Genomic DNA, 288358 nt, shown 5'->3' with positions numbered 1-288358 from the left:
CTTCACTCTGGACTCTGTAACAGGAAGCACAACAGTTCTTCAGTTACACAGACCTCCATGCCACCCCTTCCAGGATGTGTGACTCCAGGAATACACTTCAACTACTTTATCTGGATCCACTTCTCAAATTTTTCTGCCAAAATATATCTGAGTGGATTACACAGGGAAACCCAGCAGCAGAGTCTAAAACTACAACCACAACGTGTCCCTAACTCGCGTGTTTTATTATTCACATGAATTTGGCTTTCTAGTTCATTTGCTTTCATAGAAAATTTTCATTGTAAATTATCTACCCACCGAGTAAAATTGAAGCTCTGGGAAGATATGCCATGATTATACTGGACTATGAATTCATACCGTCAGGGGGAGTATGCATGGTTGAAAAAAATTAGATAAAGCATACAGTTGGTGTATAATAAATGCTGGTTGGTTAACATAGGTATTTTAGATAGCCGTCCAGGAATGGTCCCCCGTGGTGGCCCTTATGCTGTCATGTCCACGGTGCATATCCTTCTCACAGTGGTCCATGAAACCCCTTCCAATCCACTAAGCCAGGGCCAGAGAAGAAGCCTGTTTACTGTCCCTGTTCTAGACCCTCATTGGTCACCACCACTTCTATGATCCAAGGCAGGGTTCCTATTTCCTGTCTTCTCCCATCTGCAAAATTAGGAGGATTGATTAATTTGTTCTTCTGGTTCCAAAGTTCTATCCTGTGCGTAGAATAACCTTGTACAAGACTTTCAAGTTTTCTCCCTAGTGGAACTGCTTTAAAAATAGATAAGGATTATTTGTAATTAATCTCCAACTACCTCTATGTAAATGAATATCTGCAAAATGCTTAACTCTCTCAGGTAAATGTTTTTTCTGAAGTATCAATAGTCACTCATTTGCTGAAAAAATCTTTTCCCTTGGTCCCTGCAGGTGTAAATTCCTGCTCCAGCCCCCTGTAGAAATTGCCTCCAGTTCCAAACCCATGAAAATTATGCTAAGGAGATATCCCTCTACCTGCATTCGTGATACATATCATCAGCAAGTCACGACTCTGACTTCAGAAAATTCATGATCAATTTCACACTCTATCTGTTGCTGAGGAGGATTCAATTCATTTTAGGCAAAGCCCAAATGACGCTGCATTTTGTCTTTATTCCCCTGTTGCCGATGCAGGAGGATTTGGAAGAATAACATTTTAATGGCTTGGAAACTGTTCCCAACAGAGTTATCAGAGAGAGGATTTTTCAAGGGTTGCATCACTAAATGACCAAACAAAGACACAGTGTCTGGCTACCACCCGCATGACTCGACTGTGAGCCATGTTTTCATAATGATGCAGTGAGATTTAGACACACCTCTTTTATATGCGATAAAAGGAATATTAGCAAGGAAATTAAAAACTTACCTCAGAACTAAGAAGCCATCAAAAAGTAAACCCCACTTTGCGGTTTGTTCTTAATAATAATATGTGCACAAATGTCTTGGGGACATTGAGTTCATAATACACATTACCTCATGTGACCCTCATGCAAGCCCACTGGGATGAGTCCTATTATTGTCCTCAGAGTACAGAAGGGGAAACTACAGGCTTCAAGAGGCTGGCTAACTTGACCAGCCATCAGGATGAGAGATGGGGAGGAACTCCAGGTAAGTAAGACTCCAAAGTTCCTGCTCCACTGTTGATTCGGATTCAGCAAGACTGAATGAAAAGGCTGAATTAAAGAAAAGGCTGAGGTATAGAAAGTACTATAGCAATGAAATGTTGCATTTCTCTACATATAAATGATTTGACTTTATTCAGTTAAACTATAAACTTGAAGTTTTTAGAAAGCCCTTTTAGAGAGATAAAGAGAATTGACTTGAATTAAACAGAACTATGTTGACTTTAAGGGTATTTACGAGAGCTTTTGTTTCTTTAATAGGTTACATATTCTGCCCCAGGGCTGTCTCCAGCTGACCAACATAGTAATGAAATCCCCTTTTCTTGTTTAAAGGACCAGAGTTGATTTATTTAAAGAGTGGATTGTCTCCATCAGCTTCTCTATGGGAATGAACCTCTCCCTCAACCCTCTTCTCCCTGTACATCACATTTCCCTATTGCCCATCTCATAGAAGTGTGAACCGATTCACAACAGGATGCTCCTTGGGGCTTAAGGCTGGCTCTCTCTGAGCAGGGCACTTGAGTAACAGATGCATGGCAAATGTCTGTAACACTCTGAGGAACTGGCATTGAAGTTAGCACTGCAGAGACATACAAAGGCACAATCCCTTCCTAGAATAATCAGCTGCTGGGCACAGTTTTCCCACTCATACCTTTTGTGACATAATTTTACTTCTCATAATTTTACTGTGGTAGACTTGTTCATTTCTCCTCACAGACTCAGGGCTCCAGTCCTATGGAACCTTTGCTGTTCCCTGAAATCATGATGCTGATCCCCTCCCCTTGCCTTTGTTGCCTCTTCTACCCGGGCTGGCTTTTCCATTGCCTCAACTCTGTTTTGTGGGAAAAAGGCAAGTTCCTGGGAAATGGCAGATCCAGTAGATTCTGGAAAAAAGTAGCATCCACTCATGGGGAATGAGAGAGAGATCCAAAGCACCCTCAGTGAATGAGTGCATATCACTGTATTATTAATTTACAAATGGCCTGTGGCACACAGGCAGTGTGGGTCTGCACTCCCTTTCTCTTCCAATATGGGAAAAAATGTGGGTCACAGAGGGATTTTTTTTCCACACTGGAGGAGAAAGGGAATGTACAGCCACATTATGGAGCCCTATCTCATAGAAGAGGCTCCGAGCACCAAGAAGACAGACCTGCTGCCCCAGAAGGCACGAGCTTCCCGGCTGCAGACCCAGAGGTTGACCTCACTGCCTTTGCTGCATCCGCTGCCGCGTTTCCCCATCGTGTCAAGACCTACAGCCCAACACCACTGCCACCCCAGCCCGCTGCCTTACTCAGCCACTCAGGTATTGTGGGTCTCAGTCTCAACCGTGCTCTTAGAAAGAGACACACCTTCTTAGAATCCTTCATCCAAAAAGCCTCCTCTCGCCAGTCGGTTCACAGAAGCCAGGCCATCCCCTGCACCCCTGGAAGCTGTGTTCCTGCACCCTTGCTGCCTTTTATATGAGCTTTAGGGGCCTCTGTGAGGTGACCAGGTCATGGGTGGGATTCACAGACTCTCCTGAATGGCATCATAGCCCTTATAAAGAAGGCTACACAGAGTTTGCCCCCTTTGCTTTCCGCTCACCGCCGGGAGGGGAAGCAACAGGCGCCCCTTGGAAGCAGCCCTCAGCGGACACCTGACTGAATCCCAGACTTTCCAACCTCCAGAAGGGGAAAAAAGTAAGTTTCCGTTGTTTGTAAACAACAGGGATTTTTCATAACAGTCCAAACAAACTAAAACATATATTAATAGTCTGGGACTTATGCTATCATATCCGGAAGCACTGACTGCTGTATAATGTTATTTCTTTTGTCATTATGCAATGCAGCTGATGCAGGCTTGCGTGATACAACTTAAAACACGACAAAACCTTGGGGTCGGGGAGAGCGTATGGTAGACTCTGCCCCCACCCTCATCCCTGCTGAGAGACAGAATATACAAATGACAATGGCCAGACCATCTATAAAAATGGAATCTGACCCACATCCCCCAGCAACATTCCCTGGGAAGCCAGCCCCAAGGCTCTAGCAACCAGCCAAAAAAGCCAAGCAATAGCCAGTGCAACAATCAGTCCCAAAGAGTGAAACCTCATTAATAACTGACAGCCTCCTTAATTTTTGCCCCCAGGTTCAACTTAGGACCAACCGAAGAAAGCCAGATTTGCCCAGGGTTTTGGCTGGAGCACAGTGTTGCTGTTTGCTGTGATGGAAGCCCACAGAAGGATCTCTCTTCTCCAGGGCTACTCAGAGTGTGGTCTGTGGAACCGAAGCTGGTCCAGGAACTCTTTGCTATTGTATTACACCTTCCTGGGTTGCTGTAAAGAAATACCTGAGGCTGGGTAACTTATAAAGAAAAGAAGTTTAATTGGCTCACCGTTCTGCAGGCTGTACAGGAAGCATGGTGCTGGTATCTGCTTCCGGTGTGGGCCTCAGGGAATTTACAATCATAGCAGAAGGTGAAGGGGAAGCAGGCACATCCCATGGCAAAAAAGGGAGCAAGAGATACAGAGAGGAGGTGCCACACACTTTTAAACAACCAGCTCTCACGTGAACTCACTCATCACAAAGGGGATGGTGCTAAGTCATTCGTGAGGGGTCCACCCTCATGATCAAATACCGCCCACCAAGCCCCACCTCCAACACAGGGGATTACATCTCAACATGAGATTTAGAGGGGACAAATATCCAAACCATCAGTTACCAAGCTGCCATTGTGATGAATATTGACAATGTTCACAAACTTTCAGAGCAATTGTGGTATAGTTGTGGTAATTATACCCATTGAATGTATGTTGAGCCTAATAATTAGAAGTTGGGATTTATCATTTGCTTCTTTTTTGGTAATTTATTTCTATTTTACTTTTTTAAAAGATTAATCTGCAATGAATCAAAAATAAAAATCAAACTGATCTTTCACTACAAAGAATTTGAGAACCCTTGTGGCTGTTCTCCTTATAGAAATGAATGGAGGCAAAAATAGTGGATGACAGTGGGTTATCGATAGATACAATGGAAACTCCTTGCATTCATAAATAAATGTGTGAGTTGAGTGAGAAAATGAATGATTGTTTATCCAACACACATGAGGTCAGCATAATTGCGAGAGATTAAGATACCCCAAGATTCCCAGTGGAAGCTCAGACCCTTTGTGCGGTAGGTTTTTCTGCAATAAGATCAATGCTCCCAGGAGCTAGAAAGTTAGTCACTGTAAAACATAAACCATAAGCGATTTGGCCAGCATACAATATCAGTAAATTGCTGTGGAGAACTAAACAAGTAAAAGGTTTGAATAATGTTTCTGGAAATAAAATAGCAACAGAAATACAGAGATATCAAAGGTATTAGTATCACGTTAGCACGTTAGGCTATTCTAATTCAAAACAACTGTTTTAAAGGAAGCAACCTAGCTCCATACGCTAGAACATACCAGGGCCGCTCCCTGTGGATCTGGAAAACATTCCCTCAGGATATGTCCTATTCAAAGGGCTGAGCTGGCAAGAGAATATGTGTAGAAAGAGCCTTTGGAAAGTCCCGTTGCTGCACCTGCCAATGTGCACAGGACTTTTACCAATCCTGTGTCCAGTTTCAGAACCTGCTTCCTTGTTATTTCCTTAGCCAAAAAAACATTGACAAGAATAATAATGACAATTAGCATGCTGTGAGGAATACCCTGCTGAAAACGAACAGTGTCCAAGTAGCTGACTCAACGTTTGCATCCACAGGCCCCCACTCATGTGATCACTGCCATCTCAGGTTCACACCTGTTTCCATCGCGAAGCACGCAGCACTAGTGGTCCCCTAAGCCTGGAGATCTCAATATTATATCTGCCATGACATGTGATGATGTTTCCTTACAGGACCCCCTCCCTTGGGCAATATGAAGTTTTATAAAGTTATACACAATTCCAGAGGCAGCTTCTGTAACTCAGGAGCATATCACGGGATGCAGGTTAACGATGGGATGTGATGGAGGGGCTATTCTAGTTGTTTGTTAGTAAATCATCCACAAACTTTGGTGCTTACTAGCATCAAACTTTGCCACTCTTAACAAATGAGCACAACCCACCAGCATGTTACAGCTCTGGGATTGCAAACTGTTTCTTGATTCCTTATTGCTGTGGACTGAATTGCACTCCATTCCCATCCATCTGTTGAAGCCCTAATCCCTGAGGCTACTGTGTATTTGGCAGTAAGGCCTTTAGGGAGGCAATTAAGGTTAATGAGGTCATCAAGGGGGGGCCCTGATTCAATAGCTCCGGAGTCCTTGTGAGAAAGGAAGAGAGGCAGAGCACTCTCTCTCACTGCAGGAACCCAAAGGAAAGGCCACGGGAGGACACAGCGGTGAGAAGGGGGCATCACAGGCCAGGAAAGGAGCCCCACCAGAAACAGAATTTTCTGTCACCTTGACAGTGGACCTCTAAGCCTCCAGAACCATGAGAAGATAACTATCTGTTGTTTAAGCGCACCTACTTACGGGGACTTTGTTGCAGCAGCCTCTGAGGAACGCGCACTGTTTGCTCCTATCCTCTCACAACACAGAACACTTCTGTGACCAGGTGTGTGGGGTTTTCTCCTACACACCAAGCAATTATCCAGTGGACACCAAATGGTTGTCCTACAATTCAATTCCATTCTATCTACCTGGAGACAGCATCAGGTCCCACGGGAGAAGGGCTCAGTCCCACAAGGTTGCCCCCCAACCCCTGCCCCAACCCAGCTTCAGATGCCAATCACAAGGCCCAGGCTGTGACCCGTGCTTCTGACCAACATGCTATAAATTAGGGTTCCCATGACTGCCCTCATGGGTTCAATAATTCAGGAGGATGGCTCACAGAACTCAGGGAGACACTGAACTTATGTTTACTGATTTATTATAAAGGATAAAGATAACCGCTAGAATAAAGAGGTACATGGGGCAAGGCCTGGAAGAGTCCTGAGTGCAGAAACATTTGTCCTCGTGGAGTTGGAGTCCATTATCCTCTTGGTACACGAATGCGTTCTCCAATCCAGAACCTCCTCAAACATCATTGTTCAAGAGTTTTTATTGACCTTCATCTCCAGCTCCCCCCACTTTCTGGAAGTCAGTGGATGGGGCTGAAAGTTCCAATCCTCTATTTTTCTGATCACCTGGTCTTTTGAGTGACTGGTCCCAGCCTGAGGCTGCACAGGGACTCCACCCAAAATCACCGCCTGAGCATTATGACACTCAGGTGTCAGCCAAAGGGGCTCATTATGAATAACAGGAGACACTCATCACTCAGGTAATTCCCAGAGTTCAAGGAGCTCTGGGACAGGAACCTGGGACAGAGACTAAACACACTTTTGATTATACCCCACAGCCGGAGCAGACTGACAGACTTCTCTGCAATGATGGTGACATATTCCTCAGGGCTTGGGGTGGGCATGGCACCAGAGCAATGGAACCATAGTCTTCCAGTCATTCATTTCACAACTATGTATTCTGGACCTATCGAGTATTGGGCTCTCTACAACATAAGGAAGACAGAAATTAAATAAAACTAGGAACTTTATCCTCAAGAAGCTTGCAGCCAGTGGGAGAACCAGCTTAGGAATCCATCAACACATGCCAGTGTAGACAAGGCACTGAAAGGTGATAAAGATGCAGGGGTCTCCGTAGACCTGAGTCTCGGCTGTGATGTTTGGCACTTGGAAGCAGAATGTAATTGAAATGTCTTGCTGTTCCACAAAGTATGGTTTTATCAGTTTCACTTTAATTATATATGTGCCCTTCTGTCCCTAAAGGGCAGAGAAGCTAATTAATGTGTCACAAGGGTAAATCAGGTAACACATGTAGACATTGCAATGACTGTCATGAAGGAAGATATTGATACTCAGAGTTTCCAAGAAGCCAGAAGCACGACACACCGTGCAGGTCACACAGGGAAGAACCAGGGTCTGCCAGGAGGCCAAGGGAGCTGGGGAAGTGTGGGCAGGGGCCTTTGGTGTGGTTTCCACAGGAAGGAACTGGTACAACAAATGGCTTAGGATTGGCTACTTTGAAATTTTTCAACAGATTCTGAGGCATAGAATCTTTTTTTGTTTTTGAGATGGAGTCTCGCTCTGTCACTCGAACTGGAGTGTAGTGGTGCGATCCTGGCTCACTACAGCCTCTGCCTCCCAGGTTCAAGCGATTCTCGTGCCTCAGCCTCCTGAGTAGCTGAGACTACAGGCATGTGCCACCATGCCTGGCTAAGTTTTGCACTTTTAGTAGAGATGGGGTTTCACCATGTTGCCCAGGCTGGTCTCGAACTCCTGACCTCAAGTAATCTGCCCTGAGGCATAGAATCTTAATTGCCCTTGATTGCCTGGTACCTGACCTAGGGGATGAGGACAGGTACATAGTGGCCCAGAGTGTAAGAGCTCGATAAAGAAGGTCTTGATAAAGAAGATAAGGGCTCTGGGCTGGTTGGTTTGCATATGCAAGGCAGGACGTCATTCCATCTAGCCCTGGGAAGGGCAGTCCCTCCAGAGTCACCAAGACCCCAGATGTCAAAGTATCAAAAATCTCAGAAAGAAAAGGGCCTGATTAATACAGATGGCCAGCGTCCTTGGTGTGGCTTACAGTCCATCACACCCCTGCTGGAAGAGCCGATCTACCTTTCAGGAAACCTGCAAGGGAGAATACTCCCAAAAGCTTTTCACATCTTGGAGGATGCAAATGTACACAGTGGCATGAAAAACAGATCCCATCAACTACGCTCAAGAGCTATGAGATCATATCATTTCAGACAACTTTCAGCTAAGGAACCAGAGGGGAAACTTGTATGTCTAAAGCTCACAACCATCAATTTTGAAAATTTTGAGGGGATTTGGGAAGGATCTTCATTTCCTTCCAGTAGATTCCAACAAAACCTCATTCTTCTCTCCGTTAACAGAGCTGCACCATCTGCCTCCTGAAAGGCCACCATGGAGCCTCCACTCTTCCAGGGACTTCATGTCTGTTTCTTGCATTTAATCCTCACAACCACCCATGAGGTGGAAGTCATGTCTATTTTACAGAAGAGGAAATTGAAGGAAAAAGTTAAGTAATTTACCCAAGTTTACAAAGCTAGAAACCTAAGGCTCCAGGATTGGTCCGACTCTACCTTCCTACTTCACAGGGTCTATCACGCTGTCCTGATTTGATAAGGGTGTGCTCAAGCGGATATGATTTCCTCCAAGTCTTTTTCCAATGGTTCTTTATAATGCATCATGGCCATGATAGAAGAGGAGAATTGGAACCTCTCCTATTGATCTGCACCAGCTCAGCAAGCCACAGGTCTCCCTGTTCATTGTGAGCTACTTTTATGCAGGACTGTGAGAGAATTCACCATTGGATAACAGCAATGAGCATCTACTTATCAAGTATCAGGCAATTGGCTCTGTGACTAATATGCTTGTTTGCATGATAGCAGTGGGAGGCGACATCATCTAGTCTAATGTCTAAGAACTCATCCTTATTTCTGATTTCTGGATACAATCCCTGATACTCCTTGATGTTTCCACCCCACTCCTGTTTGAAGAGGGCATTTATATTTACTAAGTTATTCGTGCGTGCCAGGTGCTCTCCATATATCATCTCATTAAAGCTCAAATCACCGCTGTGAAAAAGGCTGCCTAAATAAGAATGGTTGAGGAACTTGCCTAGTGTCACACAGCTCATAAAGGACAGATGCCGGATTCTAACCTAGAAGGGTTGGATTAGATGCCACGTTCTTTCCACAGACAAGATCATAAGCTTTAGCATGAGGCACACCTGGCTGTCTGGGGCTTGATAGCCCAACTTGTCCTTTTTGAATTTTGGTTTGCTGCTGCCCTATGGGTCCCAGAGAGGTGTGAGTGGGCTGCCTTGGCTCTGACTGGCATTGTTGCATGACATCACAGCTCCTTCCTCCTCAATTTCCAACACAGCATCCCTCGGTCACCTCTCATTGAAGGAAGATTATGTCAATTTCCAGGTAAGTAAGGACTTGCTGTCATCAAAGTTTGTGCTGGAAACAGTGTCCTGGAAGCCTGGGTGGGGACAGGGGAGTGAGGAGTGGCCAAGATCTAGAGGAAGATATATGAACACACCGATAACATAATGTCCCTTCAAAATGTCACTCCTGAAATACGAGTTCGTAGTGGGTGGGAAGAAAGCAAGATTTTATATTAGTATAAATTGCTGAAGTCCTCATCTGCAGAGCATTGAACCCTTACACCGCTTCTGTCTCCAGGCTTGCATGCCCTACTCGCCATATTATGCTGACTTGGCCTGGGTTCCTGGGAAAGCAAAGGCTGAAGTCAATGTGTATACAGGACACTTGATCAGGGAGGACAAGCCCAGGCTGGCAGGAGCTGGGGAGAATAGGAGGGAGGTTGGATTGGGGGAGGACAAATAGGAGATGCATCCCCACAGTGGCCACTACTCAGTATCAAGGGCCATCCTTTAAGTCTCACAGGCCACCCTCAGAGTGGCCAAGCACCACTTGGTCTCAGGAGAGTCAGTGCAGGGAGACAGGAGAGAGGAAGAGAGAAGAATTTAACCTGCCAACTTCCAGCCCCAGTAGTCAAAGTTCCCGTTGTAGCAGTTAACATTTCAGACACATTCCCTCTGCGTGCATGGTGTGGCAGCACCCTGAGTTCCCAGCAGCAATCCATAAGGGCAGTAAGTCCTTGCTTTCCTTGTGAGTTCACTTGAGCCAGGTGGGAGGTGATCTTTTCTTTTCCACAGATCTGTTACTTTGTCCTGTCCCCCTGGGGATGCATTTTCCCATCTGGAACCAGGCTTTTTAACTAAGCAGAGCCTGTGTTGACAGGGACAGAAAGCACAGACCCCAAAAGGCGTCCCTGGAAGTGGTGGGGAAAAGGATCAATCCCACTTCTACCCCTGACTTCTCAGATGCACTTGCTCTAGTTGTTGGGAACGTGGCACCATATGTTGGCCATTGACTGATCTTGGCTCAATTTTCCACAGGCCATTCACTGTTCTCATAGGCCATTTGATTCTGTGTGGGAAGTATGTGAAGTACATGGTCAGAGCAGTAGATCCTGTGGTCACGTGCCTATTGTTGCACGTATTTTGCTATTAAATTGATTCATTGGTGTCTTCGTCTGTTTGGGTTGCTATAACAAAACACCATTGGCCAGGTGGCTTATAAACAACGGAAATTTATTTCTCATAGTTCTGGTGGCTGGGATGTTCAAGGTCAAGGCACCGGTAGTTTCAGTGTCAGGTGAGGCCCTGCTTCCTGGTTCACAGCCTGTATTCCTGCTGTGTCCACATGATGGAAGGGGCAAGGGGGCTCTCTGGGGTCTCCTTTCTAAGGCCACTGAGTCCGTTTATGAAGTCTCCACCCTCATGACCGAACGATCTTTCCAATTCCCTGTCTCCACATCACCTTAGGATGAGGGTTTCAACATGTGAATTTTCAGAGAAACCCAGACTGCAGAGAAATTCAGTCTGCAGCACTTGGTATATTCGTTTCCTGGGGCTTCCCAAACAAAGTTTCACAAATTGGATGGTTTGTAACAGCCAAGATGGATTCTTTCCCAAATCTGGGGCTAAAAACCTGAAATCCACCTCTTCACGGAGTTGGTTCCCCTTGTAGGTTTCGAAGGAGACTGTTCCAAGCCTATCTCCTCTCTGGTGGTTTCAGCAATGCCTGGTATTTCTTGGCATGCAGTCCCATCCCTCCAATCTGCCATTGTCCTCCCATGGCCGTGTCCCTCTGTGTGTGTCTGTGCATCTTCCCCTTGTCTTATGAGGGTTCCAGTTAAGCTGGCCCACCCTCATCCAGTATGACGTCACCTTTACTTGATTATATTTAGGAAGGTCCTATTTCCAAGTAAGGTCACATTCACAGATACCAGGGGTTAGGCCTTCAGCATGTCTTTTGGGAGGGCACAGTTCGACCTGCAACACTTGGTCTGGAAGGAAGATCATGTAAACGATTACTCGGTCAACCTTTGGCTGGTGATGCTGGCAGAGACGGTAGGGACAGAGAAGGCAGATTCACACCCCCAGTGGGTATGGTGAACATAGATGGGTGCCCCTCCATGGTGGAAGGTGTCCAATGCCATCGACCTTTCACCAAGTGACTAGTTGGTCTCCTCAAGGCACGGTGCCGTTGAGGGCCCAGCATTGGCCCTTGCTGCTGACAAGTTGGGTGTTCTGCTGTAGCTGTAGCTGGCTGAGACTTTATGAGGAAGAGTTCATGCCTTTGAGCTCACACAAAGCTACTCACATTGCTATCATGGCACCTCCATCATGGGGAGCCATAAGGCAGCAAGCATGCCTAGGAGAGAGACTGGCTGGCATGGCAGTAGGAACAGTCCTGTCCAGCTGTGGTTCAGCAGCTCTTCTGGTGGCATCAACACACAGCACAAAGATGTGCATGCTGTGTGTTCAGATCCACAGGTGTACCACACAGCCCCTCCCCAGCTTTTCTTGTCCCCAGTCTTCCAGTCTTATCCCTTCCCAGTCCTGTCCAACCCATTTCTTTTCCAAGACCCAGGAGTCCATGCATATATGTACCTTAGGCCTCCTGTCTCATTATATGAAGCAAATAATGAGTTCTGCCAACCTGGTGGACTTTCCTTCATCCCTGTCTCAGGTCATGCTGGGTGGGGCTGCAATGCGGCAGTCGCCCATTTCACCTACCACCAGCATATGACACCAGCCTGCCTTTAACCTCGGCCGGTTTAGGAAAATGCCACAGAGATGAAGCCAAGAAATAAATCACCGACTTCTGCTCCTTCCTCCTCTGATCTCTAGCAGGTGTGAACCAAACTGCATTTCCGGGGGAAGGACAGTCTATTGATGTGGCCCATACTGTCCAGCCTCCTGGAGCACAGACCAGTGGACAAACAGATCTGAGTCGTATCTCGGGGGCAAATGGAACAGTCTATGCTTATAAAAAACACTCGCATGTACCTCATAAATATGTAAAACATTATGTATCAATAAAAGAAAAAATCTAGCTCAAACAGTAAACACTCCTGCCACTCCTGAAACTGACATTTCCCTAAGGGGGGCATCCAACTGTGACCTACACACAATGCATCCTGTCCCCTCCCAGAAGCTGAGGTGTCCAAACTCACAGAGGGTCCCTTTGACAGCTGGTAATGGCTCCCAGAGTCTCTTCCTGGAAGGCACATTGAGCCTGGCAGGCACCCACGGGGCATGAATCTGACCTCTCTGGGGACTGCTGTCAGCTGCTGCAGAAGGAAGGTGCTGCCTCTGCAGCATCTCACCACGGAGTTCCCATTCCTCAGCAACCCCCCATACCTGCTGGCCACACTGGGGGAATAGAGATATGAAGGACTTTGACCTGAATCCCAAGTAAAATTACTCAAAACCTTTGAAAAATTGAAACAATAAATCATCCCCTCTCAAAAACAAAAACATAAACAAACAAACAAAAAACACCTACCCTTTGAAGCTCAGTCTTTTTCTGTCTCCTACACAGGAAGGTGACATAGCAGGTTCCTTACAGTCAGGGAGAAATCGGAATGGAGAAATGGGGACTTGGTTAGGCCACCCTCCGTGCTGGTGGAGACAGCTGTGTGTCTGTGTCCTGTCTCTCCAGTGGTCAGGGGAGACACTGCCCTACCAGTTTGCCCTTGGCTGGAGCCAGCCTGGGATTGAACACAAAATCATAAATAAGGCTCAGAAAGAATTATTAGCTTGGGGCACAGTAGGCTGTCATTCCCAAAGGTGGCTGTAACAATATTTGTCACTCCAATGCTGTCCTATTGTGTGAGTGACTTGGGCACTCCTTACAGTGAGGGCGCATCTGTGTCTCTGCCCCTTGCATCTGAGGATGCTTGTTGCCGCGTCCACCAATAGCGTGAGATAGAAGTGATGAGTTGACTTTCAAGGCTTGGTCAGAGAAGTTCATGCAGCTCTCTGGGGACCTCTGCTCCCTGGAGTGCCCTTCTCTGGCCATTCCCACTCAGGACCAGAATGCCACACTCTGAGAATCTGAGCCTCACGAGGGGCCACAGGTAGGTGCTCTGGTCTCAGAGGAGTGCCCCCCACCCCGCACCTCAGCCATTCTGGCACAGGCTGTGGACAGTGAGTGAGGAAGCCACCTGGAAAGGGGCCCGCAGCCCTGGCTGTCTGCCTCGTCCCAGGCATTCCAGTCTTCCCAGCTAGCCCCAGTCACCAGGGAGCAGAGAAAGGCCTTCCCAGGCCCTGATTCCCGACCCGTGGATTCCTGAGCCTAAGGAAGTGACTATCTTATGCCGCTGAGTTTGGGGTGGTTTGCATGGAACAATAGTGGGCTCCTTTCCAGGTGGCTTCCTCAGTCACTGTCCACAGCCTGTGCCGGAATGGCTGAGGTGGGGGTGGGCAGGGGCGCTCCTCTGAGACCAGAGCACCGACCTGTGACCACTTTGTGTGTCTCAGATTCTCAGAGTGTGGCATCCTGGTCCTGAGTGGGAATGGCCAGAGAAGGGCACTCCGGGGAGCAGAGGTCCCCAGAGAGGACCAAGGTCCCCTTTCTCTGCAGCAACAAGTCAGATCTTGTAGAAGCCCCTTTCCAGCTCCAGGTGTTTCTGATATCCCTGGGGTGCTTGTAGGTGGCCAAGATGAAGTCAGAGTGTGAGGTGCCTGAACTGGGAACTCCTCCCCTGCGTTCAAGATACCCGTGGTGGCAGTGGGTGCTGTCAATGGCATGGCCTGCAGAGGGAACTGGAGCTCTGGGGCTTGACGGTATCATGGAGAAGGACTGTCCTGCCTCTCACCTGGGAGAAGCTATCACTGCCTGGAAGATGCAGGCTGACCTGCTCAGAGCCTGCAGGAGTCCATAGGAACCAGGTCCCAGGGCAGCCAACTTTGTCAGCTTTGTCACTGGAGAGAAACGGGGTGGCAAACAAGAGAGATGGGAGCCAAGCTCTAATTCACACAGGTACCTCCGCAGATCTATAGGATCTCCAAGGCTGCTTAGTCCTGGCTCCGTTCCAGCCCTGGCCAGAATTGTTTAACTAGAATTCATTTTCTAAGCACCCCAGAGATACAAAAATGAAAGGAGAGGGTTTCTAAAGGACCTAACTTGCCATATTGGAGAGGGGACCTAAAGTCACTGGCTTATCAGGCTGCATTTGCATTCATGGCCCGGTCAGACCTAGTCCTGTGGGTCACAGCTGCACGAGTGGAACACTGGACCTCTATGTGGAAGGTGAGGCTGTGGACTCAGCTCTGCAACGGAGCAGTCTGGTGCCTATGCACTAGCCCATCATGCCATGATACCACCCAGCACAGACAAGGATGCCTACATGTAAGTTGAAGCCCAGTGTTTTCAAAGGCTTGCTGGGAGGAGTCCTACCTCTGGCAAACCCACTCAGTGAGTGACCTGGACTGTACCTGTCCTCTGAGCAGCAGCCTCAGACCTCCAGTGGTCTGCAGCTCTATGTGCTATCATGAGCTGCCCTGGCCTCTGGAGAAGACTCCGTTCTGCTGTCCGGCCTGCCTCAAAGGCTGAGGATGGGGGAGGTAAAGGAGCATGCTCAGTAGGCAAATCATATTCTTTCTCTATGAAAAATTTGAACTAAGGGATAAGGGGGCTCGGGACAGCCTTTGATGCTAGCAGTAGCTAGAAGCTCTCGGTCTTTTGGGGCTGTGTGCACTGATGAGGAAGAGGAGAGCTCTGCTGCAGAGTGAGGCTGGAGGCTATCACAGAGACAGCGCGCAGAGCAGAGAGACTAGAGGAAGTAGCCCCGAGGACAGTGGAGAGCTGCGGAAACCACTGCTCCTGGCTCCTGATGCATTTCACTCCCAGTTCCTGCCACTGGGAAAGGCCCAGAGACCCCCACCTGGGCTTCATCAGATACTCGGTCACCTTATCGAGCTTGAGGGGCTCCTGTTTCTTGTGACCGTCACTGTCTCCTTGAGACACCCATGTGTCAGAACACTCAGAAACTTCTAGACTGGGCTTCCTGATGTGTACCAAGAATGTTCAAACCTTATTTGCTCATCGTCGGAGGTTGGATCACAGACAGGAGGACCTGAGGTGGTGGTTGTCTCCCGGGAGGATACAGCATCATTCTTTGTGCCCTGCCATTTACCTGGTGACGACAATCTTCAGAGAAATGCCTGGGCTCAGGATATCAGCAACCCTTCCTAAATCACCCCAGGGATGTTTGCTAAATATAAGGAAACCCGGCAGAACAGGTTCTCCCCATAACCCAACAATCAGTCCTTCAGGCCTGGAATCGTCCTTGAGCCACGGCTCACCATTTCCCAGTTCTTTGCTCAGTATGGGAAAACAAAAGGGCACCCAGACACCCCAAAATGCGAAGTGGCAAACTAGCTAAGTTCCTGGGGTGAAAACAGCCATAAGGATAGAAGGAGATGACTGGCCTCAATGCCGGACAGCTCAGAGGTGTATTTTGTCTTGACTGAAGGGGACTGAGAGAAGTGTGTGTGACATGGAGGGACGTGGCACCTGCTTGCGACCTGCTGTGTGCGGGCATTGTGGTTGGCATTCTGTCATCTCTGCAAATCCTCACCATACCCTGATGACATAGGTACTACAGGAACCCCAGTTCTGGAGCTCATCTAAAATGAGAGGCAGCTAGGATATGAACCCATGCCTGTCTGCCCCAGAGCCTGTGTCTGTCCTCCTGGGCCACGCTGCCTCAATCTGCCAATGGAGTGCATCCAGTCCTCACTTAGCTGTGTTGCAAGCTCCTGGGGCCAGTCAGAACCTCCGAAAGCTTCTGCTTCCCACCTGCCTGAAGTCAAGCCTCTTGGACTGTGGACAGAGAAGGCAGGTGTGCCCTGCCTGGACCTATGCCGGGGGCAGACAAATGTCCCGGCCCTGCAGGTGCCCTTGCTTCCTGTCTATCCCCTACCTCTAGGGCCCACACTGAGCCTGACCTCCGCCCAGGACTGGCCCTTTGTTTCATCTTCACTGTTTCCACCTCTCCATCTTCCTTTTCTTCTCTCAAACATTTCTTCTCTCAAACATTTATTTAGCAACAGGTATGTAGCAGCAACTGTCCTCTGAGGATATGGAGGTGAACTGCCATTGTCTAAAATCAGAAGAGGAAACGCACAAGAAATAAACAAAGTACAGTGTAGACAAAAGAGTCAGGGGATGTGGTATAGTGTCCATGGCTGCCTTGGGGTAATCTAGAACACAACCGGTGTATAACAGAAGAATCTCCTGGTGGGGAGGAAGCCTGGTTAAAGAAATTCAGATTCCTTGGCCCTACTCAGACCCTCTGCTTCAATACCTCTGAAAACTTGGGAGGATGTGGCAGCTTTACAAATACCGGAAGGACTTACCATAGTGTAGAAGGCCTGGACTAGATATTGCAATGGAACCAGGCTCTGTGGGCAGAAGGAGAAGCAGTCCTTCAACCCAGAGAGGAAAACGCAAACCCAGGCTGGACAGCCACAGTATCAGTCCAGGGGCCCTGGGGAGTGGAGTTACCGCCACCGTGAGCATGGCGGAAATGCAGCTTGCTTTATTGGAGTTAGGCCTTACCCACATGCTGGGGAGTGAAGGTCTGGAAGGGGAGTCACCAACCAGACTGCCTTAGACATGGTGTGAGTAGCCACATGGGAGCATGTCGGGAAAGCCAGGAGGCCAATAGCATGTCCAGCCAGCAAAGTGACTGCAGCAGGGAGCTCAGGGAGAAGCTTTTGAGGAGCTGATACCTTTGGTGGCGGCTGCCCCTCTGGGTCTGCACAGGTGTCTGGTTGTTAGCCTGGGGCACTCTTGGCAGGAAGAAGAGCTGGGTGCAGAGCATAGAATGCAGGTGGGAGACACGGAGCATCCTGCATCTGTCTGTCACTATGTCTGAGCAAGATGGCCTTCTCAGAGTCATGGCAGCTGCTTCGCTCCTGCCTCTCAAATCTCTCACAAGTTCCTCTTTTGTTCACCCTTGCCCAAAACTATCCTACCAGGGCAGGAGATTCTAGGAAACATTGTTGCAGCCTAGCCAAGTGTCCAGGGCCCATCTAGCACTCCCGCTGTTGGGTTTGCAGGGGTGCAAGGACTGGCAGGAGAATTGGATTGGAAAGACAGAGGAGTCAGCCTGAAGCTCTGAGCCTGACTCCAATGAGGACCCACATTCCTTTCGGAAATTCCTGCCAGGTGGTCCTAAGGGGTGGAAGTTAAGTGAGCCACACACATGCACCCACATACACATGCACACAGACACAAACATAGAGACACTCACACAGAGACACACACAAACACATGCACGCAGACATACATATACTCACATACACACAGGCAGAGACACACACAGACACAAACGTAGAGACACTCACACAGAGACACACATAAACACATACACCGCAGACATACATATACTCACATATACCCAGGCAGAGACACACTCACAGACACACACACAGAGACACACATAAACACATACACACACAGACATACATATACTCACATATACACAGGCAAAGACATGCACACAAATGCAAACACAGACACACACAGTCACACATAAAGACATACACAGAAACAGACATAAACACACACATTTATACACACACAGACACACATAAAGACACACACATACACACAAAAACGTACACTCAGACTTGCACACAGACATACAGAAACACACTCATAAAGACACACACATAAACACATACACACATACACAGACACACAGAGATACATAAGTCACACAGACACACTCACACATATAAATCAGCACACACACACGCACACACATGAACACACACAGACTCACAGATGCACTAAAGACACACACGCCCATAGCCATACACACACTCACACGCACAGATATACAGACTCACAGACACACACACATATACACAGACACAGGCACAGTTACACACACAAATAGACACGGACACATACATGCACAGACACACATAGACACATACATACAGACACACATGGACACACACACTCGCACACAGACACACACCGACACACACCATGTACGCCTCTGCTGTCTCCCTGGCCCCTGATCTTAGAACTCCTCAGCCCCGCCCTCCTGGCTCCAGTGCCTGTTTCCCTTGTCCTCCTGTTTCCCAACTTCAGGAATCCCACCTCAGGACCTCCCTTGCCCCGCTTTCCACCTGGAGAACGTCTAGTTCCCGACCACACCCAGCTGGAATATTAACTCCTGCACGAGGCTGCCCTCAGCCACAGCTAGCAGAGCAGGCGGTGGCTCCCTCCCAGCACGGACACACTTCAGATGCACCGCGATTAGAGCACAACACACAATCTCAGCCTTCATGAAACTCTTCCACCCACCTTTGACCACTACTCTCTGAAGGAACAATTAACTGTATTCATCTCACCCAAGAGAGACATAGCATGTTGTTCAGTAAACAAAATTAAGTAGGTACGTTTCAGGTGATGCTTCTTTCACAATCCTATACATTTTAATCGGTTAATTTTAATGTCAGTCAATATATTAATAGCTGGAGTTGTTGGTGAAAGTTGTGCTCTGGGAAGGAGTCATGGTGAGATGTTCAGGGCTGGAAGCCTCCCCCATGACTAGACTTTCCACCCCACCTGCTCTGTGGGGTGGGAAGCTGGGGTGGAGGTAGATGGAACCCCACATATAGACTAGAAAGTGGCAAGTGGTAAGCACATGACTGAAACCTGCTTCTGCTCTGCTTCCCTTCCTCCGCCCAAAAGGGGAAGCCTCCCTTCGGTTTTCCATAAGGAGTGTCTGTGTTTGGTCACCAGACAACTCTTACTCATTGAAGGGTGCGTAGGAGTTGGCAGGAAAACTCCACTATGAAATTTCCCAACTTCGTAAGGAAAATGCCTCCTCTATGAACAGAGGCTCTAGTTTAGAGCTTGAAAGAGGCAATGCCAGATTTTAAGAGTAACCTCTGGTTAAATCAAAATAGAATAGGGAATGAACAATTTTTTAGCTTACAACAGACCAGACCTTAGGAATTTTAGCAACAGTTATGTAAGTTAATTTTAATAACCTTATAAATGCCCACAGTTGAGGAAGCCAAGGCCCAGGGATATTAAATAACTTTTCTCAGGATGGCCAGAGAGAGCACAGTTCCTTTCATTCCCTACATCCCATGGTGGCTTCAAAGACTTTCAGAAAAAATTATATGCTTGCACGATATAGGATGCCCAGCAGGGACCTTCTCTTTGCTACAGAATTGGACTTAACTTACTTAACAGAACAAATAAGAATTTTTTGAAATAATTTCTAGAAACAAAATTCTTTTTTCATTTTTTTTGAGACATAGTTTCATTCTGTCACCCAGGCGAGAGATGCAGTCATTGCTCACTGCAGCCTTAATGTCTTGGGCTCAAGCAATACTCCCCTCTTGGCCTCCCAAAGTACTGGAATTACAGGCATAAGCCACCATGCCTGGCACAGGAACAGAATTCTCAAGTGACATATTCTTGGGTTTTGCTGTCTTTCAGGACTCAGGGACATTTACTATAAATAGAGAAGCCATTCATGAAGCAAAATGACCAAGGAGGATTGCTTGGTAACTCTTCTTGGGAAGAATGTAACAGTGTTAATTTTTTCACTTACTTGTTCTTTTCCTTCTTGCCTACCATATTTTTTTCAACTTTGGGTACAAATGTAATAAGCTGTTTTGCAATTTTTGACAAGTGTTACCCACATCAATATTGAAGGGTCAGTTGCTTCACGAGTTTACCAAACAATACTCTTCACCAAAACACTATTGTGGGAAAGGGACCACCTCAACCAAGAGCCCCTCAAAACCAAATGCCCAGTGGGTTACATCACCCCACAACCTCTTCTTACTCATCTTCTTCATATCCACTTGTCCTTTTACAATGTTCCACTATACTTGTTGGTATAAAGATCAGTAATCCATGGTTCCAGCCTTTGAGGGGCTTGGGAGAAAAAGACATGGCATGTCATGGACCAACTTAGTGGAGAGGTACATGTGTCCCTGGAGCACAGAAAGGAAGGAACTACATCTCCCCAGGGGAGTTCCAGAAGTTGCCACAGACTGTGACCTGGGCTTTGAAGTGTGAGTATGAGTTGACAGAGGAAGGAGAGGAGTGTGGAAGGACTGGGAGCAGTCGTGGCCTGAGGAGGGACAGGACCCCTTGGCACAGAGATGGCATCTATGGCCATGCAAGTCGGGAGGTCACCTGGGCAGGCTGTGTTGGCCAGAGAAGGGCAATGGGCTCCATGGATCCTGGGTCACTTCAACAGTCAGTGACCACACAGGAGAGAGGGCCTCCAGACTGAAACCTACCAACTGTGGGAATGTGAGGCTGAGGTCAAGTAAAATCAGAACACGAAGAGGAGAGAAGGGTGCTGGGTGGGTTATCCGCATGGAGGCTGTGATTACCAAGGCCTGGGACAGGGGTAGAGGGGGAGAGGAAGACAGGGAGCTGGCCCTGAAGTCCTCAGGATGAGGAAGAAGGAGGGTGGTCACAAGAAGGAGCATGGAGGTGTGAGGGGCTAAGGGTTTTACAGAAAAGGGAGAGAAATGGTTGAGAGACACAAAGTGGAGCAAGGAAGACACAGCCCCTACCTCTAGGCGCAGGCTATGTTGAGTATGAGAAAAGAAAAGGCCTTGCTCATATGGGCTTCAGAGAAAGCAGAGACCTCGGGCGATAGAGAAGTTTCTGTTAGGACAGGAAGGGCATATGCAGAGAACAGGTTGAAGACAGAGGGGCATCACTGTTGGACCTGGAATTCCAGGGGTATGGTGGGAGGCCAAGGACATGAATGGGGAGCAGGGTTGGAGGATGCTGGACACCCTGCAGGGCTTGTGTTTCTGCAGGTGGCTGAGGAAGACAGGGATGGGGATGCTGGAGGATCGCTCCTGATTATCTCTTCATGGAAAGAGGGAGATATTAAGTCCAGATGGCATGGTACTGTTCTTTCCTACAGGCCCCATCCTTTCACAGAGGTCTGTTCTCCTAGGCAATGAGATGCTTGTGGCACCACCAGGCTCTGCTCTCTACCAGCACAGGTGGGTCACAATAGCCAGGGGGTAAGCTGTGCAGTGGAGTGGCCCTGCAGGAGCCCAAGCCTCGAGGGGAGGATGAAGGCTTTCGGGATGAGGTGTTGTCTGCGCTGCATCTTCAATGTATCAGAAGGTGTTAACCAGGCGAAGAGGGTTGCAGACAAAGGGAAGAATACCTGCAAAGACCCAAATTCCTGAAATGCCACTCGACGGTCAGTTTGACTTCACCAGCTCATGTCTGGAGAAGTGAGTGATGCATCCGGGATGCCAAGGTGTGAAGTGGTCACCTAATAATATAAGGCCTAGGGAGCTCCAACACCAAGTCAAGAACAAGATGAACAACTCACACATCCAGTTTCTCTTTCATCATTTTCTTCCCTGTAGAGTCACGTCGCATCTAAGCCCCAGTGGGAACCTTATTCATTCTTGGCCTATACCTGGCAGGGCTGATGAGACTCAAAGGAGGTAATTGTGTATTGCTAGGGACTCAATGTTTCTGTTCTCCACCCCCTAAAATATGCTGATGCCCTAAGCCCAATGTGATGGTATGTAGAGATGGGTTCTTTGGATGAGATAATGAGAGTGTAACCCCTATGATGGGATCAGCACCCTTATAAGAGGAGGAAGAGACCAGAGCATGCTTTCTCTCTCTCTCTCTCTGTCTCTCTCTCTCTCTCTCTCTGTTTCTCACTCTTTCCTCCCACCATATAAGCACCTAGCAAGAAGGTGGCCATCTACAATGAGAGCCCTCACCAAACACTGGATCTACCAGCAGCTTGATCTTGGATTTCCCAGCCTCCAAAACTATGGTAAATACATTTCTTGTTTAAGCCACCCAGCCTATGGCATTTTGTTATGGCAGCCCAAATTGATGAAGATGTGTGAATGTACTTTGTAAACCATAAAATGCTATGCATGTGTTTATTATTCATGGTTGGGTGCTTGAGTCATTTCCAGCTTGTAAATACTATATTATAAAGATTCCTGTGCAAATAGATTTTGGGTTATTTTTGAGGTCTATTTTCCACAGCATGATTGCCGGGCCAAAGAGTGTGGTCTGTTTTATGGTTAGTGTTTTAGCTCCTACTTTATGGCTCTGTTTTCTTACATTATCTCAATTGATGTCAAGTTGAATTTCGGCATATTGGTTTATCTTATTTTTACTATAAAAGTCATTTGAGGAAGGAGAGCAGGAAAAGTTGTTTGCTTTTTTTAAACCTGTAACACAAGTTCACAGAATGAGGGCTGAATATTCTGATTTGGATGAGCTTTCTCTAGAAACAATGCCACAAATGCATCCAGATGAATGTAACCATATTTACAATCCATTTAGACTCATTTAGAGCTCAGTACCCTCCTAGCTAGGTCACTTTGAATAAATTATTTAACTTCTCTAAGCCCCAGTCTCCTCATTAGAAAATGGAAGAAAACACCTACTTTTTTCAGATCATTTTGAGGTGCTTTTTGATAAGACATTTTGTTGAGTTCTTAGACTGTTACTTGGCCCATAATAAGACTGCTGTAACAACTTGCTGAGGTTTTAGATTGGACTACATTAAGTCATCATTTTTACACATTTAATGTCAAACATCAGAATAGCTCAGCCTATTTTTTTTTTCAACAAGGAGAAAGAGTTTAACTTTTCTTTCAGCAGCTCTTTGATATCATCAGAGACCCAGGCTCCTTCGAAATCACTACTCCACTATCCATAATTCTTTTTTTGCTTTTATTGTTATTTTTAATCAGCATATTATAATTGTACATATTTGCATAGTACAGTGTGATATTTTGACATGTGTATACAATGCATAATGACCAAATGAGGGTAATTAACATATCCAACACCTCAAGCACTTATCATTTCCTTGTGTTGAAAACAAAAAATCTGCTCTTTTAGCTACTTAAAAACATACAATAAATTGTTGTTAGTCACAGTCATCCTATAGTGCTATATAACACTAGAACTGATTTCTCCTATCTAGCTATAACTTTGTATTTATTAACTGAACTTTGTCGATCTGTTTTTATTAATCTCAAAATAATCATCGTTTTTGTTGTCACCCACAGTCCATCTTCCCCTTCTCTTTGGCTAAGTGCACCTGAGGCTACGGAATACTCTCCAAAGACCCTTGGGCAACCAACTGAAGGGCATTGACTACAAATCCGGAAGCCCTCCTGACACTGATCTTCCGGAGAATGAGTCTAAAGTCAAAGCCCTTGGCCCACATCCATTGCCCCCATCCTCTCACAATGACATTCTTCCACCTTAAAAATTGAGAATTGCATATCCCAAGATGTCAAATCCTCCAGAACACCAAGTAAGGGGCAATCCAGAATTCTGATTGCAGAAATCCTGCTTTGATCAAGACACTGAAAGTCCTTGAATCCACGCAAAACAAGGGCTATCTTTGAGATAAAAGTTAACCTCTGTATCTAATTACTATTGGTCAACATTTAAAATGTCCATTGATTTGACCAGCTGTGTACTAATACTAACTGTATGGATAACTCAATCCAAAAGAAAAAATTTTTAAACACTTATGGTCACCAAAATTTTTTTAAATTTCTATTATACACATTCTCAACATTAAAGATGAACCTGCTATGTTTGTTTGTTTTTGTAATAGATAATGGTGGGTATCAAATTATTTGGGTATTTGTATTCCATTTGTGTGTAGGCTGTTCTTGAATTGCTACAAAGAAATGCCAGAGGCTAGGTAATTTGTAAAGAAAAAAGGTTTATTTGGCTCCTGGTTCTGCAGGCCGTACAGGAAGCATGGCACAGGCATCTGCTCAGCTTCTGGGAAGGCTTCAGGAAGCTCCCAATCATGCCAGAAGGTAAAGGGGGAGCAGGCATCTCACATGGCAGGAGTGGGAGCAAGAGAGAATGATGGAGGAGATGCCACACACTTTCAAACAACCAGATTGTGTGAGAAATCAGTATCATGAGGAGAGCACCAAGGGGATGGTGCTAAACTATTTGTGAGAAATCCACCATCATGATCCAATCACCTCCCACCGGGCCCCACCTCCAACACTTGGGATTATATCTCAACATGAGATTTGGTTGAGACAAATACCCAAACTATATCACCACTGTTACATTTTAAAGGAGAAATATAATCATTTTTATTTAAAATGTCCATGTTCACACATTAGTATAATAAAGGACACCCTTTGCGAGTGCTTAAACTTACCAAAAATTTTAGATGTTGACTTAAAAATGCACGTGAAAGATTGAAAGATAGTTTTTCAAAATTCATTTTGAGGGTAAAAAATATGAAGGACTATTGTCTTAGAGAAGCTTGGCCAAAGGTGGGGACAGAGAGGAGGCAAAGCTGCCCTTTCTTTTCTCCGAGATGTCCCCTGGCAGAAGCCACTGCTGGTTTGGAGGGAAGAAGTCCAATGAGAATTCAGCAATGGGGTGAGTGATACCTTGTCTCCCAGGCTGGGGAGGGGAGCCATGAGCTTCCCCAGAGCACACGCGCAGAGAGAATTCTGGAGTTTCCATGAAGCAGCAGATAAGACAAACAGGGAACTTTGTCCCCCTTCTACCAAGCACTCACAGCCAGGGCTGTCTTCTCTTCCCTTCCGCATTTCCCCCAGCCTCCCCAGACACCCTGGCTTAGAGAGATCTGCTCTCATGAGCCCATGCTGTTTCTCAAGTTCTCCAAAGTTTCCAGGCATCCTGTACCCACAGAAAAAAAGCCTACACCCCTTTGTTGAAATTCAAGGTCATTGGAGGCTGCTTAGTTTTCACCAACCAAACAGATTCACTTGCCTTCTTGCTCCTGACCACGCTCACATCATTCCTCACACTGCAGTGTCCTACCTGGGAGAAGCCCTGCAGGCCCAGTGAGAACACTCTCCTTTCCACAAAGCTGTCTGGACACCCAGCTAACTGGAGTTCAGAGTCAGGCCCCAGAGAATCTTTAAAGTGCATGATCTGGCTTTCTCCGCCATCGTGGTGTGTGTGGGTGACCCCATTTCTCGCCATTTCTTCTCACAAGACTTTCAGGGTCAAGCAATTCCTGGCCAAGAAACAAAAGCAAAATTGTCCCATTCCCCAATAGATTCAGAGGAAAACTGGTCATCAGTCAGGTGCAACTCCTAGAGGAGCCATTGGAGACGAACCAAGCTGGGTCTATAAGGAACTGCACATGAGATGGTGCACATATTTATGCTGCATCAAGGTCATCATCCCCATGTCAAGCTCAAAATGACACCGCTATCTGGACACTTGGACAAGTTTTATTGGCAATATGTTTTTTTCTCTTTGTTTACGTGTTCTGCACTAGTCAGATGGGTTCATTAATAAATTTGTGAGATCTTTCATTTAAAAAAAAAAAGTGTACTTATCTGCAGGACCTGGGGAAGATGGGGACTGTCACGTGAGGAGTAGGGCAGGGTGTGTGGGCTCAGGAGAGGGGTTGAAGGCAGTGCCTTAGGGGGCTCTCTGGCCAGTACTTTGAGACCATATCTAAGGGACTCCTAAGGCATCGCTATTGGGAAGGAAGAGATGAGTTTGTGACAGCCACTTAGCCTCCTCCAAACTTTCTCCCCAGAAACCATTCTTATAGATCTCACATCATCAGACCCCAGCAAGTTCAAAGAGTTCAGCTTATTATTGTTAATCTGATGATAATCATCAAGGTTGTTCTCATCACTACTTGATTGTCTTCACTCCAATTTGCTAAACTCATTCTGCTTACTAAGAAAACAAAGGCACCAACCTTCCCCTGGCCCCTGTTCCCACAGTCTAATGCAAGCCCTTCCCTCTGTTATTTCCCTGTCAGTTTCAGAGAAACCGGTGTGCTGTCCTGTCCATTGGGACCCGCAGCCCTGCCTTCCCAATACATCTCTCCCGCTGTCCTTCTGTTCTTCCTTGGGTTGCCTTTATATTTAACCTTTCCCGCCTACTCTCTTCCCTTTTTTTAATGAGAAACCCTCTGAAGTCTCTCCCATTCTTTGGAAAACAAACAAAACAATCCTTTGGCTCCCAATTCCCCATCTGCCAACTATATCTCTCCTTCCCTTCTCAGCCACACCTCCAGAAGTTCCCATCTTTAGGGGCTGGCTTTGCCTCCCATCCTGTCCTCTGCCCACCGTTTCTCTGGAACTGCTGGTCAGGAGCCACTGGTGGCCCCCACACGTCCCCACAGGACTTGTCCTCCTGGGATTCCCATGCCGGCCTTTGGTGATAGCTCACGCACCCCTCCTCTCCACAGCAAGAATGCCTGTCTTACTCACCAGCGTACTCTTGGGCCAGTCACAGTGCCTGAAACTGTAGGTACCAAAATATCTGTTGAGTGAATCCAGGAATGAGTGAATATGTGCCACAGTCTCTTTCTCGAGACTTCTTCTTCCCTTGGTTTTCCCAATATCCTTTCTTTCTGGTTTTCTCTGGCCTTTTCTTGCCAGGATCCTGTAGTAAATCCCTCCTCCACACGCTCAAGCGTCTCTGGGTCTCCTTTCCAGGCCAGACAGTGGCTTACGCAGGGACTGCGCCACCAGACAGAGGGGCGTCTCAGCTCCCAGATGCAGTAGCCACGATCACTTGGGCAAGTTACGAAGCCACTCTGAGACTGCGTCCTTCCCAGAAAAATGAGGGTAATCATACCTATCACAGAAGATTGTGGTAAGAAAATGAACTAATGATAATAAGTGCTTAGTACAATGCCAGGCAGATTGTGAAGTCAATAGATGGTAATGATGATGATGGTGACAATGGTGTCCCTAGACGATCTCCTGCACTCCTGACATTTTGTTTTATTTTGTTTATTCATTTTTGAGACAAAGTCTCACTTTGTGGTCCAGGCTGGAGTGCAGTGGCACGATCTCGGCTCACTGCAACCTCTGCCTCCTGTATTAAAGTGATTCTCCTGCCTCAGCCTCTGGAGTAGCTGGGATTACAGGCACACGCCACCACGCCCTTCTAATTTTTGTATTTTTAGCAGAGATGGGGTTTGACCATGTTAGCCAGGTTAGTCTCAAACTCCTGACCTCAGGTGATCCACCCACCTCAGCTTCCCAAAGTGCTGAGATTACAGGTGTGAGTCACTGCACCCGTCCATTGCACTAACATTTTAGCTGCTGCCTCTGGTCTGACAGCTCCCAATTATGTACCATTAGTCCTGACTTCTCTGCTGAGCTCCAGACCTACATTCAAAATTCATAGGATGGAACTCATTTTCCTTCTCAAAACTTGCTCTTCATCCTAAACTGCCATTCTCAGTGAATTGTACCATGATCTACTCAATTCGTTGCCAGAGTGAGTAATAAGGAAGGAAAAAAAAACCAGAAAGCAGATTTGGTTCACTTATTGAAGAACTGACTCAAACAGCTATAAAAGATATTTTAGAGACAACTGGGAAATTTTTCATATGAACCGAATGTTTGATTTTATTTAGAAATTATTGTCAATCTTCTTGCTCATGGTGGTAGGACAGTGATTATATAAGAGGTGTCCTTGTTCCTGGAAGATGTAGGCTAAAGTGTTCGAGGATAGAGTACCTTGATATCTACAATTTAATTTTCAATTGCTCTGAAAAAAAGTACACATATACGTATACGCACGTACATATACAGTGCATATTCTTACACACATGCACACATACACAAACACATACAGATATATACATATATTCTAACATACACACATGTGAATGAGTAAAGCAAATATGGCAAATTGTTAAAAATTGTTGTTTCTGTGTGGTGAATATGCAAGTGTTCATTGTAGTATAATTTCAACTTTTCTATATGTTTGAAATTTGTTATAATAAAAAGTTGGGATAAAACGCAGAAAGGAACTGTTTGAAATGAACACCTGTGCTGTGGTTGACATATGTCCCCAGTACACTGGAAATTTTTTCATCATTCTAGGTATTACAATTTTAATCAAGCAGCTGAAGATCAGATTGGCCATTTTGGCAACCACATGATTAAATCTTGCTTACCTACTGTGATCTAAACCCTAACTCTATTTTTATAGTCATGTGCTGTTCTATAATCCCACCCATGCCGGCCTGTACAAGGACAGTGGGGTGGGGACTGTAGCCCAATAACAGTTGTTCACTTTGAATGATTTCACTCTCCTTTTCAGGTTTGTGTTACATACATTTTTTGATATTTGTAACTTCCTTATCTTTTTCCAAATCATTGGGGGAAAAGGTGAAAAGAAGGTCAAGTTTGGGGATATAGCCCTTGCCATAGTCCTAGAAACTTCATTCCAGGATTATCCTTTGGTGCTGAAACCTAAAAATCTACCTGATCATATTTCTGCTCAGAGCATCTCTCCAACTTCTCCATAGAATCTCTCTCACTGTTGTTTTTGAGAACTGCAATGATACTGTTCATTTTCAGTTTCATAGCACCACTTAGGTTCTCTAGGATTCCTTCCAGATCACCCACACACGTTTGATGATGTCAATTTCAAGGTCTGTCAGTCCCTGGGGATTATGTCAGGAGACTTGGATGGATTTAGAGCACTTATATCAGGGATCCCAAACTCAAATGTCTACAGAAGCCAAGCAGGGGTGGTGGCTGGAAGGGAGACAGTGAGGAACTGGTGACACCCACTGAAAGTTAGCGGTACCCATCCCATTTTGCCCTCCAGGAAGAAGTGTTCAACATTGCCAAATTGCCTAACGTTGCAAGAAACACCAGAAATGCCAGGGTTTTTTTTGTTTTTGTTTTAAAAGAAGAAACATGTGGATTTTAAAATATTTGGTTTCCACTTTAAACTTGCAATTCCATGCAGGTCCAACAAAACTCATCACAGGGACACATCCCGACAGCAGCTGCTTTGGAGGAAGTTTCTCCCTGACCCGCTCATGCTTCCGTGGGATTCATCTTCCCCATACCATGGTGCTGGAATGTTCTGCTTGACTTAGGGCCAAAGAGTGGTCTTATTTGTTGTTGTTGTTGTTGTCACCTGGTTTTTGTGTGTGTGTCATTTTCACCATCTGTCCTGGTTGCCCTACAGGCCACAAGCCACAGGCCTGCTTCATCCTTGTTCTTCTCTCCTAGCTCTTTTTGTTGCCTTAAGAGTTTCTGCAACCTCCAGCACACATCAGGCCTTAGTCTTCCTAGTGCTATATAAGCTCACACATCTCTCCTATTCCCTGGAGAATATGATGCCATTTCTCTCTGTTTTATTCATGTGCTATTTAAATCTGAGCTCACCAGAGAGTTCCTTGGGCTGCCTTGCTGTTTTCTTTTATTGTGTGCCCTGTCCCTGACCTTTTAAGTGATTCTGACTCAAGCACAAGCCCGCCAGGAGCCAGTAGGTGACGGCATTCCAGGCAACAGCTCAGGCCCAGCCCCTTCCACCCACCTCCCTTCCGTTCTAAAACTGGCTTCTTCTTGTCTTTATTTCCACCTGAACTCTGAACTCCATCACCTAGACCCTGGCGCATATGTCTGGCCCCTTCTACTGTATCCATCCTTCCCTATTTGAAAGCAGGCTGTCGCTGATAGACTTGGTCTTGGCTCATTCCTTTAGTGTCTGATGTGTTTGGAAGTAACTTCATATGGTCTTCCTGTTCCCAGAAGACATCAAATCCTGACCCACTCCAAGTTCCACCTGTAAGACAAGCCCCATCTCTTCCTTCTCTGCTCTGCCTGCACAGCTGTGGCAGACTCATCTTATATAACCTCTCCTTTGCCTTCTTCACAGGGAAAATAAGAATGAACCCCTTAGCGAGCACTTCTCAAGTGCCAAGCACACGCCTCAGTACTTTACCTGGATTGCCTCACTCAATCCCAAGCTCAGCCCTACAAGAGAAGAACCCTCACTTCTCCATTATGGGTGAGGAAACGGAGTCCCAGAGAAATGTAGTAACTTGCCTGAGGTCACACGGAGAGGACCCGGCTGAGCTGAAATTTGAACCCAACTCCCGGCTCCTGTGTCATTTTTTTTTTTCTCACTGACAAAAGCTGGTTGTGGAGGCAAAATACAACCAACCAGCCAAGAGACCAACCTAGATGCTTGGCCCTAAAATGAACTCCAGACTCTTGCATGTGCACACACACAGGCACACACATGTACTTCTTAGAATGTCAAATAAGAGCCAGGAAGAATTCTCCATACTGGAGCCCTTGAGAAACAGCTCAGGAAAGAAGGCACCGATGGCAATGAAGTCTGATTTTCAGTATGAACTCATTCTATAAACATTGACTAAGTGTCAGTGACACGTCCGGCTTTGAGCCGAAAATGGGAACGAAGTGGTCAAAAGAGACACTCAGGCCTTGCCTTCATGGAGCTGTCTTCTCCATGCACTGGGCAAGCTGTTGGGAAATTTCCTTCACACGCACTCACTCACATCCGCTGCACATACTCCATTCAGAGAGACCACCTCTGGTCACAGACATCGAGGCAGAGGGAGACCACTTTAGTTCTTATTCCAACTGGATCCCTACCAAGTAGCTCCATTTTCATGGTTCTTTTTAATGATGTCCAAGAATCTCATAACCAACAGTGAGGTTATGTTTTTATTGTCTTTTATGGTCTTACTTCTATGATATCGCCACATTTAATTTTACAAAGTTTCTTTCCTTTAAACGTGTGCTCAGGGATCTCTGGCGGGCCTTCTATTTCTTTCATTTATTCCCAACCCTGGTCCATGAGCACACATTGAATTGTTAGTTTCCCGATACCTCATTCATACGATGATTACTTTTACAGTTTTCCAGTAAATAGCTCCTGTTACTTTTGCCTGGGGTGTGCTTCCTGCTGTCATACAGACCATTCAGCACAGGTATGGGGCTTGTAGAACGTTCACCCACTTGGTTGCAATGAGTTTGGCTGCAGTTAGACTTGAGGTCTTTCCATCTGCAGTTGGACGGGCTTTTAGGGCAGGTTGGGGACGGTAGCCTCTCTCTTCTCAGAACAATCATTCATTTCATTAATTCAATTTTTGTTTGCTGACTGTGTGTCGGGACTACTGGGGATACAGCACTAGAAGGAGACAAAAGGGCAAATATTCCTACCTTCATGGAGTTTATTTCCAAGGCAGAAGAAATCACAGAAACAAAATGAGCAAGAGATGTATGAATAATATATAGAGTGTGTTAGCTTTATACAGTTGATGATTCAGGGTTAGCTGAGGATAAGTGCCATGATAAAAAATAAATAAATAAAGCAGAAAATGGGGCAGGGAGGGCTACTGAGAAGGTGGCGTCTGAGTGGAGACCAGGGCAGGAAGGGAGTGACTGTGCCATCATCCATGCAGGCAGTTGTTGGAGGATGAGGAAGGAGTACATGTAGAGGCCAAGTTGTGGGTGCCTATCTGGCATATGCAGGCACAGCAATGTGGAGAGGGCTAGGAGACAGAGTCAGAGAGTTCAAGAGGTGTAAGATCGAGGAGAGACTTACGGGCCATTGTAAAGACTCTGGTTCCCCTCAGGATAAAGGGAGTTTTTAGTGGACAGGGTACATGCTACAACGTAACAGGCCTACTCAGGTTGCTGTGCAGAGAACAGCCCAGACATGAACCAGGGTGGGAGGGAGCCAGCACTCTTACCCCATCTGTGGGTTCCTTCTGTGCCTTCTACCACAGACACCTGGAAACTGGCACTTGTGATGGAGTCCCACCCACCAGGAGGTCGGTCACTGCTGGAATTCCTAGGCCAACTCCCTTCTCTTTCTCTGAGCTTGAACCTCCAGGTGCTGGGCAGACTTGTCCCTAAACAAAGCTGTGACCAGGGTCTATGGTGCATCACAGGTACATGTCCTTAGATGGGATGGAGGGAACTTGAACATGTACCTTGTGCCAGCTTCAGCACATTCCAGGCACCTGACATAGGCCATCTGATTTAATCTTCACAAAAACCTATAAAATAGTCACCACAGAACGGGTTGATGATTCAGGGTGGATTTTGGTGTGCAATTTCTACCCCTTGACCCTCTTGTCCTCTTGGGGTCTCACTGATCTGAAACAAGGCATAGCAAATGATCAACTTGATCGTAAAAGTCCAGCCTCCCTTGAAAGTCAATGGGACTTCACATTTGTTTTCAGCTTAGACCTCACGAGCTGATAGGCTCAAGATGACCCATGTGGTTACAGGCTAAGCCAAGCCCTATCTCAGGGAGCTGACCACAGGATAAAGATGGAGCCGCTGATAAGTGGAAACGTGAACCCATTAAAAATGTGCCCGAAAGCATGGCAGCATGTCATTGTCATTCTTCCCTTACTTAGGAGGCATGAGCAGATTCAAGGAGAAGCAGCTAGATTCACCTCTTGCTGGATTATTTGGGGTGAGGTGGGAGAGAGCGAGGTCAGGTTGGAGGAACATGGCTGTGATGCCTTAAACTCCCACCCCATCTAGGATAGCCCAGCCCCTCTCTTTGAGATGCTCAATTTTTGAGTGTATGTGGAGGGAGGAAGGGAGACTTCTATTGTTCCTATCCCCCATCCTTCAGGCAGCATTCACTGAAGGTCAGGACAACATGTGTCACCTGCCGGCTGATTCCTGGAGATCTGGAGGGCCAGTCACAGCCCGATGAACTCTTCCAGCAATGGAGAGACGTTATCAGAGATCTCAGTTCTAGACTCTGATCTCCCACACAAGGAAGAATGACCATGGATCATGACAGCTTGAGCATCCTGAATAAGCACTGGGAGGTGGGGCATCAGTTCACCCACAGGGTCTTGAGGTCACTGTTAAAGGCTAAATTGTGTCTCCCAAAATTCATATGTTGGAGTCCTAATCCCCAAGACCTCAGAATGTGATTGTAATTATGGTAACATGAGGCCATGAGGGTGGGCCTTAATCCAATGTGACTGGTGTCCTCATAGAGAGGTGAGGACACAGACACACTCAGAGGGAAGACCATAAAAGGACACAGAGACAAGGCAAGCCAAGGAGAGAGGCCTCAGGAGAAACCAATCCTGTCTGCACTATAATCTTGGATTTCCAGCCTCCAGGACTGCAGGACAATGCCTTTCTCTGGTTGAAGTCCCCCATCTGTGGTGCTTTGTTATGGCGACTAGAGCAAACAAACCCAGGCACCTTGATGCCAATGCTGGGGAGTTTGGATTTGTGAGCAGCAGCCTGGCTCTAATGCCCCAAAAGAGATAAAATCTCATATCAACATGACTCAGCTATAGGGTTGTACTTGTGAGTGAATGGAGTTGTGAATATCTTTGCTCCGATTTTGTTCCCGTGGCCTTGATCCTACTGTTTAATCCTATCAGCCCTGGTTTTCTCCTCTCAACCACCATGGCACATTCCTCTCCTCTCCACCACTGCAACTCCAGGTTGTTCTCTCAGTCCCTCATCACTGGACGTTACACACACCATGCCATGTCTCTTCCAGAATGTGGAGATGCAACCGGCATGAGAAAAAGCCTCACTTTTACTCCATGGCTTTAGCAGAATCTCTTCATCTGGACTTCTTCTTCTTCCACTCTCTATCGTTATTGATTTGAATCCTCTTCACTCTATTGGAATCTGCACTTCCCTATTTCTGACTGTGTCCATATGGTCAGAACGGAAGCCCTGATCCACTCCTCATTCTGTACCCATGCCAGACGTCACTGAGCAACCTGGCATCCCCAGCCATTAAGCTGATTCAGGCATGAAAATTGTTTTCAATGGTGACTCAAGGCAGCCTCTGCCAACAGATCAGAATAGTTAAGAAAAGGGAAAGCTTCTCACCTTCTGTGATCAGTCCGTGGGAAGAGGGCTATCACTCAAGAATCTTCTTCTACTTTAGCTGGGAGCACAGAACACACACAAGTGCATGCACACACTCACACACTCACATGCAATGGGGAGGCTTGCCTCAGCGAAAAGATGAGCATCCTGCCTGCTGGTCACTGGATGTGTCCACTGACCTTACACACTTCTCTATTGTGTCTGGATGGTCGAGTGAAATTCTCCTCCATGCCTCCCTTCGGTAATTCCCTAATTGCCTCAGTAAAGCCTCCATTCCCTCTCCAGTTCTGTCGGCCCTCAGCATTGAGATTTCCTAATGGAAACCACTCTCTTCTGTTGGAATCTCAGGGTGTAATTAGCAGTCTGGGACTTCGGTTCCCTTGCTTTCCTTAGGATGAAGGCCAAGCCATTGCCAAAAATGCTGTCACCATCAGTGCAGCTCCTCCTGGAAGAGAGCATAGTGGGGAGTTGTTTCATGTTGACTGTCTCCTGTATATTTATTGACTGAAACAGTTGAGCTGTTGCTCTTCACATTTGTAATTTTAGATCACAGATGCCTAGCATGTTTAATCATACAGCAAAGCTCACATTAATGAGGAAAATGTCACATATATTGTTATCCACCATAAAAGCTGTGAAAAACTATCTCTGCCATCTGCAGTGTGCCTTCTGCTGCTGCCTCTAAGAATTTTACTAGTAACAATACAAAATTAACAGCAGGGCAAACACTTAAAAATGGAAACTTGTTGAACTTCCTCCTTGCTCTACAAAACCAGACGGAAGTACAGACCACCTCTCAAAGCCATGTTGGGATACTTCGCCTGGGTTCCTGCAGCAACCCGCTACTGGATCTCCCGGCAGCCAGAACCCTCCAAATACATCTTTAACATTTCTGCCAGAATGAGTTTCTAAATCTGAGATCTGGAATATCAACTACTACTTAGAAATGTGGTGACGCCTTTGTGGTCCCACCATGCCAGCCAGAACACACTGTGACCCAGTCCCATCCTGTCCTCCGGCTTTCCCTCCCACCAGCCCCCTCTCACACCCCACCTTCCAGCCAGGCCACATTGCCAGTGACTAATTGGGCCCACCATGCCCTCTCCAACCTCCACGCAGTCTCTGACTACAGCATTTTCCCCATCCTGTGCATGGCAATTCCTATGCATCCTGCAACATCTGCCTCAAATGTCCACTCCTCTGGGAAGCCTTCTGTGACCCATGCAGGCAGAATCCATTGGTCCTCATGTCCACGAAGTGATTCGTGACTTCCTCCATCTGTAGGACTTCTCATGGGGAATCCTCATGCTCTATTTACCAGTGTCTTCTTCTTCCACTCTGAGGTCCTTTATCGGAAGGATGGTATTTCAACTGCTGTTGCCTCCCAGCCCAACACAGCCATGGCTGCTGTTGTAACTGACTTGGATGCTACAGAATCACTGTGAGCGGGGCAAGATGGGTGAGGATTCTTACCCAGGAACGTGCTCTTTTGACTTTGGCAACAGAAAACCTTGCCATTATGCAGGCCATGTTTATTTCTAGGTTTTTTCTCTGTACTTTAGCCCTTTCTCCTACCAAAAGAAATAACAGCCCTGTCAGTCACAGAGCAATTGATAGTGATAAAAATTCTCCTTTTAGACAGTGAGTTCACTTGTTCTTAAGTCATTCCTTGCCACAAACTGCAGGCTCATTATATGAGGAAAATGTGGTATCTCTGAGAAGCCACACTCTTAGAAGTTTATAATTTACCTCAACTGATGACTAAGGTCTAGAGGTTTTTACTGCTTATTTGAGTGTGGTTTGGGTGGGGAAGTGATGATAAACAAAGCTTCATCTTACTCACTGGAGCTGGTCTGGAAACCACAGAGCAATACCTGTTCTTTGGGAAGGCACCTACTGCTTGCTTGGGGTTGTGGAGAGGAAAGGAGCAGTCCTCTCAAACTTAATCTCTGCTCTGAGCAGGTGCTCACTGGCCAGGATACTCCACCCCCAAATTCCTGTGCTCCATGCTCTGTCTCCCTCTGAGTTTCAGCCAAGACTTGCAGTTGCAAAAGACTATTCCACCTGACATGACTTTGGGCAAGAAAAATGGAATTTGGGGCAGGATATTGGGTGATCTCCACAAACCCAAACAAAGGACATACGTGCAGACATCAAATGGAAGTGAAATTCAGAAACGGGGAGCAGGTAATGCAGTTCAGGCTGGCTTTTGCTCCCCACAGTCTCTCCACACTCTCTTTGGTTAAATACAACCATCCCTGAAACCTCAAGTTCACGGTCCTCCTTTCAGACTGACCAGATTCTCTCCACCCTATTTCTGAATTTCCAGTGCAAATGTATTCCAGAATTTCTCCCAGGAATCCATGTTGGACAGAAGATAGGTGAATGTCATGTGTGCAGACACAATGGGAAAAAGTGTGGGCTTCACAGACACCCTCAACACTGATGGCAACCCCCTCCTATCCTTTCCTTTCCCCACACCATGTAAACAGACCTCCCTCAGCACCTGTAGAAGGAACCAACCCTGCCAACCCGACACCTGGATTTTGGACTTCTCACCTCCAGAACTGCAAGACAATACATTTCTCTTGTTTGAGCCACATGGCTTGTTATGGCAGGCCCGGGAAACTATCACACTGCCCTTCAAAAAGAGGAGACAGACAAGCTGGGTGGGGCAAAAGAGATCTCCTCAGAATTGAAGGAGGTCACAATGGCTTGGCCATCATTGCTGAGGCCATGACTTACCTTTAACATGGATGGCCCCTTAAGTGGAGGATGAGGCAATTCAATTGAAGAGATTTGAAGAATACATATGTCTATACCTATATCTGTATTTATACAGTGCTCATTAGCCAATGTGACTAGCGGCTACCATATTGGACAGCACAGATAAAGAGCATTTTCATCATCACAGAAGGTTCTGCTGTACACTACTGCTCATGAGAAGTCAATGATGAGACTAGGGCTCTAGAGCCTTGGCTGGGTTCCAATCCTCCTCTTCCTCTCCAATTTCATTGTGTGTGTGTGTGTGTGTGTGTGTGTTTGTATCATACCCACACTTACCATGGAAGTCACTTAGGAACAGAGAACCTCAAGGTCAAACTACTCTTTGGCAAGGCTTGAAATTCATGGCTGTTTTTAAGAATACTTATTTACTTAATCATTTTTATTGTTGATCTTTTAATCTACTTTTCCTAAATTTCGTCTTGGTTTTTTTATTTTAGACAGTTTTCTTTTTGTTTGGCAAAACTATTGGTTGGACACTTGTTGAATTTCTTTGTTCAGAAATCAACAAAAAATACCCTCAGGTTCAGAACTTCTGATCTGTTGAGCATGTGCAATTCAGGCGTTGAAAAGAGAAGGGCTGTGTCTTTAACAGTATGGAGCTGGGCTGTTCAATATGGTAGCCAATGGTTGCATGTGACTATTTAGGTTTAGGTTTAAATTAGTTTAAATTAAGTATGGAAGTCCCCAGTCACACTGATCTAGTGCTCAGTAGCCACATGTGACTAGTGGCTACCATACTGGACAGCACAGATATAGAAGATTTGTACCTTCACAGAAGTTTCTGCTGGACAGTACTGCTCATGAGAAGCAAATGATGTGAAAGACCTAGAGCCCTGGCTGGGTTTCCACCCTCCTCTCCAATTTCCTGATCATTCATCTTAGGCAAAACATTTGATATTTTTCAGTTTTTTCCCCTCTTCCTACTAAAAGAGAAGGAAAACTAGCTTGCTTACATAATGGATGTAGTTTGTGAAACAAAAGATATGTATACAATTTAGTGCAAAAAAATATTTATAGAACAATTACCGTGAGCCAGGCATCATGGTAAGTCTGCAGACCAAACACATATAACACATTCTGCTAGCCTCATGGAGCTTGCAGTCAAATAAGAGAAAAATGAGGCCAAAATAATTACAATACAAGCAATAACAAATATGCACAAGATATTGAAATTGGATGAAATGATACAAAGGTGGAATGATTAATTTGAGGGCAGTATAGACATTTGTAGGAAGACCTCATATAGGAAGAGTTTCTGAAAGAGAAAGTTTGGATGATGACTTGCAGTATGATAAGTTGCACCCAAGTTTTGTGTATGGCCTGTATACAATAAAATTTAGGTCTCGCCCAGCACTTTGGGAGGCTGAGGTGGGTGAATCACGAGGTCAGGAGTTCAAGACCATCCTGGTCAAGATGGTGAAACCCCGTATCTACTAAAACTACAAAAATTAGCCAGGCGTGGTGCCAGGCACCTGTAATCCCAGCTACTTGAGAGACTGAGGCAGAGAATTGCTTGAACCCGGGAGGGAGAGGTTGCAGTGAGCCAAGATCGTGCCACTGCACTCCAGCCTAGGTGACAGAGTGAGATTCCATCTCAAAAAAAAAAAAAAAGATAAAAATAAAATCCAGGTCTCTTATTTCCTCCTCCATTTCTTTCCCATGATCACAGCTCTACATCAGAAGTGTTCAAACTTTGGGCCGGGTGCAGTGGCTCACGCCTGTAATCCCAACACTTAGGGAAGCCAAGGAAGGCAGATCATCTGAGGTCAGAAGTTTGAGACCAGCCTGACCAACATGGTAAAACCCTGTCTCCACTAAAAATACAAAATGAGCCAGGTGAGGTGGCACATGCCTGTAATCCTTGCTACTCAGAAGGCTGAGGCAGGAGAATCGCTTGAACATGGGAGGCAGAGTTTATAGTAAGCCAAGATCACGCCATTGCACTCCAGCCTAGGCAACAAGAGTGAAACTCCATCTCAAAAAAAAAAAAAAAAAAGGTTCAAACTTTGTAGCTGACCTGAACAACACACTATTCAGAGTCTTACGTGAGACCACAATATGTAAAATGTGTAAATGCAATGTAGGATTCCACTTTGGGCCAACACAGAGTAACAGGTATCACATTTATCCTCTTGATGAAAATAACAACAACAATAAAACTAGTTAAAAACACCATCAGCTTTCAAGATACTAGACACCACCTGATGCAGGACAGTGATCACCATGAGGCAGGAAGCAAACCATGTGATCCTTAACATTGCCCCTGTCTTGAAAGAGCTTCCAGGTAACAGTGCAGAGGGAGGAACCCACGTGCCAGAAGACTCCATAATTTGATGAGACAGAGCTGAGAGGTTGTATGGTTTCATTTACGTGACATGTCCAGAAGAGGCAGACCCATGGAGCCTGAAAGTAGACAACTAGTTCCATGGGCTGGGAGGAGAGGCAAGTGAGGAGTGACTGTTAATGGCGTTTCTTTTTGGAGTGATAAAAATGTTGTGGACCTAGACAGTGGTTAGGGTTGCATAACTTTGTGAATACACTAAAAAATTAACTGCATTGTACACTCAATAAGGGTGAATTTTACAGTATGTGAATTGTATCTCAATAAAACATTTACAAGACATAGTATTAAAGGCCAGAGAGAAATGAAAGTATATTACACAGCTGTTAAATCACCAAGGATGTAGTCTGTTATTCTGTTTCTTTGTTTTTATTTCATCCTCTTTAGTAGACATCACTGCTGTTCATCAATTATTTCCAGTATTTTTCACTTCCGGGGGTATGCTAGGCTTGTACCTCTCTGCCCTTGTATTAGTCAGCTCAGGCTTCCAGAATAGAATACCACAGACTGTGTGTGCCTTAAACAACAGAAATTTATTTCCTCACAGTTCTGGAGGCTGGAAGTCCAAGATCAACAAGGTGCAGGCACTGTCATTTCTGGTGAGGGCTCTCTTCCTGACATAGTGAGATAGCTGCCTTCTCACTATGTCCTCACATCCCTTTCCCCTGTCCACACACTCCTGGGGGCTCTTCTTCTTGTAAGGCATAATAACTTAACCTGTCCTGACTAATGCAACCTCCATAATAAACATCGTTATCTTGCTTGAGTTTCTTCAAGTTTATAATTTTTAAAAATCATATAACATTTCAAAGAGTTAAGGTTTCACTTTAAAAAAAAAAAGATACCATTGTGGAACACATAGATTGTTTCCCGTATTTCTCTATTAAATAATCAGACTGCAAAAAACTTATGACTCTGTCTTTTAAAAAACTTCTTAAAATTCCTTAGGTTATATCCACAAGTGGGATTATTGGATCAAAAATCCCACAATTTTATGGATGTTGATTTGCATAACCTTTTACTCTATTACTTGTAGTATGTATCTGTTCCACTATATCTTTATGATCATTAGGTTGTAATATTGTTTTAACCTTATTAAAGTGATATACAGATGATTCCCAACTTATGATGGTTCAACTTAAGGTTTTTCAACTTTATAATGGTGCAAAAGCAACACACATTTAGTAGAAACTGTACTTTGAGTACTTATACAACCATTCTTAATTTCACTTTCAGTACAGTACTCAATAAATCACGTAAGATATTCTCCACTTTTTGTAATAGGCTTTGGATTAGATTATTTTGCCCAGGTGTAGGGTAATGTAAGTGTTCTGAGCATGTTTGAGACTCAGCTATGATGTAGGTTAGGTATATTAAATGCATTTTCAACTCACTATATTTTCAACTTATGATGCATTTATTGGGAAGTAACTCCATTGTAAGTTGAGGAGCATCTGTATTGATACTTAGATTTGTGCAAAAACTCATTAAAAATCTGCATCATTTTGCATAAAGCATAAATCAAGGGTGATTACTAGATTCTAAAAAGTAGTCTTCTGAAGTGCTTTAAGTTTGATTTGTTTCAATCAGCATAATGGGTGTGTCCAGGTCAAGTGTGAGAATTATATTTTGGTGTCCATTGAAGTAGGTGGGGTGTAAATTCTATGAAGGGCTGGACTGGCAGAAGGATGTGGTCCTTAAGCTAGGCACTTCATGTAGACATATGCGTGATGGGCTTAAAAGCAATTAGAGTGTCTTGGCCCATGTAGGTGGAATATTGAAGAGTGTCAGGCAGAACTGGATGGGAGGTGCAGTCATACAGGCAGGCTCTCTCTTAAGGTCAGCTCTGCCTCCTGTTGTATTGGCTTCTTCTGAACACAAATTCTCCCATGAAGTGGGGAAGATGGCCACCAGTAGCCTCCCAGTTTATCAGTACAGGGAAAGTGAAACTCTCCTTCCCAACATACACATAGCTACCTCAAGGGAGGCCCTCCTGGCCCTGTGGAAACACATACCCTTCACATCAGTCCCTCCTCCTGTGGCCAACTGGGGATGGTGTGCTGATGGACATCCTAGGACCACAAGGAATGGGGAGATGAGTTCTTCCAGGGAAGGGGGATCCTGGGCAGACCAAACAATAAAAGTCCCCGGTGTCATGCATCCTCATACAATCCTATGGCTGAATTAATAACTTAATTAAGGGAAATTCCAGATCAGCCTGAAGCATCCTGTAGCATCAGAGGACATGCTTTAAAAAACAGGAACACATCAAAAGGACGTAGGAGTCATCCTGAAACAGCACCCAATGGCCAAAGCTGGAACAATCCACGAGTCTGTGCCAATATAAGTAAATGTGTGAATAAGTAAATACATAGGGAAGAAGGGACAAATCTTTCTCACAGAAGCACCACAAGTAATACAGGGGAGCATTGATGCAGCCAGCCACTTCTCCAGGAGGTGGGGCTTCATTGCTCTCCTAGTGAGTGTGGACTGGACCTGGTGACTCACTTCCTCTAGAAGGGTATGGAAAGTGAAAAATAGCAACTTCACGATGGAGTAATCTGGCGGACGCCACCACAACCAAGGGCTCAAGGTTAACATCACCAGAGATGAGTCACGGTGAGGTCATGTGCCCCCGAGGCGAGGCAATGAGAAGGGCACTTCACCCCATGGCACTCACCCCCAAAACGTAACCCCAATCAACCACAGAAAATATCAGCCAAACTCAAAGTGCTGCACATCATCCAGAATGCCTTATCAGCACTCCTCCAATGGGTGATGGTCTTGAAAAAAAAACAAAGTCCCAGAAATGGTCATAGACGGGAGGAGATTAAGGAGACAGTCTAAATGCGCTGTGGGATCCCGGATGGAATCCTGGAACAGAAAAAAGGCATGAGTGAAAAAAATTGGTGAAACACCCAAAAAACATCTGGAGTTTAGTTAGTAGTATTGTGCCAGTGTTAATTTCATAGTTGTGACAAACATGCTGCGGTTATGTAAGATGTTAACAATCACAGGAAACTGGGTGGAGAGTATAGGGAAACTCCTTGTATTATCTTTACAGCTTTTCTCTAGATCTAAAATTATTCCAAATAAAAAGTTTATTTGAGAAATTAACAGTGATTACCGATTTCATACTAGGTACTGATTTAAGGGCTATGCATATATTAACTTTTAAAAATCTTAACAATAACATTGAGGTATCTACTATTATGGTTACCACGCTAATTTTATGGATGAGGCTACCAAATCTGAGCGGTTTAGTGACTATCTATAGTCACGTGGTTCTGAGTGTGCAATTAACGCCTAAGCAGTTTGGTTCTAAAGCCTGTCATCTGCAATCTGTAACTCTACATAACAAACTTTCAAGGAAGAGTTAATATCTGCATATCGTTTTTCCTCCTGAACACCCTTACCTTAGGAGAAAAACCTGTTCTGGTCTGCAGAGCTCACAGGGGGTTCCCCTCCACTCATTCCCTTTGCATATACCTTTCTAAGAGGCAGGCTTTCAAATTGCAAGTGTTCCTAATTCCTAATACCCAGGACCCACAATACTGGCAATTTCCAGAAAAGAAATGCAGGCAGCTTAGAAAAGAGAGTTGAGAGAGAAAGAATTAACAAAAGGGAAATAAAATTTAGTGGGGGAAATTATGAAAAGCAGTGCAAACTTGATTCCCTCACCAGGGTAACTCAGAGATTGAGGAGAAATGGCTTGCTGCCTTAGGTGTCGGTCACAGACCCCAAATCACCCACAAGAAAAGTGCAGTGGGCCCTCAGCCTCCTGCTTTTACTCACGAAAAGCACCTGTTTTCTGCTCTGATAGAGATCAGTGAATACCAGCCACTGAATGACTCTCACGTGATACGCCTTGTGATGTTAAAGCTCGTGCTCCTGAATTCTCACAATATTGTGTGTTTTTTATGCTCCCGTAGAGTAGGGGTCTCAGCCCAAACATGTCCACCGCGTGATTTCATAGGGCCCATGAGCTAAGAACAGTTGTTATGTGACGAAATGGTTGAAAAATACATCTATGAAGACTCTTGTGTGACGTGTGAAAATTAGACCGAATTCAAACTTCAGCGTTCATAATTTAAGTTTTATAAACACAGCCTTGCCCATTTATTTACATATTGTCTACGACTGCTTTCACACCGGAAACAGTGTGACCATATGACTTGCAAAGCCTGAAATATTTACTATCTAGCCCCTTGCAGAAAATGTTAGTTGAGCCCTGGTATAGAGAAAAAAACTGTGACCTGGAGAGATTGAAAAACACTCATCCATAAGGATGCAAAGAAATTGTTGTCTGGATGAGCCCTGGGGCGTAGGTGCTCTCATTATGGGGCGGGCAGCGAAGGAGGCGTGGGTGAGAAGGTGGGGCGTTTGCATGGTACCCTTCTGTGCTGAGGGTTACTCTACAGTGAGCACGGACTGCTTTGATCTTCGGGGGCCGCAAGTGGTGAGGCATCCTTCAAACCCAGACAGCTCTGCAAAGCCCGCCCACCAAACGTAAATAGGACTCATCCCAAGACATGAGGTTCAGGACAATCACTCAGTTTGAATTTTTCCAGATCCTGGGTCATTTTGGAATATGACTGGGAGAATAAAAACTCCAGAAAGGCAATAAACTCATAGAATTGTAAAGTGAAGTAAATCTTAAACGCTTTTAAATAAGTGAAAAGCAACTAAATAAGTCTCAGTACATTTTCCCTCCAATAGTTAAAACACAAATTTAATGCCAAAATAAATGCACATGGATTGCCAAAACTTCCTTAAGACCTCAAATTCTTAACGCTCCAGGACTGAACTTATATTCCATGTGGTATCCCAAGGCCAAGGTGTGTAAGAGGCATGAAAGAAAGCTTAGAAAAGCAAGAAAAACGTCCCCACGAATTAGAGACCAGTGTCTTGATAGTAGAGGTTTCCTGGATTCAGGATGTCCCCTCCTCAAGGCCATGGTAGAGGAAACTGATGGCTCATTCATTCAACAAATATTAGGTAAGGGTCTGCTCTGTTCTAGCAGCTGCTCCTAAAGCAAGGCTGAGACAGGCAACGTCCCTGCTCTTCTGAAACTTACATTCTAGTGGAGGAGAGAGGGAATAAATAAGAAAACACATTTTAAAACATCATTTCAGGCAGAAGTGAGTCCATGAAGCAAGCAAGCACGTGATAGGACAAAGATGAGGTGTCAGGTGCACTTAGGCTGAGTGGCCCGGGAAGGCTCTCTGGGCAGAGCCCTGAAGAAGAAGATGTCAGCTGTTTGGAGACCAGAGTAGGATCATTACAGACAGAGGGAGAAGGCAAGAGAAAGGCTCAAGGGGAGAAAGAGTAAGGCCTACTCCAGAAACAGGAAGTACACATGGAGCAGTATCAATGGGGAGGGTGCCTGAGAGGGTGTTGGAAAGGGAGGGAGAAGACACAGGAGTGGGCCTTGGAGGCAAGAACAAAGAGGTCAGGTTTCATTCTGGGTAAGACGGTGTGGTAGGTTAAACTGTGTCCCCCAAAGATAGGTTCAAGCCCTAACCTCTGGTGCCTGTGAATGTGACCTTATTTGAAGATAGGCTCTTTGTGAATGTAATCAAGATAAAATGAAGTCATACTGGAAACAGAGGGGCCTTAAATTCAATGATGGGTGTCCTTATAAGAGGGAGGACTGGGAGGCCGAGGCAGGTGGATCATGAGGTCAGGAGTTTGAGACCAGCCCGGCCAATATGGTGAAACCCCCATCTCTACTAAAAATACAAAAATTAGCCAGGTGTGGTGGTGCATACCTGTAGTCCCAGCTGCTCGGGAGGCTGAGGCAGGAGAATTGCTTGAACTCGGGAGGTGGAGGTTGCAGTGAGCCGAGATCATGCCATGGCACCCCAATTTGGGTGATAGAGCGAGACTCTGTCTCAAAAGAAAAAAGAAGGGGGACACAAAAGGTACACACAGGGAGAATGAATGATGACATTCATTGACAGAGACAGAGACAGAGACAGAGACAGAGATTGAATGATGCAGCTACACGCCAAGGAGCACAGTGGATGGAAGGCCAGGGTGGATTCTCCCCAGGAGCCTTTGGACAGAGCATGGTCCTTCTGATACCTTGGTTTTGGACTTCCAGTCTCTGAAACCATGAGAGGATAAAGTTCTATTTTTTTAAGCTTCTCAGTTTGTGGCACCTCGTCATGGGAGCCTTGAGAAACACAGATGGGAAGCCACCAGAGGGCTTTACAGAATGGCATGATCTTAAACCATAACAGGTGTTGTGGCTGTTGTGCTGAGAATGGAATCAAAGAGGCTGTGAAGGGGGTGATGGTCAGGGTCAACTCACAGGTCAGAAGTGGCAGCGACCCTTGTCAGGAGCTGAGCTCCCATGGCACAGCTGAAATTCTGTAAAGGCTGCCAGGCATGATGTGGTCACACACGGATGCATCCACCTACATTCTTGAGGACCAAAAATTATAGAACCCAGATTAAGGCAGGAAATTGCAAATACTGGCCCTGACATACACAAAGCTTCCTGGAGAAGAGTTTCTTTGGGGCAGATGCCATGGTTTTCCATTGTTTTATATCTCCACCGATTTTTTCCGAGGGTTGAGTACATAGTCTAGTTAGTCACTAGTTACTCTCATGCATACTTGCCCACTCTAGTAAAGGCCTGCTGAGTGTTTCTGGATGGGCTAAAGAGAAAAGGTGGAGGACCAAGTCCTAGAAGCAGATCTTTTACACATGCCAAGACTCCCATTTTCTTTCTCTTTCATGTTCTCCTTCAACCTTGCTAGAATTCATCTATTGCACATATTTAAAAAGTAACTATATTTTATCCTGAAATATAGTAGTTGTCAAGAATATATAGGCTCATTCTGCCTCTTACTTGGGATGAGAAAATTTTGACTCTTTTACTTGGAATCACTGACAATAAAGACCAACCAACAATCATTGGACTATGTTTTAATGAACTAATCAGGGATTCCATCACAATGAAAATTAAGGCCACCTAGTTAGTTTCACAGGAGTGAACAGCAGATGTTCCCATCAGGTCTTGGTATCCATTTCCCTTTAATAGCAAATTTTAAAAAGCTACTCTCGTGGTCATGATGGAGAGATTTACAGATGTTTCAATGAAATTCTTCATTTGGAATTTATGTAGCAATGTACATATTGACTTTGTGTCACTGAGAATACCAAGATTTATTATTCTTGAAGATAAGTAATAACCTTGACTTTGACTTGGTCAATATTTATCTCATGAGTCGATAAATCTCCTGCAATAAATTTCAACTAAATCCTAAACTTTCTGGTACTGGACTGTATTCTCTGCTCTTTTTCTTAGGGAACCAGTGGTCAAACCTGTGGAAATATTCTCAGACGAACGTTATTTTTAGTGAATTCAGTCTGGTTACGACGGCAGACTTTTATTCAAATAACTTAATGTGGGTGGGAAAATTACAGACTCTGAATCTTTTTGTCTTCTTTTCAATAGTTATGACCAATGAATCTCCTCCCCAGTCCAGCGTTTTCTAAAGCTGAGCCCACGTGCTAACATCAGACACCAGCCTGATCAGGCTGAAGGAAAAGCCTGTCTACAAATAAAGGCGATATATGACACCGGCCATTTGTGTGCCTGTCACTGCAGGCATTATCTGAGCTCCCCTTTTATATTTTAGCAGTGCATGATCTCATACTAACTTTCCGTAAGCTCAAAATACTTTTTTGGTGTTGGCTGCTCAAATAGTTTGTCACTGTCTAAAGCTACGGTGTGCCCTGTGAGCAACCAAAGAGAGTTGCTCTCATCTGGCTGGAAGTGAGATGATGGTTCTTTCCCCAGATGACTCAGCTTCTGCATCCAGAAAGGACCTTTCCCTATGATGATGTTCCAGGCAATCCCCTCTCCTCCACACTCTCCACGTGGAGCACGTACCACAGTTTGTCGGCGTGCACATAACAACACAGCTGGCAGTATGTTGTCTCTTTCCTTCTCCTTCAGGGAGCACACGCATAGGGGTGCCCGCTTTCCACATGATTTTTGGACCTTACCAGGTTACTGAAGCCCAAAGGAGCTAATTCACAGAGAAGATTCCTTGGCCTGACTCTCCTCATGGCCCACCCACTGTGTCTTCTCCTACTTCGAAGAGGCCCATTCTAATGTGCTGGCAGATGAATCTGCAGATAAAGATAGGCTTTAATAGCCAGTAGCTCTGCACCTTACCACCCGAGATTTTCCATCTAATGATAATTTTAGGAAGAATATTTTTCAGCTGTCCTACATCCACATTTTCGTCCATCAGAAGGCTTTGTTGTTTTGTTTGTTTCTGTGTTTCATTTTTGGAGCCGGGTTTATTTGATTTTATTGATTTGTTTGTTTTGCTGAAATTGCTAGAGAAGCTAGGGTTACTGATGAAATTTTCTGGAAAATCTAAAACACACACTTAGATTATATCAAAATGATCTCAACCAACTAATCAATCATTGAACATGGCAAGATATTCCCCAGATATGAGGATGTTTCTTTTCCAATGTTGATGCTGAGGGACAGTAGCAAATAAAAGCAAAGATTCTAGAGCCAGACTGCCTGTATGTGGATCCAGTCTCTCCCACTTACCAGCTGCGTGACTTTGGGCAAAGTTACTGTCTCTTTGTGCTTGTTTCCTCATGAGTAAAATTGGGATCATTGTAGGACTATGCATTAATTGATAATTAATTTAGTTAATATTTTAAAAGTACACAGAACAGTGCGTGGCACCTAGTAAGTGCTATATTGTCTGATAAATACATACGGTGACATCTTGCCAACAGTAATGACTTTTATTTATTAAATACCTACTCTCATGCAGCCACTTCATGCACTTTATTACATCTAATCCTCATAACCATTCTCCAAGGCATATCATTTTGAAGATGAAGAACCATATTCGAGAGGTCAGATGGTTTGTCTGAGGTGACAGCAGGTGATAAGAGCTGGGACTGGAATTTGGGTCTTTTGAGCCTAAAAAATGATTGCATGTTTGTTATAGCATTGCCCCTGATAAGATTCAAACGTGACTTTTACTGAGCACTTATTATATACCTACCAATTTCACATATGTTGCTTTAAGGACTGCAACAACCCCTCTGGGTTTGCCTGCTTCTATTTTCAGGCAAAGAACTGCGGCTCAGGGAATGAAGGCACCTATGTGAGTAGTAGACCCAGGATTTGAACGCAGGTCTTTTGAGCCTAAAGTTATGCACTTTCCACATATTCCCAAAACCACAAGGATTCACATTTGTTGAACATGTACTTTGAGTAGCTTCCATATTGTTATCCTCCCTCATTCCAGCTTTTCAATTAGAAAATCATCAAGCCTATGGAGAAATTGAAAGAATAGAACAATGAATATCCAAATAGAACAATGAATATCTAAATAATCTTCAACTAGTTTCAACAATTACTTTTATAACAAGAGGTTTCAAACATACAGAAAAGCTGCAAAGAAATATTAAATGAGACCAAGAAGGTCATGTTTCAATGATAAAGGATACAACATGCACTAAGATCTAACTGTGATAAATATGTACACACAATAACAGCATCAAAATCCATGAAGTAACTACCATAGGAGCAATCATGAGAACAAACAGAAACACATCAGGTATGAGACTTCATTTCTCTCACCTGTGAAAGATCAAATAAGGATGCAAAACATATGTAAGACCGAATGAGGAGAGATGCTTAAAAGAGAATTGGGAGCATGGTGGAGGGCAGGGGAAGTCCTAATCCAAAGTGGCTGAGTGGGACAGTAATGAGCGAGTAAGCTTGGAAAGATGAGTATTACAATCAAAGGGAGTGCTTAAGGACTGTACCTATTGCCTGAGAGTAGGCAATAAACTCCAAACTACTAACTGACAACATGAAAACACCAGCCCTTGGAAAAACTCCTCTCCTGCCTAAGTATAGAGCAAACAGATTCCCTTTCCCTCAACCAAGTGGCTTCTGCTTAAATAGTCAGGGTCAGATGTCTTCAGAACTCAGGTAGATCAAAGTGTAAAGGATAAGGGGGAAGTTGACCGTCACTAAAGAACACAGCTCTGCCTAAAGACTGTGTGGGCATTTGTTAAGCAAAGTGTAAGTCAAACAGTACACACCTGCGGACGATATTCTTTTCCAAGGGCAACAGCTTTTGTCCCCTGATTTGTACTTCAGTATTTTTTTTTTTTTTTTTTACTCCTCTGGCCAAGATCTGAGACAGAGATTATTTGAGATGGTTTACTGCATTGGGTAGAGAAAGAGATGTTTAAGGGGTGTAAAGTGTAGAGGTGTCATTGTATAAGGGATGTGCCAATCCCTGAATTGGATAAAGGTCCATAAGCAGAAATTCCAGGCATCTCTAGCTCCCCATAAATCCAATAAAGAGTTTTATTTGCATGTTCTAAAGTAAAACCTAAGGCCAATAGACACACCCAAATAAAATGTAAGTACAAAATATTATATTCTATTTCAATGAACGCTATGATTTCTAAGTGTGCTGGTACCCATTGCCTTCTCTAAGCCTCACACACTCAAGATGTGAATTATCTGCTTCATAATTCAGTCCAGATGTCAGCACCATGGCTGGGAGGACAGTATGATGGAGACTGAATCCTCCACCAAATATAATTCTCCACCTTTGGTGCTACTGGTGTGCTTGAGTGAATGGACTAGTGGGGAATTATGCCAGGGGAGGCTGCAAATCTTTGGAAGACACCTGGAATGCAGCCACCACAAAGACAACAGCAGAAGGTGTATAGACAGCTGAGCTCATGGCATTTTTCTTGGCTACCTATGGTCTATGTAGTGCATACAAGTGACTCAAAAGTTCCTGGGTACCCGAGTAACATAATATGCAAATGCTAAAAGTATCATTGTGCCGACAGAGGCCTGGGGTCATGATAAAAGTCACTACTAATAAGGACTCAAAATTGAGAAAAGGATTTCAGCTTCTGGCCAAGATAGAATAAGAGGAACCAGATTTACCCTTCCATATGAAACAATTTAAAACCTAGACGAGATCCACGGAACAACAGCAGACTTCTTGCTGGAAGTATGCAAACCAGAAACATTGAAACAACATCTTTTAAAAAAAAAATCTTCATAGAATTCCATGTCTAATAACTTTTTTTTTCAGAAATAAAGGCAAATAAAAACCTTTTCAGGCACTCAAAAGCTTCCAAACCATTCATCACCAGCAGAAGCACAGTAAAGATGGAAATCTGTATTTATACAAAGGAGTGAAGAGCATCAGGAACGATAGGTGGGCAAATATACAACAGCACAGAGGCCAAGAGGGAGAAAGAATGTCTGTGTGCTACATGTAAGGTTTGGATTGTCTGTGTGAAGCAGTGTAGTATCACATCATGTCACATGTCTCCATGTTGTGCAAAGACGCTGGACTTGGAGTTAAGGAAACATCTGAAATCATGGTTTCCTGCGGAATGTGGAGAGACTGTGGGAAAGTCAGGTAACTCATCTGAGCCTCAGCTTTTTTCTTTTTTAAAATTGTAAATTGACAATTTATAATTGTATATAATTATGGAGTAAAGAGTGATGTTATAATGTATGAATACAACGTGGAATAATTAATTGAAGCTAGTGGCCGGTGCGGTGGCTCACTCCTGTAATCCCAGCACTTTGAGAGGCCAAACCAGGCAGATCACCTGAGGTCAGGAGTTTGAGACCAGCCTGGCCAACATGGTGAAACCCCGTCTCTACTAAAAATACAAGCAAAGTAGGCAGGCGTGGTGGTAGGCAACTGTAATCCCAGCTACTTGGGAGGCTGAGGCAGGAGAATCGCTTGAACCCAGGAGACAGAGATTGCAGTGAGCCAAGATCGTACCACTGCACTCCAGCGTGGGTGACAGAGCAAGACCCAGTCTCAAAAAAATAAAATAAAATAAAATAAAAATTTTAAAAAAAGCTAGTTAACATATCTATCACCTCAAATACTAATACTAATACTCTGTGCTAAGAACATTGAAATTTACTTTCAGTAATTTGGAAATGTATAAAACTCTATTATTAACTATATTCAACATGCGCTGCAATAGAACTCAAAAAAGAAGAAAAAATGTTCTTCCTGTTTATCTGAGATTTTGAACCCATTGATCATCATCTTTCCCCATTGTTCCCACCCCCAGGCCCTGTAACCACCATTCTAGTCTCTGCTTCTTTAAGTTCAGTTGTTTTAGATTCCACATATAAGTGAGAACATGTGGTGTTTGTCTTTCTGTGGCTGACTTATTTCATTTAGCACAATGTTTCCCAATGTCATCCATGTTGTCACAAATGACAGAATTTCCCTCTTTTTTAAGGCTAAATAGAATTCCACTGTGTGTATATGTACCACATTTTATTTATTCATCTGTTAATGGACACTAAGATTGGTTCCATAACTTGGCTACTGCAAACAGTGCTGTAGCAAACATGGGGGTGCAGACATCTGTTCCACAAACTGACTTCAAATCTTTCAGGTAAATACTCAGAAGTGAGAATGCCAAATCATATGGCAATTCTATGCTGAGTTCTTTGAGGGACCTGCATACTGTTTCCCATAACAGCTGTACTAATTTACATTCCCCCCAACAGTGTATGTGGGGTCCCTTCCTCCACATCCTTGCCAACACTTATTATTATCTTTCACCTTTCTGACATTGTGACAGGTGTGAGATTATATCTTATTGTGGTTTTAATATGCATTTCCCTAATGATTGGCCATGTTGAGCATTTTTTCATTATCTGTTGGCCATTCGTATGTCTTCTTTTGAGAAATGTCTATTTAGGTCCCTTGCCTATTTTTTTTTAAATTTTCTTGTTATAGAGTTGCTTGAGTTCCATATATATATTGGATGTTAACCCCTTATCAGACGTATGGCTTGCAAATATTTTCTCCCAATCAGTATGTTGTCTCCGTACACTGTTATTGGTTTTCTTTGCTGTGTAGAAGCTTTTTAGTGTGATCTAAACCCATTCGTTTATTTAAGATTTTGTTGCCCATACTTTGGGAGTTAACTCCAAACACTCATTTCAAAGACAAATGTTGTGCAGTTTTCCTCCTATGTCTTCTAGTAGTTTTAGTCTCTGGTCTTATGTTTAAGTCTTTAGGCCATTCTGAGTTGATCTTTGTATATGGGGTGAGATTCCATGAAAACTGGAATTCCACATGCAGAAGAAGAATTTGAGACTGTATCTCAAAAAAAAAAAAAGTCTCTTTTGCTCCAATTTTTTAAAGCAACAGAAACCTCTACCAATGTTATAACTTTCAGATATAAAAATCATGAATAAAATGAGAATTCTTCTCCATGTGGAATTCCAGTTTTCATGGAATGAATGAATTCTTCTGCACGTGGAACTCCAGTTTTCACAACATCACCACTTATTAAAGAGGCTCTCCTTTTCCTATTGCACATTTTCATGGAAACTTTTTCAAAAGTCTATTGACTATATATGCATGAGTTCATTTCTGGACTTACTATTCTGCTCCACTGGTCAATGTATCTATTTTTAGCCAGTACCATGCTGTGTTAATTACTATAGCTTTGTAGTACAGCTTGAAATCAGGTAGTATGATACCTTCAGCTTTGTTCTTTTTGCTCATGATTGCCTTGGTATTTGGGGTTTTTTGTGGTTCCACATGAATTTCAGGATTTTTAAAAATTTCTATAAAAAATAATTTTTGACATGGCTACTCTGTATTAGTCTGTTCTCATGCTGCTAATAAAGACGTACCTGAGATTCACAGTTCCACATGGCTGGGGAGGCCTCATAACCATGGTGGAAGAGCAAGGGAGGTCTTTAATGGCAGCAGGCAAGAGAGGGCTTGTGCAGGGGAACTCCCCTTTATAAAACCATCAGATCCTGTGAGATTTATTCACCGTCACAAGAACAGCATGGGAAAGACTCACCCCTATGATTCAATTGCTTCCCGCTGGGTCCCTCGGTGCCATATAGTAATTGTGGGAGCTACAATTCAAGATGCAATTTCGGTGGGGACACAGCCAAACCATATCATACTTAATGTATAGTCCATGAAGCATTTAAAACATTTCCATTGGCCGGGTGTGGTGGCTCACGCCTGTAATCCCAACACTTTGGGAGGCCGAGGTGGGTGGATCACCTGAGGTCGGGAGTTCGAGACCAGCCTGACCAACATGGAGAAACCCCATCTCTACTAAAAATACAAAAAAATTAGGTGGGCATGGTGGCACATGCCTGTAATCCCAGCTACTTGGGTGGCTGAGGCAGGAGAATTGCTTGAACCCGGGAGGGTTGCTTGAACCCGGGAGGCAGAGGTTGCAGTGAGCCAAGATCACGCCATTGCACTCCATCCTGGGCAACAAGAGCAAAACTCTGTCTCAAATAAATAAATAAATAAATAAATAAATAAGAAAGACATCTCCATCTCAGGCCCTACCTCAAATCTACTGAATCGGAATTTTCATTTTAACAAGTTTCCCACATGACTCATAGGTACCGTCAATCAAGTAAAATGACCCAGAAAGTCTCAATCATTTTAGGAGGTTTATTTGTCAAAGTTAAGGATGTGCTGGAAGACATGGCTATGGCTTTCTCTAAAGATGACTTGGAGAGTTTCAATATTTAAATGGGAAAGGGTGGGATATTGAGAAATACACAATGTTCATGTGAGAGGGCAGTAAGGGAAAATAGTCATTCATGCCTTTGTCTGGCTCAGTGAATCTGCATTTTTACATAAGATAATGGAGACAATAGGGCAGAGGAAACAATCAGATATGCATTTGTCTCAGGTGGGCAGAGGGATGTCTTTGAGTTCTGTCCTATGTCCCTGCACCTGTGAAGATAAGCTATCAATTTACGTTGCCATGGTGAACTCTAACAGATACGCTTTAGGGTAAAGCTCTTGGGGCCCATAGGGAATTTCCTTGTGGCAAAATGTGAAGGAGGTATATAGCCTTTCCTCTTTGTAGTCATCTTATTCAGGAACCAAAATGGGAGGCAGGTATGCATGACCCAGTTCCCAGCTTGACTTTTCCCTTTTGCTGAGTGAGTTTGAGGTCCCAAGATTTATTTTCCTTTCACAGTGTTATAAAGATTGAGAATGAATGCAATAGGATTCAGTTGACATAGTACATAAACAGGCACTTTTAAAAACTAAACACCATATTAATATGTTTTGTAATAACCAAGAAAATAGAAACTGGGCATTTCTCATTTATCATTATGATTGTATATGCAAGAATTTTTCACTTTATTTTCAGTTTGAGACAATAGGCAGTTTTAAAATGAGAATTATAAACCCTCAGGATTAATATTGCTGTTAATATTAATATTTCTTAATTGCTATTAAGAAAGTCTGGGGGATAGGCGTGGTGGCTCACAACTGTAATCCCAGAACTTTGGGAGGCCGAGGCAGGTGGATCACATGAGGTCAGGAGTTCAAGACCAGCCTGGCCAACATGGTGAAACCCCGTCTCTACTAAAAATACAAAAAATGTAGGCAGGCATGGTGGCGGGTACCTGTAATCCCAGCTACTCTGGAGACTGAGGCCAGGAGAATGGCTTGAATTCGGGAAGCGGAGATTGCAGTGAGTCCATTGCACTCCAGCCTGGGCGACAGAGTGAAACTGTGACTCAAATAATAATAATAATAATCATCATCATCATCATCATCATCATCTGTTTTGCTCCAATTTTTTTAAAGGAACAGAAATATCTACCAATGTTACGCCTTTCAGATATAAAAATCATGAATAAAATGAGGATTCAATCAACCCCATCCCTGTTTCCCCAAACTGGCTAATAAGAATAACTGCACTCTTTGTTGGTTTTACTCTTAAGTGTGAGTTACTTTCGTTTGAAACTGCTGTGGATTAGGAAGGGTGGAGAACAAGTAGTGTTAACCATGGGGAAGAGAAGATTCCTTGGCTGTGGCCAGATCAGGGCCTTCCCACACCTGGAGGGAGCAGAGCAGAAGCTCCCTGCAGCTCCTGAGCTCAGAGACAGCAGTGGCTTCTCTGTGCAGGACGCTGAGTTCACTTCATGGGCTTTGTGAATACTACAAGGCTACAGTTGATATGTAAGGCTGCCTATTTCTTTTTGTAGCATCAGAAAGGAGGGGAACCCTGTGCTCCAGGAGGCTGCTGCTTCCTTTCTCATTCTGGAGGATGAACAAGTGGCCTCTGGTCACCTAAGGGTGTAGGCCTCAGGACCTGATGCCACCTAGGTGCCTGGCCAAGGCTGGGAGTTTCCTGGAATGTGGGCAGGGTCCGGGCCTTGGAGTTCCCATTACTGCAATGTTGCATGATGCATGGACAGGCAACCTGGGTCTGGTAAACTTGCTGGAAGTTGGCCCTTTGGGACTGGATTTTCATTTGGGTTATCTTCTCAGGACACTGGCTATGATTCCCTTGCCTCTGGAGGGGTGAGGGAGGTAGGGAAAATTCCACAGTTTAGGGTAGGGATCAAAAATCTACTTACAACTATTGCCCCAGGTAAATGGCCTGCTTGAGTTTCTGATTCAGCAGTCTGGGTCTGGGGCTCGCACTGAGAAATTGCTTTTCCAAGGAGTTCCCAAGTAATCTTGATCCTGCTGGTTGGAAAAATCTCACTTTGAAAACAACTGATCTAGGAAGCGATTAAGTTTATAAAGCCCTTTCATGCATTCTATTGTGACTGAGCACCCCTGGTTTTCTAAGAGATTGTTTAATTATATTTTTCTTCTTTTCTTGTTTCTGGTTCCCCACTTTCTAACCTTTCCGAAATGCAAATATATAGCCTTTTACCCCTGCTCCCCCACTTCCATCAACAGACTCTCTGTAAGGGGCAAGTTCATCTAACTATGGGCTTCAAGGTGGAACTCCTGAGGGTTAACAGTTGATTTACAAAACAAAATATCCCCACTGGGGAGCTCTCACCCTACAGGAGGTTGCCTTGAGGGATAACAGCCTGCCCACGAATGCGCCAGCAGTCACTGGTGGCACTGGAGCTGGCATGCAGAACTCTCTGCCCTTGTTCACTTCCTCCCCTGCCTTTTAAAAGTGGCCGCTTTCTGCTCCAAAAGTGAAGTGGCACATTGAAAGGCAGGATGCTTGTGCCTCTTCCCCTAAGCTAGTTTCAGAATAAATGACTTTCTTCATACCAGACTCTGCATGCGGTAAACAACTAACCTGCTATTCTGTTACACCGTCTCATTGAATCCAGGTAACTGAAAAAGTATTAAGTTAAAATGGACTGGATTTCAGGAGTGCTGTGAATAATTCTGGGAATACTATAAGATAGAGGGAAGGGTGAGAGTTTTGCATAGCTAATGTTTACTGAGCACTGCTTTGTTCCAGGCGCTGGGGGAACACTGGTTCAGAGAAGTTAGATAATTTGCCTGAGATTGACCAGCTGGAAATAAGAACGATTTGAACCGAGAAGTCTGGCTCCTAGGTCCATGACCACCTTCATACCCTGGTGTTGACTTTATTACAAATGACAACAAAATACTTGCTACTCCAGAAGTATTGGTGATAATTAAGCTTAAATACCAGATCCTGGCGCAGTCCAGCGGCCTGTAGTTTTAAAGAACAGTTTCTTTTAGTTTCAAAAAACAGAGGCTCACTCAAATTTACCTTGGGTAAAGGAAGAAACGTGTAGACTAAATCTCAGAAGTTGCAGAAAGCAAATGAACTTCATCAACCAATTTTCTCTCTCTCTCTCATTGTAGGCTCTTCCTTCTGGTACCTTAGGAAATGCCCGTTTTCTTCTATTCTTTGGGTTTCCACTGCTTATTCACGTGATCTCATGACATTGTGTTGTCTGATATCCTCACTGTAAAGTAGGTTAGTCCCACCCTATTTCCCAAATAGATGCTCTAAGGCAAGAATTAGAGAGATTGGCCTCTGAACTGTACCTTGGCTCTGGTGACTACCAATGGCCTAATTAGCTATAGTGGTCTCATTGTATAAATCATAGCAGAGTGCAATGCGTTTGCTCATTAAATGAATTATTTCAACTTTGAAATGAAAATGTTTTGAGATATCACATATACCCTATTACGGTGAAGGCATACCTATTTCCATTAAGCCATTTTCTGGGTGCGACCATGCCTTGTGCTATTTCCACAGAGCTCAGTGTGGGGAAGGCTGCCAGGGACTCTCCCGAGGTCCAGAACAAGGGACCAAGTTCATAGCTGCCATCTCCATAGCTGCTGCCACACAAACCCATTTCCTCAGGGACTGGGACAAATTGCACGGCACACCTACTATTTGTCTAGGAGTGAAAATGTGGTTTATGTAAATATCAAACGCAGTCTTAATCAATGGAATCTGGACCAGGAAATCTACCTGGAGCACTGAGGAGGTAGCAATGCTGCCGGGAGATGCTCTCCTGGAAAGTCACAGATGTGTGTCAACTGTTGTCTCCTGTGCTCACAAGCAACTACAGAACCCAACAAAGTCACGGGCCTGAGGAAGTGGTCAGATTTTTCACACATCAGGACATCTGTGGCACTAAGGTAATCGTTGTGAACCAGTATCATGACAGCAGTTCAGTTTGAAGCATTTGAGCCCCTCCTTAAAGCCAGACAGGTGTCAGTGCTGGTGTAAAAGGAGAGTGGGATTGAATCTGGGCCCCCGGAGCCCTGTCAGATGGGGAAGATGGACATTAAACAGCCCAGCTATGTCTGGGATGACTTCTGGCTTTTGGTCTTTCTACGCCAGTTATTCTCAAAGGTCAGCATGCCAGAACTGGTTAGGACACAGATCCCTGGAGTGTCCCCTGCGGATCTGATTTTGCAGGTCTGGGTAGGGCCCAGGAATTCACATTCCTGCTAAGTTTGCAAGAGGCGGGGATGCTGCTGGGCTGAGGACAACACTTCGAGGAACAGCTCTACTCGGCGTAGCCTGGGGCAGGTTATTCTGCCTCCTGCTCAGGTGTGCAGGTGGTAGTTGTGGCACCACTGACTGCAAGAAGAAAGAAGGAGTCCAGGATGACTAGCTCCATGTGGGACATGCCATGCTTGAATTGTGTGCGGCGGGCCCAGGGGAAAATGGCTGGAAGGTGTTTGCAAATGTGAGTCTGGAGTTCAGGGAGTAGGCTGAATTGCAGTCACCCGCGCATCCGTGGAAAGGAAGGTGGCATGACTCGGGAAGAGTTACAGGGTTCGACAAGGAGGACTCATTCTCATGGTCTCCCCCTCCCTCCTCCACACACACCCTGGCCATTTGTCTTCAGCACTCTGCATTCATGGCATTCCCTGGAGCACTGACAGGGCCCAGATCGTGGGGACCTGTCAGGCACCTGCTTCCTGAAAGTTCTCTTTGTAAGTCTTCCCTCAGTTTGTGGCCTGGTCTGGCCCTGCAGGTGTCCCTCCTGGAGGTTCCAGGCCAGCCCTGGCACCCTGCCTAGAATTCCTCAGCCTTGGTTCCTGGACAGGAAAAATGCTGGGATGGAACGAGGGGGCCTGGGGACAGGGAAGTGGCAGAACCTAGAGGAACAGGAAGGAAGAGGAGGGGGGACAGAGGATGCAGCTGGACAGAATGCAAGTCCTGTTTCTGCAGAGGGAAGAGGTCGGCTTCTGATGTGGCTGAAGAACTCTATCTGAGGCCTCGCCTAGCAAGATGCTTCAAGGATCTTTTGATCAAGGATGACCACTGGAGGCAGCACACACTAGACCACAGGTTTTGGTTTAGGTGGAGGGGAAGTAAATAATCCCATTACTCTTCAAGCCTAGGAAATTCTGAAAAGCAGCTAAAAAACAGCAAAAACTGAGCTGTGGCCAGGATTGGAAGCCACCACTGCAAGAAGACATGAATGGAGCAGTGAGCTGGGGATGCTGTGGACTGAACTGTATCCCCCAAAATCCATAAGTTGAAGCCCAGACCCCAATGTGACTGTATTTGAAGATAGGGTCCATAAGGTGGTAACTAAGGTGAAAGGAGACCATAAGAGTTGGCCCTAATCCAACCTGACTCATGACCTTATAAGAGGAGATTGGGACACGGACACTCAGTGGGCAGACCCTGTGAGAACATAGAAGCACGGGCTCGGGAGAAACTAGCCTTGCCCACACCCTGATCTCGGACTTTGGCTTCCAGAAGCATGAGAAAATAAGCGTCTAGTGTTTAAGCCCCGCAGTCTGTGATATGTTCTTATGGGAGCCTGAGTTGGCTAGGACGCTGCATGGGAGATTCTCCGGGTGGGTCAGTGAAGACCACATTTGTAGGTGGTGCCGTGTGGGGATTACCGCTGGAGAGTAAGTCTTCAGGCTTTTGTCACTGCTGTGATATCCATGACAGGAAATCTTAGACCAGAAAGAGGGTGGTTTATGACCTGTGAATGTGGTCGGCCTCCCCTAAATTCAGGCTGTTAGGGGAGGCTGCCCATTGATGAGACTGCAGCCGATCCAGGGTGTAGCAGTTAAGCTTGCAGAGAAATGCCTGCAGCAGAAAACCCCAATTTATATGTCAAAGAGGTGAGGCACCCAGACATCTGCGGATTAGTTCTCACCAGCATTCGCAGTACTGGACTGGACAAGCCTCAGCAGGTCTGCCGGGGCCGTGCTCCTTCCAGGGGAAGCTGCTGTGCCCACAGACCTGCTGCTCGGGCGGCTGTGCTTCCCTGTGGTTGCATGGCTTTTTCATGGTCTCATCCCTACGGCAAGGGTGCAAGGAAGGAGATGTGACCGGGGTGGCATGCGGATGCCACGCCACCCAGCCCAAACTCCCTTCTTCAAAGAATGGGCTCATCTCCCAGCTGCTGCCAGTGTGGGTGGCCAGTCATGCCCAGCGGAGTCCCTCTGTAAGACATGCCTGCACTCAGGTGCCCTTGCTGGGGGGCAGCCGCATCCAATGGCTGACTGACAGGGGAGCAGTGGTCATGGGAACCCCACCTCTTTGTCCCAGTTTAGAAGATCCCAGCACAGAGCTGTCCACAGGGTCAGCGGAGACTTCTATGACAGTGTTGCCATTCAACACCATCTTCAACTCCTACTTTGTTCCTTCCCTCCCACAGGTGTTCCCGAGAACACCCTCCAGTGACTGTCCTGCGTACCAATCTCCACCTCTGAGTTGGCTCCCCTCAGCTCAGAGCAGCCCATCTATGGGCTGACCCTATAACCAGACTTATGACCAGAGGTTTGGGAGGCCAGTAGAGGCCCATTTCACTTCTATTTTTACAGGCACTTGGTATAGAAAAATGGAAAAAAAAAAAAAAAAAAGCTAAATCAGGATTACAAAATTTGTGGTACATTTTAAATGTTTATATTAAATATGTTAAAACTTTTAACAAAAGTAGACAAATGTAATATGATCTTGCTATTCATGAGATAATTATAAGGCTTAATAAAAGATATGCATTCACAGTGACCACATACAGAAATAAGACCTGGTTTAAAATAGTATGTTTAAAGTAGTATGTTTAGTATAAAGCAGTATGTATCTTCTTTCAAATTTTCCAGGTTTCGTATGAAGTTTCATGTACATGTGTTGTCAAGTGTTAAGGCAACAGCTCCCAAAGCACCCGAAGTCACATGTCTGCATCCACAGGCATCACTCTCCCAAACTGGCCAACATAACCCTAGCAAACATGACGCAGCAGGAGCACAGAGAGCCCCTAGCCACCAGGACTTGTCCTCTCCATCTCCGTGAGACAACGCCCTGCAAGTGCAAGACGAAATCCTACGGAGGAACACAGCGGCTGTCCCAGCCCAGGACCCCTGGCCTACACACCCTCAGTAGGCAGCGCCAGCCCCAACCCCAGGGCAGGAAGGATCCCAGGGGAAGCCTGAAGAAGCACTGTGCTGCTAGGCCCAGTCTAAATCACTGGTCCAGAAAATTATGAACAAATTAGATGGTGGCGGTTTTCAGTCACTAAGTTTTGGGCGTGGTTTGTAAAATCCAATTTGGAGATCAAGTTACAGTTGACCCTTCAACAACACTGAAGCTAGGAGCACCGACCCCTGTGCAGTCAAAAATTCACATATAACTTTTGACTCCCCACCAACTTAACTATGAATAGCTGTTGGCTGGAAGACTTACTGACCACATAAGCAGTTGATTCACACATATTTCATTACATATGTCATATACTGTATTCTAACACTAAAGTAAGCTAGAGAGAAAAAGAATAACATTAAAAAGGATGGGTGAGGTGGCTCATGCCTGTAATTCTAGCACTTTGGGAGGCCGGGCTGGATCACCTGAGGTCAGGAGTTCGAGACCAGCCTGGCCAACATGGTGAAACCTCGTCTCTGCTAAAAATACAAATATTAGCCAGACATGGTGTCGCATGCCTGTCATCCCAGCTACTCGGGAGGCTGAGACAGGAGAATTGCTTGAACCCAGGAGGCGGAGGTTGCAGTGAACCGAGATCATGCCACTGCACTCCAGCCTGGGCAACAGAGCGAGACTCCATCTCAAAAAATAATTTAAAAAAAATTTTAAAAATTAAAAGAGAAAAGAAAATGTTACTATAAAACTTATAAACAAGAGAAAATGTATTTACTCTTCAATAAGTGGAAGTGGATCATCGTAAAGGTCTTCAGCTTCATCTTCACCTTAAGGCTGAGGAAGAAGGGGGGTTGTTCTTAGTGCCTCAGCAGTGGCAGAGGAGGATGAAAACCCATGCCTAAGTGGACCCACCCAGTTCAAACCTGTGTGGCTAAAGGGTCTACTGTCAACTAAATTTGGTTCATTTCATGATACAGCCCTCCTGCCCCATTGTAGGCCCTACCTGTGTCCTGGCCTTGTGTGAAATCTGACTTAGACTAAGGAGACAGCCAGTTGAGGAATATGGACTATGGAATCTGACAGACTGAGCTTGCTGGCAGTGGAAATCAACACTGTAAGGAAATTGGCCAGTTGGTGCTGCAGGAGCCACAGCGTCCTCATGAAAGCCAGTGATGAGAGGCAGACCACACGGGGCAGGTACCAGCCAGCAGACCTGGACGCAGGGGGAGGGAAGGGAACAAGGAGTGGCAGCAACCACCAGCAACAGCGACCCCTCTGCACCCACCAACAACAGCGACCCCCCTAGAACAGCTGCTGCCTGTCCCCCCAGAAAAATTCCTCTTAATGAGCCCTTTCTGTTCAGGTAGCTGGAATAAGTCCTTTCTTCCTCAACTCTAATAAAAGAAGAAAAGGAAACAGCAATGTTCTAGTGAGATATGTAAAGGATTTGAAAAAAAAAAGTGGCTTGTCCAAGGGTGTTTCTTGCGGTGCTATTCATGGCAGCCAAAAACTGGAAAGGGGCCAAGTGCCCCACAGACATGCACTTGGAGGGTGTCGATTCATAGAAAGGGGTGCCTGGAGGCAGCTGAAATCAAAACAGAATGCGAAACTCATTTCTGGCTGTTGAGATGGAAACATGTACATCATGTCTATTGGGAAATGGCAAAAGGTCATCCAAAGAGTTGACATTTCATGTATTTATTATTATTATTATACTTTAAGTTCCAGGGTACATGTGCACAACATGCAGGTTTGTTACATATGTTTACATGTGCCATGTTGGTGTGCTGTACCCATTAACTCGTCATTTACTTTAGGTATATCTCCTAATGCTATCCCTCCCCCTTCCCCCCTCCCCACATTAGGCCCCGGGTGTGGTGTTCTCCTTCCTGTGTCCAAGTGATCTCATTGTTCAATTCCCACCTATGAGTGAGAACATGCGGTGTTTGGTTTTCTGTTCTTGCGACAGTCTGCTGAGAATGATGGTTTCCAGCTGCATCCATGTCCCTACAAAGGACATGAATTCATCCTTTTTTATGGCTGCATAGTATTCCATGGTGTATATGTGCCACATTTTCTTAATCCAGTCTGTCTGTCACTGATGGACATTTGGGTTGATTCCAAGTCTCTGCTATTGTGAATAGTGCTGCAATAAACATATGTGTGCACATGTCTTTATAGCAGCATGATTTATAATCCTTCGGGTATATACCTAGTAGTGGGATGGCTGGGTCAAATGGTATTTCTAGTTCTAGATCCTTGAGGAATTGCCACACTGTTTCCCACAATGGTTGAACTAGTTTACAGTCCCACCAACAGTGTAAAAGTGTTCCTATTTCTCCACATTCTCTTCAGCACCTGTTGTTTCCTGACTTTTTAATGACTGCCATTCTAACTGGCGTGAGATGGTATCTCATTGTGGTTTTGATTTGCATTTCTCTGATGGTGAGTGATGATGAGCATTTTTTCATGTGTCTGTTGGCTGTATGAATGTCTTCTTTTGAGAAATGTCTGTTCATATCCTCTGCCCACTTTTTGATGGGGTTGTTTTTTCTTGTAAATTTGTTTGAATTCTTTGTAGGTTCTGGATATTAGCCCTTTGTCAGATGAGTAGATTGCAAAAATTTTCTCCCATTCTTTAGGTTGCCTATTCACTATGATGGTAGTTTCTTTTGCTGTGCAGAAGCTCTTTAATTAGATCCCATTTGTGTATTTTGGCTTTTGTTGCCGTTGCTTTTGGTGTTTTATACATGAAGTCCTTGCCCATGCCTATGTCTTGAATGGTATTACCTAGGTTTTCTTCTAGGGTTTTTATGGTTTTAGGTCTAACATTTAAGTCTCTAATCCATCTTGAATTAATTTTCATATAAGGAGTAAGGAAAGGATCCAGTTTCAGCTTTCTACTTAATGGCTAGCCAATTTTCCTAGCACCATTTATTAAATAGGGAATCCTTTCCCCATTTCTTGTTTTTGTCAGGTTTGTCAAAGATCAGATGACTGTAGATGTGTGGTATTATTTCTGAGAGCTCTGTTCTGTTCCATTGATCTGTATGTCTGTTTTGGTACCAGTACCATGCTGTTTTGGATACTGTAGCCTTGTAGTATAGTTTGAAGTCAGGTAGCGTGATGCCTCCAGTTTTGTTCTTTCGGTTTAGGATTGTATTTTTAACTCTTCCTGTAAAGTTGTGAATATAAGGGAAATTTAAATTAAATGATAGCTCTTCTTTCACAGATGGCTATAAAATGAGATGCTCAGTGCCAGGCAGCCTTGCATCCTCTTTCTCTTTCTTTGGTGTATATCCACCAAAGTCGAGTTCCTCCATTTGGCTCTAGCTGGATGATGCCACGAGGGCTGAATGGTGGCCCAGAGGGTATGTGTGGTGAGTCCCTGTCAGGTGAGATTAGGGTGCCCAGCTCACAACTCACCTTGCAGGCAGCCCTGCCCAGCCCTTCAAAGGTCCTGTCAACATATCAGGGTGGGAACAGGCACAGGACGTCTTGTCCCATGCGCAGAGTACCTACCTACGTGGTTCATTCCTTGGACACTGCCATCCGACTGACCGGGCTGTCATTCTGAGTCTCTTATTTCCCAAAGAAGAAAGTAACTGAAGGCCATCCCCGATCAGGCCATTCTCCTGGCAGGATGAGCCTGAAGAACCATAGGCCTGGGAGTCAGGAGGATCCCAAGCATATATTTATGGCTCACCTGGAGGGATGGTCCCCAGAGTTAATTGCTGGTGGCACCACAGATCATTCCATTACATACATACAAATTTAATCCTAAGAAGCCACCCTACGGAGTATGTGCTGTTATTTCCCCATCTTACAGATGAGGAAACCAGTGGTCAAGCAGGAACTGAACCTACTCCAGATACTACTAAGTTCCTCCAGGTGAGGGAGGAAGTATAACCCCCACTGACTGAGTCTTACCATGAGCCGCTATCTTGCTAGGCACTTCAGACCCATGGTCTAGTTGATTTTGCCCACAGTAGATGGTCCCTGCAAGATACCCGAGAATACTGAAGCTTGGAGTCATTGGGTAGCCAGTCTATGACCCATGGCAAGTAAGGGGTGTGGCTGTATTGACTCCTAAATCTGTCCTCTCTACTGTGATAGGATTTCTCAGTAGCCCTTCTGGAAGACTGACTGTGCTTCATGACATATTCCCAAAAGACCCTAATTTGAGCATTCAGTGATAGCTCTGACTCTGGGGTTGCGGGGGAGTCCCTGAGTAGTGTCTCTTTTGGGGGCTGTGGGGGCATTTTGGTATCAAGTGTTGGAGAATTCTTCTTAAGACCTTAAACAATTCATTGAGATGCTAGGAATGAATTAGGATAACCCTGTTCCCTAAAATGCTTTGGAAAGCAAAGTGTTACTGTGTAGATGTAGAGGTTTTTTTCTAAAACAACACAAATAGAGCAGAGCAGAATGGTAAGTTCACCTTCCAAAACACCCATGCTGTTTCGGGCCAGAGTCTCTGGTGGGAACTATAGGGTAGGGTGAATGGTCCACAGTCTCAGTGGAGGATTTGCACCCTTTTCCAGCCCCCACTCAGAGTTTGTGGCTTCCTGATGCGCCTTCCCTGGCTGGGGACACTTCCTCCCTAGAAAAGAGTAGGTTAAATAACCAAGCAGCCCTGCCTTATTCATGAACATTGGTATACCTGGTGCTGTGATAGCAAAAGGAACGGAGGCTTCTGTGCAGAAAGGCGACTCCATGACACTGCTCCTCTTTATAGGGTGGTTACTACATGGTATCATAGTGAACAATTATATTAGTCATGATGCTTTAAGCCGCAAGTAAAAGCAATAGTCCATGAGACAGGTGTCAGGGCATGTATCTGTAGTCTCAGTTACTCAGGGGGCTGAGGTGGGAAGATTGCTTGATACTAGGAGTTCAAGAACAGCCTGGGCAACACAGCAAGACCCTGTCTCAAAAAGCAAAAAACAAAAAACAGTAAGGATGTTTATTGACTCTCAGAATGTGAAGTCCAGGGTGGGATGGTCTGTGATGACCTCAGATGCCCATGTGTCCTCTGTTCCCCTATGTGGAAGCTCACAGGGTCAGCTTCCTCCTCAGTGGACTCTCCTTAGAGCCAAGGAGGCGGCCAGTGCACCTGAGGTTCCACGCTTTCTCATTCATAACTCGTGTCCTACGTAAGAAAGGAAAGGAAACTCCTTTTCTAGACACCCCCAGTAAACTTCCTCCTCCTCACTCTTCTTTGGCCTGAGTTGATTCCCAGGCCCATTCCTAAGCCAACCACTATATCTCTGGGACACGGGGACAGATGACTCTGATTGCCAGGCATGGTAGAGAAGAGGCAAGCTGGTTGTTCTCACTGTGCCATGCCTGACTCACTGACTCACAGTTGTGCAAACAAAATAAAATGGTGTTTGTTTTATGCCACTCTATTTGGGGTGGTTTATTATGTTGCATTAAATTTTAACTCATTACGGACAAAAGTAAGATATAAAAATCCACTAAAACAACACTATTAGGTAAGAATTATCATCCTGACTATAGCTGAGGAAGTTGAGTTACAGAGTCTGTGTAATTTATCCACAGTGCCACAACCAACAAGAAGCAAAGTTAGAATTTGAACCCAGGTCAAATTCCTGGTTCCAAAACATATGTTCTTAACTAGAACTGAATGAATGTGGAGCCCCCAACCGAATGCTCTACTAGGGCATTGTGACGAACTTCCTCCACGGGTGATGGCCTCTATACAAAGAGTCCTCATGGAGTTTTTGAGACATGCAGACATGGAGGCTCTGAGAGACAGAGCAGCTGCTAACTGCTGTCCTCACTGACTAGTCTCTCAGAGCCCCAGCTGGGACCCTGGACTCTTGATGACTCAGACACTTAGGGCCCCTGGGCAGTTTGGAAAGTCTGCGCATCCCTCCCCGGGAAGACTCTTTCTGGAATACATCTGCCCTCATCATCGTATAGCCCCCCGAAGAGTCTGTCTCAGCCTCTCAGTGTCCTGTTGCAGAAACGTTTGTAAGGTCGTCAGTGCCAACATCTTGACTGCCTCTGGACTGCTTTGCACCCACCTGCAACGCTGCAGGTAGTCAGCATTTAATCGGTGTCTGTTAACTGAATGAGTTATCACTGATGGTCTTTAGGACAGGCTCCCCTCCCCTCCCCTCCCCTCCTCTCCCTTCTCTTCTCTTCTCTTCTTCTCTTTTCGAGATGGACTCTCACTCTGTTGCCCAGGCTGGAGTGCAGTGGTGCTATCTCGGCTCACTGCAGCCTCTGCCTCCTGGGTTCAAGCAATTCTTGTGTCTCAGCCTCCCGCGTAGCTGGGATTACAGGCGCCTGCCACCATGCAGAGCTAATTTTTGTATTTTTAGCAGAGACAGGATTTCGCCATGTTGGCCTGGCTGATCTTGAACTCCTGATCTCAAATGATCCACCCACCTCAGCCTCCTCAAATGCTGGGATTACAGGCGTGAGAACCACACCTGGCCTAGTACAGGCTTTCTGAGTTGCATTACTTCCTTCCCCCTTATTCCTCCTCTCCTCCTTCAAAGATTCCCTGTAGACACTGGCATTCCTCTCCTGAAGGAATACTGAAGGAGTGTCACAGGGGTGATTGGGGACTCAGGTCCTCTACAGACTTATTTCCTAGTTCTAGCAGTGGGGTGCCACCTTTTACTGTCAACAGTCTTGATCTCCTAAATCACTTCCTGCTGGATGGAAGCCCTATCTTGTTCTTTCCCAGGGACTGAATATCTGCCATTGGACTTCCATCTATGAGCAGACCTTGCTAGCTCCTTCTGTCCACCAGGTGTCTCATCACCATGAGGGTCACTCATCTGTAGGACATCTACCTCTTTTGCACTTTTTGGATATTTTGCCTGACTGCATCGTCACTGACCCAGCTCCACCCACTCTAGGGTTGGCTCTTCACACCACCCATTTCTGCAGCCATCTGTCATGGTGCCATACCCATCCTGTGTCTCTGGTCTCCAGGAGGTCAGAATTCCCAAGCTAGCATCAGAGCCAAGTCAGTCAAACTCCCTAACAGTAGGAGGGTAAGGAGGGGTGGGTAGGTGTGAGGTTAAAATCCCTAACTTGAATAAATAAAAGACTTTAATATCTTCCTCCCATGACCCTCCCCTTCCTCCACCTTGGATTCAGGGACACACGCTTAAATAGAAATGAGATCACATTTTAGGATCCAAAAATAAACGAGAACACCTTTCCTAAAGAGGGAGAACTTTATGATACTGAAATCTAATTGCAGACTTTTGCACAAAAGACATCCCATTAGGTCATACATTTAAATAACTGGTTACATGAAAAATAATCAAATGACAAGAAATGACAGGAGAGACAGCCAGGAATAGTGGAAAGAAGGTAGAAGGGACTGGGAGTCAGACAAAGGGGGCTTCAAATGCCAGCCCTGCCTTTGATTTGTTAAGTGACCTTGAGAAGCCATGTAGCTTCCCTGAGTCTGGTTCCTCGACTATAAAACTGAGAAAACAATTTTGCCTCAAATTTGTTATGAGGATTAACTGAAATATGTATATAAAGTGCCTGGTACAGTATCTAATGTAAGGTACACATAAACATATATCACCTGTTTATGCTGAAGTAGGCACTTAGAGATGGTGCTTGTTTTGAGAATGAAGAGGGAGGAGAAGAAAGAGGAGGAGATAATAACTAAGGGAAGAAGAAGAAAAAATACTGAGTTTCTCCTGGAAAAATCTGTCACATACAGTCACTCGATCTTTAAATCTGATGAGTCCTAAAAAATGACCCTGGGCTACATTTACATATAAATGAATGAGAAGGACTCTCTGCAAATTATTGTAAAATATAGCTCTCTCCTGTGCAAATGAACATCCAGACTTGGCTAACAGAAGTACAAGCCCAAAGTGAATGCAAACACTCGCGTGATCGCCCTCCACCTGGATAGGGTTCCTCACTGCTGTAAGTACCAATTGTGGGATCTCTTTATCAGGTTCATCTCCAGGATTAGCTGTTCTATTTTCTGTGTAGTCTCGTACCTCATGCAGGCAGATTAATCCTCTTAAAGAATGTATGCTGACTAACTGAAGCAGCTTCTGGCTTTAACATCTTACACATTAACTGTAAGGTGCTGTCTCAAAAACATACATTCACTTGCCCTCGCACACCGTGCAGGTTATGCTAATACTAAATCCCCAGTAGCTCTAAATAATTTTTGCCAATTAAAAATTTTTGTTCTTATTTTGGACTCTCCTACTAGCTCTGGAACTTTGGTTATTAAAATCATGAAGTGTATTGGGATGGAGATATATTTTATTAAGTAAAGTTTGTGCTACACTCATGGTTAATTAACTTCTAATGGGGTTAAGATGCTGAAATAACTTTTTTTTTTTTTTTTTTTTTTTTTTTTTAAAGTGGCTGGAAAGGAGCTCATGTTTTAGAGATATAACTAGGTTTGGATGCCTAGGGATTTAGAATTGCACGTCATTCCTAGGATCCTAATTCCCACGTTGCATTTATTTAGGAAGCTCCTTCTAAACTAGAGAGGCTCTCAGCTCTTCATTGCCAAAAAGGCCATCTGCTATTGGCCATGTCCTTTTGGTGGTCCATTTACCAGCCACCCCCATCCCGGATCCTTCTTTCTTGCTGGTAGAAGTTGCCCCCACAATATGGAAGTTAAAGATGCGTGATGCTCACATTTTCACCTTCCTTCCTGCTGGGGCACTGGCCTGAGACCATGTTCTAGATCCCGAAATGTGACAAGAAATCTCCTAGTGGATTCTGGCATGAGGCAAGGGAGGAGAATGTCCCCTTTGTGCCCTTGGACACAGTTATCAGGGGAACTGATGCCTGGAACTGCATCTTCATTGTGATCTTGACACTACCGGGGCAAGCATTAGGAAAAGCCACGGCCCTGAGAATGATGTGGACAGAAGTCCTGGACAAGGTTGGTAAGCTCTGCTCTGTTCCCTGCAGCCCAAAGCATCCTAATGGGTGCAGTGTTGTTTCAACTAAGATGGAGACGTCTCAGAAAGAGTTCCCCGGGGGAGGGCGCTGAGCTTGCTACATGATGGGATCTTCCAGCAGCAACATGGCCATGTGCTCTCCCTGCGCTGTGCCTCCCTCCCTCTGTGCCAGGCACTATGCTCACTGCCACAGTCTCATCTAAGCCCAGGGTCACCAGAAGGGCAGAGACTTGCTGTGGTATATATGTCTTATACTCACCCCAATCTGTTCATTATTGTCCATCCCCTCTGTCACAGCCCAACATCATCCTCACCTACCAGTCTCCTAAATGGTCTGTTGGCTCCACTGTAGCTGGATGGAGCTTCTAAAACAAAACTGGGATCACCTAATGACTTCAAATCACCCAGTGGGACAAGCAGACATCCATATGCCACAAAAAAGAACCTCCACCCTTGTTTCACATGGTCTACAAAAATGAATTACAATTGAATTATATCTCTAAGAGCCAAAACTATACAACTTCTGGAAGAAAACATAAAAGAAAGTCACTGCAGTTGGTCTAGGCAAGAATTTCTTAGACAGGACACAAAAAACAATCCAGGAAAGGACAAATTGATAATTTAACTCACAAAACAAAAAACTTCTGCTGTTTGAAAGGCACCATATAAAAAATGAAAAGAATGAGAGAAAATACTTGCAAAACATATCTCTACTAAAGGATTGATATTCAGAACATATACATAACTCTCAGAACTCAATGATAAGAAAAAAAAAAAAGATGGGCACATGATTTGAATAGACACTTTACAAAACACTGTATATGCACAGCAAATAAGCACATGAAGAAGTGCTCAACATTATTAGCCATGAAGGAAATGCAAATTAAAATCAGAATGAGATACCACACAATATTAGAAGCTGCCCCACAATATGGGGCAGAAATGAAAAAGACCAACAACAGCAAGTGTGGGGCAAGATGTAGAGCAATTGGAACACTTATACATTTTTGGTGCAGACACAAATACTATACTCACTTTGAAAATAGTTTGGCAGTTCCTGGTAAACATATACCGAGATATGACCCAGCAGTCTCTCTTTATTTACCCAAGAGAAATGAAAACTTACATTTCCAGAAAAACTTTTACCCAAATACTCATAGCAGTTTTATTCATAATTGCCCAAAACTGGTACTAGCCTAAATTTTTACCAGCCAGAGAATGGCTGAACAAGTGGATGTACACCCACCCCAATTAAAGTATCATGCTATCTAGTCACTAAACATGGATGATTCACAAGGGCATTACGCCAAGTTACCTACTGTGTGATTCCGTTCAGATGGCAATCTTGAGAGCAACACGGCTGGGCGTGGTAGCTCACACCTGGAATCCCAGTACTTTGGGAGGCTGAGCAGGGAGGATTGCTTTGAGGCCGAGAGTTCAAGAATAGCCTGGGTAACACAGGGAGATCCCCACCTCTACCAAAAAAAAAAAAAAAAAAAAAAAAAAAAAAAAGATAAAGGAAAAGCAAAACCTAAGAAATGGGAGAGGATCAGTTGCCTGGAGTAGGGACGGGGACTGACAAGGAGCATGAGAAAACTTTTTGGGGTCAAAACTCTTTGTATTAATGTCTTTACTGGTTCCACAACCATATACCTTTCCAAACTCCACAAAATGCACATTAAAAAAGGATAAATTTTCTGGTCAGCAAATTATACCTAAGTAACCAGCCTGAACAAACACCCTTCTGTGAGCCTCTGTTCTGGTTATAAAGACATTTTGATCCAAGCAACTTCAGAAAAGAAGAGTTGATATTAAGACAATATAAGGAAAATGGGGCCAGGTGCGGCAACTCACACTTGTAATCCCAGCACTCTGGGAGGCTAAGGCAGGTGGATTACCTGAGGTTAGGAGTTCAAGACCAGCCTGGCCAACATGGTGAAACCCTGTCTGTACTACAAATATAAAAAATTAGCTGGGCATAGTGGCGCATGCCTGTAATCCCAGCTACTCGGGAGGCTGACACATGAGAATTGCTTGAACCTGGGAGGTGGAGGTTGCAGTGAGCGGAGATTGCGCCACTGCACTCTAGCCTAGGCGACAGTGCCAGACTGTGTCCCTACAGCCCTCAACCCCCCACCAAAAACAAAACAAAACAAAACAACGGAAAATGGAATTTTATGGAAGTTCAAAACAATAGCTGTACCAGCCTGGGTCCAGACAGACAGGAGGCACGAGGGCATCTATTTGGGTCTTTGTACTTCACACCATCCTTATGCTGATCCCAACTAGCTGTTCCTCACCTGGTCTCCATTGTGCAGATCCCACCAGTACCTCAGGTTCAGAATCCCAGGTGCAGGCTTCTGATTGGTTGGGTCATCCTTCCACCCACTGGCCAACCTACCTACAGAATGGGAATCTTTGGGCCAAGTGTCATTCTTGACCAATTTAATTGGTACTTAGGAATCAAGGAAAACCAGGGTTGTGGGGAACCTCTAGACAGAGCAGAGCTAGCTCGGGGGCACTGTGCTGGTAAGCCCCATAACAGACAGATCTGGAGCTCTCATCACTATATATGAATAAGCCTATGCTTGACAAATACGTATAAACGGTTAAATATAAATCTGACAAATAAGTCCCTTCTTACCCCTCCAGCTTGGTGTCTTGTCAAAACTCTAACCCTAGACCCAGCAGCAACATTCTGTGACTAAATGCAACTACTTGGTACTGCGCCCTGAGGGAGCCAAGGTCTTTCACCGGTTTGGTCTGAGAGACACGCCTGTCCCTTAATCCCAAAGGCCTTTTCTTTAGTTCTCTTTGCTTAACTTACCATCTTTGATGTTCCAGGGTTCCATGGGGGCAACCACTGGGAAGCCTTCCTTGAATGCTGTCAGGCTCCCCACCTCGACTCCAGGGTGGCCTGTCCCTCTCGTTTAGGTTTGGAATACTGGTGTGCATGTAGATCGTGCAGGAGTCTATTAAAAATGGGCCTAGCACAGCGGCTCACGCCTGTAATCCCAGGACTTTGGGAGGCAGAGGCAGGTGGATCATGAGGTCAGGAGATCGAGACCATCCTGGCTAACATGGTGAAACCCAGTCTCTACTAAAACAACACAAAACAATTAGCTGGGCGTGGTGGCGGGCACCTGTAGTCCCAGCTACTCAGGAGGCTGAGGCAGGAGAATGATGTGAACCTGGGAGGCGGAGCTTGCAGTGAGCTGAGATCGAGCCACTGCACTCCAGGCTGGGCGACAGAGCGAGATTCCACCTCAAAAAAAAAAAAAAAAGAAAGAAATGCAGATCAACCCTGGAGGTGTGAACTCTCCAGGGCTTGGGTGGGCCCAGGGATCTGTAGCACAAGCAGGCTCCTCAGGTATTCTGGGGCAGGCGCTATGATTATATTATTACTATACGCTACCCCCTGCCCATTGCAGGGGTGGGCAGGCGGCTGCTTCCAGACACGTGCTCGCATGTCTGCATGGGCCACATGGGATGGTGGCCGGGCTGTGAGACTAGCAGTGGCTCATGAGAGCAGAGGCGAGGGCCATTGCTGCTCAAAGCAGTTAGCTGTCAGGGTGCCATTCACCCTACTTTCCCTTTGCCAAGGTTACTGGCAATGTTTGAGGCAGTGCCCAGGTCTCAGAGGCTCCTGAGAAATTAATTCACAGGACACTATTCCCCAGTAATGACAATTCACTTAGTGCCCTCTCTGTCCCAGGCACTCCCCCTGCTGGAAGGACACTAGTGAAGGGGCACACAGTTGCCACAGTCACCATGCTTACAGTCAACAGGTGAAGACAGATGTTAATCAATTCATTACTAATTAAAAATTAGAGTCTATCAGATTCTCTCCTTTCAGCTGAAGGAGCCTTCTAGCTCATGTTTAGATAATTGAATTTCTCACTATCACGGAATCCTGTGTCCTGACACCTAATTCTAGCTTATATGTTTCCCCTTGGGGAAGTGCTTGAACTACAAGCCTCCCTGCCTTGCCCAGTAGGCTGGGCTCTCCAGGATAACATATAGGCTGCATGGCGAGATTCCACTGTGGCTGCTACTCTGTTGAGAGGGAGCATAGTGTGTGGGCAGGGGCATTTGGAGTTTGGGGGAAGGGAAAGCTATAAGACACAATCTGTATACAGGATTGGCTCATCCAGGATCACTGCACAGAGGACAGCTGCAGCTTCTGCAGCCACAAGAGTGACAAGTTCATGAACTTGCATCAGAAAGTGGCCCCGAATGGGTTCTGCCCACTGATGTCTACAGAAAGCCAGGAAATGTAGGGAATGAGGGCCTGTCCTAGGAATTCTAGAGACCTATGCCAGCAGGAAAACACTTGAGGACATTTATCTTGATCACTTCTCTGTGAATAGTAATGTCTGAAAACCCATACATTTTGAGACAACTAAATGCAATACCTGACTCTAGACCTCAGTAGCAGATCTTACAACAAAGAGAAAGAAATACTATGGAAGACATCGTTGGATCAACTGGCTAAACCGGAATATGGACCCAGATTGGATACAAGTATTTTATCAATATAAATTTACGAATTTGGTGACTATTGTGGTTATGTACAATAGTATCTCTATTCTTAGGAAAGACACATCAGTGTATTTAGGGGTAAAGGGGCCATGGTGTATGGAATTTACCCATAAGTGATTCTGAAAGAACATTATGTCCATGTATCAAGGAACTTTTGAAACCTCTATTAAAACCTCCTTGCCTATCAGGCTATCTGACTGGTGTAGGCATGGATTGCTGATTGGACCTTCAGCAAAAGCTAGAAGGTTCAAAGCTGATGCGTTTGTGAGAAGTTGGCTCAAACCGAGTTTCCTCTTCTTTAATTTTCTTTTGAGTCCTTTGTCTGCAACAGGAGTCCTCTGTGCTCCTTTCTTCTAGGAATCTAAAATCCTTTGACATCAGCCTCTCTTGATTTTCATCTTATGTGTTTCTGAGCTTGGACCAATAGGCAAAAATTTTAGGGAAGTCTGTTTCAGTTACAGGGAAGGATGACCTTTCCATGAGTAACATCTGTCTAAGATGGAGTAACTCCTGCTAGAAGCAGGAGCTATAAAAAGGGACCTACAAGGGGCTTTGGCACAATACTGTACATGGCTTCCAATCCTTGCTCTGCACTTACCAGCTACTTGACCTTCAGCAAGTTCCTTAACCTCTCCAAGATTCAGCTTCCCAGTCCATACAGTGGGACTCTAACAGTGACGACCTAGAGGGCCACAGTGGGGGTTATATGCAAGGATTCATGAAGGTTTTGAACAAAGTGCATGCTCTATGAAGGCAAGATATCGTTGTAGCTGCGTTTCGAACACCAAGACCCAGGAAAAGACATAATTATCGTTATGCTATGTGTATTATAGTTTTGACTCGGTAGAGATATTAAGAATCACACTAATGACAATGGCTTCCGTCAATTGGGGACGAGGGGAGTTATTTTCGCAGTCACTTTATGTTCCCAGTATGACCTCATTTAATCCCCAGGACACCAACCCTCAGGCGGGCGTTACTAGCCCATCGTAAAGATAAGGACACCAGGCTCGGCAGCATTAAGAAAAAATGAAGGGCCTCTCACTCCACCCGCACTCCGATACTTATACGCAGATGGGGCAAACTGAGGCTCAGAGAGGTGAGGCCCCAGACCTGGCTGGTAGTGAGCAAACCCAGGTTTCCTTTTCCCAGGCCGGTTCCCTTCAGCCCACTACAGAGTCCGGGGCAGCCCCAGCTCTTCCGTCCCGTCCTGCTGCGCCCAGGATAAAGGATCTGGACTGCGCAGTTACTATTTTGTGCGTTTCAAATAGTTCGCTTACAAATTGTCTTTCGGGACAGGTCCAATTTGTCTTTCACCGGTGAAGCCGCCTGAGCCGCGGCGGTCGTGGTCCCGCGCCCGAGTCCCGAGGAGAGCAGGAGGAGGAGGGGCCCCGCTCAGTAGCCCCGGGCAAAAGCCTCCGGGAGCGTCTGGCCCCCAGGCTGCCCGGCCCGCGCCCCCGCGCCACGCCCTGCGCCCAGGCCCCGGCTCCTCCCGCGCTGGCGGCCGCCGAGCGGTCCGGGCGGTGGCGGCGGGAGGAGGAGCAGGAAAAGTGGCCGGGGGAGGAGGCGGAGGCGGAGGCGGCGGCGGCGGCAGAGGCGGGGAGGGCGGGCGGGGCCGGGCGAGTTTAAAGCCCATCGAGGGGGTGGGGAGGCCGGGAGGAGGCAGAGAGGGAAACGAGCTGCGGCCGGGTGGGCTCGGTGCTCGGAGACCCGGTGGAGCCCAAAGTTTCCGCGCAGCCCCGGGTGGCGGCAGCGCAGGCGGCACGGGGCGCCCGGGACAGTCTTGCGCGCCGCCCTCGCCCCGTGGGGACCCGCGCCCGCTGCTGGTCGCGCCGAGTGTCTCCGGCAGCCACGCGGAGGCGGCGGGGAGCCGCGCGCGGCAGGTACGGAGTTGGGCGGGGAGCGCGGCGGCAAGTTACTTTGTGGTCGGCGTCCCCGCGGGGCCCGGGACGGCCAGGCGGGTCCCCGCGCCGTCATTGTCTGAGCCCTGGGCGGCCGCGGCCAGGGACGCCGGGCCCCGCGGAGGCGCGGCGGGCGGAAGGGCGTCGCCTCCGGGCCGGGGGCTCCGGCGCCCCGGGCCCGCAGCGGGCGGCGCTCGGAGGCGGGACTGGGGCTGCGGGCGCGCGGCGGAGGCGGAGGCAGCCGGGCGCCCCGCCGGGCTCTCCCCGCTGCGTTCCCGACCCCTGGGGGGAGGTGTGGAGCCCAAGCGGTGCATTCTTGAACCATCTTGTCAGACGCCGGCGGCTCGCGGGCTGTGGCGGGGGCTGCGGTCAAGGCCGCGCTCCTGGGGGCCGTCGCCTGCGAGGGTGGGCGCCCAGGCGTCCCTGCAGTCCCGGGTGCTCTGGATGCGCGGCGGGACCGCGGCGCGCGCGCCCTGGCGTCCGGGACAGTGGTACCAGACACTCCCAAGTCCCAAGCCGGCCCAACTTCGGACGGAGGACCTTTTTTTTGCGGGGGGGGTTCTGTTGGTGACCCGTTACCCGCCGCTGGGGCCTAACACCAAGTTGAGGGCTCGCGGATTAGCCGCCCGCCAGCCGTGGAAATGTGATAAGAGCGGTACCGTTTGCAGAAGGAAATTTCTGATGCAACTCTCCGCCTTTGCTGATTGCCTCTCCAAACGCCTGCCTGACGACTGCCCTGGAGCATGTGCGTTATGGAAATTAGGGTATCCTTTACTTTTTATTGTGTGCGTCTTTTCTTGGGATTGGAAGTAACGCGAACTTTTTATGGTTTGCTTTCACCGAAACGTTGGTAATGTAAGAGAGCCACAGGTGATTTTTACACGGTCCTGGATCTTTACAATGCGTTTGAAAGAATATTTTCTTGCAAACTTGGTGCCGTTTCTTTCATTCAAGAGATGGGGGGGGAAAAGACCAAAACAAGGAACGCTCGTGCGTAAATATGCGTTATTGCACAACTTTCTCGTTGCTGCTGTTTAAAAGGCCAGGCCTAGAACACTTTGTTTCTGAAAATGCTGATTCAGCCGTTTGGAGCCCCCGAGTTTCAGAAATGGTGGTCTATTTAAAGTTTGAGGCAGTTTTACCAAGAACACATGTTGTTAGCGCAGCAACCGGAGTTGACTAGGGTTTACAACACAATGCTGGCAATATTTTAACGAGCTGACCCCGAGTTTCTCTCTTTCCAGGAGGGAAAGAGAATCAAGAGTTTCTACAGCAGTGGGACTTCTGGCTGTGACAGCGGTGAAGTGTCTTTTAGGAGAGTATTTTAAGTAAAAGTACTAAAAACCAAATATGTTTCCAGAAATGATTCTAGATGTCTAGGTTTTTCTCTTAAAAAATCAAAACTCCAGGATCACTGCACATAATATTTGAGTTTTACTGGGAGCATTTGAAGGAGAAGGGCAACACAGGCCAATCCCCAGATTACAGGGAGGGAATTTGAGGACAGAGTTACACGCCCAGCAGGCATTGCTCCTGTAACTGAGAAGTGTAGCGACTGATACTTCTGTAGCATTTCGCAGTTTACAAGGCACTTTCAAAAGCCTTGTTGCTTTTAATCCCCTCTACAACCTCCTGATCCCCATTTTACAGGTCTGAAAACCAAGGCTCAGGAGGTTAATTGGCATGCCCGAGGTCATACTGTCAGCAAGTGACAAAGCTGTCACTAGAACCTAAGCTTTGGATCATTTTAGTCTTGTGTTTTATTTGCAAAAGTACATCCACCTCTGAAAGGGAAGTGGCATGGGTCAGGTATATATAGCCTGCCAGTCATACATTCAGAGAATGATGATTGCCTGGTCTGGGGGCTCCCAGACTTCAAAGTTAATGCCATGTTACCAGAGCATTCTAGATGTTTCCTTTTAGTTCATTCACTTTTTACATTTAAATACACATTTATTTTGGGAAGAAAGTTTGATATCCATGAAGTCATGAGTTTTGATGTGGTAGTTATGTTTACTGTAATTAAAATAGAAAAGCTATGTACCCCTAAAGTTATCTATTGCACATTACCTGTTTGGTCACTTTTGGGGCAGCGTTGGCCCACTCAAAATGCTTTTCATTTATGGATCAGGAACCCAGAGCTGGGCAGGTTCTTGCCAGCTACTTGTCCAGAGCTTTGTATGGTGATGGCCACCAGGATTGGGACCCACGGCAGCCCTGGCCCAGTTTCAAGGGCTATGTCTATGTCTACTCAGCCTCCAGTAGAAGAGAGCAGAGTCAGACTCGAAGAGTTAGCTCAGAACTTGATTTTGGTGATCTCTCTGGATACAGACTATAGAATGTATAGAAATCAAACTCCAGCTTGAACAAAGTCATCTGTTGTGCCTTCAGCTTCATCTTAGAGCTATAGAAACTCTTGGTTGGTGTATCTGGTAAAACCTAATGCTTTAAAGGTGGCATAATTTAAGGAATGGAACCTATTTCCTTGGAATTCTGTCCAACTCTTAACTGCAAGGGGAAGAGAAATCTACAGGATGGTAGAATGTATTTGAGCTTGTATCTAGGGTTAGGTTGCCAGCCTGTCAGAGCTCAGAGCTAACTGCAGGGGATTTTGGTCCTGCTTCCTGGAGGGGAAGCCTGTGCCTTTGCTCCGTAATCCCCGTGTCTGTTTCTCAGTTTATTAAACCAACGTGGCATTGCATGGCTCATGAGGAGAACATATTTGCCTTGTCTTTCATTTAAGTAATCAGTCGTTCAAAGTTTAAATAAACTTTTTTTTTTTTTTTTTCCTGGTAGTGGAGACTTTTAACCTGTGCTATTTTATTTTTTATATAACTGTAGAAGTACAGAAATATGGGAGATTATGGAAGAAATTAAGGTCGTCCAACTGCTTGGTGGGTGAGGCTTGGCAGACAGGTACTTTGGAGTTCTAGGGACCACTTTCAGAGTTTGCATGCTATTAGGGGGTATAACTGGTCTGATCCATTCAGCCACTGGCTGGTATTTAATTTGTGTGAATATTTTAGCTGCACACTTTTAGGGAGCTGTATCTGTTCTCACTCCTTCTTCCTCTTAGCTGGGACACCTTTGCATCGGACTCCCACCCTCAACCTGGACCACTTCTGAACTGATCTCTGAGGAATGAGCTTTCCTGAACGTTTGTCTTCGGGAGACTTTTGTCCAGGCTCCTGGTGATCACAGGGAGATAAAAGCAGGCAAAGCTTAAAACCACCCACTTACTTGTGGAAAGGCAGGCTGATGGCTCTTCTTTAATAATGGATTGAAAAATGGTGTGATTGTCCTTTGAGATGGCAACAGAAAAAGCCATTTCCTGGGGTTATTAAAAATAATCTCAGAGGTAGAAATGAGTGGTTGTGACTTTTTTGCTTTTAGGATACAGTGACTCTAAGGAGATTTTTTCTTTTCCCCTTTATTAGAATATTCATATTTTTGAACCATCTACTTTACGTATGGATTTTGGGGGAGATTCTTCTTGTCTTTTCAGATCCCTGATTTGAGGAGCTTGTTATTTGGGCAGGACCCAGCAATAGGGTAGACTTTTTGTTGTTAACGTCAAGCCCGAGAATGGGCACTGGGGAGGAATAACCCCTCCTACCATACTGCTTCTTTTCTGCTCTGTTTGACCAGGGCAGCGGCCAGCACTGACGTTTCCACCAGGCATACTGCCTCAGTTGACTCCTGGTTGTACCACTTACTAGTTTGGCCAGTCTGAACAAGTGAACCAACCTCATCCATTAAAATGGAAGCCATAGGCGTGTTTATCCCCACGGCTTGTTGGGAAGGTAGCATGAGGTGTGACGTGTGTGATTGGCACGGCGCAGAGCTCATGCAGTCTTTATATCTGTAGGCACTTTGCCGTCAGCCTTGTCTTAGAGCAGTTTGTGGACTTGATCATCCTGCTTGCTATTAATTTATAAGGTTGGTTAGAAAGGGGACTTGGCTTTTGTATTTTTGTCTTCCAGTGCTTTGTACATGCTAGTTGCACAAAATCTTGTTTGAATTTATCTGAATGTTCTTTGAGCCACAGTCAGTGCTCCGAAGAATCCTTTTGTTGACTATGTTTAGCGTGACAGTTTGAACTCCTCACAGGTAGAATTCTAAGAGCAAAGATAGCTGGTGTACTGCAGACTTCATTTGGCTGCAAACCATTTGAATCAGATAATAGTGAATAGCAGGTGTCAAAAATTGGTTTCCTTCAACCAGGAGCAAAAGTTGTGAAGACTCCTGTAGCGCACAAGCTCTGATGGGCAGCAGCATTGGGTGTGGAGACAGATCTCTGGCCTCCAGGCCTGTGGAGCCTGTGGCATTTGTCTTCAGGCCCCCGCGGTTGGTGTCTGGACTCTTAGAGAGGCACTTATCCCAGCTGGGACTGAAATGACTGTGGACAGCTTATCCTGGTCAGGCTGATGTGCCCATGGGATGTGGCTCCGAGCTCTATCCACGGCTGTGCTAGTGGGCAGTCCTGCTTCTCCCTGAAGTTCTTGAAAGGTTTTGAATTAGGTAAATGGAACTGGGCATGAATAGCGGCAGTCTTGCCTATTAACATGGGGTTCCTAAACTAGTTGGCACAGAAAGTGCTTCGGTGTGTGTTGGTCCTCATCATTGTGTCATTAAGGTCACTGGAGCTAATGTGGGGTTGGGGGCTGGGATCCTCATGTGCTGTGTCAGTGCAGGTGGCACTGCGTTGGGGACTGCTGTCTGTCTGGTCCTGTCTGTGAGCTGTCAGGGGTCTCACTCTGGGAGCTCCGAGGGGACGTCTGAGCAATAGAGGACCACGAGGGACAGCTGAAGACCCACTTTCTACCTTCTCTTGTCCTTTCACATGGGATTCAAGGGTCAGGAACCTCCAAGGCTGCTCACTGCAAGCTACCTGGGCCCCACTGAGACGGCAGGTCCCCACTTCTCTGATGTGCAGGGCCTTTAGTTTACTTATTTGATTTTTAACTTTCATCCCTGGGAGTATTTAGGCAGTGACTTCCAACCTTTTGTAAGTGAAGAATCCCCTTTAGTATAAAAACCTTTATAATACCACATATCTCATAGTAATAATTTTTGGATTCCTTGCTTTGAGAAGCTACCATGAATTGAGTAATTTTTAAATTCAGAAGTTTGTGCCATAGCCTCCTGCCCAGGGACAGTGCCTGGTGCTGAGCCTGGGGCCCTGCTTGGGATTGCTGTTCCTAGAGGGTCTTCACATCCTGTGGGAAGTTGAGCTGCCTGGGTCATGTTCAGTGCCCTCTAATTGTCCCATATGGGCTGGTTTAAGCCAGAGGCCACCTTGCCCGCCTGTCTTTTCACCCTGGCCACACCATCCTGGCCCAGGACAGGCTGTAGGGGTGTTACCTGAGCTTCCAGGCGTCTGTTCTAGGGTACTGCCCTCTCTCTTCTGAAGAAAATTGCGTGCATGTCACAGAATCCCCTCCAGAGAGGAGAACATTGAGTGTCTTGGCCTGCGATCCTAGTGAGGTGATGGAGCGACACAGGAGTATAAGGCAGGAGGGCTTCCTGGCGTCATTGTCGCCTCATCTGTCCATCGCAGGCTTCCGTGGCCTTCTCCCCACCTGGGCCTGCAAGGTAGTGAGTGGACACAGGCTGTCCCTGTCCTGGCCTGCCGTCTCTGCCCAGGGCACTGTCCCCCTGCTGTCCTTGTCTGTCCATATCACACAGTATTTCTGTTCTCTTCATCTGAAGGGTCACCTGGTTTCCTAATTCCTCAACACCCAGAGCAAACTATTTTAAAATTTAGTTTGATTTTTAAAATCAGAGTGATACGTAGACATAGTTTAAAGACGAAATAATTCCCCAGAAGTAACTTATCAGCAGATTTTTTTTCTGTCTGTACCTCCATATTTCCGAAGAGGTGTAGACAACATTGCGATTCCTGGCAACCTACTCCTCTTCCTCCTCCTGCTCTCCAGAGTCCCGTTTTTCATGTGATTCTTTGATTTCAAACTCCGTGGAAGGTGAGGATGGTGCCCTTTGCCTCATCCCCACCCTACACTCACTCTTCTCGTCTCCCCATCGTCTCTTCTGGTCCATTCGGCTCCATCAGTATGCAGTGTTGGGATGGTCCGCTAATGCTGCTCATAGCTGAGCCATGTAGTATACTGTGATAACTGTGATTTTCTCCTAGGACATTTTTTCTCCTGGAGTTGTTTTTACCTAGTTTTTAAAATGTACTTATCATTCTTCCCTCCAAACTTACAGAGTTGTGTGAATCTCCTTTCCAAGGCCTAAGGTGATCTGCAATTTTATCTTTGGAAGCAGTTCCTCATGTGCCTTTCTGCGTGCAGCAGGCTGGGTTGCTCTGAGGCTCCCTGCAGAGCTGTTATCTTGGAGTCTTTCTTCTCCATTGTCCCTGGAATGCGCCTTTGCCTTTCTCTTAGATCTCATGATTTTTCTTCTTGGTTTATTTCCAAAATTGATGGAGTACTTTCTATAGAAGCTTCCAAAAAGTGGTGTACAAGATGTCAACTTTTTGAGACCTTGTCTGTCTGGGAAAATGTCCATCTTCTACTTTCACAATTTACAGTTTGTCTGAATATGGATTTCTAAATTAAAGATAGTTTTCCCTAAAAAATTTAGAGGCTTCCATTGCCTTTAGGCAGAATAGGGTTGAGAAAGAAGCTCTTCTGATTATCGATTCTGTATATGAAAGCATACCAGAGTGGTTTTTTGTTTTTTTTTTTTGTTTGTTTGTTTTCATTTTGTCGTGTCTGGATGCTTGTGGGATATTCTCTGTGCCTTTGTTCTGAAGTTCCTTGAAGATGCGTCTTGTTGGGTCCACACTTTGTGTGTGGGGTATGTTGAGGGCCCATTCAAGCTGGAATCTCAGATCTTTCTGGTCCTGGACATGTTTTTGAATTAATTCTTTCATTTCTTTTCTTCCATTTTCCTCTTCTCTCTTTCTAGGATGGCAGTTTTTTGGTTTTTAGCCACCTGGATTGGTTCTCTGTATTTTTGATCTAATAGTCTGTGTCTGTTGTGTTGTTTTTAGGTTTTGGGATATGTCCTTTTTTTAACCTTTCTATTGGATTTTGTTTCTATTTTCATTTTGAATTTCTTAGGTTCTCTCTCTCTCTTTATCTCTCTCTATATATGTATATGTATATTCTTTTTTAAAAATAGACTTTAGAGCAATTTTAGGTTTACAGCAAAACTGAAGGGAAAGTCCAGAGACTTCCTCCATACCCTCTGCCCCACACACGCACAGCCTCTCCCTCTACTGGGAATCCTGTACAGTTGTTACAGTTGACTATTGACACATTATTGACATTTAAAGTGAGTATTCTTTTTTTAATGGCATAATACTCTTATTTCGTTGATACATCTGTCTCATTTGTAGATATTAATTTTTAAAAACTTTTTCTGTATCATTTCTTCTCTCCCATTTGTAAATGAGCTCTTCCTGACACTTCCAATTGATTTTTTTGGTTTGGACTCTATGTTTCCCATTTCCAGAGGTGAATGGTAGTTCTCATTCCTGAGACTTTCTGGACTTCCACTGAGTATATCATCAGGCTTCATCTCCACTTTCCAGCTTAGCCTTCATCTCTTTTGCCTTTGCTGTTAGTTACTTCTTGACCACTGGCTTTTATGCCTTTTCAAAGATTCTATTCTTGTTGTCCTAATGTTGTAAAGCAAAATGTGTGTCCCATCAGCCATTCATTGAAGGTCTGGCTTTTCAAGGTTCCTTGTCCATCATTAGATCATTTCTTTCTTGCTCTTCCCACATCCAAGAACAGCTGCTTTGAGCTGGGACCTCTGGCATTTTGTAATAAGAGGGGAGTGAGCCAGGGAATCCCTCTGTCCCGCACAACCTGTTGTTCTAGCCCAGGAGACCGCAGGGTACGTGGGATGTTCAGGCAAAGGAGTTCACCATCCAGGCTGGGAGCTGCCAGGCAGGGAGGCAGAGGAACACCAGAGCCACCATTGCGAGGTTGACTGCAGAGGTGGATGAAGCCACTGTGTCAGACCGCAGAAAAGCCTCATATCTGGAGTCTGGAAGGAACGCTGAGTTCTCCCAGTCAGTAACCTGCTCTGGACTTTGGATGAGTTACGTAATTTCTCCGTGCTTTGGTTTCTCCCCAAATCTCAGGGTTCGATTCTGTGCTTCCATCTCCCATTCTGTGCCTTGTGATGTTCACTCTGTGACATCTTCACTGAGGGGTGCGCAGTTAGAGTTAAAAGCGCTAACACCTTCAGTGTTTCTTGCAGTAGCCGGGCTATGTGTGGTCAGCCAGACTGTGAGAAAGCCTTGTGTTACCCTTCATGTTGTGTTGAAAACTCTGCTCTTGGCTGCTATCAGAACCAGCCTTAATTCTGCTTTTGTTTGATTGACTTAAACATATTGGAATTTTGTGGTCATGACCACCATGGAGCCTCTCCTTTCTGGGGTGCATATCTGTAGTTTCTCCAGCCTCCTCCTCCGGTGCCCTTCAGGGACCTGACCTGGCCTCCGAGCATTTGGACTAGGGTAGCTTTTCTACTCTTTGAACCCCAGGCTGAGATGGGGTTTTCCCAGCGCCCTGCCCCTTAGCGTGTGTGAATGCAGTATAGGATCTCAGTTTCAGAATCCATTGTCCACTGTTGATTGTTATGTTCTTACTGCCATCTACAACGTCCAGCTTTTCCTGCCATGTTGTCTGCTAGAGGGGAGTAGAAAATCTTACTGCTTACTGTGGCCTTGTAAACGGCAGTGAGTATCTCCAAACCTTCTGTTTTGCTTCCATCGTTTCAGGCTCGTGGGTATGTCTGTGGTGCGTGTGTGTGTGGTGGGGGGAGTATGTGTGTGTGTGGGATGTGGGGGTGTGTGTGGTGTATGTGTGTGTGGTGTGTATGTGTGTGGTATGTATGTATGTGTGTGAGTGGGGTGGGTGTGTGGGATGTGTGTGGTGTGGTGTGTGGTGTGTGTGTGGGTGTGAGGTGTGGGGTGTGTATGTGTGTGAAGTGACTAGCACATAGCAGATGCTTGGTAATGTATAGGATCTGTTCTTTCCCTCGCTGACTCTCAGTTTAAATGGAACCCTACTTTGTCCTCGATGTTCAGTAACGTTATGACTGTGGCTTCCAGAGCGAGTCTCTCCCTTCCTGGTTCTTGCTCGGACATTTTGGGGAGAGGGGTGAGACGACAGTGATCCTGGAAGAGTGGAACTGGCCGGCCCTGCAGGTGGAACGTTGCTCGTGCAGGCGGCATATCTGACTTGCCGCGGCCGCGATGTCCCCCGCCCGGCTCCGAATGCGGCGTAGCGGGTAGACATGGAGGGCTTTCGGCATCGTGAGAGTGGCCAGTGTGCGCGTCCTTGCCCATCAGGCGGGGGGGCTGTGGGGGAGGAGAGGAGGCAGTGGAGGGAACAAGGGGTTCTTCAGGGTTGCCATGAGAACCAGGGATCCGGGGATTGGGCAGCAGAGGGCCCCCGCCGGGCGTTGGGGCGTGGCCGCGTCACATGGGTTTGGTCCTGGGATTCCTGTTGTGCTTCAGGACCGGGCGCCGCTCCGTCGTCCTCCCGCTCTCCAGGAGCGCCCGGTCCCTCGGAGACTAAATATTGCGGCCGGGCGGCAGCCGGCTCCGCGGAGGGGCCTCCGGGCACCTGCGCGGTGATGGCGCTGGGAGCCCCCGGGCACGCTCGGGCGGTGGCGCGGCATCCCACCCTCGCCCGGATGGCGTCGCCAGAGGCGGCGTTGGCCCGCTTTTCGTGCTAGCGCATTCGCCTGGCGCGCGGTGGCCCCGGGGCCCCGGGTCGGTTTTCTGCGCCGCAGGCCCCTGGCCGGGGCGGAGCCGTGGAGGACCAGCCCGGCCCGGCTCCGAGCGCTGTCCATGCGGAGCGCTGTCCACGCGCCGGGCACTGCGGGGGCCGGGCCCCGAAGCCCTCCCCGGGCCGGCCGCGCGCACGCAGCGACCCCGTGCGGCCAGTGCTGCCGCCCGCTCTCCAGGTACTCAGGTGGGCTCCGCCGCGGGCGCTGGGCGGTGGGCGGTGGGTGGTGGGCGGTGGGTGGTGGGCGCGTGCCGTGTCGGCGGGTGGGGCAGCCTGCGCGGGCTGCAGAGGCCCCAGCCGCTGCGGGCAGGGCCTGGGAGGGAGGCCGGGAGGTCTTGCCGCGCGGTCCCCTGCTCGCCTGCCGCGGGCTCGCCGCAGTCCGAGATCGCGAGCTTCGTTGCCGCCAGCCGTATAGGACAGTATTATGTAACCATTTTTAATCTTAATTGTTAATATTATGTAACGAGCAATAACTGTACCCACGGAAACCCGTGACGACGACTCGCGCGAACCTCGCCCGCTCCTTCCTCGCCAGGCGGTGGGCAGCGGGTGTGGGAACCCGCTTGGGAAATGAGCGGATCCGGGCATCCGGGCTACTGCATCGGCTTTTTCTGTGAAAAACATAATGCCAGAGCCTGCCTGGACTTCTCTTAAACCTGGATAGCATGTAGTCCTGTATAAAAGGCTTGGGTAAACACATCTCGGCAACGTTGCCTCTTTCTCCATGAAAACCTCCTTTTCCCTGGAAGGTGCCTATCAGACAATTAATGCGAATTGAGCAGTGAAGATGTGGGCATGGGGTTTGTGTTCTTGATAGAGTTCAAAAAATTGTGCATATGAACACGTAGGACGTGCTAGCCCTTGCTCTTCAGAAAAACAATCGGATCACCTGTTCCACACGCCAGTCGCCTCCTTGGTCGGCTGCCATTTGTCTGTTGAATGGCACAGTCCCTGCCAGAGTGCTGGGGGGACCTCGTCTGCGGAGCCGGCACACAGGTGGCTACGAGGGGGGAGGAGACTGCAGTCTAAACCCGCAAAGCTCTCCTTCCTAGCCCAGTGAGGGGAAGCGTGGGTGTCTTTCCTCATTGTTCTTTTTAAGTCTGAAAGGCAGCGACTGTAGGGATTATGACGTGCTGGCGGCCAGGGCCTCGGGTGCTGCCTGGAGTCTCCTGCGTGTCTTTGCTCCTTTGATGTCAGCATCGGGGGTGGGAGCAGGGCCCACGCATTCCCCTTTTGGCCTGGGTGGGAACAGGGGAGGTAGTGGGCAGGGCCAGAAGGGCTTACTGGGATTTTCTTCCTCTCTGTCACTCCAGAGGAAGGAGGTAGAGAACACTTGTTTCAGTTTGAGGTGTTTGGCAGCCACGCGCTGAAGGACGGTTTTTAATTGTAGGGTGGGGTGTGAGTGCCGTGTGGTTCAGTCCCCTCCCCATCTTGTGCTACCTGCCCTTGTACCTGGACCTGTGAATCAGGGATAATAGTTACTATCTTGTAGGATTGAGAATGGTGCATACTAACTGCTGAGGAACACGGTGAATGGAGTTATGGTAATTGCACGATTGGCATGAAGGGGTGAGAGAAGTTCCAGATTGGTCGATTAAAATGTGAGTTATTTTTAGTGTCTCCTAAGGATTTCCATCACCAGTTGCTCCTCCAGCCATCATGTAATTACCACGCCAGAACTGGGCTTCCAAACTTCCCAGAGAACACTGCATCTTTCGAATTTTGGAGGTTAGGCTCCAAAATTTGCATATTTAGGCCAGAGCCTAAATTCACTGACACTTGTGTTCCCACAAAAACCAGACAGCTTCTTGGAGTATTTACTTGTGACTTAGTAAGAACGTCTTAGGAAACTCGCTTGGACTAGAATAGTTTTACCTTTCTTTCAGACTTGGGAGGCTGCATTCTGGTAATTCTCAGGAGGAAGAATGTGTAGGAGAGACCAGGGTTTTTAAGGTGTGACCTCTGAACCACCTACATCAGAGCCAACCGCCTCTCGGTTGCTTATCCCTGGGCCTCAGCTCTGAGCTATGAAACTGACTTTCTGGGCTTGGGACCTGAAATTCTTTGTCTTTGTGAAGCATGCCAGGTGATCCTTACAGGCATAAAGTTTGAGAACTGATGTGGTGTTCTGGGCCTTGTAACTGGGGCTTCTGATGATTCACTTAGAAAGTTGGCAGCTCCTGTCTGAGGGGTCAAGGGCAGAATGAGGGGTGGCTTTGAGGCAGTATGAGCCCTGTGGACCCTAGGAGGTCTGGGAGCGCATGTCAAAAGAGGCCTTTATGTGGGCCTTTTGCTTTTGTCAGATTAAACAAGTAAGTTGGCACATCTGGTAGTGGGCACGGCCATGCATCACGTGCAGAACTGGTGTGATGGACCATATTTTCTCATGTTTCACAGAATTCACTGGCTGGGCGTGATCCACAGAGTCCTAACCCATCCCAAACCCTGGAACGCTTTCCGTGACGGTTTATTCTGATTTGTTCAGGAAGCATATTTCTCTTCTGTTTTCATGTGGAATGGGCTTTGTTCCTCGCACAGCTGGCGGAGGTTAAATTAAAGGGGCCAGAACATACTGAGCTGTGACTAGGATTGGGGGGCCAGTAGGCATTTATTGGCTCCATTTGCTTCTTCCTTCCCTTTTTTTCTCTCCCGCCTTGGTCAGTGGGTCCGGGACTATCTCTCCAGGGGCATTTCTGGTCTGTGGAGATTTGCCTGCAGGCACCTGGAAGAGTCTAGGCTGAACTCTAGATGCCTCAGGCTCAAATCTGATATTAGTGAGGGAAGAAAATTCTAAATGTGTAAATGGTAGCTGTAAGTCACCTACAAATAATTTTTTTTCCTTTCCTGTGCTGTGTCTGGGAGCCAGCTTCTGAGTGTTGTCACGGTAGTCCTGGTGGCTTGAGGCTGGTGGTGTACCGTTGCCAACAATGGCCGTGCAATTCCGAGCAGTTGTTCAGCATTCAAGTGGGATGAGAATGGCAAAGGAGTGCTCTGGGTGGCTTTTGACAAGGGACCCCGCCTGTCATTCACTCAACAGGTGTTTGAGGAGCCAGTCTGTCTCCGTCATCTGTTCCTGCCTTGCTTAGATGGAAAATAATGAAATCTGTGTAGGAAGGGAGGGTGAGTAGAGGGATGGCCTGGGTTGACTGAACAATAAAATAGTGATGTTAATATATTTTGCTTATTTATTTTCTTAAAGGGAGCTGGCACATTTCAATTCTGATAGAAGTTAAATATTAACAATGTCTGAAAATACCGCAACTTAAACTTTAATATGCATGGGAATCTCCGGGGGCTGATGATAAAATGCAGCTTCTAATTTAGTTGGTCTGGGGTGGGACCTGAGGTTTTGGATTTCTGACCAGCTCCCAGGAGTTATGCTTGCAGTTGATCAGTGGCCCACACTTTGTCCAGTAAGGTCTTAATACATTTCCCCCTGTGTTCACTTTAGTGTCTTTTTCTCTAGAAATTCTCTGAAGAGGACACTTTACTTGGTAAGAATTATTATTAATAATACTATTACTTAATCTAAGAATTTTTGTACCAAGAATTTTCTAGTGATTAGCCCTACATTGTTATAAATGACATGCTTAAATGTGTCCATACTTTATTCCAGGCCAAATATTTGTACAGTGTCCTGCTTTGACATTTGTTTGGATTCCTGTGGATTTTATTTAGTGGTTTCTCTTTTGTTAATGATGATAGAACACTTTTAGAAAGGTTTGAAACCTTTTGAATCTTTAGCGGATTTGAAAACCCCACCTGCTTTCTTTTAAGAAGGCAGGAATTGTATCTGCTTTGAGCTTGTGCATGCTAACACCCCACTTCTTCCAAAGTCCTTGCTTAGTGCCTTCATGTCTCAGCATCACAGCCTGCAACCAGGAAGGCCTCCAAGCCATAGAGAGAAGCAGTAAAGATGTCCCAGTGGGGCTTCTGGCTGAGGCCCTTGCCTGTTTTCTGTCAGCGTGAGCCTGACCCTACCTTGGGAGGGAGGATTGGGTTGTCCCATTATTTCCCTGTCAGGGTAGGTGGTATTAAAGCAGCTTTTGTCTTGCTTGCACTGTGAGTCTGTTCTGTGTATAAGGCTCCAGTGTGTTTCACCTGTGCTTAATGCCACGTTTTGAAAAATTCTACCACCAAAGTTCTTCCTTGGATAGTGAAGACACTTTTGAATGTTTGTCTTTATGCCTACCCTAGTTGGTCAGTAAATGCATTGATGGGCTCCATTGAACTTTGGACCCATTCCTTTGTCATCTTTCGTGTCTTCCTAGGCTGGTGGTGATGTTGGGCAACTTAATGCTTCCTGAAGGTTATAGATACTACAGGAGCTAATAATGTATTGCCAAATCAGTGAGGAAACTTTGGATTTGATAAAGTTGGTTTCTTTATGGCACAACATTTCAGAAAATTTTGTGTGCCACGATGTATTATGACACTTTAAGAGGAAGATGGCTAGACTATGGTGGTCCCAAATTTTGGGGGGTCAGGGGTGGGGCTAGAACCCCTCTTGTGCCGATTATTTCATTGGGCTAGTTTTTTCTTTCTTTAGTTCTGGGATACATGTGTAGGACGTGCAGGTTTGCTACATAGGTTTACATGTACCGTAGTGGTTTGCTGCATCTATCAACCTGTCATCTAGATTTTAAGCCCCTCAAGCATTAGCTATTTGTCCTGATGCTTTCCCTCCCCTCAGTCCCTCTCCCCTCCCTGACAGGCCCCGGTGTGTGTTATTCCCCTCCCTGTGTCCATGTGTTCTCATTGTTTAGCTCCCACTTATGAGTGAGAACATGCAGTGTTTGGTTTTCTGTTCCTGTGTGAGTTTGCTGAGGACGATGGCTTCCAGCTTCATCCATGTCCCTGCAAAGGACATGATCTCATTCCTTTTTGTGGCTGCATAGTATTCCATGGTGTATATGTGCCACATTTTCTTTATCCAGTCTATCATTGATGGGCATTTGGGTTGGTTCCGTGTCTTTGCTATTGTAAGTAGTGGTGCAATAAACATATGTGTGCATGTATCTTTATGGACTAGTTTTTCATAGAGTCCTCTCTTTAAAAAAAAAAAAAAAAGCTTTATTGAGGTATAATTCACATACCATACAATTTAATTTACCCATTTAAATTTGAAGTATGTAATTCAATTATAATTAGTATATTTACAGATATGTGCAATTGTATGTGTGTGTGTACACATTGCCGTGGTCTGAATGTATCACCCAAAATTCATGTGTTGAATCCTAATGGCCAATGTGATGGTATAAAGAGGTGGGGCTTTTAGGAAGTGTTTAAGTTGTAAGGGATTAGATAGATCCACATAGATGAGATTAGGGCCCTTTTAAAAGGGCCTGAGGGGGAATGGGTTTGCTCTCTTCTGCTCTTCCACCATATGAGGATACAGCATTTGTTCCCTTCTGGAGGGTGTGGCAACAAGACACCATCTTGGAAGCAGAGAGACGCCCTCACCAGATACTAAACCCCAGTGCCTTGATCTTGTACTTCCTCTCCTCCAGAACCATAAGAAATAAATTTCCATTATTTATAAATTACCTAACCTGTGGATTTTGTTATAGCAGCACAGACAGACAGAAATTGGTACTCAGAGTGGTGTGTTGTTATAGCAAATACTTAAAAGAAAGTGGAATTGGGTAATGGATAGAGGATGGAACAGTTTGGAAGTGTTTGCTGGAAAAAGCCTGGATTTCTGTGAACAGAGCATTAAGAATGATTCTAGTGGCCGGGCGCGGTGGCTCAAGCCTGTAATCCCAGCACTTTGGGAGGCCGAGACGGGCGGATCACGAGGTCAGGAGATCGAGACCATCCTGGCTAACACGGTGAAACCCCGTCTCTACTAAAAAATACAAAAAAAACCTAGCCGGGCGAGGTGGCGGACGCCTGTAGTCCCAGCTACTCGGGAGGCTGAGGCAGGAGAATGGCGTAAACCCGGGAGGCGGAGCTTGCAGTGAGCTGAGATCCAGCCACTGCACTCCAGCCTGGGCGACAGAGCGAGACTCTGTCTCAAAAAAAAAAAAAAAAGAATGATTCTAGTGAGAGCCCAGAAGAAGAGGAGAGTCGTAGAGTTAACCTATGTCTTCTTAGAAATTTCTAAGTGGTTGTGATCAGAATGCTGGTAGAATTATAGACAGTAAAACCCATTCTGATGCAGTCATATATGGAAATGAATATCTTATTGGAAACTGGAGGACAGATAGTCCTTGCTACAAAGGGACAAAGAACTTGGCTGAATTGTGCCTATACTCTAGGGCTTTGGGGAAGGCAGAATTTAAGAGTGATAGGATATTTGGTGGAAGAAATCCCTGAGCATAGTGTTCAGTATGCTGCATGATTTCTCTTAATTGCTTACAGTAAAATGTGAGAGAAATGAATTGAAAATGGAATTTATAATCCAAAGGGAAGTAGAGGCTGGGCACTATGGCTCATGCCTGTAATCCCAGCACTTGGGGAGGCCAGAGTGAGAGGATTGCTTAAACTCAGGAGTTCAAGACCAGCCTGAGCAATATAATGAGACCTTATCTCTACTAAAAACAAAAATGTGCACTTAGCCCCAGCTACTCAAGGGGACTGAGGTGGGAGGATTGCTTAAGCCTGGGAGGTCAAGGCTACAGTGAGCCATTATTCTGCTGCTGCACTCCAGCCTGGGTGACAGAATGAGACCGTTTCCAAAAAAAAAAAAAGGAAGCAGAATGTAAGGATTTGGAAAATTTTTGGCTTGCTCAGGTTGTAAAAACATGTTTGGGAGAAAACACTAAGGGTGTGGCCAAGTGACCTTTTGATAAGGAGATTAGTATGGATAGAAGGAAGCCAGATGCTATTCATCAAGATAATGGAAGAATGATCCTGAAGGCATTTCAGAGATTATCAGTGCTGCCCCTCCCATCAGAGGCCCAGAGTACCAAGGCCCAGGGAACAGAACTATGTCAAAGGAGAGGCCTTGGGCGCCTGCAGGACCTCAGCATTCACTGTCCAGCGTCACTTCTCTGCTCTCTGCATTACAGTGCAGCCCTCCTTGGATATCCCAGCTGTGGATCAAGAGGGCTCAAGTGCAGCTAGTCCCATTGCTCTGGAAGGCACAGGCCATAAGCCTAGGTGGCATCCACATGGTGCTAAGTCTGCAGATGTTCAGAGTGCAAGACCTGTGGATGCATGGCTACCTTCACCTAGATTTGAAAGGATGCCTCAGAAAGTCTTGGGCTCAGACAGAGAATTGCTGCAGGGTAGGTCTGCTGTAGACTCCTTGCTTGGATAATGCCTAATGAAGCCATAAGGGCAGGAGTGCCAAAAAGAGCCCCCACTAGGGCAATGCCCAGCAGAGTCTTGAGGTTGAGGGCACACCAGCGAGCTCCCACAAGGACAATGCCTAATGGAGCTGTGGGGGTGGGGCTGCCGCCGAGAGCCTGTAACGGTAGAGTTACCAGTGTGTAGTGCCAGCCTAGGAGAGCTGCAGGTACCCGACTGCAACCTATGAGAGCTGCTGTGAGGGCTGTGCCCCGCAGTTGGCGGCAGGGCTGCCCAGAGCCTTGGGAACCCAACTCCTGCCCCATTGTGTCTGGAAGGCAGGACGTGGAACCAAAGATTTATTCTCCAGCCTTAAGATTGATTTGATGCTTGTCCTGTTTGGTTTTGGATTTGGTTGGGAAATGTTACTCTTTTCTTTCCTATTTCTCCCTTTTGTAATGGGAATGTCTGTTCTTTGTCTGTCCCACAGTTTTTTTTTTTTTTTTTTTGGTGACAGGATCTTGCTCTGTCATTCAGGCTGGAGTACAGTGGCAACCTCTGCCTCCTGGGCTCAAGCTATCTTCCCACTTCAGCCTGCTGAGTAGCTGGGACTACAAGCGTGTGCCATCACACGCAGCTAGGTTTTTCTCCTTTTTTTGTATTAGAGATGGGGTTTTGCCATGTTGCCCAGGCTGTTCTCGAACTCCTGGGCTCAAGAGATTCGGCCGCCTCAACCTCGCACTGTGCTGAGATTACAGGAGTGAGCCACTGCTGAAGTCTGAATGAAGTACTTTGCCTCAGGTTGAAACACATCTTTGAGTCTCACACATCTGATTTAGATGATATTTAGATGAAATTTTAGACTTCAAACTTCTGAATTGATGCTGGCATGAGATAAGACATTGGGGCTATTGGGATGGAATGAATGTATTTTGTATGTGAGAAGGACATAAATTTGGGGGACCTGGGGTGGAATGCCATGGTTTGAATGTTTGTGTCTCCTTATGGCCTTATCACCTCCCCAATGCAACTGTATTAAGAGGTGTGGCTTTTGGGAAGTGATAAGGTCGTGAGGGCTCCAGTCTCATGAATGGATTCTTGCTCCCATCAAAGGGCTGGAGAGAACTAGCTAGGATCCCTTTTTGCCCTTCTGCCTTCTGCCATGTGAGGGCACAGCAAGAAGGCCCTCACCAGACACCGAATGCTGGCACCTTGATCTTGAACTTCCCAGCTTCTAGAACTGTGAGAAATAGATTTTGTTCTTTATAAGTTATCTAGTCTCAAGTATTTTGTTATAACTGCAGAAATGAATAAACACACATACATTGTATATACAGTGTTCAATTAATGTATTCACAGGTATGTGCAACCACCTCCATAGTCAATTTTAGAACAAAAAGAGACCCTGCACCCTTTAGCTATCATACCCCCACTCCCTGCCATCCCATTGCTCCCCCTGCTTTCCCAACCCTAAGGAACTCTATTTTCTGTCTACATAGATTTCCCTGTCCGGGACATTTCATGTGAATGGAATCGTCTGTGGTTTTTGTTAGTGTCTTCTTTCACTTAGCATAATGTTTTCATGGTTAATCTATGTTGTAACATGCATTAGTACTTCATTCCTTTTTATGGCTGAATAATATTCACTTGTATGTGTAGTCCCAGCTACTCAGGAGGTTGAGGCAGGAGAATGGGGTTAACCTGGGAGGCGGAGCTTGCTGTGAGCCAAGATCGCGCCACTGCACTCCAGCCTGGGCAACTGAGTGAGAATTCATCTCAAAAAAACTAAAACTAAAACTAAAACTAAATAAATAAATAAATTTCCTTGTATGTATATACTACTTTTTGTTTATTCAACTGTTGATGGACATTTATGTTTCTACCTTTTGGGTATTGTGAATAATGCTTCTGTAAACATTGGTGTATAAGTATCTTTGAGTGCTTACTTTCCATGTTTTTGTATATAGGTCTAGATTATAATTGCTTCATTATACGGTAATTCTATGCTTTGCTTTTTGAGGAAGTGCCAAATTGTTTTCTAGAGCTGCTGCACCATTTTACATTCCCAGTAAATAACGCAATAAGGATCGACTGGCCGGCCTGGCTGGTTTTGCCGGTTGCCGCACAATGGAATGGAACAGGTTAAGCGGTTTGGCAGCGCCTGATCGGTCGTGCTGTTCTCGTCTGTTCAGCTGTCCTATTAGGGAAAGTGGGGATATGGTTTGGCTGTGTCCCAAATCATTTTGATTTGTATTCCCATAATTCTAGTTATACCGTGGAGGACCTGTGGAGGTAATTGAATCATGGAGTTGGGTCTTTCCCATGCTGTTCTAGTGATAGTGAATAAGTCTCATGAGATCTGATGGTTTTATAAAAGGGAGTTTCTCTGCACAAGTTCTCTTCTCTTGTCTGCCACCACGTGAGACATGCCTTTCACCTTCTATCAGGATTTTGAGGCCTCCTAAGCCACGTGGAACTGCGAGTTCATTAAACTTCTTTCTTTTGTAAACTGCCCAGTTCTCTGGTATGTCTTTATCAGCAGCATGAAAATATGGACTAATACAAGGCATCCGATTATAACTCACTGTGATTTTGATTTGCTTTTTGTTGTTGAGTTGTAGGAATTTGTATATTCTAGATATTAATACTCTGTCAGTTATATGATATGCAACTGTTTTGTCCCTTTCTGCAGGCTGTCTTTTCACTGTCTTCATAGTATCCTATGATGTGCAAAAGTTTTTAATTTTTGATGAAGTTCATTTATTTTTTTCTTTTGTTGCCTGTGCTATTGGTGTCATATCCTGAGTAGTCATTGTCAAATCCAATGTCAGCATAAAGATTTTTGCGTATGTTTTCTTCTAAGAGTTTAACAGAGATAATTTTATTTCTTCCTTTCCAGTTTGGATGGCTTTCATTTCTTTTTCTTACTTAATTGCTCTGGCTAGAGCTTCCACTACTGTGTTAAGTAGAAGTGACAAAAGCAAGAATTCTGTCTTGTTTCCACTCTTAGGGGAAAAGCTTTCACTATTTCACCATTGAGTATGATGTTTGCTGTGGAATTTATAACAGACGTTAACAGATATTTAATTTCCTTGCCTTGCTGGAGTGTTTCAGGAACGATTCTGTATTCTTTGACTGTCCTGGGACTCTTGGATCCAGAATGCAGTCTAGAAGCCCAGAACGAGTTGGCTGGGGAGTTGGGAGACACAGGTAACATGATTTTGTTCTATGTTATGGTGTGGTGTCAGTTCACCTTTCTTTCCAGACCTGGTGGCCATTTTGTAGTCTTGAGGGTTGCAGCAAAGGCCTTAGGTTTTGAGTGGTCTTTCAGAGGCAAGGGGGGTTCTTATACCAAGGTTCTCACAACTTTACTCCCTTTTTGTCCCAAAATGATTGAGACCATAGGGTGGTCTTGAAGGAGGTCACCTGAATAGATCCACATCCCCATCCCAATTTCACTTCGCCTCTCGTACTTCACTACCAGGTTTAGGGGACATGTGCCATTCAAGTTAGGTTGGCTTTGTAATGACTTTTCAAGGTGGATTTTGGCTTCCTACAGGTAAGAACTTTCTACCTTTGTAATATCCTGACTCATGAGTTGAAACAATAGTTATGATGAAGGCCCGTGCCCCATTTAGAAGAGTAAGTCTCACGTTGCCAGGTCAGAAATAGATCCTCTTTCCTCTTGTTAAGCGTCGTGCTGAATCCTGACAGTGGTAATCCCGCAGTAGGCAGAGAGAGGAAGACGTTGCCCTGAAGCTGTGGGGAGGCCTGGGGTTCATTCCTACTGGGCTGAGGGTTCTGGTCTCTTCTACCAGTTTAAACAAAAGGGCACAGATAGCCAAGAGCAGTATCAGTTGAGAGTAGCACGAAATCCTGGGCGCCGTTGTGTGCTGTTTAGTTTTGGCCCCTGTTTTAACACAGGGAGAGGGCAGATGGTGAAGCTCTGGCCACCTGTGAGTGTTGGCAACCCCAGGGGGGCAGTCCGTCCTGCTGGCTGTACTTTGCTTGAGAACTGGAAATACTGGACATATGACATTTTCCTTCTGACTCTGACCATTTGTGTGGCTTATGCAGGAGGCAGGGGAGGAACATTCTAAATGACCTGGAGCTATGCATCTTGCCAGAATCAACAAGCAGGACAAGCCTTTGGGCAGAACAGTTGAGCCACTTTTCAAAGGCAGTGACCCTCTGGTACCCCCTACTTCAAACTGGCTCTGGAGGAGTAGACTGTAGTGGAGTAGACTGGAATGGAATGCCCTGCTGATTGTGTGGAGCAGGGCTGAGTTGCACATGGTTTCTGGCCAGTGATGTTCATTTATGTGGCCAGGTCTCAAACTCAATATTGTTTTTAAGAAAATCTTTCTGAATGAAGAAGTCTCCATGGGCTCTTAGTCCATAAAAGCTAAGAGTCTTTGCAGAGTTTCACTGGGCAGCAGTTCCATGTCTAGGGGTGGAGGTTCGGCTTCTGTCAGACTGTCCCACAGAGCACATTGAAGTCCTGGGTGCTGGGCAGGGCTGAAATTCCCAGGGGAGCACCCCCAGGGCTGGGTCCTAGGGCGCCTTGACACTGTTAAAAGTTACTGAAGGCCCCAAAGGGCTGTGGTTATGTGGCTGTATATATTGAAATTTACTGTTTTAGGAATTGACAGGCATTTAAAAAATATTTCTCCATGTAAAAAGAATATTATCCCATTATATGTAAACATAACATCTTTTATGGAAAAAAGCTGTATTTTCAAAAACAAAAAAAAAAAAAATGAGAAGAGTGGCATTGTTTTGTACTTTCTAAATCCCTTTAATGTCTGCTTTAAGAGAAGGTAGTTGGATCTCCCTCCCATCCCCCCGCCATCTGCAATTAGTCACATGTCATGTGCCCTCTAGAAAACTCCGCTGTGCATTCGTGAGGGAATGCAAGGGACAAGGACACAAGGACACATCATATCTTACTATCTTGAAGATAATTTTGGCTTCACCGCTCCTGGAGGTCTTACCATAGGGGTGAGGTCACTCATACCTGGGTACCACGTGAGAGGGTACCACAGGTGGAAGCACAGGTGTGGGGATTTAGGCAGAGACCTTGGAGGCCAGGGGCTGCAACACCCCCTCACTGAATTCAGATAGAGAGGTGCTTGGGAACCACCAGTTCCTCTGGTTGTTCTCTTGTGTCTGTTGTTTGAATCAGAAACTCAGCAGCTTAGGCCTCAGAGAGATCTTGAGGGTACTTGGTCCATAACTATTATGTGCCAAATGAGGGAACTTAGTTCTTCAGTCTTCTAGAATAATTTTATCCTTTTTGTGTTAAAATGTGGATGCAGCCTGGAAGTGGTAATGCTAGATGCTGCATACCACCTTGATGGAACTAGATGAAGTGATTAACTTCAGTCACCCGAGTCTGGAAAGCCTGGGACCAGGCAGGGCAGCAGCATTTGAGGGACTTTTGGGAAGCTTGGCACAGCTTGAGTGTAGGAGCTGTGGTGCACAAGTACAGGCAACTGTCTCTCTGTCTCTTCCCCTAGTGTTTGTTTAGCCAATGTGATGTTCCCTGTCCTGTGTTGGCTGCCCAGGTAATATACGGCACTTTCTATCCTCAGGTCACCTTTACTGGGGGGCAGACTAAAGGTTTGTAAAAGAAACTGTGATACCAACGTCATTCGATGAGCCACCCAAGAGTGCCTTGGAACAAAGGAGTGTTAATTGACAGTGACCGGAGAATAAGAAGTGGTGGCTCTTTTACCTGATATGTAAAGGAGCTGAGGAGAGAAGGGTGTTGCAGAGGAAAGCAGGGGTCTCCATCCTCTTCCTCCCCACTGCTGTTGCAGGCTGACAGTCTTTGAGTACACACACAGATGTGGCTGTGTTGCATGCTGTCAGAGGACCTGTGAGTCCCACCACCTCCTGAAGCATAAAGGTCCTTAGTGTGGTGCTCAGAGACCCCTGACCATGGGGTGCAGGGTGCACAGAACTGGCCATGAGCTGACTTTGTAGAAGGGCAGCCTTGGAGGGAGGACGAGACAGTCATTAAAGTGGACCCATTTTCCTCTGTCAGGAGGGATGGGGGAAGTGAGGAGGACCTGATCTATATTTCCCAAGAGAAGCTACTTCAGTAGCTGAAGCAGGTGGTTTTGGCAAATATGAAGGACAGGTTCTTTCTTGGGTCCCAGGACTCGCTTTCCTCCTGGGAAGCTCGACCTCCTGTGTGGCTCCATGGCTCTGGTCAGATTCCTGACTACTTAGCATCACAACAGTGGAGGACAACGGAATTCTAAAAAGATTTAGAGGAAACTTAGTAACGTTTACAGGAGACACTTTAAAATTCGATTGTTGTGACTCTTTTAATGGCTCAAATTGCGGAGAGGAGGATAACTCGTGTAATGCAATGCTAAGAGTGGATTTTGATGGTGGAGCGAAGGAAGTTTGAATTAGCTTTGATTAGAATGTGGCCTCATCATGGGGACTCCATTCCCATGGGGAATATTGGATGCTTTAAGATGGATTCCCCTGAGTTCAGAGGTGGGCATCAGAGTGATTTGCTTGCATACCAGTCGTGCCTGTGGTCCCGGGTAGCTTTCTGCTCATCAGCCCAGTGAATGGGGCTCTGCTTTTCTCCCTTTGGCTTTGCCTCTGGTCCAAGAAGCCAACTTCCTGAAATAGAAAAGGAGAAGCTGTTCTTTGGCCAATGATTTGAGAATAGCTAGAACTAAAGTTACCAACTGTGGAGGGCGGTTCCCTGTGGGCCTCATCAACAGCTGAGGGCCCCCTTTCAGACACCTGTGAACAAGCTTCTCCAGAATCCTTGCATGCAGCTTTTGCAGAACTGCTAAAAGCAATGGTTGGTCATGCTTCCCACAAACTGCTTCTGTTGAGATCATCATTCTACGATCTTGACCAATGGGTGAGGTTTGGTTGCGCTTTTGGCGTCTTGAATTCACAGACCTGTGGAAACTAGATTAGGGAGCATGTTGGAGGTGGCTCTGTAACTGACAATGCTAAGATTGAGAACATAGTGATCACATGTTAAGTGTGTATTGAGTGAATTAATGAAGGAATAATGAATTTCAGGACTAAGGGGAAACATAGAAAGAGGCGATTATAAAGGAGGTGAAAACAGACCTCCCAGCTGACCGGAATGAACCCAGGGGTTTATGAAGGCCTTATTAGGGCAACTGAAGTCTTAATTTGGGAATTGAAGGAGGTAGCAGTGGAGTCTTAAACTTTTCTACTCAAATTACAAGAGCCAGGTAAAATGAGAATTAGTGCAGAATCTGGTATTTGAGCTTCCCGCATTGATTTTTCTAAATTATTTGCCAAATTACAGGTTGTTTACTTTCTTTAGCTAAAGCACCATTCAGGGTTTGCCTTTGTCATTGCACGGTTTGTCCCTAGGTCATGGGAGCTGAGGCTGTGTGTAGGTGGCTGCAGGCCTGAGAGGTGTCAATGATGGGGTGGAGCTGGGGGTGTTGGGAGAGGTTTGAGCAGACCCAGCTGGGCAGCACCATAGGGCTGCTGGGTAGGTATTTTTGGGAAGGAGAATGCTGAGCTCTTACTCAGAAATCCAGTGTAGGAGGCAGATGATCTCCTGAAGCCCTCTGCACAGAAAGGGAACCGGCTTTGGAGAGCATCATGGGTTTTTGCTGCTTCCTCAACTGGTCTCCCCAGTTCCAGGAAGGCAGAACAGGTCATTGAGAGGCACAGCTTGGGCTTCTGGATCGTGACACAGGAGCAAAGTGGTGGATGGGTCATGTCTGTGAACAACGAGGTGTGAGCAGCCCAGTGTAGGGCACAGGGTCCCCAACATGGTGGGTCTAGTGGCTCACTGCTAGGTCTGATTTAAGAAAGATACCTGGATAGGGCGATGGAACAACCGTCTCTGGGTCCCCAAGGAAGGGTTGGGAGCTGAGTTGTACCCGCAGCTGGTCGGGAGCCGCAGGAACTCTCGTACGTATGGAGGAGGGTATGGCATGGGGGCTGCCACACTGTGACTCAAGAGCGTGATGGGTGGATGTGGGCCTCAAAGTGGGCCAGCTCTGCCCAGACCAGAGCATTGTGCTTCCTGCGGAGCATCCCTGGAGTCCGTGTGACTGTGTGGCCAGAGAGCATGGTCTTGGGGCAGGCAGATGACAGGCCGCACCAGAATGGAAGTCGTCTGCATTTGGAGGCAGGAAGCAACACAGAACTCTCCCTGCAGTTGGTAAGCCTACTCTTAAGGTGTCCCATGCTTCCCTGCACCTGCCTGCCCTATACCTTCTGGATCCAGGTGTCCTTTTGGAACTGGATGATCAGGAGCCAGAGGGGCCGGCATTCTGGTACTCGTGCCTTGTGCATCTGGGTGGGCATTCTGGTACTCCTGCTTTGGACTTCCCGGTGGCCAGGCAGTGGGTACCTGGGAGGATGTTGCACCAGTCTGTGCGGGAGACCAAGAGAACTAAATACAGGAGATCATGCACACTCATTAAAAAACAATACTGCAGAAAAGTTAGATTACATTGCTAGATAAAGTTGTTTTTAATATGTCCATACCCCGTGTCAGTTTTCAATCTCGTGCGACCTGCCTACTGTATGATAGTGATGCATTTCAGAGCCATTAATCATTGTTTACCAACCTTTCCTGTTCGTAGGAACCCTATGTGTCTATTGTCTTTGCTAAATTCTTGATTTTCTGAGTTGAGGATTGGTTTTCCTTATACTTGTTTATATAGATGTTGCCCTGAAAATGTAAAACACACAGTAGTTACTTACTGAATATACTAGTAATATAGAGAATGAAAAGATGTCATCATCTTTAGAATAGAATGCCAGGCCCTCCTGGGCTCTGGGGTGTGTGCTGGTGATGGGCTAATGTTGATAACTGGCTGTTTGGGGGTGACGATAAAGCATCCAAAGCACATTGACTGTTTACCCACAGCTTTCTTCATTGAGGAGAGGAGAGATCTTAATCAACTGTGCACGCCTCTTCACTCCAAACTATTACTCCTCGCATAGTTTTAACGATTACGATTACATTATGTTTCCTCCACAAGCAAGAATGTCTTTCCTCTTTACTTTTGAGGTGTATCTTTTTTTCTTTAACTCCTTTTTTTTTTTTTTTTTAAACTCCTTTAACTTTTTAAAAAACTGCTTTAAGGAAGGAAGAAAAGGAAAAGAACGGAAGAAAAAGAAAAGGAAATAGAAGGGCAAAGTCCTTCAGTATTTCCAGAAGCTGCCTGTATAGAAGAAAAAGGCCTGTGCAGTTAATACTCATGTGACTTGGCCTCAAGCACTTAATGGCCTCATTGTGTTTAGGTATAGAGCAGTGATTTCTCTGGAATTCCTAGAAAGGGAGAGGGGGGAGCCCTCCACAAGGACAGAGGGGGATCACAAGGGACCCTGAGTGTAGGTTTTTGTGTGAGGAGAAGCATATAGGACCCTTGGCCTGAAACTGGATGAAAACATTCTTTCTTAGATACATTTTAAAGTTTTAAAGTTGCATGAGTAATTTGTGATCTTTATTTTAAATAGTCAAACCCAGAAGTCGATAGAGAGTGAAATCCCCACTTCACTTCTCATGGCCCTCCTTCGAGGTCGATGTTTAGGATTCTTTTGGCTCTTTTGTTCTGTGGAATTAACTAATTACTTTTTTATTGATGCATAATAGATAAACAGTTTCAAGGTACATGAGGTAATTTAATGCATTCATGTAATTCTAAAGGTCAAATCAGTGTATTTGACATACTCACCACCTTAAATATTTGTCTTAACTTTAGAAACATTCAAATTCTTCTCTTCTTACTATTTTGAAGTGTACAATATTGTAGACTGTAGTCACTTCATTGATTTATTTAATTAAGTGTACTTATTTCAAGAATGAGCAGAAATAAGGCCTAGTATTACATAAATCAATAAGGTGACCATGTATTTGTACCCATTAATCAACTTTTTTTAATCCTGCATACCCCCTACTCTTCCCAGTCTCTGGTAACCACCAATCTACTCTCTGTCTTCATGAGATCCGCTTTATCGCTTGCACATGAGTGAGAACGTGTCATGTGTCTTTCTATGCCGGGCTTATTTCACTTAACATAATGTCTTCCATGTTAATGCATGCTGTTGCAAATGATAGAATTTCACTCCTTTTTTATGGTTGAATAGCACTCCACTGTGTATATGTACCACCTTTTTTTAATGAGTTCGTTGTTGTTGGACACTTAGATTGATTCTATATCTTGGCTATTGTGAATAATGCTGCAGTAAACATGGGAGTGCAGATGTCTTTTTGATACAGATCCTTTCTTTTGGGTGTATACCCAGCAGTGGAATTGCTGGATCATATGATAGTTCTATTTCTAGTTTTCTGTGGAACCTCCATATTGTTCTCCGTAGGGGCTGCACTAATTTACATTCCCACCAACAGAGTACAAGGGGTCCCCTTTGGTACATTCTCCCCAGTATCCATTATTCCCTTTTTGATAATAGTCATTTTAACTGGGGTGAGATGATATCTTGTTGTGGTTTTGATTTGTATTTCCCTGATAAATATTAGTGTTGTGCATTTTTTGGAAACACCTGTTGGCTATTTGTATGTCTTCTTTTAGAGATGTCTGTTCACGTTTTGCCCATTTTTTAAATCGGATTGCTTGTTTTTTTGCTGTGGAATTGTTTGAACTCCTTATATATTCTGGTTATTAATCTCTTGTCAGATGAGTAGTTTGCAAATAGTTTCTCTCATTTTCTCTGTTTGGAATTCCTGGGTGCAGACACGCACAGATAGGCTGCTTTCCCCTTTTTATGGCAGTGTTGCCTATTCCTAGTGCTTAGCTCTTGGCCTTTTTTATTAAATACTTGCCTTCTGTGAGTGCTGTGTGAAGCACTCTGTGGGAATTGCATCATTTCATGAGGTTGGTACTGTTTTGTTCTCAGTTTACAGTTGAGGAAATTGAGGCAGAGAGTGGCTGAGCACTTGTGCAGGCTGCCCCCACCCCAGCTGGTGGAGGCTGGGTTCTGAGCCACTTTCACAGCCGCCTCCCACAGACCAGAGCGCATGTCCCCGTGGCTCCTTTAGAGCTTTTGCATGCCTTCCAGGCTGCTTCCCATGCTGGAGGAGTACTGTGCTCTACTATATTTAAGTCGGCTCCTGTCCAGACATTTTTTCCATGAGTTCAGCAAAGATTTGAGCCACTTGGCCCTGTGCTAAGAGATGGGATACAGCAGTAATCAGGACAGATAGGGTCCTCGGCCTCAGAGCTACCTCTTCTTGGGGAAAGGACACAAAAAACATTGGCAGGAAGAAGAACAGAACTAGCAAGCCTGATGTGTTCTGCAGAAGAAGAGGCAGCCAAGGGCTGAGCTGTAGACCTGTGTGGAGAGAGTCTGGAGTGGGCCAGGCGGCCTGATACCTCAGGGTGGACAGGGCAGGACAGGGTGGATGGGGAGCCTTGATGCTCTGCGGAGGCTACCAGCAGGGGAAGGTGGAAGGCGACCCGGGCCGTGGGTGTTTGAAAAAATTCCAAATACAAGGCAGAGAGCATGCAAAGGCCATGAGGGAGGATAGAGTCTGAGAACCTGGAGGAGGCCAGGCTGGTGAGCGAGGTGACTCCAGCATGGGACAGCGGTGTCTGGGCAGCCTGGAGAGGAGGCAGGAGCCACATGGGTCAGGCCTGGCAGCTGTCACTGAAAAGTTGGGTGCATTTGAAGTACAGAGGGCAATGGTGTCATCTCAAGGGCTCCCCAGAGCTAGGGCTGGTTAAATGGGGAGCAGTGAGGATGCTTAGAGACAGGGCAGCTGAGTCCCAGTTCAGATGAGGGGCAAAGGCCTGGAGTTGGCAGCAGAAATGGAAGGGAGTGGATGGCCCTCAGATGCTTCTGCAGCCAATGAGCTGGGCTAGCAGATTGCATGGACGGAAGGCAGAAGAGAAAGTTGGGAATGGAGAACTCTTGTTTCTGCCTTGTACAGTTTGGTGGGTGCCATGAACTGGGGGAGAGGAGGGATTTGGGCAGGCACATTTAGGTTGCTTCCAGTTTTTCTGTATTAAAGTGTGTAGTAGTCATTCCGTGTGTGTATGTACACGTGTGCATGCATGTGAGTCTTTCTGTAGGATAAACTATTCCAAGTAGGATGCCTGTGCCTAAGACAAAAGTCTGAAAACTGCTGCCCCCGCTCCAGCAGGCCTTCCCACGCCTGTACAGTGTGATCCCACCTCTGGTTTAGGGGAACCCTGTTGTTGTTCAGGCCATCCTCAACTCTGGGTAGTCCCAGTCCTTTTAATTTTCAACTATTGATTATAGCTCATGTGTTTGTTTGTCTGTGTCTCCCTGGTTCCTAGTGAAGTTTAGCGTGTTTCACATGTCTGTTTTGCAAATTGTTTGTTTCTATCCTCTCCCCATTTTTATGTTGGGCTGCTTGTCTCCTATCTCTTATTTCAGTAAAGAAGAGATTAAATGCAGATTGTTGGCTGCATGGTAATGGAAATATTTTGTCCCAAGGCTTTTTGCCTGTCTTTTGATTTGTGTATAGGGTCTTTTGATGAACAGAAGTTAGTTTTTCCTTCATGGCTTCTAGGTTAAGAATCTTGCTTATGAAGATCTTCCTCACTCAGATTTTATAACATTATTCTTCTGTACTATCTCTTAGTAGTTTAGTAGTTCTTGTAATGTTTAAGGCACATATGGGAGGTGAGGATATGACCGTTGGATCTTAGTGAGCATAAGCTGCCAGCTATCCATGATCTTATTTTTAATTTATGTGTCATCATTCACCTCTGGCTGCATTCTCTTACCGTACTCTGTGGATGGACATGTCTGTTCCTGTATCTGTAAATCAGCAAGCTGAGTTCCTTGAAGACAGAGCCTTCCTTGGGATGATTTTGCTTTAACTCACTGATGTGGAGGTGGAGTGGCTGTCAGCAATGTGAGGGCTTCCCTTTAAAGAAGGTGGTGCGTTTCTAACCCTTCTGATCTTCTTTTGGGTTCCTCAAAAATTTTTTATTTTCTTCAAAGGGTCTCGTGTATATTCTTAAGTGTGTTGTTTTGATTGCTTCTGCAAATTAAATAATTTTCACCATTAGACTTCCTAGGTGTCTTGGAGCTGCTGTGCAGAAGGGCTGGGGAGGGTTTGTAGCTTGCTCTGGGATCTCAATCTTATTAAACGTTCAGATCAGTTCTAATTATTTTTCAGTGCATGATCTTACATTTCATCTGTAAATAGTGACAGTGTATTAGTCTGTTCTTGCACTGCTGTAAAGAAATACTTGAGACTGGGTAATTCATAAAGAAAAGAGGTTTAATTCACTCCTGATTCTGCAGGCTGGACAGGAAGCATGGCAGCATCTGCTCGGCTTCTGAGGAGTCCTCAGGAAACCTACAATCAAGGTGGAAGGCGACGGGGGAAGCAGACACGTTTTATATGGCTGGAGGAAGAGGAAGAGAAGTGGGGGGAGGTGCCACACACTTAAACAACCATGTCTCGTGAGAACTCCATCACAACAGCACCACGAGGATGGTGCTAAACCATTCATGAAGGATCCACTACCACGGTCCAGTCACCTTCCACCAGGCTCCACCTCCAACACTGGGGATTACAATTTGACATGAGATTTGGTGGGGACACAGAACCAAACCATATCAGATGGTTTTTAAAAATCTTTTTCAATTCAACATTTACACCTTGTTTCTGTTTCTTACTTCACTATATTTTCTAGACCCCTAGAACAGTTATGGCTGATACAGACATTGTAAGCTTTCTGGCCCTAATTTTAGTGGGGACGTCATTTGTGCTGCTTCATTATGTGTGCCACTTGCCTGCTGGAAGTTTTGGATAGATGCCTTTTTTCAGGTTAAGGGGGGTTCCTTATTTATATCTCATCACTAAAATCTTTAATTCCTGGCATGCAGGGCATTTTAAAAGAAATTCTGTTTTCTTCTGTGCTTTGGATTTCAGGCTCACTCTTGTTGTAGATTTTCTTTTCCCTAAAAGGAAATGAAAAATCTGTTCCAGCAAGTGATTGAAAAAATCAGAATGAACAGAAACTTTACAATTATTGCAGAAGTTTTCTATTTTTTTCCCCTTATCATACAAATTATATTTTATTAAAATCACAAACTATGTGGCAGAGATTCATACATCCAGGTAGCTGTTGACTTGCATCTTGGCTCTGCCATTGATAACTGTGTGGCCTTGGTGTATAATTACCATCTCCTAGCCTTGGTTTCTGCATCTGTAAAATGGGGTAACACTGCTGCCTCAAAGGACTGACATTTAGTTGTTCTTAGTTAAAAACCGCCAATCTTTACATGTTATGTTTTGTGACTCACAGGCCTTTACTGCCTTCAATTTGATCTTCAAAAAACCCTCCCATGAGAGATTGTAAAGCATTTGGTAAGATTCTGACAGGTAATAGGTTGTCAATTATGGGTGGCTGCTATTGCCCTGAGCACAGTTATCATAGCCGTCGCCACCATCTTGGGTGGCATCATCTGGAGAGTCAGGAATGGCTGCGAGCCCTGGGATTCTAGTCCCAGGGATCCTGTATGCTCGGTTACGGAGTGAAGACACGTGCCCACTCTTGTTTCAGTGTAGCTTGTGTAGCACGTGGTGCCATGATAAAAATACTCATGTGTGTGTTTGCAGATTTGACTCTTCTGGATGAACAGTGGCATGTATTTTTGTGCCAAGTACACACTGTTTTAACTACTTTTGCTTTAGGGTGCATTTTACTAAATGATAAGTAATTCTCCCTTAATGCTCTGTGATTGACCATCTTACCACTTATTTTATTTTGTTAGTTTTAGGATTCTTCCACTGGTTCTAAGAAAAAACTGCTTGAATTTAGATAGATACATACTGCATTATAAAGTTGTTTTGGATATTTATATTACTTTTAAGAGAATTAATCCTTATGATGTTTAATCTTTCCATTTGAGAACTTAGCGTGTTTCCATTCATTTAGGTATTTTTATATCTCCTAAGTAAGTGCTGTAATATTTTATGGTTTGTATGAGATTATTCTTAGGGCTAGCCTAAAATATGCATACCTGTGTATGTAAGCTATTGTGAGTGTGGTCTTTTCTGTAGGTTTTCTGCTCAGTCGCTGTTCTGTGCATGTGTCCTCCGCTGCCTCTCTCCGCTCTGCTGGACTTTGGCTAGTTTTAGAGCAGTGTGCTGCCTCTTTCAGGTAGGCAGCCTCTGACCTCCGTGTGCTTCTGGCCTGCATGGCCGTGGGGGGAAGCACGCTCTCTGGCTAACCCATCTTTGTGCTTGCTCGACTGGTGACTCCTGGAGGCCCTGCACTAAGGATTATTGGGCCTGTTGGTCCTGCTTGACCCTGAAATTGAGACCCAGGTGGAATCTGGGCCTGTTTACACATTTTGGCTAAGTTTTGTTGGTTTCACTGATGGTGGCAGTTCAGAAGCTGCTCCTGGGGTGTCCGCGCTCTGCCCCCTGGCCATTCACTGTCTCTATGGCCCTCTCCTGGTGTCTGCTGGTGGACAGGTTAGTGAGGGAAGAAGGACCTTCCTAGGATTGGGCCAGATAAATGGGTCTCTGGCAGCTGAGTTGCTGCTGAGCCTTTCTGTATGTTTGGTGATTTCCTATTCCACAGCTTGTGCATCTGTGGGTTCCACATCCTTGGATTCAACTAACCATGGATAAAAATATTCACTCCCCCCCAAGCAATCAAATACAACAATAAAACAAATAATTCAAATCAAAACAATACAGCATAAAAGCTATTTACATAGCATTTACATAGTGTCAGGTATTGTAATTAATCTGGAAATGTTTTAAAGTGAATGGAAGTGTGTAGGTCATATCCAAATACTACGCCATTTTATAACAGGGACTGGAGCATCCTCTGATGGATTTTGGTGTTTCTGGGGTCCTGGAACCGGTCCGCCATAGGTGCTGAGGGATGATGTTGGCAATGAGGTGGGATGGTTTCTGTTTTTGCTTCCATCTGCTGCCCGCTTCTGTGGGCCTCCTGTTCTATCATCTTTACCAGGAAAGGAGCTGTGGCTGCTGGATTTGCATTACTGAATGAAGATGCTAGAAGATATACCTGATAAAAGTGGTGTGAAGTTTGGCTTTTTTTTTTGAGGCAGAGTCTCACTCTGTCACCCAGGCTGGAGTGCACTGGTGTGATCTCAGCTCATTGCAGCCTTTACTTCCTGGGCTCAAGCGATCCTCTCACCTCAGCCTCCTGAGTAGCTGGGACTACAGGCACCCACCACCACACCCAGCTAATTTTTTAAAAAAGGTTTTTATTTGTAGAAACAGTGTCACACTATATTGCCATAACTGGTCTCGAACTCCTGAGCTCAAGCAATCCTCTAGCCTTGGCTTCCCAAATTGTCGGGATTACGGGCCTGAGCCACTGTGCCCAGCCTGTATTTCATAGTTAATTGTTGTTTCAGCTTTAAGCTGTCCACAGGTCCTGGCAATAGCATTCTGACATTTTATAATTACTTTTTAGAAATGTTCCTTTTAATTCCATTCTGTTTACATATTTCTCAATTTGTCTTCATAAGCACCCTCTTACTCTGGGAAAACATAGCCGTCTTTAAGTCTCTGATATCAGTACAATACAGAGCTTAATTTTTTTTTTTTTTTTTTTAACTAAAAGTATTCTGTCCCCTTCTGAGAAGGCCTAGATTTCACTCCGGAGCTCTGTGGCTGAACAGGCTGAACACCCTCGTCATGAAAGTTAGGATTTGTTGAGTGTCTAAATAGTCACTGTTATTACTCTAAATATTTAGTGTGAGAAAGCTAGACAGAAGGAAAACTTTATATTAGCTCAGGAATTTTTGGAAGATATCAAAGATACTAAACAGAAATCAAAAGGCCCTTTGTTTCTGGGATATTTTGAAAGTAAGTTAAGACATTATTTGTTTTTCCCCAGGTTAATATATTCTTTAAGATCTCAAGTTTAAGTCATATCTAACGGGAAACTGCTTAAGAAATCTCTCCTGACTGATAGGGAAATAGCCGAGTGAGCCCTTTAGACTCTGTAACTTCTGTTCAGTGGTCCGGGTCAGCGTGTGAAGCGTGCTGGTCTGCTCTCGGGGTGTTGGTGGTCTGGGCGTTGGTGCCAGATGAGGCCACTGTAAACAGAGCCGAGAGGTTGTGTTTGCAGCAGGCTTTCCCCTGTGTGTTGATGGGCAAGCGCTGAGGTTATTGAGGAGGTATTGTATCTTACTAACTCTTCAGTTTATCAGGTTCAAAGATCATGTTGTCTTTATTTTGTCAACTGTAAAGACTAACATCAACTTCCTAGAAAGTGGACAAAAATGGATGAAGTGGTGATAGGTTTAATAAGACAAGTATATTTCACTTTACCTCAATGATGTATTTAATTTATCGTGCCCATGAGAAAAAGCAAACCTTTCAAGCACATGTCTTACGTTTGAAGCCACATGCCTGAAGATGCATTAGGAAGTGGTCCTGGGCATTTGAATCAGAATTGAGGAAAAGATTAGGCTCTCTAGAGATGGGACACACATCAGGATATGAGAATTAGGGGTGATTCATATGCTGTTGTGACAGTGACCCGAAGTCCGTTCCCCAGTGTTCCCATTGCCATGTTATAGACCCTTATACCTGTTTGACCATGCACCCTTTTTTCTTTTCTTGTAGTCATTAAGTTACTAGAACTTAGAAATATTCTAGTCGACACAGTCATCTTGATACTTTCCAAACTTCCAAATTCTTTGAAAGGGTTAAAGCAGATACCCTTAATAAAATGCTTTTGCATAGGCAGGTGATGTTCAACTTTGATCAGTCTCATAATCGTGTATCACATATCTCCCCTTTTGGTCCTAAAAAGACCAGCATCCCCTGTAAACATTGGCAAGCTTCATAGCTTGCAGGTGGCTGCTGTGTTTCACACCTGAAAATGGGAGGATTATTTGGCGTGTTGTAGTTAATGATAACTATACATTTGTTTAACATTTGCTATACGTTGGACCCTGTCCTAAGCCTTTACATGCATTAGCTCATTTAATCCTAATAAAAGCTCCGTGAGAGAGATACTATTTTCATGCTGATTTTATAGCTGGGAACACTGAGCCCCAATGACTCAGTAATTTGCCCAGATATTAGCCGCTAAGGGGTGGCATCTGGGGATGAACCAAGACTCTCTGGAACCTGGATTCTTAGCAAGCATGTTCAGCAGGACCTGTTTTAAAAAACAGCCATTTGATGACTATAGTTGCACACTAGTCGTCTTATTTCTGGGCCCAGGACTTCTTGATGTTAGGTAAGAGGCAGGGGCAGGTTTCATTTTCATCATTATTTAACAATTAGGAAAATGTAGCTTCTGACTCCTTCATGGAGGGATCCGTTGAGAGCACCCACGTTGTAGGCAGGGGACCTCCTCCTGCACAACAGCGATAGGAGGATCCTGGATGGCACCCTTGCTGCATACCGGTCACACTGCTAAGTCATTCTCTGTGTTTCATTTAAACGTGTTGAAATCCAGTGGCATTCCAATGCAGGGTATTAAAATCCTCAGTGAGGTGGGTTTCATCCCCATGCTCTGCAGTGGGACCAGAGCCTGGGAAGACCAGTGAGTTGCCCAGGTCATTACAGAGTCTCCTCCGGCAGGGGTTTGAATTGGTCTCCACCCTCTTCTCCACACCTGGAACACACCTGAGGGCTCCATGCCTTGAGCTCTCAGTTCATAGGACTTGAATGATGAATCAAAGATCAGAGCCAGAATTGGATCCCCAGGTCTGCCTGCTCTGCACCCCTCTCGTGGAACACATGTGCGTCATGCAGAGTGCCCAGCAGGGTCTCTGCTGAGAACAGTAGCAGGCACTGTGGGCTGGGACCGGGTCTGACATGGAGGGAGGTCCCTGCTGGGTAGACTGAAGCATTGTAGCCTGGGAGGACCCTGACCTGGGCCCGAAGTGAATTCTAGGGAACTTTGCCTTGCTAGAGGACAAAGGTCTGTGTGCTTTGTACCCGCCTGCCTTGGAGGCAGCGTGCTTTGGAGACACAGAGATGTGTGGGCAGTGAGCGGAGAGCCCAGGGCATCTTCCCTCTGTCCTCTGTCTCTGGGCATCACGTGGCAACTGGAAATCTCCATCTTATGGAGTCACGTCCTTGTTTTGTTCTTCAGAACACTCTTTTAAATGATCTTCTTGGAGAAAAATATTCCTTCATGTCTGTTTTAAAAGGTTTATTCCTGGGCTCAGAATATAAGTTCATTTGTATAAATTCTATGGAAGTTCAGTGATGGCCCCTTTGACTTTCCAGCTTTGGCGCTGACCACAATGCTGAGCAGGAAGCAGCAGCCACAGGCCCAGTGACTGGTGGCTCGGTGACCAGCAGCCCAGTGACCGGCAGCCAGGTCCTCACCTGGGTCCTCTCAGTGAAACCAGGGTGGCTGCCCCAGCAGACAGCGCTGCGGAGCCAACTCCTGACAGGTAAGCCCTATGCGTGACACTAGTCACTAGCACCTTTCTTTGCAGGAGAGTTGCCTCTTCAGTATTGATTAAGGTGGTCAGTGAATGCGTGTCACTGTAGGTAGAGGCCTGATACTAGAACCTTTATTCCAAGGCTCCCAAAGGGAGTCTCCCATCTCTGTCCTCTCTCTCCCTCTCCTCCTTGACTCGGCTCTGCCTGGGAACACCGGGCTGAGTCGGGTAGAGATGGGAGGGCCTGGGCTGCAGCAGAGCCGCGCTGTGCAGACTCTCCTTGCGGGCATGCCTCTGGGCCTCACTGGTCTCCCTCTGCCCTCCATGCGGTGGGGGTAACGCTGCCTGCCTCCCGGGTCACTCTGGGCGCCCCTCGTGAGTCTGGGAATGGACCTTCTCTTTGTCGTGGTCGGCCCTGGGTATGGGATTCTTACAGTGCCTTTGGCAGGTCCGAGATGGTAGCTGCAGATGCAGGCAGGGAGCTGAGGCCAGAACGGCTTCAGCACACAGACCTGCCGGAGCCTTTGCCTGCAGAGGGGAGGATGCTGTTAGCTCGGGCTTCCCCGCAGTATCCCGCAGACTGGCTGGCTACACAGCAGAAGCTTGTTTTCTTCCAGTTCTGGAGGCTGGAAGTCTGAGGTCAGGGTGACAGCTGAGTTGGTTCCTCCTGAGGCCTCTCTCCTGGGCTTGCAGATGGCTGTCTTCTCGTGGTGTCCTCACCTGCTCTTCCCTCTGGACCTGTCTGTGTCCTGTAAGGACACCAGTTGTATTGGATTAGGGCCCACCTTTGTGACCTGGTTTTAACTTAGTGACCTCTGTAAAGACTCGTCTCCAAATACAGTCACATTCTGAAGTGCTGGGGGTTAGGGCTTAACACAGGAATGTTTGGGAACACAGTTCAGCCCAGGTCAAAGGCCTGAAGGGAGGCTGGGGGACCTGGATCCTGCTGGTCACCTTCCCTCATATCCACACCCTTGGTAGGAAGTTTCTGGGCTGTCTTTTCCCAAATGTCTGCCTTGTGTTAGCTTTGTGTTAGATGCCGAGTGACATTTTACACATCCCCTTCTAAATTCAAAAGGTGCACATGTGGACATTTTCCTTCTTCTCGCCAGACAGCTCACACTGCCGTTGCTTTTTATCTGAGAGTCTGTGCCCCTGCATAGAGAGGGTCCTGGCGCCAGTGAGGAGGGGGAGCTGGAGCCTCCTGCAGCTCCCGCCCTGGTCATGCATGAACTGTGACCTCCCCCAACATCCACTGCCTTGCCGGGGAAGTGGGCTGTGCTGTTGGGATGGACTGTCTTTTGTAAAACAGGTCCTTTGCCCTCCTCCTCACAGCGTAGGTAAGTGAAGGTAGCAGACCTCCCTATCTCAGAATGGATCAGAGAAAAAGCCACCTCTTTGTGACCGGTGGTAGCTCTACAGACCCTTCCATGCCTGAGACCCAGGGCAGGGCTCTAGGGCAGCTGGGTCCCTCGTCTTGCCTCTTGCTCATTGCAGATGATGTGCAGTGCCTGAACCATCAGGCAGATGTGTGAGCTGCAGGAAGGCGGCCCTGCGATGCTGCGTCAGGGAATGCCGTGCTCACAGGCAGGTGGTTGCCCTCCTTGGACCCTCCTGCCCCTTTGTGCATTGCCCAAGATCCTTCATTAGTGACGTAGATTTGTTCTGAGTGATGCTCAGATTCCTCGAGATTTGGGACGAGTTTTCTTTCTGGCAAGGCTTTACAGTGATGAAGAGACGTATCTGAAAATGGCAAAAAGCCATCTCTCATCAGCCCCAGCGCCCACTTCCTGGATCACCTGACAGCCTTGCGCTTCCAGCCTTTTCTTACTGGCCATGTCATTCAAAGGGAACTCTCCTTCCCAGCCTCTCCATTCCAATTGCCTGATTAGGGACTACTAGGCATGAACATGGCATTGAAACAAAACTTCGTTTCCCACTTAGTCTTTGTGTTTTTGGCTTGAAATCTGATGATCACTGGCAGCTTATGGAGCAGGTCCACCTGTGTGGTGGCTCCACTCGGTGGGGTGCCGCCTCCGTCCTCCAGGAGGGAGACGCTGAGTCTGTGGCCATCTGTGGCCCCATTTGACAAGTTTGAGTCCCTCGAGGGGTCAGCAGGTATTGAATGAGGCATGGCCTTCCAGGGAGTGCTCTGGGAAGTAGTTTCCAAACTTCGTAAGCCGTGAAACCTTTCCTTGACTTGGGACTCTCAGATGGGCTCCCCCGTGTCCATCAAGTGAATAAGTGAACGTGCGCACCCATTTGGTACCTGGCACTGTCCAAGTGCTGGGGCAACATGGTCACAAGATGGCCCCAGCTCCTGCCTGCAAGGAATGTATTTCTGGTAGAAAGATATCCTACTAAGAGCTCACGTTTTGCTTGACCTAACAGTTGAAGCCCAATCTCCTGGGGTTTCAGAAAGCTGCTACAAAACAAAATAATAGAGTCTGAGAAGAACTAGCTATCGTCAGAGTAGACTTCAGTTTGCAGAGTGTCTAGATGAAGGCACCCAGGCCTGGGTGTGATGGGGCCTGAGGTGGGAATCCCAGACTCTGTAGTGACGGCCTTGGCACTAGACTTGGGAGAATCAGCTGGGCCCTCAGGGCACCCCTCCTACCATTCTTCACTGCTCACTGCCTCTGAAAGCCAGCCCTGTTTGTTTTGGGGTCAAGGAGGGAGAGGCAGAAATATGCAAATGATCCTAATGGTCTCAGTGTCTATTCATTAGCTCTTGGTCCCAAAGAGACCTCTGAGTGTTTCCCTCATTCCTGTGATTCCTTGGGGATCATAGCTTAGCTTTCCTCTGTCCCCATTTTTGGTTACTTGTCTTGTTCTCATGGGAGAAGTTTTAGGGGTTTCCTGGGGTTCAAAGCATCACATCCCCAAACTCAGTGTGCATGCAGCAGCTTCTGCCTTGTGGGGCTCGGCCTCAAGGAAAGAGCTCTGCCTCCTGCTCACGGCCAATGGAGACCGGCCCAGCTGTGATGGTACAGCTCTTGCTGGGCTTTTACTCACACAGGAGGGCAACTCTCATGGCCCTGCTCACCCTTGGGATGCAGTCAGGGGAGGGCTCATTATCATGACACCAATCTACCTTAGCGACACAGAGCTTGGCTAAGGGTAGAGAGACCATTTCTCTGCCCAGATGCTCCGATGCATGGTTCTTTCCCATTTATGGGAGAGTTTGAACTAAAAAACTTTCAGAAACTAACCAAGAATGGTATGCCTTTCACCTTTCTCTTTCCAAGGGCAGGAAACTTCTACAGTTGTGCCATACAACCGTTTTGCTCCTCAAGAACCCATAGCCTTTCCCGAAGGAAAGTTCTTTCAGAAACTCTTATGTACCTTGATGTTGCCTCAGCCTTCCTTTTTTGACATCCTCTCAACTTTTGGCTTCTGTAACTTGAGCCTCCCTGGTTCTGTTTATCCTTTTCTATTTTTGTAGCCCCTTATTTTCGCCCCCTAATAACTTTGCTTCACTGTCCTCCGCATAGGAGAGCCCTCTCGCATTCTTCTGTGGAGTTCTTATTGTCTTGTTTCTGCCTCACTTGGGGCACTTAACCTGCACACCCTGACTCTGTGGTTTTGTATGAACCTCTCCCTACTGGACTGTGCAGGGAAGCTTGGGTCAGGCATCATTCATGCCCCTTGGCATCCTTGATCAACCAGCGAGATATCTCAACAGTTTATTTAAGTAAAGTGTCTTTAAACAGAAACACATAAACTGAGGTTACGTATTGATTGGTTGTTGAAAATGTGATCAGCTCATAGAAACCTAACTCTGTATTTCCCCTAGGGCCAAAGACTCACCATTCAGTAATTCAGTGTTTGAGGTGACTTTAAAGCCCTTAACTGTACCACAAATAAGGAGAATCGCTCCACTTGTTCTTGGTCACACCAAATTCCTTGATATCCTCCTGCCCCCAAATTGTTTTCATTCTTTTTTTTTAACCAGCTCAATTTAGATATAATACATTGAGCAGAATAAACTGAACATATTTAAAATGTGCAAATGGATGCATTTTGACATATGTGAAACCATCATCAAGTAACCAAGGTAATGAAAATATTCATCACTTCCCACACTTCCCGGTGCCCCTTTGCAGTACTTCTTTCCCACCCTTTCACTGATCTGTTTTCTCTCAGTATAGATTGCTTACATTTCCTAGAGTGTTGCATAAAGGAATCAATTTATTTTATCTGGCCTCTGGCTATTTATTTTGAGATTCGTCTATCAATAGTTCACTCCTTTTTAATGCTGAGTAGTGTTCCATTGTATAGATGCATCCCAGTTGGCTCATTCATCCACTTCTTGATGGACATTTGGCTTGTTTCCAGGTTTTTGCTGTTTCAGACACAGCTTCTGTAGATTGCTTTCTTTCTGTATCTGAACTTCTTTCTAGGCTTCTAGGAAAGCAGTGTCCTTCCCTTTTTCTTTCTTTCTGGATTGGATTTCTTCCTGCTGAGGTCCTGGGCATCTGGTTTGGACATGGCCGTGGGTCTACCTGGAGTCTGAGCTCTGGCCTGATACAGAGGGGTAGGAGTGGTGAGGAGGGCAGTGTCCAAGGCAAGCCAAGGCCGGGGCGTGGCGCCTCTCTCGTAGGTCAGCGAGCTCTCGGTCCCCGTGGGTCACTGCCTTCATTAATTCTTGGCGAGTCTGATTTGCAGGCTTGGGGGCCAAGCAAGCCACTGTGGACCCTCAGAGTGTACCCTTATTTATTGACTCCATTCTCGTCATAGGTGGGTAGAGATGATTCCTGGGAGAGCTGTCCTCAGACAGCCCAGGCTGTGATTTGGAAGGGCCCATCCATCCTTCTGACCGTTGGTGAGTTATTTTGGGACCCAGGAGATGAGTGCAGGCTTGATGCTGAGACCTAGGGCAATTTGTTGCCCAGAGTGTCTGCTATCTTTGCTCTCCTTCTAAAGTGGCTGGCATAATTAGATTGGGGACTTGCGTATCTTTTGTGATGTACAAACTTGTCTCTTCTGGTATTGACAACAGGCTGTTTGACTTCACAGATGGGGGTGGGCGTGGGAAACCTAAGCGTGATACTCATCTATATGGTTCTCTCTGCAGTTGGTTATTAGAATTGTGGGACTGCGTTCCCTAGCACTTCTACTTGTCTTGCCCTAAGAGAGACTCTCGGCAGGCTCAACGTGTGCTGTGATCATTGGAGCTTCTATTGAACAGGATTGCCCTGAAATGGAGGGAGAATGGCAGCCGTTGGATATCTCTTCTGTGTGCGCACCTGCTTAGGTGGAAGACAAGAAATGGTACAGGAAAGCCCCTTTCATTTTATTTATTTTGGTCTTTGTCCAGCATTTGAAGTTAACTCAACTTTTCAGAAAGGTTTTATATATGAGTGGTGAGAGCAGAGTCGACCAAGATGTTGCTTATGGTCATCCTTGAAATTTATGATTAAAAAAAGAAGATAAAATTTGCAAAGAACTTGCTGCCTTGGCAGCTCCCAAGAGAATTCAGTTCCTGAGGTTGAGAGGGAGCTGGTTTTAGGGTGCTTTCCCACGGAGAGCTGCCGGAGGGCTTCTCTGTGCTTCTGTAGACAATCTGCAGGCCAGACATTCCAACTGTCTTCATGAAATAGGTTCTCCTTTTTTCTTTGCCCCCACCCGGGAGAGTGGGGCCAGCCTGGCAGCAATCTCACCAAGGGAGTAGCAGGATCAACAGGCTGTTACAGTCTGTCGTAAGTTGAAAAGAAGATTAATTTTTTTTAAGTTACAGTTTCAATTAAAGGAAGATGGAGGAATGTAATAACATGCGATGAGATTTATGATAAGAAGTACAAACTCTGCTTGAATACCTACATTTAAAGCATTTCATGCTTTCAGAAGTAATAGAGCTGTGGGCCTGAAGACGGGATGGAGGAGAGAAGAGGGTAACATTTCAAAGGTGCCCTCTCTTTGTACTGTTAATGGTTATTTTGATGGATTACTTCATAGACCAACGAGTTGATGACTAGGGGTCCAGAGTGGGCATGATTGATATAGATGATTGCATTAGATGATGATTACCTAGTTACTGCAGTGTTTAGAACCAATGGAAGAAAAATGCTTTGAAAGTGACAAATTCTGCAAATTATACAAAGTTTCTAAGAAAAACTCCTGGAGGTTATTTATAGAAGCTCTGGTGATATAGGATGAATGTGGCCAGAGTAGAAAAAAACCAGTAGAAAAAAAATCTATTTTTATCAAAGCAAAATTATTTAAAATTTTATTTCATAATTATACATAGAAGAATTTTATAACAGTCCAAATTTTGGCCAGGCATGGTGACTCATGCCTGTAATCCCAGCACTTTGGGAGGCCGAGGTGGGTGGATCACCTGAGGTCAGGTGTTTGAGAGCAGCCTGGCCAACATGATAAAACTCTGTTTCTACTAAAAATTCAAAAATTAGCTGGGCATGGTGGTGGGTGCCTGTAATCCCAGCTACTTTGGAGGCTGAGGCAGGAGAATCGCTTGAACCTGGGAGGTGGAGGTTGCAATGAGCCAAGATCGCACCACTGCACTCCAGCCTGGATGACAGACAGAGTGAAACTCCATCTCAAAAAAAAAAAAAATAATCAACATTTTATATAAAATTGACTAACGTATTTGTAAACATCTAGACCATTTGAGTTTGACAAATTTTGGCATCCTGTAGATTGTAGAGTCTAGACCCATTCCACCCTTTTATAGGTGAGAGAACAAGAGTTTTTATTTAATAAGTCTGTTAATGTAGCACCTCTTTGTAAAGTAGAGGTTCTGATTTCTTATGGCCTTTTGGAAACAAACGTCCTGATAGCTTTTCCCTGTTTTGAGGATTAGAGAAGTTACATTTTGCACATGTGGGTCTCACTCTTTCTATGACACTTGATTGTTTTACTTCAGAGTCTTTGTGGTCAAGATGGATATCATTGGCCTTTACCCCAACTGGTCCCTATTCCCGGGGCACTATCGGGTCCGAAGGCCTCAGTCTCCACCACAGCAGCTAAACACTGGGGTTGCTTACATTCCTGAGCCCCAGGCTCCTCCTCAGTGACATTGTTAGGAATAATGAGAAGGAAAACGGAAGTCAGTGCTTAGCTGAGAACCTGGCCCATCATAAATGTTACACAAAGCCTTGTTTTTACCCCCGACCCCATCCTTGGTACCCTGATTTTCTCTGCATTCTCCCAGCCTGTTCTGTGTGCCTTCGCCTCTGGTTTTGTTATGCTGTTTCTCCTACCTCCTTTCTCTACTCCTAATTTCCACCACTGTCCCGAGCTCAACTCTCACATCTGCTGTGATGCCCTCCCCGGCTGTTGTGGTGCCCACTCGTGTCCATCTGCGTGGTACTTGAGACCTGCAGCAGGCAGGGTGCAGGCAGGGTGCAGGCAGGTGTGCACTGTCTGATGTCCATCTCTAACACCAGCACATGGCTGCTCCGTCATGGGCCATGGGGCCTCCTCCAGGGTGCTAGGCAGAGAGGAGGAAAACCCGTACCTAGGGCTTCCTTAATTAATCTGAATCCACAGGACCCCGTTAAAAAGATGGGGGAGGGGTGAGTGATTACGTTCAGTTGTTAGAGCAGATCCACTCCCTCCCCATCCTGAAATAACGGTGTCACTAGCATCAGCAGGCGGGGATGAGAACAATCCTGCCCTCTGGAATTTTCCACCTGCATGCGTGCGTCCTACCTTCTAGAATTTACCACCTGCACGCATGTGTCCTGCCTTCTGTGATTTCCTACCTGCATCCATGCTTCCTGCCTTCTGGAATCCCACCTGTGCATGCGTCCTGCCTTCTAGAATTTCCCACCTGCGCACATGCATCCTGCCCATTCATCATCTCCCACACCTTTCCCATCTCAGTGCCTGGAGATGCCCTCCTTCTACTTGCCCAGGCCAGAGGTCTCCACTCTTCTTTTCTTTCATGCCTCCCACCTGCTAGATTCAGAATGCACCGCTTCTCCCATGAGCATCCACCAAGGTCTAGGTGCAGAATTCTGCTAACTGGTTTCTCAGCTTCTCTCCTCCCAGGCAGCCTATTTTCAGCAGAGAAGCTGGGGTCTCATGGAGCTGCCCTGCTGCATGCTTGCATGCCATTTCTCAGCATTGGAGCAGAACCCTCACAGTGAGTGTGGTGGGTGCCTGCCCAGTCAGCTCTGGGGGTGAAATGGAGAAGGAGGGTGGAGGGAGAAAAATCCCAAAGGGTTGGAGAGAGGGTAAAACCATCTTTGAAAATGCTTCACCCCACTTTTCCTCTTGAGAGCTGCCTTGCTAGATTAAAGGCTCAAAGAAGCACTGGAAGAAAGGAAAACGTTTGACTTCATAGAAAACCTGAACTTGTTTGACTGTAAGAGCCTTCTGGTTTGTGGATTTGGAGGGAACAGTGGGGACTGGCTGTGCTTTGCGGATTTCCTCCTCAAAAGCAGGAATCCCAGCCCCAGGCCAAGTTCAACTACTGTGTCTGGGTTCATGGCTCAGGGATAAGTCGCGTGTCTCTCCTTAGCCTGGCTTCCTCATTGTAGTACCCACCAACAGCGACCATGAGGGTGAGAGTGAGAAGAGACCGTGAGGGAAACTCTTGATGCTTCAAATAAGTTTCGAGAGAATTTCGCTGCAGAAACTGGGGCTTCGGAGAGACTGCTGATTCGAGGGGTGCGAGGCAGTGGGTTTCAAACATGCTTTGTCAACACTTGCAGAGGGATGCAGAGAGAGAAAGCGCTAGAGCTAGAGGAGGACATGGTTAAGAGAAACGTCCCTTTGCTCCCTCCCTTCCTTCCCTCCTGAAGTGGAAATGCACAGAAATGTTCATGGACCCAAGGGAGGGAGGACATGGGCAGGAAGAGGTCATGAATGGAGGCGAGAGCACAGAATGGCTCACGCAGGGACAGGCCAGGGGAGCCTTGGGGACTGGAGGCCCGGCGGGCAGAGACTGGGTGGTGTGCAGGCCCTGAAGTGATAGGGGTGTTCTGCAGGAAGGGGTTTGGGGATGCTGCACTGGAAAGGGTGGGGGCAGGAGGTTTAGGGCAGTAGACAGAAAGCCTCTTTTGTGGAGAAAGTGAGTAGCTGAGGGTGAATGAAGATTTGCAGCACAGCAGGGACAGTCTGCAGGTAGTGTTTTTGGTGATTGCCATTATCTTTGGTGCTGCTGAGAAAAGGCCCTCACAGAAGTCCACACAGTTCCTAGGTCTGGCAGTGTCACCAGAGGGTGCCCACTCCACCCTTGTTTCATTAGAGTCCCAGTCTTAGGTATAAAAGAAAAGAAATCGCTCCTTGGTTTACAGGGTTCCGTCCTGAAAGACCCATCATAAGACACAAATGTCGTAAGTTGAAAACGCATTCAGCGCTGGCAACACAGTAGATGGTGCCTGATTTAATGACGGTTTGACTCTTTTCATTTTAATTTTTTGATCTAATAATGGTTTGTGTTTTTGGCTTTTTGATGGTGCAAAATCGACAAGCCTTCAGTAGAAACTATAACCCAGTGGTAAGTTGTAAGGAGATTCTCAACTAAAAATGGGGTTACATCCTCATCAACCCATCATAAGACGAAAAATCCTGAGTTGAATCATTGTCAAGTTGGGAACCATCTGTACAGCTTATCTCTTCCTTGGAAGAAACCAGGCTCCCTCTGGAGCTTGTATGGTTTCACACTGCCACGTCCCACTCTCAGCGGCACCCAGGACAGTGTCCTTACAGCTCAGATACTGGACTCTCAGGCCTGATGGGGAAGAGAGCGAATCACAGGCCTTGTTCAAGATTTGCCAAAAGAATGAGGTTAAGATCTGATGCCACTATCTTCAGTATTTCCTGATTTAACCAGAGAGCTTACCTTAGCATCTAGAAAGTGTGATTAACTACTTTAGCGTCTAGAAAGTGTGATTAATTTTTTGAGGCCTTTAAAAAGTTTTCTTTAGGTGAAAAGACGTCTTCTATGAGTTATTTGGGTTTTATTATAGGGAAAAGTGGTTTACCATCTAGTGTTGATTGGAATGACTTTGGAGCGCATTTAGTTTATAAAGTGTTTAAATCCAAGGGCTGTTTTATAGAGCATCTTTTGTTTTTCGGATAAAGTTCTAGCCGTTTTCCCAACAGTGATGAAATTCAGTATTTTTAGGTAGCAAAGACACATCTGAGTGGTTTTGCTTTTCCTTCCTGTTGACTTTATTCCCAAAGGAAGACGGTGCTTCCGGACCAGTGGGGGGTGTAGTTGGTAATGTGTTGTCATGGTAATCGTTCCCCTCTTTGTCTTAATTGATTTGGTCTCTTAATTTTTGTTTCTCTTTTTATAGTTTAAATGTACAAAGATCTATTCCTTGGAAGACAGCCAAAGGCATTCAGTAATTTGTAAGAATTTGTAAAATTCAAGTATCAAGGATTCCAAAGGTAGAAACAAATCTTTAATAAATTTAGAAAAATATTAATATATCAGAGAAAAATAAGTTATTTTAAAAGGAACTCAATTTTAAATCTACATTTAAGTAATATGCATTACAAATTTAAAATTACAGTTGACCCTTGAACAACATGGATTTGAACTGTGTGAGTCTATTTATATGTGAATTTTTTTTCAGTAATTACTAGAAAATTTTTTGGAGATTTGCAACAGTTTGAAAAATCTTACAACATAGCCTAGAAATACCAAAGAAAATTAAGAAAAGGTTATGTCATGAATGCATAGAATATATGTAGAAGACTCGGCTGTTACTATAAAATATATACAAATCCATTATAAAAAAGTTAAAGTTTGTCAAAACTTACACAAACACAGACCATACATGGAACCATTTGTTGACAGAAATGTTAAAAAAACCATGAAGGTGCAGTATGAAATCATCACTGCATAGAATTAATTGTAGTACATGCTGCACTTAATTTCATAGTCATGAAATAATTACTGTACTACTGTGATAATTCCACTGTTGCTGTGAGCTCAAATGTTACAAGTATACACTTAAAATGCCATGTGATGCTAATCATCTCCATGTGAGAAGCTCCCTTCCCAGTAAATTGCTCATTGCATTAAAAAGTGACCTCTCGTGGGTCTTATGTGTTTTTCATGTTTAATGCAATACCGTAAACTTTGAATAACACAGGGGATCCATACTAGTGAAGCTGGAAGTGCTCCCAAAGAGCTTACTTTATTCTAAGAATACGGTATGTAATACATATATGACATACAAAATGTGTGTTAATGACTTCATGTTAATTGATAAAGCTTCTGGTCAGCAGTAGGTCATTGATAGGTAAGTGTTTGGGGAGTAAAATCGTATACATGAACTTTCAACTGCATGGGGTGTTGGTGCTCCAACTCTTACCTTGTTCAGTGCTCAGCTGTGTAATGTTTATTCTTCTCTCCCCATCCTTCTCCACAACAATTTTCTCGGGGTGCATAAAGATAGGATGCTTTGATCTCTGTAGAACCTGATACTGCTCCCTCCCTGCTGTCCTTTTCTTTGACTCCAGCCTGCTGGCCTGTGATGGTTCCATGTGGTTTCTTTTCTTTTCCATGAGGTCCTGTGGTCGTGGTGTTGCAGCGCCTGCGTCCTCATCTGTACGATTGAGGCAGTACTCTGACCTGTTCTACGGTGTGTCTAGACTTCTTTGCGCACGTGAGTTCCTCTTCTCTGCGTACGCCTACCACAGAGCAGGGGTATCCACTCTCGGTGAATGCGGCTTGAGAAGGCTGCGTGTGGAGGTGGCCTTCCTCACCCCTCCTCTTTTCAGGACTAAAAGACTAGTGTTTTCCTCTGGTGAGGCTTTTAGGGTGGAGGGATTCGAGGACCTTCTGCCTGTGGATAGCCTAGGCTGTTTTCTGTGGTTACCTTTGCTCAGGTTTCCTCTTGACTTTCTGGGTCTCAAATCAGTTGGATCACTGCATTAACAGTCCTGCCCTGGGCCTTCGTGTCTGTGTGTGGACCACAGCAGGGCAAAAGGGAAGACCTTCTCTCAGACACCGGTGCTAGTGGTGAGGGTGCCTAGAAAGTGAAAATTAGTTTCTGGTGTCGGCCTCTCCTGGTTCTCCTGAGTAGGATCTCGCTGTTGGGGTTCTGTGCTGTCCTTCAGGACGCGGGCTCTGGATTTGCGGAGAGCCGATCTCAATATTAACTATGCAGCTGTGCAGCAGGAGTGACTGCTGGCCAAGTTACCTGGATTTTTTCTCATCGGTTGAGTGGGGATGGTGCTAGTGTCTCTGCACAGGTTTGTTGAGGGGACTTGATGCTTCCCACAAATGACAGTAGGGATGTGGCCACCGTAAAGTGGCATTGTGTGCTTAGCAGAGCTGCGTGCTCTGACCTGCACTTACATTTCAAAGCCATTGAAACAGATTCAAGATCATGTATTGTTTTAAAAAATCTACTCTTTTCTATCGGGAGGCTGACCAGACTACTGAAGTGGAAGGAACTGTAGGTGCTTGAATAGAATATGCCACACAAGTCTTTTTCAAACTGCTGAGATTAAAAAATCAAAGGTCATCCTCATACCTGTGGTCACATATAGACCCTTGTACCTAATAATGTGCAGTTGGAAGCAATGAGGTCATGCTTTGCTTCAGATAATTAAAATAGCTCTTGAATCTGTGCCTTCTCCCCCTTCTGCCATCAATGCATTGTGGAAGAAAAGCGGAAATTGGTGTTCTAAAAGGCATTCTTCGTATTTGCATAGACCAAAAACCCAAGAGTTTTTTTTTTTTTTTAAGACAGGAAGCAGAACAGGCACAGCTTTTAGTTAGGGATCTAGTACTTAGGATTCAGTTAGGGCATTTTGAGGAACCAAGTATAGTTTTTACTTCAAACAGCATAGTAGCAGCGGGTTCCCCCTTCCCAGCCCCCAGGAAGTAGGATATGATTCTTCGAAGCATTACTCAATTTTTTCCCCAATATTTTCCCCCTGCAAACATAATAGGAATGAACAGTAATTTACAGAAAAGAGATGAGTGGTGGTGCTTATCTTTGGAAACACCTGAGGAGCTTATAACAGTATTGCCCCCCACCCCTCCCCATTCCTGAGATTCATTTTCCTTGGTCTGGGATGCAGCCTGGGTATGCGGAGTCTTCCCCTCTCCCTCTAGTGATGTAATGTGCAGTCCAGTAGTTGGGGCTAGGTCAGCAGTAGAATCACCCAAGGGCTTGTGGAAACACGTGTTATGGGACCCCACCCCCTCCACTGAGTTTCTGGTTTAGTAGGTCAGGGTCTGGGCTCCAGAATTTGTATGTTAACAAGCCTCCGGGTGACGCCCATGCTGGATGTCCAGGGACCATCGTTTGAAAACCCTAGGACTGTAGGATCCTGGTTAAGAGCATGGACTCCTGGACTGAGCTCCGTCTCCTTCATTGAGTCCCATCACCAGCCCTTGGGCCTTCATCTCAGCACTTCATTTTCCCGTTGTGATCAGTGGGAATGGATGCTGTGGGGTGTGTGTGTGTGTGTGTGTGTGTGTGTGTGTGTGTGTGTGTTTACACATAGAAAAATACATAAAAAGCCCTGAGCCAAATGCCTGCTACTAACTGGTGCTTCGGAATCTTTCTTTCCTTCCCTTGACAAATTATGGTCATTGATTCGTTCTTCCATCCAAGTCCATTCACTTTCTTTATATTGGTAGCTGGGTGGAGTTGGGTTTTACTCAATTTCGTCTTCACTGTTTATATTTTAAGTGTTTTTACTTTAGTTGGTTCTGATTTGGGTATGTACTTTTTTTGGTAAAAATTAACATTTCAGTAATGTTCAAAATTTGTGTCTTTACTGGTGCGCATAAAATTACTGTATGATTAAAAATCATTGTATTTCATTGTTTGAAATTTTGTATGTTTTTCTTGACTATACATTTAAGAGATTTGTCGTTTATTATATTTCTTGGATTTTAGTAAATTTTGTCATGCTTTGCTTTCCGATTTGTTTTTGACTGTATTTCCCTCTTTCTGGTTCAAGATGGATGGGTTGGTGTTCATTTATTTTGTCGTTATAAAAGATGCAAGTGTCTCATGGTATGAGTTTTTCTTCTTTTATTTCTCTTGCTTCACTTTATTTGTCTTGACACATGGGGGTGTGTATTGTCCTAATTGTCTAGGACTGTATTGTATCTTTATTTCCTCCTTGAACCATTTATTTAGGCCAGAGCTTGTTTTTAATTTTCAAGTGCCTTAGTTGTTTTTTTTTTTCCTTTTTTTTTTTTTTTTAAACACATGTTACTAATTTCTGGTTTTCTTGTATTTGGCTGTAGCATGGATCCCCTTGGCACACTGGCCTACGGTCCCTGTCTCAGTGCTGGACATTTGGAGTCCTGTCTGTAGCTGCATGCAGGCTGGGAGGAGGCAGCGTGTAACAGGTTTTTCACTGGGGCCGTGTGTTCTGTAACTCCAGAGAGCTTTGCATTTTTGTAAAATGCACTACTTTTCTTTGTGGTTTAGTATTTTTTAAAAAATAATAATTTTGCAAATGTTTATAAATATTTGCAAATGCCTGTTTTTCACAAATATCAATTAATGCCTTCTCATTACCCATTATTCCAATTTTATTTCTTTGTCCTATATAGTAAACCTGTGTGTTTATTATATAGGACATCTGCAACAACTAGTTTTCCTCGTTTTCTCCTTGAGAGTCTCATAGTTTTTGTTTTTAATGTAAGCTTTTTATCGAAGTGTAAACTTTTTATTAAACTTGCTTCTAATTTTAGATCTATGTATTTTGATATTTTGCTGTTTGGAGGATAAAGGCCTACTACTGTTTTTATTCATTATCAGTTATGCTTTTATCAATGCTTTTTAATATTTGGATTATTATTTCTTTGCCTCGAGTGACACTGGGCTATCATTGCTACCATTGCTTTTATTTTGTTTGCATTGTGTTTGGTTTTTATATCTGCCCATTCTGTCTTTTTCTTTTCTAGCTCCCTTTTTAAAGCTTTTCTATTTGCCTTGGGTATTTTTTTTTTTTTTTCATCAGAATAGTTTTGACTATTATTTTGAAAAGGAGAATTGGATGACTGACATTTATCGCTATGTCTTCTCTCTTGTGTTGCAAATTGTTTGGGTTTTGAATGAATGTGTCTTCATCTATTTTCTCTTTGATGTTTAAAGAATTATTAGTTTCTTTTTATATTTTTATTATGGCTTAGAATGTAAATATTGTTTTCCATTCTACATGTGATTATTTTAATATACCATGAACATTATTCAATTATATTTTTCTTAATAAAGAGTAGGATCCTCTGGCTTTTATGGAAGGTATAGCTTTTTAAAAAACAACTCTACGATGATTTAAGATTCAAAACGTCTTTCTAAAATTTTAAATTGAATTTTATTATTTAACCTGATCATCATTAATTATACAACTTACTCTTATTAGTCAGCAAATCTTTCATGGGTCCCTCTTACTATGTGCTGTTCTGGGTATAGCAGGGAACGAGACTGAGTTCTTGAACAAGATGGGGTTTGTGACTGTCTCAAAAGTGAAGCTGTCAGGAAGTGGTTGTTGCCATGGAGAAGATACACCAGGGCGATGAGCCAGAATGGCGTGCCACTTGAATGGGTCAGGTGTGGCAGACACATGACTGTCATCTGAGTGTCTTGCAAGTGGGGGCCAGCATTCTGGGGAAGAGAGGAGAAAGTCTGAAAAACACATTCAATGTAGATTTCCTAAGGAATGCCATAGAATGTTCTAGTAGTGTTAAATGTACATTTTGGATTTGTGGCTAAATAACAAAGGATTCGTGTGGCGCAGTCACATGACTTTCCCTCCAGCCTCACGCACTTTCCGGGCTGGCTAGGTTCCTTTAAGCAGATGAGCTGTGTTTTCTAAGAGAGGGAGTCACAGGTGGCATAAGAGCTGTGGTGTTTGCTGGGAACGTTTCTGGCTCTCCTGAGCCAGGGAGGAGAGGAGTGAGGACTGAGGGGTGAAGAGAGAATAGAAAGGGCAAGGCCAGTGCGCCAGCCTCTCTGTGCCCTGGGCAGCACTTGGGTGTGAAGGGGCTGGCGTGGGAGGGGACGTGAGGGAGCGGGCCCTCCAACTGAAGTTGGTGACCCCGATGTTGACCACAAGCCCAAACACAGCCCTGCCCTATTTTCAAACTGTGGGTTTCAACCTTTTATCAGGTCTGGAAATCAAGTTAGTAGGTCATGAAAAGCGTTTTTAATAAATACAATAGAACAGAAAAGGAAATATGAGAGTGGATTGTATGGGTTCTTAGCATGCACTTAGCACGTTGCCATGTGTGATAAGCCACGTGCCATGCGGGATAGACAGGGTGAGCATGGATTGGTCACGGATGTGTCATTTGGTCACCTGCTTACTGGCATTGCGTTAGAAGATGTCCATTTGACTGTCTTTTCAGGTGGGAGGGTAAACGCTCTACAGTTTAAATCAACGTAAACATAATTTGCAATTAACTGTGAGGTGAGGGCTTAAGAGTATCATCTACAGTCTGCCAGACTCTAGATTTCAGTTAGGAACACTCAGTGTACTTTTCAGAGAAAGTGTTATTGGGTGCAACATTTTTCAAGTTTATGACAATTGTATCATTTTAATTTAACTAGTACAAGTTGCCCTAACATGGAAAAACAAAAAACAACCCATATAATCAGAAAAACAAAGACCTTCAACTTCAGCTGCTGGATCCAGAAGTGCAAATATTGGCATTGTTAAGAAAAATGTTGACTTTAGAATGAGTAAACTTTTGACTCTGCCTGAATGATTTTTCTGAACTATAGTCTAATAAAGAAGTTTAAGCTTTATCATGAAGATTATTTAAATTTTCATTAATTAAAATAAACAGATTTTAATACATTATTTATAATGGTAATCTTGCAAAGGAGGGTTTAACCTTCAACATTAAAAGGACAATGTGAAACTAACACAGCAAGCCAAACTTGTTAGTAGGCCCTTTTAATCAAGGGAAGCAAAAAGACAACAGATATTGATACAATTTCTTAATCATCTGACATCGGTTAATGAGAAAGTCATTAGTTATTATAGACATAAAGCTGCTATCTATCTACTGGCTTATAAAACTATTCCTCGTTATCTGTGAATGTGAATCACATATTTTGATAAATCAGCTGATGATTTAGAATCTGAACTCTTTACAGTACCACAGTAGATTATGTAGTTGTATAACTGGTAGGATGTTCAGAAGTGAGCTTTTTAGCTGGGCATGGTGGTGAACTCCTCTGGTCCCATAAGTCCCAGCTGCCTGGGAGGCTAAGGATTGCTTGAGCCCATGAATTTGAGGCTGCAGCGAGCTTTGATCACACCACTGCTCTCCAGCCTGAGTGACAGAGGGAGACCGTGTCCCTTAACATTCCAGGTATGTATATACCACATTTTGTTTGTCTATTGATGAATTATCCATTAATTCAGTAGACACTTGGGTTGCTTCCACCTTTTGGCTATTGTGAAGAATGCTGCTATGAACGTGGGTGTAGAAGTACCTGAGCCTCTGCTTTTGATTAGTTTGTATTATATGCTTAGAAGTGGAGTTGCTATTATATGCTTAGAAGTGGATCATACGTTAATTCTATGTTTAATATTTTTGAGGAATCACCATATTGTTTTCAACCGCAGCAACACCATTTTGCATGCCTACCAGCAGGGCTCAGGGGTTCCAGTTTCTCCACATCCTCATCAATACTTGTGGTTATTATTTTTTATATCAGTCATCCTAATGGGTGTCAGGTGGTATCTTGTTGCAGTTCTGATTTGCATTTCTGCAATGACTAGTGATGTTGAGGACCTTTTCATGTGCTTTATAGCCATTTGTATATCTTCTTTGGAGAAATGTCTATTCAAGCCCTTTATGCCTGTTTAAATTAGGTTGTTTATGGTTTTTGTTGTTGAATTGTAGGCATTCTTTATTGTAGTTGTCTGTTTTCTTTTTTTCTTTTTTTTTTTGAGATCGAATTTTGCTCTTGTCACCCAGGCTAGAGTGCAATGGCATGATCTCGGCTCACTGCAACCTCCGCCTCTGGGTTCAGGCGATTCTCCTGCTTCAGCCTCCTGAGTAGCTGGGATTACAGATGCCTGCCTCCATGCCTGGCTAATTTTTATATATTTAGTAGAGATGGGGTTTCACCATGTTGGCCAGGCTGATCTTGAACTCCTGACCTCAGGTGATCTGCCTGCTTCGGCCTCCCGAAGTGTTGGGATTACAGGTGTGAGCCACCACGCCGTGCCTAGTCTATTCTTATATTACTATAAAGAACTACCTGAGACTAGGTAACTTATAAAGAAGAGAGGTTTAATTGACTCACAGTTTCGCAGGCTATACAGGAAGCATGGCTGGGGAGGCCTCAGGGAACTTAGACTCATGGTGGAAGAGGAAGGAGGTTCATCTTACGTGGCTGGAGCAGGAGAAAGAGTGAAGAGGGAGGTACTACACACTTTTTTAAACAGTCAGATCCCATGAGAACTTTATCATGAGATAGCACTAGGGGGATGGCGTTACGCCATTAAAAACCACCCCCGTGATCCAGTCATCTCCCATCAGGCCCCCTCTCCAACGCTGGAGATTACAGTTCAACATGAGATTTGGGTGGGGACAGAGCCAAACCATATCATTTATATATTCTGGGTTTTAATCCCTTATCAGATAAATGCTTCGTAAGTATTTTTTCCCATTCTATGTGTCATCTTTACAATCTTTTGATAGCGTCCTTTGATGCACAAACATTTTGAATTTTGGTGAAGCCCAGTTTATTTTTTCTTTTGCCTGCACCTTTGGTGTCGTATCTGAGAAATCATTGTCATATTTAATGTCTTCAAGATTTTTCCCTGTCTTTACTTCTAAGAGTTTTATAGTTTTAGCTCTTACGTTTAGGTCTTTCATACATTTTGAGTTACTTTTTGCTTATGGTGTAAGCTTAGAGTCCAGCTTCATTTTGTTGCATGCTGATGTCCAGTTTTCCTAGGACCGTTTAAAAAAAATTTGTTATTTTATTTTTAGTTTTTTGAAACAGTCTCACTGTTGCCCTGGCTGGAGTGTAGTGGTGTTATCACAGCTCACTGCATCTTCAATCCCTGGGCTTAATTGATCCTCCTGCCTCAGCCTCCCAATTAGCTGGGACTGCAGTGCACATGACCATGCCTGGCTAATTATTTTAGAGGCGGTGTTTCACCATGTTGTTCAGGCTGTTCTCAAACTCCTGGGCTCAAGCAATCCACCTGTCTCTGCCTCCCAAAGTGTGGGGATTACAGGTGTGAGGCACCACACTCAGCCTCCAGAACCATTCATTTGTTGAAAAGACTGTCTTTTCCTCAGCGAACGGTCTTGGCATCCTTATTGAAAATCAGTGGATCATATATGTGAGGATTTATTTCTGGGCTCTCTGTTTTATTCCTTTGGTGTATGTTAGTTCTTATGTTATTACCAGACTGTTTTGATCACTGTAGCCTGGTAGTAAGTTCTTTTGTTATTGTTTGTTTTGTTTTGTTTTGTTTTGTTTTGTTTTGTTTTGTGAGATGACGTTTGGCTCTGTTGCCCAGGCTGGAGTACAGTGGCGCAATCTCTGGCCCGCTGCAACCTCCACCTCCCAGGTTCAAGTAATTCTCCTGCCTCAGGCTCCCAAGTAGCTGGGATTACAGGCACATACCACCACACCTGGCTTATTTTTGTAGTTTTAGTAGAGATGAGGTTTCACCATGTTGACCAGGCTGATTTTGAACTCTTGACCTCAAGTGATCCGCCTGCTTCGGTCTCCCAAGTGCTAGGTTTACAGGCGTGAGCGACCATGCCCAGCCGTTAGTAAGTTTTGAAATCAGGAAATGTGAGTTCTCTGTGTTGTTCTTTTTCAAGATTGTTTTGGCTGTTCAGGTCCCTTGAGAAGCCATATGAATTTTAGGATGGCTTTTTCTTTTGTTTTTTGTTCTTTCTCTTCCAGTTTTTTTTTTCCCTGTGTAGTTTACTCAAAAGGCAAACAAAAAATCTTTCATTGTCACAATATTATATAAAATCTTTTTCAAAAGAGAAAACCAAATTTCATGTTTGTATTAGTGCATCTTTAATGCTAAAGCTACTTTTTAATAACATTTTATAAATCTATCTAGTTTTAATTAGTTTTTATTAGTTTTAATTAGTTTGACCACAAGGTAGGATTTTCATAAACTTTTTAGAGCTCTTTACAATTTTTCATTGAATAGCAGATCAATTTTTTTAAGGAAACCCTGTTATTCAGACACATGGGCCCACATTCTGGCCCTGCATCTGTGTGCTTTCATTTTAATGTTCAACCGACAGAAAAACCTAAATCATCCCCTTTAAGTCTTAGCCAGCTTGCTTGCAGAACTTTACAGGATCAGCCCTTCACAAACCCTCAGCTCTGTTTCTGCAAAAAAAATGCCAGTAGGATATTGATAGGGATTGCATTGAATCTGTAGATTGCTTTAGGTAGTATTTCATCTTAACAATATTAGTTCCTCCAACACAGCATGTCTTACCGTTTATTTATGTCTTTATTCTTTTAGCAATGTTTTAGTTTTCAGTGTACAAGTAGTTCACCTCTTTGATTACATGTATTTCTAAGTATTTTGTTATTTTTGATGCTATTGTAAATGGAATTGTTTTCTTAAGTATCTATTGGATTGTTCCTAATTTATAAACACAAATGGTTTTTCGTGTTCACTTTGTATCCTGTACCTTTTTGTTGAACTTATTTACTAGCTCTGATAGTTTTTTATTATGGAATATTTATGGTTTTTGCATATAAGATGTCATATATCATCTCTGAACCTTGATGATTTTAGTTCCTCCTTTTCAGTTTGGATGGCTTTTATTTCTTTTTCTTGTCTCAGTGCTCTGGCTAGGACTTCTAATACTATGTTAAATAGAAGCGGTGAAAGTTGGCGTCCTTGTCTTATTCCTGATCTCAGGGGAGAAGTTTTTCATCTTTCACCATTAAGCATAATGTTAGCTGTGGATTGGTTACATTTTATTAGAGACCAGAGATAGCCCAGCCCTCTTACTGTATCTAACTATAGTTTCCTTGTCCCGAGGAAACTGTTCCACTGGGCTTATGGGACACACATTTTCCTGGCTGAGAAGCAATCTCCTTTGGCAAATACTTACAAAGGTGATATTTAGGTAATAAAACTGGCATATTAAATGATATTTTTGACAGTCTTAACACACATTAAGTTTGAAACTTCAGGGAGAAAATAACATATTTCAATATGTTGAACACATCCAGGAATTTCAGAAGGTGTAATAGTCAGGGCCAGTGGGTCTGCACGGGTGAGCTGGGAGACTGGGAGATGACCACAGCAGGGAGGCGTGTGGCGCGTGGGCAGCCTGGTGGGATGCGGCAGAACCGTCACCCAGCGGGCAAGGTGGCCAAGAGGACACTCCTTCCTCTCCCAGGCCCTCAGAGATGTGGGCGAAGGGGAGAGAAACAGGTCCCTGCAGGTAGGGGAGAAGGCAGAAGGAGTGTTCAGAGATGGGGCTAGGACATGGGAGGTGGTGGGGTGAGGTACAGAGTGAGGAGATGCACAAGACTGTTTGCTGGTGTGGGAGGCAGAGGCCGCCTGACTGCCCGCATGAGACACCCAGGCGTGGTCCTGCGATCTGGCAGCAAATGATTTGGGGCACTGGTCCACATGGAGGGCTAGGGGTGATGGCCTGTACAGTGAACCCACACCTATATGTGTATGAAAATAAATGTATATATATATTTAAATATATAAATATTTATATTCATATGTATTCAATATATAAAACGATTTATTTTAAGGAACTTGCAAGTCTGAAATCTGCAGAGCAGGCGGACTGGAAATTCACACAGGAGTTTGCTGCAGTCTTTAAGCTAAATTCTTGTTTCCCTAGGAAATCTCAGTGTTTGCTCCCAAGGCCTTCTGTGGATTGGGTAATGTCTCTGTTAAGGGTCATTTCCTTTAAGCCAAGTGATTGTAGACATTAACCACTCCTACAGAATACCTTCATGGCAACAGCCAGACTAGTGTTTGGCTAAGTGACTGGAAATTAGAGCCTGGGCTATTGACGTGTAACACCAGCTACCCTGAGGACAGGCTGACTGTGAACTGGGAAAGGCTGAGGCCTTGGGGCTGCTGGTTGTGGCAGAGGCAAAGGGTGGATCCTGGCCACAGTTCTCACTCAGTAGGTTGGGGACATCTGAGCCAGGTCGTGGACGTGCTGCCTTCATCGTGCCAGTACTTCCACTGCTCTCGACCGGTTCCTTTCAGCCCCAGCAAAGTGTTCTGGGACCATTCTTTGGTGATTTGGGGGATTCTAGAGAAACTCTTGCAGAAAACATGGTTGGTAGTAAATTTCACAGATCTGGGATGCTTTTGTTCCTTTTCGCTGTGATGAGAATTTCGTAGTGATTTTATATTTTGGGTTTGTGTTAGTTTAGTAAGACTGCCGTAACAAAGTGCCACAGACTGAGGGGGCAAGGGGACTTAAACAGCAGAAATCATTTTCCCTCAGTCCTGGATACTGGAAGTCCATGATCAAGGTATCGGCCGATTTGGTTTCTCCTGAGGCCTGTCTCCTTGGCTTGCAGATGTTCATTTTCTCAAGGTGTCCTGACATGGTCTTCTCTCTGTACAAGTCTGTGTTCTAATATTCTCTTCTTATAAAAACACTGCTTGTATTGGATTAGGGCCCACCCTGATCATCTCATTTTAACTTAATGACCTGTTTAAAGACCCTGTTTCCAAATGCAGTCACATTCTGAGGTACTAGGGGTTAGGGCTACAGCTTAGGAACTTTGGGAGGATACAGTGCATCCCATAACAGGGTCTTGGCTTGATTTTTGTTGTTGTTATTCTGATTGTTAGAATTAATATCCCTCATTTTATTCGGTACTAGGTGCCGTGGCCTGCAGGGGAGAGTGTGTAATGAGTTTGTTGGGTTGAATGTCCACTGAGAATTCCGACTTGTTCTATGGCTGGTGGAGCTAGTGTTCACTCAAATGTTCCGTGGTCCTGGCCCCGAACACACACATAACCCCTTCCGGGCTTCTTTGGAATTTGTCTGAATCCCTATTTGTGAAAGCGTGATGCAGTTTGCAGGATGTTAATAGATGCTATAGGGAAGAAGGGTGAGGCAGTGCAGAGGAGTGCTGGGAATGTGTGAGTTAAATTTAGAGGATCTGATGTCACCCTCACCACTCTGGGCACCCTTCTACCCCACATACTTTTGACCTCACAGATGATCTCTCAAGGCCCCATAGTTGGGGACCATCTCTGCATGTCAGCAAAAAACTGGCGCCCTGAGCAAGTGTCCTTACTGAACCTACAAGCTAAGGCCAAGAGCTGCCCATTCAGACACGTCACACTTGAACCAGCCATAAGTAGTGGATTTTTTTTTTTCTGGCTTGGCTTCTCACAGTCTGTCTTTATTCCAGGTGCTGCTGCGCAGTAAATGTAATTTGAAGAAGGCAGAAGGAACCCATGGCTTTAGCTGGCTGCCCAGATTCCTTTATGCACCATCCGTACTACCAGGTATGGGCGAGCACGTATATCTGATCCTGGCCCGATGGTGCTGGTTGAGGGCCAGGGCACACATGTTGGCAGCAGCCATGGATCGTTTCTGTCACTCTCAGGTCACCAGGACACGCTGGAACAGGGGCTGGTGACAAGTCCCATGATGCAGAGACCCACTGCCCTTTCTGCCTCGGTCTTCTGTGTCTTGCTTTGCCTTGTAAGATAGCGCGGTCATATTCCTGTTTGACTGTGCGTCCTTTTCTAAAAGAGTTTGGTTGTAGTACAGAGTTGCCCACTGAGATCCAGGCTTCCATGTTTGGAATGAAGCAGGCACTGTGTTTTTCACCTCCTGGGTTGGGCCAGACACTCCTGATGACAGGTTCGGCAGTGATGGTGGATGTCAGGACACTCACCTGGAGTCATGTGCTCATGGCATGAGGGAGTGGGAAGCAGAAAGGGCTTGGTGTCTCATCAGGTGTTCTAGAGGGAGTCCTCTCCACAGATTGGCTCTTTCCTTTCCTGAGAGCCCCAGGTGGAATTTTGTGGGAGAACAAGTTCATTTCTGTTCCTTCACTTTCTCTGGCTCTTCTTCATGGGCTGCTAGAACAGTTTCATCTCCAACTTCCCTTCATCTTCTGAAACAGATTTTATTTGAATTGCACTTGGCGGTGTAGATGGATTCATTTTTAGGGGATGGTCTCTGGTTCTTTAGATTTAATTCGCGAGTCCTGATTCATCCTTACTCGTGCTTTTGTCATTGGAAGTACTTACACCATCTCTCCCAGGCCTGTGACTTTTTGGCTGGAGCAGTCCTAGGTTTGGAAGTCCTTTCATATGCTCTGGCTTTGGTCAGGTTTTTGCACTTCTTTGAACTTGTTATTTTCTCTCTTAGTCTGTGAAGTCTCTTTTTAGCTACTGTGATGAGAAATTGCCTACAGCATTATGGCTGCAAAAAGATGCCTTTGAACATTTTTTTTTTTTTTTTGGTATCTAAGTGAAACAAACCTTCGAAGAAAGGCCGAAGATTAGGAATACCATTCATTCTAATCATCGAATGTGACACAAAGCCAAAATTGGTTACAAGCCAGAAAAGAGGATTAAAACCTTGGCGAACTGTGAAGTTTAGTGGTGACCCCTGGGTCTGTGTAGTTTGTGAGCTTTGCAAAAGGCATCTGCCTCTGCCTCTGCATAATTGTTTTCTTGTTCTTTAAGAGGCTGTGGTTGCCTCCCCCCATTGATTATAGCTCTGTGCTGCACCCACGGGTCACGAGTCCAGTTCTCGTGTGGCCAGTTAGCGTCAGCTAGTTGTCCAGGCCCGACTGCACCCCTCACCCCTGCCTGCTGCTTCCTACTCAGTCCCAAGAGAGTGCAATCAGTGAGCTCAAAGAACAACATCCCCAAGGGAAAGGCTCTCTGAGGTCACTTTAGTAGTGCTGTCCTCGGCTGGGTATAGAATACGCTTTTAGGGCCAGATAATGGCACAGAAGTTCTGTCAGCTTCCCCTCCCTTCCTGGCATTTCCAGTTTCCTGCTGGTACCTACAGAAGTGGCAGACGTGCAAGCTGAGTCAGTTCCTCCCTTGATGGCCTTGTTAGGTGTTTGTAGTCACCGATGCCCCAGGCTGCTTTCCTGGAGCCAGGAAGCCAGGAAGGAAGGGTGGACATCCCCTGCCATGTGCTGTCATGTTTTGGGGAAATACTCAGTGCCTCTCAGGGCCATTTGAAAGCACTGTCTTACTCTTTAAAAAATCTAACAGCAAGACTTGGCAGCATATGTCCCTTGTTCCTGGAAAATAAGATGACAGTTCCAGAATTTCTCAGAATGCGGGGTGATTTACAATGGGTTCCAGTCTTGAGCAATCTGCGATTGTATAATAATAATTAGATAAATCTCCAGAGTTTTATAGAGAAAAATTTATTCTTAAAACCTTCAGCATACAAATAATTTTCTAATTCTAGCTGTTCACTTGCAGCAGTGGCTTGGGTTAGATAGGTGGTTCAGTCCGTGAGTCACTGATGTGATTTTTAAAAATATGCATATTAAGCACCAAAATTATTGTATGCATTTAATCATCCTGCTGTTGGAGGGCAGCAGTTGGCGAGGGGTTCTGGCAAGGTTGGGGATGACCCACTTCACTTTTAAGACTTAAGTTTTTCCTTTAGAACGTGACACATCATAATTCTCTGACCTTGGAGAAATCCTGCAACTTTCCCTACCACAGTTTCCATACAGAAGTTTTGGTAGAAAAGGGTTAATGGTATCCGGGTTGTGGTGGGGATTAGAGGAAATACGTCTAAATTACCCAGCGCCTGGTCATCCTTTAGAAGGTGAGTCAAGGGCTGTGATCTTTAATTCTTTGGATCTTGGTAGAGCATCAGCCAGGTGCCAGGCACATGTTTTGGGCTAGGGAGCCAGCTTTGAGCTCAGCAGACAGATCTTTGGGGCTCCTGCATCCCAGTGGAGGAGACAGACATGGAACAACTGGCAAGTGAGATAGTTGTGAATAATGATACTAATTCTGAAGCAAATAAAATGGGACAATGGGAGAGAGAGGGCCGGCTGCCTTGGTCTTCGGGGGGGCTCTGTTAGTAGGGTCCTGTAGCTCATTGTCTGCAACTTTAAAATCAAAAAGTCTGACGCAAGAAGTTTCTTCTTATGCTGCGGCAGAGTCCAGTGTGGTCTGTCCAGAGCTTTGCCGACCACGGGGTCTGCCCCGGAAGTGGGATGGGGTTTATGGGGCTCCCTCTAGGCCCTGCACATCTGTGTTCATTGACGTGGACACTGTGTTATTGTTCTCCCTTCCCAAAAACTCTGAATTCTTAACCATGTCTAGCCTCCAGGCTTTTGAAGAAGGGATTATGCACCTATGACAAAAGTTATGGTAAATAAAAGCAACATTTATTATCTTTCAGAAAAATGCAAAATAGGAAGTAAAATGCGCCTGGCTACAAACGTCTGTACACAAAGTTGAACTGAGCATTAGAAATGAAACACTTGCGTGTGAATTTTATAGAGGTGATTAAATTTACTGTTGAATTTCCAAAAGCAATATTTTTATTTTCGTAGTTTCCTGATTTCTGAATTAGAAACAATCATGCTTAGAAATCAGCTGTCTTAGAAACTCTCCTTGCCATCCTGCCCTTCAGAACCTCAGCTTTTGGTGGAGATATGAGCAACAATGTTAGTGCACATACACGTCGTCCAGCCCCAGGACGCCGCAAGGTGTGTGTTGTGGTTCCATTTCAGTGCTGTGTCCCTGAACCTTCAGGTGGGGAACCTGCTCTTTCAGTGCAGGGCTTAATGAACTGCAACCTCCTTTTGCAAATAAAGTTTTATTGGAGGCTGGTCGTGGTGGCTCACGCCTGTAATCCCAGCACTTTGGGAGGCAGAGCGGGTGGACCACTTGAGGCCAGGAGTTCGAGACCAGCTTGGCCAACATGGGGAAACCCCGTCTCTATTGAAAATACAAAAATTAGCCAGGCGTGATGGCACACGCCTGTTATCTCAGCTACTCAGGAAGCAGAGGCAGGAGAATCGCTTGAACCCAGGAGGTTGACGTTGCAGTGAGCCAAGATCTCGCCACTGCATTCCAGCTTGGGCGACAGAGCAAGAATCGGTCTCAAAAAATAAAATAAAGTTTTATTGGAACTTGGCCGTTGGTTTTTGTATCGTCTACGGCTGCTTCCAAGCCCCATCGGCAGAGTTGGGTAGTGTTTGACCCTTCACAGAAAAAAATTTTTTCTGGGACACTGAATGCTAGAATGAACCTTTTTGAATGGACAGAGGCTCAAGGGGGCCTCCTTGTATCAGCTCATCTCCTCCCCATTTTCTGGGTTTGAAACAGTCCTCAGATGAGACTTCATCTGCTGATCACGTACAGCTTTGGATTTTTCTTTTGGGTGCCCCAGATTCCTTAATCTTTTGGCAGTACGTGGAGGAGCTAAAAGATGACATCATCTCTAAGAGTTGATTTGGGCTCAGTTCCTGGAAATGAATGCCATTCCCAAAGTCTGTCACTGTTGTTATTATTATTATTATTATTTTTAGTGAAAGAGTGATTCTATAGTTTTTCATTTTTAAAAACTACACCCCCCATCCTTTGGCTAGGGGACATTTTATTAGACTACACTTTCTTTAAGAAATTTGTTGATAGTACCTGCCACTCTTAACCCTTGAGGTGAGAAGTTACGAAGATCATTTGAAATGTCTCTCTTTAAATTTTGTTTGACTGTTCCAGCTGATAGGACCTTTACCTAAAATGGTTTTCCGAGTAATTTAAGGTTATGATTCTGAACTTAGGAACGGCAGCTATATTATGGAGATATTTTGTGAAGTAAAACAGGCAGTATGTTGACTACTGTTCCCTTGCATGGCTCTAAGCACGGTGTTTAAATTCTTCACATTTCTTACATTTTCAGCATCATTGTGAGAATTGGAGGACACTTACATAAAGCCTTTGGCATTGTGCTTAGCACACAAAAGACCCTGCTAAATGTGAGCCACTATTTGGATGAGCTGGTATCTGATTTTTTTTTTAAGAGTGTAGAATTATTTTTAAGAATGTAAGTTTTTTTTAAAAAGTGATTTGTGTGATACCTATGTAAATTTGAGATTATAATCTTTTAAAGTCTTTAAAATCACCTGAATATTCACTTCTAACAAATAGATGGCGTTTGGTTTGGGAGAATACTCATTGATTTGTCTAATTGCTGTTTACTGGCTTTTATTTAAATCCTAGGTAGTTAATTACATATTAGTAAATAGTGTATAGTTTCTGTAACTTACAGAATCAGTTGAAAACTCTTATTTTTAAATGTTCTAAGTAACTTTCACTAATTTGTTTATTCACTTACCATTTTATGAACAGTTGATTGGCAGACCATGGCTGGGTATTAGGGTACCAGGTGATCAAGATGTCAACCCTGCCTGCAGGGAGCTCCCAGCCCTGGAGGAAGACAGACAGCTGCAACAACCGCCCATGGGCTGCGGTGGCCTGGGATGCTGTCAGTAGTGTGCTTTGTGCAGACAAGTAGAGGGGAGTGTGATGAATCCCCTACCCCATGTCATTTCCTGCTAGAACTGTTAAAACTTACATATTCAACAGCCTGTAAGCTGACCACTCAGAGGCTGCCAGTGGGGAAAAGATTCAGCACTTCCTGTGTACTTGCCTTGTCTTCAGCCTTCCACCAACTCTGTGAATTGGGTACCTTCATGATACCTATTTTATAGATGAGAAAACTGAGGTTTTTGCTATATGCTGGTCATCATGCTGAGGACTTTCCTTGGATTTTCTCTCCTGCCAACCCTACGTGGTGGGGACCTTCATGTTCTCCCCTTTACAGATGAGATTATCAAAGCAGAAAAAGGCCATCTCTCCTACTGAGTAACAGAGGTACGTTCGTCCCTGTGAAGTATGCGTGTGTTTAATGTTGGTGAGACTGAGGAGAACAAGTTTTTGTCCAAATGCCAAAATCTCCTCCTCAGAATTATTGTAATAAAACATTGAATTTGTATCCTGCAATTTTGCACTTATTGAATTTCTTTGATCATGAAATGCCATAAGTCAGTTTTAACAACAGCTTTTCAGCTGAAATAAAGATTATGATGTATTGTCCCTAAATGTGTCACGTGTGCTGATTGTAAGATGTTTGCATTTTTAAAATGTTAAAATGGAGAGTGGGGCGTGTCTTACAATCAATGAAATATGACAGATAAGTAAATAAATGGAAATAAAGATACATAAATATGTATCTATTTATTCTCAACGCTTTTTTTTATCTTCTCAAACATCATCCTCTTAAGTATGGGCTTAAAGTCTGATTTTCTTTTGAATAATATAAACAACTGTATTTATCACATATTTTCTATGTATTATTTTTGTTTTTCATTTTTTTTGAGACAGAGTCTCATTCTGTCACCTAGGCTGGAATGCAGTGGTGCGATCTCAGCTCACTGCAACCCTCACCTCCCGGGTTCCAGCGACTGTCCTGCCTCAGCCTCCCGAGTAGCTGGAATTATAGGCACGCACCACCACACCTAGCTAATTTTTGTATTTTTAGCAGAGACAGGGTTTCACCATGTTGGCCAGGCTGGTCTTGAACTCCTGGCCTCAAGCAGTCTGCCCACCTCTGCCTCCCAAAGGGCTGGGATTATAGGCGTAAGCCACCACACCCAGCCTCTATGTGTTATTTTTATCCTCTCTCTGGTGCTGTGGCAAGTACTCTGGATGTGTTATTTTTTCTATTTCTTTTTTCAAGGAAACCAGGGCTTGCAGATACTGGTAAGTTGCCCAAGGTCACACAGCTTGTATGGGATAGATCAGGGATCAGGCCTGCGGGGTCAAGCCTGAAGCCTGTGTCGTTAACCATTGCACTGTCTGGTTTTTCCTTGGCACTGTGTGCTTGGCTGTGCAGATATCTGTTTGATTGATTGGGGGCGCTAGAGTTACTTAATGATCTTTTTAGTAAGATTTCATAAGCAGTGGGGGAACATAACACATTATTGGTCTATGACTTTGCGCTGCCTTTGAGAAGGACATATCTAATCATGGATACCTATGTCCCACTTCTGTTTGCCTCCTAGTTATCATGGGGGTTAAATCCCCACAGAAATATTTGTGTTCTTTTAATTTTTCATCACATGTAAGTTCAGTATTAGTAATCATCTTTCCCTTTGCCATCTGCCCAGAAGCTACTATGAAATCACTTATCAAAGTCTTTGTTTTTGTTTGTTTCTACTTATGAGACCAGATGGTTGCCTCTTCAGTTGTAAAGTGTCAAAGTTTCTATTAGACCTACAAAAACCACAACTTACCTGCTGTGTCTGCATGTTACTGTATTCCTCCACGCTCACACTGCTATAAAGAACTATCTGGGACTAGGTAATTTATAAAGAAAAGAGGTTTAATTGACTCATAGTTCCGCAGGCTACAGGAAGCATGGTTGGAAGCCCTCAGGAAACTTACAATCATGGCAGAAGCAAAGGGGAAGCCGGCAAGTCTCATGTGGCTGGAGCAGGAGGAAATGAGCACAAAAGGGGAGGTACTACACACTTTCCAACAACCAGGTATCGTGACAGCTTACTGTCATGCAATAGCAAGGGGGACTTCTGCCGTAACCCCCACCTGCCAGTCACCTGCCAGGGTGATCCAGTCACCTGCCACGAGACTCCTCCTCCAACCTTGGGGATGGACATGAGATTTTGGGCAGGGATACCAATCCAAACCATATCAGTCGCCATTACAGCAGGCAGGGCAGGCAGCAGGCAGGTAGGCAGGAGGCAGGTAACCAGCAGAGGAGGCAGCAGGCAGGGCTACCTTGTGGGAGTGTTTTTCCAGGAGAGATGGCAGTTATCAAGTGCACACAGACTTGGAAAGGCATCATGGTGTACCTGGTTGGAGCATGAATCCTTGATTCAACTGTTTTCTTTGCATAGAGTCACATTACTTGATTACCAAAGAGAAGGGAACTCATGACCCTCAGGGACAGCCTGTTTATCTATGGTCAGAAGATGGGCCTCCTGTAACATTGACTGTGCTCCCGTCTGGCCTTGTCAGTAACGCAGAGCAAATCACTTCCGCCTCTCTGCATTTGAAGTTATGTGTCATTACTCACCCAGCCCCCAGCTCCTTCAGGCATCCTTCCTTTGTTGGGGTTTGTGGCACTTTTTCCTGTTTCCTTTCTCCTGTTTTGCCTAGCCCTCTTTAAGGGAAAGGACTAGAACTCATCAACACTTCAGATGAGACTGACCAGCTCAGAGCTGGGCGGCTCACACTCTCCCCTCAGGACACATCCTCCCATCCCTCGTTGTAACGCAATGTTGACTTTTTTGAAGGAAGGTCTTTTCATGCACCCACTGCTGTGTCCCAGGTTGTGTTCATTTCCAGTCCATGATAAGTAGAGATATAGAGAAAATGTGTTTAGAGATTTTATAGCAATTTGAATGTTGAATTTAAGAATAAAAATGTGGGTGTGTATCGTATTTTTGTTTTATTTTACTTTCTAGCAATTCATTGCTATTGTGAATTGTGAAGTGTCCGTGCTTGACAGGTTGATAGGGACAGCAAAAACTGCTTCTTCCCCGCAGATGGCTCTGGAAGTACTAGTCTTGGCTATCTCAGGATATCACAGTCATGCCTGTGGTTTTTCTGTCCTTGGCAGCTCCAGTTTGCAAAGTTGAAGCTTTGCGTTTATGGCCCTTTGTGGCCTCGGTGTGTCATTTGTGCATAGTGAGATTTCCTCAGGCGCTGCTGGAACATGTGAGTCCACTGCCTCCAGCCAGTGGCAGATCATGGGGGACAGTATCTGTGCCTTCCCACTGTGTTGTCCACTCTTCCCGACAGGCCTGATGTGACTCCGCTGTGCTTTTGCTGACCGTCCTTAACCAGCTCCTTGCCACTGTGCAAGGGCGTGAAGGTTGGAGGGTGCGTGTGTGTACCTCTATAGCTCTCACCTTCCTATGTCTGTTTGCCTTGAGCAGCTGTTCTAGTCTTGGCTCCATCAAGAGTCTGTACCATTGTGGGAGGCCACGTGGCCAGCAGGAGGTGAGCCAGCCCAGGAGGCATGCAGGCTCTGGGTTTGAATCCCAGTACTGCTTCAAGCATGTGAGGCTGACAGTTATACTCCCACTGTTATGAAATGAGAGCCTCCAATGCCTGTCCAACAAGTGGGGCCTTAGGAATTCCCAGTTGACCAGGGGTACTTTACTGGAACCCTGAACAGGGTCTTTGCTCCTGGGATCCAAGGGGCTGGATCCCTGAAGACCCCTTCCTCTTTTTCCTTTACCCCCAGACTCTGGTTTAGCAGGCTCTCGAGTACTGGCTGAGGGGTTCATCCTACATTTCCAGACCTCAACTGAAACCCAGCTTAGTTGTAAGATGGAACCAAACAACAGCTTAGTTGTAAGATGGAACCAAACAACATTAGAACATTTCGTTCTTTGGACAGTGAGGAAATGATTGGCAGTTTCTTAGTGGTTGCCCATTCTGGGAATACAAAAGTGCATACGACATAGCCGGGGCTTAAAGGACGTACCCAAGTAATAGAGGAAGGAGAATTGTACCTGTAGTTTAATGACTCTAAATAGGGAACACCTGACCCCTCTGTGGACAGAGAGATGGAATTTGAGTCCTTCACTGCCAAGGACGTCGTTGCTTCATTGCAACGTTTCTCTTTTTCTAAAGAAAAAAAAAAAGCTATTTGGTATTGTGAAAAAATAGCTATAAAGTTATATTTTGCTTTACTTGTCCCTTCAGAACTTCACTAGAAAAAAGGTAAATTTTGTATAAATGTATTTTTATTTGTCAACATTGTGGAGGTGATAATTCCATGTAAATTAGTCTTTGAGGTCAGGTTCTTGGCATTTGCAGGGTACTTATATGGATTTTTTCAGCTTTCTAAGGCATGAATGTGGCCTTTCTAGCTTGTGCAGTATGAGGGGTGAGTGCTGGGGCATCTAGAGAAACAACTTAATCCCCAGAGTGCTGTCTTTACCTAAGATGGGTGAAATGGGATTAAAAATAACCCTACCCAAGGAGGACATTGAGGGCAGCTTCTGAGGAGAGGCTTTATGGAGAACAAGCTGTGTGTTTGGAGGCCAGGTATAAGTAATGTCAGGGAGGGAGAGGGGATGGTACCCTGTCACCGCACCCCATCACTCTGTCACCTTGTCACCCTGGTGTTCTCCCCCATAGCCCATCCCCCATCATCCAGTTACCCTGGGCCCTGTCGCCCTGGCTCACATCGCTGGTTCTGTCACCTCCTCACCCTGGACTCCTGTTTCTTGAGTCCTTGTTGTGGGGCTTTGAAGCTGTTGCTGCCCATATCCCCTCATCAACTGTGTTCTCCTGGCAGATGGGAATGTGCTTTCTGTGGCTTTGAAATCTTCAAACACATGGAATTTCCCACCTTGCTGTAGGTGCACGGGGCTGCAGATGCTCTCGGAGCTGCTCTGTCCCTGCCAGCCGAAGTATTTGCCCTGACCCTTCTTTGGTGCCAGGCGAGGTTGCCCTGGGGCCTTCCAGGGGACCTTTCTATCGCCTTAGGAAGCCGCTCTGGATATTGGAATGACCCTTGCAGGAAGTGCTTGAATGTAAGTTTTTGGCCAGTCCTTGGCCTCCTGAGTGGGCATGAGGGTGGGCAGGGCAAGAGGGGCTGTGGCATGGTGCAGATTAAGGGTTCGAGTCTCAGCTGGTGGGGGACAGCCTGTGAAGCTGGGAGCTGCTGGACCCCTGGTACACCCTGCCTTGGGGGTGCAGGGGAGACAGGAGAGTAGGGCCCAGGAGGTAGCGTAGTGACTGGGTCAGCCTCCTCAGCCTGTCTTTGGCCTGACCCTTCCTACCAGCAGCCTGGGCTCTCCTTTGCCACCAGTAATACTGAACTGCTCTGCTCCCTCCTCCCTGCTCCCGTGCTGTCTTCTCCTTCCGTTTCTTTGCCTGGGCCATTTCCTTGGACTTCAGCTGGACACCTTCCCCTCCTGCAGCAGTCCCTGCCACACCCCCATGCAGCCTTCTCTCCTTTGCATTCCTGCATCCAGTCCTGGGCCTCCCTCTGCCTGACCCCTCCTCATGCTATTCTCTGTCCTCCCCCATCCTCAGCCACCCCAGATCCTGGTTGAGGACAGAGTAGAGACCTATCACCCTTCTGGTTGGCCCCTCCCCGGTGGGGAATGGGGGCAATGGGTGACACGGTGAGGTGGGACCTCGTCCCCAGCCCAGGTCAGAACACCTAGTTCTCAAGCTGCAGAGCCCTACGAGGGGCCGAGACAAGAGCTAACAGGCGGGGGCTTGGGCCGGCAGAGCAAGAAGGTGGTAGCAGGTGGGGTGGGCTCACTTTGTCATGAGTTGCCTGGGTGGGGGCCATCTGGCTTTGGATGCCGCCCTCAGACTCACTGAGCATTCCCTAAATGTGCATCAGTATGAACACGTTAGGTACTTGCTGGGTGCTGGTGATATGAAAGTACCTACCTGTCATTGGATGTGCTGGGGGGTTTCTGTGTCTGCTGAATGATTGGCTGTGGTCGTGTCTTCCCCTTGGCCCACACCCTCCTGCATGAAGCAGCCATTTTTCACCCATCTCACCTCTTGGCCCCTCTCACCTCCTCACCGTGTTCTGCCGGTCAGCGACCTGTGCTTCTCGCACGCCCGCAGGTGCATGCTGACCTTGCCCTTGGCCCAAGTGCACTTGTCCTCAGACATTTGTGAGACGGGCTTTTCCCTAGTCTCAGGTTGAGTGTTCCTTCCTTGCAGGAGAGGCAGCAGGTCCTCCAGGGAGGCTGGCGTCATCCTGATTTCACACCTGTGCTCTGCTGCAATTATGAACAGCATCCTGTTGACTGTCACATGTGCCCAGTTCCAGCAATACGCTCTCTGTTGCCTGCTCCCAGGCCCACGTGAGGGATCGTGCCCTGTTTCCCGGCGTGGGCATTATGCTGTTTGATGCTGGGGCAGGGGTTTGGCAGTGGGTTCTGGTGGCTACGTGGAGAACTTCACTCCCTCCTGTGTGTCCCTATGGGTGTTCTTCTGGGGCAAAGAAACACGAACTGTGAATCGCAGAGTGGATGCCCGAGCTCAGGCTGACTCCCACCTCAGGAAAGAAGAAGGTGGCTTTGCATTCAGTTGGGCAGCCTGTAGCGATTTCTCTAGAGCGGTCCCCACTTATGCTGAGGGATGCGTTCTAAGACCCCCAGTGAATGCTTGAAATCTGAGATAGTACCGAACCCAAATACCGTCAGTCAGAACACTTTTGTTTTCATGTCTTTCGCCTATAAATTTAATGCTTTTTCTATTTTTACTAAGCATTTATACCCACTGTGACCGGAACTTCTGCAGTTTGAGATGTGATAGCAAAACTAGCATACATTTCTTTTTCCTTTTTCTCAATTTGATGAATAGAAAATTGGCTTTTACTATAAATCTTAGCAAGTGTAGCATATGATTTTTTTTTTTAGTATTGACAACTTTTACCTTTGCACTTAAAGCACATTAGGGCTTCTCTTTGGCGTAATCAAATGGCCAGCATCGTTCCTCTTCACTTTGGAGCTGTTATTCAGTATAGTAAGGGCTACTTGAATTCAAGCCCTGTGATCCGCGGCAGTTGATCTGATGATCATCGCAACGGCTCCTCTGTAACTCGTGGGCGGGCAGCGCCTGCAGCGTGGATCTTGTGGACAGAGGGAGGAGTCACATCCTGGGCAGGACAAAGTGGGTCGGGGCCGGATCTCATCATGCTCCTCCGCACAGTGTGAAACTGATCAATTATTTATTTCTGGAATTGTCCATTTAATATTTTTGGACCACAGTTGACTGTGGGTAACTGAAGCTACAGAAAGTAAAACCAGGATAAGCGGGGGACTAGTGTATTCTCCAGGAAAGTTTAAAACAGTTTCATGGTTGGGTACCTTTACTGTGTTAAAATGGTTTGAATATGGCAAATACTGTATGTGGCGTTCATGTGAACGATTTATGAAACTTTTCAATGAAGCAGGGCATTTCTTTCCTTTCTGGCACCTGGACAAAGAGGATATTTATTGCGACAATTTCCTGTGCTGGATTTGGGTGCTGTGCAACTTCTGTGATTGCTTGCTCTGTTGCAGAAGAGAAAAACTATTGGATAAGTGCTTTCAGCAGCCAGACAGAGAAAAATGATGTTTTAAACACATAGTAAATACATTGATGAAAATTTAGGAAACGGCAACTTTTTAATTTTTTTTTTTTAATGGTGTACTTTGGCAGAGAGAGGAACCTAAAATTATTCCTTTTATTAAAATCATAGAGTAATTTAAACATAAGCTTCTTTACTTTCTGATTGAAGTGTCTGGTCTTTTAAGGTGGTAACTATGTTTAAATTATATTTTTATATTCCTGTACCATGCACGTGTAGCTCATAGTGAGTTTTGGAATGACTTGCTTTCACTCTTATTTCTCCTTGGGGTTTTAAGTGCTGCCATATGTGCCAGGCTCCCCGTCTGGGGTGTGCCTGTCCTCTGCTCTCTGGGCCTCTTTGGCCTCTGGTGTCAGATGGGCCTCATCACCTGTGTTTGCTGCCACCGGTTATGAGTCTCGGCAAAGGGGGTCACTTAGGTAGGGTTTGTGATCCTGTCTTTGTCATGCAGTCAATAATCACTTTGGCAGTTTCCCCAGAACCTGTTAAATATTTATGTGTGTTTCAAGCAGACCCTGCGAAACTGGCTACTGGTACATTTATTATTATTATCATCTTAACTAGAAAGAAACAAAGTATTCGAAGTGACTGTGATATGAATATTAGCATTATTTTTAACTTTTGTGAGGTTTTCTATCATTGATCTTAAAGAAGAAAGTAAATATTTAGCTCATATTTAGTTTTTCCTCTTACTGAATTTTCTGTGACTTAATTTATATGTTTGTTAGTGTTTTTGGAAAAGTGGTAGGAAACCATGTTTCTGTTTCTGAAGATGGGCTTCAGCCTGCAGCTCTGCGAGGGGTTCTCTGGTGTTTGTTGAGGGTCATTCAAGTTCTGTGAAGGATTTCAGCCCCGCTCCCAGCAGCCGGAGTGGGGGGCAGAAGAATGTTTCTCCACCAGCTCTTTCTAGGTGCCTGAGATCCTGCGTAGCATGCAGGAACTGGGATTTGATCACTTGGTAGTATGACTTAAGAAAAAAAAAAAACCTATAAAAGGAGTAAACTCGCAGGAAAAAGAAAACTTCTCATTCTTGGTAGGAAATTCCAAAGTATAGTGGAAATGTAAGGAGCTGGTTGTAGCATTTATTTCATGGGGAAAGTGGCATCTGCGTAATTGTTAAGGATGGTTACTCTTTTTGTTTTTTTTCATTTAAAAATGTTTCACTTTAAGTTCTGGGATACATGCACAGAATGTGCAGGTTTGTAACATAGGTATACATGCGCCATGGTGGTTTGCTGCACCTATCAACCCATCATCTAGGTTTTAAGCCCCCCATGCATTAGGTATTGTCCTAATGCTCTCCCTCCCCTCATCCCCTACCCCCTGACAGGCCCCAGTGTGTGATGTTCCCCTCCCTGTGTCTATGTGTTCTCATCGTTCAACTCCCACTTATGAGTGAGAACATGCAGTGTTTGGTTTTCTGTTCCTGTGTTAGTTTGCTGAGAATGATGGCTTCCAGCTTCAAAGGATGGTCACTCTTAAGATGAAGTCTCTTTGCAGGGGCTTCTGTCTCTGCCCGCAGTGATGTTCTTCAGCCTTGTTTTCCTCCTTCATGTAGGTGTCACTGTACACCTGTGGGCCTAGCCCTTCCTCCTTGCAGTCTTCACTTTTGGACCCCTTTTCAGTGGGGCCTTCCCTTGTGTTCTGTGTAAATTGCAGTCTCCGCCCTGTTTATCCAGCTCTATTCTGTTCTTTTATTCCATAGCACTGCACTCTCAGATTATAAACAAGTAAATGGTGTGTTTATTGCTTACTATCTGTTTTCTTTAGATAAAATACAAACTCCATAGGGCAGGATTGTTGCTTTAAACACTCATGTGCTGGGCATAGAGTCATTGCTTGGTAAATATTTGTTGAATGGATCAGTCTCTCTGAAGATTGACTATTTTTCTTCTGCTTGAGTGACCAAGAGGTTGGATACTCCAAGTCTCTGAAACTCTGTGATTGGTTATCCATGACTGTGTCACGCTTGGGTAAAGATTTTGAGGGGTTCAACAAGCTTAGACATTGGACAGTAATTGCAGGGCCTCTCTTGCTGCTTAAACGTTCTTGACCCTGAGAGCTGTGAATGGCAACCTCTGCTCTCAGAGTTTCGACGGTTGTGATTTCAGTGTGTATGGGACTTATGTTGGGCTCCTGGTGAACTGGCTATTAACGTGTTTTTGAAACCTGCCCTTAATGTACAAATTACTTTGGAATAAAGTTAGATCTCTGGTCCTCAAAGAGTGAAGTATTAGATGTAGAGTGTGGGTTGAAGACCCAGGCTGGAGAGTCCCTGAGTTCTGTACTCTGGGACCCTCATGTGAGTGAGCTCTCACTCATCTCAGGCAGTGTGCTCAGGAAGCAGCAGTGAGTGAGCGGCCTGAACCGAGGGTGCCACAGTGGCCATGAGAAGAAAGCGTGGGTGGAAGTGGATGTAGAAGGCAAAATAATCAGGATCAGTTAGCAGTTCACAGGTGGATAAGGAGGAGTTGGAGGCTGACTGATTTCTGCATGGGTAACTAAGCCATGCAGGTGGCTGACTGGCATTCAGGGAGGTGAGGGTGATGCCAGCATTTCAGAAGAAAGACATTTCAAGCCAAACTCATCTTCCCATTCCCCAAACTGGCCTCCCCTCTCTGTATTAATTCTCCCTTGAACTGGGTTCTGGGCTTCCTGATTTGAGGGAGCTTGTATCCCCTTCCCTTTCTTCCCTTCTGCTGGACACAGTTCCACAAGCCTCCGGATCTTGGCTTGGGAATCCCATCCCCTCTTTGTTCTGGCACTTAGTCAGTGGGCTGGAATCGTCTGGTTCTGCTGAGTCCCTGGCCTCCTCCCTTTGCTGGGTGCCCAGAGCGCCTTGGACTCCCCTGGAGTGACAGTGGAGTCTCTGCATGGGGGGATCAGAACTGGGCCTGCTGCATGTTGAGCAGTCTGGAGTGGGGTCAAGCAAAGTATGGCCATGGCTTTGTGGTTGCGCCTCATAGGCCCCTGCTGGAGCTGGTGCCAGTGCAGGGTGAACAGATCTGTGTGTCTGACCATCACACTTCAGTGGGTCCAGAGACCCCAAGAACCTCATTTCAGAGAATGAGGCCTTGGCTAAGTGGTGCTAAAAAGCAATTTCCATCTAAACACCTGGTTGATAATATGGACACAGGAAGATACTCTCTTCAGATCTACTGATAATGAACAAGGTTCCTAACATAGGGAGAAGGTATTTAGGTAAAGAAGTGTTTTGTAACTTCAGCGGTGTATAAGGAGGTGCCTGTTGTCATATCTGTAGATTATCTGTATCTGTGTACATTTTAAGTTTCTATTACTTGTGTTTCCACACATGGTTCAAAATTCATATTTATGTATATATACATATATATGTGACTGTGACGCATGTGCACGCGCACACACACACACATTCTTCAAGCTTTTCATGTGAGTGAGTGTCCCTCCTTTCGGTGGCAGCATTAGGAGCACATGGCCTGGCAGCTGCTTCCTGTGGTGGAGCCCCGTTGCCCCTGACTTCCTTGCTGTTGATTGAAGCTGGAGCAGTAACCAGACTATTGCACTTATAACTGCTTTTCAAGTACGTAAGAATAGGTTCACCTATTGAGTGAAAGGACGGTGAAGACTTTCTGTGTTTCTGTCCTTGGCACCCCCTTGCAGTTGTTAGGCTGCAACAAAGTGAGAGACTGTCTCCTTGGGGCAACGTTGAGAAAGGAGCTAGCATGTGTTTTGTGACAGGACTTTGTATACCTCATGTCACTCAGTTTTCCTACCAAACTTTTTGAAATGGGTATGATCCAAATTTGCCTATAGTAAAAGTGAAGCTCAGAAACTTTGGTTGACTTATCCAGCCCCGCCAAATAGCTGAGAACACAGAAGGTGCTGGCTGCAGCCTTTATTTTCTCTGGCCCCAAACCTGAGCTCCTTCCTCCCTCCCCTCATCTGGCATCGTCATTTGGAGGTAGTTTATCATAATCTTTTCCATCTTCCTTTTCTCTCTGTGTGCCATTCTGGATAGTTTCTATTACTGTGTCTTCATAGGGTGCTCCTACCCTAGGCCTCTCCGGACCACTCCAGCCCTTGGGCGAGGGAGCCTCACGGTGTGTCTTTGGAGATTGGTCACTGGGGATAGAGGGAGGGGAGAGAAGCGTGGTGTCCAATGTCTGGTTAATCCTGCCCGCATATTTTTCATCTCCTGTATTGCATTTTTCATCTGTAGGGTTGGATTTGGTCATTTTATATCTTCCACTTCTCTGCTTATCACTCATGCTTTGCTTTTCCTTCTTGAATGCACAGAGCATATTTATCTTCATCATTTTAATATATCGCCTTCTATATCCATCATCTTGGACATTTCTGTATCCATTTCTGCTGGCTGATTTCCCGTATCATGATGGGTTTTATTTTCTTTTCATGCTTGGTACTTTTTGTTTCGATCCCAGTCATTGTAAATTTCATCTGGTTGGGTGCTGACTGTTTCTTGGGAGGGGGCTATTCTTTTCAATATTTTGGACTTTATTCTGGAAAAAAGCTGCTTGGAAATAGTTTGACCCTTTTGAGGCTGGCTTATAAGCTTTGTTAGCTGGGCCCAGAGTCACTTTTAGTTTGGGGCTTATTTGCCCCCACTGTTGAGGCAGGACCCTTCTGAGGGCTGTCTTGTGTCCCATGCGTAAGGAAGTTTTCCTTTTGGGTTGGTGGGAACACACTTCTCTCCAGATGGCTCTGTCTGCTTCATTCTGGTGGTTCCTCCCAGTCTTGGTATTTTCCTTACATGCATGCATCATTAATCCTCAGCTGGAGATGTGTGGGGAGCCCCCTCTCTTGAGTGCTATCCTCTCTGCCTTGACTTTCCTGAGTGTTGAGCTCTGTCTCCTTAGGATGACCCCAGGCTGTGCCTGGAAGGGAGATCCCCCCTCCCTGTGCTGTAGCTGGGAAGCTCTCCCCAACCAGTGAGTGGGCACTGGTAGAGCTGCGTCATGTGGATCATGTCTCAGGAATTACTGTCCCATGCTGCCTGTTGTCAAATGTATGAAAACTGTTTCAGTTTTAATTATTTAAGGAGAGAGGGTACATCTAATCTTTTATATTCCATATTGGCCAGAAGCTCAGAAGGCACCCATGATATTATTTTAACCATGGTTCTAGGAATAGATTCGCTTTGGAACATTTTTGTGGAGTGTGCAGACTCAGCCTTAGAACTCCGAAGAAGTTTAGATGTCATATGGTCCAAAAACCTGATTTTATTGGTGAGGAAATAGGCCCAGAGTGAAGTTATTTGCTCAGAATCATAGTTTGTCACACTGGCAGTTTGTAAACATTTGGCTCATCCCACAATAAGATTTTTCATACCTGAAGGGCGAGGTGAACTGTTTCTCGTGGCCCACAGCAAGGTTGGGATCCACCAATTCTTCCTGCTGTAATGGCTGCCCGAGTTTGGTCTTACTGGGAAAAGTCTCTTTGGCAGAGGGATTGAGTTTCCTGAGCCCTGAGATCTGTGCTGTTTATTCATTTTTATGAATAAAACGAGCTTTATCCAAAACCTCTGGGGAGCATCACCTTGAATCGCCGTCCTCTTGCCCTGCCAGCGCAGCCCTTCTGCTTGCACCTGGAAGCTGCTCCATGCCCTTCCCTGCTCCAGATCACACCTGCCCTTCGAAGGGCTGCCACACCTGGGAGCCCCAGGCTGGAGCTCCAGGCCAGACCTAGCTTACCTCATTCCGCCTCCAAATTCTTGGCATCGGCTGCCGTTTACCCTTGGCCCCCTGCCCTCTGCCTGTGGGAGGGACTTAGAAATGAGGAAAAGCCACCACCAAGGATTACATCATATCAAACCCTGGGGCCTTTTCCTGGTCAGCCAGGACAATGAGAGTTATTTCCAAATTCTGAGATTATTGTTGAGAAAGTTCAAGGAAGAGATTCCTCTCTTCCTTCTGCTCATGGGGGGAGAGTGTGGGTGTGTCACGTGCTTCCTACAGCCCTGATCTGCTACGAAGGCAACCCTGGCTCTGTTGATCACTCTCACAGCTGCACATAGTTTGCTTCTCTGGTTTTAGTGTAGAGGTTGCGGGGGTTGTGGGACCCAGAGAGAAAACGAGAAGCTTGAAGTGGAAGAAGCTGGGCTCAGCGCAATTGCAACGGCTTTGTGCACCCCACCTGGGAGCTCAGGAGGGCTCAGGATTGCACTGCCTGTTTTTTGTTTGTTTTTTTTTTTGAGACAGAGTCTTGCTCTGTCGCCCAGGCTGGAGTGCAGTGGTACGATCTCGGCTTACTGCAACCTCTGCCTCCCTGATTCAAGAGACTCTCATGCCTCAGCCTCCTGAGTAGCTGGGACTACAGGCACCCACCACCATGCCTGGCTAATTTTTTGTATTTTTAATAAAGATGGGTTTTCACTGTGTTAGCCAGGATGGTCTTGATCTCCTGACCTCATGATCCATCCACCTCAGACTCCCAAAGTGCTGGGATTACAGGTGTGAGCCACCGCGCCCGGCCATGCACTCCCTGTTTTAGACAAGGAAATTGAAGGTGAGAGATGGTAAGGGGTTGTCCCCACAGCGAGTGCACCAAAGAGCTCTGCTCTCCTTAGCATGCCACACTGTCTTTTGATAATTAGGCCTTGTTTTACTCGGTCCTTTTTATTTGGAGTCTGGATGTGCACGTGTGGATGGGTGTGCACATTATAGAGCTGGGTAGCTCTGTGTTCTCTTTGCCTCCTGAAGGGATTTGGCATGTTGGTGACATTTTGACCTGGTCCTTTGGGGCCTCCTGAAGCTTAGCGTATGCATTGATTCTCTGTAATCCACAAGAGGAACGTGACAGGACTAGGAAATATTCAGGGAGGGGAACCTGGAATCTCTCCCACTTTTCTAGAGCTTTGAATCGTGGTTGGCTAGAATACCCTGGGGCCAGGAATGAAACATGTTTTATTCCATGTGGAAGTTTGTTGTTTGTTTTCAAGTTGTATTTATTTATTTACTTATTTATTTTTTTGAGACGGAATCTCTCTCTGTCCCCCAGGCTGGAGTGCAGTGGCGCCATCTGCAAGCTCCACCTCCCAGGTTTACGCCATTCTCCTGCTTCAGCCTCCTGAGTAGCTGGGACTACAGGCGTCCACCACCACGCCCGGCTGATTTTTTGTATTTTTAGTAGAGATGGGGTTTCACTGTGTTAGCCAGGATGGTCTCGATTTCCTGACCTCGTGATCCGCCCACCCTGGCCTCCCAAAGTGCTGGGATTACAGGCGTGAGCCACCACGCCTGTACATATTTAAAGTATGTAAATACAATTTGACTGTAACTTGCATTGTCACTAATCCTCTTGTAGTACTTTAAAGATTGTGTTGTCAGCATTATTAAGTGGGTAGTTTAGAGATTCTGATCTTCTGATTTCTCAGACTGTTAAGTTACTGTAGAATTCGTGGTCGATTAAGGTACTGCTACATGTTGACTATACTAACAAATTAATATTATGGTAATATATGTGGATATTTTGGTGTCTGAATAGTTGCCTTTTTGTTAAAGTTGGGGATGGAGGAAGTGGTGGGGAGGGGTGAAGGTAGGAGGAAGACGATGAGCAGATGTTTAAGATGCGTGATGCGAAAACATCAAATCCACTGACGTGATGACGGATCTGCTGGTTACGATGCGCCTGATGCGCTTGTACCGCTGGCGAATTTATTGAAGACGCTGACGCGAACCATGACGAATGCTGGCGACAAAGATTCATCCTGGTTTATCGACCACCACCGGATAACGGACACCACTTATGATGCGATGATGACGAAGATGATGGCGATAAAGCGATGACCTGATGATGCGATGATCGACTGATTGATGATGCGACATCGGCGGAAATGACGGTGATGGCGGATGATGCGGATGCTGATATGGACGACGCGGATCAGATGCTATGTTAAGCAACATGCTGATGACGGCGGATGATGGAAATGACTTATGATAAAGTGGCGGATGATGACCTGATGATGCGGATGGATGCGCGATTGAGAAAGATGATGCGGTACGATTTGCGGGATTTATGAAAATGACGGTGATGATGCGATGCGATAATCAGCGGATGATGCGATGCGATTACGGTGCCAGATGATGCGATGATGATGATGCGGAAATGACGGTGATTTGGCAGATGACGGTGATATTTATTGAAACGCCGGTGACGACGGGATTGAAAGTGAAATCGACAAGGGTGGGGGCGGCAGATGATGACGATGCGCATGAGGAAGGCAGAGGAGATGATGCAAAGGCGGATATGGATGGATGGAGGCGGTGGGAAGGCGGATGTCAAGCAACATCGATGAGTGACAGCGGATGATATGCTGTTATGGTGAAAGCGCAGCCATACCGATCTGACGTATCCCATGGCAAAGAGGATCCACCGAACCCATCAGTCCCTGGATGTCATAACCAATGCGGCGTATCTAACGGTTCCAAGGTCATGTAGCTACGCTTCTGTAGAAATTCTAGAGCTAGTGCTGTCCCCCTTTCGGCCAAAATGCCTCATTGATGTGGGAATACCGGATCCAAAAACAGGAACAAAACTGACTTGGCAAAGGCATTTTATTTTGGGAAAACCATTTGTCAAGATTGACAGGCTCTGGGCAGGAGGTTTCTTTGTAGGGTGATGGAAATGTTCTAAAATTAGATTGTGGCGATGGTTGTACAGATCCTTAATTATACTAACATTCATTGGTTTGTATGCTTCCAACAGATGAAATTTATGTTACATAATTTATATCTCAATAGAGCTGTTTTAAAATGTAAATGACTGATAGACTCCTCCCCTTGTGAATAACCAGAATTGATGTTTCTGTGCTGAACACTGCAGAGTGGGTGGTTAAAGTGAGGCAGTTCATACACTACTTTTGCTTTTAATTCAAGAATTGCTGCGCTTGGAGGTAGTTCTGTGGAAATAAGTGCCTGAATATGGAGTACAAGCCACTGATCTGTGTCTTTTTAGGCTGTATGATTTTAGTGAAAATGCGATCATTTTTTATGTGGTGGCGTTTTCCTTGCCAGGCCAGGCATTCTTACCATGTGGGAGAAAAGTTTTTTTCTACTCTGACCAGGGCTTATCCAGATATTTTCATGTCGGGCTCAGCAGCCTATATGAATACAATTATAAGTAAAGAGCATCCCCCTTGTTCCTTGATACAAGACACCTGGCTTGCTGAGTTTTCTTTTTCCCCATCTCAGGCTTTTGGAAGCAGCTCTTGTTTTGGTTTAAGGATCAGTTTGACTGAAATCTCTGCTTAAAAACCTCTTGCTCCCTTTCCTCTTGCATAGACATGAAGTGTAATATCAAAACAGGCAGTATCATTTTGGGTGAGAAAAATGGCTCCGGCTCCTTTATTATGAGGGTTATTTCCATTTGAGGGACTAGTTTTGCACACCTTGCAACTGGCAGAGTTGGAGTGCTGATACTGCAGCTTTTACGAAGTTCACTAATGTTTTAGGAATTTTTTTTTTCAGCCTTTTTCAGCCTTGTGGAGTTTCTGCATGTTTTAGGCATTCTCTGAGTGACAGATTATGTAGTTACCCATGGCTCAGTTGTTAAGGACATGTTCTCTGATTCAACCCCAGTGGGTCTCACACCCACGGTTATGAGATGTGATTTGCTGGGCAAGCTGCTGTCCTCCTTTTTCCTCATCGGTAAGGATGAGGTAACAACAGTACCCATCAGAGACAGGATTTAAGTGGGAATGTGTGTAAACTGTCTAGCACTGTACCTGGTACCCAGGAACTGTAATATTAGTAGAAACCCTGCCATTTTTACATTAATATTTAATAAAAGTGTGATTATATGGCTGAGGGAGGGTAGTTGTGAAATCTGTAACTACACTGTATCTGACGGCTTGTGTGTATTCAAAGTTCTAGAACAGGCATATGTGCAGTTGGTACAGAGGGTATCAGGCGTTGGAAGGGAGCTGATGAGCTGGGTGATGCCTCCATTTTCAAAATGCAGGTAACACAGGTAGTCAGTCTTCACTCAGGCTGCGATAGCTTAATGGGCTTGTGGTTTGAAACATTTTCCTTCTTTAAGTGCATCCTGTGTGAAATGACAAACCCCATCCCTGTTGCATTTCACATGTTCATCTGCAGACTCAACACCCTTGGGTGGACTCCAGCAATGTGCCTCACCTGTCTCAGCTGATGTCCCTGGCTGAGCAGGAGGGGTTTGGGAAACTGCCCGCAGGAAGGCCCCAGGGAGCTCTGAGACCCGGATGGTGGGTCATGTAGGATTGTGTCTTCTTTGCCTTTGCACCAAAAATCTGAGGGTAGCTTCAGGAGAGGGTTGCGGGAGGGCGCTGGGAGATCCCCTTTTAATTGCACCTTCAGGAGCAGTTCTCATCCACTGTTCTCATCCGTTACTTTTTTTTTTTTTTTTTTTAATTTGGTTGGTTGTTTTTGCATACCTGTAGTGTTTAAAGTTGATCCCTGTTAAGCCTGTAGGTTTTGATCGGGCATTCTTCCAGGTGGAAGACATTTCGAGTCCCTGTCATTCTGTTCTCTGTGGCATTGGTCTTTGTTTACCTTAGTGGAGTTATTAAGTGTGCCTTCTGTGCCGTTCTCTGGGTTCTGAAAATATTGTGCACAGGGCAGGCTGAGGACACAGCCACGTGATACCCACTGTAGAGAGAGGGAGAGCGAGACCTCCTACGCAGGCTGCCAGTCCTGTGTTCAGTAGTAAGGTCAGTGCCCGCTGTCTACCGAACACTCAGTACCTTTAGTTGCTGGGCAAGTCCTTTATTTGTTATTTTAATTTGAACCTCAGAAGTGACCTGTGAAGTGGCCATTCTGCCTCAGGAATGTGTGGAGATACCCCAAAGGTGAGGCAGTTGCCCTGAGTTCCAGGACTAACCAGCATGTGGGGCCTGGGATCTGAGTCAGTGTCCAGCCTGCTGTGCAGTCCTTCCATTTGTCACCTGCAGAGCCCGCTGCACTGATGATGGCACGCCTCTCATCCAGTTTTCCCGCTGCCTCTCCAGCTGTGTGTTGCTCCCGCTTTTTAGATAAGAAAACTGCCTGAATCGTCCAATGAACAACATCCCCTGGTTCTCTGGGGCCGGTTCCTCTTGTGCATCTTGTAGTGTTTAGTTGGCACCCAGCAGAGGCAAGAGTGCATTTGATGCTCTAGTTGAAACGGAATGCCAGTAACTGGTGGAAGGGGCTGCTTCTCCTCTGTTTTGTGCCCAGGCTACCTCGTGATGCTTTTTGCTGAAGCCTGGGCTTTGAAAGGTGAGTGGTGGAACATTCTTGTCCCTCCATCCTCACAGAGAGGCAGAGGCATCCGTGCCCCAGATCTTGGGGCGAGGCTGGGCTGTGTGCCGGGGTTGTGAGGATGAGTCAAGGATGCCCGTTTCTGGGGAGAGGGTAGGCACCAATCCATTGGCCCTTGTTACTTCCTGCTTGGAATTAAAGCAGGGCTGCAGGGTAAGGTACAAGGAGGCAGACTTTTCGTTGGGGTTGTCAGAGAAGGTGCCCAAAGGACGAGCCTTGAGGATGGGTTGATGGGGTGTGCATGGTGGGTGGGGTAGAGAACATTCTACATAGTGAGCATCCAGGGCTGAGTGCTGTGAGAGGCACACAGCAGTCGCTTTGGAGTCAAGGAAAACCAACTGGGTTGGTGGCTCCTAGAGTGCCATGGAGGTATGTGCCACGTTACATTAGGAAGGGCAGTTCACACATAGACACCCGGGTCCCCTTCTGCGGGCCTGACTTAGGTCTGGCTGGGGCCTGGGAGCCTGCATTTCTACCGTGTTCTCCCAGGTGAGGACCAGCCACACCAGGCCACCTGGTACCCTAATAGGCATGCCCACAGAGTCCACACCAAGCTCACCATTTTCTTCCTCCCACGAGTCACTTTTTTTTTTTTTTTTTTGCTATATGAATCAACCCAAATGTCCATCAGTGACAGACTGGATTACGAGTCACTTTTTATGTGTACTCTGTGAAACCTCTGGCCCTTCATCTGCAGAGTGAGGGACGTAAAGCCACCTGCCTCTGTTAGCCAGGGTGTTGGCAGTCTGCAGTGGGCACCCTCTGGAGGGCGCGGGTTGGGGGTGGGGAGCAAAAGAAAAAAAAAGTTTAATGGAGGGATCTGGAGAAAGCAGCTGAGTTGTGGTTCCCAGCCTGGGGCCAGCAAGGAGCCTGAGGGAGTGAGGCCAGGGGGCATTTGTGCAACCCCCAGAGCGTGGCTTACGGAAGGAACAGCCCAGCTGGCCTCCCAGGCTGTGTTCCTGCCTGGCCTGGCTCCATCGGCCGCCCACCACTGGGGCCAGCAGACCAGCTATTGGTCGATGCAGCTGAGGCAGACTCATGCCCGGCACAGGACAGAGGAGCAGACAGAAACCATTCTCCTCACCCACTGGAGGGCTCTGTTACAGGAGATGGCTCAGCAAAGGGCCTGGGACTAGGTCACCCCAGGAGAGGGAGAGCTTCTCGTTTTCATCTTTATGAAGGTGGTGTTTCTGCCCCGATCTGCTCTACCGGCTTATTCTGACTTTGGCAAGTTTTTCTAAAGCATGTGGATTTGGGAAAGTTCAGCATTAGTGAAGTGAACTGTGGGACTTTAATTAAGGAGCTTGGCTGCCCTCTCCCATCCTTCCACCTTCCCCTAGAGGTAGAGAGCATAGTGATTAAGGGCTCTGAGTAAAAAGCAGACTCACAGTCGGGCGCCGTGGCTCACGCCTGTAATCCCAGCACTTCGGGAGGCCAAGGCGGGTGGATCACGAAGTCAGGAGATCGAGACCATCCTGGCCAACATGGTGAAACCCCATCTCTACTAAAATACATAAAATTAGCCGGGTGTGGTGGTGCGCACCTATAGTCCCAGCTACTCGGGAGGCTGAGGCAGGGGAATAGCTTGAACCTGGGAGGCGGAGATTGCAGTGAGCCGAGATCACGCCACTGCACTCCAGTCTGGTGACAGAGCGAGACTCTGTCTCAAAATAATAAAAAAAAGCAAACTCACAGGGCCTCCCCCATTCCCTTCCCAGTCCTTCCCCCAGTGGGCTAGGCTGGGAAACAGACACACAGACAAACAAAAACTAACCTGGAGAGGAAACCAAGCTAACACAATGATAAACCTTTTATTCTTGTCCCTGTGTTCATTGCCCTGCACCTGGCAAAGTGCCACTGTTTGCCTCTGAATGGTGGGTAGACATTTGCCCCTGACCTTCCAGCTCTGTCAGGATGATCTTTTTAATGCCACGGTGGCTAACTTTTTACCTGCTGCCTTTTGTGTTTTGGCTTTATTTTACAATCACTGTAATTTGTCATACTATGAAATCTTTCTTGGCTTCTCAAGAGAACAGATTTCATGTCTGAAGTGTCTATCTGTTGAATTAAAGAAGGTACATTTCTTTTTTGACCTTGGAATTTCATAAACAAATGAGCCACTTGTTGAAATTTTGTTCTTACTGCCATAATTTGTCATTCAGGCCTGTCAGATTTTTAACAGTGCTTGAAGCATCGAGTTGCAAGATAAAATATAGTATCCCCAGTTAAATTACAGATAAGCTACAAATACATTTTAAGGGTAAGTCTCATGAAATATTGTGACATACTTATACCAAAAAAGTATTAATTATTAATCTGAAATTCAAATTTAATTGGACATCCTGTATTTGTATTTGCTAAATCTGGTGACACTATTTAGACAAGGTTGCCTTAAATTAGGTTTGCAAGTTACTTGTCTTCTAAATAGATGTCTCAGTTGGCACTTAAAAGAGGAGGTCTCGGGCAAAGCAGTCATCTGACAGAGGAATGGGCCTCACACCTCACAGTGCACAGGAAGCACCCAACGGGCTTGTTAACCTGCAGGGCCTTGCTCCTTGCAGGACAGGCCTGGAGCAGGGCTGTGCAGGCCCTGGGTGATCTGGAGGCTAGTCCCACCCACCCTTTGAAATAGGTGGGGTAGTATATCTTCTGGATGTAGTCTGTCAGTGTTTGTGGGATCAACCCAATAGCAACATTTGTATTAGCAGTGTGTAGTAATTATTCACATACATAGCAGTAAATATTTCAGATGTTTTAATAATTTAAGCAAACTTTGAAACTATTTTGATGTTTGCATGGAAGAAAATGACTAAGGAATTCATATAAAAGAAGCAAGAGGGGAAATGTTCTGCTGATGAGAAAACACGTTGGCAGGCTGTGAGAATGGAAAATGTGGGATTGCCGGCCCGGGAGCGGGCAGCTCTGTGGAACCGGCGAGGAGGTGGCTGAGAAACACTTGGATGTGTGTAAGATTATAACATGTGAGCGGGGTGACCTCCCTAATCAGACAAAAGGAAGGCTTGAGTGCTAAGTGGGCCTGGTAGAACTGGTCAGCCACTTTTAGGGGGAAGGAGTCATTGTATTTTCTCCCCTTTTACTATCCCCCAAAATAAATGTCAGGAAGAGGAAAGAATAATACATCAAGTCAGAAGAGAAATCAGAGTAAAACACAGATGAAGGTTTTTCAATTTTCTTGATAGAGGCTGAAAATGATTTTCAAGGTTAAATGATGTGCCAAAAAGATAAAGTCAGTAAACTTGACTACATTGAATTATACTTTTAAGAATCAAAAGTACAATTAAATTTAAAGACAAGCAAAGTGGGAAAAACATTTTCTACAAATGTGAATGAACTTACTTGCCTACTGCGTAAAAAGCTCGTCATGGGAGAAGTGGAAGCAAGTCTGTGTTCAGTGACAGTGGGCTGGGAGGCCTGCGGGCCACCAGGGATGGGTGCTCACCCAGGGCTCAGCCTAGCTTGATGTTTTCCATCATAAACAGATGAGCAGATTGACTCAGAAAATCCAGGTAACTGACCCCGAGCCCTTAGCTGATGAGTGTCGGGTTTGTGATTCATTCATGGACATTTTTTACTGGGAACCCCTTGTGCCCTCAGGATCGAGTCTAGCTGACCTGCTAAAGGATAGCCCAAAAGAAGAAATACAGAGGTCTAATTCGCTTATGAAAAATGTTCAACCTCAGCGTTATAGACCTGCATGTTAAAACCACAGGGTGGGGCCGCTGCTTACCTCTGGAATTAGCCAGAAAAAAATTCCAGAAAAATAAACAGTCACTGGCTGGCTTGGGTGTTATGAAACAGGCGGTTGCCTTCACTCCGGGTGGAAGGGTGAGTGTGTGAAGAAGAGTTTGACTGTGTGTATCTAGAATCTTAAAAAAGTGCACGTGGCCTCTGGCCTAGTCCTTCTACTTCTAGGGATCCTAAGCAAATAATCAGAAATGTGGACAAAGTTTTGTGCCCGAAGGTGTTTATTTGATCATTATTTATGCTGTCTGAAAGTTGAAAACAACTGCAGAGTGTCTACTAGAGTAGTTTAGAATATGAAAAAAATGATATTTACCGAAGTTTTAAAATAGTTGAAGACAGGGACAGGAAAACACATAATTATTTACACAATCTGATTTCAACCGTGTCTAGTTATGTACAACAAAGGTGCAAAGACCACGGGAATGCTGTTATCCCACTGTTGTAGGATTTAGGCTAATTTTATATCTACTCTAGGTTAGATATTTATATAAAAATTTTCTTTGCGTGGATTGTTGTAAAATTCAGAAAAGAGGAAAAATATTTCTCTCAGATGCTAAAGAGCAGACTGGGTGGGAAATGTTGGCCATGGAACTGCAGAAACTAGATGGGAGATGGCTGAACTTGAGGGGCTGAGCTGGGAGGTACCACCCTCTCGGATAGCCAGGGGAACCCAGCTCCCTCCTCAGTGCCTCTTGTGGGGGTTCTTGAGGACCTTGCCCTTTGCTCCCAGACACTGTGTGCTCCAAACAGCCCTTCCCCTCTTTCTTAGTCAAAAGCTTACATTTCCAACAACCTGTATGTTCATCAGTAGGATATTGGTGAAAGGAATTACACTACACATCTACTTGGTGGGGTACACTAGAGTGCCGACGAAGATGATGATTTTTGGCCTGAAAAATTTCAAAAATGATATTAAAACACAATATGTGGAAGATAATTATGATTCAGTGTTTATCAGGATCATTTGTAATCCCCATGTGACTCATAGAGTATACATGTTCTCTACAAATAATCCAAACATTGCATAGATGCACATGGTAATTGTTGTTTTTGTTATTCTGATAAAAAGAGGTTCCATTTTAATTTTTTGTTCATTTTTTAACATACGAAAATACACATTTTTATACTAAGTTTTACATCTGTGATTAAAAAATGAAAAGAAAGCTGTTTCTTTTGAAAGGGGAAAAAGAGAGAAGCTGATGAAAATGTCTCCCTTAGGGCTTTGTTCGTTTTATTTTGTTTTCTCCAGATATTCTGGAGGAAGGCGTGAACGCGACTTTGCCTCCCAGGGAACAAGCATCCTCCTTCTAAATGGTAAATGTGGGTGAGCTGACCCTGCTGGAGTCTGTCCCCTGGGCTGCCCTCTGCCTCCCCCTATTGTGAGTGGTCCGTGAAGCACAGCGTTGACCAGACCTAAACCTGTTTGCTCCCAGGTCAGTGTGCACGCAGCAGAGAAGTGAGCATCCATCCCATTTCATGCGTGAGCAAGGAGGGCTCTGGGCAGAGAAGCCGCTTGCTGGGAAATATTCAGGCGGAAATTAAGAGTCCCATTCCTAAGACCTGCTGCTTGGTCACCTTGTTGAAATCAACGTGCCTTTTGAGTTTCTTGGGCAGTTTGGGTACTGCAGAGTGGTGGGAAGGAGTGTGGACTCTCTAACTCAAGACCCAGAACAGCCGGGACCCACTGGGTGATGAGGGTTGTGAGGGTAACTCACCTTCCCATGCCTCAGTGGCTGCCTCTGTGGCGGGAGCCCCGCTTGGCAGAGGGAGCTGTGTGTGCATGTTGGCTGTCGCCAGCACCTTGCATGCTGGATGTTTCACGCGCTTCAGTTTTCAATCTGGAAAGTCTCTTTTGCATGAATAGGAGGGAATTTGCTGAAGTCAACTATGATATTTGTGACAATGTACTAATATTGATAGTAGTTTTGGTGCACATCTTATACTTTTGGCACAGTTCAGACCTTTTTAATTACAATAGTAGTACATATGCATCATAAAGATTTCAAAGATTTTATAAATCTATAAGAGAAAACGGACATCTCTCCACCCCAAGTTAGTCACTGATAATATTTCTTTCCCCACATTTGAATGTGTCTTTCATTGGCTTCTGGTCCCATGCAGGTGTGTTTCTAGAATTGTGGGCTTAGGATCATAATATTGCTGTTTTACGTTTTGACTAAAAGTGTTTTTCTCACACTAATGTCTAAAAAGATGCCACCGAGCTCCTTAACATTTTGTGGAGGGAACCATTTATAAAACACTCTCTAGATGTTTCTGTCCCAGGTAACAGAATGCCCAGCACTTGATTACCTGTAGTTGTTACAGAAAATGCATGTGTTCCGTGGAATGTTAATTATTTGTATTCACTGCCTAAATGGAGCAGTTGGCAATAATTCTCTTTGAATTGCTATTCAGGGAAAGCTATTTAAGCCCAAACACAGGAGTAACTTTCAACTCCCTTGCCGAACAGCTTGCACCTTTTCACGATTAGCTTCCCTTATGCAGTCTATTTTCAACAACTATCACTGAAAAAGGAAAAAGTAAGTAAGTGGAAAGGAAGTAAGGAATTGAGGAAGAAAGGAAATGCTGGGAAAGCTGGGTGTTGAAAAGTGTGGGATGCTTCTTGTGAACTCACGGCCTTTCTGCTGTGGTCCTTTTTTTTTAGGACAAGGTGGAGCAGACACCTCGCAGTCAACAAGACCCGGCAGGACCAGGACTCCCCGCACAGTCTGACCGGCTCACACATCACCAGGGTGAGGAATGAACAAAACACAGGAACACTCCCAGTTCTAGCTTTGCAGCAGTGCCAGGACCTGATATTCTAAAATGTTGCTCTTCACACTACTAGATTACGATTCTAACATTGGTTCTTCTTTTCTCATTAAGGACAGTGAATTCCAAAATAGAGAAAGATCCTTGGTTCTGATATCTTCATGTATTTCCTTTCAATTAGCAAACTTCAGTGAGCAAAACTTCAAGATCAGTTTCATACGAGTTATCTAGGTTTCAGCCGAAAGGCGACTTAATGTCGCCTATTGAAGGGTACTCCAAGGTGAATCCTCTTGATTTTGGCATTTTTATATTTCCAATTAAGATGGTTTTGGGTGTATGTACTCTTGGTCTTTCTCTACCTTTCTCTGATTCTTTTTGTTCCTTCTATTAATATTTAATTTCCAGTGAGGTCATTGTGGGAAGGGAAGGAAAGGGAACTACCTTTGGGAAATTAGACTACTTAGGAAATTAGATCTAATAAATGGAAGCTTTGCTGTAGGATGAGGAGCCTGAGGATGAGGTTAAACGAAACGTGCACATGGCACATTGTTTGGCTTATTGGAGAGTTTAGGTACAGTAAATCACAGGTCCTGGAGCTGGTGGGAATGTGAATACTTAGATTTTCTTACATTACTTAATGAGAAAGGTTGACTATAAAAATAAAAACTGGGATCTGACCATGAAGTCAAAGCAATGTTTTCTCAATTGTTAGAAGATTCATAAAAGCTGTCAAGGTTTTCTGTGGCAAGCATAATTTTAGGATCCTCTTTTAGAAAACTTTGAAATGACATGATGCGGGGAAAGGGTACCAATTTGTTAGTATTGACTTCAAAGCTTAAGAAAATTGTAACATGTTACATTGTATGCTCACAAATGATCTCACTTAAATGGAAATAATTTGAGCCTTGGTGTTAATGCTCATATAAAAACTTAGGTTAATACTTTAATTAGGAAACCAGAAAAAATTACACTGAAAGAACTTTTTAAGGCTTACCTTTTATCCTTTGTCTTTAAATGGTACGCTCAAATATTCTACAGATATCAAAGTAGTTCAATTAAGGGACATTTATTTGCAGCACAGAATGTGGAGCACATTCCATGTAGAAGACAGCTGGTTCTCTTCCCTGATGTGGAGTTACACAGTATGCAGTTGAAGCTGAGTCTCGGATATATCCCCACACCTGAAACAGGGCTTAAAGGAAGGGATGAACACGTTACTATATTGAACCCCACCTCTGCTCAGCGACTCAAGAGGGTTGATACCTTTAAGCACACCGTTGACATTGGCCACCTCTCCATCATTTTACATACACATAGCATGTAAAATGGGAAAGCCGAAAGAATTCAGCCTTGCTCAGACCCAAGCATGTCCGCTGATCATCGAATAGCTCTGTCCCCTCAGGGCTGTGGCTCCCAAAGCAGCATGGGTGCTGCTGGCCCGGGTCCCAGGGAATACAAAGGGCTGCGCTTTCCCTTCTCTGGCAGTGACTGGGGAAGCAGGGCCAGAACCAGGCCCAGCATATCCAGCCGAGAGCTGTGGTGGGGCTCCCCTGTTTTCCAAAGATGCTGGAAAAGGGCTGTTGCCTGGGACGGATTGTAGTACATGTGAACTCATGGCCAGGCAGCCGGGCAGAATGGATGCAACCTTGCAGCCAGAGCTAACCCAAGCAGCCTCCCAGTGCAGTGACGCAGACTGCAACCTTCGCAGTCTTCCATGAGGCAGCAGCTCCAGTCTGTCCCGACTTGACCACTCAGTGGGGAGGGGGAGGCAGGAAAAGAAAAAAACAACCCACCTAAAGCGAGTCTGCAAACCAACATTCCAAAAGCACATGAAGCAGTCCCATCCTAAGAAATACAGTATAGCTAACAAAACAAAGAGATTACCAATTTAGCCCATATGCAACAAAAAAAAGTGTGACCAAGGCTTTGAAATACGTGTTTATAATGCTCAGACAGATGCATGAAAGAATCATGTCTGTAGGACAAGGCAAGAAACTATGAAACACAACAAGAGGAAATGAGGCGAGACCTGAGCACCCTGGGCAATGCCTGAAGACAATGCAGTGTACTCCCAAGTGCAGGGGGAAAGATAAACATCCATCTAGAATGTTATGCCAACATATTGCTGACCAGGGAAGGCCAAATAAAGCTTTCTCAGGCAAAGATTGAGAAAAAAAGGTGTCACTGGCAATCTTCACTAAAAGAATGATTATTATTTTATTTTTATTGTTTAAGAGACCAGATTTTGCTCTCTCACTCAGGCTGGAGTGTAGCTCGTAGCTCACTGCAGCCTTGAACTACTGGACTCAAGTGATTCTCCAGCCTCAGCCTTCTGAGTACCTGGGACTACAAGTGTGCGCCACCACTCCCAGCTAGTTTTAAAATTTTTTGTAGAGATGGGTCATTGCTCTGCTTCCCAGGCTTGTCTCAAACCCCTCAAGTTATCCTCCCATGTCGACCACTGGAAGTACTTGGTTTACATGTGTGAGTTGCAGTGCCTGGCCTAGAAAAATAATTAAAAGTACTTCTTGAGGAAAAAGGAATGTGGATACTAGGGAAACATGGCACATATGGGAAAATAATATGTGACGAATGCTCAATTGTGTATTTAAAAATATTAGGTACATCTAAAGTATTGACTGTAATTACTAAAAGAATGTGTATATCATCTATAGTTCCCAACCTAGCAGAAAAAGATACAAGGGAATATATATGAAAAAACAACAACAATAATCAAACAACATCAAGTAGAAAACAGAAGGAAAAACAAGATGTGAAGAGAAAAAAGATATTAAACAAAATACAAAAGAAGATAGTAGGAGTAATTCCAAGTCAATTCGTGATAGTGTTAACAAGCTCAAATTAATAGACACGCATAGCTCCCTTTACCCAACAGAGATTCTTGATTCTTTTCTAAAACCTGTGTAACTTTTTGAAAAGTTGACTGTATATAGAAAGTTGCACTAAATTTTAAGCAATCTATTTCATGCAAGGCTTGTTCTTTGACCCAGTGTGAATAAATCAGACGTCAACATAAAAAGTTGAAAACAAATCACATAAACATGCATGAGGAAACTTTAAAACACACCCACTCTTATTTTACTTGTGAGTTAGACAGGAAATTGCAATGGAAATATCAATCATTTAGAACCGAATGAAAGTGAACATAGTACAGGTGGAAAGTTGTACAATGCTGCAAAGGTGGTAAGGCTACATTTCTAAGCTTCAAAAAAACGAAAATTGAAATTACAGAAATGAAATAGAGTAAGTCAAAGGAATGTAGAAGGAATTAATCATAAAAATTAAAGTCAGAAATTGTTGAAATAAAGAGATAACCAATAGGAACAAAATCAAACACCAGTCTTTTTTAAAAACGACCATGACAGCAAACCTCTGGCATAGACACTCAGGAGGGCAGAAGGTGCCCAAGAAAATCATGTTAAGAGCACTTTAGCAAGTTTTAGAAACAGTGTCAAGAAAACTGTGAACAAAAAAATAGAAATCTGGGAGAAATAGATGATTTATTGCAAAAATGTAAACAAAATGGATTCTTGAAGAAATATAAAATCGTAATAGAGAAACAGCTCTGAAAGAAATGGTAATCAATATTGTATCTTCAAAAATACTCCAGTGGTTTGCAGATGAGTGATATTAAACTTTCAAGAAACAAACAATTTTTCTTTTCTTTTTTTTTTTTGAGATGGAGTCTTGCTCTGTCGCCCAGGCTGGAGTGCAGTGGCGCAGTCTCGGCTCACTGCAAGCTCTGCCACCTGAGTTTACGCCATTCTCCTGCCTCGGCCTCCCGAGTAGCTGGGACGACAGGCGCCCGCCACCACGCCCGGCTAATTTTTTTTTTGTATTTTTTAGTAGAGATGGGGTTTCACTGTGTTAGCCAGGATGGTCTTGATCTCCTGACCTCATTTAAGTGTGTACACTCTTAAACACAGAGGACAGCAGCTTACACAGAGGACAAGAGCTCTCCCATTCATATCATGTTTGTGTATCTTTGAAACAGTACAAGAAATCAAATTTATAATACCATTTTACATTTTAATATAAAACAAAAAGTCTGAGTAAAACACTAATGAACCAAATTCAGTACCTAATCTTACGTGAAATGTAAATGAAACAAATGTTATGACCAAGTTCGTTTTATTATAATAGTGCAGGGGTGGTTTACTATCATAAAACGGTGAACACACTGAACATGTCAGAATTAAAGGGAAAAGAATAATCATTTCACCTGGCAGAAAAGTATTTAATACAACTCTCCACTCATTATAATACATAACAAATAATAACAAAGTTTGTACTCAACCAGTACTGAAAAGAAACCTCCTTAACTTGTTAAAGTTTATTTATTAAAAGCCTACAGCATTGCATCATACATAATGGAAAACTGTTAGAGTCGTGTTCATGAACATCTAGAATTAGACAGGGGTGCCTGCTGTGACTGGAGGTCTTAGTGTAATAAAAGGAGCAAATGAAGGAACAAAAATGTAAACATTAGAAAGGCAGACTGAAATGTGTGTCTATTTGCAAATAATTATCCAAATAGAAAATTTACACACACATGTTAGCACTTTTAACATGAGCAAGAATTCTTTAAGCAGATATAATGTGAGATCAACATATAAAATGTGATAGTACCCTTGTATGCCAAGAAAAAACAATTAGGAAATGTAATGTGAAAAGAAATCCCACTTATAATATTAACAGAAATTATAAGCTATCCAGGAGTATATTCAGGAAGATTACCAGCCATTATAGGATGTTTCAGAGCATAAAAACAACCAGAGTAAGTGTAGAGCTATACTATGATCATGGATCAGGAGACAGAATATAGTGCAGATGTCACATTTTCTCAAGTTTTTCTTTAAGTTTAATGCAGTTGCAGCCAAATTCTTAACAGTTTTGTCACGTGTGACTTGAAAAATGTTTCCCAACTTTAATAAGAAAGAGTGAAACTCAAGAATTTGAAGACAAATTTGAAAAACAACAAGGCGTATGGAGGAGTGGTTTGCACTATCAGATAGCAATCCCACTTATGTGGTATCACAACTAAGAAAGGATGTTATTAGTTCAAGGGCAGACAAATAGACCAAAGGACCAGAACAGATATCCCATGAAGAGACCCACACGTGTATGGAAACTAACACAGCACAGTGAAGTCGCGGCAAAACAGAGATTACAGGAACCGTGACTGCACATGGGGTGGCAAGGAATGGAATTATTTGAATGACAAGAATTAATGAATAGAAAGAATCTTTTTTTTTTTTTTTTTTTTGAGACAGAGTCTCGCTCTGTCGCCCAGGCTGGAGTGCAGTGGCCGGATCTCAGCTCACTGCAAGCTCCACCTCCCGGGTTTACGCCATTCTCCTGCCTCAGCCTCCCAAGTAGCTGGGATACAGGCGCCCGCCACCTCGCCCGGCTAGTTTTTTGTATTTTTTAGTAGAGACAGGGTTTCACCGTGTTAGCCAGGATGGTCTCAATCTCCTGACCTCGTGATCCACCCGTCTCGGCCTCCCAAAGTGCTGGGATTACAGGCTTGAGCCGCCGCGCCCAGCCTAATAGTAAGAATCTTTATTCTCTCAGGCTAAGAAAGACTTTTGTGAATACGAATTAGCACCACCATAAAGGGAAAATGGTAAATTTGAGTGTATTACCATTACAAATTTATATGTAGACATAACAGATGATATTTGACATGCTGAAAGGCACACTTCAGCCTGGAAGAATAATTTGTAACTTCTTGTTTGTACATACAAAAATGCATGTAACATGCAGAGTATTAGTATCCTGTTTATGTAAAAAATATCCTGTAAATAAGAGAAACAATTACATAGAAAAACTGGCGAAGAACATGAGCAGGCAGTTTACAAAAAAGGAAAGCATGATGTGTTTGTGTCTGATTCTGGACACTCATTTCACAAGAAAAATATGGAAACCAACTGAGCTGGAAATCAAGGAAGCCTGTGCTCTGAGGGCTGTTAGATGGAACAGAAAGGCACAGATCCTTCTTTTAAGTGCTTCCAAGTGCAGAGTGTTCATCCTCCCTCTTGGCGTGTTCACAGCCCTGTGAGTCTGTGCGGAATGGACCTGGGGCTTGTAGCTCCCTGGCACTGGGTACAAAGGCTCCTTCCCACCCGGGGTGTGGGGGGCGGTGGTGGTTCAACCCGCAGCGCAGCCTACAGGAGTCAGTGCCTTCCCATCTCTGTGCCTGACACCAAGTTCAACTTTGGGGTGGGCATTCTTTTTAACGAGATGCTTTGGGAACTATGACCAAATCTAACAAACATACAGTGTGGTTCTTTCCGGCTTCCTTAATTTTCGAGGCATAGTCAGATGCTGCCATCATAGGCCGTGGCTTTACATGGTATGTTTGATCCAGAGTGGCCTGGATCCTTGCATGGAACCTGATGTTTAGAATAAAAGATTAGCTGTGACTTTCCTTGACCTGTTACTGCTATCTGGCAAAGAGGATTTATTGCTCCTGTTTTATTACCTTGTTCCTAACTAATGTAAGCAGCTTATTTTTGTGTGACAGTTGCTAAAAATGCTTCCCACATTTCTTAGCAGCACACAGCAGGGAGGGATGCACTTTCTTTTGAAGCGGGTAGTTTTGCAACAGCTGGAATTACTTTTGACGATTTTGAAAAAACCTTTCTTCATTAAAAATATATAAAACAAAATTAACCATTTTAGTCATTTGTATAAGTGTACATTAAGTGGCATTGGTCATGTGAACAGTGTTGTGCAACCATCACCATTTATCTATTTCCAAAACTCTTTTATCACCCCAAACAGAAACTCTGTACCCATTAAGCAATAATTCTCCCCAGTCCCTGGTAACCTCTAATCTACTTCCTGCCACTTGATTCGCCTGTTCTTAGTACCTCATGTAAGTGGGACCATACACGATTTGTCCTTTTCGTGACTGGCTTCTTTCACTCAGCATAATGTCTTCAAGGTTCATCCATGTTGTAGCCTGTGCCAGAATTTCCTTCCTTTTTAAGGCCGAATAATATTCCATTGTATGGATGGACCACGTTTTATTGTGTGGTTGGACCTCATCTGCTGAGGGAGGGACACTTGGGTTGCCTCCACCTTGTGGCTATTGGGAATAGTGCTGCTATGAACATTGACATTCAAGGGTCTGAGTTCCTGCTTTCAAATCCTTGGGGTATATATCTTGAAGTGGAATTGCTGGATTGTAGGGTAATGCTATATTTAATTTTTTCCTCAACAATATTTTTGAGATATGAAGTTTTATTTTTAGAAGCTTGGCCTCTCGGTTTTAGGCAAATTTTGTCTGATTGTTGTTACTGCTCATAACCGAAGCTGAGATTCCTGGTCATGCCTCTCACCAGGAACACAATTGAGTAAAGATGTCTAAAGGGTTGAAAAAGAGATGTTGAAGTCTGTGTACAAAAGTAAATAGAGTTGACTCTGTAGAGAGCTCCCAAAGGCTCATGAGCTTAGTGGGCCCTGTGGTGCAGCAGTAACAGCCTGAGAGGCTGCCAGTGAACGCTGGTTTCGTTTGAAACTCTGCTCTCTTGTGTACTGAGCCTCAGTTGCCTTGTCTATAACATGGGATAACATGCCTTCTTTATGAAGTTGTTGTGAGAACTGGAAAGATGTGTCCGTAAAGCATAGGATATCATGTCTGCCATGGTGTGCCCTCTGTAAGAAGTAGCTCTTGCTGGAGAGTGCAAAGAAGTGGGTCTAATTCTGGAAGGCGGTTTGCTACTGTCTAACAAAAGCCTTGCAAAGGTCATACATTTAAGCTCATCAATTCCAGGAATTTATTTCAATGACGTGTGCATGTGTGTGCATGTATATCCATTTCAGTTCAATCAATAGCATATTCCCCTAGAATAAAGGAAATAACGAAAGACAAAACTGATCAGATAAACATTACATACACTGATGATAGACTATTATTCTGTCTTAAAATATGTTAAATATCTAGTAACTTGAGAAAATGCTCAGATTTTCAGGGAAACAGGTTACAATACTGTATGGTCCCAGTTTTGTAGAAAGAGGAAATAAGAGCACAATATATGTTTTATATAATGATGTTTAATTTGGGTGGTGGGTTTATGGGTGATTTTTATTCACCTTTTAATATTGTGCATTTTAAAATTTTGAACAAACGTAACAATATTTCACAATGAAAATAAAAATATTATTATTTGTTTTATTTAAAAATACAATGACAGAACTTTGAATGTTTATTATCTAAACCTATAGCAGACAGGAAGGAATAAAAGCCCCTAGAAATTCCTGTAAGTTCACCTCAGTAAGAGGTGGTTTTGGCAGCGGTATAGTGTTGGAAGAGAAGAGGCCAGCAAAAGGAGCCATTAGAACTCAAAGAGTCCAGCAGGGTAAGTCCATTTACCTAGGAGCAAATAGCATTACACCTCATTAGCCCAGTGGACATCAATCATGCTCAGAGAGAGGACTGAAGTCACTAAGTAAAGGTTGCATTATATTTTTTACCCCCTGCTTAAGAAAGAAGGCAGCCAAGAAGATGACGTACGATATGTACAAGAGGGAAAATGAAAATAGGTCCTCTTGCTGGAAGGTGTGCTATTCTCACTCCCTAGAAAACTTACTGATCCAGGATAATGCCTGCCTCAAAGGTTTTGCAGTTGTCAAGAGGTAGGGTGTTTTGTCATCAGTAATGTGTGATTTTGATGTTGATACATCAGCCTGGAGCAATTTGTGGCACCACTAGTTTGAAAATGAATAGATGATGAGTTTGAAATTTGAGGAAGTTGACTTACTTCACTCTGAGTATTTTTCTTGATTTATTTCCCAAGAATATTTGCAGACCTTTGAGAATGAGTCCGTGTGTGGGCAGTGGGGAGAAGGCATGGTCTGAGCAGGTGGTGTGGGACCCTGGGAGGATGCAGAGGTGTGTCCCAGGCACAGGGCGGGAGAGAGCCTAAAGCTCTCGGGATCTCAGGGACTTCCCTATAGCAGAGAGGTTAGGAGCTGAGAGAGGGAAGGAAGACATGCATTGTCAAGTTTTTAGAGATTGACAGTCTACCTGCCATCATGGCATTCCTCTTGGGGTGAGAAATGTGTTTTAGTTTTTGGCTTATTTGCAGTTTCTCAATGTGCCTATAATGTGATTATTCTTACAATGGAAAAAAAATAATATAACTTAAACATTTGAAATGAATGATTGTTCCATTACAGTGTACTCACCAAACTGCAGAATTTTCCTACTAACAGGTACTCTGAGACTCCTGAGTTAAGTGCTTGGGGGAGTCTGAGGTCTCATCCCCAGGAAGACAGGCTTCAGTAATCAGTGCCAGCCTGTGAGTAAGGGAGGAATGGGTGGCTGCACACACCACAGATTCTTCATCCTGTGAGATCTCACCTAGCCTAGTTTGGGTGGAGACAGGATCTGAGAATTTAACTTAATGGCCAGAGTCGTTCAAGGTCATTCACTCTATTCAGAGATCCACTCTATGAAAGTTTGGCAGAGAGCCCAAAACTCATTTTTAGCATGTCCTTAGTTCCCTCAAATACCAAATACCCTGTCGCAAATTACCCCTAGCCCCCTACTCTTGTATTGTTATCAGTTAGTGGCCTCGTGCTGGGTTGCAGAGTTTCTGTTTTTGGTGTTGTTTGTTTTGTTTGTTTGTTTGTTTTCAAGACAGAGTCTCGCTCTGTCACCCAGGCTGGAGTGCAGTGGCGCTATCTTGGATCACTGCAACCTCCATCTCCCTGGTTCAAGCAGTTCTTGTGCCTCAGCCTCCCAAGTAGCTGAGATTACAGACATGCGCCACCACACCTGGCTAATGTTTGTATTTTTAGTGGAAACGGGGTTTCACCATGTTGGCCAGGCTGGTTTCGAACTCCTTACTTCAGGTGATCTGTCCGTGCTGGGATTACAGGTGTGAGCCACCGCGCCCGACCAGGATTGCAGAGTTTCTGACCACAGACGAAGTGGTCCCACGCACCCACTTCTCTCCATTCTCTAGAACAGAAGCCTTGCAGAGTCTGCCCAGCTTTTTTTGTCTTCTGCTTGGCCAGAGGCACTTCGTTGCTCCGGTTGGCTTCTCTTCTTTGTGGACTGCAACTGCTTGGGTCTCCCTTTCACCTTGGTGGTATAGCTGCTTTAGTCTTGTGGGCAGGGCAGGCTATGGTCCTGCCTGAAAGTGGAGGCTGTGCTCTCTCAGCCTCTGTGCCTTCTGTCTCTGTCTCCTCTGCTCCATCTGTACCTCGGGCGCCCCAGTCCCATGCCTGCAAAGCACGCACATTCATCATGCCTTTATTCCGTCTGGAGAACAGGGCTGTGTGTGTGATTGTCATAGTGAAGACTCCTGAGCTGGAATCAAAACATTTTCCTTGATTGCTGGAGTCATACACTTCCTTGATTGCCCCAGAAAGTGTATGTAGTTCATTCTCTCAGATGGAGACATCCTACACAACCACTTGACTCTTGACTTGAGGAATGTCTTTCAGGCTCTGGAGTTCAGAGGTCCTCTCCATCCCATTACGGCTGTTTTCTGACTTTAGTTTCTTTAGTTTCTTCTCTTGGTTTTCTTTAAGCCAGAAATACTGGTTATAGGCATGCAGCTTTAATTTGTAGCAATGTGTTTGGTGCAGTGCTTTCCTTTCTAGTAACAGTGGAAGTATAGAAAAAAGATCGGAGGATGGACTATTTCAGAAGCACCAATTTCTCAGTGGAGAGACTGTCAAGAGGAAAAGACCAAAATTAGAAAAGAATGCCAGTTATTAGAGAAGGTAAAATAGATCAAGAAAATAAATTTTTGTTTTTTTCCTCCAAGAAGCCATTCTGAGCATCATTAGGTGCAGAAGGACACAGCCTGGTTTTGGGCTGGCTGTTTTTGTGTCTTTTGGTCTCTTCCAACAATGCTCTTTGACTGGGGGTAAGTTAGGAATCACTTTGCACTTTAGAGTCTTCGTACCCATCATGCATAATTATTGGCAAAAATAATGATGCCGATGACGACTTTGAGGCCTGTGCTAGAACCTCCCTGCATGTCTTATCTTCCTCATCAAAGCTACAGATGGGAAAACTGAGGCTGAGAGGTTTGTAACTTGCCCAGAAGTCACAGACAGGTTAACTCAGTGGTGGGATGGGAATCAAAGCCAAAGTCCATCTCAGGTTTTAATTTAGAGGAGGCACCCTGCACACTCCTTTATGTATAAGCTACCTGTTGCGAGCATTATTTTATATATCGTATTTTTCCCTTTCTCCCTAGATCATACATTTCTTGAGGGCAGTACACATGTCTTTCTTACTGTGACATATATACTACCTGGTATATACCACAAGGTTCCACTATACTGCCTGGTCTGAAGTCATACTTCATAGATATTTAATGAATTCCTGAACTCACATGCCATTAATAGACTTGTGGTCTCCAGAAAGGTCCTGAGCTCCTGCCTCTCTCCTCCTTGTGGGAAGTCCTGGTAACTCTAGGCAAGCAAAGGTAGAAACCAGTCCCCAGCGCCCTGCCCTCCTGCTGTGCTCTTACCATTCATGAGACATGGGCAGCAGTTTGGATGAGGGCATGATTGATGAGAGAACATGAACTCAAGCAGGAAGACAACATATTGCATCATGATTCCTCTAATGTTCTCTTATCTAGTTTATCTTTTACTATGTTATCCACAAAAAAAATCTTCAAGATTTTATTCATTATATATATACGTTTGTGTGTGTGTGTGTGTACACAGTTGTCCCTTGATATCTGCAGGAACCTCCTGTGAATGCCAAAATCCAAGGATGCTCAAAGTCCCTGATATAAAATGGCATAGTATTTGCGTATAACCCACGCATTTTCTCCCCTATACTTTAAATCATTTCTAGATTACTTATAATACCTAATACAATGTCAATGCTATGGAAATAGTTGTTACACTGCATCGTTTGGAGAATAATGACAAGAGAAAAATCTGTACATGTGCAAGTATACTCTGTTTTTCTTAATATTTTCAATCTTCAATTGGTTAAATCTGTGGATATGGGGAGCTAACTGTATCTATACAAAAGTAACTTTTATTAGTATCATTTCCTCATGGTGAAACTGTGCTATTTCCAGTGGTAACTTTCTTTTTCTCATACGCTCAGCATGGTACTGAAAAGTAGTGAATGTTGGTCTCCAGTTGCACACTGATGCCCAAGTTGGTGATAATTGTGATTTCTGTGACTGCCCCCACCCCAGACACTAAATACCTTCTATTCGGGTTGAGATACAGAAAAGCTAGGAGAAAAATCATCTATAATCCTTTTCCCACAAAATAACTAATGCCCACATTTTGTTTCTGCCTTATGGAAGTGGAGTCATGCCACACCAAATAATAGCATTTGTGCATTTCATTAATGATTATTCTACAACCTCCAGTTAAATTATGATAGTACAGTTTATTAGATATGTCATGATTTCTTACCTTCATCTCTGTTTCTTACATGTTTAAGTGACTTCCCCAGCTATAATAGTAGGTTCCTAACCTATTAAGAACTTACGCTTCGTATTTTAACCCATTGAATCTACCTGTCATATGAGGTAGGCACTGTTATTATCTCCATATTTATAGGGAAACTGAGGAAACTGAAGCCAGAAGTAGGGGAGTTGCCCAGATCACAGCCTTTGAGAGTGGCAGAGCTGGGATTTGAACCCAGGCTGGTGGGCTCTGGCCTCTGAGCATTTCATCCCTCTACTATTCTGCTTCTAGATTAGCCCTCCTTCCTTATCCAAGTCCACCGGTATTTTCTTTCTTTTTGATTCCTCAGATCATTCAGTGACTCAAACTGAGATTTCAGCTGTAGGGATTGAGTTTTCCTTGGTCTTGAAAGCAGTACATCGAATCCCTACAGTTGCCCCCACCCCACCCCACCCGCCGCCTGGGACAGTGGTTTCCCTTTAATTGTGCTTATTCCTTCCTTTTCACTTTGTAGATCATTTGTCTTAATAAGGAAGATAGGAACAAAAAAGGCATTGAGGAGCCTGCGTTCTCTTTGTCTTGCCCCAGTGTTAGGCAAGCAGCAGACCTCTCTCTCCTGGTCCTTATTTGGAGCAGAACTGAAAAAGCCATTGTCATCCTTTGTAATTTTTCAAATCTCAGCTATTCTGGGCCTTCGCCTTCCCCATGCTCTGACAGTTCACGCCACTCTTTTGTCTGGTCCCCTTTGGCGGATAATTGGACTCCATTAATGTTTCATGTTTCCTTTAGCTGTCAGGATGCTCGCAGCTCAATAGAGGGCTTTATCCCAGCAACTCTTTCTGTTCCCCTGGTGTGTTTGCTTTTCATTCCCTTGCTCCGCAGTTTCCCTGTGTCTTTCATTCATTCGTTCATTCGTTCATTCATTTGTGAAACAAGTATCTGTTGCTTGTCTAGGCGATAGGAGGCCTGGGGCCCAGGCCCAGGGGACGCAGTGGTGAGCAGTGAGTCATTTCTAATTTAATGATCCACAGCATATGGACCGTTTCCATCCAAGGAAGCGCAAATCCTTTTTAGAAGTAGCAGAGTACAACTTAGGAAGAAGGAATTCTTTCATTTCATTAAGATCAGTGATGAAAGAGTACCTTTAAATTTCCCCTAGGTAGAAATGAGAATATTCTCTCTCTTAAAATCCAATGTCTGTATTATATTTTCCCACTATATTGTAGTTTGCCTAAATTAACCTTTTTTTCTCTCTCTTTTTTCTGGCTCTTGTTGCCCAGGCTGGAGTGCAATGGCGCGATCTTGACTCACCGCAACCTCCGCCTCCCGGGTTCAAGCGATTCTCCTGCCTCAGTCTCCTGAGCAGCTGGGACTACAGGCATGCGCCACCACACCCAGCTAATTTTGTACTTTTAGTAGAGATGGGGTTTCTCCATGTTGGTCAGGCTGGTCTTGGACTCCCAACCTCAGGTGATCCGCCCCTCTCGGCCTCCCAAAGTGCTGGGATTACAGGTGTGAGCCACCGCCCCCAGCCTTTTTTTTCTTTTTAACCACAATTAGCCGGTACTAATCAGCCAGCCTCTAGCCATTCCAGATAAATAGAATGCTTCCTTATTTTGGCATGAGCTGTCTTTCTTATACAATTTTAAACTCTATCCCCAAAGGAAGGTATCAAACTAGAGAATTTCAGTTAGGTTAAAAGGAAAAAAAAAAAAAAAACCTTCTGTCATTTGCTACAGAATGTACTAGTATTGCCTTCAGAAGCAATTTAGCAAGGTTTCCAATATCACTTTTGTTAACATGGCTAATATTATATTCCCCACTATGAATTAATCGCATCTCTAAGGAGGTCCTCAAAAATGTTAGTTTCTTACCCATGGGTAGACACTGTATGCACGTTTGTAGTCAATCCTTACAGTGACCCTCTGAGGAGCAGACATTTCTGTGGTGTTTAACATTCGGTGTTCAGGGGCGCCCGGAGACTCAGCAAGTGTTGGAGCCAGGAGCCTGCCTTGTGGTCTCCCCACCCCCACCTTTGTCCCTTACAACCTGCATGGACTGGCCCCTAAACCCCTTCAACTTTGGATTCAGCCTGATCAGGAAAGTCTTTCACGATAGTCCTGAGTTGTTCAAAGGGTGAGGCGGGGGGCAATGACAAGAGGAAGTTAGTGCCGAGCCATTAACCCCCCCATCTTTGTGGATATATTTTTAAACGCACTGAAAAATAATTGCGCAGGCTTCTAATCTGCTTGTGTGCCAAATGGCTGAGAGTACCTTTGCTTAACTAGTGCTTCCTCTTGGGGACTCAGCATCCTGAATGGGGACTCCCTGCAGCACCCCAGCTACTGAAAGGGAGATCAGCTAGATTTCTGCATCATGGCAAAATGGTTTCCCCACCTTGGAGCAGACGGGGCATTCCCAGTGATTCTTGTCATTACAGAGGCTAGTCCACTGTGGGTATTTGAAGCAGGGAGTGGTTTCGGAGAGAGATGAAGGCAAGTTGTCTGGTTGGACTCTTCCTGGCCTCCGCCCTTCAGCAGGAGCAGACTCTGTGCATGGCCAGCTCTCCTTGGTTGGGAGTACTTCCTGTCACAGACTCCCAGAAGCCCCTGATAACCTCCACCCCTGCTTCTGGTACACTCTGCAGTAACCTGGAATCCATCTTACCCTGTTCACGTGCTTGCCGACAGTTCAGTTTCTCACAGGTCTCACTCAACATCTGCTCCACCTGTGCCCCCCGCCGCACTCCCCGCACCCCCGACCCCTACCCTTGTCGCTCACTGCCTGCTTCTGTACCTTCTGACCATTGTGTGGTTGTCAGATTTTTTTTTTTTTTTTTTTTTTTAAACAGTCTGGGAACACCATTGTCTTCTCTAAGAGTAGGATTCAGTGGCCCAGGAGCGAGTCCTCACTCTACCCTTTGGCGTCTTCTCACATCCTTCCTATACACACATCACCTGGGCCAGCTGCATAGACAGCTTGCTTTTCTGGAACCGCAGTTTATTTTTGCCCTCCCCTGCCTTTGTGGGCAGCCCCTAGCCAGGAATGATTTAACCTCTTTTGTGTGTTTAAGTTTCTCTCATTCTTTGGTTCTGACAGAGATGACACTACCTTCTCCCTGGATGCTTCCCTTTCTCCCTCTGCCCATTAAAAGCAGCTGCTTCCTCTTTGGTATCCTCTGTGGCGATTTACTTCTCCCCCAGACCTGTCATACTTCGCTTTATTAAATTATCAAATATATGTCTGTCTTTGCAGTTTGTGTTCCTTAAGCCCAGGGATCATGTTGTTTTTTGTTTTTTAAATCTTTGGGAAAACTGAAAGATGTTGGATTTGTAGTTAAACCAGAGGAGGAATCAGGTTTTACTCATGGCTGTGTGACGCTGAGTGTGTGTTTTAGCCTTGCTGACCTTGGTTTTCTCATTTGTGAAATGCGGCTGATAGCATTTAGCTCATGGTTTGGCATAAGGCTACGTAGATGCCATATGTGAACATTTGGCATAGTGCTAGATTCTTGTACTGTTCCCCCCTCCCCTCCACGGTTTCTCAATCTGAACCACTCTTTTTCACCAGCATACGCTGCACTGAGCAGAACAGACGAGGAATACTTGTGAAATACAATACTGAATTTGGCTTTGTTGAGTGCTAAGTGTCTGTGCTCCTTGGAGATGTGAGCAGTAAGGACATGATGTGTCAGACACATCTTGTTTTCACCTTCCATTTGGAAATAGACGTCTTCCCAGGGCAGCACCCAGCATCCCACCAAGCGCCAACTTCTCATATTCCATTGTGGTCTCTGCTGGCAGGACAAGGTACCGAGGGGGAGACTGACCTTATATCATGGGCAGCTGCTGTTCTTTGAAGGACAGCAGATTTATTGCTTTGTAGACACCATGCAGAAGCAGAGAAGAAGGTAGTGACATGCCAAATGATGTCTTCCCTCCGGCAGGATCCGCAGATGCATGGAGCTGCATCCAGGGTTGAGTGGAGACATGAAAGGCTTGGGCTTGTGTGGGAAGCATGCGTGCAAGAGGCAGCCGGGGTTTCCCAGAGCAGAGAAGCCCAGGGTAGGCGTTGCATTTGCTGCATTTCCTGGACAGAAACACTACTGGGATGGGCAAGGCAGGATTCAAGGCAGAGTTGTGAAGGCTCGCCATAACGGAGGGCTTGTTGAGTGTCACTTCTGCAGTCTACGGAGGAGCAGGGAGGCCTGGCATGGTCCGGTAAGACTTGGTAAGGCCTGACTGCTGGGGAATGTATCCTATCAATAGATTCCTAGGCCTGGAACAAATCTTCTTTGGACGCGTGCCATCCATTTTTGGAATAAGACAATCTGGCATTTCTATACCTGGTGGGTTACCCTCTGGGCCTTTTTCCAGGAAACTAAAAGATTGGAGATACAGCAGCCTCCAGAGAGTTTGGGAACTCTGCCTGGCTGTCTGGCTTTCGGGAAAATTCTACTGCTTGATTGATGGAAACTGATGAGTCGATTTCCCAACTACTCAACTAACATGTACTGAGCACCTGGTGTGTGCCAGACTCAGGGTAAGGTCATGAGGCAAGGGCAGCTCTAGTCTTCTAGAAACTCAAGTTCACTGACAAAGGAAGGTATCTAAATAAAAAATTAAAATAAAACTTACATTTAGTGAGGAAAAAACTAAAGACAATTATTAAAATGTAAGGAGGCAGTATGTGCAGCTTTGGAGTTAGGCAGACTCTCCAGTCTGTGTCTTGGTAACTGAGTTATTGGGTGCCTCAGTTTCTTTCCCTGAAATATGTAAACATGCCTGCTTGACTGGTTTGGTAGTAAGATTGGGGACAGCTTGAACTGTGAGAATTGCCTGGCATAGGATCTGGTACCTTGCAGGTACTCACAAAATGGTGGCTTTTGTTTGTCATGCTCATTAATAATGTAATGTTCTATAGAGAGAAGCAATAAAAATCGTAACACAAGTCTCTTCCTCTCTTAGGACTCCCCACTGTGAAATCTCTCTCCCTGTACTTGTTCCACACTTTGTTCATCAAAACCTGGAGCATCCCCTCTCCCTGGGGTGCTATTCAAAAGGCACCTCAAAAATAATTATCTTAAAAATAATAAGCATTCATTTTGGAACTCTTAGTCTGTTTGAGTTGCTGTAAGAAAATGCCATCAACTGGATGGCTTACAAACAACAGAAATTTATTTCTCCCAGCTCTGGAGGCTGGGGAGTCCAAGATCAAGGTGCTCCCAGATCTGGCAGCTGGTGACGACTCTCCCTCTGCATTGCAGATGGCGTCTTCTTGCCGTGTCCTCACATGGTGGAATGGGGAAGGGTCTCTCCAGGGCTTTATCAGGGTATGAATTCCATCATTTGGGCTCTACCCCCATGACCCAATCACCTCCCAAAGGCCCCACCTCCTAATATCTTCACTGTAGAGGTTAGGATTTCAACACATGAATTTTGGGAGAACACAGCTATTCAGACCCTAGCAGGAACTCTGTTCATTTTCTGAACCCACCCCCAGAGACTGGGAATCAGAATGCCAGGTGCATCTCAGGAACCGGTTTTCCCACCCCAGAAGTTCCTAGGTGGCCCCACGGTTTGAGGGTTACAGCTCTAGATCATCTGCCCCTTCAGGCCCATCTGGAGTGTCCTGTTTTTCTGGTTAAGCTGCATTTCCATCCACTTTCTGGAAAACCGGCTCCTCTCTCCTGGGCATTTCAGTTTTTGGAGAACTGCCATTTCTTGGAATTGCCTGGTACTGTTCTCCTAGAATGACTTTTCTCGTCCTGATGACTTAGAATTCAGGCTCTTTTTAGAGCTGAATGCCCTCTGCTTGACTGTCTTGCCTGTAAACAGAGATCTCATTTTAAAAGTCTTCTCTCTGCCAAGCAGTGTGCATAACCATCCTAGGAGAATTTCTGGCCTCTGGGATACTTTTATAAACTGGGAGCGTCATGAACTCTGCCAAGAAACTCTTCGTCTGAGGACGCACACTGTATTATTCGACTCTGCGCTTCCCTTGACTTCCCACCTCTCTTGCAGAACCCTGGGGCTTGGGATCCCTCCTTTGGGCTCGAGTGCCCCTTGCCGTTGGGTGCCCACTTTTTCTTTCCTACGGGATATTTCCACCTCCTTGTCTCTTGTTTAGTTGCTGCTTAACTGAAGCAGGTTTTAGCTTCTTTGTGGAGGGAATTATTTTTCCAGAAGTAGTAAAAACAGTTTCCTGTCCTTCCTTGCTATGTTATATTTAGCCTTGCAAATCCTTTTCCAAAGGTCGTTGCTTAAGACGTCACTGCATCAAGGTGGCAGGGATTTATGTCTGTTTTGTTAACATCTGTATTTCCAATACCTGAAGTGATGTAGTTAGTGCTCAGCAAATATTTGTTGAATGAAGAAAAATATCGGGTAAATGAATGGATTTTAAATTTATGGAGTTAAATCCACAGAATCATAGAGTGTTAACATTGGATGTGATGGTAAAGATTCCCCAGTGTCTAATTTGCCTTTAAAAAATGGACTTTTTGAGAGCACAGTGCTAGTGAGTGACAGAAATTTGAACCATAACGTGAATTTTCCCTCTTCAATTCCAGTGTTCTCGGGCTAATATTTTTAGGGTTCATGGAAAATGAGAACCTTCCAGAATGACAAGTTATTTATATAGTTTTGTGTACTTCTGCTTCTCCGTGACTTGCGATGTAATAGAAGAATTAGGAATTAAAATCAAAAGCCTGAGAGGAAACAGATCAAATGGCTGAGGAAGACTTGGGAAAGATGCAGTTAATCCTTTGCTCTTTTTGAGGGATATTTTGTGGGTATGTTTCTCTGTCACTCCCGAAGTGTCTTTTGAGTAGTACAGATAGAATTGCTTAGCTGAATCTGTGCATATGAAATGCAGTTTTAGCTTAGGTTTTTGGTTCTTGCCGGGCAGGCTGTAATGTTTTGGTAGTGGAAAATTTGTTTCCTGTGTTGTATAGGCTCTATGGTGCAGAGTCCAGGCAGTCATAAAGGGCCTGACCCGTCAGTAATCTTAGTAATGCCCAGGTGCTTCCTTGCAACAGTGTGGCAGGATGAAACCCAGGAAAGAGGAAACTTTACATGCTTTTCTAGGGGATGCTCACTGAACATTGGATGCCAGGTCTTTGATGAAATCACTAAGATGAATTGCTTTCCTTATTTTTTTTTTTAAATAGAATTACTGTACAACTCCCTAAACCACAATTAAAAAAAAAAAAAAAAAAAAAAAAAAAACTCACTGGACTCAAAGTACAGAGTGATTAATTATTATCTTACTTTTTTTTTTTTTGGTGATGATAGAGTTGTAGTTGTCTGGCCGCCAGGCTATCTGCATTTGATTCTGAAGTTTGCCCTAGACTTTAGCCTTTGCCACCAGTTGTCCTGGGGAAATGGGTGAGGGGCTGTTGGCCCAGCTGTCTGTAAAAGGAGATAGACTGTCTACATTTTTATAAGTTTAATTTAATGAGCCTCCACTGGCAGTGGCACTTTGCATGTGTCATTAAAGATAAACAGTTTTTTAAAATCCCACCTGCCGTGGTCTGCAGGATTAGTGGGGAAGCAAACACATTTATACTGAAAATTCTTATTTTTCTAGGAAGAGGAATCTGTGTTTAGTGTAACTTAGGAAATGACCAGCCTTGTCCTGGTCCTTTAGCAAGCCATTCTGCTTGGCATCACCTGGAGGGTAACCTGGGAACAATTCAGTTTAAAAACTGCTTTTGTTTTTTAATTATTATTTTGAATTGTGGTAAAATACACCTAACACAATTTACCATCCTTACCATTGTTTTTTATTTTTTGTTTTTTATTTATTTTTTTGAGACGGAGTCTCACTCTGGCACCCAGGCTAGAATGTAGGGGCGCGATCTCAGCTCACTGCAGTGTCCGCCTCCCGGGTTCAAGTGATCCTCCTGCCTCAGCCTCCTGAGTAACTGGGATCTACAGGTGCACACCACCACACCCGGCTAATACTTGTATTTTTAGTAGAGACAGGGTTTCACCATGTTGGTCAGGCTGGTGTCGAACTCCTGATGACCTCATGTGATCCACCAGCCTCGGCCTCCCAAAGTGCTGTGATTACGGGTATGAACCACCACTCCCAGCCCATCCTTACCATTTTTAAATGCACACTTCAGTGGCATTAAGAACATTCACATTGTTGCACAACCATCACCACCATCTATCTATCCATAGAATTCTATTCATCTTGCAGAAATGAAACTCCATACCTGTCAAATAAATTTCCTTCCTCAGGCCCTGGCCACCACTATTCCACTATCTATAGGAATTTGACTACTCTAGGGACGTCATAAGCGGAATCAGACAGTGTTTATCCTTTTGTGACTGGCTTATTATGTCCTTAAGGTTCTCTTCTGAGTTCTAGTGCGTTTCAGAGGCACTTTCCTTTTTTGTGGCTGAATGATATTCCATTGTATGTAGATGTGCCACATTTTCTTTATCTGTTCGTCTGTTGAGGGCCACTTGTGCTGTTTCCGCCTTTTGGTTACTCTGAATAGTGCTGTTGTGAACATGGGTGTACGATTGCCTCTTCAAGTCCCTACTTTCAATTTTGGGGGGTATACATCTGCTTTTACTTTTTAAAAATAGAACAAAGAAAAACAGATTTGTATTTCTTTCTTCTAAGCTTTGAAGATATTTAATTATTGAATATGAATAAGCTCAAATTTCCCCATTGCAGCATTTCAGTGTGAGCATTGAGATTTAACAGATTTATGTTTCCCTCCCCTTTGAATTGGACCAGAAACTATATGCTGACAGTTACTAATTAATAAAAACCATTTTCTGTCATGAAATCTCATTCCTTAGGCCACCTTTCCTCTCAGATTCAAATATATTTTCCAAAGTGTAAATACTCATTTCTGATTTAAAACTTTTCAAACCACTGCTGTAAAATGACAAGCGAAAAAGTACAGAAAGAAAGTAGTATATATATTGGTTTGTAACTTGTCAAATGCTTAACTGGAAATAGTAAAGGCCTGAAAGATAAAAAGCAAAAATGGGGGTCATCCCTTTGTTCGGGTGATGTTGAGCTGACATGATCACTGATTTTCAAATATTGTTACCAAGCCTTTTCACACACTTAACCAAAAACGCCAAATAGCAGGTATCATGGCTCTGACCCTGCCTGAGAGCACATTAATGACTTTTCCCACCTAAATCCCAGAGCCTGGGGAAAACATCAGCAGAGGTATAGGCCAAAATGAGGGAAGCCTAGCAATCTACCCAAAGAGATGCAAAGGCAAAGGCTGCCACCTACCAAACTCTCTTCCTCACTGGAGTGCCTCGCCACACCCTGGACAAAGAGGTTAGGGGCTCCTGAAATTGCTCTGTTTAGCCAACTGCTCCAGGTATTCTGGGGTGAGCTAAAATCCCTTCTCAAGAGTCTGTGGATATTCCCTTATGCCCTTCAGGTCCCTTCCCAATATCTTGGTTCCCAAGGTGGCCATTGCTGGGGGGCAACAGAAACATTGGCTTGAGTGGGTGGCAGGGCTGCCTCCACTCAAGGAAAGCAAAGCCCCCCGCCGTCCCCTGCTCTGTCTCTTTTAAGGATCATGTGACATACTCAGGATTCATCAGCCAGGGGCTCAGAGACTCCTCCCCCCAGCACTGACACACCCAGAGTCAGAAATTCTATTAGCTTGGCACCCCTGGCTGGTGAAATTAAACTCTACCAGGCGCAGAAGCAGGAAGGCTAGGGCAAAATGACTTAATTACACCTCACATGGAAGGCAAGGGTGCAGCCCCCGTGAAACATCAAAAATGTAAATGGAAACTTGCAGAAAGCATGTCAAATGTTTACTTTCGCATTTTGAAGGAGCCCCATAAACTCAAATACACTCAGATACCCAGGCAGTCTTTTCAGTGCTTCATGGCAGGCTCCGTGTGCACACAGAGGAAAGAGGCTCATAAACCAGATTATTTTGGCAACAGAATCATTTCCTGGTTGTTGCGTTGTAAGAATCCTCTCTCCTTCCACAAGGGAGATAGGATTTTAGCAGCTCATTTGTAAAATACAGATTTTTCTCTATCTACCGTTAACAGTCACATTTTCAAGGAAACAAAGAAGAAAGGGTCTGGAGAGCCCCAGGTCAGGCCGCATCCTGGGAGCCATAAACACCATCGCTCCTCCAGTTGGAACTAAGAGGAGGCCGGAAGACTGGAGCAGCTTGCCTGAAGTCCGAAAGGGCCAGGGATGCAGCTCAGGGCTCTCTGCATATCCGATGGTTGTCTTTGGGGTAGAGCCGGTGGCTTCTCCGTGGAGGGGCTCCTTTCTTGTCTCCCAGCCTTCTGCACCCTGCCGGGCAGCTCATGAGCTGTGCTTGCTGTGCCTCATCTTCTTGATTGTAGACTCTAGGATTTGGCTCTCAAGTCGCTTCTTGATTGCTCTGAATCTAAATAGCATAGCAGCCATAGATACTTAAACACTCAAAAGGCGGGATAGTGCTTTATTTAGAAAGAATGTGTATATTTAAATGTAGTTTTAAGGAGAGCAGAGGACAGATTTTATGAAAGCAGAGAATCAATAGTCTCCGTATTTTGTGTTACCTGTAGAATTGTTGAGTAGGGCCCTGGATCTGTAAGTCATGTTGGGATCTTCTTGGAGGAGGGTCTGGTTGGAGTTTCAAGGTAGCAGAAAAAAATGCACCCGCCCTCAAGGAATTGAATATAGGATTACATATGTATGCAGCCTTCCTGGATACATTAGCCTGCATTTGTCTTAGGAGAAGAAAAAACATTCTAAGAAAAATAATTAAGAAACTACCTGTAAATAGTAATCAGGGAACAAGTGAGTGTAGCCTCAGCAAACTGAGAGGATCCTTGTGATTTTAGCTTTGTCTAACTTTGTTATGCCCAGGATATATGTTTATTTTTGTCCCGTTTTATGTCATCACGAACTTTGAATATGCTTTGGATGGCGATTCTACCCATGTGGCCTGTGGGTCCAGGGAGTCGGAGTGGAGGCTGCTGAGTCCCCATAGGCAAAAGCACTGATTGGAGCCCAGCCACTGCCTATTAGCATAGGCCACGACTCTTTTGCAGATGTGTCTGTTCATAATGAAAAAACAAAAACCATATATTCTTACAAATTGTTAAATTCATCAGTTTGTTGACATGCATTTTCTCAATTACTAGAGACTGAAAATGGTGGTTAGCTTTGTCTTTTGTGAGCTAGCTAGAGAGGAGAGGATGCCACTTTTGACAAAGGTTGGGAGAAGACAGTTTCTCTTGTAAACACTGAAAGACAAGAGTTATGACCGTGTAGCTCTTTCTAGGTACAAGGGTATTTATATGCATTTGCTGGACAGACTAATTCTAGGGATTTTATTTTCTGCCTCAAATCCTGCCTGTGTGTAGGCACCCGTGAAATAAAGCATTGATTCCATTTGTATTTTTATTTGGAGTTGTGGTTAGGTGGTTTGCTTTTGTGTTTGCTGAATATCTTTAAATATCATAAATATGATAGAGAATAATACTCTAACCATATAATACCCGACTTTCTTATTCTACTTACTTATGTCCAAACTCTATATATGGAAAATTAAGTGCATGTGACTAGAATACATGAAAATAGAAGATGAATTGTTGCGCAAAAAGATATTTCAGTAGAAGGTTAAGTTATATTTGCACAAAGTTTTAATTGGTTAGAAGTTAACAGAAATTGCTTGCCAAGTGAACATGGTCTAGTGGAAAACACTTTTGCAGCCTGACCTTCACTTCTTTTCTAGATAGAAATGTGTAAGGACTTTGGCTTTTGCACATGTGTTAGAGACTTTTCACATGAAGTACCATCTATTTTTTACTTAGGGACTGAATCTGCTTTGACTTAATGATATACGCCCACCCCAGCTGTTTATGACTTAACAGGGTATATCTTCCATATGAAAATAGGGGAAGGGGGTAGAGAAGAAAGCTCTGAAGGCATTGCACACTGATGGATGCTTGTGTAGGTCTGTGAAGAAGGGACCGTAATGGACACGTCCTAAATACATGGTGCAAATAGCATGTCCTTATGGTGCCAAATCATTTAGTAAGGTGAATCCAGTGGCATCTTTAATTCGTAAACAATGTAAAGAAGACACTAGATGGTGCTGTAAACTAAGAAATGTATTGGTGAAGGCGGTAAGGTGGTGCTAGAAGTTAAATCCTCTGCCCCAGGAGTTTCTCTGTCCTCCTTGCCTTTTCCTGGTCAGCACACCTAGCCTGCTGTTTGGAAGACATTTACTTGTGATGATTGATAAGCCCAAGGCACATGTGTTTCCCTGAGTTTATATCTATTTTAAAACTAAACCAACCTCAGTTTGCGAATGACGGTGAAACTAGATGAGATGTGAATTTGAGATCAGACAAGTTACTCAGATATTTGGGGCAAAGTTGATACCCAGTTTTCGATTGGGTTATTTAAAGAAGGAAAATAACTCTTAACAACTTGATTGGCAGCCATGTTGTTTGACCTATATTTGTGCAGAAAATACATTCGTATAAATCTGTGTGAAGTGAAATTTTATATATAAAATTATTTTTTTCCTGCGCCTTTCAGTATTCCTCCAAGTGGGGCAGCCTCATGGAGAATATTTTGGCATCAGGTTAACATTAAAGAGACAATCTGAATATTCACTGTGAGAAGCATTTGTTTACTTGATTCACCCACTTCTGTTACATGGCAGAAGGCCTTTCACAAATGGGTGATTATTGATCCACTTCGATTCATGGGACTGGACAAGAATTTTGCAGTTGGCCACATGCACAGAGGTGGCACACAGAGTCCTTACTGAGGTGGACCAGCTGACAGAATAGACGCCATAGGGATACTTATAAGAACTCAGTGTGATTTCAGTCGTATCTTAATGTAGTAATTAAAAAAAAAATTGGTGTAGAATATGAAAAAGTGTCTTCTTTTGAATCAGACCTTTAAAACCCCTGTTTGGAAGATTTAACTGTCGCTCTTCATTAGAATTTAGTGAAGCTTGTAAGTCTGAGAACCATAAGTGATTTTATTATCTAAACAGATAAAATGCTAATGAACCCCACAGGACGTTTTACGGTTGTTTCTAAAGTAGGGCATTTTAAATTTTCTAAAAAGTTTTATTTTTGCTCTAATGGCTCTGGAAAGTATGAAGGTTTGAAACATCCAGATAGAGTGGTTGGATTCAGTTTATGAAGATTATAACCTATTGAGTTATCAGATTGACCTGGCTTTGTTGAAAAGATTCAGGATTGAATGTATTGAAGTAGAAAAGAGTTGTACAAATAATCCACCTCTGAGGAGAGTAAAAGCATTTTGAGGACATGTGTTGCATTTATATTTTGGCATCTATTACCTTGTATTTACTTTGAATAATGACAGAAGTACTTTGCATTTGACCTAATTGCAGAGATGTGACCCAGGAATGATCTGGTTGACTGAGAGAAGGCTTAGCAGGAAAAGGATGGGAGACCGCTGGGGGCTGCCTGCCTGAGGAGCACAGCCAGGGGCTGTTGGGAATGCATAGAGAGAAATAACTGCACATGAAAATTCCCCAGAGGGAATGAAAACATGTTGTTTTCCTAGAAGAGAGCAGTCCCAGAGTGAGAACTGTACCACTGTTTTATGTCCAAAGCAGGATAAAAGCCTGGCATTGAATTGGCAGCGTGGCCCCACAGCACACGTGCATGTGTGTGCATGGGTGTGGACATGTTTGCATGTGTGCATGTGTGCGGCATTGAGACCAACCTCCTGCATCACCCAAGACCGACTATACTTATAGTGAACTTTGTGTTTTAGCCAGTATTGACTTTTAGATGGCCCATTGAGATAGAAATATTGAGCTGTTAATATGGTAAGTTAAGAGTGGCACTCGTGCTAATTGTTTTGCAGAGCTTCAATTAAGCAACTATTCCCTGTCAGCTAAATAGGAGTGTAGGAGATGAGTGGGTGCATGATGCATACGTTCTAGAACTTTCCTAAAGCCCCAGATCCATGGTGTCTACTAGAACTTTTCCTCAAAATGAATGCAGCAGTCTCAATAAATACAGAACTGAGGTCTCGTCTTTGGCAGGCAGAGTTCTCTGGACAGTAGTTTTCGCTCCAGCAGTTGACAGAGAGACTCTCCTCTCCCTAAGGCCACAGCCTTCGGGACCTCGGGGAGCTCAGGCAGGTACATGCCTGCCCCTCCAGGGGTCCTGAATTTTTGCCAACCAACTCTTCCCTCCCCACCACCTCCCCGGAACTATGAGCAAGAGTTCGCCTGCTGACTCTGAGTGTTCTCCCTGGTCATTAATTATTGATTATGCAGTAATTATTAATTATTGATTCAGCACTTTGTCCTTTTAATATCTGGCCAGGATTAATATTTGACCACTCACAACCCGAACTATGGCAACATCTCTCTTCTTCCCTCCTTTCACACAGATCCTGGGCACACAGGGCCCTGCTTGCTGAGTCTCAGCTGCTGATTTCACCCGGTCCGCATCTTCGGATCCATCTGACCCATCTTTCTAAGGCACCCTTCCTCTTCCAGCCTGCTGCTCCCCAGCCCCTGCCCTCTCCCCTGGGCCTGGGTTGAATGTGACTTCTGTTCTTCCAGCAGGGGCTATGCTGGCCAGGCCTCAGTGGTCTCATCGCTGCCATTTCAGCAGCCTCCCTTCTGTCCTCACGCCTCCCTTCTGTCTGTCTGTCTTCACCAGGATCTTGAGCGTGATCTGGCTAAACCCTGATCCTACTGTCCCACTCACCCCAGAAGCCGAAGCACTACCCCCGGGGTGACCCTGCCCCCTCCACACCCTCTGCACTACTGTGGCTGCCCAGGACCTCCCTCCCTCCTTGTTGTCATTTGGTTTCCTTATGTCTTGTCTTGTTATGCCCTTTAACCTTGGGAGATGAGGGGAGCCCTTTAAAACAAAAACCTTCCGACCCAGAGGGCAGAGTGCCCCTCTGGAGCTTCTGTGAGGAGCACACACCTGGTAGGGGAGAATGAGGGCTGCAAAGCTTGTTTTCAATACTGCTTATGTGACCTTGGGCAGGTGATTTAATTCTTCCAGGCCTGTTTCCTCAGCTGTTAAGCCAGGTTAATAATGACCGCTTTTTGTTATTTTGTAAGAAATAGATGAAATAGGGCTAATAAATAACATCTTCCTGTTTACTGTGTGCCAAACTCTGTTATAAAGCAGATAATAACTAACTTAGTCCTTACAACCCCCGTGTGGGGTGGACACTGTTGCTAAGCTCTTATTAGAGTTGAGGACTCTTAAGAAATAGGAAGCCCATGTCCCAGGCCCTGCGCCCAGAGCCAGTAGGAGCAGGCCAGGGTGAGCAAGTTTGCAAGTGCCAGTCTCTGCTTTCCTTCCTACCGACCAAACGCTGTAGCCTTTGTTTGGAAGAGCGTCTTGCTGTCTGTGACCCTGAGCCCATGTGTGTTAAGTCTGCTCCTCCAGAGAAACAGAGATAGGGCTGCAACCCATTAAATAGGCTATATACAGAGAGAGACATATGTATTTTAGGAATTGGCTTATGACACTGTGGAGGCTAGCAAGTCCAAAATCTGCAGGGCAGGTTGGCAGGCCGGACGTCCAGGGAAGGGTTGCAGTTCAGGTCTGGAGGCAAAATTCCATCTTTCCCCTTGGAGGCTGGGCTTTTTCTTCTATTCAGGTCTTCAGGTGATGGGCTGAGGCCCTCTCACATGAGGAAGAACAATCTGCTTTACTCAAAGTCTGTGGTTTAAATGTTTTTTTTTTTTTTTTTTTGAGACGGAGTCTTGCTGTGTCACCCAGGCTGGGGTGCAGTGGCCGGATCTCAGCTCACTGCAAGCTCCGCCTCCCAGGTTTACGCCATTCTCCTACCTCAGCCTCCCGAGTAGCTGGGACTACAGGCACCCGCCAACCCGCCCGGCTAGTTTTTTTGCATTTTTTTTAGTAGAGACGGGGTTTCACCGTGTTAGCCAGGATGGTCTCGATCTCCTGACCTTGTGATCCACCCGTCTCGGCCTCCCAAAGTGCTGGGATTACAGGCTTGAGCCACCGCGCCCGGCCTGTGGTTTAAATGTTAATTGCATCTAAAAAATACCTTCACAGCATCTAGTCTAGTCTAGTGTTTAGCTAAAACCCAGCACCATGGCCCAGCCAAGTTGACACATAAAACCAACCATCGCAGTCTCTGTGTGCTCATTCCTCCCTTACTAAAGGGCATTTTCCGCTCCCTCTCTTTCGGCTTACTCTCTGTGCCATTGTGGCTTCTCTCTCTGCACTGCCCCATGCAGAGAGAGAAGATGTGAAGATGGGCTTCCTTCTGCACTCTGGCCAATCAAGAGGATGGGTGGGCACCCGAAGCCCACAGGCATGTGTTGTAATAGCAGCCACACATAAACCTCTGTCACAGTTTCAGCTCCTACTTAACCTTTCTGGGCTGGAACCAGTGTCAGTGTTGGGTGCTGCTCTGTTTCTGTCTCTTGTTTCACTTCTGGAATCCCAGGCAGGAGAGAGTCCTGATCTTAGGAGACACCTGTGATTCAGTCAGCTGAGTCCAGGCCAGTGGGGTCGTGCTATGCAGCTATGGCTGTGTGTGGCCTACCGGAGTGGGTGACGGGGAGAGAACGGGGTGCTGAAGGGAACTGAGCAGATGCTCCAAATGGCTTCTCCCTGGAGACAGGTAGAAATGCAGCCCAGCTCTAATGATTGAATTGCCTCGGAATGTCAATCATGATGAATACATGTAATATGCATGCTTCCATACAGTCATACTTCTCTCAGTGTTGCCCCACTACCCCTTACATAACATTTGAAAAATAGGATTGAGGTTTGGAACCTGATCACCAAGATGTACATTTGGGTTTGATTGCTCTCCACTGCTAAAGTTTCTTTTTTGCTCTTGCCTTTTTCTGTGCAGAGGATGATGTGGACCTGGAAGCCCTGGTGAACGATATGAACGCATCCCTGGAGAGCCTGTACTCAGCCTGCAGCATGCAGTCAGACACGGTGCCCCTCCTGCAGAATGGCCAGCATGCCCGCAGCCAACCTCGGGCTTCAGGCCCTCGGTCCGTCCAGCCACAGGTGTCCCCGAGGCAGAGGGTGCAGCGCTCCCAGCCTGTGCACATCCTTGCTGTCAGGTAAGTCCAGGCCTCACGGGCAGAGCCTTCTCCAAGGGTGAGAGCTATCGACAGGGACATCTCTCTCTGTGAGTTAAATGGTCTTGGGGGGAACAGTGTTGGCCTTGCAAAACCAAGAGGCACATACATTCCTTTGATGGGATAACGGATACACTGAGTGTGTGTGGTGTGCCGCGCTTGGGTTGAACTTCGTAGCCGGTTCAATTCCAGTACTTTTTATTGAGTGCCTGCTATGTGCAAGGCACTGTGCTAGGTAGAGGGATATGCAGGAAAACCACCAGAGGAAAAATCTCTGGGAAGATTGAAAGAACAGCCATAGAGCTGATGGCATGCCCCAAGCCCTCACTACCCAGAGTAGGGTTGGGAGGCTAGCAGCTACAGCACCCCCCGGAGCTTGTCGTATAACCCCAAACCTCCCTCGGAGTTGCGTTTGGCCACATTCCTCTGCTAATTCATGGGTAGGCACATCTCTGTGGAAACAGGGAGGCTGGAGGGAGGAACGTGCTGGGGACGTTGAAGGAGGTTCCTGGGAAGTGGGATCTCTGAACAGATGTCAAAGGGCGGTAGGAGCTCAGATAGATGGAGGGAGAGGTTTTATAAGCAGAAGAGATGATGCAGATGGAGGCCAGTGCTGAAACACTTTGTGTGCCCTTTTCAGGAGCCACATGGGGAAGAGTTCTGGACAGGTGCGTGAAGGGGCTGGGTTTGAGTTTTGACACCAGCATTCTGGCTGCCAGGGGTCATGGGGGCAGTGGTAGAGGGCAGCAGAGTTGGCACAGCATGGCCGGTTTGGAAGCGGTTTCAGGAGCCCCCGAATGGGAGATGATTGTGTGCTGCCCGAGGATGAAGAAAGAGGGGATTTGAGCGTGTTGCCGAGGAGGGGCAGCTGCGTTTTGCCAGCACTTGAATTTTACCAGGGCTGTGAGGTGACAGAGAGTGTGTGGAGGGTGACTTGGATTTTGTCTCGAGTGCCTGGGAGGAGGGTGTCTAGAGAACGGTCGTGTTGAAGGAGAAGGTGCTGAGAGCACCTTAGACATTCTGAATGAAGATCTTTGTAGAGTCAAGCTGAGAGCCAGGGGCAGCCCTCAAGGATCGGCCTGTCTGCCCTGCTGCAGTCCATGGCGGGGATGGCGTGGGGCTCCGTGGGACCCTGCCTGCCTCTCTGGGCCTTTGTGGAGGATGTACAGCCATCTCTGCTGGTACTGCCCCTTGCCCTCATTGGCCTCTGTCAGGATGGGGTTCTGGTGCTTCCTGTCTCAGCACCCCGTCTTCCGGGGAGCTCCGTTCATTTCCTGGGATCTTCCTTGCTTCTAGAAACTTCTGAGAGTTTTCTTTGTGGTCTGACATCTTCAGTCTTCCGCAGCCCAGATAATCACCTTGCTCCAGGTGGCCGCTGTTTCTTACGGAGGGGAGAGGGTACAGTGGCCCTGGCGCCTGTGGTTAGCTGCCTCGCCAGCTTCCCACCCCGGCTTCCCCTCTGACTTCTCACTTTTTGTCATATTCATTGATGCTGAATGATGCCTGTCCCAGGGTTTGTTCGACTTCGTTCTTTGAAGCGTGACCCCTTGTACTTAGCTCCTGTACTTAGTTAAGTCTAGTGGGAGAGCTGTTTTTCTTTTGGGAGCATCTCTTGGGAGCATCACAGTAGCCTTGGGGAGCGCCTGGGAATATAGAGTTGCAGTCGCATGGCGAAGGTGCCCGAGGGTGGGCTGGAAAGCCAGAAGGCCTGCCTCCCTGCCGGAGTAGTTGCCCAGGACCCTTGAACCTCGAGTTCTGGCTGAACTTGCCCATATGTGCCCCAGGGCTGCCTGCGCTAAGTCCCCGGGGTGGAGGGGCAGTCTTGCTCTGTGGGACAGCAGAGCCCTCTCCCTACAGGGTCACAGGCACTATTCCTTGGGCCAGACTTTTCTCACTGGTGTCCTCTCAGATAAGTAGTTTTGTTTCTCACTTTCAGGTGGATTAAAAAAAAATATGGTTATCAATTTAGAATCACCAAAGATTTATTTTGTGAAGTGAGGCCATTCGCTGAGCGCTTACTGTGTGCAGATGCTGATGAGCTCCTCCTTTGTTATCAGTGCCCTCGGAGGGAGGTGGTGTGGGTTACCCTCGCTTCCTAGGTGAGGAAACCAAGGCACAGCGGGGCGGTAACTTGGCCCACCGCAGCAGGTGGGAAGTGGCCATGGAGCAGGCTGCTGGGTACCGGGGAGCATGGAGCATGGTGCACGCTGCAGAGGAACTTCCTGGGGGCTGCCATGCAACCCAAAGGGAGCTGGGGTGCAGGCAGGGTATGGGCAGAGGAGACACTTGGAAGGGGCAAGAAGGCCTAACACACAGGAGAGCCGACGGGTGAGCCGATTCTGTATGGAGAAGCAACCCAGGCTTTTGAGAGTGCAAGGGCCACGCATGTGTTCTAGACAAACGCAAATGGGCCACAGCACAGGCACAGAGAAGAAGGACCCGCACCTCGCCACACCAGCTCTGCAGTTCCTGCCACCATCACTGACATCCCTAAATCTCAGCACCCCTCTCTATAGTCACTCTCCCTTCTATTGTGAGCCCCTTTCGTGGGGATTTTTTGTCTTTAGGTGATGCCCCTTAGTCTTGCCTTAGGCGATGTCTCTGAGCCACTTTAAAGTCAACACAGGACTTTTTAAAAATGCTCAAAACAACCCAATAAAGAGAATAAGCTTTTGTGGACACTGAAACATCAGATTATCTCTTCGGGGTGAAGTCACTGGCTAGAAGCTGTGGACTGGAATGTCCTGAAAGTGGCACTGGCCACCCCTTTTATCCATCTCCTCCTGTACGACAACAGCCAGACCTTTCAGTTGGATGCCTTGCCAAGGCTGAAGCTGTTATGGGAAGAGTGGGATTTGTTCACAGTAAAAATAAACTTTCTGGCATGTCATCAAACCATTATAGGAACGGCTTTCCTGTATTTCACAGCACTGATTCCCTTCATGCCATGTGAGTTCTCATAATTTTAAATCCATGCATCATTTGCTGGTCTATGTGGGATAGCTAGCTGGATCTTCCTTTAAAAATAGGGAAAGTTGGTAAAAGAGAAAAAGTAAAGTGGTCACAAAGTGTGTTTCTGTAGTGGCATATCTCTCAGGGAAGCTGACGGATTGTTGATTTTGTGAAATCGTAAAAATGGTCAAAAAAAATTACTTGAAGACACAGCCTGTGATGGGGGTTTCTGAGGTGTGTTTAAACATGGGGAGGGACTGGAAATGCTGAGTGAAGATAATGTGAGGTTTGCTCCCTTCTCCTTGAAGGTAGGAGGCTGTGGACAGGGTCGCGTGGCCTCAGGAAGGGTGGAGGAGGCTGTGTGCCCAGGAGTGTCCTGGAGGTGTGGGCCAGAAGTTACTCTACAGAGGGGAGGCGCCGGGCACTTGGCATTTGCTTTGACTTTGAACTTGATGTCTCTGCTGTTCACAGTTGCTTCTGATTCGTCATACTGTGCGTGTGTTGCATAGTTGTATGACAAGTGGGTTGTGCATTTTTCTGAGGAGGGAACAGATGCCCCTGGAGAAGTGCCAGGAAAGTAGAGGTGGTGCGTGGATTCAGCGTGTGTTTCTAAGGTGTGTTTCTAATGTGGACGCAGTCTTTGGGAGGACAGATACGTGAAGCTATAATTTCAAATTAATTCGGTATCAACAACCTTTTTATATAAATAAACATCCATTGCAGAATTCAGGTGAGAACACACAAAGCCTTTTCTTGTATTTTCATTTGATTAGATTAATGCTCATTTCAAGGACACTGACAAACACTTGTCCTCATGAAAACGCTCCTGTGCAGAAAACCTTTCACACATTAGGTATTCACTGATCAAACGGATGAGGTATTTGGAGCTGATGCCATGTCAGGCCCTGAGTGCTGCCTGAGATGAGCACGCACCCAAGACAACAGAACCTCTGCACCCCCGTCCCCCCCGGGATGCCTAATGAAGAAGAGAATTGATACCAGATACGCTTTGGGTCTGAGAATGACAACTTGTAATTTTTTAAAGTTTTCCTTTTAGTAAAATACATGTAACATAAAATTTACCATATTAACTGTTTTTTCAGGGTATGGGTCAGTAGTATTAATGCACACTCACAATGGTTGTACAATCTCCAGAACTTTCTCATCTTGTGAAACTGAAATTCTGTCCCCAATAAATAGCAACTCCCCATTCCCCTCCCCTTAGTCCCTTGCAGCCACGATTCTACTTTCTATGGGTTTGAATATGCTACCTCCCTCACTGTGTGAAATCACACAGTGTCTCTGGTGTTGTGACTGGCATGTTCGACTCTGCATAATGTCTTCGGGGTTCAGCCTGTTGTAGCCTGTGTCAGAATGTGCTTCCTTTTTCATGGCCTAGTAGTGGTCCATGGTATGGATATGCCACATTTTGTTCATCCATTCATCCATCTGTTGATCCTTGGGTTGCCTCTACTTGTTGGCTATTGTGAAGGATGCCACTGTGAACGTGGGCATGCGAGTGACCCCTAGAAGCCCTGTGTCCCGCTTTCTGGGTGTATCACCACAGTGGTAAGATTGGGTCATGTGGGGAATGGCAGCTTTTAACAGGCACTTATCCCTGCCTTCCAGGCGCCTTCAGGAGGAAGACCAGCAATTTAGAACCTCGTCTCTGCCGGCCATCCCGAATCCTTTTCCTGAACTCTGTGGCCCTGGGAGCCCCCCTGTGCTCACGCCGGGTTCTTTACCTCCGAGCCAGGCCGCCGCAAAGCAGGTGAGTGTGCCCCTGGCTGGGGCCCAGGCTTAGGGATATGCCAGATTATTGGGATCTGCACAGATGTGCCAGATTATTACTTTGGGAAGAAGGGCGGGAAGTCCTGGGATCTTCTCTCTCCGTTCTTTTCTTGTTGTCCGATGAGGCTGATACAGTTTGGATGTTGTCCTCTCCAAATCTCCTGTGGAATTGTAATCCCCAGTTTTGGAGGCAGGGCCTGGTGGGAGGTGATTGGATCTTGTGGGTAGATCCCTCATGGCTTGCTGCTGTCCTCACGATAGTGAGTTCTCACGAGATCTGGTTGTTTAAAAGTACGTAGCATCTCCTCCCCTTACTCCCACTCCTGCAGTTCCTGCTTTGCCTTCCGGCATGATTGTAAGCTCCTAAGTCCCCCCCGGAAGCCGAGCACATGCCCGCACCATGCTTCCTGTGCAGGCTGCAGAATCATGAACCAATTAAACCTCTTTTCATTATTGATCTAAACTCCATGTATCTGTATATTTTAGAAAAAGTCTCATAAAAATGGCAAATAATAACAATGATTTGATGTTTAAAGATGAATCTTAGTTCTTTGAAAAAGTTTCACCACTGGCTCAATAATAGATGTGAAAATGCTGGGCTCACCCGGACAGCTGGGTGTCCGTACATGGGAGTTGAAGAGTTTCTGTCTTGTAGTCCTGACTTTGAATATGATCTGCTGAAAGCAGAAAAGTTTCCACTGGACCCACAGGGCAATAGCCCCCTTTTTGAACTTGTAGTTTCTATTTAAAGTAGATCCATGAAGTAGATAGGACACAACCATTGTCCCCATGTGAGGAAACTGAGGCACAGAGAGTTTCAGTAACGTGTCCAAGGTCAAACAGCCAGCAAGTCAGCTTAGCAGAGAAACCGCCAGAGAAAAGGGTTGAAAGTTCCTCCCCACCAGTTGGCAGGGCTGTGGGCTGGGATGGGCTGCAGCCTCTGGAGGAAGACCCCTAGGGGTGGAGGTGATCATGAGAACCGCAGCATCTGATCTTTATGGAGTGAGGGATTTCTGTGTGCCAGGCCTTGTTGTAAGTGGTGGATATGTTTATTTTTTGTTTATTTGTATGTTCATTTCCTCCTCATGCCATCCCATGTGAATTAAGTACACATAAGTACACATATTCCCTCTGTTCCACAGTTGAGGGAAGGGAGGCCCCTATAAGCAGCTGAGCTGAGTGTGGCTGGGACCTGATGGTGCGGCTGAGTGTGACCCGGCCTCAGGATCGGAGCCTGTGATTGTAGCCACTATGCTGATCGGCTTCCCGGGACCTTGACTTTCCTTCTGCTAAATGCATGTTGTTTAGAAGTTATTTTGCCCTTCTACTTGAATCGTCTCTTCTCCCTACTTGCTCTCACTTCCCTACCTTTGCTGTTCTCAAGTGGGACAGACCAGTCATCCCTTTCTCTGCAAATCTGCCTGTCCCGTGCCATGCAAGGTCTGCCCTCTTGAGAGATAGACCTTTCTTCTGTTACCCGCTGGCTCCCAAGTACGGGTCCCGTTCTGACCTCAGGCCCCCAGAGCAGGCTGCATTATGGCACTATCAAAACTTAGAAGGTGAGGTAAGTGTCCCTCATCTGGGAGCCAGCACTGGCTGGGCTTGTGCACTTTGTCACATGTCTAAAGTGCATCTGGGATGTCTACCTCGCCGGTGACCTTCTGCTTCAAATAAGGATCCAGACAAGCTGTCTGTGGGTTTTGTCACTGAGGTTGTTTACAGAGCTACCCATTCTAAAATAAGACCATGAAAATATTATCTGGCTCTCTCAGCCTTTGGCAAGAAAACTGGCCTCCACCCCCAGGGATTGTCCAAATTTGTAAGCAGAACAAGGAAACCAGGGAATTTTGCCTGCTGATGTTTTTCTTGGGATCAGAGCTAGTTCCCCATGAGAACGTGGCATTGGTGTCTGTGTCACTAGTGTCCTCAAGCCCACAGAAATAAGAGCAGGAAGGATGTTTCTCACTCAGAACTACTTGTAGAAAGTCCTTGTTCTTTGTTCTTTTTTTTTTTTTTTTCCGACTTGCTTGAAGGGACATTTCTTTATCTGTACTTGGTGTTGACTTCTGATCTCATGAAAAGTGTGTTTTCCCGATGCAGTGGGTAGCAAGTGCTAGACAACCTCCAGCCACTTCCCAGGGCTTTGGATCTAGGATCACGATGGGGGACGGTGCTGGGCAAAGAGCTTTGGCTCCATTCCTTGCCCCTTGCTTGAGAAAAGAAAAATCTAATGTTCTTATTCCCTTCATTCAAGTCAAAGGAAGTAATGCTGAGACCAAAGTCTAGTCAAGGATTCTGAAGTAGACAAATTGACAAAGTGGACCCAATACATAAAGTAACTTCACTCACGGGTAAGAACTCAGTTAACACAGAAAAAGAAGAAAGCATAAGGAAATCTATGGAAGGTAATGGGATAATGAGGTTATTGGAAACTTCCTCATTCATGTCATTTTGTTCACTATTAAATAGCAGATTCATGAAGGAGGGAACAGGGGAGGAAAAAGTAGAGATATTTAAACTTCCATAAGAAAGGAAAAATCATTCTTGCCCAAGCTTTGTAGCCAAAGCCTTCTGAAATTCCCACACAGGCATTAGTACCTTTCTTCTGCCTCTCTCATTTATTTATTTATTTATTTTTTGAGACAGAGTCTTGCTCTGTTGCCCAGGCTGGAGTACAGTGGTGCAGTCTCGGCCCACTGCAAGCTCCGCCTCCCAGGTTCACGCCATTCTTCTGCCTCAACCTCCCAAGTAGCTGGGACTACAGGCGCCCGCCACCATACTCGGCTAATTTTTTGTATTTTTAGTAAAGACGGGATTTCACCATGTTAGCCAGGATGGTCTCGATCTCCTGACCTCATGATCCGCCCACCTCGGCCTCCCAAAGTGCTGGGATTACAGGAGTGAGCCACCGCTCCCGGCCCTGCCTCTCTCCTTTTTAAGTGACTCCTTGGTAGCTCTGTAGTGCGATAAGAGAGATCAGATGCTGGTGTCCAGAGACCCCAGGTCTGAGAGCAAGCAACTGCCATGACATGGACCTGGCGCTCCTCACAGCATGCTGAGCCCCCTGGCCCGCATGCTGGGACAGGGCGGGAGAGTGGCAGTGGTCTCACTGCAGCATTTATGGGCCCTCACGGGTCTGAGTTCCACCTGCAGCTCTGGTGTGGCTCCTTTCTAGACATGTAAGATACAAGCTCAGTGCCCTGTAAAGGCTGCAGGCCACAGGACTTAATGAAAGGAAGGAGGGGAGGGAAAATTCTGCATGGGAGCAGTCGTGGGTAGAGAAGAGCCCTCAGCCTCCTATTCAGCAGCATGAGATTCCTCCAATGCCACCTCCCTCTGAGCTCTCTCCCTTCACTCAACATGAGCCCCTACAACGGCCGGGGCTTTTGCCAGACCCTGAGACTAAGAGGTTGGCCGCAAAGTGGGCCCTGCTCTCGTGAGCTTAGCATGATGGTGACAGAGTGAAGAGCTATCTGAGAGGAAGCAGGATGGAGTAGTTGGTGGTCTAGGACTTGACAGGCATGTGCCAAAAAGAAAGCAGCCATTACTCTATCTAGAAGGACAAGGAGGTCTTCCCCAGCTGCCTTGCGTCTTCTCTCTGGGGATCCCAGAGCATGCAGCAGCCCCAGGCAGGCTTACCAAGTTCTTCCACGATGACTGCACCCTGGCTTTGTGACCCTGCATTGGCCAGGTTCTTCCTGAGTGCTGTGCCAAGTTTGCTAAAGGTACCCATGGGGCTTGCCTGAGTCATCTGGGTTGGCGGGTATAGCTGAGTTGCAAACCTGTGATCCTCCAGCTGGGGGAGACTTACAGCAGCGCAAAGGGGGCTACTTCTGATCGGAGATCCACGTGCTGGGACGTCGCCATCCAACAACCCACTTGTTCCTTCCTGCCTTGCTGTCCTTCACCTGCCCTGGATTCAACCTCCTCACCCTGCCCAGGCTCTGCTTCCTCTTCTGGGTCTGGGGTCCTGCCCAGGTGCTTCTACAGGAGCAGTGCAGGGTCGGTCTCACCTCCCTGGTCCTGCCCAGGCTTATTGATACCCCTACCTGGGGTGGCACCCGCCCTGCAGCTGCTCAGCATTGGGCCGGGGGAGCTCTGAGAGCAGTTTGCCCAACGTGCTATGGGTTCCACACCTGGGTAGGTCAGACCCTTGATGGAAGCACGGAAATCTGGAGCTGGTAAACCCAGACACCTCCACCCACCTCTGCCACTGGCTCATGGGCCCTCACTGGTGTTTGGGTGGTCATAAATAGTGTGAGATGTTTTGGAGTTGTCTGTCTAGACTTCTTGGGCTTTCTGTTTTATTTTGTTGTTGATGATGAATTTTAAAAGAGCAATGTTTTGGCTTGTTTGGTAATACTTAAGCCAGAGTCTGTTGGTCTTGCGTTTACCTGAGGTTGTACTCTATGGCTTCACCATTAAAGTGAGAGAGCACACAGACCTATTCCCTCATGGAACAGCAGACATCCTCCTTTGCTCCAGGAGAGTGTATAGAGGAACCATACTGTATGGTTTTACATAGTGTCTGTTAGAGGTGACAGCAGTCCTCCTTGTCACCAGTGAGTGACTTTCGTCAGAAGATACAGCTTCTGGGGTGATCATTCCATCATTTATTAAATGGCATGTAATTTTATTCAGTGATTTGATTTATTTAAGTTTAATAATATCTCCTCATTGACTTACCAAAACTACAAATATATAAGAATTCCTCTCTGAGTGTTTAATTTCTTTCCTCCAGAAGGTGGTGAAATTAAATTAGTCAGTGTTCAGGAAACTGGATATTTGTGGTAAGAATCAACAGGGCATTTTTAACTGCTTTATATGACTCATTTGAAAAGACAGGCTGTTGTGGGTAAGGGTGATTGATACAGCAAAGACTTGTGAGCCCTGAGGCCAAGCACCATGCCCCTGTCGAAGAGGCTGGGCCCATGGTCTAGTTGGTGCCACTGGGCCTCTATGGTGAGGCTCCCTTTGCTCTTGGTGCCCTGGCAGACGCAGGCCGCGGTGGTCCTCCTTTGCGTCAGACCCACTGGGGCCTTCTGAGTTGAGGAAGCGCCAGGCAATGTGCCTGGAGCTGGCCTCGGGTGTCAAGAGGGAGGGGCACCACAGGAGGACATGATCCGAGACCTGGGGCTTGGGCCAGGTGCCAGACAATTCTGGGTAAATACCAGAGCTGTCCCCCCTGCCCCCCCGACACACACTGTAGAGGACCCTGACAGGCGGGCTGGCCCCCCGCCATGGCCTGGTGACTGTCTCCCTCTGCCACACCTCTTTAAGGTCATGGGAGAGGAGAGAAAGGTGAGTGAGGTGCCATGTTCCTCTGGTGGGTGCTGGGTGACGTTCGGAAGGCTCTGAGAGGCTGAGGGGAGCCATGTGTGTAGGTACATTTGACTGTTCAGGCTGGTGGGTGCGACACCCTGTAGGGGGGTTGTCCTAAAGGCCTTCTCGGTTCCTGCATTCTGATCCTGGCTGTTTGCTGTGTGAGGAGGGACTCAGCTCAGCGACGTCAGAAGTCAGGGCGGAAGTAGCTCCTCAAGGCAAGACTGAGCATCAGTGCCCACGCTGGGGAGGAGGGGCCCTGTGTCCACAGCCGTCACCCACCAGTTGAGCGTGACCAGCAGGAGCACAGGACCAGTGTCCCCAGAAAATTGGATGCTTTGAGAGAAATCAGAATTGCCACTGAAAACCTGAACTCTCCACATTTTGCACATTTCATTGTTCTGTAAGCACAGTGTGGGCTGAAGCAGACACCCTGGCAGGCAGGTCCTGACCTGCTGGGTTCGGCTGTGGGGTCCTGTGAGGTGACTCCTGTGGTGTCTGCATTGTCTCCCTGTGCCTGGCACGCCAGGGACACTCCCTGATGGGCACTGGATCCAGCGTCCACTAAGGGCTCAGCAAGCTGGGATGATGGCCTGAATCTAAAAAGGATTACATTAAATAGGCTTTCAAAATGACGTCTGCACATGCAGCTACAAAAGTGTCACCAAGAGGATGGCAGCTGCAGCCACTGCTGCTTCTGAGAGAAGGGCTCAGTCACTTAGACACGTGGCTCCAGTCAGAAGTCCAGTGTGACCTCTCCTTAGTGGCTGGCTTGACCATTCTGCTCTGACAGAAATAGGTTTTCTAGAAGCTAGTGGCTTTGTTGTGTTCTGTCTTGGATGCCATTGTCCCTCTGAGAAGGACCCTAGTCACATGGTGCTCATCCCAAGCGGAGGGACCCGATGGTGAGAGGCTGTGGCAGGAGGCAAAGGAGAAAATGGGAAGTGGTTAAGGATCATTTGGGGCACTTGTGGTTATTTCCTACAGCACACACGTGGGAGGGACGCCTCCTATGCTCTGGGTCCAGAGGCTGGAACAAGGGGCAGAGAGGTACAGGGAGGTGCAACTCACTCCTTGTGGGGGAAGGTCCCTTCACCTGTCAGCATTCACAGGGAGGGGGCTGCCTGGGGTCCCACTTCCTGTCACTGGAATGTCCCAGCAGCATCTCACTCTGCAGCAGGGGTGGCCTCGCCCTTCCCAGGCTGTGCTGGCTGTATCTCCACGTCAGCCCTGAGGACGCACCCTGGGCCCTCTTCCCTGTCATCCTCACCCGTGGAGCAGGGACAGCCAGTAGGCCTTTGAAAGCAATGTTTTAAGTCAAGGCATAACTGAAAATATAATGAGTCAACAGATGAATATATGTTATGGAAGAGAATTTGCAAAATTGGTAAAGGTTGAAGTAGATTCCCTTGAGCCTAGCTCAGGTGTCTGTAAGAGCATCACCAGAAAGCATAAGGAATAGCTTCTCTGCATTCCAGATGGACAAGGAAGAGGCTTCAGTTGAATCAGATGATGTTAGACCAAGACTTACATTTAGGTTTTAAGAGATTCTATCAGGTAGATCTTAATTTTCCTGTTTTTTAGCATCTATTGGTTGCTGGGTACTACACATTTAATTTTCACAGCATTTCCACATGCTGTAAGGGAGAGACTGTTTTCATATGGTGAAACCAAGGTCCTGAAGCTCCACAAGGTGAAATACTTTGGCTGGAGTCACACAGCCAACTAGAGGTACAGGCAGGAAATGTACTCAATCTAGATGAGCCCAAAGCCTTAGTCTTCTTCCTGCCCCCCCACAGACCCCCGAGGTCAGCACCCTGCTGAGTTTGGAGAAGACACTCTGAGTCTGTGCAGCCTCCTGCCTGGGGCTGAAGCATCACCTCCCAAATGCAGCACACACTGGCATTTGCTGCTGAAAGGAGATGCAATTGTGCAAGCAGTGGAGGAGCTTAGCGCCCAATTCTGAATAGCCCTTCATTCCTTGGAGGTATTGGGAGCCTTTTATTTCACTTATCAGGGAGCCTCGGTTTCCTGATTGTGCCTTGCACATCCTGAGTAACGACCATTGGAGAGGAAGACCTCTCTGAGAAGGAGGCCCAGGGGCTTTTAAAGACAGCACCTCCACTGCCAGGAAGCTGCCCCTCCTGCCATGCACCAGCCTGGGACTGCCAGGGGCTTGGTCTTTGAGAAGGACAAAGGACCTGGGCATGGGGCCAGACTCCAACTCCACAGCATCGCAGGTAATGACAGTAGTAACACCAGCTGCTGAGATGTGGGGAGTCCTTCTCCTGGCAAGCGTGGGACACTGTGCTTCACCTGCTCTTCAGGATGCCTTTGACTGCAAGAAACAAAACCAAACCCGTCTGGTCTCTATTGTAACGAGAGTTGCTTTTGCAGAACAGGATGTCTAGGGCAGGAGACAGCAGCCACCACAGCCTTGTCCTGTGTCACGGCACTTGTCCTCTCTCCACAGCTGCAGCTGGTAAGACCAGAGTTGGGCTTGTCACCCAGAAGCAGCTGTTCCATATACGGGTGGGTAAGCCAGGTATGCAGAAATGTGAAGTGGTGGCAAGGGCAACCTAGGCAACGTGTGGGGTGCACTGACCCCACAGGTGCCAGTGAGTTGGTTGTGGTTCATGATGCCGAGAACAGATTCACATGTTGAAGAAGCAGAAACCAAGAGCAGGCAGAGAACTGACTCCTACAGTAAATGTGCAGAGGTGCTGAGACAAGAGGGCGGGGAGTCCCCAGGGGCACCATAGAGAGGAGTGCCGGTGAAGAAAAAGTACAGTAATGCTATTAGGAACTTGTTTGTTTATGAACTTAAGACAAGCTCGGTGCACACTTTGGGGTGGCTTTGATAGTCCAAACTTTCTTTCAGCCAATAAAGATTCTCGTGCAGCTACATAATGAGTTGTTAGAGCACATTTTTCCATTTGTTATTCAACCACAATTAGTCACATAGTTTAACCCTGTTAGTAATAGCACATGAATCTTGTTTTAATTCCAATCAGTTCTTCTCCCTCTGCTTAATTTTAAAAATTAATTTTCTGGAACCACAGTAATCACTTTGGATAGGGGTTTGTGCATACAATTATTTACTGATGGTCAAAATTAGGTCTCCTGAGGCTTTAACTGCATGCAATGTGTTAGACCATCTTTGATGAGCAAAACTAGCCCTGGCCTCCAAGTGCAGGTGGTCTCACAGAATGTGTTGCATGGAGAGAATGCTGCCTCCTGCAAATGTGCGTCTGCAGCTGGGCCTATCCCGAGCAGTTTGCTCGTGGGTTTTGCTGAGGATGGACTTCCTCCATCCTTTAGCCCCTTCCACCCTCTGGCAAGCCTTGTTACTCTTAGCACCGCCACAGTCTGCCCGTGTCACCTTTTCTGGTGCCTTTGGAGATCAGAAGACATTAGGGCCTGAGCCTAACTGCAGTTTACACTGAGTGCTGGGGACCCTGAGGGGTGCTGGCTGCAGTGAGTTGGGTCTGCAGCCCCCGGGGCCTTGGCCCTGGCAGGATGGATAAGATGCTGCCATCACAGGATGGTCCCTCATGGGTTCACCCATGCAAGAGTCAGCATGCAGTGCACTTCAACTCATCCCGCCATTTTCAAGTTAAAATCTTCTGTCCTCAGCCCCCCTCACACCTGCATCTCTAACTCCTTTCCTTCTGCTACTGCGTGGCTCCTGTCTCCCAGCGGAAGCCTCCTGCCTGTAACCATTTCCCTTCTGCACCGAGAGGCTGTGGTGTGGAAGGGGAGCTCCTGCCCATGGTGTTTGGAAGGTGCTGGGGCAGAACCCACCTCCAGCGCTGATGCGTGGCAGCATCTCTGGAAACTTCCATTTCCTGCTCTGTCTGAGGAGGTGGGCCCTGCTGACATCTCTGTGTGTTGGAGCTCGGGACGGTCAGATCTGCACCATGGCTACTTCCCCTCTTGCCGTGTGAACGTGGCAGGACGTCCACCCCACCCCACTTCCTGCATGAACATGGCTTGATGACTGTGCCCTACCTCCCTTCCTGCATGAATGCAGCACCACGGCTGCGCCCCCCACTTCTGTGGACGTGGCACGATGGCTGCACCCCTACTTCCCATTTGAATGCGGCACCACAGTTGCACCTTCCCGCCACTTCCTCTGGACGAGGCACGATGGCTGCACCCCCCACTTCCCACGTGAACATGGCACCGCAGCTGTGCTTCCCATGCCCCTTTACTGCATGAACGCGGCACCACAACTGCGCCCCCCACACCTCTTTACTGCATGAACACGGCACCGCTACTGTGGCCCACCCCCTTGCCATGTGATCACTGCCTTCATCCTCACGACCTCAAGTAGAGCAGGAGCAACCACAAGACGTGTGCTCCTAAGGAACCTGAGGCCCAGGGAGGATGAAGTCATCTTCCAAGGTCATTGACAAATACATCACAAAAAGTGGGTTTAGACTCAGTACCCGAGCTTCAAGTTGTCTTCTCAGTGTGCCACAGCAGTGCCCCAAATGACAGAAATGCATTTCACTGTGCCTAAGTGAACACTCATATGTCATTCAATTACTTCTGAGGGGATGTGTGAACCCCCGAAACCGTGCAAGCAAAACCCACACACGTAGCAGATCCCATTGCATTGCTCACCATCATTTTTGTCCTCCAGCGTGGACACCACTGAAGGATGGATGTTCTAACCTCATGGTCCTGTGATGCACTTGTCTAGGTGAGGTGCTACCCTGGACAGGCTCTAGACAGAGATGAGTGTGCTGTCCTGTCTGCCTTCCAAGACTCGGGCTAGCCGGAGACAGAGATGTGGGCACACACACATTATTGCACAGCTGCTTAGCTCAGCATTGGAGATAGATGCAGGACCCAGAGTGACCTGGGAGCAGCCCCGCGTCCAGCCTTGGCGGGTTCGGGGGGCCTCAGTGGCTGTGGGTATTGCATTTGAGCCAAGGCTTTAACAGCAGGGTGGCCCAGACGTGTTTTTTTCCAAGGGGGGCTTGGCTAGGCTCTCTCAGCTCTGGCTTTCTTGGTTTCAGTGTTCCTCTGACGTTGCTGAGGTGACTGAGATCTCTCCACATTTTTTACCTCTCGTTTTCTAGAATTCCAGTTACGTGAGTTGTCCCGAGGAGGGGAAAAACCATGCAGGTTCAGTAAGTTTGGGAAATTTGGCATCCTCTATCGTTTTCTTGGCAATTCTACATTTCCTGTTTGGTTTTAGAGGCTCTGAAAAATCTTACAGAAAAAGAAAACTTACCTATTCACTTAAGCTAAGCTAGAGCATCTGAAACATCTGTGATCACAGAAGTGCTTTAGAGTCAGCACCGTAAACTTTACACAGAACCCACTTTGGGAAAGGGTGCTACCTTGCCCATGATTGTTTTTTAAAATGGAGAATGTCGTCCTCACTTTTTCAACTTCTCTGGCAGCTTTGCTAAAGCTGAGGTCTCTCACAGCTCTCTAGGGACCACAGCCCCTGCAGCCTGAGAATAATCCCGAAGCCCCGACGTGACGGCACCTGCATGTTCCCGTGTTTGCATCTGAGCAAGTGATGTAATTGCAGCGAGGCAGTCGTGACCTGGAGCAGACCAGTTGTTTGGCTAAATATGAGACAGGAAATCAGTGCGGGAATCTCATGTGAAATCCCAACTACTAGTGTTTCTCTGGACTACAAATATCTTTTAAAATATAAACCTCTAAATTTGAGGGGCCTAAAACAGATCTTTTATTGTAGCGTTGAATACCTCTTCATATCTGTAGCTGTCAAGAGCATTGGAAATGTGAGCACTTAAATTATCTATGTCTTTCACAGGAAGAATCACCACAGTTTTGCCAAAAATCTAAGTCTGTGCCTTGCCCACATGTGGCCATCTACGTGAGGCTCCTGTGGACTCAAAGGCAAGGGCGGTGTGCAGTCATCGGTTATTGGTGGCCATCAGTGCTTTCACAGAGACTGCCTATTTTTGCTAGCAACAGGAAATAACTTACCTTGGCAAACTGATTTGCTAATTCTTGCTGTTGCTTTGACTCGAAATGTCATCAGGAAAAGGGGAACCACTAGACAATGCACTTTCCCCAAGTTACCTACCTGACAGTTTCTGCCATACATGCCTGCGAGCGAACAGCCTGCTGGTTTGTGTTTGGTTTTGAGTAGGAATCCACAGTTCACCCACTGGAGAAGGCTGTTACACTCACTGAACATGGACATCGGCGCTTTATTTATACTTGTGACCAGCCACGGAGGGACTTTTGTTTTCTTCTGCAATAGCCGCATGTGGCAGGTCCGCCCAGTTTAGGATAAAGTGTTCTAGAGTTTACACAGTCGAGAAGTGTTAGGCCTCCGGGTCTTGGCTGAGACCCAAGATGAGATGGGCCATCTAGGCCACTGCCTGGACAATGGCCATCTCTTTTCCTCTGTGTCTTTTCTGTTTTTCTTTCCTTAGGCTCTCGCCTCAGTCTCTTAACTGGCTGAAGGAAAAGTAGTTTGAGTAATAAAAATGTAAAAAAGAAAAAAAAAAAAGAATTAGTGGAGGAAACCAAGTGAGAGTGTTTTGAAAATCCAAAAAATTCACAAGAGAATTTGGTAAACATCCTCCCTCCACTGTTGGTGCCAAGTCTGGACATTTCTAGGAAAGAGAGCGCAGACGTAGTCCCTGTGTGGGAAGGTTTACAAATACATACCCTCTGCTGCTGATTTTTATTTTTTGGTCCCTGAGAGAACCAAATGCTAATGACTAACATGGTTTATCTTTTACTTTGCCCTAAAATAGCTTCTGCGCTGTCATCTTACAAGAGATTCTCTTGAATCAGGGCAGTAGTTTCTAGCCCTATTTATAGAACCCTGGCTTCTTCAGATTTATTTATATGAGGAAATCCCCGAAAAGATTTAAATGGGAACACCATGTACCGGCGCACATTCCTCTCTTTTTGTACACGGGTAGTGTTTCTGCTCACATAGTCCCTGGTCTCTCTGCGGAATCCTGGAAGGGAATGAGAGGCTGTGTTGCCGTGCCAGGAGCAGTGGGAACATCACAGACACTCGAGGAAGTGGGAAGCAATGTTGCTTTCTTCTTCATTTAACCTTAGAGCATAAGTGTGACTGCCCTTTTGACTCTGATCATTGAACTGACACAAAAACAGTATTGTAACAGTATTAAAAACAAAGTCAGCTCTTTCCATCTGCCCAGAGTTTGTTCCAGTTCCTCGCCCTCGGTATTTTATCAGGTTTTAGTAAAGGTGGATATAATTTTAGATATGTTTCCAGTTATTTACATCTCATAAGTATTTTCTGTGTATCTTAATGTGGTCTTCCTAAAAAACACTCATGATCGCTAATACCTATATTGATGAATACCAATTTGTGCCATATTTACCTACTTGGCAGTGGCCAGATATTTGCATTGTCGTCCAGTGTCTGTGCTATAAATGATGCTTCACTGGATGCCTGCAATGCAGCTGTGGCCACATTTTGAATGCTTTCCCATGGGTAGACCCTAGAAGTCAGATCCCTAGTAAAAGATTGTGGATGTTTTATAGCTCAGGATATGTGTCTGTTTTATATGTGGATGTTTTATAGCTCAGGATATCTATCTGCAAAGACCTACTTATGTTGATTACCACATCCAGGATAGAGTGAGTTTCAAGACTTCCGAGCCCTGACCCCATTCCTGGAGCCTTTCTCCACCTCTGCATTCTCCCTAACGAGAGAGTGGCCCAGAGGCGCCGCGTGGTAGCACACGGTGGCTTTGGAAGCCTGCCCTCCCCTAGCAGGGGTGGAACTCTGTGTCCCAGGTGGTCAGCAGCTGTTTGCAGGGACTCCAGGATTTGTGTCTTCAGAATACCACAGACACCTTAGCAAGCCCTCTAGCTTTTCCATGGCTATTTCTGGGTGCATAGTGATTGTATGACAAGTCAGGCCTGTATGGCCCTGCAGTGACAGGGATGGAGGAATAAGAGAGTCTAGTGGCATTTGCATAGGTTACCACATAGTCACCACATCGAGTCTCTGACCTTATGAACTTGGAGATCTCCAGCATGCGTTGTTCCCGTAGTTCCACATCCTGTCTTTCTCAGCTGTGCAGCACAGCTTACTCGCACTGCCTCCCTGGCACGGTCTCAAGTCCACAGGATCGCCCTGGGTTGGAGGATCAGAGTGACCGATAGCAAGCAAGGACCTCGGGTCTGCTTGTCTAAACCCCTCATATGCTTGCACATCTCACACTCTACACTCAGCCTGCGCCTGTCTCCTCAGGGATCCAACTTCCCCTACCAGGACACAGCCAGGAAATAACACCCTTACTGTCCTCTGTTCCTCTTTTATGCACATTCACTGATAGATTTTAGGCAGTTTCTACATGCAGGTACTGCCTGGGTGCTGGGGTCTGAGGCTGGCAGGGCAGACACAGCTTCGCCCTCTGGGAGCCCATAACCCAGTGGGAGAGACCAATGCTGATCACCTCATAGAGGCACATTATCGCAGACGGTTTCCAATATGCTGCCAGGACATTCCGTCATGTGGGGAGAGCTATCAGTGGGGCTGAAGGATGAGGAAACCTTAACTGTCTTGGAAGGCAGACAGTGTTCCAGAAAGAGGTAATGAGGACAGTTGAGGAAGGCACAGGCACCCTGGGTGATGGCCGAGATAGCATAGAGGAGGCAGCACCTAGGAAGGCGGGGCCTTAGGTGTCTCAGGAACAGATTGATATCCAGGGCAAAGGAGGTCTGCGGCAGACAAGGGAAAGCAGCTTTGCACTTTGCTTTGCCTGCTGCAGTGTGAAGGATGGACTGGGCTGGAGGAGGTGTGGGATGGCCAGTTGGGATGCAGGTGCAGGAGATGCTGACGTGTTGTCTGGACTAGGGCAATGGAGTGAAGTTGGACAACTGAGTGCATCTAAGCAGAATTGGTAAGATGTGATTTATTGATTTCTCGTAATTTTCATTGCTTTCTCGTAGTTTTCATGATCTGTAAGACAACTTGCAGTTCTGCGTTTCCTCTGTCTTGATATATATGTTCAACCTAATGCTCAGATCATTTCTAGATACCATTCTCCAATAAAAGGAGCCAGGGCTGCCTGGGAGATGCTTAAAGAGTGAAGGGGACCTGACATAAAGACACAGGAGCCAGCATGAAGGGCCAGGGGAATATAATAACTTACATGTGTGGAAACACCTGGCAGACACTCTTCCTAGGTGAGCCACACTGATGTCACCAAAAAAGGGTCAGGGCAGCATTATGTGCCTCCTGAGCTGCGGCACCCAGGGGGACACAGCATCTCTTTTTTGGGACACTTGCCCCAAACTGTAACTACAGCTAATCTCAAAGGGACGTCAGCTGAACCAGAACCAAGAGACATTCTAGAGAATGACCTCAGGGGCTTGGAGGTCATAGAAGACACCCACAGAAACAAAAGCCAAAAACAAAACCTAAATCTGAGGAACTAAAGAGCCAAGGCAGTCAAACACAGCTTGGGTCCTGGACTGAATCATGAACCAAGAACAACATTGTTCCCCCCTCCCTTTTCTAAAAAGGACAGGAGTCAGACACTTGGCTAAATTTGGATGAGGTCTGTAAATTAGCTAATGGTACTATATCAGTGTTAATTTCCTGATTTTGATCATTGTGCTGTAGTTATGAGAGTGCTCTTGTTTATAGGAAATACACACACAGCCATCTAGCAGGAAAGGGGCTAGATGTCTGCAACCCACTCTCCTAGATAGGTAGGGAAAGAGAATGGGAATTTAATAAAGCGAATGGGGTGAAATGTTAGTATTTGGAGAACCTAGATGAAGAATATATACAGAGAGTTTTTGTATTACTTTTTGCACATTTTTTGTAAAAATGCTAAACAAATTATTTCAAAATAAAATGCTAAACAATGAAAAATCCCTGCTTAGAATAAAAAATACGCCTCTTAACATGCACTGATGCTGCAGTGAGCTCTTTCTAGAGGAGAAACCTCATAGAAAACAGAACTGACCAGGTCATACCATAGTAATTCTCCCTATTGACCAGAACCTTGTCTTTGAAGGCCAGACCAAGGCAAGCTCTGCAGGGGTGCCCTTGCCTGGGACTCTGTGAGGCTCAGTAGCAGCCACTTGAAGGCAGGAGAACATTTATTGCCATCAACTAATCTGTCTCTGGTTCTTCACAACTCCTGGGATCCAGGCACGCTCTGAACTGGTGCCGCTGGCCACAGGAAACACATACAGAGCCACCTCCCTGAGACCCCACGGTGCTCTAGGCATCCCCAGGCATTCCCCACACTTCAGGAGAAGCTGGGGATATGCTGCTTCCTTCCTTCTTTCCAAAAGCCTGGAATACTCATAATTCTGTTGGCAGAACACACTGTGCAAAGGGGGTTGTCTCTTCCATGCTCGGCTTCCTTGTGTATAAACGTCATCCGAGGGCGGGGGATTCCTGAGCCTTCAGCCCTTGAGCCTCAGTATACTGTGAAAGGTTTCCGAGGAGACAGAACACAAAGGAATAAAGACTTCATGGTCTCAAGCACAGTGACAGCCTCATGGTGGCACTTCTAGCCAGATTTATATTAGTGTCTGTAATCACTTACAGTTCAAGAGGAAGATCTTGTCATTGTGTGCCCCTTCCAGCCTGCACTTTAGAGGCCCTTTTTTGAGCCACCAAATTTACTTGGGTAGGTTCTTCCTGTAACCACCTGGGGGATGGCAGGGATGGCTAGTCATGGACCCTGTGAACAGTGGTGAAGTGTGTGGAAGGAAAACCTAAGTGTCTTCCTGATGCATCGTTTCACCAGCCCGGGAAGGCCAGTGGCTGGAGTGGTCTCTGGCAATTTCCAAGGAGAGGAGTGTGGGAGGGCTCAGAGGGCTGGGAGGGCTCTTCCTGCCCAGGGAGGGTTGTGGCTTGGAATACATGCAGGCAGTTGTGCAGAGCCTAAGCTGCATGTGTGTACACACACCTGCATGTGTGTGCTGTTTCCTATGAGATGAAAATGTCAGACCTGAAATCCCTTCCCGAGTCCCCCGCTCTCTTGGCTGTCCCAGTTGCAGCGGGTGGGGCTGGCTGAGACAAACAGCTTTTAGTGCAGTAGCATCTGGAGGCTGTGGGAGATGAGTTGTACTCCTCTTGTGCAAGCCCTTGTGTATGCTGTGGCTGTTCCTGGCTTCATAGGCGGTGCTACAGCATGGCACAGACCCTTCCTGCTGTGGCTACCTCCTGCTGCCCCACCACACAGTCCTCCCTCAGAGCATGCACTGGGGCCCATGGCCTAGGGCTGATGGTGCCTAGGAAGATGGTGCCTGCCTGCTGCCCATGCCCAAGAGGATGCCTTGCCCCTCATCATACTGGGGCCAGCTGAAGACGGGCACGGAGGCCAGCAGCGGGGACTGTGAAGTGGGCCCTGGTATATTACACTCAGCAGTTGCACACCTCCTTTGTAACCAGTTACTTGAGAGGGAACAAAAATTACTCATTTTATTCTAGTAAGATTCTGGTAGGTACCAAGAGCATAACTAGGAACAGCTTTAGAAATGTGAATTCTGACCGCAGTGAATTGTGTTGTTGAGGGCAGGAATCCAAAGAAGACTGGGCCATTGGAGGATCAAGAGTGAATTATCTCCATGCTGGCAATTGTGAGTCAATCTAAACCTGGTATGCAGTAAGCCAAAGGATGAGGCAAACAAAATGAAGGGGATGGGTAAAAAGAAACATTTTGGTAGAAAAATCTGCAGTCTCAACGAAGTCTGTGTGGTGTCAGCTTTGACCAATCTCATGCTAAAGATTTTCAGGTGTTTGATCGGATAGCTTGGTAGCAAGCAGCAGAAGTCTCAGAATCCCTCTGCTCCCACTCTAGAATCACCTGGTCTCTGGACACATATCTGGTGCATGTGGCTTGTCTCTGTGTCTCTGGTGATGCTGTATGGCCATCTCCCTCAAAGGCATTGTTCTTTTATTAGCCATCAGGTCAGTGGCCCAAGTCCCTGGAAGGCATTCTCCTCTTATTCTGTATCCACTCCCTTTGGTGTAATTTAGAGTTCCCCTAATAAAGGGCAAGTTGCTTCTATAGAAACCAAAGTTGTTCCTATAGGTGAACAATTTTTATGCCATAGAATTGTCTCAGCCACTGAATCGGTGGAACCGTGATTTGGAACTAGAAATGCACATTATGTTCATCTAGGTTTTTGAAAATTTGAAATCCAAAATTCTACCTACAATTTCCAGAATAGATCAGAGCCCTTCCAAGTGGAGACAGTACATGGAAGCCTGAGATGAAGAGGTTAGAACAGCCTGAGTGGGACCCGTGGGGCTGGGCGTCCAGCGAGGGTCGTCAGCAGGGTCCAGCCCCACCGAGAGGGTGGGTTGGATGGAAACACAGAAGAGGCCATTTGGATTTGGTCTTTCAATGGTGACAGATTACCTTCTTCAAAAGAGTGGCTTTGATGTTATAAAGCTACTGTTTTGAAAACCACGTGGTTTGAGTTGAAGAATGGAAAGTGAAAGTTCTGTGCACTGAAGCATCTACTGAGAGATTCAAATGCATACAAGGTTAGAATCTTGTGAAAGTGGCATCATTGCTTAATTTAATGTGCTTCGACAGCTACAAACTATTTGAATGAGCAGTTGAATTAGGGCCTTATTGCACACTGTTATGGATTGAATTATGTCCCCCTCAAAATACATGAGTTGAAGTCCTAGCCCCAGTTCCCCAGAATGTAACTTTATGTGGAAATAATGTTGCAGATGTGATTCATCAAGATGAGGTCATACTGGAGTAGGCAATATTTACATTTGCAATATCCTAAATAAAGAGCTCTTATAACTCAGTAAGAAAAAGGTGTATCTCCTCTCTCTATCCCTTGATTTCTTTTTCTCCCAGGAGATTTTCCTACTCCCAGTTCATTCACTACTTTCATGAAAAAGACAGCTTTTTACTCCTTTTCTTCCCCCTTCTAACCTCTCACCTAGTATCCTAGCCTTGGGCTCAGTAGGCGGGACCTGCTCTCAATGAGAGCCACCTGCTGTGTCTACCACCCGTTTTATCCGTTCCCCATCAACACCCACCTGCCTGCCTTCCCACCCAAACAAGGGAACACATCCTTACATCTTCCTTCCCCATCAGCCTGCCTGCCTTCCCACCCAAACAAGGGAACACATCCTTACATCTTGCTAGGGCCACCACTCCATTCGCAGGTGCCCTCTGTATCTTCTCTAAGGCATTGAGTCTGCAGTCATTGCCTTTTCCTTCCTCCATGGACAGTTTCATCCTCATTCCAGAATCATTCCTGCCTGCATGCAGACAGCCACCTTGTCGCATTCCTCATCTAAGTGAAGCCTCCTGGCCAAGCCCACATTCCTCTCTGGCTGCTGCTTCATTTTATGCTGCTTTTCTGCAGACCCCTCAGGACCAGCTGCTTGACTCCGTGTCTCTACTTTTCTTCTCCTGGTTTCACCCCCGCCCACCCTAGTCGGCACTCTGTTCCACTAGCTGCCCGAAATGGGTCTCATCAAGGGACCTTGTGTCCTGCCTCTGGTCAAGACTAGTGGCCAGTGTGGGGTGGCATCTTTGGTGGCATCTCAGCAGCATTTGACACAGCTTTGATTCCTAGAAACTTGCTTCTCTAAGTGTTTTTGACCTCAGCTTTTGATCTCTTCATCTCTCTGCTCCTTCATCCCTTTGCTTTCTCCTGCTCTGCCAGGCTGCTGGGTTTTTGGAGGCCCACAAGCCTCTGTCCTCAGCCTACCCCACTCTAGTGGTCCTCTCTCTGAGAGACTGCATCTGGCCCCGTGCCATCAGATGCCATCTCTCTGCTCATGACCCAGATCTATAACCAGGACAAGTCACTGCTGAAAGGTACCCTCCTTGGGTCTCTCGTTGACATGTGAAATTTAACAAAAGAAAATATGTCACGAGGTCAGGAGATTGAGACCATCCTGGCTAACATGGTGAAACCCCATCTCTACTAAAAAAAAATACAAAAAACTAGCCGGGCGAGGTGGCGGGCACCTATAGTCCCAGCGACTCGGGAGGCCGAAGCAGGAGAATGGTGTAAACCCGGGAGGCAGAGCTTGCAGTGAGCTGAGATCCGGCCACTGCACTCCAGCCCGGGCGACAGAGCGAGACTCCGTCTCAAAAAAAAAAAAAAAAAGAAAATATGGTCGAAGCACACCAAGGCCTCCTTGCCTAACTAAAAGGGATCATTGTCTGCTCATTTGCTCTGGCCAAGGAAGAGGAGTGTATCCTTGATTCCCCCTTTTGACTCAGGTACAAATCCAATCAGCTCTCCCTCTCCAATGTGTCCCATATCCAGTGCTTCCTGTCCTCTCCACCATGCCATCTCCATTCCCAGCCTGGGACCACACAGCAGCCTGTTTCCTGCTCACCTCACCTTGCCTCACATCATCCATAGCCCAGCAGCTCTTGTACGATTTCTGGAGAGTCATTTGAATCCCACTGTCCTCCCATCACACCCAGAATTAAATCCAGGCTCTCGCCTGTGGGATGCATGGTCCCATTCTCCATTCCCTTCCCCGTGTGTGTCGTCACTGTGCTCTGGGCACCCTGGCCTTCTTGGTCCCTCACATTTGCTAGGTCATGTCCACCTCTGTGCATTTCCCCTGTGGTGTCTGCACGCAGAGGCTCTTTCCTGAGACCTTTTCTTCACTGCCACTTTGTCATCATTCAGGTTTCAGTTCACATGTCTTCTTCTGGGCCTTCCTGGGCTTCTTTGGAAAAGGCAATGCCCCCGGCCAGCCTCCCTCTAACACAGCACTTGCTTGTGGTCTCCATGTTGTTCGCTGTCTCCTGAGATTATCTTGTTTGGTGACATGTTTGGTCTATATTTTTACCACTAGAACATCAGTCCCCCAGGACAAGGATAGGGTCTCTTATTCACTGCTCTGTCCACACCTCCGAGAATGGAGCCCAGCACATCCCAGGCAGGCAAGTACAAGGGCGATGGCCTCGTTTTTATAGAAGTTCCGGGTGCTCTTTCTTCTAGGGAGATGGTCATCCTTGCTTTGGCAGAGCCAGGATCAGCACCCAGCTCCCCAACATGGGTTTCTTACCCCCAAGTCCTGTGGTCACTCGTGAGCAGGGAGAAGAGGCAGTGCCCTTAACTAATGCGTCCATCAGGAGCTAGCCTGACCACATTGAGTAGATCTGAGGCCTGGGAGTCACACCCAGAATATTTACTTTGTCCTCTCCTATTGGAGCGACAGAGTTGAGAAGAATGCCCCTCAGAAGCTTCAAAGAAAAGGACCTGGGACCACTTCAAACAATAAGTCCATTGTTAGTGTCTCGGTGACCTTAGTGACCTCCAGAAGTAGTATGCTGGGCTCACAGCACACTGCCCTGAAGAAGGTAAACTCTGGAAGCCCAGAGGGAGTAGCTGCAGGAGAGATGTGGTCAACTGAAAACTCCCCAGACGTTCTATGGGAGGGGGACCTGTGCTCTGCCATCCTTGGGCCGGCAGAGGACTTGGGATAAGGATTCCTAAAGGCAAAATTGAGGATGAGCCTTCCTTACCGCCTTGGGTCAAGGCTCTGCCTTCCTTTCCCTCACAAATTAAGGCGGTGGTTAAAATTACTGTTTTCAGAGGAGGATTATCATTTTCCTTGGTTTCCTAACGCTCCTTTTTAAAGCTTTTCAAAAACAGCCCAGCTTTTGTCCCTGCTGTGCTATTCAATTCCTCTTGTTCCCATCAGGGCGGCATCTACATGGCTAAAGCCAGAGGGGTTCTCTGTCTTCTGCTTGCTGGGCCTGCAGCGGCGTTGGGGCTCCTGTCACTCGCTGCCCTCCTTTCCACGGCTCCATCTGGGTTTCCACCCTCTTTACTGGCCATTGTCTTTCAGCCTTCGTTGCTGGCTCTTCCTGTTTTTCCAGTCACTGGGCCTTGGTACTCCATGTCTCCTCTGTGCGCTCCCTCCCTGGACAGCCGCGGGCGCTCCCTCAGCTTTCCATCTTGTCCCTATGCTGATTATTTCCAGGTTTACATTCCCATCCAAACTCTTCCTCCAGCCCCAGACTTCCTGTTTCCAGCTGCCGACGTGGCACCACCATGTGGGTGCTTAAAAGACACTGCCAGCTCAACAGGTCCAAAATCAGCATCTGATCCTTCCCTCCAAGCATGATACCTCCAAATGCCCATCTCGGAGGGGCAGACCAGTCCCCCCATCAGAATTCCCAGTTCCCTTCCTCACTCCTCTGAGGTGGAGTTTCATGCCACCTCAGCTTGTGTACCAGAATTGGACAGTGCCTGCCTGTCTCTGCTGTGGGACCCGGGCCTGGGCTTTACCTTCCTTGCCTGTGTTGTCATGGGAGCCTCCTGACCCATCTGGTCCCCAGTTTCTGCCGCCTGGGAGGGAGCATCACAGTCGGCCTGTGGCATCTTTTGCTGCCTTTGAGGACCTTCTTAGCCAGCAACCCTTTGCTGAATGTTTTTCCTTTGCCTTCCACCATCTGACAGTCTCTGAATTTTGCTTTTTGTCTGTCTCCCCTACTTGAATGAAGTTCCATAAAGTCAAGGGGGTTTTATTCCAGACCCGAATCCCAGCACCTTGGTGCCTGGCACAGAGAAGGTTCTCAGGGAGCATCTGCTCATTGAGTGACAGTGAGGGTGCATCCCCATTCCCCCATGCAGCTGGGCCTGAGATGGCTTGAAAAGGTTCAGCCAATCTCACTCAAATCTGAAAACATTTTTTCAAATTATAGATTATGTTTTAGGTTTAATGTTTCATTAAAGATTGATTACCACTAAAGAAACTTTTTTTCCAAAAAAAGATGTTACTCGTGGAAATCCCTCTTGTAATTCTGTAACACTATTTTGATCTGCTTTTTATGTTATAAAATGCTGTGGTTAGATGCCATATCTATATAACCAAGGTCTCTATTTCGACACTGATAGGTTATAAGTGAGTTTGTTTTGTTGTTTTGCTGAGACCGTGTGATTCCTGTCCAAAGAGAGAATTGTACTCTTCATGCCTAAATGACTATCTTCCATTAATAGGCACATTTTATCTTATGCTCCACACTTTCTGCCTCTTTTTAGTTAGTGGTACTTTTATGGATGCCTGCGCTTGCCGACTTTATGGCTGGGCTGAGTGGAGGAGCCTTGAGCCTGGCTCTGCAGCAGGGTTCCTACCTGGCCCCACTGGCCTGGCCAGGTGGGAATGGTGCCCGCATCAGCAGGCTGGTTAAGTCTCAGTAGATGAGATGGAGGATTTGTTGTTGAATCTTTACACCAGTGGTCCGAGAGCTACTTCCTTTTCTGGAGAAAAAGGCCTCCAGGAACATGAATGCATTAGAAGCTAGCATTTTCCCCAGAGATGTTCACATGAAAACTTTCTTCCCACTCTACCCTCACTCATCTCTTTCGAAAGAAGCTGGTTCATTCAGTCAGGGCGTGACAATTTGCAGACCCTAGCACTACAAACGGGATTCAGAGTCAGGAGTAAGTTTGCCATGACTTATTACTATATCACCTCTATGTCCAACCAGGAGACCAAAAAAAGGAAAACCTGTTTTATTTATAAAAGTAATGTTCATAGTAAAAAGCAAAAAGTGAAACAAATACTACAAAAAGGTATTTGGTAAATGGTGAGATTCACTTTCTTCTCAGTTTCCAACTCTAGTCTCATTCTCCAACTCTAGTCTCATTCTCCAGAGGTGACACTGTGGACAGTGTCTTGTGTATCGCTTCACAAAATTGGTGTGCGTTGTTGTGATTTCCCCTGCAGCTTCATGGTGTTGCGTTGTATGGAGGTACCGTGATAGATTTACCTCAACTCTCTTTTGATGAACAGCTCCCTGAAACAAGGGCCTCCATGCTTTCACGTTCTAGGGTGATCGTTGCTATGGGAAAAGACACTACTGAGATGCTTATATACCATTTTAATGGCATATAAGCTTACTTTTGTTTGCAGCTCTTTCTAATTATGAATAGAGCTGAAATGAACATTCTCGTGCATAGGTCTTTGGTTATGTATGGGGATGTGGATGGATAGACAGATGGATAGGTTGGTTTCCAGCAGTGTCATTGCTGGAGGAAAAGTTTTATGTATTTATAAGTATGTGGGTGGGTAGAGAAAATTCACCTTTATAAATAATGCCAGGTGCTGTATATCACTTATAATATGGTGGGAAGGCATGTGACTTGGGGGCTGGCCACTGGCTAGGACTCTGCAGTTCCTCGCAGCGTGGCTTTGGACCAATTCTTCTCACTGCCTAGGGCCTTGCACCATTGGGGCTCTAGTGACAGTTCCCTGGGTGGTGAGGGGACCGTGTCCAGACAATCCATCACTTTGATTGGCTGTTTCTGTAGTTTCAAGAAACTCTAGACGATGTTTACTGAGCCTGTCTGGGAGCAAATGGACAGACCCCAAGAGGTCTGGTAACAGTGGCGTTTACTTTCAGATCTGCCTGGAGACCTCTTGGAGTCTGAGAACTCCGGGCAATTGGAGGATGGGGGTAAGATGTGCACAGTCAGTTTCAGGTACTTACTCTTCTTAGTGTTAGACCTTCTGAGCTGATGCTCAGTAGATCCTTTTTGTTTGCTTGGTTTTAAAGGAGTTAGTGCCCAAACGGCAGTGTTTTTGGCTCATGTTTCTTCCCTGTCAGTCCAACTGACATACTCGCGGCTGGCTGAAAGCAGCTGTGGGTCACTGGTGATTTTTGCTTGGGTTATTTGGTTTTTAATACTGAAAAAGTAGCAAGCTGGGAGTCCAAGGGCTGCCAGTGAATGTGTTCTGCTTTTTCAAAGAAATCTCCATAATTTGTTTTGCCTTTCCAGTTATCAGTATTTTTGTGATTGTATAATCTCATTTTGATGGTATGTAAGCTTGCTTTTTAAAAAAATGAGTTATGGGCAGTATAAAAATTATTAGCGTAAACTGTATTCATAGCAAATATATTTTGGAGATAAATTGAGATTTTGAGGGTGAAAGTTTTATCTACAAATACATTCTCTAGAGCGTTGTAATTAAATAAAATTATAACCCTAAACGATAGCTCCATTTATGAAATTTTTCTCATGGCTCTCATTTTCTGTGTCGTCCAGACTGGAGATGGTACTGGGGTTTGTAGCCCTTTTGCAGTGTCTTAGCCATTCTGCACCTGCTGTGTCTCTCAGCTTCTCAAACTTCACTATTTTCTAAATTTCCAGTGAATCTGCCAGTCTTCCTTCACCAACCAGTCTGCCCATCCCATACCCAGCCCCATCCACCTGTCTGTCATTGTTCTGTCTGTCTAGCATGTGCCCTACCCTCCTACCCACACCTTCTTGGTCATGGGGCCTTAGCAGACAGGACAGCCCTGCTCCACTGGCTGGTGGGTGGTGGTCCAGTGGGCTGTGTAGAGGCTGGTGTCCCGCTCTTGCTAGGACGGTGCTGTAATCCAGGGTACTGCTTGCACAGCAGGCCTTTCAGAGCTTACCTGAGGTTCCCTACTCAGAAAATCACAGTTAGACCTGTCCTGCTTACTGATGGGCTCAGGTGAGAGTTTTTCTGAAACGGAATGCCCAGCAGTGACTGTTTGAAATAAGAGATGAAGGAGAAGTTGTCCTGATATAGAGAAGTTACAGTAATAGAGCAAAGAACTCTCATATATTCTTTACCCTGATTCCCCAATTGTTAATATCTCTGCCACATTTTAAGTCATTTCCATTGTCCTGTACATATATAAAGATATGTATAGGCACATATATACATTTATATGTGCACATATCATGATTCTTTGGACCATTTGAGACTCATTTGTAGCTATCAAGTCCCTTTACTCCTAAATACCTCAGAGTCTATTGACTGAAAACAGGGTTACTCACTTACATCTCATCATAAAGTTACCAAAGTCAGGATATTTACCCTTAATAAGATGCAAGGTTGAATCTACAGACCTCATTCAGTTTTCACCGATTGTTCACATAAACATCCTTCATGTTATTCTTTTACTCTGGTTCAGGAACCAGTTGCATTCACTGTAAGACCTCTTTGGTTTCCTTTAGTACAGAGCATTCCTCAGCCTTTCCACACCTGTGTGATGGATGGGATTTCTTGAAGGGCCACTTTGGTTTGTGTGGTGTTTCCTTGGGGTCCTATCTGGTCCACAGACAGGAGGTTGTGGCCTACAGGCATGATGATGTTGGCTGGTCCAGTTTATGCTGATGTTGGTGTTTATGTCGATGTTGATGTTTACGTCTTGATTAGGGTGTTGTCTCTTAAGTTTCTCATCGTTAAGTTACTATAGTCTTTCCTCAATGTACGTGGGGAATTGGTTCCAGGACCCCCTGCATTTACCTAAATCCGCTCATACTCAAGTCCTGCAGTCAGCCCTTGGAACCCAAATGTACAAAAAGTTGGCCTTTCATATACACAGGTTTCAAATATCACCAAGACTGCATTTTCCATCTGCATCTGGTTGGAAAAAATATGCTTATAACTGGACCCGAATGCTTCAAACCTGTGTTGTCCAAGGGTCAGCTGTATTTTCCTTTTGTAATTAAGAAGCAATTTGAAGGAAGGTGATTTGAGACTGTGTCGATCGTCTACGCTCTACAGATGTCCATTGACTGGTGCTGTCCTGATGATTTTTGTCCGGTTTGTCTATCATTCTACATTCTTGAGTAGGCATTCTGCTTGAAGGAATATCAGTTATTATTTTTTGTTTTTGTTCCTAATTTAGTTTACAAATTTGCTACAATGAACACATTATAATAGAAAACTAATGTATGTATGTGTCTATGCATGTGTGTGTGTGGGAGTATGAGGATTGCGTATTCTTTATCTGAAATGCTTGGCACCAGAACTGTTTCGCAGTTCAGATATTTTTCTGATTTTGAAATGACTGCAGTACACTTACTAGCTGAGTATCCCAATCCAAAAATCCAAAATGCTCCAGTGAGCGTTTCCTTTGAGTATCATGTCAGCACTCAAAAAGTGTCAGATTTTAGAGCATTTTGGATTTTGTATTTTTAGATTAGCGATACTCGACCTATATGTATGTGTGTATATATGTATGTGTATGTATGAAGCATGTGTATATGTGCATATGTATATGCTTGTGCATGTTTGCATGTATATGTGTACGTGTTTGCATATGTGTACGTGTATACGGCATATATGTGTGCACATGTTTGTATCTGTATGCATATGTGCATGTGTTTATGTGTGTATGTATGAAGTTTCCAAGCCCACACTCTCTTTGGTTGGCCGTTCTGACCCCCTGGTTCTGAGTGCATGGCCCTTTGTCCTGCCTCTCCTGGCTGCATGCTCTGCAGTTTCCCCTGCTGGTTCTGCCTCTTGCTTAGGCCTCTGAGGCTCAAGAGGAGGCAGTGAGTGGAGTGTAACAGGACCCAGAACAGCTAGTTAAGAAAACTCCCAGGCACGCAGAAAGCTAGGTCAGAGGCAGATTTTGGAGCCTCTGTGCAGAGCCCCTGTCGCTGCCACGGAACTCCTCACCTTCTCCCCACCCCGTGTTCCTCAGGTGAGCAGCAGTGGGTGTGTGTAGACTTCCTGGTACTCTGCCGCTGGCCAGGTTGAGCCTTCCCACGGCCCTGCCTCCTCGGCACCAGTCTGCAGACACGCTCTGGCCTTGCTCATGGTAAATCCTTAGGTTGCTGAGCATCAGCCCGAGAGAAGGCTGTCACCACCAGCAGTCCCAGTGCCTTCTCTTGCCAGTGTCACCATCTGACTGTCCTGCTGCAGAGACGTCGGAGCAGCAGGAGTGGACACTGTGGCCCTGCAGCTGCCCATAAGTTTGTGTTTGTGATGTGTGTGTGTCTTGTCAGTGTGTCTGGAACTCATGGTTCCACCCCTCCCAACTTTGCACAGCTGCAAGGACCATAAGTGACTGCAGCTCTCAGCTGCTGTCATTGTCCTTACATAGGAAAGTGAGTGCTCCCAAGTGGCCTCTGCCCTGAAGAAAGTCCTTTTCCTTATCTGTTCTAAAGGTACGGCCTTTCACAGCTCTCACGTATGTGTCCTTGTTACACTGGTGCCAGGGCTTTTAGGATGCCCTTCAGGGGAACTTGCATGGTCTCTGCACACTCAAGTAGAGGGAAGCCATTCAGATAGGGACATCTTGGTGCAGTGTTGAATGGAAGACTTGAACAGTCACCAGCAAAACATTTTGGCTGAGAGTGGAAGAAGCTATAGGTTGGAATGAAGGCCATGCCCCGCCCCCCACTCACCCCTTTTTTGATGAATTCAAGCATAGTAGAAGTGATGCAGGCAACTCTTTCCTAGGGTTCATTCACCGAACAGACGAACAGGTGGACGGTGCAGAGTGAGCAAGAGTAAGGAAGAGTGAGCAAGATGTGACTCTCTGTCTAGGAGCTTAGGAGAGGAAGAGAGACAAAAAATTTGTTCCCAGCAACAGTGGTAGGCACTCACTGGATTGGCCACAGGACTGCATTCCCACGAGTCTGCGTGACTAGCCCTGGAGAGGAGATGGTGCCGTGCCTGTGTCACGTGAAGAACTGAGGCTCCGGGCACTACAGCCTGCCTTTCTGTGCTCAGCTCCACAGGTTTGGGATCTGGCAAAGCTGAGGATGGAAGGCCACAGAGTCCCTGCCCTGACTGTAATCACCAAGTAGACTTTCTGTCCATCTACAAGAAAAACAGTTCAGTGCTGTAAACTATGTACAAGGAATAGATTAGGTAGAGGCAAGAGTCCCAAAGTTAATTCCAATTTAGGAAAAACTTCAGCTCATACTCCTGGATATCATGGATGAGGTCAGCGAGATGTCAGAAGAAAAGGAAGATTTTAAATGCGAGATGATTTGGACGGCAAATAAGCTATAGGGAGAAGAGAGAGAATGCTGGTTCTCCTCATAGGTTTGAGAGGAAAGGTGAAATTCTCTTTATGATCAAGTTTTGTAGCAATGTCTGACTCGAGGGAAAATGCATACAGTCTAATTCCAGGTAAAATACAGTCGTGGGTTACAGCATCCTTTTGAAGGTCAGCGCCTTCTAAAGATAAGGGTGGAGGGGCACAGGACTAAATGCCCGGCCTTGCAGTAAACCTGATGTGGTGTCATGGTGTCTCCAAATGAACCACAGGCTTCCTCCACGATGTCACCCATCTGACGGTTACCCCAAAGGGGGCAGCCATTTCTCCAACATGTCTCTCCGTGCCTGCTGGACCTGCCTCTGTCGTGACCACACGGTTAAAGCAGGAATTCAAATTATGGCACATAACCCATCTGGGGTTCTCCAACATTTAGAGCCAAAAACCATACCCAACAAGGAGTCATGTGTGAAAACAGAAATCTCTAGCTGACCATAAAGCAAGCTAACCGTGTCCCTTCTGGAATCTTAGCCCCAAAGGACAGTAGCTCCAAGAGGGCCCTGCCCCTGTTTGGGAGGAGCCCTCAGGTTGTACCCTCAGTACAGATTAAACCTTTCTGGAGATGACCCCCGCCCTTAGCCAGTGAGACCTGTTCGCTGTGGAAAGTCCTATTAGGGTCTCTGAAAACCATGGTTAACTTTCAAGAACTCTTTAGTTATTTCTAGAACTTTATCTCCTTTGGAAAAAAGGATTTTTAAAGACAACATCTGTTTAATTTTCACTGAAAACTTGAAATCTATCCATTATAAAGCAAAATTTTAAAACTTATTTTTAAATTTTAGACTTGGGGATATACGTGCAGGTTTGCTACATGGATGTATTGCATAATAATGAGGTTTGAGTTTCTACTGTACCCATCACCCAAATAGTGAAGATTGTACCCAACAGGTAATTTTTAAAACCCTCACCCCCTCCTTCCATCTTCCTCCATTTTGGAGTCCCCAGTGTCTATTATTTCCATCTTTACGTTTATGTGTACCCATTGTTTACCTCCCACTTGTAAGCAATAATATATAGTATTTGCTGCTTTGTTTCTGAGTTACTTCACTTAAGATAATGGCCTCCCGCTTCACTCATGTTGCTGCAAAAGACATGGTTTCATTCTTTTTTATGACTACATTCTATTCTGTGGTGTATATTACCACTCTTTAAATCCAGTCTACCATTGATAGACATTTAGGTTGATTCTGTGTCTTTGCTACTGTGAAAAGTGCTGTGATAAACATATGGATGCATGTCTTTTTAATATAATGATGTCTTTTCCTTTGCGTAGATGCCCAGTAGTGGGATTACTGGGTTGAATGGTAATTCTATTTTTATTTATTTGGGAAATCTCCATACGGTTCCCCTACAGGTTGTGTTAATTTACATTCCTACCAACAGTGTATTTGGCTTTCCTTTTCTCCACATCTATGTCAACATCTTTTGTTTTGTTGACTTTTAAGTAACAGCCATTCTCAGTGGTATCAGATGATATCCCATTGTGGTTTTAATTTGCATTTCTCTGATGACTAGTGATATTGATCTTCTCTTTATATGTTTATTGGCTGCTTATATGTCTTCTTTTGAGAAATGTCTGTTCATGTTCTTTGCCCGTTTTTTAATGGGATCGTTTGTTTTTTCTGGCTGAGTTGTTTGAGTTCATTTTAGATTAGTATTAGTATTTAGTATTAGTCCTTTGTTGGAGGCATAATTTGCAAATATTTTCTCCCATTCTCTAGGTTGTGTGTTTACTGCACAGAATCTTTTCAGTTTAATTAAGTCCCACTTGTCTATGCTTATTCTTGTTGCATTGCTTTTGGGGCCTTAGTCATAAATTCTTTGCCTAGGCCAAAGTCCAAAAGTTTTTTCCTAGGTTTTCTTCTAGGACTTTTATAGTTTCCAATCTTACATTTAAGTCTTTAATCCATCTTGAGTTAATTTTTGTACATGGTGAGAGACAGGGGTCCAGTTTCATTCTTCTGCATATGGCTAGAATTTCCTGTAGATGTTTTAGTTTGTGTGGATAGAGATGTTCATAGAGATAGTCAATTTTCCCAGCACCATTTATTGAATAGCGTGTCTTTTTGCCATTGTTTATTTTTGCCAACTTTGTCGAAGATCAGTTGGTTGTAAGTATGTGGCTTTATTTCTGTGCTCTCTGTTCCATTTCATTGATTTGTATGTCTGCTTTTGTACCGATACCATGCTGTTTTAGTTCCTTCAGCCATATAATTTGAAGTCAGGTAATATGATACCTCTGCTTTTGTTCTTTTTCCTTGGAATTGCTGTGGCTATTCAAGCTCTTTTTGTTGTTGTTGTTCCACATGAACTTTACAATCTTTTTTTCTAATTCTGTGAAGAATGACATTGGAAATTTGATAGAAATTATGTTGAATCTGTAGACTGCTTTGGGGGCAGTATGGTCATTTTAATGATACCGATTCTTCCAGTCTGTGAGCATGAGATGTGTTTCCATTTGTTTATGCCATCTATGATTCCTTTCATGAGGGTTTGTAGTTTTCCTTGTAGAGATCTTTCACCTCCTTGGTTAGATGTATTCCTAAGTATATATATATATAATCTGTGTATGTATGTTGTGTTTGTGTGTGGCCATTTTAAACAGGATTGAGTTCTTGATTTCATTCTCAGCTTGAATATTATTGTTGTCTAGAAATGCTCATGATTTTATATGCTGATTCTGCATCCTGAAGCTTTACTGAAGTCATTTATCAAGTCTAGGAGTCTTTTGTGGGTGTCTTTAGGGTTTTCTAAATACAAGATTATGTCAGCTGGGTGTGGTGGCTCATACTTGTAATCCCAGCACTTTGGGAGGCTGAGGTGGGTGACTCACTTGGGTCCAGGAGTTTGAGACCAGCCTGTACAGTATAGTGATACCTCATCTCTAAAGTACAAAAAAAATTAGCTAGGTGTGATGGCACGTGCCTGTAGTCCCAGCTACTTGGGGAAGGTGAGGTAGGAGGATCACTTGAGCCCGGGAGATGGAGGTTGCAGTGAGCTGAGATCATGCCACTGCATTCCAGTAAAGTGACAGAGCCAGACCCTGCCAAAAAAAAAAAAAAAAAAACCTCTTGCTATCAAATGAACACATAAAATTTGACTTTCTCTTTTCCAATGTGAATACCTTTGATTTCTCTCTCTTACATGATTGCTCTGGTTAGGGCTTCCAGTGCTACATTGAATAGTAGTGGTGAGAGTGGACATTCTCATCTTACTCCAGTTCTTAAGAGGAAATGCTTTCAACTCTTCCCCATTCAGTATGATAGTGGCTGTGGGTTTGTCCTGTATGGCTGTAATTATTTTGAGGTATATTCTTTTAGTGCCTAGTTTGTTGAGGGTTTTTTTCATGAAGGGATGTTGTATTTTACCGAATGCTTTTTCTGCATCCATTTAGATGATCATATGGTTTTTGTTTTTAGTTCTGTTTATGTCATGAATCACATTTATTGATCTGCAGATGTCAAACTGTCCTTGCATCCCTGGAATTAAGCCTACTTGATCATGATGTATTATCTTTTTAATGTGCTGTCGGATTTACTTTGCTAGTATTTTGTTGAAGATTTTTGCATCTATGTTTATAAGGGATATTGACCTACAGTATCCTTTCTTTCTTGTGTCCTTGCCTGATTTTGGTATCAGGGTGATATTGGTTTTGTAGAATTAGTTACAAAAGAATTTATTCTCAAATTTTTGGAATACTTTCAGTAGGATTGGGACCACCTCTTGTTTGTGTGGCTGTTAACATTTGGCTGTAGGGCCAGGTGCGGTGGCTCACGCCTGTAATCCCAGCACTTTGGGAGGCCGAGGCGGGTGAATCACCTGAGCTCATGAGTTTGAGACCAGCCTGGCCAACATGGCAAAACCCTGTCTCTATTCGAAAATACAAAAATTAGCCAGGTGTGGTGGCGCATGCCTGTAGTCTCAGCCACTTGGGAGGCTGAGGCAGAAAAGAATCGCTTGAACCCAGGAGGCGGAGGTTGCAGTGAGCCGAGATCACACCACAGCACTCTAGCCTGGGAGACAGGGTGAGACTCTGTCTCAAAAAAAAAAAAAAAAGCAAAACTGTGGGATCCATCTGGTCCTGGGCTTTTTTTTTTTTTTTTTTCTTTCTTCTTTTTCTTTTTTGGAAGATTTTTATAATTACTGATTCAATTTTATTACCCCTACTGGTCTATTTAGGATTTCTGTTTCTTCCTGATTCAATCTCAGGAAGTTGGATGTTTCCAGGAATTTATCTATTTCCTCTAGATTTTTTAGTTTGTGTGGATAGAGATGTTCATAATAATCTGTAATGATCTTTTGTATTTCTGTAGTATCAGTTGTAATGTCACCTTTTTCATTTCTGAATGTGCTCATGTGAATCTTTTTTTGTTCTTAGGTAAACTTGCTAGCTATCAATTTTATTTGTTCTTTTGAAGAACCAACTTTTTATTTCATTGATCCTTTGTGGGTTTTTTTGATTTTTGTTTTGTTTTGTTTTTCTGGGTCTTAGTAACACTTAGTTCTGCTCTGATCTTTATTTCGTTTCTTCTACTAGCTTTGGGTTTTGTTCTTGTTTTTTTTTAGTTCCTTGAGGTGTGACATTAGGTTGTTAATTTGAGAACTTTCTGTCTTTTTGATGTAGACATTTAACACTATAAAACTTTATTCTTAGCACTGCTTTTGCTGTATTCCAGAGGTGTTGATATGTTGTGTCTCTATTTTCATTCATTAAAAAAAATTTTTTTTCTGTTTTAAGTTCATTGTTTACCCAAAAGTCATTCAGAAGCACATTTTTTAGTTTCCATGTATTTGTACAGTTTTGACAGTTCCTTATGGTATCGATTTTTAATTTTATTACACTGTGGTCCAAGAAGATACTTGATATGATTTTGATTTTTAAAAAAATTTATTGAAATGTGCTTTATGGCAGAGCATCTGGTCAATTTTGTTTCATGTGCAGATGAGAAAAATGTATATTCTGCAGGTACTAGTTAGCATGTTCTATAAATGTTTATTATTTCCATTTGGTCAGGTCTAGCTTAAGTCCAGCATTTCTTTGTTGTTTCTCTCTCAGTTACCTGTCTAGTGTTGTCAGTGGGGTGTTGTAGTCCCCTACTATTATTGTATTGCTGTCATTCTCTTATTTTAGGTGTAGTAGTATTTGTTTTATGAATGTGGGTGCTTTGGTGCTTGCCCACATATTTCCAAAAGTTACGTCCTCTTGTATTGAATGCATTCTTATTATATAATGCCCTTCTTTGTCTTTTTTTTTTTTTTTTAACTATTGTTAGGGTAAAGTCTGCTTTATCTGATATAAGAATGGCTACTCCTGCTCACATTTGTTTTCCATTGCATGATATATCTTTTTCCACCCATTTACTTTGAGTCTGTAGGTGTCGTTAGCCATTAGGTGGGTCTCTTGTAGGCAGCAGATGGCTGGATCTTGTTTTTTCATCCAGTTTGCCAGTCCATGTCTTTTAAGTGGAACATTTAGGCCATTTATGTTCAAGGTTAATATTGGTATTTGAAGTGTTTTTCCTGTCATAGTGTTGTTAGTTGGTTTATTGTAGTCTCAGTTGTACATTTGCTTTATACAATCAGTGAGCTTTGTCTACTTATGTGTGCTGTTATGATGGTGAGTATCATCCTTTTGTTTCCATGTTTATAACTCCTTTGAGAATTTTTTTGTAGGATTTGTCTAATAGTGGCAAATTCCCTCAGAATTGGCTTATCTGGGAAAGGCTTTATTTCTCCTTCATTTTTGAAGCTTAGTTTGGCAGAATATAAAATTCTTGACTTACGTTTCTTTTTTCTTAAAGGAGGCTAAAAGTAAACTCTGGTCTCTTCTGACGTGTAAGGTTTCTGCTGAGAAGTCCACTGTTAGTCTAATGGGATTTCCATTATGGGTGATTTGACACTTCTATCTAGCTGCTTTCAAGATTTGTTCTTTCATGTTGACCTTGAATTAATCTGATGACTATTCTTTGGTGAATGTGCATCTTCTGTAGTATCTCTAATGGGTTCTCTGAATTTCTTGTATCTGCATATCTACATCTCTAGCAAGTTTGGGGAAATTTTCCTGAATTATTTCCCCCAAATACGTTTCCAAACTTATTTTTTTCTTCTCCCTCAGGAATACCTGTAAGTCCTAGGTGTAATAATCTCACATTTCTCAAAGGCTTTATTCTTTTTTAAAAAATTGTTTTTTCTTCTTATCTGGATTAATCCAAAAGACTAGTCTTCAAGCTCTGAAATTCTTCTTCTTGGTCTGCTCTATTGTTGAAGCTTTCAACTATTTTTTGAAATTCCTTTGGTGAATTTTTCACTTCCAAAAGTTTTTTTTTTTTAATGTATCTAACTCATCTTTCATCTCCAGAATTACTCTTCTGTTTTGTGTGTGTGTGTGTGTGTGTGTTTGTGTGTGTGTTGGTTTTCAACTTTCTCTTGGCTCTCATTGAGCTTTCTTACACTCCATATCTCGAATTCTTTATCTGTCATTTCATTCATTGTGGTTAGGAGCCATTGCTAGAGGGCTAATGTGGGTGTCACAACATTGTTTCTTCATGGAGCTGGAGTTCTTGTGTTGGTTTCTTCTCATCTGTAGAAACTGTTACTTCTTATTTTTGAATTAGTTTCATTTGGTTGGGATTTTTTCTTCCCTCCCCCACCTTGAGGACGTGACTATTCTGTATGTTGATTAAGTTCCTTTGTCTTGGCGTCTCTGTAGTTTTAGGGGGCCAAGGCTTTTATGAATTACTTAGTTATAGATAGCTTTAGTATAGTGGTTTTCTCAAATGCTAGTTGTTTGTAGGTTGTAGTAACAGTGTGCTGGGCCTGTGGTCAGACTCACTGTCTCCTAGAGAGAAATGGGGAGGTGGAGGTTTCAGGAGGTTTATCTCATCCCCCACCGCTGTATACTTCTGTCAGCAGGAATTATATTGACTAATGCAGTTCACCCTACAGGCCAGTAGGTGGCGCTTGCAGTTGAAAGGCAGTTGCAATAATAGCAGTGGAATTTTTGGCCTTTGTTGATGTGGGGGAAATACCAGGGTTTCCCTGGCCATGGGCGGGATTCCCAGGGATCCCGTCCTGCACTCTGCCACCAGCCTGACTGGAGGCGGCAGAGCTGGGCAGAGCTGGGTCTGGCAAGCCCATGACCAGGCTCTCCAGGGCAGGTGCAAGCGCCAACCTTGGCGGGGGTCTAGGGGGCAGCCCTCAGGCCACTGGGACAACCCTCTAGTGTGCAGCACAGTTGCCTTTCCTGCACCAGAGTCTGTTCAGGAGGAGGAGCAACTGGGATGTTTAGCCCAGCAGGTGTAGCCCTGGAGACTGCCATCTCACACTCCCCCAACCCTGTGGTTCTCCCTCTAGCATCCAGCCCTAGCAACTGGCCCAACCGGCTAAGCTCTTCCCAAGTCATCCGCGCTGCCCTGAGCTCCTGGTGTTCAGGACCTCAGGACTCCCTGCAGCAGAAACCAAGGCTATCAGGCCCTTCCGTGTCTGGTCTCACTAAGGGTGGGGCACCCGGCTCCCATGCCACCCCTTGAACCTGCGCCACACTCTTTGCTGTGTTCAGACAGTGGGGGCTCCTCCGCTGTTTGAAATCAGGCCATAAGTCTCATCTTCATAGCCCTGGGCAGTGTGCTGAGTCCTGGGGAGTGGAGACCAGGCCTCAGGGTCAAGCCCCAGCTGTAGTGGGGGATGCTGAACTGCTGCCAGGCTAACAACAAACCACTTCAGTTGGGACAGTGCAGGCTATTAAGCACATTTTTTTTTCAGTAGGTTTGAGTCACTATATTGAACAGGATTATTATGCGTGTTCTCATTATGGTGAGTAGAGCCGTGTAATCATGTGTAGTGCTTCAATTATCCCCTGTATCAAGAAATAACATCATTAATTTAAAACAGAACTAAAAAATAATGGCCGAATTACATTCCTTTTTGCTGAGATTAATTTAGCCTACCCTGGTTGGTTCTGCCCTAGTCTGAAGTAAATGTAATTTACCCCAAACCTCCAGGCTTCAGGGTCTGTCCAATTTGAGGCCTTCTGGGCCACATGTAATCAAAAGTCTTCTTGTGTGAAGCCTTGGAGCCCACCTGGTACACGCTGGGTAGTGGGTTGCAGTGGAGAAGAAAGGCAAGCAGAGCCAGGGAGGGGAGCCCTGGTTAGATCCTGGCTCCAGTACTTTCCACCTCCATGACATCGGGCAAGCTTTCTGCCTTCCAGAAATAGTTCCTTCTCCCGTCGAAGGGGCAGAGACATGTATGTGGAGTTAAGGCTTCCTCTGCCTTCCTGGCACAGCAGTCTTCCTGCTTTCTCCTCAAGGCCCCTCGGAGGCCAAATAGAGTAGGGTAGGTCACCCAGAACAGGATTTCATCCACATTTACCACCTCATGTCACATCTTTGGGCCCTTTTGCCTGCTTTGATAATTTCTCTTCCCCTGTGAATGCCTCCACTTGGCCTTGTGATTACAACCTGGCTTCTCCAAAACATTTATCACTAGTATTTACCAGAGTTACTAAAAACCCCAGTTTACTTTACATCCTAAGAGAGCTTTTGAACTAAAAATATGCTAGATAATGATTAAGAACTAGGACGAAACTGGTCCCAAGAGCTGCTGACCCAGAAGCCCTCCGATGTCTCGATTTCTCTGTGAAGGTCTCAGGGAAGGCGTGGATCTCAGCTACTGTGGGTCAGTGGGTGCACCCCAGAGGCTGGGCCCTCTGTCCAGGGACATCTTACACTGCAGAGGGCTCTAAGAGGACAAAGAGAGTGCCCCATTTGCTATTTTTACAAGGTGATTACTGCTGAGCCTTCAGCAAAGACTCACAGCCCGTCAGGAGGTCTTTTGGATGCAGTAATGAGATTCTCTGAGCCTGTAAGTCAGCCAAGAGCAAGGTCTAAGACTGTGGCAGGAAGCAGGAGTGAGGGTCTGTGCTAAGATTGACAGCAAGTCAAGCCTGTAATCCCAGCACTTTGGGAGGCCGAGACGGGCGGATCACGAGGTCAGGAGATCGAGACCATCCTGGCTAACACGGTGAAACCCCGTCTCTACTAAAAATACAAAAACTTAGCCGGGCGTGGCGGCGGGCGCCTGTAGTCCCAGCTACTCGGGAGGCTGAGGCAGGAGAATGGCGTGAACCCGGGAGGCGGAGCTTGCAGTGAGCTGAGATCCGGCCACTGCACTCCAGCCTGGGTGATAGAGCGAGACTCCGTCTCAAAAAAAAAAAAAAAAAAAAAAAAAAAAGATTGACAGCAAGGAGGGGCCTGATTTACTCCCTCACACATCAGCCTTGTGGGGGCCACTGAGACAAAAAACCAGGTGCCCCAGAGTGGAGTTTGGGGCCATGGAGATATGATCTACCTTCAACTCCAATTGTTCTTAAACTTCTTCCTTTAAGTTTACAAAAAATTAAGCTCTTGCTTTTTTGTCTATGCAGTGAATATGTAAAAAGTGACAACAGAAATTCTGGAAACAATGGAACCTTCTATTAGCACTTCAGGGCTTTTATAACGGGATTCAGTGCCAAGCCAGCCAGAGGCCTGGGTAGCTTTGCAAACCATTCCTCCCCCAACTAACTCTAAAAAGACAGAGTTTCATGCCCTCTTTAATATTACTGTTTTATTTTTTAAAACAATTCCCTTTTTAGGGGTTTTTTGCAGTAGAGAAAAAAAATGAGGATTTGGGGGAGGGGTGGCTTTTCTGACTGAATTGTTCCTGCCGCATCTTACTGGTCATGAGGTTTGCTTTCTTGGAACTGGAATCCTGAAATGGAAGCAGCCTTCAGGGTCCTTCCCCCACACCCTTCTGTGGTTGTCCACAGGCCTTCAGCTGGAGCCTGCCTTGTTCCCAGATCCACGATGGATCCAAGCATGTCCCAGGGAGGGCACGTGGCAGGGGCTGTAGTCTTTTCAAGAGGGTATCTCATTAACCTACGTCACAGCAACACTACGAGGCTGGTGCTGCTTACGGATTTCCGTTTTACAGATGAAGAAACTGAGGCACAGAGAGGCTGGATAGCTCAGCCGTGTTCCCACAGCTAGTTACTGATGAAGCATGGTTATGGCCCAGTCTGTTTCTAAGTTCCTCTTTGGAACCACCATCCCGGGCCAAGATAGGTCATAACTTACGTAGTAACTTCCATACATTGATTGAGCAGTGTTTTGCTTACATTACTGATTCTCAGAGCAGTTCCCTACAGCTTGGATGAGGAAAGCAAGTCTTAGATTGCTAATTACCTGCCCGAGGTCACAGAGCCAGTAGGAGGCTAAGCTGGGATAGAACTTGGATAGAACTTGTGGGTCGCAGCTTCTCACCCCTCCTGATATTACCAGATTCTTATATTCCCTAAACAAGTCACACCTTGGAAATTAACTGCCTGTGGTAACAATCTCCCTGCCGAACTGTGAGTTGCTGCGGGGCAAGGGCCTTGACCTGCTCGAGAGAACCTTCTAGGCCTACCTTGTACAAAATACTTGAACACTGGATGGGCCAGGGAGACCCAGGCCTGCTCTGCAGGAGACCTGGGCCCCCAGCAGTGCTCAGGTGGTTACTAAAGGAGCAGGTGGTGCTGTACAGAATGCTCCTTCTAGAACTGCCAGCTCTAAAACACTTCGTAGTCAGTGGCTGGCAGTCCCCTGTAATAGGAGCCCTCGTACCTCTTGGGTTCCTTACAAACATTCTCATCAGTAGCTCTAAGCGTTGACTGGGTGGTTTGAGATGGCTGGTATACACAGTGCTTTTTTGGTGCTCTGTCTCAGGGGCTTAGTTTTGTGTGTGGTTGGAGGGTCCTGGTGAGCTTGGGGAAGTACCAGAGAGTGCTGTGTCAGGGGCAGAGGGGCCTGTCACTGGAGCTGGAGGGTGCCTGCCTTTGTGTCTGGCTCAGTCTCCTGCCTGCCTTGCTCCCTCGGGATCTCGCCAGCCCAGTCTCTGTGGGAATCTAAAAGGAGTGGAGGTGGACGTGTGACCAAGCACATCTCAGCTTTTAATACCCGGACTATTTATAGGCCTTTTGGGGGGATGGCTGTGGAACAACAGGGGTTGGGGAGAGAGTTTAAAGAAAAATGCAGCAGGGCTGAAAAAAAAAAAAGAGAAAACCATTGCCATGGCTGATTTGGACAAGAACAGTGGCAAAGGGACTTGGAGAGATATGAAACACACACTTCAACATAATTTCACTTTCCTAGAGAAGATCATGTGTATTCTCAGTGCAGATACGCTCATTGAGAGACTCAGGGAAGAAGGAGTGTTAGGAACCCTGATTTGGGGAGCAGAAGGCATGCACTGGTCCTGAAGACATTCCCTATGATGGTTAGCACATTTATAAAGCATTGTTGGAGCTCAGTTATATTTTCCAAATTCCTGTTTTTCTTTTATGTTAATACATTTTAATAACATTCTTACCTAGAACCCAGACACGTTTTCTTCACTTAAATTGTATTTCTATAGACTTATTCAGCCATGTCAGCTGTATTTGAATATTTCGCTTGTTAGGGGGAAGTATACTTTCATTGAGTGACACATAAATTCTGGAAAAGAGATGATGGATTTCTTGAAAAATAAGTAAGAGTTGAAAACAAGTTTCTGGGTCCTGGTCCAGCCCCAGCCCTGGGATTTCTTTGAGTTGGAGAAGTGGCCCGTAGGTGGCAGGCAGGGGACAGTGACCATACCTAACGGTGCAGGCTCCCCTGGCTGGTCCCCTGTCTGCTGGGAGGCTAGCCAGCCCTCACAGAGAAGGGCTCTTCTTCCTTCTCTCCGAGCCCGCCCGCCCCACCCCTACCCCACCCCGCGCCCACCTACCCCACCCCCCGCCCCACCCCTACCCTACCCCCACCCCTGGCCCCGCCCCAACCTGGGCACTCAAGCTTGAGTGACATTGACTCCTTCTGCCCACCTGGTGACAGCTGAGGGTAGCTAGCTGTAGGAGGGTCAAGAGGGTCCCTGTAGGATGGTGTGGTCCCAGTTCCTGATTAAGGCGGGGGCCTCCCAGCCCTTCCCTCTGCTGTCAGACTCTGCGCCGGCCACAGAAATCAAAGTTCCAGAGCGGGGAGCCTCGGAGGGAGTTGGTCAGGACAAACTGTGTTCTCACCCACCCTGCAGATCCAGCTCCAAAGGTGCCACTGACACGTCAGTTGCAGGACAAAGATTAGTTGGAGGTTGGCAGATGGGGCTGGATTCAGAGAACGCACGTGCTTCAGCCTCTCAGCTGCCTGTGTGTGATTTCACTGCCATGGGAGAGCATTGAGCGGGGCTTTTTCTGACCAGTTGGTGTGAGAGTTGTGTGGTTGGGGTTGTCATCCTCACCTCATCCTCACCCCCAAGCCCAGGTCTTGTCGTGTGGGAGTGGGAGAGCAAGTCTGTGGGGTGACTGCATCACCGTGGCTGGATTCACTCCGTAAGGGAGCCGGTACAAGGCAACCTGGGAGCCCAGCGGGTGGGCGGGTGGCCTCCCTGCTGCCCGGAGACAACCTGCCCACCAGGGCACATGCAGGCTCCACACAGCCAGCCTGGGACAGTGGGGGAGAGACGGAAACACGCTCCCTTGCAACAGGCAGTCGCGATTTAAAATGCCGTCTTGCTCTTCTGACTGCTTTTTCCAGACGGTAAGAATTTGTTAAACACACCTGGTGTTCTGGGAAGGGTGCATTCCTGCGGGGTCTTGCCTGGGAGGGATAGACTCCCATCCTCTGAACTCTACTTCCCCATCCCTTGGCCTGGAGCTGCTCAGTGTTCATGGATTTGAATGAGCAAATGAAGCTTGCTTGTAACTTTGTAGGGTTAGGGGCTAAATAATCTTGTAACTATGTTTTTATTATGCTCTTCTTTTGTATTAATTCATCACCACTCCAGCCTGAGCCTCCGTGTGTGTGAGGGGTGAGGTGCTGCGGGAAAGGCTGTCAGTGCCGTTGCTGGACCCTGTGCCCTGGGAGAGCATGTGGACTCGTCAAAAGTTATGATGGGAAGAGGGAGGTTTACAGGATTTGTTGCTTTGCTTGTTTTTTCAATTGGTTCAACTGTAAAATGTCCAACCCCGAGACCACCAGCAGTATTTTAAATGAATCCTGTGAATCCTGTCACTTCTTAAGACAGGTTTGGTGGTTTAGCCATGTGCTGTATGTTCCCGTGAGTTGTCCTGGGCATTTTAAGAGTATCATGTTGTAATCCTACCTGCTCTGCCCCCAGGAGGTGGGAAAGGGGAGGCGAGAAGGGAGAGTCACATCCCTGCAGCCAATGGGGACCTGTTGGCTGCTTGGAAAAACAGTTGCCCATGTGTTGGAGTGCTACCGTTTTTACTTTACCTGTTTTCTTTTGTTTCAGTTTTTATTTCTTGAAAACCTGAAGTTGTTATCTCTAAGTATCCCCTTTGTGTGTTGCAGGATGTTAAAGTCTTTAGTGAAGATGGGACGAGCAAAGTGGTGGAGATTCTAGCAGACATGACAGCCAGGGACCTGTGCCAATTGCTGGTTTACAAAAGTCACTGTGTGGATGACAACAGCTGGACACTAGTGGAGCACCACCCGCACCTAGGATTAGGTAGGGAACCATCGGAACAGGAATGGCGCCTGGGGATACTCAACGTGCAATTCAGTGAAGACCACTGCTGCCAAATGCCAAATGTGTGAACACAGTGTCCTTTGCCAAATTAGCAGGCAGTCTCTGGGTTCCCCTCGACTCCCCTGCCTCTTCTGTTTCTCCTAAAACTTCACTCTCCGCCCTCCAGCCCCCTTCCCCTAGTGCTTTGGGAATCTTGCCTTGGATGGTTGAGGTAATAACTTGCCCAAGGGCTCAGACATGGAGAAGTTGCCTGTGGCTTGTCCGGCCTCCCCAGCTGTCAGAGCCACGTGAAGCTTGTTGCACACCTGTGGGCAGGGGACAGGAGGGAGGTGCCCTTGAGGTGATCTGGAGAGAGCCGGCGGTGCACAGGATTGCAGCTGCCCCTCTGAGATCAGCTCTTCAGCTCATGGGAAGAAGGGAGCCATGGTTATAGGCAGCAAAGTGCAGAGAGGTCTGCTGGGTATTGGAGCAAATTATGAAGCACTTTGTTGTAAGTTCCAGTTGAGTGTTACATGGCATCTCTGCATGCTAGTTAACAAGGCTGTGAATGGTGTACGTGCACGGGTGTATGTGTGTGCGCATGTCGTGCCTAAAAAGCAAGAGAATATTTTGTATCACAGAATATTTGAAGATATTGACTCTTTAACAGAACTTATTGAGGTATTTTGTTCAGGTAGCTTATTTTAGGTAAAAAAGCTTTTCAGACTTTTGCTTAAATTCTTATCTGATAAAATATAGTTCTTACAAATCATAGTAAAATATTTAAAACTAAAATTTTATCTAAATCAACAGCTATATTTGTTCCATGTCTCGAAGGAGATAAAAACAACACAGATTGGAAACGTCCCATAGTTCTGATTTTTCTTATGAACCTTTTTTGAAAGATTAATAAATTGAATTTAAACCTCTAGGTCTGGAGTGTTGAATTTAAACCTCTAGGTCTGGAGTAGCATCCTTCCAGGTAATATTATACAATTTAAGCCTAAATAATGCAGTGTAAATTTGAGCTGATACCACCTTAAGTCTCTGTTTTCTAATGCGCCCTGTACTTTGGGCAGACGGTATGCTTTTTGAAGGAATTGAATAGAACACTTGCTGGTTTCTTTCCCATCTCTACCAATTGCCAAACGCGTTTGTGTGATGACAGAAGCCTTCTCCTTCATTGTCACTAACAGCTTTCTCCTGCCAGGATCACTTACTAGGTCCACAGTTAGTGACCATGGTGTCACAGTTGTTCCCACGGAGACTGGCTGTCCCATCAGACTCCAGCTTAGGACGTGCATGAGTGGATCCTACAGTGGTCTGATAAGGCTGTCAAAAGCACCTGTTGACACACAAGTACCTTGGAAATTAAATAGTAGTGGGAAACCTTCAGCATGTGTCTCTACATGTGTATATATATATGTGGGAAAAAAACACATATATATACAACTTTAAAAAAAAGTCTGTATAGTTTGACCCAAATACAGTGATTATTGTTGGAAGCCCATTCAAAAGTCTGAATATTCTTTTCATTTGAAAGAACTACGGAAGGGACTTCTGCAGATATTTAGTACTTGAATATAATTGGACACACTCAGGACACATAGAAATTTTGTACAGATATACATACATAAAATTTAACATATAAGGGATGGTTCAGAAATTTTGAATTATCTATTTCATGTGATACCCTTTGATTTCTAGACTATCATGTGGTAGATAAATAAATAATACATTAAAACTTTCACCAAATGAAGAACCATTTACTCTGAGAGAATAGAAAAACAAATGTCTGTAAGCACACAGGATTTGTAGGGATGTGATATTTATACACCTTATTTCTTTCTCTTCTTTTTAGATGGACTTAATATACTCTCGTGGGGGATGACACTTTATTTTAAAATTAAGTATAAAAGGAAAAAACGAGAAAGAGAAACAAGTGAAATTATCAAAAAAAAAAAAAAAAAGAGGAACATTCGTGTCACATTTTGGGTCCTGTTTCACAAAAAAAGTAAAAAATGAAAAAAAAATTAATGAACCTCACACAGCCAGGATTTGCAGATACATGAAATTCCTTAGAATATCCTTCCTCTCCTTCCTCAGTTTTCTTTCTCACCACTAGTTCCATTCTTACTAGTTACTAGGAAACACATTTTTCTATCGGCTGGGTTTGCAGAGGACTTTGCAAGTTTTTAGAGTAACCAGTTTCCCCAGCCTGTAAGATCAGCACCCCCAGGACTCATTCCCGTTGGCACAGAGCTTCTGCGTCCCCCCCATCCCTATAACTTCTCTGAATACTGTTTTGTGACCCAACCTTGTCACTTAATGTTTTTTAAAACATTAAGTTACTGTTTAACTAAACATCTTATTTCTGCCATGATTTAGCAGCATTCAACGATCAGAAGCTCATTAGTGAGAAAATGCAGGGCTGTGGGGTGCCTCTCGGAGAGTCTGTTGGGTATCTCAGCTTTATCCCCCTTGGAAAGGGACGCTAGGGCCACAAGGCCAATAGGGGGTTCTTGTTTGTCATGGATGGTATTCCTGGGCCCTTCTGGCCCTCCAGCTCTTAGGGCACATCCCCAGACATTGCTATCTCCTTGTAGAGAGCACTTTCCTAGGTAATTATATGTCAGGTACTCTCACAGAAATGTGGACATACACCAGGCTGGTGGCTGGGGCAAAAGGCAGGTAGTACTTGCAAGTCTATAGGGCAGATACTAAGGCAGATTGTAACCCAAACCCCCCATAATTGAAGGTATAGGGCACCCAATTTGGACAGTATTTGAAGCCTATGTATAACCTCCAGAATTGAGGATTTCAAAGTACAAAGTACATTATTATTGATTGAATATCCCTAATCCAAAAATCTGAAATCTGAAGTGCTCTAAAATCTGAAACATTTTGAGTACTGATTTGATGCTCAACGGAAATGCTCACTGAAGCATTTCTGATTTTTTGATTTTGGATTGTTCAACTGGTAAATATAATGCAAATGTTCCAAAATTTAAAAATCCAAAAACGAAAGCTTCTGGTCTCAGGCATTTAGGATAAGGGATATTCAACCTGTATAAGGATCTTAACAGCTAAAATATCAGTCCCTTAATAATATTAAACCTTTTCTACACCCAGAAGGAAGTGATGGCTTTAGAAAAAGTGAGGGCAGTTCCCGAGATAGCCTGCAGCACGTGGTTCCCTTTCTTTGGGAGAAAAGCACCATGCGTGGGTGTCTGCAGCCTGCAGGGCGTCACTGCTCTGAGATGCTGGTCACCCTCCATTGGCAGCAACAGTGGCATCCCTGCTGTCACTCGGTAGAGTAGCCCCTCTGGCTGAGGGTGGTTTGTCCTGCCCGCTCTGCACTGTGCTTGTGGGTAAGCAGAGAAGGACTCCTATGAGCAGAGCAAGGTCAGGTGGCCCTTCCCAGTGTGAGCTCCTGGGAACATTCACTACTGGACGCACTTGGAAAAGTTGTTGTGAAGCCCCTTGCCCTGGTAGGCAAAGCCTTAGTGACTGATGGTGTATTTTATGATTCCCAGTTCAATTGTCTCTTTCAATGGTCCCTTCCTATGTTAGCACTGCCCCCAGGTTCTACCTGTTGGGGATGTTTCTGAGTCTCAGTGTCTGGAGTGGAGTTCTTAGCCTTGAAAACACTGTCCCTGACCCAAGCCACTCAAGAGCTGACAGTAAGTCCAGCTGGGGCTGCCAGAATGGGACAGGTCTTTTGGAAGGTGTCCCCATCCCTTCTGCCCTGAGCATGTGAGCTGCAAGTCTCTGGAAGGTTCACTTTAGCCAGGGCAGCTTCACACATGGAGGATGCAGTGATATTAAACAGTCAGCCTGCAGACATATCAAGTAAACAAATTATATTTTAAAAGGTATTTTTGGCCAGGCGCTGTGGCTTATGCCTGTAGTCCCAGCACTTTGGAAGGCCAAGGTAGGAGGATCACTTGAGCCCAGGAAGTTGAGGCTGCAGAGAGCTGTGTTTGCATCACTGCATTCCAGCTGGTTGACAGAACAAGACCCTGCCTCAAAAATAAAAGATAAAAGGAATGTTGAAAAATACAAATTTGAACATACAAAACTAGTATCTTGATGCCCCCTGAACTTGAAAATGGGATTGCAGATAAACCCATCCCTGGGAATGTGGGGGGCACCCCGTGCCTGGGGCTCTTGCACTCAGGCCCCGAGTAACTGTAGACATCAGGCATACTAAGGTCAGATGATCTGGGAGAGGCTGGAACTTACACAGAGAACACAGTAAAGAAAAGAGGGTTTCCGCCAGATCCTACAAATTTCAAGGATTTGAGGAATTCTGTTGTCCTGAGAATTAGGTTGAGACAGGAAGAGCAACAAGTCCTTTTCGGGCTGTTTACAGCTTTGTGCTTGTTCCTGGTCAGATGAGAAATGCTGTGGCAGTAACTCTGGAGGTGCTGTGGCTGCCACACTTTCGGATGCTGACAGCTGGACATGCAGAAAGGTGTGGAGGGAGAAGCAGCCGGCGCCCGTTGACCCTTGCTGAGTAGAGGGGGCCTTTTGCAGGCTGGTTTTATGTCCCTCTCTCCCTTTTACGTGTGAAAAGCAACAAAAGATGTCCTTTCCCCCACTAAAATTTATAAATAGAAGTCCACTTACAGCCTTATCCACATGTCAGGGCTATCTCACTGATTACTGTTGACGGTTTCTTAGCCCGGGAAAGCCCTGAGCTTGCTGACAGCTCTTTTCTTTCCCTTGGGTGGGCTGTGCTGAGGAATGATGGGCAGGGAGTGGCTCAAGTGCCACAGCTCAGTGTGAGGCCAAGACAGTGGGGTGCACATCCTCTGTGCACCGGCTCTGCCATGGCCCCTCCCACTGCCAAGTGGCAGCACAGGTTTCTGCCAAGGAGTCACACTTTAGCTGCAAGGGTTAAGGCAAGGAAGTAAGATTCTCTTTTTTGAGTTGTCTTGATATTTAAATACTCTTTCTTGAGGAGTAGAGTAATGCCAGCCTTAGTTTCAGAAATTTGAAAAATACAAATGTACTTCAAAGAATTTTTGCCTTTTCCATTTCTTGAAATTACTTTTGGAATATTATCACGAAAAGTAGTGTTCCCATTTAACTTAGGGCCATTGTAATCATATGCAGTTTATAGATAGTGATGTGATTGTTTATAATCATGCAAGGTCATTTGAAAATACATGTCTTTAAATCACGGAGAAAATTAAAACTGGAGGGAAGATCTTTGAACAGATGTTGCGCAGTCAACGGCCAACTGGAACACGGGTGCCGGAGCATTTGTGCCGGGGCACTCAGCTGCATCTGGAGGCTGCACAGCTCTGCGTCTCTGAGAAAGGGGTCACCTGCCACATGGTGTTTGCTGACCTGCTGTGAATGAGGAAAAGGGAGTTGATGTTTTGTTTGTCTTGGGACCCACCTCTGGGGATGGTAGGCGCCCTCTGAAGTCACCAAAGCACACTCCTTTCAGGATACAGTCGGTTTCACAGCCCACCGGTTATCCCGAGTTCCTGGGCCCCCTTTTGCCAGGGCACCAAGCCCTCACCTGTCCACCTGGATCTGACGGCCAGGGACACATCCCCCTGTGTGTTTACACTGCCATGTGCAACTTTCCCACGATCTTTCCAGGGGCAGCCCAGGGAGACAGGGAAGTATTGTCCGCAAGGATGGGCGCCTGCATGCGTTTGGCCACCCCCTTTAGGCCTGGTGGCTGCCCCCAAGCATCCTCTTTGGCTGTCCTCAGGGTTCTTTGGAGACAAAATGCCCTTTGCTTTGGAAACAGACATATTCTCCTCACTTAGGTAGCTGTCACCTCCCATTTTTATTTCTCCTTATTTTGCCTGATAAAAATTTTTAGTTCTGTAAATCAACCATCAACAGTTTATTAGATTGTTGGTTCTGGTTTTGGATTTTTGTTTTTGTTTTTTCCTGTAACTACAGAACGACATTTTTCTCTGAATAAACATTTCAACAGAAGTCACTGATTTGTTTTCCTTCTGGAAAATCCATTTTCGATGAATGAACCTCTTTTTGGAAAGCAAACCTAACAGTTTTTGTTGCATGTTCTTGGTTTCTCTCTTTTTCTATCATGGGGAGACATGAGGGCCATGTATTGGTTCACATGTTGCTAGCAGCATTCCCTCCCAGACAGGGACAAATGGGAACTGCTCCACACTTGCTGGTGGTGCCAAGTCTGAGCTTTCTGGCAGCCACGGGGAGAAAATTCCTTTCCTTCACAAACTCTGGCTTTAAATGTGTTTTTACCAAGGAATCCTTTCCTTGTAATGTCAAAACCAGGGCCGAGCACGAATCAGCTCCACAATTTGCTTCTGCATGCCAGTCGGGGCCCATCTGAGATGCGTGCCCATGGCGACAGTTGTTCTTTGTAGACGGAAAGTCTTTTCTGCATTCTTAGATCACTTTGACTCAGAAATGCTTTTGCCTTGAACTTCATTCCTTCCTTCCAAGATGAAACTTTCCTTAAGATTCCAGTCTGGCTGCAGGAGAGGAGGGTAGGGTCTTAGGACGACAGAACTGCCCTGGTGTCAATTCCATAGCATGTTAATCTTTACCGTTTTGGCATCAGTTCACACTTTGACCCTGCCGTACATTTGTTCTTGTTTATTCCGTGATTTAATAAGGTTAGTTTCCCGTGGCCACCACCGTCCTGTGACAGTTTCTGAGGAGGTGCCTGGGAAGGGACGTAGCTGTCATGAAAGGGAGCAGTGCGGCCTCTGCAGGCACACGCTGTTCCAGGGTATGCTGAGTTCTTCCCGCTCCACCTGGAACCACTGTGTTCACACAGTGAGGGAAGCGACTTTTCCCTTTCCGGGGGACGGTGCTGCTATGGAAGATGCTGTGAAGGAGGCGTGTGCGTATGTGCATGCGTGCGTGTGTACGTGTCTGCAGCGGGTGCTGGAGGATGGAGTGTGTTTTTTTCCCTGCCTTTACATGTAATTCATTTGACAAGAACTATTCCATGATGTGGTGCGTGCAGGCTTCAGCGTGAAAGATGAGTATGTACGTACAGTCTCGCCGTGCATCATGGCCCCTCCCACAGTACACAGCACCATCGTTTCTGGCAACCAAGTTTGATGTCATTAGAAAGCTTCCATCTCGGCCAGGCACGGTGGCTCGTGCCTGTAATCCCAGCACTTTGGGAGGCCAAGGCGGGCAGATCACGAGGTCAGGAGATTGAGACTGTCGTGGCTAGCATGGTGAAACCCCGTCTCTACTGAAAATACAGAAAAATTGGCCAGGCGTGGTGGCAGGCGCCTGTAGTCCCAACTACTCAGGAGGCTGAGGCAGGAGAACGGCATGAACCCGGGAGGCAGAGCTCGCAGTGAGCTGAGATCGCGCCACTGCACTCCAGCCTGGGCGACAGAGCGAGACTCTGTCTCAAAAAAAAAAAAAAAAGCTTCCATCTCTGGGCCCTCTTTGGTCATCCTCCCCTTTCAAGTTCTTTCTCCTTTGTTTCTTGTTACAGTCTTTTATTTACAAGAATTGAAATGTATTAATTTAAGGGCAAAATCATTTGCTGAGAGTATTATGGACTCATTCCTTAACATCTGGTTGATGCCAAATTCAAAAGAAGTATATAAAAATAAGTATTGACCTGAATTCCTCATGCTGTGTATCTTAAGACCTCTTATGAATTTGGTAGTACATAAAAGAGAGATTTAAATTTAGTTTCCTTCCTGACCTCGTCTCTATTCATAACGTTTAAAGAATAGAAAGTTGAACAAATCTTGCATTTGGTTGTAAAGCTACCATGAATTTCCCACCTGTTGCATCTCACATGTGATACTTTGCCCCTGCAGAGAGGTGCTTGGAAGACCATGAGCTGGTGGTCCAAGTGGAGAGTACCATGGCCAGTGAGAGTAAATTTCTATTCAGGAAGAATTATGCAAAATACGAGTTCTTTAAAAATCCCATGGTGAGTCTTACGTCTTCAGGTTTGGGGTTTGGGACTCTTGACTTCTGGAAGTTTATACTTGGGTTTCATAGTATCAGATTAGAAAGTGACTGAGAGGCACGACGTAGCATATGGGTTTGAGAGTCAGTCAGAGTTGCAGTTTAATGAAGCAATCCTTGCTTGAAACCCAGTCTCGTGCTTCACTAAATGTGCCTGGGACTGGCTGAAGATAGAGGTCTCCTTCTTCAAATAGACACAGTGTAAATGGGGTTAGTCTCTAAGACAGGAGCTGGGGGAGACTGGGCATTTTCTGTTATTTTGAAAGTTCTCAGTTAAACTGATCAAACACTTAGCAGAAGAAAAACTCATTATTCTCTGCATACAGCAAACACATTTTGTGATCATACGTGGAAGAATGACTAGAGAAATCAGTGCGATTGGTGGTGTCTTGAGCTGGTCACCTTGATCTCTCTTCCCTTTTCTTTCTTTGGGAAAGAAGGCACTTGTCCTGTGAGAGGCCGGGATAGGGAGGGCACCTCCTAGCTCCTGGGGTACTTACAGTCGTCCTGAGTCATGGGGCAGAGCTGTGTCAGCTGGGGAGAAGACCCAGGGTCATTTCTGACTCTGATAATTTAGCTGCTTTTTTATTCCAGAGTGAGAAATTTGAAGACTGTTTTTGGGGAATGCAACAGAAAAGGCTTTTCTCGTGACTGGGCTTACCTTTTAGTTTCAGAAATTCTTTATCTCACTCTTTGCCATGGAGCATGCTGTGAGACATGCATCCCTTAGTAAACATAGGTGGTATTCCATACTCGTACCCAACATTTCAGGAAATGAAATACAACCTTTTGAAGGAGCTGTTTCTTCTGTGTGATAGGAGAATAAAAAGGACTGCCATTTTAAATACAGGTGTACATAATTATATTGGTAGGAATAGTTTTAAAATTGACATATCTATATGACATACCTTCCCTCACTTTGAAACTAACCTTTCACGTATTTGTTTTTTCCCATTTTCTTAGAATTTCTTCCCAGAACAGATGGTTACTTGGTGCCAGCAGTCAAATGGCAGTCAAAGCCAGCTTTTGCAGGTACTGGGCCAAAATAGACCTCTGCTGAAATAGACTTTCTGAATAGAAATCCTCTTGGAACTGAATGGCAACATTGTAAAAAACCTGAAGAGATTGCATCTTTCATCATTTATAACTTTGGCTCTTAAGGGGGTTTAGAGTAACCAGAAATTAAAAAGTTTACTTGGAAAATCTGTGTGTAGCTGGATTCCTTCTAAGCCAAACAGGCACTTACACACAGAATGGCCTTGCTCTGACTTAGAAGAGTCCAGTGATGCCACTGCTGAGTGTGGGCCGGGGGGTGCATGGAGAAACCCCAGTTTCAGGGCTCCCCAGCTCCTTTCTGAGCAGGGGTCCCAGGTCAAGCCACCGCCCAGCTGCTTGGAAATCTCTGCAGAAGCGCTGAGTCTATAGTAAAAGATGATCGGGTTACCACAACAGACTTTTACAAGTAACTTGCCATACATTACAAATAAAGAAACCTGCTTTAATTGTCCTAAAGTCTGTTCTGAGAAAATCTGGTCTCTCCCCACCTCGTCTTCCAGTGGAGGGAGCCACCAGGGCCTCTGTGCCCAGCTGTCACACACGCTCCTCCAGGGAAGCTGGGAGCGGGGAATGGGAATGTTACAGCTACACCCTAAAAATATGCCTGTGTACATGTCAAAAGTGAAAGAATGAATCATTTCCTAAGGCCACCAACAATATCCAAGTGACATATTACATGTAACAGAAACTACTAAAATATAGTTCCTACAGAATTCTGCTCATAAGCCCTTCTTTTGCTATGTTGTTATCACCAAATTTGTTTCAGCATCTAAAAGATAAGAGCTTCAGAGCTCTGTTCCGATGGTGTCTTCAGAAGCCCTTCTGACCATAGCATGTGTCTGTTCTGGTGAGAGGTGTCAGTGCTAAGGTACCACCTGTACCACCGTGAACAGTGAAATGGCACATTCTGTTTTAACTTGCCTTGACTTTGGGAGGACTCATGTGCTTTGTGAAGATATGCTGTGGTCTCTTGAGACTCAGGAAGGACTGACCCAGGTGCACTAGAGCTCTGTCCGATGTGCCTTTCCCACCTGGGGGAAAAGAGCTTTGTCGCCTCCCAGTCTAGTAGCAGGACCTGCCAACATCACCTCCCCAACTTCGCTCCGTGACCTGGCCCTCGGCCTGTCTTCCCTTTGATGAAAAGCATAGTTTCTTGTTTTGTTTTGTTTTGTTTTGATAAAGGCTTTATTCTTAAGGCTGCCTGTGGGAAAAGTTAAGTGGAACAGGGGGACATCACCAGGATGTCCTGCACCTGGGTTCATCACTTGCAGACAAATGACACCTTTTATGTGACCCTTGACTGGAGGGGTGCCTGGGTAAAAGTGGCCACTGCATGCTCACTCTCAGTCCCCACAGCCCCACTCACTCAGTCGTGGCACTTGCTCTTGCCCTCAGTCTGATATCAGACTGGATCCTTCAGTGCACTCTCTTACAGGGAAATTCGTGACTTGTGTTATCACCAGTGTTAGAAAGGTCCATTTGTTTGCATGTGTTTAAATACGAATTATGTTCTATGCAGCACCAATTGAGATGGGATTTTAAGACTTTGGAAAGGAGAATACTCTCAGTTTGATCAAAAAAAGGAGTCTTTTAATAATTCAGAAAATGTCAGTTATGCTAATAACATGTCTGCTTTAATTATTTTAGATTAGCATTATGTAATTTTTAAAATTTGTACTTCAACAGAATTTTCTGAACTCCAGTAGCTGTCCTGAAATTCAAGGGTTTTTGCATGTGAAAGAGCTGGGAAAGAAATCATGGAAAAAGCTGTATGTGTGTTTGCGGAGATCTGGCCTTTATTGCTCCACCAAGGGAACTTCAAAGGTGAGCTTTAAAACCTGCCACCACCAGCCCTGATTCTGCCCCCGTCACTGCCCCCGGGAGTCCTCAGAGTAAACCTAGGCTTCATTTTTAAATGCACCTTAGACTCCTCCAAGCTCAGGACAACTTCTTAATAAGCTAATTGTGCAACAGCTAAACTTGGAGTCACAGGTTTCCTGGTCTCCCTCAGAAACTAGGTAATAAATAATACATACCTAAGAACCCCACCTGCCCAGCCCCACCCCCACTGTGGGTTGGTAGCAGACCCCCCTGGCTGCCCCATCACTTCAGAGACTGGCCTAGTTCCCATAGGTTGGGATTTAAGCTAGCTGTCAAGATGTTTGATAGATGATTGCCACCCTAATGCCAGTGTAACTTTATGTATCAGATATTTTATGAAATAAATTGCAGGTTTGCATGTATCCGCAGTGAGAAGAAGGTGGGAGATGGAAAACAGCTGCAGGCCCTCAAAAGACAGCTGGTAGCATTGAGGGCTTAGGCCGGAGGCTCCTTCGCTCCCATGTACACTCTTGCCTGCTCTCTTCTCGTGCTGTCCACATACACCCTGTGGCAGAAGCCATGTCCATTCAACATGGCTGAGCACTTACCATCTGAGGGCTACGGTCTCTTTTACTCTGGCCAGCAAAGGGGAAAGGGAGCTGGCAGGACCCTGGCACAGGTGTTGAGCATCAAGCCAACTCTGGGAAGTCAGCGGCTGCCGACGCATGGGCTAGAGAGAAGGGCGGGTCATCTGCAGAGAGGGACTTTGGTCTGACACAGGGCATGGTAGTGTCCTGACCTCCCAGCTGTGCTGTGTGGCCCACTCAGCGTCCTCGTGTGTGCTGAAGTCGGGAGATTATTTCCTAGAGCAGGAAACAGAGCTGGGCTGGAGAGTTGAGGAGGAGAAGGGTGGGACAAGCTACCAGTGGGAAAACCCAGGGTACGATTGGACTCTGGATGCATAGCAAACCAAAGGCAGATAGGCCCTGTGCTCTTAACTCTGACCTTTGGGTTATAGATTTTCTTCTGCTTTTTATCTTGAATATCTGGTCATGGGGCTTTGATTTGGCAGAAGTATCAGATACGTTCCAACAGTCTTGTGTGTCTGAGAATTGGGGAAGTGGGTGTTTTGGGTGAGACTGGGTGAATTTGGTTTTAGTTTAGCACTTATTACACCTCATGTAATAATCATATGTAACATGTAAAGTGTCATCGGGGAAAGTGCTTATAAGTGTGCAGAGACTGCCCTCTGTCTACCGGAGATGCACACATTTGCCCTTTGCTGGGCTTGAGACTTTAACCTGGCCATTGTTGTCACAGGAACCCAGACACCTGCAGCTGCTGGCCGACCTGGAGGACAGCAACATCTTCTCCCTGATCGCTGGCAGGAAGCAGTACAGCGCCCCTACAGACCACGGGCTCTGCATAAAGGTACCCCCGAGCTGTCCACAGATGGCGCGCATGCTCAGCAGCCCACCGGAAACTGACTTCTTCTCTTGCCCAGCACTTGATTGTTGCTTCTGTTGTCTTCAACGGAAATATAGTTTCACACTGGATTTCTCCATTCCTGTAAAAACATCTATTGTACACGTGCTGCTGTCAGCCCTTGAGTAGCTCAGAAGCTCAAGGACAAGCAAACAGGGATAGACAGTGTGGCCAGTAGGCTCAGTGTTTTAGGGAGGGTGGCTTTTGGCTTCGAAGGGTGGGCTGTGGCTGTAGCCCAGTACTAGTAGCTGGAAGGGGAGGCAGGGCAAGGGAGAGGACCTCCAGCCTGTCACCTGGGTTGCCTGCATGGTACTGAGTGAGCTGATGGCTTCTGTGTGGGCCTCTGGCTGTGGGGACAGTCAGATAGGAATGGACACAATGCGGCCCACCCTCTGCATGCACACACACACGTGTGCACACACATCTACATGCACATACCACACGTGTGTACATACATGTATAGATATATACCTGTGTGCATACACATACATTATCCACAAATGTACATAGACACACATACACATGTGCACACACCTGTGGGCAGAGCCCACTCCTCTTCGCCTGATGAGGTTGTGATGGTATTAATAATCATAATGGTAGATGATATTTACTGAATGCTTACTGTGCATGAGATGTTCCACTAACAGTTTTACATCCATTATCTTATTTAATCTTCATAGCCCCTTGTGGGATAGGAAGTTGGCCACATTGCCCACATCCAGTAGCCAGTGAATAGTTGCGCTTGGAGTTTGCGCCGTAGGCTGACTTACGAGCCATAGCCCAAGCCGCATCCCGAGAACACAGAACACGGGGAGCCCCTCCTTAGGAGAAAATTTCTTTCCAAAATATCATTTCATACCTTGCTCAGGGAATACTCTTGCCATTGTAAGTAATAGGCGTCTAATTCACACCAGCTAGAGGCCCAAGGCAGCCTCAGGCGGGGCGGGAGGTGTGAGCAGCAGCGGGCACGCTCCCTTCCCACCAGCCCACACCAGCCATGCTTGCATGTCTGCAAACGCAGTCTCTGCTTGCTTCTCTCATAGCACCAGCCGAGCACAGGGTAGTCACACCTGTGCCTCAACCCCTCCAGATTCTGGAGAGGGAGAGCTGGGGCCGTGTCCAGCATTGTTTCTTGAGTCTGAGGTCGGGGTTCCTGTGGAGATGCAGGTCAGTTTATCCCTGCAACAATTCTCTTCCCTCACCAAAGGGCCCTGCCTGTGGAGGGGCACCTGTCTTCTCCCCATGGTGCCTGCACCTGCCTCGGGGTGCCTTCTTCCCCTTCTGTCTCCTTCTCCAGAGCCAACATCAGTCTCCCTCTCTGGACCTTCTACTTGGGGTCTGATCTTTGGGCTGCTCAGACGTCAGAATCCCTGAGCTCCTCAGGGGTTTCCCCTCTTGGCTACGCTCTGCAGCCGCCCCTCCTCTCAGTGGCCTGGGGGCAACTTTAAGATCTCTCCTTCTGTAAGTCAGAAGGCAGGTTCTCCTCCCATAGAATCCAGTCCCTCGACAGAGTGAGAGGCCTCTTCCTCTTTGTTCTGTTGTGCTAACCACGTTACGTTGTCTTGTGCTGGTTTGTTTCTCTGTCTTCTCTGAAGTTCCCAAAGGATGGCTTAGTATTCAGCTAAGTGGTACACAACCTGGGGCCAGTCCATGATAGGCACTTAATAAAGGCTTGTCAGGAAGGCGGATGAATGAATGCTTAACACACAGGTGTGTGTGCATCTGCTGTGCTCCTTGCTAGGGGGATCTCCAGCTGGTTGTCTCTGGTTTGTGTCAGATGCAGCCCTGCCTTGACAGAAGCTGTTTCTGACTCCCTGTGTAACACTAACAGAACTTTCTTTTACCTCCTGTAGCCAAACAAAGTCAGGAATGAAGCTAAAGAGCTGAGGTTGCTCTGTGCAGAGGATGAGCAAACCAGGACGTGCTGGATGACAGCGTTCAGACTCCTGAAGGTATGTGACATCTTGCAGTTTGTGTTGAGTGCACATCTCTTCGTGAAAATTGGCCTCTGGACCTGCCAGAATAGACAAAGTCAGAAGGCAGGTTCTCCTCCCATAGAATCCAGTCCCTCGACAGAGTGAGAGGCCTCTTCCTCTTTGTCCTGTTGTGCTAACCACGTTACGTTGTCTTGTGCTAGTTTGATTTTCTGTCTCCTCTGAAGTCCCCGAAGAATGGCTTATTTTTCAGCTAAGTGGTACACAACCTGGGCCCAGTCCATGATAGGCACAATACTTTGTCTGTTCTGGCAGGAAAATGCTTGTAACTTTTCTGCTGTTTTGTCACAATGTTTTATTTATCAAATGTAGTTAAGCATCTTTCTAAACAAGATCTCAGGAGCTTTTAACAGAGGGCCTAATATTAAACAGGTTAGAGCTAGGTTTTCCAGACTCAGTACTTACTGACATTTTGGGTGGAATAATTCTTTGTTGGAGGTCTGGGGGACATCCAAGCATTGCAGGCCACTTAGCTGTGTGGCATACCTGGTCTCTGCCTGCTAGATGCCAGTCTCACGCCTGGCCAGTTGAGACAACCAAAAATGTCTCTAAATGTTGCCAAATGTGCCCTGGAGCCAGAAGGTGGGGAATTGCCCCTGGTTGAGACCACTAGATTAGAAGAATAGGATTCGAAAAATCAGGACCAGGGAGAAAGGAAATAGTACATGAGGTGTTAATTATTTTCACGACTGAACCAACTCTCAGGTTCCCAAAAAGCCAGGACCATGAAGTAAACATGATGAATTACACAGCTCACTGTAGCTCCTCAGCGGAGACGGTACCTCCTGACTGTAAGTTCTAAAGGAAATGTATCACGTGGAACTGCATATGGAGTAATGCCCTTGACAGCAATTTCATGCTAATTGCCAGAGTGATTTCATATGACTGTTTATTGTAATCACTTTGGATTTCCCACAGTGTTCCTTTGCACACATACCATATCCCACATGTCTGGAATTAAGTCTACAGAGTCCTTGTGAGTTGCAAGTTAGCTGGCCCAGATAAGCTTGGCTAAAGTCCAGGGGTCTCCATAGGAGATGTTCGTTTGGAGCCGATGGATACAATGGTCCAGGGATTTCTTTACAAAAACTCCCAGCCTTCATTGAACTGTAGTAGCCTTTTATCTGGTCCAGAGACTCAAGGTGGAGTCAATTAAGGAGATGGAGGAGCCGAAGGAAGCATAGCTCAAAACTTTCCTGGAGGTGCTGCAGATCCAATTCTGAATGTAGTCCTGTTGTTGTGGCCATTTGGCAGGTAGCACTTTGTACCCAGTAATCCACAGATTCCAGAGACATTAAGGATGCATCCTAGTGCCATTTTATAGGAGGCTGGGGCCCAGACCAAAAGTTCCACAGATTGGCTTCCTGTATCTCTCTCCCAGAACCTTATTTTATGTTTCCACTGATAACAAAAAGAATTATGAAAATCAAAATTTTATGAATTCATAATGGAAGAGGAAACGTCCATGTTAATACATCATAGATCATAGACCACTCCTGTTATAAGCCAGTTTTCAGTGTGTAAGGGTCACCAGTGGGCACTGGTCACACAGGTGACATAATGTCCATCGAGGGCAGTCTTCTGCATGGACCTCCAGAAGGAATGAGATTGCTCTTTGTGTCCTGTTGTGGAAAAATTACTAACAATTAAAAAGCAAAATACGGAACAGCATATAGAGAGAATGCTACATTTGTGTGAAGGGAATATTTGTATTAGATGGTATGCTCGTGAACATTCTGTGAGACTGCAGGAGAGAAGAAAGAGGTTGCTTAGTAGGGAGAGGAGATGGGAGAGGCAGCTGTGCAGACAGGGGGCAGCAGCCACGGGTGATCTTTTAAAGGTGTCTGTATATAGTTGAAATTTTAATCTGCAAATGAATAATCTGTTTTGGAAAAGGCAAAAAAAAAAAAAAAAAGGAAATGAAAAAGGAAAGTGGTAGTATACTCCAGGAAGCTATGAATTCTATTACTTTGGGTAATACATAATAAATCCAGGTAGTAGCTTCTTAACCACTGTTTCTTGGGCGTCTCTCCTTTGTTGCACTAACATAACGAGCCACAGGAAAGGATGTGGGCAGAGTGACTAATGCAAAACGAACTGACTTTATTGTTGTCAGTGTTAACAATGATGTGTTACATAATATTAAGATTATTTTTGAGCATTTGCTATGGGCCAGGCATTCTTTATCACTTTACTGTTTGTGACAGCTCAGTGGCATGCATATTATCATAATCATTATGTGGATGACAAAACTGAGGCCCAAGCTGTGGCTGCTGCGATGTGGCAGAGCTGGGTCAGAGCCCTGACATTCTGGCCCCAGAACCCCTTTCCTCACTACCATGCTTTGCTGCCCTCCCTAGAGCCGCCTGGAAGCTGCAATCAGTCCTGAATGCATTCCTTTTGTCCCTGCCACTTTGCAGGGAAGCACTTTGCATCCAGTGATACACAGATTCTAGAGACATTAAGGATACATCTTAGTACTATTCTTATAGGAGGCTGGGGAGCCAGACCTGACAGGAAGGTAGCAGTGACGGCCTCGGGGCCAGTCTCAAGTGGAGTGCAAGTGACATGTTTCTGCCTCAAACAGCCATAGGATTGTAATGCAATCGAAATGCCATTTCAGTCTTGTTGGCACTGATTCATTACCCACTATACAGAAATGATACCTGGATAGAGTTAGGGACAGTGGAGAGGCAACTCTTTATGACTCCAGGGTCTCCATGTTGACAATCGTTCTGAAACAAGGCATCCCGTGTGTGTGCTCTGCCTTCCTCCAGAAGAGGACACAGGACACCGGATCCCCTTTTAGAGGATAAGAGGGTCTGAGGGCTGAAGCTGACAGGGCCCTTTTACCATTTACTACAAACAGCATCTTCATATCAACCGTGGAAAGGCAGAGCTGGGTTGTTATTTTGAATTAACCTAGGACCTTCTTACATCTTTACCCACACAGATACACTTTCTTGAAAAAAATAAATAAATCTTATAGCTTGGGTCTACATAGGAGAAAGCTGGCCTAGCTATACTTAGCTTTTCAGAAAGATGCTCTTAGTAGATAGCGCCAGCAGATAATCTTTTGTCTCATTCCTTCCTGTTACATTGTTTGTTAGGTAATTTCTTGGATGCTATAGGAGCTATCCAAATAGCATTAAAACTTTGCAACAATTATTTATTACCATCTTTCCTCCTTCCTCTGTCTTCTAGAAGTCTCTTAATCTGCTGTAGAAATTCATCCCCAAGAGGGAGGTCTTGCCTCATCCACGCAAGAGTCCCTAGTACTGGTTGCTTTGGTTTTACATGACCTGACGTTGAAAAGGCAATGAACGCAGCATTAAAACTTTGCAACAATTATTTATTACCATTTAATCTTTTCTGTCTACACACACCCATAGATGTAGATATATACATGCAAACGTGAATAAAATAAAATGTGTATGTTAATTAGGTGCCCAAAATTGAGAATATTTGTATCTTCCTGGTATGTCAATTCTAAGACGTGAAATATGCTTTATTATCTCTAGCAGTGCTCCTTGCCCCAGAGTCTAATCTGGTTCATATTAACTTATTTAACGCTTTTTACCTCAGCTTTGCTTCATTACATAGTTTTTCTTGGACTGTCTTTTTTCTACCTTTCTGGGTCCTTATGTTTAAGGAATATCTCTTATATTTATTATAATACAATTATTAATAATTGTATTAATAATAATAATTGTATTATTTAGTGTGATCATCATATTTATATTTGAACCTGCCATTTGCAGTTTTTTCCTGGTTGTCCCACTTCTCCTGTATTCCTTTTCTCTTAATTTTTTTAGATTTATTAAGTATTTTTATGTTTTTCCCTCTATTAATGCAATACTTATATGTACATTTACTATTTTCTCGTGGTTACCCTAGATATCACACCTTTGTTTTTTTTGTTTTTTTGTTTTTTTGAGTCAGGATCTCACTCTGCCCCCCAGGCGGGAGTAGAGTGGCATGAGCTCATCTCACTGTAGCCTCAACCTCCCGGGCTCAAACCATCCTCCCACCTCAGCTTCCTGAGTAGCTGGAACTACAGGCATGCACTACCATGCCTGGCTAATTTTTGTATTTTTTATAGAGACAGGGTTTTGCCATGTTGCCTAGGCTGGTCACAAACTCCTAGGCTCAAGCAATTTGCCCGCCTTGGCCTCCCAAAGTACTGGGATTACGGGCGTGAGGCACCGCACCCAGCCTAACATGCACCTTGAACTTATGAAAGTCTTCTATAATGTAGTACGTTTACTGACTGCTTTCAGGCAGGCATGAGGACCTTTCGTTCCATTTGCTCCACTGTCCCTTTTGAAGGATTCTTGTCGTATATATAAAACCTCTTAAGACATAATGTTGTTACTGTTTTATATACTCAATTTTAATTTTAATCACTTACATCTTTGCGCTTTAATCTTTCCTGAATTCACATTCTTCCCTCTGGGACTAGGAGACCTCAATTTAGCAGTTCTTTTCATGTGGGCCTAAGAAATTTTCTCAGTTTTTGTTTCACTTTCATTCTTGAAGGAACATTTCACTGGTTATAGGATGCAAGGTTAGCAGTTATTCTCTTCTGCATCTTCCCGCTGCATTGTCTTCTGAATCTTATAATTTATGTAAAAACATTAGCTATCTGTCTTCCCATTGCTTCTGTGAAAATAGTGCATGTTTTCCTCTGGTTGTTTTTGACATTTTCTTTGTGTCTGTTTCTCAGCAATCTTTCCACGATATGCTTGGAGTGGGCTTATTTATCCTACACCCTGAATCTGTAATTTGACGTCTTTTGGTCAACTTTGGAAAGTTCTTGGCATTATCTCATCCAATATTTCTCCTGACCTGTTCTCACTCTTCTCTCGCTGGAGTGCAGTTGTTCCTCTGTTAGACCTTTGCATCATGTTCTAGATATTTTTATCTTAGAAATGAGTATGGCAGACCTAGAGCCAGAACTAAGCTTAGATCCCATAAAAGAAGAGGTGTCCCACTTGATGACTTCGCTTCCTGTTTCTGACTCTTCTTCTCCACGTGATTGGAATGTGTGATTCGGGTGTGTAGGCTGGGATGCTGGATGTGTGTAAGACTTTGCAGGGCCCCAAGTCCTAATTGCCAGGATCAGAAAGCACAGACTGCTGAGCCAATTAGGTGGCAAGCCTCAGCTAGGGAGGGCACTGGGTCTGGAACAGGCCGTGTACGTTCAAAGTCGTGACTGCGGGCAGCTTGCCTCATTCCTCTGTGCTTCAGTTATGTGCTGTGTAACATGGGGATAATTATAGTATACAGCTCATAAAATGGAGAGGATTAAATGAAATAACAGCATAAAGCACTTAGACACATACCTAACCCATAGTGGCACTCAATAAGATTACTTGCTCTTGATGTTATTATTATTATGTTTGTCACTGTCCTGCTTATTCCAAACCAGTCAGCTCTTCCCTCCTGAGGGGCAACAGTAGCAGCAGCACTGAGGCATGCACCATATTGAATGTGAAGTTGAATGATTTGAACTGTGTAGTTCCACTTAGAGATTTTTTTATATATAGAAATCTATTATAAAAAGTTAAAGTTTATCAAAACTGAATGCACACAAACACCGACTGTATATGGCACCATTTGTAGTCAAGAGATGTGAACAAACAAAGATGTGGATAACCTCAGAACTGCATAAAATTACTCATAATTTTGTAGCCACCTCCTGTTGCTACAGTGAACTCAGATGTTGCAAATACCCTTTTAAAAACCCACGTTGTGTTGCTAATTATCTCCCCATGAGCAGATGCTCTCTCCAGTAAATTACGTGTTATAGTAAAAACTGGGCTCATGTTTCTGGAGTATTTTTCGTTGTGTGTAGTGCAATACAGGAACTTTAAGGAACACCATGGGACCCATATGAAATGTCACTAGTGAAACTGGAAGTGCTCCCAAGAACAGAGAAAAGTCATGGCATTACAAGAAAAACTTAAATTGCTTGATAGAGTTTGAACGGTTGCCCTCTACATCACACAGATAATTCATTATGTCAACAATGTAAACTTACAGGATCAGTAAATGCAGTTCAATCCCGTAATTGTATTTTCTCTTATTATTTTCTTAATAACATTTTTTTCTCTAGCTTCCTTATAAAAAATACAGTATAGAATACATATAACATACAAAATATATGTTAATTAACTGTTTATGTTGTCAGTAAGGCTTCTGGTCAACAGTAGCCTACCAGTAGGTAAGTTTTGGGGAAGTCAAAAGCTATACTCGGATTTTTTATTTCAAGGGGCATCATTGCCCCTAATCCCTGCATTGATCAGGGTCAGCGGCACTCAGGCTCCTGGAGGCTGGTACAGGGCATGACTCCCTGTTCTGCACTCAACATTGCCCTTTCCTGCTGTGGCGTTTGTCACATGCCAGCCCTCGGGGCTCCCGGGCCGGTCACTCACTGTGGCTTCTCCCCTCCAGTATGGAATGCTCCTTTACCAGAACTACCGAATCCCTCAGCAGAGGAAGGCCTTGCTATCCCCGTTCTCAACGCCAGTGGTAAGTAAAGCCAGAACCTTCAGAAGTCTAGTGCCGTTTCAGCTTCTGCATCACACGTGTTAAGGACGCCTCATTTCACACGGGGTGGGCAAGAGAACCTCCGGAGAGTGTGTGCGCATTTCAGCGAAGCCATTATGTCCCACGATGACGTCGGTTTTGTAGTCTCAACAGCGTAACGGCAGGGAGTGAATTCCTCTGCCATTCTTCTCCCGTCCCTGCATCTTCCCTCAGGGTTGTGTAAGTAGGTGGCTTTCTTTAAATGCTCAAAAATGGCAGCAACAACTTTTGGCCTTGTGGGGCACTGCCCTTCCTGCTTTTTGCCTTTGTTCCTTAAGCCTTGGGACCCATGGGAGCTGTTGACTATTATGCAGCATTCATTCCCTGGTGAGAATTTAGAGATTGTCATCGTTCCTCTTGTGCTCTGGACACTCTGTTCTCAAAGGGGCAGAAGCACTTCATCTTCTCAAAATATAGTCTTGAGGGTCCTTCAGCGTCTGCCCCTTTGAGATGCCAAATGGTGCCACAGAAAGAGTCCATGAGTTTTCCCGAACGCACGTCCCCGAGGGAATGACTCACTGGGGAGGCCTAGGCTCACACTGGCTATCGATTTCTTTGATGTGTTGGAGTGCAGGTCAGGACCCTGTGAAGGACCACATGGTCCAAATGCTGCGGGTACTGGGGGCCTCACCAGCAGCCTTTTTAATACTCAGGGAGGACTAGAATGTGTTTCATTCTTAAGAAGAACCGAAGGGGCCACTGAATTTTCAGGCTAAACCAGTGAATTTCCCACCTGAAACTTGGGGAGTTCAGAGGTAGAAAACGGGCATTCCCTGCTCCCCTTTCCTGACCATCTTGATGATAGTTTCACACCAAGACTCCACTCTGCCTTATTTCCCTATATTTTAAGAACCGTGACCTTCCCTTTTCAGCGCAGTGTCTCCGAGAACTCCCTCGTGGCAATGGATTTTTCTGGGCAAACAGGACGCGTGATAGAGAATCCGGCGGAGGCCCAGAGCGCAGCCCTGGAGGAGGGCCACGCCTGGAGGGTAAGGCCCCGGCCCTGGCCAGCCTGGAGGGGCTCCCTCAAGGTGGCAGCCCCACCACGTGGTCTTCTCCCAGAGAACGGCTCTATGCGGGTTGGCAAGAGGGGTGGCATGTTGGGTGGGGGTCCTCTGAGTTCTCAGCTGCAGGAAGCAGTTGGCCCTTCTAGGCCCCTTCCACGTTCCCAGCACCCAGCCTTTCCCCACTGCCCCCTGTCCCTGGGCTTTCATGGAGGGGACAGGAGAGGAACAGAACTCTCTGCCCACCCTGGCCCCCCGTGCAGAACTGTTCTGATGAACCGGCAGTGGCTGTCTGTGGAGTGCATAGAGCCCAGGCCTGAGTGGGGCCAGCAGGTGTTCACATCAGGGTCTGCTGCTAACAGCCTGGAGGCCTTGGGCTACTCCCTCACCCCCAAGGCTTAGGTTCTTAATCTCCAGGTAGAAAGACTATCACTCAGCTTCCAAGCTCCTGAGACTTAAAGGCCTTGTGCAAAACAGGAGCCTGTACTCTGGCATTTTCTGTACTTCAGCCTCAGGGAGTCCCAAGCACGGGAAGTCCAGCGCCCAGTGCTTTGAGAACTGCGTGAGTTTAATAGAAAGGCTCGTGTGTTTCTCCTGAGAGTTATCAGGATGTTCATGGCGTTTTCATCGTATGTCTTCAGCGTGAGAAATAAGCATCTCTACTTCGGTACTGGGGCTACTAGAGATATCTCAGGGTGTTCTTAACAACTGGGAACCCTGAGCTCTTTGTTCTCAGGGGTCAGTGGGGGCTTCAGATGGGGCAAGGGCCCTTGTGAGCCCAGTCAAGCACCCGACCCAGTGCCCTGCCGTGACTTGGTGTGTCTGTCTGCTGTCCTCGGTGCTAATGTGGAATTTCTTTTGCAGAAGCGAAGCACACGGATGAACATCCTAGGTAGCCAAAGTCCCCTCCACCCTTCTACCCTAAGTACAGGTAAACAGGCACATTGCCTGATGTTTTTGTACATAAAGAAAATCAAACAACACCCCCTTCACTCCCCCGAGCCTTACAAATTTGCCTGTGCCCAGAGTGCACCACATAAGCTGTAGCTGGGGGAGTCGGGGGCTCTGCGTTGATCAGAGTTGGTTGTGCTGTCAAGGAAGCCATTCTGCAGAGGCGCCACCATCCTGCCCTCCTCCTCTCTCCCCCTCACAGTGATTCACAGGACACAGCACTGGTTTCACGGGAGGATCTCCAGGGAGGAATCCCACAGGATCATTAAACAGCAAGGGCTCGTGGACGGGTAAGGAACCACCACTGATAAGAGCTGGTCTGCTGAGGTTTGATTGTGCTGGGAATCTGTTTTGTTTAATTCCTCAGACATCCTTGCTGGGCAGGCAGCAGTTTTGTCCTCATTTTAAAGAGAAGAAAAGGTAGGCTCAGAGGTATAAGTGGTACACAGAGCTTGGCCAGCTAGTAAGGGGCAGAAAGGGATCTAATCCGTGTCTGCCCAGACTGCATCTGTAATTATCCTTCACCTCTGGATGAAATCTGAAGAGGTGGACAACACAAACTGTTTTATCTTCGTAAGATAGTGGGCAAATGGGAAAAAAAAATGCTTTTGCCTACACTTTTTGATTATGTACTATATGAGGTTGGTTTTGCTGAGAACAAATAGCCCCAAACCTTAGTGGCTTAAAACAACAAAAATCAATTACGTATGATCGTTGTTAGTTGAGTGGCCTTTCTCACCTGGGCCAGCTTGGCTGGGGCTGGACAGTCCAGGAGAGGTTCACTCGTGTCTGGTTGTTGCTGTGGGCTGTTGCCATGGCGATGAGTGACTGGGCATGTGTCTCCAGCAGGTTACTTGAGGCTCCCAGGCATCGCAAGAAAGGTTAGGCCCCACTTGAGAAGTGGACAAGACTTCTCAAGATTCTCTTAGCATCACATTTGCCACCATCCCATTGACCAAAGCAAATCCCAAGACCACACTTGAATGACCCTGGGAAGGAGCTAGTCACAGTGTGGATATAGGGACAGGGACGTGGGATGCCGTTACCACAGAAGGCCGACCCTGCGGAGCCAGCAGAGTCCTCCAGAAAGAGACACAGGCTGATCATCCGCCCTGAGGAAGTAGTTGCATCCACGTGGGAGCTGTCCCATATAGGGTCTGAATGCTCAAAATACAGGTTCCTGGAAGCTGCTAAACTCAACGAGTGATTCTTGTGTCCTTCGTGTTACAAAAAGTTTTATTATGGAAATTTTCACATTTCATAAGTGTATAACGAAACCCCACTTACCCATCACGCAGCTTCAACCTGCTAACTTACTTACCTTTCACACATTTTCTCCTCCTCCTCCTCTTCAGCTCTCTTTTTCCTTTTTTCTCCTCCTCTTCCTCCTCCTCTTCTATTTTAAAGGGAATTTCAGAATCCTAAATTTTTGCCAGCAAGTACATCTCAGTACCTGTCTCTAAAAAAATAAGGATCCTTTTGTTTTGATATAACTGCAATATTATTACACTTAACAAAATAAATAAGAATTTCTTGCTATCATCTAAAAGCTAATCCATGTTCAGATTTCCCCAGTTGTCACCAAAAAAACTCCTTTAAATTAAATTGAGGTTATTTAAGGCAGGACCCACAAATGGCATTTGGATGCTATACCATTTCACCTCTGTCTCATTGGATATGGAATAGTCTTTGTCTTTCTCACCACTCTGTTTTTCTTCTGTTTTTTTAAACATCTTTTGTTTGTTAAAGAAGTGGGTCATTTGCTAATAGCATGTTTGTGGTTTATTTTAATAAGTTCCTCTGTTTCCCGGATTCCTGGGGAGTGGTGGTCATGGTGTGATCAGATGCATTTCTCCTGCCTGGTGTCCTCTGGGTGCTCTGCTGCCTGGAGTGGAGGAGGCCTGAAGCCTGGCTGCTGTTTAATGGTGTTGGATGAGCAGAGGTTCAAGTGCAGCCTGCTGGAGCCTCCCCACCAAGGCTGCCATCCCCGTCCACCACATGGTTTTAGCAGCCCTTGGTGAACTTGCCGTGGTTCAGTATTTCATAGGGGTTCCGAAATCATCATTTTCTAATTCCTTCCTATATGAGCTGAAGTTCTCTCTTGCATCACATGTTTCTTGGAAAAAGTAGGTAAATGCCTGGATTTTCCCTTTACTTGTCAATTTTTAGAATAATGAGTTTGTGTTCTCCCACTTTCCACTAGAGGCAAACAAGGGGTGTTTTTGTTGTTAGTTTGTTTGGGTTTTGTTTAAACTGTCACTATGAACTTAGATTTTTGTGTTTGATTTATTTCAGTCAAAACCTCCTCTTCTTGATGCTCACTTTGCCCCTCATTGGCCAATGGCTTCTTCAGATTGCTTCCTGAGTTCTTTTGAGCTAGCATTAATGGTATTTGATTTTGGGGTGACAAGATTTATTAAACTCAAATGATGCGTTTCTCACAGGGACCCTCATTCTTACTAATGGAAAATGGTATTTGAAGACTACAATCTTTTAGATCTTTGTAGTAAACAGAGCTAGGACATGGGCTTTTTTAAAACAAAAAATAAATTTTGGATTCGCGTTGATATTGCTAATTCAAATTTGAGATTACAGGATTTTTTACTTCTTTGATTTTTTTTTTCCTCTGATGATCTCTGTTAATGGCATTAACTTAATTACTTATTACTTTATCAACACATAATATAAAATACATACATGTAATATCTTGAAAATATTAATGCTGATATTAATTCAGTAAGACTTGCGATTTCTTTGCAGTCCTTTTAATCCTTAAGGATTAATCCAGGCAGGTTACCTTAAAATACCTTGCCCACAGTCACTTGAAGTAATTCTGCTCTATGGTTCTGCCACCAAACTGCTGGGTAAATCAGGTTTGTTTGTTTCAGTTCTCTTTAGTGTTTGCAAGCGGATCTGATTTATTTTCTTTTTGGTTGAATGCTGCCTTGTAAATTGCATAAAACATTTTCATGGATCCAAAGTCAGATCTATGAAATAAGGCACATGCCCTGTCCACTCAACTTTGCTTCCCAACCCCTACAACAGATACACAGCTTTTATTAGTGTTTGCTTATCCATCTGTCATTTCGTTGTACAAATACCAGCGAAACGATTTTGTTTTCTGCCTCTCGTTAAGCAGAGGTAGCGGGGCTGCAAGTACCGCGCTGCACAGTTCCCGCAGTCTCTGCGTCCCAAGGATCGCTCCACAGCAGCTCATGGCGATGGCCCACATCTCTTTTACACTCTTGGGTTTTCTTTTATGTACATGGAACATCGTTTTTTAAAATGTCCCCTACTGAGGGATGTTCACCATGTTTCCATGCAAATGTTATGAGACACAGTGCTGCATTGTTTCATAATTTTGCCGTGTATCTTTGCTATGAGTCCTGAGAAGTGGGGCTGTGGGGTGGAAGGGCAGGGCCTATGTAATATGGTGAAATGTCACCAGAGTCCCTCAGCAGGCTTACCTCTTCCATCTGAGAGTCCTGCTGTAAGCCGTGTCTCTCATGAAGGAAGCCGACCCTCATTTCATGTATGGAAGGACTTCTTTGTCTTTGGCAGTTCTGCACTGTTTACATTTTTTGTCCATTTTTCTAATCGATGAAGTTGCAGACACTTTTGTTTTTCCCACTCCTGAATCATAAAGGGGTACTTTATGTCTTCTTGTACTTGGATTCTTTTCCCCCCTCTCTCCTTCCTTCCCTCCACCCCTCTTTCCTTCCTTCCTGCTCTCTCTCCCTTTCTTTCTTTTGTCCTTGTTTGTTCATGTTTGGTTTTGGTTCAGTTTTGTTTCGATCCCAGATGCACTTGGGTTTATTTATCCTCACTGCTGGGTAAAGAATGGGTCTGATTTTATTTTGTTTCCCATGTGGCTTTACAGTTACTCCAAAACTCCTTACTTGAGGTATCAGCTTTAGCACAGAGCAGTCTCTCAAAGCATTAGAAGCGACTCCTCCTCTAACTATAAAAACGTATGTTTCTTCTCTAAAGTTTCTGGCATGCCTAAGGAGAGAAAAGCCTAACGTTGAAATTTCTCTTTCTGTGACATTTTTGAGTTAGGGGTGTCTGTGTGTTCTGGGGCTTCTAATACAGTGTATACCTGCTTATACCCCTGAACCACATCAACAGTGGACCCAGAATGTTCTAGGGGTACCACTGTTACCCTTGCTGTCTGTGGGTCTAGGGGTACCTCTGTTACCCTTGCTATCTGTGGGAGGCAGCACGGGCTCACTTGGGGGTAGTGTCACTCTGCTGGAGAAATGGCATTTCCACAGGAGGCTTTATTTGGTGCCGTGGCTACTAAGTGTCGTCCCCAAGGCCAGGGCAGTGAGGATGCCCATCACCCCGAGGCACAGATGTTTCTGAACCTCAGTGGGGCGGGTGTGGCAGTCGTGTTCGAAGAAGCTTCCTGAGTGATTCTGGGATAAGGCCACTCTGTCCACTTTGGATTGGAAGGGCTGCCTTGGGGTGGGGTGGATTGCAGGTCAGCCCTGCTGGGCCGTCTGCATTGTGTGTCAGCGTTTTGCTTCCCCCAGCCATGTTTGTCTTTCAAATTTTCTTGGATGAGAAAACCAGTTGGCGAGGCTTCCGTCTTTCCAGACTTGTAAAGAGACAGAAGCATCACCTCTGTTACCTTCTGTTCCCCAAAGCAGCCTGCTGGTACCACCCGCCTTATTCATCAGCAGGCATTCCTCTCCGTCCTCCCTGGAGCCTTCCTTGTCTCTAAGGCTGTCATTTCCAGCTCCCGCCTTAGGCTGCTGGAGCGCTAGCCACACACAGAAATGTAGATAATGGGATCGATTCAGGCGTTAACACAGGGACAGCTCATCTTCCTCGTAATTCTTGGGTGGAGGGAGGAGGTATATTTGTATGACAAGGTAAATAATCCATTTCTAATCTTTACTGATCCCTCCAGAGATGATGAAGGCAAGCCAATTTAAAGAGTCAAACAACAAAGAAAAGAAAAGAAAAGTGCCTTGAAAAACAGTGCAAGATTCTGGACAGATAATATAAAAACAGCATTTTCCATAGCTTTATTCTCAAATGGTGTATGCAGTTAGAAAGATACATCAGAGCCTTAAATAAGCCTGTAAGGTATTCCTGAAATCCCAGGATCCAGGCAGCTCCCCTCCCACCCCCACCCCCGCCCCCCATGTAGCTGAGAGTGTGTGTGCGTGCGCATACTCATGCTTTACCAACCCTGCACTGAATTTGCGGCCTGCTTCCTTCCTGTCTCGCCACCCATACCCATCCCAGAACTGCAGGAGAAGGATCTTTTTAAGGGCAAATCTAGGTCTATAGTCCTCTCTGCTAAACAGTCCCACCCCACCCCCAGTACCATGCTTACCCCCTCAGGGCCTGTGGATGCTCCCCCTGCCACGCCCACACTCATGGTCCAGCCCTACTGGCCTTCCTGCCGAGCCAGGGATCAACCCCTGTGTCATCTGTCTGTGCAGTCCCTCTGTCTGCACTTCATGCCCGTCCACATGTTGGAGGGAAACCTCTTCAGCAAAATTTGAATTATTTGAAGCTTTCTCTTCTCCCAACCACAGAAAAAGAGGTGTTATCCCCAGGACTCGTATAGCACCCTTGTAAGAGGGATATTTTGACTTTTCATCTGCTCTTCCTGCTGAACCAGGAACTCCTCCATGACTGGCTGTGTGACCTTGGGGAAGTTGCTTAGCTTCTCTGTGTGCCACTTCCCTTATCATTGTGAAATGAAGATAACAGCGTCACCTTGAAGATAAATGAGTTAATACGTGCCTGAAACACTTTGCGTGGTGTCTTGCTTGTAAACATGGTCTAGATTGTTACTCTGATCACTGTCGGGTCCTGTCACAAGGGGCTCTTCATTCGTTTATGGTGGACTGGTGAGTGCACCATCCCTAGCATCTACTCTTAATAAAGACAAGAACTTACCTGGTTCTTGTCACTCCATTCTAGGCCATGTTTACAACTTCTGAGCCTGGTTAGTAGTCACTTAGCGTGCTTAGCATCTCACTGGGCGTCTTTTCTATAACTGCCATCTCCTTAGAAATCACTGGATTGTGGCAGTTGGCTGATTGCAGTGAGTATTTCAAGCTACCTTATATTGCGTGCGATCGTGCACAATGCTGTATGTACATCAGCCATAGTGTTCTCAGTGGTCCTGCAAGAGAAGAGTTATTCTGGCTGGGCGTGGTGGCTCATGCCTGTAATTCCAGCACTTTGGGAGGCCGAGGTGGGCAGATCACCTGAGGTCAGGAGTTCGAGACCCAGCCTGGCTAATACCATGAAACCCCATCTCTACTAAAAATATAAAAATTAGCTGGGTATGGTGGTGGGCGTCTGTAATCCCAGCTACTCGGGAGGCTGAGAGGGAAGAATCGCTTGAACCTGGGAGGCGGAGGTTGCAGTGAGCTGAGATTGCACCGTTGCACTCCAGCCTGGGCGACAAGAGTGAAACTCTGTCTCAAAAAAATAAAAAGAAAAGAAAAGAGGTGTTCCCCTTCTGCAGATGAAGAAATTGAGGCTGAGAAGGCAAGTTGCCCAAGATCATGAAGCTAATAAGTGACCTATCCAGGATTCCTGCTGATGCCTAAGCCATGCCGTTCTCCCCCCATAGCAGTCATCTCAGATAGACAACCTTCAGACATTCCCTGTAAAGCCCAAGCCTTTCAGCAGCCTTGGGACTTCCCAGAGTAAGCCTGCCCCTCTCAGGGGTGCACAGGCCTGGGCCGTGCTGCCGTTCACCATCTGTAGCTTCCCATCTGCGGAAGACAGCAGATAGTTAACAGCAGAGAAAGAGACGCCCCACGTTTTCCTCTAGTTAGAGCTGGAGCTCGGCAGACTTCTGGGTTTCAGAGTAACGATGTTTTGTTTGGAATGATATGACTCTGACTAAAGAAAACAGGTCTTTGAGGTGGGCACAGCTGCCCAGCGTGCACCACCAGCACTCAGGAGAGGAACTGAATCTCCGTGTCCTCTCTCTGGCGGTGCCACATATTCCCCAGTAGGGTCTGAGATTCCTCCCGCCGTCCCATCTGGCCTGACCAAGCCAAACCGTGGAATCCCATTCTGATCGGTGTTTCCCAAAGTATATCCTGAAGAACACAAGGCCTGCAAAGTGCTATTTTAGAAAGGGTGGGGGGAGGTTTCTACTTAGGTAAGATTGGAAAACTGCTAGACAGTTACCATGAATATTCACATTTTTAAGGCTCTGAGAAGTCCTGTAGTAAAATATATTTCTTTTACCCTTTCAGCATGGGAATTTTCCAGTCTTACTTAACTGCTTTCCATCTTCACATTACAGTCTAGAATCGGTGATTTTGCTGATGATTCTAGTTTGGTTTTGGATATATTTAAAGAGAGTTCCTTCTCAGGCCCTTTCTTCTTTGTAGCTTTCATTGGATCCTTCTCTTTCTGGTGTATAACTATCTTTTCAGCTAACTCCAGATTTTTTCATGTAAGAGCAATGATTTTATGCCTTTTTTGTGCTATTCTAAGATTTAAAAAAAAATTTTTAAGGTTGTAGAAAGGTTGCAATAATAATAGGATGACCTGTACACACTTCGCCCAGATACCTTTATTAAGATTATAGCACATTTGCCTGATTCTTCTTAGTTATTTTTTTTTTTTTGTCTTCTGAACCATTTAGGAGTAAGTTGTGGCATGACGTCCCTTTAATCTGAATTATTTCAGTGTAAAATTTCTAAGAACAAGAACTTCTATAACCACAATACCGTTATAAAAACCAGGAAGTTAACATTGACGCAGTTCATTGCCTAATCCATACCCTTCTTCCTAATTGCCTCCTTTATAGCAAAAGAACATCTTCATCCAAATCTTCTCTCCCAGCACGTATTCATAATCTTGATCTGCGTTGTGAGTAGAAGCCAGTTCTTGTAGAGTGAGCCTGGGCTCAGCCTAGGCTCCTCACTCATGGTGAGATTCAGGCTATGCATTTTTGGCAGGAACACCCCAGAAAAGTGATGTTGTGTCATCTTCAGTACATCCTCTCCAGAGGCCCTCAGGGTCAATTTGTCTCATGGCTCCTGGTGGTAATTTAGACACTTGATGAAGAAGATGCTGTAGGCCAGATTTCTCCACTGTAAAGCTATTATTTTCCCCTTTGTAGTAAATAAGTATTAACAGTACAGCACTTTGATGCCATGAAAATACTCTTGTTTCTCATCCACCTTTCATTTGCTGGTTTCAGCATTTGTTGAAGATCTTCTCCTTCATTGATTGTTACTACGGTAATTGCCAAAGGGTTGTTTTCGAATGCAACGTGCCTTTATTTATTGACTGACTTTCTCCTCAAAGAAAGAGCTTTGCCTTCTCCCCTATTAATTTATTTGCTCATTTATCTATAAATAACACTGCAGACTCATGGATTCCGATTTTATGGGTTAAAATTCATTTTGATGCCCAGATTTAGTCATCCTGCCTCCTGTGTCTTTTTGACATGTCTTTATTATTCTTTGAGTACTTTTTGACATGCAGGCACAAAGTATTCCTACTTCGTCCTATAGTTTCCCTGCCCTAATCCTGTAGTCAGGCATATCCCCAAGGAGCCCAGGTTTTTTCCATTGGAGAATGACAATTCAGAATTACCATCTTGGTGCTTGCCTGGGGTGCTGTTGCCACTAGAGGCCACTCAGATGCCAAAGCACTGAAGCACTGGGGCTCCAAGCCTGTGTGTGTGTGTGTGTGTGAGTGAGAGAGAGAGAGTGTGTGTCTGTGTGTGATTAGTGCCAGATTTTAAAATATTTTAGCAATCAACTATTTTCCATTCCCCAGGCTTTTTCTCCTCCGTGACAGCCAGAGTAATCCAAAGGCATTTGTACTCACACTGTGTCATCACCAGAAAATTAAAAATTTCCAGATCTTACCTGTAAGTATTGATATTCTCAAACCAGTCCTTGTGGTTTTGTTTTCTGGTTTCATTCTTCATGCAGTTTTCAAGTTGTAAACTGACAAGACCGATAAGTATCAGACAAGACCGGTAAGTTTCAAGCCCACAGGTGAGAAACTTTCAAGAGTTTCTTTACAGGTTTGTCTTTTGAAATTAGAAAACCATTTCCCTAGAAATAATCCTGAAAGTGGCGATAGGGTGCTGAGGCCCCCCTTGAGCCTGTGAGCTCTTAGTTGCAGCTGAAAGGGTACTGACGGGGAGGGTCAAGGTCACAGGAAGGGGAGGTGGAGGAGAATTAGCTGAGGGCCCAGCAGCTGTGAGCACATAGGTCTGGAAGGCAGGAGCTGTGCAGCAGGTTTGCTTGTTGGCTGCTGGAGTCTGAGGAGTCTTGTGATTTGTCCTGGTGTGCACCAGGGCTATCCAAGAAGCGTAAGTGGTGTCCCAAAGAGCAATTATGTTTCTCCTTCCACATGGTCCTTGGATCTAAAGACCTTTGAACAATTCCAAAAACATCATTACAGATTACCTTAATCAACACTACTTTTTTTGACAAAGCACTTTATGTTTGATTTGCCTAATGTAGTTTACCTCTTGCTTCAGTATGCCACAGTTCAGTTCTAGTTCATGATCAGAGTGCTAGATAGCGCCTGCAAGAATTCAGTTTAGTTGAGAATACAATACACAAAATTAATAGCAGCTGTTTACGTGACGAATTGATAAATTCTGCAGGTAATGATAATGTTTGTGAAATACATCCTGTGGAACCCAAACTACCGAAAGAGGCTGGCTGGATAGTTTCCTCTCAGGGATTCAGTCTGCATGTCAGCAAAGAAAAAGCTCTGAGAAGGCTTTAATTAACAAAACTCACCTGTTTTACACAGTGGACCCTGGAGTTCTTCAAGCTTATCTGACCCCCAGGACTTTGTTATGATCTCAAGAATCATGTAGTGGCCTGCATCCATGGACCATACAGGATGAGGAGGGTGTCTTGCTTAGCTTTTGTGAGCCAGGGGAAGGCAGCGTGCCACACACTGTCTTTTCTGTGGCCACTTGCTTCCTACTGTGTGCTGACATCCCCACCTTACTCGTGAGGAAAATGAGGCTCATGGCTGTAAGCGGCTTTCGCTGCACCGCGCTGGGGTAAGGAACAGAATCTGGGATTGAGCCCAGCCTTCCCAGCTTCCAGCCAACTTTATATGCAAATACAGGAATTACTATCCTAGGGAAAGTGCCTCATAGATGATCCTTTCTGTTCTTCTACTGCGTTATATTATTCACTCAGTTGTTATAATTCCTTTAGCTCAAAATATAAAATGAAAAGTGATTGACGTTTTGGGATGGATGAGTAAATTTAAAAAAAAAGGAAAGAAGGGAGCTTTCATGGTAGGCAGAGTATGTAATGCCCAAATCCTACAAGTAACAAAAGAACAGCAACTTGAGACTTAGGGCAATAAGTGTGCAGCCTCTGTGTGTGAAAACGGGCTGTGGGATGTGCTGTTAGCTCTAGCAGTGGTTTTGGAGTTACGAAGTGGTTCCAAGCTCATTAATTAGCCAAGCCTTAAAGCTGACCTGTTCCCTGTGAACAACGTGACCTCCTCATGCCGCACTGATCTGCACAGTACACTGTTCTGCACTGTACTGCAGTCATGCAATTGAAAACTCACTGAGTTAAAATAGGTGTTAGGAATATGGTTCTCTCTGGGAGATACTGTGGCATTCCCCTGCTTTAACAAAAATAACTGCCCAATATTCAGGGACCTAGGAAGGGAATTTACCTGCGTGAGCTTATTAATCCCTCACAGCCACCCAACAGTTGCTTCATCATGGAGCAGAGTATAAACTCCTGGGGCCTCAGGAGTTGGCTGAGGTCATATAGTGAGGACCCAGGTCTGTGCAGTCTTCATGGGGCATGCTGTGTGCAGTGGGTACTTACAGGTTAACTGGTAAATATAATTCTCACGAGCTGGGTGAACTAGGGGCAAACTTCCAGCCCTTCTCCATGACCACCTCAGGGAGCAGGGGAGCTAGCTGTCCTCAGTGGTCTCCACAGCCCACCCAAAGTCTGTCCCTCGCTCAGGGATGTGGCAGCCCCCAGCACACACCCTCTGCTCCCCCGTCCTTCCCGCCCCTGGTGTTTTCTAGCCTACCTTGCCGTGTGTGTCCCTCTGGAATCAAATCATGGGCAGATGCTGCTGCTGCTGGCCGTGGGCCCCGTTCTCTTCCCTGAGGTGGCGGCCTCTAACCTGGCAAGTGTTCTTGTGTCTCTCCAGTGCGAGGATGATGGGCAGACGTTCTTCAGCCTAGATGACGGGAACACCAAATTCTCTGACCTGATCCAGCTGGTTGACTTTTACCAGCTGAACAAAGGAGTCCTGCCTTGCAAACTCAAGCACCACTGCATCCGAGTGGCCTTATGACCGCAGATGTCCTCTCGGCTGAAGACTGGAGGAAGTGAACACTGGACTGAAGAAGCGGTCTGTGCATTGGTTAAGAACACACATTGATTCTGCACCTGGGGACCCAAAGCGAGATGGGTTCGTTCAGTTGCCAGCCAACCAAGATTGACTAGTTTGTTGGACTTAAACGACGATTTGCTGCTGTGAACCCAGCAGGGTCGCCTCCCTCTGCGTCGGCCAAATTGGGGAGGGCTTGGAAGATCCAGCGGAAATTTGAAAATAAACTGGAATGATCATCTTGGCTTGGGCCGCTTAGGAGCAAGAACCGGAGAGAAATGATTGGAAATGAACTCTTGCCCTGGAATAATCTTGACAATTAAAACTGATATGTTTACTTTTTTTGTATTGATCACTTTTTTGCACTCCTTCTTTGTTTTCAATATTGTATTCAGCCTATGGTAGGAGGGGGATGTGGCGTTTCAACTCATATAATACAGAAAGAGTTTCGAACGGGCAGACTTCAAACTGAGTATGGGTCCCCAAATGTTCCCAGAGGGTCCTCCGCACCCTCTGCCAACTACCACGGTGTGGATTCAGCTCCCAAATGACAAACCCAGCCCTTCCCAGTATACTTGAAAAGCTTTTCTGTTAAAATAAAAGGTGTCACTGTGGTAGGCATTTGGCATGTTTTGTGGACTCAGTCAAGCAACCACAGTCTGTTAATCATTTCTCTATGCTCAGATGTCAGATCCTCTTGTTATTAGCGTGTCTTGTTCTGCACAGTGCAGGAGACTTTATTCCTTTGGAAAATTCACTGTTCCACAAACAGCAGGCTGAATGGCCTCGCCTCTAGACTGACGTGGGCCAGCCTCCTTGAGACACACCTGGCACCCGTCATCGGCCAGCGGTGGATGCTGCATAATCCACCTGGGTACTTTCAGCCTTGCGTTTCCACGGCCTTCAGCCTGTTCTAGAACGATCACTGCCTTACCCCTGCTGCTGCAGTGGTGTGAGTCGTTTCACGGCTGATGTCCCTCGGGGGATTAAAGGATCTAAAGAGAGAATGGCACCTGGTTGGCTTCGTGCTGTGTCTCGTGGGTTTCCATGGTGATAAAGACAAGGAAACGCTGCAGAGGTCACAGGCACAGGCTGATATTTAAAGATCTTTGCTTGCAGCCCTCCGTCCTGCTGAGAACCCCCATAAGCCAGTGAACGCAGAGCCCCTAGAGGCTCCTCTGCTGGCTTAGGGTGCAGAGTACCTCACGGTGGTTGTGGACATGGAAGAGTTTTGTCAACACAACACTTCCTCCCTGCTCCGGGAGATGAGTCAGACGGTGGCTTGAGTTGTCACTTGGTCCCCTCCGCCCCTCGGGTGGCCCCCTTTGCCATGTCCCCTTAGCTTAGTGATCAGGTGTGAGAGTGGCCATTTCCTTACCTTTAATCCCTGCAAAGCAGAAAGGACTCCCTTGACAAGGAACAGACTACCGTGGTGAGCAGAACGATTTCCTTTTTCAAGACAACACCCGCCTGGCTTCTCTGAATCTGTGCTAGCCACGATATTGCCCCAAATCCGCTCCCACTGAAGTGCTCCCTAAGGAACAGCATTTCTCTGCTCGTCAGTCAACCCCCATAGCCTAGAGCAGTGTCACGAGCTTCAGTAAGGCCAATCAGCTGGAAGTCAGTGTACCATATAGTAACACTGTATTTCAGTTTACAGACCACACTCTAGCTGTTTTCCATGAAAGGTATACAAATAAAGAATTTTTTAGCAAAACATGTTTTTAACCATCAATGCTCAATTGCATTTTCTTCCTTTCGCAGCCAGTCAGTCTTTCGAACTATTGACAGTGAGATAATTCTCGTGTTCACACCTGGCGGCAGGCTTCACTATAGGGACGGACATTGCAGTTACACCGCGATTCCTTTCTCTTCACTGGCTCGAGGTAAACACTTTCCAAGGAAAAACAACTCTAGGATTTCTTTTTTCTGTGTACGTAGACCAGTCCCATCAGTGTATAATCTCTCTCTTTCACGCCTCTCTCCAATAGACAGCTTGTATTTGCAGTATTTCATATTTATAAATATGCGTTTATTTAAAAGGAGAACAAAAGCTTGACTCTGATTCACAGTTTTGTATGTAGCTGGTTTGACGTAGTCTTTTGTATTTTCCCTGCCGAAGTGAATTGTTGGAGAATGTAAACCGCCTCCGTGCGGCAGCAGACTTCCTAAGGCCCCAGCTCGTTAGCCTAAGGCCCCAGCTCGCTAGCCTCGTGCTGGGCGGCTGGGAATTCCACCTGAGAACAAGTCCCGCAAACCGGGGACGGAAGGACATTTGACTTTTATTTTTGTATTTAATTGACATGAATGTAAAGGGGACAGCTCAGGGTTGTTTTGGAGCCTGTTGACTTTGTATCTCTGCCTGTGATTTTCTTTTCTAAATGAAACTCCATGTAGCAACCGGGATGAAGTTGAGAGGGAAAACGCCAAATGCTTTGGTTATTAGAGTTTAATAGGTAAGCTCTGTTACACTAGGTGTTAGAGTTCCAGAATGTTCTTTTGTTTGCTAAACCTTGAAGAAACATGTGCCTCAGCCTAGATGTTTTGTCTTCTCTTTTCTGCACTTAATACCTGACAGTATGACCGATCTCTGCGCCTTTCCGGGGGCGGGCCAGCTGGCGGTAGATTTGTGATGTCACAGTGCAAACTGCAGCGACTGTAAATCGGCCTGGCGTGTATAAACGTTTTCAGGGAATGCAGAAGGTATTAATGAAGAGACAAAACCTTTATTCCATGTGCTTTGCTTCATTCTGTACATAGCTCTTTGGCTCGTGAACCTAATTGTAAACTTTCAGGTATTTTTGTACAAATAAGGGACTGATGTTCTGTTTCTTGTAATTAGAAATAAACATTAATACAGTGTTCTTCATTTTCTATTGCTGGTGATGTCTGTTTCTATATTTTAAAACACTGGCCAATCACGAGGTCAGGAGTTCAAGACCAGCCTGACCAACATGGCGAAACCCCATCTCTACTAAATATAAAAATTAGCCGGGCGTGGTGGTGTGTACCTATAATCCCAGCTACTCAGGAGGCTGAGAGGATAATCACTTGAACTCGGGAGGCGGAGGTTGCAGTGAGCCAAGATTGCACCATTGCAGTCCAGCCTGGGCAACAGAGCAAGACTCCTATCAAAAAAACAAAAAACAAACAAAAAAAACCACTGGCCTGTCATCCATTGAAAACCTTTTGAAATGACTTAGAATATTAAAAACACACTTCTTACCACTAGCTAGAGACTACCACAAGGACTCCATAGCTGTTTGGGACGTGTCACACACAAGCTTGCCCAGCCCTGGTGAGACACCAGACTCTTGGCTGCTTAGTGCTCCAAGGTGGTGGCAAGACATTCTCAGCTGACCTCTCCTCCCCCATAAAAATCACAGACCTCAGAAGGTTTCAGAAACTGTCAGATACCCACACAGGCTTAAGAAAGACCTTAAGAAACTCACATTCACCCTTGAGCCCAATTGGTGTTTTTTCCACTGCAGCGCGACAATTAAAATGTCAAGAGCCTAGGTTTTCTAAGCAGGCAAACAACTGACAGAGTAAGAATAGATGCCCATGATTGTTGCTTCTCCAGCCCTCGCCTAGGAGGATCTTGGCTGACCTACTGACGTGACATTTGGGCCAGACTTGCCATCTCTCGCCGCCTCCCTGTCACACCCTGGTCAGCTGAAGGGCGTGTGCATGTTGTCGCCAGCTTGCCTGGTCTACCAGCAGGAGGGCCCCCGTGCTGTGTGGACTCTCCTGTCATTTGTTTTCAGAATCTGAATTCTCAGTTTCTGGAAGCCCACCCTCAGCTTCAACAGACAAGGAGAGCCCAGGGCAGGTGGGGACCCACCGCGCCAACCGCAGGTGTTGATCGTAACACCAAAGAAGCTTGTAGGCACAGCCACACAGAGCCAGCCGATGGCCTCCCAAGAGCACACCCGTGGTACAACACGAGAATGCATCTCACTGCCTCCAGCACATTCTTCGTCAGTTTTCACAGCATATTTTGAGTGATTAGTAAAATTATAAAAAGGGATTTTGTTTAATGATAAAAGCCTTAGCTTCTTAAGTGTAAAAAGGTAAAATATTCAACATCTTCCGATTGTAGAATGGTAAAGGCAGCATTGCCCCTTTTCATTTTGGAAGTTATACAACCTTAAGGGCAGGAAACAAAGATGAAAAATCTGTCTTTGACAAAATTGGGCTTCATCTGCCAGCCCCAGTGACCATCCACAAGATGGGCTGCTTGGGAGGCCTGCGAAGATAAAGCAAGGGCCACGTGACAGGGTGTCCATGGTTGCTGGCCTCAGCACAGCTAGCAAAGGGCACTTCAGGATGAGTAGTGCCCCTCGGGGAACTCGGGGTCCTCTGGAAACAAGGAGAAAGACACTGGGGTTGGTGGCAATTGGTGTCATTTTTTTGTTTTTTAGGACATGGTGGGCGCTTCTGAGCTGTAGCTACAGCAAAGTCTCATTATTTCTGGAAATGTTTTGTGAATTGCAGCTAAATACATTTTTCGTTCTTTTTGATTTTTCTTTTTAGTTTGTTTCTTATTGAGGTAAAATATACATACATAATTTACCATCTTTACATTTTAAGTGTACAGTCCTTACAAATGTTTCCGCTTCCTCCCCTGCCCCACTCCACTTCCCAGCCTCTGGTAGCGTCTACTCTCTATCTTCTTGAGATCCACTTTTTTAGCTCCCACAGAGGAGTGAGAACATGCAAAGTTTGTCTTTCTGTGCTTGGTGTATTTCACTTCAAATGGTGTCTCCATTTCCCTCCATGTTGCTACATCTTTGCAAAAAAGATGGCAATTGTGTGTTTGCTCCCTTTTGTCAACCTCTCCTAGCATTTGCGTTTTCTCCGGCCCTGCAGCTCTCTTGGCGTTTGAATTTGAGTTGCTGTCTTGGTCCTGTCCTCCTCCGTATCCATGATGGTGTTTCAGTAGGGTCTGTTCTCCATGCTGTTTCCATTCGCCCTTCCCTGCTAGGCTGGCTTCACTTTTCTCTGACGTTTCTCTTCAGAGCTCTGCCAGCTCGCTTTATCTAGTGCCTGAGCTCTTATAGCTCTGCTTTGACCTTTGGTGATGTGATTAAGAAAGACCTCAAGAAACTCACATGCTTTCTTGTTTTTTGTTGTGTTCCTTTAAGTTCACGACATTGTGTTTGGTTGCAATTTTAATCTACTCACGGCTATGTTTTTCTACAGAATGTTCTTTGCTACCATTTTTTTTTTCTATTATTTTCTTTTGTCTTGGGGTATCTACACAGAAGATCAGTGCTGGTTCTTTAAAGAAGATGAGCTCTTCCTGGACTAGCCAATAGACAGGAAGTTTGGGTAGGGAAGTCCACAAGGGCTATGTTGGATGCTACCAGGACAAAAAAAAAAAGTAAACAAACCCTTATGTCCAAAGCCTGAGTATGAGAGTTTCAAGAACTTTACAACATAAGCCATTAAGACTGCCAACCAACTCACTCCTCTCACTTCCTGTGGTCATACCACCTTCACGTCCAGCCCTTCCACCACTTCCAGGTGAAACTCCGGAAATAACAGCTGGTAAATTTATAATAGAACCACATTTTCTCATTGGTCGTCACTGTATACTCATATGTAGGCACACAGATCCACTCTGCTATAACCGTATACTCACACCTGGGCACACGGATCCACTCTGCCATAGCTGTATACTCACACCTGGGTACACAGGTCCACTCTGCTGTAGCTATATACTGACACGTGGGTACACAGGTCCACTCTGCTGTAGCTGTATACTCACACGTGGACACAGATTCACTCTACTGTAGCTATATACTCACAAGTAGATATAGATCCACTCTGCTGTAGCTGTATACTCACAGTGGACACAGATCCACTCTGCTATAACTGTATACTCACACCTGGGTAAACAGATCCACTCTGCTGTAGCTGTATACTCACACGTGGACATAGATCCACTCTGCTGTAGCTGTATACTCACACGTGGACACGGATCCACTCTCCTGTAGCTGTATACTCACATAGGACACGGATCCACTCTCCTGTAGCTGTGTATTCACACGTGGGCATGGATCCACTCTGCTGCAGCTGTATACTCACACGTAGACATAGATCCACTCTGCTGTAGCTGTATACTCACACCTGGGTATACAGATCCACTCTCCTGTAGCTGTATACTCACATAGGACAGGATCCACTCTCCTGTAGCTGTATACTCACACGTGGACACACAGATCCACTCTCCTGTAGCTGTATACTCACACGTGGACACGGATCCACTCTCCTGTAGCTGTATACTCACACGTGGACACGGATCCACTCTCCTGTAGCTGTATACTCACACGTGGACACACAGATCCACTCTGCTGTAGCTGTATACTCACACGTGGACACGGATCCACTCTGCTGTAGCTGTATACTCATGCACGTGGACACAGATCCACTCTGCTGTAGCTGTGGCAGAGATCTCTATTGGGAGCACAGAAGTGAACCTGAGTCCCATGGGAGATTGGTCTGGAAGGTGTGTGTGAATGAATGTGAGGGTCATGTGACCTCAGGCAGGAAGAGATTATGCAGCCTACATAGGTGTGTTCTGTCCAACATAATACTAGTCACACGAGACTATTTAAACTTTAATTTTAATTATAAAGTAAAATGAGAAGTGTAGCCCTTGGTTGCACCAGCCCACATTTCTAGTTCTCAGTAGCCACACGTGGCTGGTGGCTACTGTGTTGGAGAGTGCTGATCTAGAACAGGTCCATCATCGGGGGAAGTTCTGTCAGAGAATTCTGGCTTAGGTGAGCAGCCATGAGAGCCTAAATTAGAGAAGTGGTAATGGATGGTTGGAATGAGGAGGGGGTTATGTGAGAATCGGTCTTTGTGTCTGGAGGATGCTCTGAATTGGTGGAGCCCAACTCCAGATTCCAGGCTGAGGGTCCCTCCACTTGAGTGGCACCTCTGTCTCATCCACAGATAAGACACACTCACCTCACAACCAGTGAGCAACTACCCACTTCTGCTTGCTTTCCAATTGTAACTGAATGCCCACGGCTTCATGTCATAAATGTGTACTGTATACAAAACTCAAATGTGTCTGCGTAGCCTCCACCTCCACAACCTCCCTAGGAAAATGATGCATCCCAACTGGGTATCACCCTACTCAATAAGCAAATGTCCTGCAGTGAGCCAGAGGTAGAAGGTGTCTATTTCCCAAGTTAATCACCATTACTGTGAGCATACTGTCATTTGAGCATCTCCCTGGAAAGCGGAGTACAGTTATATTGTTTAAGTATAAAGTGTGAAATGTAAGCAACAAGTTCATCTGGTGCTTGTCTGAAGACACAGCCACCTTTTTCTTAGTTCTTGCAGGACTAATAATTGTCCGTGCAGGACTTCTCAAGAGACAGACCGTTTTGTCCTAGGTGATGACGCTTAAAACAGGGATCATTCTGGATATTCAGTGCTGGTTTTATAGCTGAGCCTGCTGTAAGATGTGTACTGTATACAAAACTCAAATGTGTCTCAGGCTGTACCAAACCTGCTTTTCTGGCTCTTTCTCTCAAAAATGAGTGCCTTCAATATGATCAGTGCAGACACATTCCTGGCCTCAGGCCCAGAGGTTCTGATTCAGTAGGTTGAGCAAGGGACAGAATGGTGCCTTTGTAGCAGGCCTCCCCTGTGATTCCATGCCTCCCCCACTGGGAAAGGGAATTCTAGCAGATGCCAAGGAGTCAGGCATGTGGCTTCCTCTGCCACACGATAGCAGCGTGACTTGGGGAATCCTCAACACAGCTGGAACAGGATGCCACTGGGTCACAGCAACAGACTCCGATCTGCCCGCTTATCAGTCACCTGGAGGACTGTGCAAACCCACAGATCTCTGGGCCTTCCTAAGTACTGCAGAGTAAAAACCTTTGACTTGGCAATTAAAATGCTTGCTCACATAGCACCACAGGTGAATGAGATCATCTCCAGCTTCCCATGAGCTCTAGTAACTTATGATTTATGAATTTCCTTTATCGTCATCCCTCCACAAACCATCAGAAACTTTTAGCTTCTAAATGTAGTGGTGTTGGTAGTGTGGACGGAAAGGCTGACGATTAAATTCTAAAGTGCCCAAAGTTGCCCTCAGGGGATGTGCCAGTGAACTCAGAGTGGGCACCGCTGGAAAAGGCCTGTGGAGGACTCAGGCCCCAGGCAGGACACGGGCAGCTTGCAGCTCAGCACTACCCACTGGCAGGTTCCGTTTGTCCCCAGGGTGCTGTAGACGATGCCCAGGGCTGGAGGCAGTGCAGCCCCTGTCGTCTCAGTCTTACTCCCTGCTTGAGGCCCACCAGCTACCTGCTGCTCACCAAAGGGAAAGGAAGCGAGTCGATGTGGCGTGTCCAGGTTTACACAGCTGTTTCATACCAAAGCCAGGCCAGCACCTGGTCTCCCACGGGCCTGGCTGGGTTTCTCCCAGTACCCTCCATCCTCTCTCCTTGCAGCTAGGTCTGTGCTGAATGATCCTTTGCAGAACTTAATAACATGACTTAATAATTCAAAGTCACGTTAAACCTATGGCCAGGTAACAGCAAAGGGACTCTGTGTCGCCACCTCTCCCTCTTGCCAACCTAGACACCCCTGGCAGGACATCCTCCAGCTCTGCCTCCTGACTCCACTCACCCCTCTGCTCATTTGCAAAATGAGGCTGCTAATACCAACTCTGTCCATCTCCCAGGCCAGGAGCAAGCAGGAGAATAGGTGTGAAGTCCAGCTGTAGTGTGTCACAGCCTGGTTACAGGAAGGTTGATTCAAATTAATTTAAAAAGTAATGAGTGGATCACTTTGTCTTTGATCGGTAATCCAAGTGACTGAAGGAAGCGCTGGGACAGTGAGTCTCCAGACTGGGGACTCCGGTGTCATGGTGCACCAGGCTGTCCCCCTGAAAAGCTGAGTCCTTGTCACTCGCTGGCTAGAAGGCCTATAAGAAATGGAAGCAGGAAATTCACAGAAGAGAAACTACACATGGCTATGGAACATTTCAATGCAATTTTTTAAATTACATGGAAAATATAGGCATAGCTAGTTGTCCACTAGTTGCCTTGTCTAGCTTTTTGTCGTCATTGATTAATCCTCACTTTCAGATTTCACAAATCTTGACCCACTTTATTTTTACAGAACGAGATCATCTCTTGATAGAGGCCTTTGCAGTATGATCACAACATGCAGTAAGAAATGCATTCTAGATTATGACCCAGTACACATATACACGTACATGATTGAAAGGCTCAGAAAGCGATATTTTCATCATTAGGTGCAATGTCTCCTGTTTTCTATTTTATTCTATTCTATTGTATTTTTTTTAATGCTGGTCATGAGACCTGCAAAACTGATTCCATGACCCACCAATAGTCTGAGGCCAATGATTTGAGATCTTTGAGAGAAAAACAAAGTTGGGGGACTGACACTGCCCGACTTAAAGACTTACTACAGCCAGATGCAGTGGTTCATGCCTGTAATCCCAGCACTTCGGGAGGCTGAGGCAGGTGGATCACTTGAGGTAAGGAGTTCAAGACTAGCCTGGCCAACATGGTGAAACCCCATCTCTACTAAAAATACAAAAATTAGCCAGGCATGGTGGTACATGCCTGTAATCTCAGCAACTCGGGAGGCTGAGGCACAAGAATTGCTTGAACCCGGGAGGTGGAGGTTGCAGTGCACTGAGATAGCATCACTACACTACAGCCTGGGCAACAGAGCAAGACTCTGTCTCAAATAAATAAGTAAATTAATAAGTAAATGAATAAAAGATTTACTACAAAGCTACAGTAGTTAAGAAAGTGCTATTGGCAAAAGAATAGACAAATAGATGAATGGAACAGAATAGAGAGCTCAGAAATAGACCCACACAAATACAGTAAAATGGTCTTTGACAAAGGAGTAAAGGCAATACAATGAAGAAAGGATAGGCTCTTCAACATGGTTGTGGAATAAATGGACGTCCACGTGCAAAAAAAAAAAAAAAGTGAATCTAGATCTAGACCTTTACTCAAAATGGATCATAGACTTAAAGGTAACATGCAAAACTATAAAACTCCTAGAGGATGACACAAGAAAAAATCTAGGTGACCTTTGGTTTGATGATGACCTTTTAGATAAATCACCAGTTTCCTCCATTAGATGCGACCTATGGAGGAAAACGGCTGATAAATTGGACTTCATTAAAATAAAAAACTTCTGCTCTGGAACGAAAGAAAACAGATTTGATATACTCACCAGCTCCTAAACAAATTGGCTTTTCCAGGAAAACTCAGTTCCCCTGACACTCCTGTCTGTGGGCTTGGTCAGAGTGTGAGCATCACAGTAGAGCTCCTCTTTCTTCACCTGTGGCCTCAGCAAAGCCCCCAACACCCACCTTGCTCTGGCACACAGTCATCTCAGCAGGAAGCCCTGTCTGTTCTGCTCCCAGTGCACTCAGGTGCTCTGTGAATGTCTTTCACAGTCACGTCTACACCTGCTGTCTCCCTCCTGCAACACGCATGCTGCGACTGACCGCATACTGCGACTGACCGCAGGCCACTCCGGCATCATGAGAGGTGGCCATTGCTGCTCCTGGGGAAGAGCAGAGTCACCCTCTTCCAGGAGCAGCCTTGGCTGCAACCCATGCTGCCTTCCCCTGCCCTGGGGCATTACAAGGTCGCACAAGGTCAGTCATTCTCAACCAGGAACAATTTTGCCACCAGGAAACATGCAATGTCTGGAGACATTCTTGGTTGTCACAACTAGGGACTACTGGCACCTAATGAGTAAAAGCCGGATGCTGCTAAACATTCTATAATGCACAGGACAGCTCCCATCACAGAGAATTATCCAGCCTTAATGTAATAGTGCTGGGATGGTTAATGTTATGTGTTGACTGAAGTGGGCTAAGGGATGCCCAGAGGGCCAGTAAAGCAGGATTTCTGGGTGTGTCCATGAAGGTGTTTCTGGAAGAGATTGGCATTGGAATCTCCAGAGTCCGCACCAGTGTGGGCTGGTAACATCCAGTTTGTTGAGGGCCAGAATGGAATGAAAAGGTGGATGAAGGGCAACTTCTTTCTCTTCTTGAGCTGGGACATCCGTCTTCTCCTGCTCTTGGGTCTTCAAACTCAGACTGAATTACACCACCAGCTTTTCTAGTTCTCCGGCTCATACATGGAAGACTGTGGGACTTCCCAGCCTCCATAATCACATGAGCCAATTTCCACAATAAATCTCTTCTTATATTCCTATATCCATATCCTATTGTTTCCAGTTTTCTGGAGAACCCTGACTGATAAAGTACCGTGGTTGGGAAACCCTGCCCTAGATTTCTTTCTTTGGTCCTCGAAGCCTCACCTCAATCCCCATAAATCCCACACCTGCAAGAAGAAAGGAAATGTGAAAAGAGTCCCTTCTGGGAATGGATGCTGCTTCCTATGTAGATTCCTCTATTGAGAGATAACTGTTGGTCAGTAGTTGGACACTACTAGTTCTCTTTTTTGAGGATTT

At 45.5% G+C, this 288358-nt stretch overlaps 1 protein-coding gene and 1 long non-coding RNA gene across 11 annotated transcripts; one reads left to right on the top strand and one right to left on the bottom strand.

The window, feature by feature from the left end:
- The first annotated feature begins 76176 nt into the window (after window positions 1-76176).
- On the top strand, window positions 76177-279722 carry GRB10 (growth factor receptor bound protein 10). Of its 10 annotated transcripts, none has more exons than XM_009202943.2 (18): window positions 76186-76414; window positions 112667-112836; window positions 136161-136257; window positions 166601-166688; window positions 196015-196234; window positions 200834-200975; window positions 242481-242637; window positions 250449-250564; window positions 251566-251634; window positions 253345-253482; window positions 254800-254910; window positions 256818-256916; window positions 263415-263492; window positions 264422-264538; window positions 265418-265484; window positions 265707-265794; window positions 274286-274379; window positions 276671-279722. In XM_009202943.2, the coding sequence occupies exons 3-18, from the start codon at window positions 136207-136209 to the stop codon at window positions 276815-276817; spliced, it is 1782 nt and encodes a 593-aa protein (XP_009201207.1). In that variant the 5' UTR covers window positions 76186-76414; window positions 112667-112836; window positions 136161-136206; the 3' UTR covers window positions 276818-279722. The 10 variants fall into 10 exon arrangements, with proteins under 10 accessions (XP_003896027.1, XP_009201207.1, XP_009201211.1 ...); XM_009202944.4 differs by lacking the exon at window positions 76186-76414 and adding an exon at window positions 85914-86386; XM_009202942.4 differs by lacking the exon at window positions 76186-76414 and adding an exon at window positions 124324-124421.
- Window positions 86639-87309, bottom strand: LOC103882838. The gene is made up of 2 exons (XR_004183278.1): window positions 87098-87309; window positions 86639-86961 (listed from the first exon to the last, which is right to left on the bottom strand). It is a non-coding gene; the product is annotated as an uncharacterized LOC103882838 (long non-coding RNA).
- Window positions 279723-288358: the final 8636 nt, after the last annotated feature.

This window comes from Papio anubis, chromosome 4 (genome assembly GCF_008728515.1).
Source record: "Papio anubis isolate 15944 chromosome 4, Panubis1.0, whole genome shotgun sequence".
Lineage (NCBI taxonomy): Eukaryota > Metazoa > Chordata > Mammalia > Primates > Cercopithecidae > Papio > Papio anubis.
Note: the sequence above shows the minus strand (reverse complement) of the source record. Positions and strands in the feature narration are given on the sequence as shown.

Excerpts from the sequence above, each read along its gene's own strand:
- GRB10 (XM_009202943.2), top strand. The coding sequence starts at position 136,207 with ATGGCTTTAGCTGGCTGCCCAGATTCCTTTATGCACCATCCGTACTAC. Across the intron at positions 253,483-254,799 it reads CCACCAAGGGAACTTCAAAG|GAACCCAGACACCTGCAGCT; the intron begins GTGAGCTTTAAA and ends TTGTTGTCACAG. Across the intron at positions 254,911-256,817 it reads ACCACGGGCTCTGCATAAAG|CCAAACAAAGTCAGGAATGA; the intron begins GTACCCCCGAGC and ends TACCTCCTGTAG.